The 278,619-nt window shown below is 48.9% G+C and overlaps 4 protein-coding genes and 1 long non-coding RNA gene across 10 annotated transcripts; 2 read left to right on the top strand and 3 right to left on the bottom strand.

Moving 5' to 3' along the window:
- Positions 1 to 36,305: 36,305 nt before the first annotated feature.
- Positions 36,306 to 49,009, bottom strand: RIMS3 (regulating synaptic membrane exocytosis 3). 2 transcript variants are annotated; one of them, XM_088023006.1, is made up of 7 exons: positions 48,793 to 49,009; positions 45,483 to 45,491; positions 43,215 to 43,356; positions 40,755 to 40,867; positions 38,543 to 38,644; positions 38,062 to 38,201; positions 36,306 to 36,518 (listed from the first exon to the last, which is right to left on the bottom strand). In XM_088023006.1, exons 1-7 carry the CDS (start codon positions 49,007 to 49,009, stop codon positions 36,306 to 36,308), a joined length of 936 nt encoding a protein of 311 aa, XP_087879132.1. The 2 variants fall into 2 exon arrangements, with proteins under 2 accessions (XP_087879132.1, XP_027979270.1); XM_028123469.2 differs by lacking the exon at positions 45,483 to 45,491.
- Positions 49,010 to 90,104: 41,095 nt separating this feature from the next.
- Positions 90,105 to 164,574, top strand: NFYC (nuclear transcription factor Y subunit gamma). Of its 5 annotated transcripts, none has more exons than XM_028123236.2 (10): positions 90,105 to 90,322; positions 134,460 to 134,572; positions 142,572 to 142,643; positions 144,050 to 144,163; positions 147,794 to 147,889; positions 152,878 to 153,051; positions 156,474 to 156,632; positions 159,802 to 159,909; positions 162,331 to 162,390; positions 163,361 to 164,574. In XM_028123236.2, the coding sequence occupies exons 2-10, from the start codon at positions 134,468 to 134,470 to the stop codon at positions 163,790 to 163,792; spliced, it is 1,320 nt and encodes a 439-aa protein (XP_027979037.1). In that variant the 5' UTR covers positions 90,105 to 90,322; positions 134,460 to 134,467; the 3' UTR covers positions 163,793 to 164,574. The 5 variants fall into 5 exon arrangements, with proteins under 5 accessions (XP_027979037.1, XP_027979040.1, XP_027979039.1 ...); XM_028123239.2 differs by having other exon boundaries at positions 90,108 to 90,322; positions 163,676 to 164,574; XM_028123238.2 differs by having other exon boundaries at positions 90,108 to 90,322; positions 163,673 to 164,574.
- A 1,954-nt stretch (positions 164,575 to 166,528) lies between these two features.
- On the bottom strand, positions 166,529 to 172,597 carry LOC114224314 (uncharacterized). The gene is made up of 3 exons (XR_003612341.2): positions 172,488 to 172,597; positions 171,902 to 171,982; positions 166,529 to 167,397 (listed from the first exon to the last, which is right to left on the bottom strand). It is a non-coding gene; the product is annotated as an uncharacterized LOC114224314 (long non-coding RNA).
- Positions 172,598 to 177,080: 4,483 nt separating this feature from the next.
- On the top strand, positions 177,081 to 230,276 carry KCNQ4 (potassium voltage-gated channel subfamily Q member 4). Its single transcript, XM_028123208.2, has 14 exons — positions 177,081 to 177,394; positions 206,706 to 206,796; positions 207,464 to 207,590; positions 207,811 to 207,986; positions 208,506 to 208,631; positions 209,002 to 209,112; positions 209,302 to 209,397; positions 212,488 to 212,576; positions 214,258 to 214,419; positions 221,344 to 221,564; positions 222,534 to 222,633; positions 225,123 to 225,254; positions 227,482 to 227,611; positions 228,147 to 230,276. Exons 1-14 carry the CDS (start codon positions 177,081 to 177,083, stop codon positions 228,357 to 228,359), a joined length of 2,088 nt encoding a protein of 695 aa, XP_027979009.2. The 3' UTR covers positions 228,360 to 230,276.
- A 17,461-nt stretch (positions 230,277 to 247,737) lies between these two features.
- CITED4 (Cbp/p300 interacting transactivator with ED-rich tail 4) lies at positions 247,738 to 249,106 on the bottom strand. Its single transcript, XM_028123385.1, has one exon. It carries the CDS (start codon positions 248,852 to 248,854, stop codon positions 248,288 to 248,290), a length of 567 nt encoding a protein of 188 aa, XP_027979186.1. The 5' UTR covers positions 248,855 to 249,106; the 3' UTR covers positions 247,738 to 248,287.
- Between the last annotated feature and the right edge of the window lie 29,513 nt (positions 249,107 to 278,619).

The raw sequence follows: 278,619 nt of genomic DNA, 5'->3' as shown, positions 1-278,619 counted from the left end.
AATAAATTAATATCTCAGATTTTTCTAATTTTTCAGCAAGAGTGTCTGTGAGTAGTAAGTTCTTTATTTCTCCCTTACTCTTGAATTATGGCTTAGCTAGGTATAGAATTCTAAATTGACATTTATTTTTACTCAGCAGTTCTGAGCCTCTGGTGCTACTTTTTAAAGTCTGTAATTAGCCAATTTATTGTTCCCTTTGAGACAGTGTGTCTTCTCTCTGGTTGATGTTCAGATTACCTCTTTATCTTTAAAAAGGTTTGGCAAAATCCTAAAAAGTAGGAAAGTGTTGTGCTATTTTATGAAATGTATCTAAGTGTGAGTTAACTTATATTTTTTTCTAATCAGGACATGTTATGCTTCTACATACTATTTTCTATTAATTCTTTATTCTTTGTGTACTTTGTTAGATTTGTCATTTTTCTAGCTTTTTGAGTTACATGTTTAGAACTTATATTTAGCCTTTTCTTATTTTCTAATAATATTTTCTGTATTTCGTGAATTAAATTTCCTGTGAATACTTTGGCAGCATCCTTTCCAGAACACAGTTTGGCAATCTATATCAAAGTCCTTTAAAATGTTCATACCGTGTGGCTCAAATGTCACATCTAGGAATCTATATTAAGGACATAATCAGTTGAATTATATATAAATGATATACATTACCATGCTATTTCTACTATTTTCAAAAAGGAAAGGATTACTTTACAGAGATTATTTTTCTAAATCATAATATATTTATACAATGCAGTATTCTTCAGCAAGAAAATATTCGGGGTCATTTTTAATGACTTAGGAAAATGTACACAATATAGTAAAGACAAATAGAGGGAAAAACTTAAAAAAAATACACTAATGTATTAACAGTGTAAATGGATGCTATTTATTTTCTACTCTGTGCTTCCTAGTCCCTACCAAAAGAAGTATTGCTTCTTCTAATTACAAAATGATATATGTCTGTTGTAAAATATCACAATATTATGAAGCAAAAGTAAGTGTAAATGGTTTATTGTGGAGTGTCAACTCAGTGGGGTATAGGTATATAAGATCATGAAATGGTGTGACTTTTTTTTTCTAGTCACTTCCTTCATCCATATTCTGTTGAATTCCCCTAATTGAGTGATCGAATGAATTAATGAATATTGAGTGGGAAAGAGAGCCCCTGAGGGAGGGAGAGCTTTAAGAAAGAGAAGACCTTCTCCCTCACCAGTTCCCTAAGAGTACAAACTGGGTAAAAGATTACAAACTGGTAAAAATATTTGCAACCCATATCATAGAGATTCACCTCCCTATTCATAAAGAGCTCTTAGAAATCAAGCAAAGCACACACACACAAAAATGTGAAGAGACTGTTCAGAGGTAATATAAATGGCCCTTAAATGTATGGAGAGGTATCAAATTTTCTCATATGAGAAATGCAAATCAAAACCATATCGAGATACCATTTCTCACTTAACAGATTAGCAAAAAACTGAAAAGTTAAAAAATTCATTCTTAATAAGGTATTGAGAAACAGGCATTCTCATAAATTGCTGTGGGGATTACAAAATAGAACTCCTATGGAGAAGAATTTGACAGTATCTACCAAAACTAGAGATACATTCGCTTTTTGACCCAAATATCCCATTTCTGAGAATCTGTCCTACAGACACATGTGCATGTGTGCCTTAAATATCTGGCATTGTTTCCAATAGTAAAAAAAATGGAAAACAACACAAATGTCCATCAATAGAGGACTGATTTAATAGACTGTACATCTATAGCAGAATGGTGTGCAGCTGTAATGAAAAAAATTCTTATTGAAACGGAAAGATCTCCAAGATGTATTATTAAATACAAGGTAGAGAGGGGCACCTGGGTGGCTCAGTCGTTAAGCATCTGCCTTTGGCTCAAGTCATGATGCCAGGCTCCCTGCTCTGCAGGAAGCCTGCTTCTCCCTCTCCCACTCCACCTGCTTGTGTTCCCTCTCTGGCTGTCTTTCTCTCTGTCAAATAAATAAAAATCTTAAAAAAAAAAAAAAAGGTAGAGAACAATGTGTATGTATGCCTGTATATATAAATATATAAAAATATATTGTATAAAATATATAATACATTTTATTAAAAAGAATGAAAATATATATCCATATTTGCTTATATTTGCATAATGTCACACTGGAAGGATAAACAAGGGACTAATGAAATGGTTGTCTGGGAGAACAGGGCTCAGAGTGAGGGTTTTCTGTTTTTTCTATTTTTTAAATATAGTTTTTATTTGAACATGCTATTTTTATTTTTTATTTTTTTATTTTTATTTTTTTTAAGATTTTATTTATTTATTCATGAGAGACGGAGAGAGAGAGAGAGAGAAGCAGAGGGAGAAGCAGGCTCCCAAGGAGCAGGGAGCCCGATGCGGGACTCGATCCCAGGATCCCGGGATCATGACCTGAGCCGAAGGCAGATGCTTAATCATCTGAGCCACCCAGGCGCCCGAACATGCTATTTTTAAAACAATGCTCAATGCAAGCCAAGGGCTTTTAGCATTTATTATTATATTGGCTTCCCTATTTTATGTTATTTTTAATAAATATTTTAATGCAGAATTTTTGCTTTTATGGGTTTGAGTTTTTGTTTTATTTTAATCAGGATTTGTTATTATGGTTTTGTAGTCTTAAAAGTGGGGTAATTCATTTAAGTAACTGAGAAAAACAAAAGCAAAATATACTCAAAAGCAAGCAGAAGGAAATAAAGGGCAGAGATCAATGAAATTAAAAACAGAAAAAGAAAATATATGCAATTGATGAATTAGTGAACTTTATATCTGAAACTAATGATGTACTATGTTAGCTAATAGAATTTAAATTTAAAAAGAAAATAAACCAAAAGTTGATTCTTTTTAAAAAAAAGTTGATAAGTGTCTAGCCTGACCAAGAAAAAAAAAAAAAAGACAAATTGACAAGAAAGACTATTCTCCCTACAAACATTAAAATAAGGAACTACTCTGAACAACTCTACACACACATGCAACAACTTAAATGAAATGGACCAGTTTCTTGAAAGACACAAATTACCAAAACTCATTCAAGAGAAATAAAGTGAACTATACCTATTAAAGAAACCTAATTCATGGATTCCAAAAAAGAAAACTCCAGGTGCAGATGATTTCACTAGTGAATTCTATCAAATGTAGAAGGAATAATTAACAATTCTTCAAAATCTCTTCCAGAAGATAAAGAGGCAATACTTCCTTACTCATTTTATAAAGCTAAGAGTACCTTCATATCAAAACTAGACAAAGAATACAAAAGAACTGCATACCAATATCCCCCATTAAAATAAATGCAAAAATTCCTCAATATTAGCAAATCAAATTTGATATGTAAAAAGATAACGCAAAACAAATGTTATTTATCCCAGGAATGCAAGACTGGTTCCACACTTGAAAATCAATGTAATTCTCCACATTAACAGACTGAACAACAACAACAAAAAACCCAACATGATTATATCAATAGGTGCAGAAAAAGCATTTGACAAAATTTAACATTCATAATAAAAATTCAGCAGATGCAGAATAGAAGGGAACTTCTTCAGTCTGGTAAAGATCATCTGCAAAATACTACAGCTAACATTATACTTAATAGTGAAAGATGGAATGCTTTCCTCCTAAGATTGGAAACTAAGGCAAAAATATCTACTATTGCTACTATTGAATATTGCTCTGGAAGCCTTAGCAAATGCAACAAGGCGATCAAAAAATAAAAGCCATTCTGGTTGAAAAGGAAGAAGTAAAACTGTTCACAGCTGATATGATGGTCTCTGTAGAAAAGCCCAAGGAACCTAAAAACTCCTGGAACTGATTTGTTTAACAAGGTTGCAGGATACAAGTAATATACAAAATCCATGGTCTTTCTATACATTACCAATGAACAAGTAGAAACTGAAAAGTTTTAAACTACCATTCGTAAAAGCTCCAAAAGAGAAAGAGAAATACTTATGCAACAAAATATGTGTAGGCTCTACATGCTAAAAAAAAAAATAGAGTACTAATGAAAGAGGTGAAAAAAAAAATGAGACCTATCATGTTCACAGATGGGAAGACTTGATATAATTAAGATGTCAGTTCTTCCCAAACTAATCTATAGATTTAATGCAATCCCAAACAAAAACCTGTATAGGAAGGTGAAGGGGACTAGATAGGCAAGATGATTTTTGAAGAAAAAAAAAAAAGCTGAAGGAGATTTTAAGACATATAAATCTATAGTAGTTGAGACAGTGTAATATGGGCAAAAGGATGATGTAGAATGGAACAGAACAGAAAATCCAGAAATAGACACACAAATATGATCAACTGATTTTTGACAAAGGTACAATAGTAATTCTATAGAGAAAGGACAGTCTTCAACACAAGGTACTAGAACTGGACATCTTTGTGCAAAAATATGAACCTTGATCTACACTTTATACACAAAAATTAAAATGGATCACAGTAAAACCACAGTGAGGTACCACTTTACATCCACTAGCCTGGGCAATAAAAAGACTAACAAGTGATAGTGGTTGGAACTCTCATAAATTAGTGGTGAAAAGTCAAATGGTGCAACCACTTTAGACCAGAGTAGCAGTTCTTCAAAAAGTTAAATGGAGTTACTAAAAGACCCAGCAATTCCACTCCAAGGTATGTCCAAGAGAAATGAAAATATTTGTGTGCAAGTTTTTGTGTGGACATATGTTCATAGGAGCAGCATAATAGCTAGATTGTTGAAACAAGCAAAATGTCCAACTGATGAATGGATAAAATATAGAGCATTTATACAATGGAATATTATTCAGCTATAAAAAGAATGAAGTACTGATACATGTTACAACATGGATGGACCTTTAAAATATGCTAAGTCAGTCACAAAAGGTCACATATTATATGATTCCAATTATATGAAATCCTTAGAACAGGCAAATTTATAGAGACAAAGTAGATTAGTGGTTGCTAGGGCTAAAGATGGGAAGTGGAGAAGGGGACTGATTGCTAATGGGCATGGAGCTTATTGTGGGGATGCAAATGTTCCAAAAATAGATTATGGAAATGATTACACAACTCTAAATATGCTAAATTAAAATTAAAAAACATTCATTTAATGTTAAATGGGTGAGTGGTATGGTATGTAAATTATGCCTTAATAAAGCTATTTTTAAATAGATCAGAGACCTGGGGCACCTTCGTGGCTTAACTGGTTAAGTGTCTGACTCTTGGTTTTGGCTCAGGCTGTGATCTCAGGGTTTTGGAATTGAGCCCACATTGGTCTCTATGCTCAGCACAGAGTCTGCTTGAGATTCTCTTCCTTACCCTCTACCCCTCTCTGCACGCAAATGCTTGTGCTCGCTCTCTCAAATAAATAAATAAATAAATAAATAAATAAATAAATAAAATCTTTTGAAAAATGGATCAGAGACCTAAGTGTAAAGCATAAGATTATAAAACCCTTAGGAGATGACATAGGAGAAAAATTTCATGACTTTTAGTTAAGCAGTGTTCTTAGATATGATACCAAATGCATAATCTATGCATTTAAAAACTTGATTTCATCAAAATTTAAAACTTTTGCACTGTGAAGGACACTGTTAAGAGAATAAAAAGACAAATCACAAACTGGGAGAAAACATCTGTATGACACATAACAAAGGAATATATACAGAAGATATCTTTTAAAAACTTCCTAAAACTCAACCAAAAAACTCAAAAAAAAAAAAATATGAATGGACAGTTCACCAGAGAATATACAAATGGTAAATAAGCACCTAAAAAGATGCTCATTATTAGTCCTTAGGGAAATGCCAACTAAAACCACGAGGTATTATTACACAGTGTATTAGTTATCTATTGCTCTAACAAATTATCCCCAAATCTAGCATCTTAAAACAATGTACATTATCTCAGTTTCTGTGGGTCATGCATTTAGGCACAGCATCAGTGGGTCCCCTGTTTTAGAGTCTCTCATAAGGTTTCAACCAAGGTGTTGGGTGGTGGGGGGCAGGGGTAACCTCAAATGCAAGCTCCACTGGGATAGGACCTGATGCTAAGCATGGTTATTGGCAGGATTCAGTTACTTGAGGGCTATTGGACTTTGGGCCTTAGTTCCTTGCTGGATGTTAGCTGAAGACTGCCTTAATCCTTTGCCAGGTGGTTCTGTCCATCAAGGTGAGCTCACAAGAAAAGCCGGAAGAGAAGGCCAGTAAGATAGAAGTCAATCTTTTGTAATCTAATCACAGAAGTAACACCCCATTACTGTTTACATAATTATTCAGTTTAAGAAAATGAAAGGGAAATTAATAGTTACTATTTCTTATTCTGTTAGAAGCAAGTTATTAGGTCCAACCCAAATTCAAGAGGTAGGGATTATCCAAGGATGTGATTACCTGGAGCAATGAATACCATGGGAGTCATGTCAGAAGCTTCCTTCCTACACACCCTTTTTAGATGAGCTAAAATTTTAAAATACTGACAATTCTAAGTGCTCACAAGGGTGCAAAGCACAGCATTTTCATACATTGTTGGTGGGAATGTAAAGTGTTAACAGCCACTCTGGAAAACTGGCAGTTTCTTAAAATGTTGAACATATACTATAGAACCCAGCAATTCCACTTCTTGATATTTATCCTAGAAAAATGAAAGCTTACATTCACAAAAAGACATGTACACAGATGTGTATAGCAGCATTCATAATCACCCAAAAGTAGAACCAATCCAAATGTCCCTCACTGGATAAATGGATAAACAAATTGTGGTATCCACAAAGGAGATACTATCCAATAAAAGGGAATGAATTATTGATGCATGCAACAACATGGAGAATTGCAAATAAATTATGCTAAGCCAAAGAACGCAGTCTCCAAAGGTTACATACTATATAATTTCATTTGTAGGACATTCTGGAAAAGGCAAAAATAAATAAAGAACAAATCAGTGGTTGCCAGGGTTAGGGGCTGGGGGAAGCAGTCTGAATACAAATTCGCTAGGAATAGTATATTTAACAATAAAAAGCATAGAGATGGTTTCTGAACCTGAAGATGGAGAAGTGGTACCCGGACACTATAAAGAATTTTGTGTGCATTGACTAGACAATAAACAAATACCTCTTCTCTACCTGGTCTAAATCATCAATAGATCACTATGCCTTACATGAACCCATGAAATTCTTAATGTATTTTAAAATCAAATTGTTTATACAGATGGGGGCTCCACAAAAAAATATTTGCCCAGACAGTTGCACATCCTAGATAGATGATTCTACTTGACTGAAACAGAGCACATTTGCTGGGTCCAGTGAGACACAAACTTTATTACATAAGAAGCCCTCCTTGAAGTACATAGAGATTTTGTACTAGGGGAAGATTTAATCTTCTAGACATTTGAAAAGTGAATATATGGAGTTGGTTTTTTTTTGTAATAGACGTAGAAGGGAAAAGGTTGAAGACTACAGCTATAGTCAAAAGTTGAGAATAATAGTTGCATTTATTGCATGCTAACTACATACTAGGTATGATTTGAAGTGCTTTGTCTATATTAGCTAATTTAATCCTCCCAACAATCCCAAAAGTCAGATACCATTATTATCCCCATTTCATGAATCAGGAAACTGAAGCACAGAGAGGTTATACAAAGTAACATAGCTAATAAGGATTTGAGATCAGGAAGACTTGGTTCCAGAGCCATGTTCTTAATTCTTCTGTACTCACTTTGCAGTATAAGAACATGAAAGAAAGATTGGTATTGTTAGTATTTCTTGTATACCAGCCATTGTGCAATGTTTTATAATGAAAACAATTTATCATCCTCATTATAGCCCTAGTCACGGAATCAGGTTACTATTCCTGTTTCACTGAAAAGGAAAACCAAGGTACAAAGATCTCATACCATGTTCCGTGTTATACTGTAAAAAGTGATGGTTTCAGAATTTGAACCCAGGCCTATCTAAAAGAGTCCAGTCTTCCTATTCTGAAATACTAAACTCTGGGGCATGAAGGGATGGAGGAGTGAGGAAGGGACCTTACATGCCCTTATTGATTCGCACAGAAAACTGGAATTAATACTGTCTAGGAAATCTTCAAGTAAAGTAAGTTTAAGAAATTTTACAGATAGAGATTTCTTGCCAGCAAATCTAGGGAAAAGCGATCATCAAAAAACTGAGTCACAACTACATTATGACTCTTCAAGGGCGAGGATTTTAGTAACATAAAACAAAATCTTGCCCCCATAATAGATGTTAAGGAGAACTTGCAGATGCAAGAACATGAAATGAAGTTAGTATTCAAGGGGCTGATCCTAAGAACCTAGAAAACCAAGAATACCCACCTTGAAAAACAGAAACCTGCCCACTCACAGCCTTTTGTAAAATCCTATGTGAGTGAAGACAGATTTATTCTCCAGGCAGCAAAGATTACTTTGGGACCCAGAAAAAATGTTGAAGAAGTAAAATGGGGGTAAAGAACATCTCCCATAGAACATTGCTTAGAGAAGCTCCAAGGTCAACTGTTGCCTGACCTTATAGAGCAAGACTCCCCATTGCCTAATGGCTAGGTAACTTCATTCAGCTCTATGTATAAAGGTATAAGAACATTTATAACTGAAAATCATTTGTCATAAATAGGCACCAAAGAACTCACTTGGAAGGAGAAGCCCTAAATTTGTAATAACCATGGGAAAATCCTTTATAATACCTCAAACTTAGAAAGATATAAAATTATTCAGAGAAATCATTATATATACATGAATTGTATGTAATTATATGAATTATAAATATGTGAATGGATGGCTTGGATATACCTCAGGCCCTTAGTACATATCTTCAAATTCAGACACTCCACAAATGAGAAAAACACTGCAAATATTTGAGCAGGGTAAGGGCTTCAGTTGGAGTATGGATCTTTGATTACATCAGACAAACCAGACAGGGGAGATACTATATATTTGCAAAGAGTGTGTTAAGTACTTTGGCAGAATTTATCTTGGAGTTCACACAGTAGAAGAGCCTTACAAATATGATGAGTGGGTTGTGGGCGTCAGAAGCATAAAAATATTTGCAATCGTGAAAGTGTCCATTGGATCCCTAGGGAAAATGGAGGACTAGGAGGATCCTGAGCTCCGCTTGTACCACAGATACACCTAGGCAACATCTACAGCTATGCAACTAACCTGAAGACTGACAAACAGATCTTCCATAGCTAGTTGTAGAGGGAAGGCCATGTGCAAAAGGGTAGAAAGGACAGAGATGTGGTAGGGAACCAAGCCCCCAGCCCAACTAGCTGTAAATGGAAATGACATCACAAACACAGGAATAAGGGGATCAGACTGTTCACTGCAAAGCCCTCGCCCTGGGGACCTACAATGGGATGAATCCCCATAACATCTGGCTTTGGAAATTAGCAGGGCTTAACTCCAGGAGTTTTAGAAATCAGTGGGGCTTAACTCTGGGAGAGCAGGAGGATAACAGGAAAAAAAGTCCCCACCTTTAAAGGCCCAGGAAGATAAATAACTCAGCCTGAGATACAGCACAGAAATAGTGGTTTAAAAAGTGCTTAGGATATAGGTGAAGATTTATCGACTCATCTTAGAATGTGTGCCAGAGAGTCAGGATCTGCAGATTTCTCCAGGAACAAAAGTGCTGACAGTTACAATTTTTTCTGCCCTCCCCCAGCCTAGATAGATGGATGCTTATGTAAATCAGGTCTAACATTCTCCATTCACTGCTACCTTGTTAGCACTGCATGCCCTGCCCTAGCATTCCCCTGCATACCCATCCCACCCAACCTGCCCAACCTGGCAAGCATTCTTGCACATCTAGCAGGCATCCCTGGCCAGCACCAGCACCACTGCCCTGGGGAAGGGGGGGAGAGAACCCCATACACCAGTGTGTCTGTAGTTCCTGCCTTTCCGTGCCCCTTCAGCTGTGGCAGAGAGGCTAATTGCAGACAACTAGGTGAGTGCTGACCCCACCCACCAAAGAGCCCATGGTAGCAACAGCTGGGCCTTTCAACAGCAAGGTGAGTGAACCCTGCTCAGTACACTCATAGCAAACAAAGTTGGTCATTGCAACCGGGTAGGCTGAAGACAATCATGGCTCAGCCACAACTGGAAGGTGCATGCACCCCATACAGGCCACACCCCTGGAGCTCCTGGTTCTGGTAACCAGGGGATTATGTTACAGGGCACCACAGGAACTCTTCTATACAAGGGCACTACTTTTGAAACCAAGAGATGTAGCTGACCTACCTAATATGTAGAAACAAACAGAGTGTCAGACAAAATGAGGAGACAGAGGAATAGGTCTCAAATGAAATAAGACAAAAAATCACAGAAATGGTGCTAAATGAAACAGAGATCAACAATATACTTGATAAAGAGTTCAAAGTAGTGGTCCACAATGGTACTCACTGGACTTGAGAAAAGAGTATATAGAAAATATAAAAAAGAACCAGACAGAGCTAAAGAATAACTGAAATGAAAAATACACTAGAGGGAATCAACAGCGGATTAAGGGATGCAGAAGAATGGATCAATGATCTGGAAGACAGGGTAATGGAAAGCAACAAAGCCAAACAGCAAAAATAAAAAAATTAAAAAATGAGAATAGGTGAAGGGAACTCTGACATCACCAAGCATAATAAAATTCACAATATAAGGATCCCAGGAGAAGGAGAGAGAGACAATGGTGCAGATTTGAAGAAATAATAGCTGAAAACTTCCCTTGCCTGGGGAAGGGAATAGACATCCAGGTCCAGAAAACACAGACAGACCCTAATAAGAAGCCAAGGAAGTCCACAGTAAGACCCATAATAATTAAGATGGCAAAAAGTAGTTATGAAGAGAGATTCTTAAAAGCTTCAAGAAAAAAAGAAAACAGTTACATATAAGGGAAACCCCATAAGGCTGTCAACTGATTTTTCAACCAGAAATTTCGCAGGCCAGAGGGGTTGTTACAATATATTCAAAGTGCTTAAAAGGAAAAAATCTGCAACCAAGAATACTCACCCAACAAGGTTATCATTCAGAATTGAAGGAGAGATAAAGAGTTTCCCCAAAAGTTAAAGGAATTAATCATTGCCAAAGTAGCCTTACAAGAAATTTTGAGGTCATGACTTTTACTGGAAAGAAAAAGTCATAACTGGAAAAATTATGAAAGGAAAAAATTTCATAAGGCAAACATATTGTAAAGGTAGAAGATTCATCACTTAAAAGCCAGTATGAAGGTTAAAACACAAAAGTACTAAATCAATTACATCTACAAAAATTAGTCAAGAGATACCCAAAATAAAAAGATGTAAAATATGACATACATAATATATGGATGGGAGGGTAAAAATTTGTGCTTTTAGGATGTTGTGCAAACTTAAGTGACCATCAATTTAATATAGACTGTTACATAGGGACGCCTGGGTGGCTCAGTCGTTAAGCGTCTGCCTTCGGCTCAGGTCATGATCCCAGGGTCCTGGGATTGAGTCCCATATAGGGCTCCTTGCTCAGTGAGGAGCCTGCTTCTCCCTCTCCCTCTACTGCTCCTGCTTGTGCTCTCTCTCTCTCTCTGACAAATAAATAAATAGACTGTTACATACATGGAATGCTATATATGAACCTAATGGTAACCACGAATCAAAAACCTAAAATATATATACAAAAGAAATAAAGAGAAAGGAATTCAAGTATAATACTAAAGAAAGCTATCAAATCACAAGGGAAGAGAGCAAGAGAAGAGGAAAGGAACAGAGAAGAACTACAAAAACAACCAGAAAAAAATTAAACAAAGGGGCAGTAAGTACATACTTATCAACAATTACTTTAAATGTAAATGGACTGAAAAAATGTAAATGGACTGTACACACATATAATGTTTTAAAAAATATCACATTAAAAACTTTTTAAAAATGTAAGTGGACTAAGTGTTCTAATCAAAAGACATAGGGTAACTGAAAGAATAAAAGCACAAGACCCATAAATATGCTGCCTACAAGAGACTCACTTCAGACCTAAAAACACATACAGACCGAAAGTGAAGGGAGGGTAAAAGATATCTTGTACAAAAGGGCGGGGGTTGGGAGAAGCCAGGGTAGCAATACTTACATCAGACAAAATACATTTTAAAGACTGTAGCAAGAGACAAATAAGGGCATTACATAATAATAAAGGGAACAATTGAACAAGAAAATGCAATTAAAAATATCTATGCACCCAACACGGGAATACCTAAATACATAACATAAATATTAACAGAAATAAAGGGAGACATTGACAGTAATACAATAATAGTAGGGGACTTTAACACACCCCACTTACATCAATGGATAAATCATCCAGAAGGAAAATCAATAAGGAAATAGTGGCTTTGAAAGGCACATTAGACAAAATAAGATCTAACAGATATATACACAGAATATTGCATCTAAAAACAGCAGCACATCCTTTTCAAGTGCACATGGAACATTCTCCAGGATAGATCACATGTTAGGCCACAAAATAAGTCTCAATAAAATTAAAGATTGAAATCGTATCAAGCATCTTCTCTGACTGCAACAATATGAAACTAAAAAACCAATTACAAGAAAAAAACTGGAAAAACACAAACACATGGAGGCCAGATAACATGCTACTAAACAACCAATGGATCAGTGAAGAAATCAAAGAGGAAATAAAAAAATACCTGGAGGCAAATGAAAAGGAAAACACAATGGTTCAAAATCTTTGGAACACAGCAAAAGCAGTTCTCAGAGGGAAGGTTATAGTAATGCAGGCCTACCTAAAGAAACAAGAAAAATCTCAAATAAACAATCTAATCTTACACTTAAGGGAACTAGAAAAGAACAAACAAAACCAAAGTTAGTAAAAAGAAAGGAAATAATAAAGATTAGAGTGGAAATAAATGAAATTGAGACTAAAAAAATAGAAAAGCTCAATGAAACCCAGAACTGGTTCTTTGGAAAGATAATCAAAATTGATAAACCTTTAGCCAGACTCATCAAGACTAAAAGAGAACTCCAATAATATCAGAAATGGAGAAATGACAACTGACACCACAAAAATATAAATAATTATGACACTATTATAAAATTATATACAAAAAAAAAATGGACATCCTAGAAGAATGGATAAATTCCTAGAAACATATAATCTTCCACAACTGAATCAGGAAGAAATAGAAAATCTGAACAGATTACTAATAACAAAATTGAACTGGTAATCAAAAAACTCCCAACCAACAAAAGTCAAAGACCAGGTGGCTTCACAGGTGAATTCTGCCAAACATTTAAAGAACAGTGAATACCTCTTCTCAAACTATTCCAAAATACAGAAGAGGAAGGAAAGCCTCCGAATTGATTCTATGAGGCCAGCATTACCCTGATACCAAAACCAGACAAAGACACTGCAAAAAAGAAAACTAGAAGCCAATATCCCTGATGAACATAGATGCAAAAATCCTCAACAAAATATTAGCAAATCAAATTCAACAATACATTAAAAGGATCATTCACCATGACCAGGTAGGATTTATTCCAGGAATGCAAGGGTGGTTCAATTTTCACAAAATCCAATGTGATACATCACATTAACAAGAGGAAGGATATAAACCACATGATTATCTCAAAAGATGCAGGGAAAACATGTGACAAAAATGCAAAATCCATTCGTGATAAAAGCTGTTAACAAAGTGGATTTAGAGGGACCATACCTCAACATAATAAAGGCCATATATGACAAACCCACAGCTAACATCATATTCACTGGTGAAAAACTGAAAACATTTCCCCTAAGATCAGGAACAAGACAAGGATGTCCACTCCCACCACTTTTATTTAACATGATACTGGAAGTTCTAGCTGCACCAATCAGACAAGAAAAAGAAATAAAAGGCATCCAAATTGATAAGGAAGAAGTAAAACTGTCACTATTTGCAGATGACGTGATACTCTGTTTAGAAAACCCTAAAAACTCCACTAAAAAAGCTATTAGAACGGATAAATGAATTCAGTAAAGTTGCAGTTTACAAATTATATAGAAATCTGTTGCATTTCTATACACCAATAACAAAGTACCAGAAAGAGAAATTAAGAAAATAATCTCATTTACAATTGCACTAAAAAGAATAAAATACCTAGGAATAAGCTTAACCAAGGAAGTGAAAGAAAGGCCTATACTCTGAAAACTATAAGACATTGATCAGAGAAATTGAAGACAACCCAAATAAATGGAAAGATACAGCATGCTCATCGGTTTGGAGAACAAGTATTGTTAAAATGTCCATACTATTCAAAGCAATCTACAGTTTCAGTGAATTCCTAGCAAAACACCAATAGCATTTTCCACAGAACTGGAACAAATAATCCTAAAATTCATATGGAACCACAAAATACTGAATAGCCAAGCAATATTGAGAAAGAAGAAAGCTGGGAGTGTATCACAATCCCAGATTTCATGATATACTACAAGGCTACAGTAACCAATATAATATGTTACTTCCATGAAATTAGACACATTGATCAATGGAACAGGATAGAGAGCTCATAAATAAACCCATGCCTATATGGTCAATTAATCTAAGACAAAGGAGGCAAGACTATACAAAGGGGAAAAGACTGTCTTTTCAATAATAAAATGGCATTGAGAAAACTGGACAGCTACATATGAAAGAATGAAACTCAACCACTTTCTTATACCATGCATAAAAGTACACTCAAAATGAACTCAGATCTATGTAGACCTATGTGAGACCTAAAACCATAAAACTCCTAAAAAAATATAGGCGATAATCTCTTAGACATCAGCCTTAGCAACATATTTATGAATATGTTTCTGTGGGCAAGGGAAACAAAAGAAAAAATGAACTATTGGGACAATGTCAAAATAAAAAGCCTTTGCTTGGGCGCCTGGGTGGCTCAGTTGGTTAAGCGACTGCCTTCGGCTCAGGTCATGATCCTGGAGTCCCGGGATCGAGTCCCACATCGGGCTCCCTGCTCAGCAGGGAGTCTGCTTCTCCCTCTGACCCTCCCCCTTCTCATGCTATCTCTCATTCTCTCTCTCTCGAATAAATAAATAAAATCTTTAAAAAAAAAAGCCTTTGCTTAGGAAAACATATATAAAACTTATACCACTCAACACCAATAAAACAAACAATCCAGTTAAAAAATGGACAGAGAACCTGAATAGACATTTTTCCAAAGAAGACCTACAGATGGCCAACTGACACATGAAAAGATGCTCAACATCACTCATCATCAAGGAAATGCAAATCAAAACTACAATAAGAGAGCCGCTCACACCAGTCAGAATGGCTAGCCTCAAACACACAAGAAATAACAAGTGTTTTCAAGGATGTGGAGAAAAGAGAATCTTCATATGCGGTTGGTGAGAATGTATTTTGGTGCAACCACTGTGGAAAACAGTATGGAGGTTCCTCAAAAAATTAAAAATAGAGGTACCATATGATCCAGCAATTCCACTACTGTGTACTTAGCCAAAGAAAACAAAAACAGTAATTCAAAAAGATAAATGCATCCCTATGTTTATTGCAGCATTATTTACAATGAGCCAAGGTAGGAAAGCAACCCAAGTGTCCACGGATAGATAAGCAGATAAAGATGTGGTATATATATACACACACAATGGAATATTATTCAGCCATAAAATAGAATGAAATCTTGCCATCTGCAACATGAATGGACTTAGATGGTATTATCCTAAATGAAATAAATCAGAGAAAGACAAATACCATATGATTTCACTTATATGTGGAATCTAAAGAATAAAACAAACAACAACAACAAAAAAAAACACCCCAAAGACTCCTAACTACAGAGAATAAACTGATGGTTGCCAGAGGGGAGGTGGGCAGGAAGATGGGTAAAATTGGCGAAGGGAATTAAAAGATTCAAACTGCCAGTTATAAAATAAATAAGCCATAAAGATGAAAAGTAAAGCATAGGGAATATGGTCAATAATATTATAATAACATTGTATGGTGACTACACTTGTGAGCACTGAGTAATGTATAGAGGTATTGAATCACTATGTTGTACACTTGAAATTAATATAACTTTGTATGCCAACTAAACTTCCAAAAAAAAAAAAAAAAAGAATGATCACTGTGAGATATCCTGGACCCAATGAGAAAAAAAAACCTCATTTTTCATTTTTTAAATGGTATCAGTAGAGGGAAATGGTACCCAGAAGGCAGCTTTGGGAGCACCAGGGAGCTGGCCCTCTCTCCCAGCCTCCCCATCTCCCTCTCCACCAGTTCTGAATAATTTTATCACATCTCTGCATTTGGGATCCTGAGCCAAGCTTTGCTTAATTTAGTCATATTATTCTAGTTAAATGAATTGCAACCTTCAAAATGAACTTGTGCAATCCTGATATTCATTTAATTCCAAATATTGTTAACCTTCCAGCCATAAAGTCCTTGGAGCCTTTACTCACTTGCTCTTAAAATTTCCAGAGCTTCAGTTACCCATTAAAATTGACTTAAATTCAACCATGAATTGTCCTTGACAGTCTAATTGGATGGATATATTTAGTAAATGCTCCTGCATTGAAAGCCATTCACTCATTTAAGAGGCATTCACTGAGTGCCCGCCCTGTGCCAGGCAATCCGATGTGTAAACTCCGGCCCTACTCATTCCTCCTCTATGAGCCCTTCTGTGTGGTCTGGAAATGCCTGTCCTCTCTGTGAGTTAGCTAAGGTTGGCCAGTATGATGTAGGTCACTTGGAACATTCTGGAATTTCAGTAAGAATTGTCATTTTTGCAGATATCAATGAGATCACTTAAAGCAGCATTCCCTTTATTCATCTTCTGTGACTGACTGCAATTCAGATTTCATGGAAGGCTCTCAGTATAGCAGGATAAAGTATGGATGGCCTAGAAAGTTAGGTAGAGGTCTGTGACTTAAAGCAGTGAATAAGGAATCACTTAAGGTTTTTTTTGTTTGTTTGTTTGTTTTTTACCAGGTACGGAATAAACAAAATTGGATGTTTCAGGTAGAAAATTGGGCAGAGACATTACAATTACGTAGAAAGTATGTGACACTAGCTCCATCCGTGTTGTTGCAAACGGCAAGATGTCATTCTTTTTGATGGCTAAATAACATCCCACACAAACACACCACATCTTCTCTATCCATTCATCCGTTGATGGATATTTGGGCTCTCTCCATAGTTTGTCTATTGTTGATGGATGGAGTTAGAGTGTATTTTGCTAAGTGAAATAAGTCGGTCAGAGAAAGACAAATAACCACAGGATCTCACTCATATGTGGAATTTAAGAAAACAGATGAACATATGGGAAGGGGGAAAAGAAAAAAAGGAAAGAGGGAAACAAACCATAAAAGACTGTTAATGATAGAGCACAAACTGAGGGTGATGGAGGGAGGTGGGCAGGGGGATGGGCCAGATGGGAGATGGGTATGAAAGAGGGCACCTGTGATGAGCACTGGGTCTTGTAAGTGATGAATCACCAAATTCTACTCCAGAAACCAATATTGCACTATAGGTCAACTAACAAAATTTAAATTAAAAAAGAAAGAAAGAAAAAGTGTGTGAGAGCAGTAAATGCTCACAAAGAATTTCGTATTTCAGTCATGGAGTGGTGGAGACCCACTCAGCGGTGTACAACAGGAGAGGACAGTATTTCCCTAGAAAAACTGTAGAAAACAAGGAGAACATTTGTGGTAGAAAATATAGTATTTATTAGGGCTGACACCATGGCTTCTAGGAGAGAATGCTATGAAGATGGAAAGGTCAGATTTATTCCAAGGTTTCTGAATAGCAGAGACAATGAAATGGAGTTTGGAAGGACCAAGGACCTCTGCTATCAGACTACCAACTCCCCCTCTTGGTGGCTCTATGACTTTACAGAAGGTACTTAACATCACTGACCACCACCTCCTGTCTTTCCAGTTCAGGTTCTCTGGTACCCACATTCTCATAATTCTTCAACTTCATTGAGACCTCCAGGACCGGATGCCCACGACTTTCCACTAATTATTCTTCTCCTCCTGTCTCTGCTTTCCTCCTTTTCCGGCATAGATTCCATGATCCATCATTTTGGATCTTTTTAAAACAAGTTCAACCCTCTCTCCCCTCTCTACCCAACACACTAATCTAGGAAACCCCCAACCCTCAATAAACCCAACTCTGACGTCTGGGCTGGTACTCAAGCAGCTGATCGTTGCAGGAGAAAGGCCACACAACACTGACTGCCTTCACCTTAACTCCCCGACTACAGACAAATATGGTGAGGAAATACCACTCATGACATAATCAAATGGACTGGTCTCTTACCATCCCTTTAATACTTATTTAGTGGGGGGTCATCTCCTTCCCTGGAAGAGAGTCTAGCAGACCTGTAACTGTTCTTCTCTTAGCAAACAGACAGTTCTACACTCACTTCTGGTCCCAAACCCAGTCTAGATGCAGTGACCAGAATGTCCCGAAGGGACTTGGCATTGAGGCTTCCCACCTGCAGAGTTTGGTAGGAAGCTTGCAATGGGAAAGGGGCTTCATCACTGTGCTCCCTCCGCTCTTTCTGCTCACCCCCTCCCTTATTCGTTAACCATTGTTGGGGATCCACCAGAGTGTAAGGACAGAGGAGGAGGAAGAATAATAGGTGCTCTTGAAATCTGCTCTCAAGCCCTTGGGTGCCCCCCTCTGGTCGGGTCTGGTAGATGAAGAAAGTCAATGTTCTTATGGTGCTTTGACGGTTATTCCGAGGTTTCACAGCCGGGACACATCTCTCCTTGGGTGAGCTTGACTCAGAGGAATGCCCCTCTGTTCGAGGTGGATGCTGAGGATTCCTTCCTCAGCCTCTGTCCGCCAAGGTCTCCTCAACCCTCCAGACAGCCCTGTGGGTTGGGACCCAAGACAGTGCCGACAGGTCCTCTCCAGCTTCCAGCCCACAGGAAACATTTGTACCCCCTTGCCATAGCACATTCAGGCACGAGATCGGTCCCAGTGCAGCAAGACGCCCTGACCAATGCCGTCAGACAGACTTCCTCCAGCCCTCCAGATTTCCACATCCACGCGTTCCCAAGCATCATCCCTCAGCCTCTTTGCTCCCGGCTCAGGAACACAATTCTCAGCTGTCCTGGTGGGGCCCTGGAAGTCCCCTGCACGAGGCTGAGGTTCCAGAGTAGCATCACCGCCAAAGTGGAGGGAGGACCCTAGGCCTGGCGTCGGCAACATTGCCCTATAGAAGGCCCTTCACTCCTCTCCTCTTGGCCTCCTTTGTCTGGTAGAAGGTTTGGGGAGTTCTGGGAGAGATCCTTCGGTCATTTTCCTTGCAGGTCCCCATAGGGTGATTTGGGCCCTCCACTCTGGGATCTCACATGCCTTGCATCTTGTCTCACATCGACTGGATCTTTTTGCCAAGTCAAAACTTCAATTTCAGTTCACTGAACTGAATTCAGTTCAATTCACTTCACCTCGGTTCACTTTGAAGAGTACTCAGTACCATGTAGGAATTCTGCAGCTCACCAGTAGGGTGCCTGCCGGCTTTAAGATAACTCGAGAGTTAGGGCAATGGTGTCTGAAGGTGCGGGGCTCTCTCTGCCCACTGAGTAGCTGGGTAACCTCGGGGAAGTTATTTAACTCCTCCGTGTCTTACTTCCTCCTCTGCAGAATGGGCTCAAAATGGTCCGTACTTCTCAGGGTTGTAACGAGGATTAAACGAGCGGATGCCAGCCAACTGCTGAGAAGAGCCCCTAAAGTCTAGTGAGTTCTAAGTACGGGTCAGCTGTTACTACTCTCCTCTTTCTGTCAGCCAGCTGCAGCTCAGCCCCGTCTCGGGTGGCTTCCTTCATTTGACTGAAAGAATAAAGCAACCAGAAAGGGAAGCCCTCCTCTTCCTGCCCCCAAACCTACCAGCGTGCCTGCATCTGTGCGGACGGATGTTCTTTCTGTCCTCTGCCCATTAAAAATAGCCTTGCCAAACGCCCCCCCGTCCCCAACCCGTGCTCGAGATCCCACCCCATCTTCCTTCAGGGACTTGCCTTCCCCTCCTTTCCAGTGTCACTGAGTTCCCTGGCTGACAGCAGGCAGAGAATTTTTAGAACAAGAGCAAAAAAAAAAAAACAAAAACAAAAACCCAAGCCCTTCCTCAAGCCTGTGTCCCCTGGCAGCCTCTGCAGAATGGGGCTGGAAAGCAGAAGACAGACCCCCCCACACACACCTCGTGGGGACCCTGAGAGAAGGACCTCATAAACCATGTCAAGGGCTAAACACGGTGCCTCGCTCTCAGCAAGCCCAGAAATGTTAGTTCTAGGGTTCTTGTGGCTACCCCCTTGGGGCAACAATTTTCATTTCAGGGCTCACTGCCAGGGTGGCAGCTCTTCAAAAGATATTTTAGGCAACAATTACATTTTAGGATCCAAAGTTGGGATACAGTTCATGTAACAATTCAATATCTCCTTATATTATAGTCAACTCCCACTTGACCAATCAGACACCACCGTCTTCTGCCCGCCAGCTGGCAAGTTTGAATTAGCTCACTCTCTTCATCTTAGTATTTTTTTTTTCATTAACGTGTCCGCCACTCTCTCTGCCCTGACCAGGAGAAAACACTTTGGCACAAAGTAAGAAGCGCAATGAGCCTTGGCTTGGGGACAAGTCTTCCCTCCGGGTTGGGGCTGCCCTCTCTGCCATCCCAGCCCTGAGCATGGGGAGAGTCTCTGGAACCTGGGGTGCTTTGCCCTCAACCCCAACTGCTGGCAGAGGCATCGAGGCTCCCAAGGTGAGCAGGTTCCAGACCTATATTTTGGGGTGCAGAGCAATCCTGCCTCCAGGCTCCTAAAGCCGGTGGAGGAACAACCCCTCCCCCACCAGCTCCAACACCTGTGACGCCATATCTTTTCAGGCCTAAGTGAAGAAACCTTCCCATTCAATTCAATTCACATCCAAATCCATTCAAACCAGAAGGAGCTGAGGAATTCTCTTTCTTAAGATAAGCTGTCTGGGGCGCCTGGGTGGCTCAGTTCCTTTAAGCGACTGCCTTCGGCTCAGGTCATGATCCTGGAGTCCCGGGATCGAGTCCCACATCGGGTTCCCTGCTCAGCAGGGAGTCTGCTTCTCCCTCTGACCCTCCTCCCTCTCGTGCTCTCTATCTCTCATTCTCTCTCTCAAATAAATAGATGAAATCTTTAAAAAAAAAAAAGATAAGCTGTCTGGGTGCCCTCTCATGCCTAAGTCAAAGAGCAAATATGTGCAGAGTGAGCATAATTCTACAAAAGGAAGCAGAGGAGGGAAGGCCCTTCCTCCAGGCCAACACTCACCAGCGCAGACCAAAAGCTCTGGGGCTTGCACGCAGGGTGGTCTCAGGTGAGCAAGGGCAACCCCTCCCCAGGCCGCCTCCCTTAAAATAAGAACGCGCTCCATTGGGCACAGCTGTATTTCTTGCCACCTTTAGGGAGTTCCTTGATTGGGTTGGGTTACCGCTAGCCTGATAACTCAATCACCTTGATTCAGTTATGGGTGAGGTCTATAAAATACCTGTGAGGGTGGTACCTCCATGGGCTTGTTTATCCCCTGAACTAATTTTCTTGAAATATCCAGTGCAGGGTGGGTTCAGGCGGAAGGCCCTTAGTAAGGCCACGAGATGCGGGTACTCAGAGGAGTTATTAGGCATATCACTCCTGGCCCCTGACCAGCCGCTTCCACCACACACTGAGGCTGCTCACTGTCCTCTGTGTAAATGCAAAAAGTCCTTATTTTGTCTGATTATTCCCTTCATCTTAAAACACTCTCTTGCCTGGGATTCCACGACACCCTACGCTCCTGGGTTTCCTCCTGCCCCTTGGGCTGCTCATGTCCAGTCCAGTTTGTAGGCTCCTCAGCCTGTCTGGGGCCATAAATGCTGTTCTTTGTTCTTGGGTGCTGTCACTTCTCCCTTTATGCACTTTTTGAAGAGTACATTTCTGCAGATGCTTCTCAAATAGGATGCCTCACTCAGATCTCTCTCCTGAGCTGCCCACAGACAAGGCAAAGGCCAGCTGATGTCCTCCAGGGCACTAGATTCTTAATAAGTCAAAACCAGGACCCATCACCTTCCCATGCTTTCTCCCGCCAGACAAACCCAGTCTTCTAGTACTCCCCATGCACCCTGTTTCCTAAGTCAGAACCGTGAGCGCTAAGCTGCCTTCTCCAGGTATCTCCCTCCCAACGAGTCAGTAAGTCCTGACCGTTCTGCCCCCTTAATCTATCTCAGATTGCCCCCTCCCTCCGCACACCCTGGCCCGGTGGAGGCCACTCTCCACCTTGTGTCTCCAGATTCACTACAATAGCTCCCTACCCGCGCTCCTGGCTTCCTCCTTCCGTAGAGCCCACGTGCGGGATCCGAGGAGTGTTATCTAAAACATGATTCCAACCGTGTCTTTCTCCGTCTCAAAAGCTTTCAGAGCCTCCTACCTTTTGTAGGGTGAAGTCCATCCCCCTGAAGGAGGCTTACAGAGCCCTTCCAGGAGAGAACGCAGCTCAGCTCTTCAGCATCGCTCCGGCAGAAACGCCCCGAGACTCCACGCACAATGAGCTCAGCGCCGCAGGGAGACTCCCCGGCGCTCTCTGGCCCTGGTCTTCTGCGGTGTTATTTCTTTTCCCTGGACGTTGCTGCCGTAGCAACCCCACCCCTTTAGCTCCGCTAATTCTCTCCCCTACCACCGCATGGGTGCAGCCTCCGGATGTGCTGCCCCGCGCTCCTCCCCAGCCGCGTGCCCCGAGCTCCCATTCTCCTTCCAGGGGTCCCCTGAGCAGTCTCTGCCTCTCTCCTGAGCCACAAGGCCTGGCTCAGCACCCTCCGGTGAGCTTCCATGCCCCCTGGGCCTCCCCTAGCCGCCCTTGTCACACGGTCTCTGATGACCTTTCGCTTGTGTCCCACTAGATGGCAGCCGTTTTGTGACAACAGAGGGTTGTTGTCCTGTTGGTTCTGATTCTCTGGAGAACCATGACTAATACAGTGTATTAAGAGTTCAGGGAAGGGGGGGCGCTAGGGTGGCTCCGAGGGTCAAGTGTCCGACTCTTGGTTTCAGCTCAGGTCGTGATCTCATGGGTTGTGGGATGGAGCCCTTCCCTGGGCTCCTCACTCAGCAGGAAGTCTGCTTGAAAATTCTCTCCCTCTGCCCCTCTCCCCCTCATGCTCAAGCTCTCTCTCTAAAAATAAATAAATAAATCTTTTTAAAATTTTTTTAAAGATTGTATTTATTTATTCATGAGAGACAGGCAGAGGGAGAAGCAGGCTCCCAAGGAGCAGGGAGCCCGATACAGGACTTGATCCCAGGACCCTGGGATCATGACCTGAGCCGAAGGCAGATGCTTAACCATCTGAGCCACCCAGGCGCCCAATACATCTTTTTTTTTTTAAAGAGGTCATGGAAGGGGCAGGTGCACACACACATACAGTAGCAGGACAGAATTCACGATAAAGCAGAGGTTCTGCCGTCCAAGGTGGGAGGCTTAGTAATCCTCCTTCTGTGCTGAATCAGAGAAATGAAAAAACATATATTTTAATAAATCCATCTTAATACTGGGAACCAAGAAGGGATTTCCTCAGTGGACGAAAAATGATTAGGAATCCCTGAAAGCCGGAACTAGATCGGCTCACAGGGACACGTCAGTGACCGATGAGTGCTCGAGAATCCCTAACATTTGAGGAATTCTAAAATCATAAAACAGGCACAACGGAGACAGAAGGGATAGTTGTGGCTGTTGTCATTACAAACATGTCCCCTTACATGCCTGGCCCCTTTCCCAATGTAGTCATTTAATGAAAAGAGCACAGAACCAGGTGCTCAGTTTCTGGTTCTGCTATTGCTCCAAGGCTGTGTGGCCCTGGGCAAACTGTCTACCTCTATCTGGGCATAGTTTCTTCTTCCTTAACATGGAGGTAACACTCCTGGCCTGTGAAATTCTAGTGGGACCGAGTGAGACAGGTGTGGGGACATCTAATGCAATGACCAAAGGGAAGCTCTAAACTCTCCTCGACTTGTGCTCCAGGGCCTTCCTCCCCTGGCCCCCATACCCAGGCCTGGAGGTGAGCTCAACTGTTGCTCAGTGAGTGGGTCAGTTTTGCTGCTCCCTTCATGTTCAGTCTCTTTCCTGGGTCTATGCAGCAGGCTTTCCCGTGGCAGGGAAATTATTGTAAATTCTGGCAATGGCTGGACAGGGGTAGCAGGTGCCTTTCCAGTATCCTTACAGGATGACAGAGAGTGGCCACCTCCCTCACCTCTTTCTAGGGCAGACCCGAATGGCCAGAGGGACCCCTTACACTCCCTGGAGAGCCCTACACTTTGACCCACTGCCAGTCAGCCTGGGATTGGTTTTGTTTGTTTGTTTCTAAGATTTATTTATTTATTTGAGAGGGGTGGGGGGCAGGGAGAGAGAATCCCAAGCAGACTGCATATGGAGTGTGGATTCCCCCCTGCCCCCGATACAGGACTCGATCTCAGAGATCACCACCTGAGTCGAAACCAAAAGCCAGATGCCTAACCGTCCGCACCACCCAGGCACCCTTGGGATTATTTTTATGAGCTCTGGGTTGGGTTCTGTCCACACCATGTCCCTAACTGACTGTTGGGTGATTTTGAACAACCTCTGGGCCTTTGTTTAATTTATAAGATGGAAAAGCTGTACTTGAGGCCCTCCAAGTCAAAATGTTGTAGAATCTTGGACTCTCTTTTAATGGAATCTGAGTCATAATGGAATTAAGCAAGGAAAGAATGCAGAACAGTGAACCCATCACACAGACCCTCATTATGCAGAAGAGGCTGCCTGGCCTCGCTCCTGCTCAACGTCCTCCCCCTCATACTTTTGCGGCCCCAGCTGGGCTTTCGGCCTCCTCCCTGCCTCCTGTCCTGCCTCTTGTCCCTATGATGTCCCTGTCTCTCTGCCCTGTGCCTGCTTCAGTCACCAGTGACTCCGACCAAACTGGTCTTCTTCTCACCTCCTGCCCAGACCACCTGCCTCCTCTTAATAGTTTCACCCCTTCCCACCTCCCTGCCTGGAGCCCCTCCACCCTTGCCTGCCCCCCTGCTCCTCCCACCACCTGCCTTCCCCCTCTCCCTCTCCCCTGCATCCGCCGCCGCTTCCGACTCACCCCCCTCTTCTCCCGCACCTCTCCCTTTACCCCGGCCTCTCCTCCTCCCCCTGCTTCTTCCCCCACCGGCATGGGCCTTGGGCCCAAATAGGCCTCCCCTGCTCCTGCTAGGACATCTGCCCCAAACAGCCCTCACCGGGCCTGATGATATCCACACGCCATCACGGGGGCCTCGCATCCCTCCCAGTGGGGGCCCTAGCCCAGCCCAGAACTCCTGGGAAGGCGGTACCCAGCACCCTGGTGACCCGGTGAACATGGGGGACGCTGGGTGATGACCAGCAGGCATACAACCAGGAGGGCCACCTCCCTCAGGTAAGGGTCTCTTTCCCAAGACGGGGGGCTCAGCTACCCCCATGTCCTGGTTATCTTGCTGCCTAAGAATAACACGTGCCTCTGTTTCCATTCCCTACATCATAGATAAATGGGGATCTTATTATTTGACATAAGAGACTCCACAGGAAGTAAAGCTTGGGGCAGATTGCTGAATCTTGATGATCCTTGTCCACCTCAACACATAAGTCAAGGACACCGATACACACACGCCGTGTGCACCAGCGGGCCCAAGTCACCACAACCCTGAGCAGAGCTCAGCACGGAGCGCAAGGCAGCTTTGGCCTGATGATGGTTTGAATGGAATATTCTGAGACGTTTTGTTTTGCGGCCCTTTTATGCCATCTGAAAAACTTGGTTCTGATCTCTTAGTTTCTATCTCATGTTGATCAGTTGAGGTCCATGTGGCCATAGAACACATTTCCCCTGGGATGAGGAATCTTTTTTTTTTTTTAATATCAGAATCAGAGGACTGAGTTAATCATGCTTTTATCATTGGCCTGAGTGAAGCCCCTCTTTTGTTCTATTTATTCACTTTCATGCCCATTTCTCACTTCTCCTCCCCTCATGAAAACACTACTCAAAATGTTTTGACGTGTATGTGTATGTATTCTCACAAAATCTGTGGTGTTATTTTGTGAGCTAGACTTCATTCTGTTTACTACCTTTCACCCAGCACTCTCTTTTCAAGATGTGCCTCCGTGTGTGTGTCACCTCTGCTTCTCACTTCCACACTGTGTCCTGCCAAGCATCTCCTCTAGATTACATTCATCCATTTCCCCAGGGACAGCCACACACCTAGACGCTCTGACTCTCCACCATGGTGGACACTTCCAAACCAACCACCCTGCTACATGCCCACTTGTGATACTATGGGAGAGTTTTTCAGGACAGGTGCCCAGCACTGGGAGCACTGAGTTAAAGAGTCTAATCTTCCATCATTCACGTGCAAGTGTTCTTGTTGGGATGAGAAATTGTTCATTAAATATGTCTCTAAGGTGAGTTCAGCAAGCTCCCTCTGGGCCATTCTATGCCCAAGACCTAGGAAGTAAAATAGTTTTATGAAACCTACAAGATAAACTTTGGCCTTTTATAACCAGCCTATATTTCACAAATTTTCCTGGATCTCAGTGGTTTTTCTTTATCAGTTTCTGGAGTTTTGGGGCAAGTACACACGCCTATGAATCAAGACTGTAGACTCTTCTTGACCACCAGCACCAGCCAACATTAGCGAATGGGTTAACATCTGTTGTCGGGCTTTATTTATAAAGAGGCTACATGTTGGACACCTTCTGCAACCTCTTTACAATTTGTTCTTATAATTATTAGTTAGTATTACCAATTACAGTAGTTACTGTTCTATGTCAGTCCATAAAACCTCACACTTTCAGAAGCTATTGAGATCTTTAGTAAGTTCCTTTTCCTTAGGCAGGTTGCTCTTCCTATGTCCCTTATCCCTGTCTCATTGATTGGCCAGGCTTGAAGGGCCCCCCCCCTTTGTAATTGTCCTCTTACGCTACCTGGGCCTATGGCTAAACCATGAAGATGCAGGACTAGTGATGGCTGAGCTGGAGAAGAATGCAGGGGCCTACCCTCAGAGAGACCCTGGCTGGAGTTTCCCGGGTAACTTCCTTCCAGGTGCACCATCTCATCTGTATCCCAGCAACACCCAGCATAATCCTTTATGACCACCAAGGCCTTCCCACTCTGAGAATGCACCTCTTGCAGGAAGAGGGAAGGTTTCCAATGTTCTTATCAAAGCTGTGATCTTCTCAGATGGCCCTTACCCTGGAATTTACAAAGTAGCCTTGCTAAACGTATATGCCTATGTAACCACGACCACATCCAGATGTAGAGTGTTTCATTATCACCCCAAATTTCTCTGTGATCCTTTGCAGTCAATACCACCCACCCCAAATCCTCAGGAAACACCAACTGGCGTTTTGTCCCTATAGATTATTCTTGTGTGGGCTAAAATTGCATATAACACAATTTACCCTTTCGTGTCTGATTTCTTTCATTCAGGATGCTGTTTCTGCCATCCATCCATGTTGTCTTGTATATCAGTAGTTCATTCTGTTTAGTGCTGAGTGGGATCCCAAAATAGTTTTTCCATTGCACTTGTTGCTAGGTATGACCGTTATCTACCTGTTGCCTCTTGACTCCAAATCAGCCCTTCATTACCTGCTCTGCAATAGTAGGATAGCCCCTTGAAGCAGTTCTCCTTTGCAGTGAGAACAATACCGAGCCATGTCAGTAGATGGTGCTAGAGGGACACTGCAGGAGGAAGACGCGTCCCTTCCCTGGCCCAGGGTGCTTCTATTGGCTTCTCCTCTTCTGACTGAGACTGCTGCCAGAGATGAATGCATGGGGACATCCACTGCACTGCCCCAGCTATGCATCCAGGGCACACAATGCCTGTGAGCTCACAGCCTCTGGCCGACCCCAGTGCCCACCTTGCTACATCCTCCCATCATGGACTCTGCAAACCTCCAGCCTCACACACCTTGCTGGTGAGCAGGACACTAAGTCCCCTATGTTGCCAACCTGCCGGCCTCAGCCCACCAGCTCCCTAGAGGAGTGTTTCCGGTGGCCCTCCAGACACAGACACGTGCATCCCAGGCCTTCACCACTCTGCCTGCAAGTAGGTTCCCAACTCGGGCTCTCCCGGGGCACTCCCTGCTAACCTCTACCGCCAGTGACCTGGAGACCATGGGCCAAGCGTGACACATTTTTCAATAAGGTTTGAATCCCAACTTGAAGGAGAGGGTCCCCTTCTAATTTGTTCCCTCCTTGGATACTCTCCTTCTGCCTTAGAATCCTCTGTAGAGTTCTCTTAGGGTCACTCCACTGCAGAGGTTAATAATTTTTAAAATTCTATTTTCCTTGTTCAAATTACCATGTGGTTTCCATATTCCGATGGGCCCCTGAGAGGTATGTTAGATGTCTGTATCGTTTCAAAGTTTTGGCTGTTATGAATAAAGCTGCCATGAACATTTTGTCTTTGGATGGCCATAGGTTGACATTTTTCCTGATAAACACCTAGAAGGGGAATTGCTGGGTCACGTGGTAAGCGCATAAGCAATTTAAAAGAAGTTGCCAAACCGTTTTCCAGACTGCTTGCACCATTTTATATTTCCAGCAAAAATGCTGCCCCCATCCCTGCCAGCACTTGACATTGCCAGTCTTTGATCTGAGCTATTCTAGTGGGTACGCAGCTCCCTGATGAATAATGGTGATGGAGTGTCTTTTCAGATGCCAGTTGGCAATCTGTGTATCTTCTTTCGTGATGCATCTGTTCCAACCTTTTGCCCATTATTCCTTTGGTTCTCTTATTAAGTTGTCATCTTATTAGGAGTCTTAATGGTGTCCTTCACAGAGATTTTAGTTTGGATGAAATCCAATTTATCTTTTTATTTCAGGGTTAGTGCTTTTTATGTTCTAAAAAAACCACTACCTACCACAAAGTTGTGAAGATTTTTTTCCCTACATTTTCTTCTAGGAACTTTATAATTTTAACTTTTATATTTAGGTCTATGATCCACTTTGAGTTAGTTGTGTATCATGTGTAGAATGCAAAGTAAGGGTCAAGGTTTGTATTTTTCCCTTCAAATATCCAGTTGTTGCAGCACCATTTGTTGAAAAGATTATTGAATTACTTTGGCACCTTTGTCAAAAGTCAGTTGGCTGAGCATAAGTCTGTTTCTGCATACTGGTCTGTGCCACTGGTCTATAGGTCCATCCTTACGCCAATACCACAGTTACTTTATAGAAGTCTTACAGTCAGGTAACAAACTCTTCCAACTTGGTTCTTCTTTTGCAAAATTGCTTCAGCTATTCAAGGTCTTTTGCATTTCCAAATAAATTTTAGCATCAGCATGTCAATTTCTCCAGAAAGCCTGTTGGGATTTTTACTGAAAGTGCAATGAATCTAGTGATAAATATGGGGAGAACTGACATCTTCACAATATTGTGTCTTTCAATCCATGAATATGGTATGACTTACTCTCCACATGTCGTCGTTAATTTCTCTCACATTGCATCTCTCTGACCATTTTTCTGCAATCATATCTCGCTTTGACGACAGCTGGGAAAAGTTTTCCGCTTTTAAAGACCCAAATGATTAGGCTGGGCCCACCCAGATAATCCAGAGAGCAGAAGTGGAAAATAAGTAAAAGACAGGAACCTGGGCAACATTAGGGCTCATAGAGTGAGCCTGGTTTCATGAACCTTCCCTCAAGGGAGGGTGTCCCCTGGAACTGCAAAGGCCAAGAGCCAGAGCCAAAGCCCTGGAGGTCACGCTGGAGGACTCTTGGGGAAGAGGGTGCTAGCCTTTCCCCTGGCAAGCATGTGACATTGGGACACTTCCTTTATCCATCTTCTGACCCCACAGACCCAGGCCTAGGAGGACAAGGACACTGCCCAGAAGTGACTAAATGTTAACTTACCTTTCTGTCCCTCCCTGAGGCAGGGAGGGGAAGGGGTGCCCCAGGGGTCGATGACTGCTGTAGTTCACAGTACTGGAGGTCAACCGCATGTTTACCGCTTGTATCAAGTGTGGCTGAAGCAAACAAGACTGCCCCAGCCATATGCCTGAGCAGAGCTCCTGGACCTGAGAGCTCAGAAAGAAACGCACGAGGGGTCAAAAGCAGTGGCCTTAGCTCCATCTCACCTTCTCTTCCATTTAACACTGGGCATCCCTTGTGGAGTCTGTGGAAACAGAAGGCTTTGAGGGCCTGTAAGCAGGCATCGTGGGACAGCTGGGAAGCCGCCTGGCCCCATCAGATCCCATGGCCCACGGACATCAGTGTGGCAACAAAATCCCCACACAGGAGTCAGAGGCCCCAGTCAGAACTTTTGAGGCCTTTTCCTGAGATGTCCTGCCCTCTCCTGCCTCTCAGCCTTGGTGTCCACCTCCTCTTTCTCGTTTTAGTCACCCGCAACCCTGTTTTCTCTCTCCTAGAATTAAGAACCGTCTTCAGAAAGCAACACAAGAAACCATTTTCAAACTGACTTTAATCTTTTTTTTTTTTCTGCCCAAATATTGTACATGCAGAAGCCATGTGAAGAATTTTCTCCTCAAGGGAATTGGCAAGAATGTTGTCGGAAAGAGCCGGAAGTCCTCCCCAGCCGTCCACCTGCCACCTAGGAGCCACAGCGAGTTTGGAAAGATGCTGCACATAGAAAATGTATAGGAGCACAAATATAAAAGGCTAATTGCTTCTTATCTAAACAGTGTGCTTGTCAGTCCCTATCAGTGATCTCTTTCTTTGCAGGATGCATTTGGAAATTCTAAAAAAGGGGTTCCTGCCTCCTGTGAATTTACATTCTGAAGGAGTGGATAGACTAATCAGGCCAACTTTTCCTAAGGAAGCAGCCGCTCACTCTGCCTGCTGAGGTGAGGTCTGCTGAGAGATTCTGGAGAGAGGGGTGGTTCAAGAAGCAAAATACTTGGATGGGGAGTAAGTGCCCCCTCTCTTCCCGTCAGAGGCATTGCCTTTCACATTCTCAGGTGTTCGACTCTCTCCCATGGATGTCATTCTAGAAGCAGAGAGGAGGACTGACCCAGTCTCATCTGCCGGTGGGGGTACTGAGCTATGCAGGACGCGGCTGAGGGGGTCCCATCACATCAGCACCTTGAAAATTGTCCATTGTAGACAACCCTTAAGTATTTCTGGTCATTACACAAGAAGAAAAGAGGGAGAACAAACCACAAAGAGGTGGAAGCAGAGTCTGTTAGGATTCCCAGAGTTCTTGTCAGAAGCAGCATCTGAGTGCAGATGGATGAGGACCCGCACCCAGTCGGGGCACCAGGAGCTGGACCAAACCAGCCCGTGGACCCAGGCGCACCAGGCTGGAAACCCTCTTCGCTCCAGATCAGACTTTTAAAACCTGGAGGGAACCATGGAGCAACTAGCAAATGCTCTGATTTTGCACATGAGGAAGCTGAGGCCCAGACAAGTGACGAGTCTTGCACAAAGTCACACTTTGGGACAAAACTGTATAGAACAGGCTTTGATTCTCTGTAGCCAGCTATCCAGGCCATCGAGCTGGGGGGTGGATGCTCTGTGGCCCCTGGATTCCTAGGGCCCCTTTCTTCAGCCAAACTCTCTGGTACCCAGTCCCCAGGGACCCATCCTGACGTCGGTGTGAACTCCCTGGGCGGGGGGGTGGGGGGGTGGAGGCGCAAGGCCCCCGGCCCTACTAAGTTTCCAACTAGAGCCCTGGAAGGTTTCCCCAAAGCAGTAACACACTTTTCTCAACAAGCACTCACCCCAAGCTAGCCTAGGCCCCTGAAAGAATTCAGTTTCTCTTACTGGTGTGGTTTTCCTCACAGGCACAGCCAGGTTGGGCCCACAAAAGCCCGAGCTCGGGGTTTGGGGGGAGAAGGAGTTGCTTTGCTACATGGAAAGATTAAGCCCTTTGTCAGAGAACAAGGTCCCACCATCAGGCATGCCAACAGCCGAAGCCGCCTTTGTGCGGCCGCACCGGCAGAGTTGGTGCCCAGGGAGACCAAGTTGCTCTCTTTGGCATCACCGACATTGCTCTGAGATGCTCAGGCACTCTCAAAATCAGCCTTTCCCAGCCAGACCGGGCCCCGCCAGCTGCCACCAGGCCTCCCCTGACTGGGCGGGGCTCCCCTGCCTTCAGTTGTGAGTGTTTGGTTTTGCCCCATCCTCTTCTGACCTGAGTGAAAAGCAGACTTGAGGAAGAAGACAGGAGAAGAATCTATACGCCCATCTCCTCCCTCTTCGTTCGATGAAAGAGAATCCAGTACAGGAAGCAGCATGTTCACGAGCCTCTTTCCGTGTCAGGATCGGGGAGGAGAAAACGTCCGGACTGGAGCATAAAGGGAGGAGGCAGCAGGGAGCAGGCCTCTTTTTCTCCATCTCCTTGCAGACGCCCGCCCGCCCGCAGAAATGCTGCGGGGCCCACCTGGGCCTGAGCGGTGCACCCTCTCCCTCCAGCCAGGTGGGGGGGCGCCTCGTCCCCACCATCAAGCAAAGGCAGCCGTTTCTTGCACAGAGTTTGCACAGTGCAGGAAGCAATCAGAGACCCAGAAGAGCGGCCTTCCTGAAGCTCTGCTGCTTTCTGGGCCGAGGAGGATAGGGAATCGGAGGCATCGGGGAGCCCCCGAGCCCCCACGGGGGAGGAGCTCAGCAGCCCCCCCCCCGGGCAGCAGGGTGTGGAGCGAGAACCCTGGTTGCACGTCAGGGTTCCTGGTCACGCAGTCGAAGATTGTGCTACATTTCGTTTCCAGAGACGTACCCTTGGAGGTCTCTATTGTCTCTGGGGGGGGGGGGAGGGGGCTGTTCTCCTCAAGGCTGGCAGTAAAGAAGAGCTTGGGCATGCTTGCCCTGGTAAGGGTCACTCCCCTGGGAGAACTGGCGATCCCACGAGTGAGGAGCTACCCAGGTGCCCTCTTTCTGGAGCCCCTGGGCTCTGCCTCACCCCGCCCCTGGGATGCCAGCATGCCAGGAGAGCCTCCTAAGCCCTCCGCTCCTTTCCTGGGAGAACTGGGAGGTGGAAGAGATGGGATGGGGAGGAGTTTTGGAGCTGGTTCTTCCCTGAAAGATCAAATCCCCCTTGTCAAACCCAGACGTGGCCCCATTTACTGGAGCCTGATTCATACCAAAGGCCCTCAGACGTCCCTGTAGGGATGGAGTCTATGAAGGAAGTGGGACACGTTGAACAGAGCAGAAACGTGAAGACAGATGCTCTGAATCATCCGTCACGGTTCCTGCCCACAGCCCAGCATTGCTGCAGGGCCACCCCCATCTCTGCCGCATCCTCCACGAAACTGTCAGAGCAGAGGAAGGGGGATGACAAAGAGCCCCGTCCTGTCCTCAGCTCTGGGTCTCACCTGGGGGAAGCAGGCCTGCAGAGCCAGGGTGTGGTACCTGGCAGTGCGTCGGTCCCAGGTTAGGGAGCACTCCGGGGGAGATCGTGTTGCCTCCTCCCCCCACCATCCCCTCTTCAAAGATGCTCCCCACCCCAGGGAAGACCAGGCGGCACACTGTGCCCCCTCCTCTCCTGGGACAGGCTAGCTCCCCAACAGCTTCTCAGACAAGCCCCTGTATCGAGGAGGATGAGAAACAGACCCTGAAACCCAGCCATTCACCATCACACACGCGTCAGCCTCAAGTGAACTCACCATCATGGGGGGAAATCCAGATGCGGATTGGTAACTGATTTGGTACAAAGTGTTAAAGAGGGTAATTCCCTAAGGTCAACCTGGGGAGAATTACTTCCCATTAAAGAGGTGGGATAAGAGCGGCCCAGCTCCTAGGCAGTTTTGGCGGCTAGGGCCCGGAGGCAAGTCAGCGCCAGTTACCCACAGGTCGGGCCCCAGCTCTGGCTAGGCCTTCCGCTGTGCTAACCTGCCCCCAGAGGCAAGGGGACCGTGGCCTATAGCCACCCAGAGGCAGGCTCTCTGCTGGCAGCCCTCCACCTTCCCTGTCTTCCCAGGCCCCTCAAGCAATGAGGGTGCTGTCCCTCCCTGATATCCCCCATCCCCCTGGGTCTCGGTAGCACCACTCGGGGCTACATCAGCAAATGTCTACGCCATCCTAGGAGTCATTACTAATCCCGCCGTTCCAAAAGTTAGAGTATGTTCACGCCATCCTGAGGGTGACTGTTCGGGAGAGGTGAATACAGCACAGACAGGACATAAAATACCCTTTTGTGAGCGAGTTTCGTCCCTCTCCCCACCCTAGGGTCAAAGAGTACACTGAGCCCTTTGCCTTATTTTTAGAAACATGAGAAATGCGCACATTACCCAATCCCAACAACGGGAGAGAATTTCTGCCTAAAGAGAAAACTCGACCCAGCTGCCTCCTCCCTCTCCCGACGCCCACAACCGTCCTCATCTGTGATAAGACAAGATTGGAGGCTTTGGCAAGAGCCAGGAGCCCATTTGGTTCATTTCTTACTGCCCTTACCCACTTTCCATCTGTGGGCAGGACCAGTAGGGTTTTCCTGGGAGGGAGGTTACCAGGCTCTGGCTTCAACCTGATGTGGGTCCCTACCAGGAACGGAGGCCCTTTGTCTCCTGACAGCTGCCTCCTCCACCTGCCCTCAGAATCCGCCTCTATGCCCATCTGTCTGGCTTTGGTTATGAATGGAGTCCAAGCGCTCCGGCCCCGAGACCGCTCCACTGCTCGGCTGGGTAGCTCCCCTCCACCTTGAGCATGTGGGTCAGAGTCATGCAGCACTTGGGGCTGACGTCTGGGGAAGAGGCAGAGGGACGGTCTTCTCCATACCTTGACCCCTCCTGCCACCTCTTTTCTCCCCACCAGACATGGACCCAAGGGCTGCTCTGTCCACCCCCTGGGCAACCGCTCACCTTTTGCCCTAGACCCGCGGAGGGAGAGGACAGATTTGGGCATTCCTAGCAGACATCTCATGGGTCCAGGCCCTGGTACCCTCCCCCACACAGGGCCCAGCTGTCATACGAAGTCAGGGTTTGAGTGGCTTTGGGAAGCTCCAACCAGACAAGGGTGGGAAGAAAGCAGAGGCAGGGGGAGGTGCCGAGAGCAGGCCAGGCCCCTCTCCAGAGGGCAGCCGCGGAGTGCAGGGAGGCGGGGAGGCAGAGAGGGCTAAGTATTGCTTGTACAGAGCTGGTGACTGTGGCAGTCTAGCTGAGTCCAGAGCCAGGCTGTCCGTGAGGCCAGGAAGCTGGAGCCCAGGTAAGTCTGAGCTCCCAGACAGGAACCCTGGTCTGGAAATGAGCAAACAAAGAGAGACCCAAATGATCGACCTCACGCAGCTAATCCCCAAAGGTCAGACAGGATTCTCAACAGTGGCACAGGGCAGGTCAGCCCCAGCCCTCCTCATTCCAGCAACAGCCCCACCCTCAGCGCTTCCTCCATAAGCCAGACCCCACCGGGATGCAACCTGAGGGGGACAGGGCCACCCCCAGGGCCTGGAGAGCACACAGGTGCCTCAGGGACCATCTGCTTTGGCAGAGAACATCCCCCCTGAGGCCAGCCTCCAGGGTGTCAAGACCCTCCAAGTCCACACCTCCTGGGGTCCACTGGGAGAGCTCCTTTGGCATGTTGGAAGCGAGGAGGCTCGGAGGAGGACAGGAGGTGAAGAACAACGCTAAGGGAGGTGCCCGCACTTCCCTCTAAGGGGCCTGGCCAGCCACCCTGGGAGCTAAGTCTTCCTAGTGTTTCGCTTGTAGGAAGGAGGCGGCTCCTGCCGAAGGGAGGAGACGATCTCCAAGCCCTCAGCTTCCCAGGCATGTTCCGCTCCCCCGGCCCCCGGCCAGGGCACTAGATGAGCATGCGACATGCTGCAGGTGCATTCGGTAGGAAGAGCTGCGAGAGCACTCGCTGGGGAGGAGGGTGTCGGGTCCCCGAGGGGCCTCAGTGTGGCCAGCTGCAGTGGGTGCTACATTCCTCAAAATAGAGCAGCGGTGCTGGGAGCACAGGAGGGACAAAGGACGAGACAGAAAACTAAGCAGGGACCAGCAAAAGGCGGCCCAGACAGGGACACGTGGGCTCTGCCCCGGGCACAGGACCAGGCAGGGTGGATGGGTGGCCACATTCCCCGCTTCTGCCCCTGCACTCAGGGATCCGCGCCCACACAACACTCCTTTGGGTTTCTTTTCAACAAGACACACAGAGATGTGGATTTTAGCTCATGTAGTCACCAAGACTGGCTATACCCAGACACGTGAACAGACAGAACATGGTCACACACACACACACAGACACACACGCACACGCTAGTCTCCGCTGCCAGTTGGGGTGGGCCCAGTAACCGACGGGCATGCAGCAGGGCAAGGGGTCCAGAGAGACACGAAGACTATGTACAGGGGGCGGGGAGGGGGCATCAGGCACCCCTTCCCACACTGTATCCCGGCCTCTTCTGAGGTCCTTAGGAGCACGAGGGGCTGGTGGCACTCTCCAGGGAGGACTGGGACAGGCGCCTGGTGAGGGGTCCAAGTGTAGAGTCTGCCACTGAGGACGTGGGGAAGAGTTTGTACCAGCCCGTGACCGCGGCACTCAGGTCCAGCTCGTCCAGCATGATCTGGGCCATGCCCATGAAGCATTTGTGGTCCATGCGGCCGTAGTCTCCCCAAACAATCACCTGTGGGGGAGGGGGTGGGAAACGGGGGCGCTGAGCCAACTCCCCGACTTCAGGGCTCAGTAGTGGACCCAGGAACCTACAAGTCTCACCAAAGCACAGATGAGGCAGAAAGAGCCGGAACCAAGACTGATTTGGGGGCAACAGCTTACTGAGCACTGAAGACATGCCAGCCTCCATCGTACAGACTTCTCTCCATTATCTCAACCATTACAACCATCCAGGTAAAGGTGCTACGTATCATCATTTCAACAAAGAGGCAACAACAGCTCAGAGAGGTTAATTAACCCAAAGATACACAGTAATTGGTGGCAGAGCTGGGATCAGAACCTGGGTCTGACTTCCAGAGCCTCCCAGCATCCCAGATGGCAGCCTTCCCCATTAAGAAGCAGACTGAAAGAGTCTGGGACCTGAGTCACAGCTCCTAGTCTGCTGCTGGCTAATGGCGGAGCTTGGGGAGACCCCTGGCCCTCACTGGACCTCAGTGTTCCCAACCAGAAAACTGGAAGAGGGGAAGAGATTAGCCCAGTGATTTTCAAACTTGTATTTTTATCAGTGGATCCTTTTCTCAAAATGGAATCCCAATATATATGTATATATACATGAAAACAGACACCCAGGATCCTCCCTACCCTCAAAGAACCCCAGGGTTCTGCAGTCTGGCCATTTGCGACCCCGGGGGCCCTTGCCACGCAACCACCTCAGCCAGAGGTGAGTAGTTACAGCCCTAGATAAGTAGTTACACAGCCCAGACAGCCCCTGGCTCAGGCCTCTCCTCTGCCACCCATGTGGCCTCAGGCAAGGCCACCAGCCACAACCACCACTAATACTCCGAGAGCAGCTGTCTATGGGCCAGGCATTCAGTGAGGCCCTCCACGTGCATCCCTCATTTACGCTTCACAGCATACCGCCCACGGACCATGATGGAGCTGGAACTTGAACCCAGGACTGAACCCAGAGACCAGCCCCCACTTAGCTTCTTGCTAAGCACCTCAGGTGCTTCATCTGTGAATGGGCGTGATGATCCCTCCCTCGCGGGACTGTTGTGAAGGGCACTGCACTCTCTCGGAGTTGGGGTGGCGTCATTTGGCCTGGGTCACCTGGGCTCTGCAAGTCGCTAGCTGAAACCTCAAGTGAGTCACTTCACCTTTCTGAGACTGCAAGATGGGGAGAACATACCTACTTCACAGCATCATCTGGAGGCTGAAAGGAGGTCAGGATTGGAAAGCCCTTCGCCCAGAGCCTGGCACGGAGCTGATGCGCAGTAAGCATTAGCACCAGGCGGAAAGAGAAGGCGGTGGTCAAACGCTGCTTCTACCTACAAGCTGAGCAACCTGGGGTTGAGGGGGCAGTGGACTTATCCCCCTGAACTCTGGTGTCCTTACAAATCAACCAGGGGCAAAAAGCCCTCACTGGGCTGTGAAAACAAACAGGTCATGTGCATTAATGCACCTGGTACAGTGCCTGGCACAGGATGCATCACACATGAAAGAGATTTTAAATTACAACTTGCAGTTTTGGGGAGTCGTCCTGCCCCAGCACTCACCTGCAGCACCTTGCCCTGGGGCCCCTCGTCGAAGAGCAGAGCCTGCTGGTACAGGGGGTCACAGGTCTTCTTGGCCACCTTTGTCTTCTTTTTGGTCAAGCAGGCCCCGTTCTCAAGCAGGTAAACCTTGATATAGGTGGCTGCGGAATGGGAGAAAGCATGCTGGGAAGGGGTCCAGGAGAGACTGCTATGGCCTGCTCCATCCCCTAATGTCCTGCTGCTCCTGGAGGTGAGCAAGGTGAGTGGGATGAGCTGACCAGTGGAGAGCAGTAGAAAAGACGGGCTCAAACACTGACTTGTCCATCCTCCCCTCCCCCCAACCCTGTCCACTGGCCTTCCGGGCCAGCCATGACTCCAGAGTCGAGAACACTGATCTAGGCCAATGGGCAGCTGAGGACACGCTAGACCCAGAGCTCAGTTGCGCACCCCTGCTTGTCAGGACCCCGTATCCAAAACCCCTCTCCCCGCTGCCTGGCCTCACCTGGGAGGGATTTGGAGCCTGGTTTGGGGGTCAGGCCCCGAGCCTCAATCACTTCCACCTCTAGCTGGCCACTGCGGTCCATGATGGCAATGTGCACGTCCCCTGCAAGGGAGAAAAGGAACCGTCCAGGCAGAGGCAGAGCCGGGGCAGGCCGGCCAGCTGCTGTGCAGAGCACAGTCTGCAGAGGGCGCTACAGTGCTGGAAAGGGCATAACATGCAAAAGACTGCTTGCGCCAGAACGGCTCTCCAGAGGCCACTTGAAAGCAGGGGAGAAATACTTTGATAGGTCCCCTGGGGCAAGGGCAGAGGCATGACCCTCAAGGGGCATGCTTGGGTAGCAACGAAAGGCTGCCAAACTCCCAGTAAGTCCCAGTGAACTGGGGGGCTCCCGTCTTACTGAGCAGAATAGCAGCCCTCGGCCACTCCCCAAATATTTACAGACTCTCCTTTTGAAAAGATGCCGAGATAGGAGCCTGCGCAGGACAGGAGGCATTGCCTGGGAATTGGGGCCTGTTCGCACCCCGGCCAAAGGATGCAGGGAAGGCCGGATCTCCTGGAAGCAGAGAATTGAGAACTTCTCACTGCGCTCCCACAAACGATTACCTCACTGAGGCAAGTTCTGTATGAAGTCATGTCAGTTATTTCTAGAACTCTTAGCTTTGTTCAACATCAGTTAGCGGAATTTGAGATTATGCATTAGTCACTTGGAGCATTCTTCAAAGGAATGCAGCATCATAAGCCTGATGCAGAGAAATTAAAATTGGCCAGACTTTGGGTTCAGCCACCCATTTTAGATACTCCGAGCTATCATGCAGTTGTTTGTATTTGCATACTTGGGAAGATGGGGATTTATTACTTTCAGGAAACATCCTGGAAGTCATCACCCTCCCTCTAGCTATTTCTGACCTCCCTGTGGGGAGGGAAGAGGGAAGGTCTCACTCTAACATCCCTAAGGAGTTGAGCAAAGGCAAGCCTGTCCTTCCCACTTCTAGACACGAGGAGGCACCACACACAAGTGTTCTAGGCTGGGAAGGCCCAATAGCCTTGTGGAGGTGGCTGGCTCCTCCTCTCACTGCCTCCCAGTCCCTGGCTGGGCCTAGGGCTGGGAAAAGCAAACTCCTCAGGCCCTTAAGAGCCTGTGAGCAAGGGCTGAGAATTAGCCAAATCCTACCCCAGGGCCAGAGGAGAGCTGGTGCTCACCCTCTGAGGGTCCCCACGGACAAAGGTTCCTGTGGAAGCACGTCTGAGAAAACCAAAGCAGTGCAGTGGGAAGAGTACTGGCCTGGGAGAGAAACCCAGCTCCAAGTGCAGGGCTCGCAGCAGGGCACAGTCTGAGCCCCGCTTCCTCATGTGCTGTGAGGTCGAAGGTTGAACACTGTTCCAATGAGGACTGAGTCCAGATGCCTGGGGACAGACTGCTCAGGTCGGACTGATGGGGAAGGGGGAGAGGCAAGGGGGCATCTCTGGGGAAGCAAGTTCCTGGGAGGAGCCCCCAGAGCCAACACAACTAGTATCTAAGACAGAGGGAGAGAGGGAGGGAGGTGGGAGGGAGCCAGAAGTGCAGCTGAGAGGACCAAGTAGAGACCCAGGAAATAGGTCCCAGTTGCAGGGAAGGGGGATGAGAAAATTATTTAAAAGGCTTTTAGGTGCCAGGCAGGTAGAAGTAACAAGTCCAATAAGACACAGTTCCTCAGGAGTAAAACACTTCATTCAAAGCATAGAATAGGAACTCGATGAATTGTTGTTAGATTGCAGAACTAAGGCAGGGATTCTCTTTCCCATTTTACAGATGAGGAAACAGAGGCTCAAAGAAAGGGAGTGACCTGCCCAAGGTCACACAGAGCACCAGGGGTAGCACAGACTCCCTGAACATCAAAGCTGTGACACCTCTGGTTCACTGTCTACACTGAGCAGGTGCTTGGCACCGCCAGGCGTGCAGCTGGTGGTGGGAGAGTGGGTGGGCATGTGGTGGGGGCGGTCCGTGCTGTAAAGCTGCTGCGGGGTAGCCCGCAGAGCAACGCTGGAACCCCTGTCCTCTCCGAAGAGGGAGGGACCTCGGAGGGCCCGGGCAACTCCTTCTGGCTGGCGCAAAAGCCAGAGTGAGGGCTCCTCTCTGCAGCTAGCCCTGTGTCGCAGGGGGCCCCCACGGAGCTCACCCCTTCCGTGGCGTGGCTGCCATCACCCCACTCGCTCGGCCCTCAGGAAGACTCACCCATCGGTGGCGTTGCCAATGTCTGTCGCCCCACAATCTGGGCTGGCCCCAGCCCATCCAGGAAATCACTGAACTGGCTTTCAGCCCCAAGCCGAGTGGTGGGGAAAATGAACCTGGAGGAAGATGCAGAGGGGCACATGAGGTGGCCTGGATGGTGAGATGCAGTGGCTCCGCCCCGTGGACACTGGGCCATGCCTCTCTGTGCCTCAGTTTCCCCTCTCTATAGCACGAGGGCCCTGCTTTAGCTGGGGGCAAACAGAACTCTTCATCTCTGCACGTTAAATAAAAATACTCTGATGTCCCTTGAGAAATAGAAACATAATAATGTTATCTAATCCTCAAGCACCAGGATTTTTGAAGGCGACCCTTAAAAGGCAGGGCTTGTGGGACACCTGTGTCCTCCCCTGGGGATACAAGTGCCAAGAACCAGAAACATAGGCCAGAAATTTCGATGCCTGGAGCAAGTTCTAAGAACTGAGGTTTAGTTGACCATATGTTTGGAATCCAAGTCGATAACGTGAGGTGGTGCCCAAAACAGCAACCGAGACCAAAATAACACAATTGCAGGGTTGAGATAAAAGGCGAGCGATGGTGGGTGGTCCCTAGTTGTGGGGCCTGGAAACAGTAGCAAGCAACACTGATAGTGATCGAGAGCTGGGCGGGCGCCAGCAGCGCACCAAATGCTCCTCACGCGTCTGAGTTCATTCCTGCCATTCTGTGCAGCGGGAGCTACACTGGTCTTACAGATGAGAAAACAGAGGCTTCGAGAGGTAAGAGACTTGCCTTGACTGTAAAACAGTGATACAATGCCCACCTTGCAGGGTTATGGTGGCAATTGGGGCAGCTGGTGCATGAAACGTTCCAGACAAGCAGGACACAATAAAACGGTAGTTATGATGTTGCTGCTGTGAACATCGAGGGCAGTGCCCCCCCTTATGCGCTCAAGGTACATGTTCTGGGGGTGGCCAGCAGAGAAAGGACCAATGGGGGAGGGCGGACCCAGCTCTGCTTGGGGGGGGGGGGCTACAATGGACCAAAGTTCTAAGACCTCCTAGAATAGCCCAGGTATCTGGCCTGAGAGATCAGACTGTCCCAGAACGACTCCCCACTTGGAAAGTTGGGCTTTGAGTCCCCTATGGCCAGCGACAGGCAGGGAGAAAGACGGGTTGCATACACTTGTCAAAGAGGGCCTGAATTTCCCCAACAAGGCTGGCCTCCACTCTGCGGGAAGGGGCTTCGAGGCCCACCCACTCTTACTGGCCATCAGCAATAACCCCAGCCTGCACTCTGAAGAAAACCTGAGAAGGTTAAATAAGGTCACAGACTCTCAAGGTCACAGAATTTTAGGAGCTTGGTCTAGAGAGTGTAGAGGTTGTGAACAAAGGCTATAGAGTCAAATGGCCTTAATTCAAACCCTGACTCCACCACCACTGAACAGGTGTGACCTTGGGTGGGTACGTCACTCTCCTCCCATGCCTCAGTCTCTCCACATGGAACATGGAGATCATGGTAGTACCGACATCCCTCAGTGTTAAATGAGACACTGTTTTTGGTCTGATGGTGACTGGTAGATCCCAGAGTAAGAAGCACCCATCTGAGGTGCCTAGTGAGGCCCTGCATATGCAGTAAATGCCCCTGGCCATTTGCATTCATGGAAGTGGGCACAGTAATGAGACACAAGATCACAGAATCCTAAATAATAGAGCCACAGGGCCCTGCTATCAATGGACCTTGATGAAGCCGAACCAGAAAATCTTAGTCGTATAACCAGCTTCATAGATTTGGGAGCGACCAAGGGAATATCTAACCTAGTGACTTTTTTTGAATTTTTGACTGCAACTCCCATGCAATGGAAAAAATATATTTAACATCATAGACCTCTGTGCATCCATATATTAAAAAAACAAAACAAAAGTTCACAAGGTAATTCATCCTCACACCACAGGATATGTTTGAAATTTCTATTTCTCTCCCTAATGCTGGTTTTGACCCACTAAACTGATTTTACTTCCTGCCTGAGTCACCAACCACAGTTTGAAAAACACCGATCCAGTCCAACCTCCTTCTCTCAGCTCCATGCAAGACCACTTGTGAGAACTCCATTCATCTGAGCTGTAACAATGGTTTCAGATCGAAAAGGATTCTGGGTCCACATTTTCCTCCGGAGCCCTCTCGTCTGAGGGCAGTGTGTAGGTGCTTGGGGCTGGGAGGCATGAAACATACAGATGGGATGCACTGCCCCTGGGGCCGCTGGGGGGTTTGGATGGGAAACAGCAGCCCGGAGCAAGAGGAAGACTGGGGCGCAGGCAGCAGATGTCCACGGAAGGCAGGGATGCAGAGGAACCCAGACATCTGGACCCGAAACCCAGCCGGAAAGATTTCCCCGCCCTGCCCCCCGACTCTGGGACTAGAGGACCATGCGGGAAGGTGGGGACCAGAGTGGACATGGGCTGCACGCACGTGCCCTCGGAGCTGTTGCTGTTGGTGCTCCCATCTGTGGACTCCCGGCTGCCCTGGCGTGTGACCCGACTCCGCATCTCCACCGCAATGCCCGTCTCTGTGCTCCGCCGGATGTTGCTGCGCAGCTTCTTGGTGGCCCCTTCTGGGACCCCCGAAAACATAGAAAGGGAACAAGGTCAGATCAGTGATGAGGCTTCTGTGGGAGTGCTGCCAAGGTCACCTCTTGGGATGGGGCAGGACAGGCAGGGCTCTGACTGGAGGCAGGGGCACTGCTGAGCCGGTCTGCACAGTGACAGGGACGAAGACTAGAAAGATGGCTGGAGGCAGAGCATCAGGATGGTGGGGCTGTGGGATGGGAAGTCACCAGGTGCAGCCCAGCCCTGCAGCGTTCACCTTCATCCCTGCCAGGCTCCCTGATGGCCACCTTCCCAACTCAATTCCAGCCTTTGCCCCGAATGGAGAAAGTGTTCCTTTCTCTTACAGAAAGGTTGCTTTCTCTGGCATTCCCAGATTTGCTTTCCCTCTTCCAGGTACCTTCATGAACCCTATCACACCCGGACCTCATGCTCCACCTCTGTGATACCTTCATAGGCCAAATAAAACCCCCATGGGAAGCTTGGCCACTCTCAAACTAACCTGTATTCTCAAGGTGGGTCTGAATGTGGAGGGGGGATGTGTGTGGAGGGGTGCAGAGGCCATTAGGGAAGCAAGATTGAGAAAGACCACTAGGTTGACCTGAACTGACCTTGGCTTTGAGAGAGAGGTCTGCAGAAGAACCCCAGAAACCATGTGGTGAGAACTCACTCCGTGTCTCTGTATCTCTTGTTTGGAGGGCCCTCTACCCTCACCCCAGCCCCCCTCTTGAGCCTTGCAAGGAACATGGGGCACTTTGCCTCTCCTAGCAGCACACCATCCTGCCTGGGTTTCCATGGCAACCTCCTCAGCATTGCAGCGAGGTCCCCCTAGACACCCTCTCCTCCTGGGGGTGGGGGGAGCAGAAGACGGGTTGAATTGAAGGTTTGTAGGCCTGCCCCTGCTGAAGCTTCACTGCCTGAAGAGCTTGATAGGAAGGAAAGGTGGCATCACCATAAGGACTGTGCCAAAGGAGCCACGGTTAGAGGCCTGGGCAAATTAAGAGTGGAATGGCCACCAGGGCTGAGGAGGCTGGGAGGGGGGCTGGCAGCACCGCCTCCAAAAGCAGTGGGGAGGGGGGAGCTGGTTATGCTGGCAACCCCCTCTCCGGGCCACACCCAAACGGTGGGTTGGGGAGACATTGTTCAAAATGCCAGCCTGAGAAAGGGGGGGGGCTTCAGTCTCCCTGCTTCATCCTACTTACATTTCAGGAAGTCCCACCGGGGGGAGGGAAGGCTGAGAGGGCCGGCCTCACCAATGGATGGGATGGGAGGGCTGGGGGTGGGGATGGGCCGGTGGTGAGGAGGAATGTCTTCTCTGAGGCCAGCCCAGCTTCTGGGATGTTGGAATAGCTACTGTCCACAAGTCAATGAGACCACTGATATGTCTATCAGTCTGTCTCTCTGTCTCTCTCTGTCTCTCTCTGTCTCTCTCTCAAACACACACAGAATCACTTTAGCTGATACGTATTTCTTTCACACAGGCATAAGCAGATACACATGAGTGCTAACAATCACATATATGAGTACAGCGATCTCCCACACCAGGTCATGTGTATTCATATAATGGGCACACAGTCACAAACAGTCCTACTAGGTCTTAGTCACACATACACGTGACACACTGCCACATACATGTGACCGTCACACCATAATACCTGATGGAACCCCTCCACTTGATCACACACAGAGATACAAACTCACAAACAGTGTGTAACCCACCACACAGAGGACTGGGCAATGATGGTGGGCATAGGGGGCTCACCCCATCCCTGGCTCCTAACTGCCACATCCCCTCTAACCCAGTTAGGAGACAGATGGGTCTGTGGGAGCTGCACTTTACCGTCCCCCATATCTCCCCTCCCCGACAACACACACTCTGAGCTGAAGCCAGAGCCTCACCACCCCATGGCCCCAACCCTCCTCTCCTAGACCCAGTTGGGAGTAAATTTACCTTCTTTGACCTACCCAGTGCACTGTGAGCCCCTGGGTAGGGGTGTCACAGAATCCTGAAGTATTAGAGACACCTCGCTAGCCCCCCACTGCCATTCCACAGATGGGGAGCCTGAGGTTCACGTGCTCACAGGGCTGGGGTCAGACCCCAAGCCCACACTCTCCTGGTCTACTGATGGCCTACTTTTCACTCCTCTCCATCAAGTCCACATTGGTTTGAGAAGTGATTCAGCAGATATTAAGTTCCATATCTTCTGGGTGGGGAGAAAGCTCTTGCAGCTTCAGAGAAAATTCATCTATTGGTTTCATTCTTGTCCAGTCTGAACTCTGTTGGTCTGGGAGTAACTTCATGTAAGCTCTCTCTCTCTCTCTCTCTAAAGAACGGGGCCAAGTTGCTTGCAATAATTCTGTGGTGCCTGGAGACTGAAAGACTCCAGGAACCATCTCATCTGTCCCACCACATACAAGGGAGAGGCAGAGCCTTCAGCGGCACTGCCCATGGCATCTCCTGGAATGGTCCTGAACCCTCTCCCCAGAGCCCAGAGCCCAGAGCCCAGAGCCCAGGTGGGAAGGGCTGCTGTCCCTGGTACTGAAATGAGGAGCTTCATTTGGGCAGAGACTGGAATGGCCCAGCCTAAGGCCAGGCCAGAACCTACCTATTTCCTGGGACCCTAAAGCTCTGACCCTACCCTCGTCATTGCTCCTACAACTTAGAGAATGTTAGATCTAGAAGGAAGCTGGGAGATGAAGACTGTCTTTATAGCTACATTTTACAGAAGAAGAAATTGAGACCCAGAGAGAATATGACTTTCCCAAGGTTCCCATGGGGAGTTAAAGAGCTAGAACTAAACTCTAAAGTTTCAGAGTGAGTTTCTAGAAGGCCACTTGAGTTAAATGTGAGGAATAAACTGGAAGGGGCAGGCATGAGGCAGGGGAACTAGAGAGGAGGCTGGGGCAATAGTCCAGGCTAGATATCACACAGCCTAAACTAAGACAGAGGCTTTGAAACAAAGAGGAGGAGATGGGTGGTGCTGGAGCCAATACAGAGTATGGACAGACCATGAGGAAGGAAGCCCCTAGAGGGGCAGACCTAGAGCTCAGAAGATTGGGTCCCAACTTAACACAGCCCAGCCCTGCAGGGATTCTAGCAGGGAACTGAGCCATCCCATCTGGGGACAGCAGGAACACCCTGCTAGGATCTTTTCCCAGAACAGAGTTTCCCGGGCCAGTGCCCATGGTGAGTCAGCCCATACATCCCTCTGGGGCCAGACTCTCCTACCCAGGATGGGGCTCCAAGCTAGGACACTGGCAACCTCAAGGCTGGGGAGAGGTGTATGCTATAAGCAAGGGGGCAGAGCTGTGGGGGCTAGAGAACTCACTTCTTATTTGGTCCTACTGTGTGACCATGGCCAATAATAACACTGACAATTTACTAAGTATCTACTACGGGCCAGGCATGAGGCTGGGTGCCTTTGCATATCCTATCTCATGTAATTCCCTGGACAACTCTGCAAGGCAAGTATCACTGTCCGTATTCCACAATCAAGGAAGCAGACTCAGAGAAGTAAAATAACTTGCCTGAGTCACCCAACTAGCAAATGACAGGGTGTGGCTCAGAAGGCCAACTTGAAGTTGTTCTCCAGGAAAGTGCCTTCTCCTCTCCAGGCTCAGACGACTCATCAGTAAAATGAGTATATCGGACTAGATGATCCCAAGGGGCCTTCCCTGCTCTCACATTCACAGAGACTTTCAGTTAAAAGGACATCTGGGCCGTTCACCTGGCTCAGGCCCCAGGCCTTCAGTTGTACCCTTGCATACTATGGAGACAAATGATCCTGAAGCCCTATTGTCATTCATCTCCCCTTGAGGCTTCAGGTCTTCTCGGTGTCTATTCCAATCCCTGCCTGCTGACTGTGGAGTCTGGGTAGGTGGACAGCCCCAGGCCGACCACCAGAATGTCTCCCACTGACTCAGGTCCCAGCCTGGGCCTTGGAAGACTGTCCAAATCGCTTGGGCATGAAGAAGCCTTTGGGTCTGAAGCTGAACCGGGTAGATTCAGCTGGAGATTAGCAGGGTTTAGACTCCTGAAGCCACACTCCTGGGGTCCAATACCTCCTCAACCTAATCTTAATCTCCAAAACTTAATCTCACCCCTTGGTCCTGTACCAGCCCAACTCCTGGATCCATTATCTCCCTGACTCCCTAGTACCGGGCCTAAATTGCACATTTACAGAGGCCATGCCCATCCTGGGGCACAGAAAACCTTCAGCCCCCTCCCCATCCAGCGTTTCCCTGAGCCAGAAACCACATCGCAGCTTGATAGCTGGAAAAGACCAACCCACGTGCTCCCGTGAAGGAAGGGCTTTGTAAAAAATCTATTTTAAGGCCTGGAAAAGTCTCCCACCCTCAGCCCCAACTGGGAGTCTTGATGAGCATTCTCTCTGGATCCTCTGGTGCCCCCACCCCCTCACCGCCCCCATCCAGCTGCCCTATTTGAAGGTTTCCTGGGGAAGTTGTTACTCTGAACAAAATAAGGAGGAAGAGATTTTAAAACAAAACCAGCTGGTGTCTGGGCTGATGCCACAAAGTGAGGAGGTCTTGGGGGGGGGGGCTGGCTCTTTTGTGATGTGGGGTCCTGTGTGACTGTGTGAGACAAAGTGGGTCACCCACCAGTCTGAGCATAACTGGCATTCCAAAACTAGGTGTCTGAGAAAATACACTTTTCCAGATGTAGCTGTTAAGGTGTGTGTGAATCTGGATTCACGGGGTATGTGCACATAGGAGCGCAGCATGCTTCTGTGACCATGGGCCATTGTGTGCGCATGTGTAACTACGCTCTGGGTCTGTGCATTAGTGTGCAGAGGGCTGTGATTTGCACGACTGGCTTTATTGTGACCACGAACAGTGTGAATGGCTGTACTATGCTTTCCTGGCAGTAGGGGTGGCTCACCTGAGCAACGGGGCACACTGTTTATGTGACTATGCAAGGTGTGTCTCTCTTGTGACTTGGAACGTATATGTGTAACTGTAACTACATTCGGGTGGCTGTTTGCACTTGGGAAACTCAGAGAACACAGGTGAGCCTGAATCCTGTGGAAGTGCGTCTGTGAAGTTGTGTCACTTGTCACAGAGCCAGGAATACGACGGCTGGTTCATAAAGCATCGATGATGAATGTGTAAGTCTGTGCATGGAGGCAGGAGTGTAAAGTTTAGGAGCATGAACCCAGAAGCCTGGCTGCTGGGCTTTGAATTCAGGCTCCACCAGCCCACTAGCTATGTAGTTTGGGGCATCTTACTCCCCATTCTCTGTGCTTTTGTATCGGCCTCATGGAGTTTGTGGGAATTCCATGAGTCAGGACATGGACCGGACCCAGAACAGCACGTGGTATTTGGTACGTGCTCTAGAAGTATCTGTGGGTGTGACGACCTTCCCTGGGTGCCCTGTCATGGCAGGGTGCCGCAACCCAGGCCCTCCGAGTCCTATGCCCTCTCACCAGACGGGGGCGGCTGCAGCGTGCTCTTGCTCCACTGGGTCAGGCCCACGATGGCCACCATCTTGGCCCCAAGGCTGCTGCGCCGCTTCTTGGCCGTGGTGGTCCCGGTCCCACCCCCAGCCTGCTGGGGGCCGCAGATTTCACCACTGATGCTGGAGCTCCGAACCACATTCCTGGAGGCCGTGGCCGAGGCCGGACCCGGCTCCCCGTTAAACATGGTCCGAGGGACGGCAAGGCCTCAGGCAACGCTGTAGGGGAGAGCAGGAGACAATGGGGTCCCACATCAGGCCCTGGAGCCACTCTACTGTAGCCCACTGCTTCCTAGCTGTGTAACCTTGGGTCAGTCACTTGGCCTCTCTGAGGCTGTGAGGATTAAATGAATAAATAAAGGTAAAGAATGTACCCAGCGTCTGGCTCAATAAATGGTACCATTCTTATGAGCATATGGCTGTCCTGGCAAGTGACCTGGTCTGGCAGTCAAGGCAGAGGCTGTGGAGTCGTTCGGCCCACTCTTGAATTCCAAAGGCCTCTACACACTGGCTGTGTGATCTTGTGACCAAGCACCTTGGGGCTTCAGTGAACACCTCAGCAAAATGAGAAATAAAAGCACTTACCTCACAGGATTGTTGTAAGGATTAAATTAGAGCATGTGAAGGCACCTAGAACGGTGTCAGGCATGGAGTAAATATTCAGTAGGTGTGATTACTTTCATAGCCAATAATAAGAACAGGGAGAGCAAAAGTGGCCCCAGCCTCGGGGGACGATGGAAGGGGACCCCCCGCTAAATGGGACAGCACAGAGAAGTATAAAGGAGCAGGCACGAGTCACCCTGAAGCATACCACAGAGTGGCAGCCTCTGGAGGTGTTTTAACCCTTTTCCCTCCCAGGGTCTTTCCTATCTATGCATTTTAAAAAATAATTGAACTCATATTGCAAATACAATTTTACATCCTGGTGTTTTTCTTTTTCTTTTTTTTTTTTTTAAGATTTTATTTATTCATTTGAGACACAGAGATACAGAGAGAGAGAGAGAAAGCATGAGCAGGGAGAGAGGCAGAGGGAGAAGCAGGCTCCTCGCTGAGCCAAGAGCCTGATGTGGGGCTCGATCCCAGGACCCTGGGATTATGACCCAAGCCGAAGGCAGATGCTTAACCATCTGAGCCACCCAGGCGCCCCGATCCTGGTGTTTTTCATTTAACATCAGATCACGAGCATTTCCCAATGTCATTAGTATGTTTTAATATATGGTATACATGTTTTAATACCACCATAATATTCCATTGTATGGTGGTAGCATAATGGACTTAACTATTTCAATGCAGTGACCTCTTAGATCAGGTCCAACTTCTTCCTCTCTCTCCTGCCTTTTATTTATTTTTTTTAAAGATTTGACTTATTTATTTGAGAAAGAGAGAATGAGAGATAGAGAGCACGAGAGGGAAGAGGGTCAGAGGGAGAAGCAGACTCCCTGCTGAGCAGGGAGCCCGATGTGGGACTCGATCCCGGGGCTCCAGGATCATGACCCGAGCTGAAGGCCGTCGCTTAACCAACTGAGCCACCCAGGTGCCCTCTCTCCTGCCTTTTAAACAACACTGCAAAAAACATGTTTCTACACTGCTTTGATCCGCTTCTTTCCTTAGGATTGATTCCCAGAAACAGAGTGACTGGGCTGGGTGTGGAGACTGCTGGGCGCCTCCCCAACGTCCACTCTCCCTTCCTGCTTCCTGGCAGAGTGCTGGTTTGGTCAGGTACCACCCATCCCATTTCGGAGGTAGATCCAGATTAGCTCAAGCCAATCAATGAGTGGCACTCACCTTGGTAACTAGTACTGGTCCGAGGGCAGGCCTATGATTCAGTTGGCCCCATGTGACTTAAGGGGAAGATTTGGATTCCATGCTTTTCGGAGAGGTGGGGTCTCCCTCCCCCACTTCTTCCCTCAAGACCCTTCCCCCTAGGGAGGGCCCAGTCCTAGGAGGAAGCCGTGCCACAGAACAATGAAAGGGCCTCAAGCCATGCCAGAGCCTGCCTTTTTCTGGCCTATCCAGTTATGCAGATAATGTGCTTACGCCAGTTTGAATCAGTGTTCTTCGTTACATCCCAAAGCATCCCACCTGATACCGAGGACATAAACATTTCTTTGATTCTTGGAAGATATTGCCAAATTCCTTCCAAAGCTGCATTCAACGAATATTTAAGCCCCTAAAATTCCAAGACCTAGGCTGAGTGCCAAGGATATGGTAGTGAGCCAGGCCAATATGGTCCTGCCCTCCCAGAGCCTCCAGTCCAGGAGGAGAGACAGACAGTAAGTCACTGATTATGTAATTAAATATTAAATCTGATGAGCACAAGGGAAGAAAGAGGGCATTGGGAGCCACTTCGGGGGAGCAAGGCAGCAGGGCAGCAAGCGTCTATGGCTTGGTTTTGTACAGAGGCGGGATCTCCAGCTGTCGGCCTCTACATCTTGGCTCAAAGTCCAATACAGCAGTGGGTGTCCTCCGCTCAGAGTATAGGAAAAGTGGTGCTCTGGCAGGCTCTGCCTATAGCCCTTCCCAGCTCTGTCCCCGGCTACAGAGCTCTTACCAGGGCAGCTCCGCATTCCAGGGCTCAGGTCACTCTGCTTGACCATCTGCCCTCAGGCCTGTCACCCTGAGAGTATCTGACTTGAAAAGGACAGAGTTGAAGTGTGTGTGTGGGTGGAGGAGAATGAGGGAGAAGGGAAGGGGCCACTCTAGAGGATTCAGTCCCCAGATAGCTGCGAATGGTAGCCACTTGGCCTCCTGGTCAGCGCGGCTCCTGCCAACCAGGCAAATTGGGGCTGACAGTGGGGATGAGTCAAAGCTGTGTTCTCCCTCCTTTGTGGTTGTCTGGGCTGTTTTTGCTCACCCCGTGATATGTGCAGAGTCCCAGATTCTATTTCCCCATCCATCCCCCATTAACCTTGCAGCTAATGGAAAGTCCCCCTGGACTTGGGCCTATGATGATCTCTTCTCTTTAGTTTCCAAATCTAGTGCCAGTTTGTGTGTTTTTTGAGGTATCTGCATGGTCTTTTGGTGGATGGTGGGGGAGGGCTTACAGTATAAGCCTAATTTACTCGTTAAAGTATTTCTGTTAGGTGTGTGGTCATCTCCATGTCACAGATGAGAAACTTGAGTCTCCGAAAAGTCAAGGCCTTGCCCATCCTACTCAGCTAAGAAATGGCAACACCTGGACTCGAACCCAGCTCTCCTTTTCCCACAAAGATGCAGACACAGGGGCTCCTCGGTGGCTCAGTGGGTTAAGTGTCCTATTCCGGATTTTGCCTTAGGTCATGATCTCAGGCTGTCCTTGGGCTCCACAGCAGGGAGTCTGCTTGAGATTCTCTCTTTTCTTCTGCCTCTGCCCCGCCCCCCCACTCATGCTCTCTCTCAAAATAAATAAATAAAATCTTAAAAAAAAAAAAAAAGATGCACACATGCTCAGCAGCTCCTGCTCCTTCAACCCAGAGCTCACCCAAAGGTATGAGCCCATCCCTCCCTGGAACCCTCCCCTGCCAGGTCACAGGGACCTCACTCTGGAGTTCTCTCAGCCGACTCCCATCTACTACTACCACAGCAGCATCTACTACTATGGCTTGGATTTCCTGTCCAGGAACAAGGACTACTGTCCCCACTGCTGCCAAAGCTCCATGCCAGCAGAGACCTTCCAAGCTCCTCAAGGAAGGAGGCTAGCATTTTCTTTCCAGCCATGGATATTTGGCCTCCACCCTGGAGTCTTAGTACACTAAGGGCTCTCCAAACCATCTCTTGAATTCTGACAACAGGGGTCTCGGGGCGCTGCCAGGCTACCCAGGCCCCTTGGTCCCTTTGATGATGTGTCTAACCAGATCATGAGCCTTTTTTTGAGCGTCAATGAGGCGATCAGAAAGCCCAAGATAAACCCAGCCACCCACCCTTTCAACAGGAGACAGCAAGGAATCTGTCACAGGGTGACGGTAGGTCCACCCACAACAGACATCACTAATCCATTTCTTTCCCATCAAGGCCAGATTTAACCTCAGAATCCCTCTCAACCAATTGGTGAGAACTGGCTCATAATTAAAAATAGATTTGCCGTCCCTACTCCAGCCTGAGTCTTTCATCTTGCAGAGTGGGACCTCAAGGCCCAGAATGGGAAAGAGACACACCCAGGGTCACATAGAACACGGGTGACAAAACCAGAGCTCTGATTCAAGTCTCCTAACTCTCAGGTCCCACATCACCTAGCAGGTGCTTCCTCCCCACTTTGAAGAAAACCCAGACTCACCAAACTGATGAGTCGGAGAGTGGTGTTCCACATCACAGGGGGCTGCGCCCCTCTCAACAGCACACCCCTAGGGCATTTACACGAGGCTTCAGTTAACTTCTGCCCAGACACCAGTTTTCAGGAAGGAGGTGAAGGCAATCAGGGTAGCTCCCACGAGGAGATGATGTGCTAAGAGTCTGGAAGGAAAGAGGGAAGTTTAGAGGAAGGGCTAGCGAAAACATTTGTCCTTAAGAGCTTCCAGTAGCTTATGGTGTAAAAATACTTTGGAGATAGCTGTGTGATGTTGAGCAAATTCATTTAAACTCTCTGATTCTGTTTCCTACTTTGTAAAACCGTCCCAACTCCTGGGTCCCCTAATCTGCCTTTTGGCACTTTAATGTCAAACTACTGTTGCTGAAGCCCCACACACAACTTTAAGACTTTTAACACATGAAGGACACATGGAGGTCCAACTGCTAAGGAGCTCAAGACCCTGTTCTTCCTTCCTCAGTCCTTCCCCTCACTGATGGGGTCTGTGTCCTTCCCCAGACTCTATGACATGCCCGGCGGCGGGGGGCGGGGTGGGGGGGAATCCTGGCTCCACCCCCAGCCATGTGACCCTGAGCAAATCATTCAGCTTCTCTGAACTTCTATCTCCTCTTCTACGTGAGGAGTCTACTTGCCAGCTGGACCCAGCCCCACTCTCCAGGTGGACTGGGTGTCAGATGGGTATAATGAGGAGCAGGAAAACACTGTGATTAAAAACACAGGTTTTAGGGGTGCCTGGGTGGCTGAGGTCATGATCTCAGTGTCCTGGGATCGAGCCCTGTGTCCGGCTTTCTGCTCAGCGGGCAGTCTGCTTCTCCCTCTCGCTCTGGCTCTCACTCTCTCTCAAGTGAATCAATAAAATCTTTAAGGGGCGCCTGGGTGGCTCAGTCGTTAAGCGTCTGCCTTCGGCTCAGGTCATGATCCCAGGGTCCTGGGATCGAGCCCCGCATCGGGCTCCCTGCTCAGCTGGAAGCCTGCTTCTCCCTCCCCCACTCCCCCTTCTTGTGCTCCCTCTCTCGCTGTGTCTCTCTCTGTCAAATAAATAAAATCTTTAAAAAAAAATAAAATAAAATCTTTAAGCGTGCACACACGCGCACACACACACAGGCTTTGGAGACAGACAGACTTGGTTCAAAACCTAGATCTGTCACTTACAAGCCGTAGGACACAGGGCAATTCCTTAACAAACCCCTGAGCCTACTGCTCCTCGTCTCTTGAGTGGGGAAAATAATGCCTGCCTTAGGATTATTAGATGAAATGTTCCAAAATAAAGATTGGTAACATGTTAACTGCTCAGCTGGGCAACTACACTGTTACTACTCATAACAGTGCCTCTGTAATGACTATACAGGGGTAAGTGCCTATTGGTCTGGATTGCACACCAGATGCAATCTCTTCATGGGAAGGTTCACAGACCAACAGGATCACCTCTCCCTCGGGCCTGGGCTGCTTCCACCCCGAGCCCAGGATAGCATGGGATCCGGGTCCCTGCACCTCTCAGGTGAGGTGGGAGCTGACACGGAGGCTGTGTTCTTCTCTGCCAGCATCTCAGCTCCTGGCCCCTCACTGGATGCTAGGTCTGGCATTTGAGACCCCTGACTCAACCTTAACCCAGCACCAGAGCTGCCCACCACATCTCCCATCCCAAGCTGTGCCCATGTCAGAGGCCAGTGTCTGCCTCCACAGAAGGGGAGAAAGGGTCTCTTTTTTCTAGCCTCTCCTTTCCCCCCTCAGGAAAAGATGGGCGGGTGACAGGGCTGGCAAATGGTGGGAGAGGTAGGCTGGGCTGAGGGAGCACACCCAGCTTGCATTGGGAGCACCATACCAGCTCCCCTCCTGATTATGTGACCTTTGTCTCCCCCCAGCCAGACTCCCACACACAACGCTATGCACACACACAGGGAGAGACATAAGGCACTCGATTTCAAATGTGTGATCACACACCCTACAGACCCAGACAGATGATATACACTTAAAGACATAATCACATGCGTACACAGATATGCACATGCACCCCCAAGACAAAGGCACACAGAAGCCGCTGCACTGACAGCCACAGGCATCTGCAGACTCACATATGTGTACACACCCACGCACACTCACACACACCCCCCTCCTTGGCCCCTGCCCAGCCCAGAGAGGCGGGAAGAGCCCATCCCCTCAGTGGGCAGGGAAGTGGGAAGTGTCTTACCTGGATCTTGGGTTCCCTTGGCTGAGGCATGCACGCCAGCTCCGGGCGGGCGCTTGTGTGAGCTTGAATACACACACACACACACACACACACACGCACACGCACACGCGCGCGCGCGCGCGCGCATGTCCCCACTCCAGCCCCCAGTACCACACTCCTGGCCCCCATCCCTGCAGGTCGGACAAAAGAGCTCCTCGGGGAGGTTTGTGGTGAGGAGACGAGAAGACTGGCAGGGAGCAGCTGCAGTCACCATGGCTACAGAGCTGACCCACTTCTCCTCCACCCAGCCTGGCCCACCCAGCCCAGGCAAGGGAGGACAAGCAGCCTGGGGCAGGGGGCCCTCCCCATCACACACAGTAAAGAGGTGGCTCTCTGAGGGTGTGGTAAGGGATGGGTTGAGCCCCAGGCTGGTTCCTACATAGAAAGGCAATAGCCCAGAGATTCTTTGAGGGGAGCAAGGTACTAAGAAGATGGCCCCTGCTAAACCTAGCCCCTGGTGCCTCCTTCAGCATCTGCACCTCTGGCCTCAGGGACATCCATGGGTCATGCGCTTGCCCTGGACACATTCTTGGACACAGGCCTCATGGCAGGGCAGAGGGTGAGGCGGCCAGGCCCAAATCTGCGTCCCCAGCTCCAAGGACTCAGGACACTGAAGGGCAAGAGAGACCCAGAGCTGGTTGAACCCTATGTCCTACTCAGATCAAGGTGGTAGAGGGCAGGGCTTATCCTCCCAACTTGGACTAGGGGCTCCCGGAGGCATGGCCATGCCTTCATTCCTCAGCCCGGGCTGCCATGTGTGTCTTCTCTCAGCCAGGGGGCTCCTGAGGACATGTGTCTTCCCTCAGAACCGGGGATAGAGAGGAACCACACAGCCTTTAGACAGCTCAGTGTTGTGAGGAGATTGCTCACAAAGCAGAATGAATCACTCCTGCATGACAGCTTCCCATAGCTCCGCATTCCCTTCAGGATAAAGTAAAAACCCCCTCACACCAAGGCCCATAAGCCCAGTGACCCAGGTCATCTCATGCTCTTGCCCCTCTTCTGTATTTCAGCTGCACTTGCCTTTTTCCCATTCCTCAAAAGTGCCCCGTGTCTCTCATCTGCCTGGAATGCTCTTCTCCAGCCTCCCCACCCTCATGTTCTGAGGCCCTGTATTTACCTGCTGAGCCACCTTCGCCTGGCTGATCCCTACTCATTGCTCAGTCCCAGTTGCAGTGACATTTTCTAGGGGAGTCTTCCCAGATAAAGTGAGTCCCCCTGTCATGCTCTCCCAGACTCTGGACTGTCCCTGCCTGTTATGTGAATTGTGTCCCCCACCCTCCCCCCAAAAAAGATATGTTGAGGTAGAAACCCCAGGACCTCAGAATATGACCTTGTTTGGAAGAGAGTCATTGCAGATGTGATTAGTTAAGTTGAGGTCATGCTGGAGTAGGGTGGTCCCTAATAAGGGTGTCCTTATAAGAATGTGAAGACAGACACACAGGGAGAATGCCATGGGATGACAGAGGCAGAGTTTGGAGTGATGAGCAATAGACTGAGGAATGCCAAGGATTACCAGCTGTCACCAGAAGCTAGGAGAGAGCCATGGACAGCATCTCTCTCAGAAGGAACCGATCCTGCCAACACCTTGATCTTGGACCTTTAGCCTCCAGAACTGTAAGAGAATAAGTTTCTGTTGTTTTAGGCAAGTCAGTTTGTGGTACTTTGCTACAGCTGCCCTAGTAAACTCATATACTGCAATTCCTAATGTGTTCAGTGCTTGTCTCCCACACCCCAGCCCCTGGCTGTGAGCTGCCTAAAAATAGACACCATGTCTTCTTCACCCTGACCCTCCAGGGCCTGGCACAGGTCTGGCCCATAGTAGGGCTCTCTAAAAATGTGTTGAATGAATGAATGATGATCTCAAACAAAGATTAAATTAACAGTATTTATAGTTGGATAGTAGAATTGTGAGTCATTTTTATTTTCTTCATGTGACATATTGTGTTTTTCTAAGTTCCCACTTGAGAAACTATATTGATGTTATCATAAAGAAAAACTAAAATACATATTTTTCTTTTCAAAACATACATTAAGATAACAGTCATTTCCACGAATATGTGTTTTGTGAAGAGGAGGAAGTTCTGTTCTCTGCTTGATAACTACTTCTTCATTGATTAATTGATTCCTCCTTGTGTTGCTAGAGTGCTTTCTGGAGTCAGATTTACAGAGCTTGAGCTCTGGGGCCTTGCGGGTAATAGATTCCAGGTGGGAGGGGTCCACGCAAAGTATGATGCTTCTCAGCCAATCTCAACCATCCACCCCTTCCCATAGCTCATGGGATCTGGCCCGATGTGGCACCTGTCACCAGATGGGGGCTGCTAGACTTTGCACTTGAGAACACGACCAGCCCTGGCTAAAGGCCATTCCCAAACAGAAGCAAAATCCTACCCTTCATGAATGCACCCTCAAACTTAAATGTTCACACAAATCACTTGGGGAACTTGTTGAAATGCAGATCTCAATCCCATGGGTCCCAGGTGGAACCTGAGATTCTGCATTTCTAACAAGATCTCAGATGATACCCCACACTGCTGGTCTATGAACCACCCAAAGTTAAACATAAGATATTCTGGTTGTTCTGCAAGAGTGAATGCTTTGGGACAGGGAGACCAGAAAAGGCACATTGGGAGGTGCATTGCAGAATACCTCAAAAGATAGGTGGGATTTGGAGAGGTAGAGCTGGCAGGAAAGAGGTGGGAACTACCTGGGAAGGTCCAGAGAGAAAGTGCTATGTTGGCAGGATGGTGACTTGAGCGATACAGTTGGAACAGGAGGTAAGTACTATTGTGGAAGGGAAGGCTAGAAAGGTAGGCTGGGAACAGCCAATGAAGGGCTCTGAATGCAGGGCTAAGAAGCTTGGCTTTAATCCCATAGGGAGTAAAATCTGACATGACTTAGAGGTAATGTTTTACAGAGATCAATCTGACACTGAGTGCAGACTCAGAAGAAAGTCTGACAGAAGGAAGAAGAGTCCAAAGGCAGGTAAGAAGGCTGCACTGCTTCAGATAATGCAGATGGGGAAAGGAAAGGGGTGGCCAGGAATCATGAGAAGGCTTGGGGGTTGCCTAGAGTTAGTGATGGGACACAGTTGGGGAGAAGAACAAACAGAATCCAAAGCGATTTACAGGAAGGGTGGAGACTGAGAAGCACCATCAGCAAAGCTTGAGGTCCCAGAGGAAAACACTGGCTTAAGGGGAAGATGAGTCCCATCTTAGATGTGATGAGTCTGACATGATACTGCAACTCCCACATAAAGGCGTTGGGCAGGTAAGCAGAATCAGTGGGGCCCAGGAGAACAATGTGTGTTGGCAGGATTTGGGTGTGTACCCTGAAGGGAAAAGTGGGATACAGAAAGGAAAGAGAATGCCCAGAGGGGAATACAGAGTGAGCAAAGGGTGAGAGGTAATACCCACAGCTAGGGGTAGGAGAAAAATGGAATCCACTGAAGGGAGAATCAGCAGAGAGGTCAGAGAAGATACCACGGTATACAGATGGCCAACCTGGAGGCCCTACCATACTGTGACATCAAAACCAAGGAAAGGCCTGCCCAGCCAAGGCTGTAGGATGGCAAGGGAAGCCCAGGCTCGAAAAAGAGCACTGCTTGAATGGAAAGCAGCATTTGAATTGGTGGAGAAGAGGACTGGATTCCCTGGAGTAGGTCTGGGCTTCAGCAGGATCCGAAGGGGCTTGGGGCTCCCAAGCACTTATTCCAGATCAGCCCTAGCACAGGAAGGATGATCCCTTAACCTGCAAACACACATACATGATATGTGCACACCCCAGAACCTACCAAACCCCCAGGGCAGAGCAGAGAAGTGGGGAGAACGGGTCTTTGGAGCAAAATCTTGTGGCCAGGAGGCACATAATTTATTACCCAACTAGGACTCTTTTGAGTGACCAGAGACGCTACCAACAATCACAGCACAGGTGTGCATTAAGACTTCCCAGGCAAGCCCAGCCCTATGGTTACCCTAGCCCTGGGGGATACTTATCCCCCCAAAATGTCCGTTTGCTCCCCGTTCCCCCTTTCTAGATGAGGTGGCGGAATTGAGTCACAGGCAGGAGGAACAGTCAAGCTCATACTCCGAGGCAGAGCCCCCCCCGCCCCCGCCCCCCCCACGGAGGATGTTGGTGGATGAGGAGGTCTGGCTCCCCCCACCTCCCAGCAGCACCATGGACAGCGACCGGCCCAGCCTGCTCCCAGTCCCCTGGCCCTTGTTTCGGCAGGGCCGCGCGAGGTTCCATCAATATTTCATGCGGGAAGGGGCTCGGGTTACCAGCCCCGCGCCTAGCCGGAAGGCGCCGCCCGCTCCCGCCACCCGCCCTGGGGACCCTCCTCTGGAACCCAGCACACCCGCGGCCCGGCCGAGACAGACACCGCCCTGAGGCGCACTCTGCATTTCTGCACACCGCTCCGCCCCCGGACCCTTCCCGGGGCACAAAGACCCGGGCGCACGCCACACAGCGTCCCGCGGCCACTCAGACGCACCGCACAGCCAGACGCGCGCTGTACAAAGACGGCGACTACACAGAACAGGCACACCCCACACCCAGCAGCAAGCCACCTAGACACACAGCACACACACAATATGCCTCGCAGACACACACTGCGCGGAGACTTCACCGCAGACCCCCTTGCACGTCACACAGACACCCTGCCACACACACAAACTCACATGCTGCACGAAAACTCCCTCACAGCGAAGCTCCCATACATTTACTACAGATACACATATCACACAGTGTGTGCACACACACACAGTATGCCTTCACAGAGTCCTTCAGGCATACCGCCCAGAGCTACTTCACCACACACACACAAACTTTCTCTCTCTCTCTCTCTCTCTCTCTCTCTCTCTCTCACACACACACACACACACACACACAGTATGCCTTCAAAGAGACCCTCAGGCATTTACCACGGATACAGAAGCACATGGGTCACACTACCGAGGCCCACCATCCACCCTCCTGGAGCTCAGGCCTGCCCTCCTGCTGTGGACATGGGACTGGGGAAAAGACAGGCAGGACTTCCATCCCTTCTGCCTGGCCCCGGTGTTGAGTCCTGTGGATAAATTCTGTGTGTACTCTGAGGCCTCCGGGGGTCGCTGCCCAATCCCCCAGGGCAGAGAGACAGAAGCACAAAGAGGTGGGAAGGGCAGAAGCAGGGGAAAGAGGATCTTTGAGACCGCAGAGCCTCCCCAGCCTTGCTGTCCCCAGGCCCCAAGCTCTGGGGCATGAGGCTCCAGGGATGGCCTTGCCCTCACCTGCAGCTCCCACAGCCTCAGTGCTCCCTGGGACTGCCACCTTCTGGGAGGCCCTGAGGTTTGTGTTGTGCGTGGGGACCAGGAGAACTGTGGAGTCTGCAGCTCCCGCTGCCCCCCCAGGAGTGCCCAAGTGCTGCCTCAGAGTTGAGGGGACATGCTACCCCCATCCAGACAGCCCAACTCCAAGAGCTTCCTTCTCCAGCAGGGGAGGGTAGAGTGGCACAAATTCTCCTCTCTGCAGAATAATCATGGCAGGATTTTCTGAAAGAAACCCAAGACAGGGCATGACGTGAGGAGAGAGAAACAGGCTGGCAGAGCAGGAAGAGGCCCCTGAATTTTCCAGGCAGGTGGAAGGGACCTTCAAGATTATCTAGGCCAAGAGGCCATGTCTCTGACATCCCCGATACCACTTCCCAATTTTGAATTTTCCACATAACACTGTGTGCCCCCTCGACAATTTCTGCCAAATCTCCATACTCTTGTTCTGTTCCTTATTTATGGTCTTGAAATTGACACTTTTAACTTACATGCATTTACTGTAAATAGAAACTTTATGTTACTACTATAAATGCAAAGGCTATTTTATTGCTTTTAATAAATAGAAAATTATGGCAAAATAAATACAGTAAAAGCAAACTATATTATTAAATTTTAGCTACATGGAGTTGCCAGTCAAGACCTCTTTGTTAAAAAGGGCAGGGCAGCAGTGTTGGAAAGTTGTTAAAGACACACTGGAACTTTCTCCCTGGGACAACCTTGGACTTGATGGAATTGAAAGGTAACTGACTTTCTCACGACATGAGCCAATGCTATGTAATGACAGGTCCACAAGCCACTGAAAGTCACCTCAGGTCTTGCTGAAGGTACTCCCCACAGTGGGAAGCTCTAGGCTTGCCTGCCTCCTATAGGAGCTTGGGCACAGTGGCTACCTGGATCCTTGGTGCTATGATCCATTCTGATAATAACAATCCTTAGAAATTGCTCAATTCTTTCCTATTTACAAATTGTCCCTACAGCCACCATCTAGTATGAGCTGCACAGCAGGAATTATCATCCCCATTTCTGAATGAGAAAACAGAGGCTCTGAAAGAGTAAGAGATTTGTTCAGAGTCACATAGCTACACAGGGTAGATCCTCAACTCCCACCCCCCTTTTCTACTCTACCTGCCTCCATCTGTCCCATCACTGGGAGCCCTTGTTCTAGGCTGACCCCTTCCTGGGCAGGGGGGAGTAGAGGGAGAATGGTAACCTTGCATCTGCCTATGAGGCCCTCACAATCCCGAAGGCAAACAAGCAAGTGAGTTAAGTAGAGCTTTTATTCTGGAGTCACACTGTTGTGTGTCCCTAGCCAAATAATGGCACCTCTCTGAACCTCAGTTTCCTTGTCTGTAAAATGGGGATAATAATAGTACCTGTCTTATAGGGTGTGAGGATTCAATGAAATAATGCATACGCATAGAGTCTGGCACAAAGTGAGGACTGAAAAATGTTTATCACCAGGGAAGTAAAAAGAATAGAATTCAGGTTAAAAAAAAAAAAGGCTGCTGGGGGCAGGTAGGCATGGCATGGTTCTTCACTGAAGAGAGGAAATGAGTTCCGTCTTAGAGAATGAATATGATTTTGGTAGAGAGAACGATCCTGTCTGCTCAGGCCCTCCTCTCCCTTCTCTGCCCACTCCAAAGAGAAGTGAGAAAATGCAGGGTCTAATCTTCCTATCTTTCTGCTCTGGCCTTTGAATGACAACTGACAGGCTCTTCAGAGCCTGCCCTGGGCATTGCTGCCCCAGTAAGACTCCCCTTTAAGTCACAATGCCTGGGCTGTTTTCTCCAGGTGCTATCCAGATGGAAGGCTGGGGGCCAAGCACACCCTGGCACTCTAAGGATTCTAGCAGATGTCTTTTAACGTACTCGTGCAGACAACAAAGACCCTCCCTACCACCACCTTTCTCCAATGGGGTCAAGAGTGATGTCTCCCTGTCTGACTTTGAGAGCTTTCCCAGCAGGCTGCAGGTTATTGGACCTGAGTGGGCACCTGACCCACTCAGAGCCAATCAGATCCTCTCACACAAATTTGGACTTGGATGGGCCAAACCCCGGGGTTCTCTGAATGCGGCCAGAAGGAAGGACAACATACGGCAACTATAGGTTGCCCAGGGCCTGGTAAAGCAGAGAAAACCCAGTCTGTGGAGAAAGAAAGGTAAAGGCGGCCCGAAAGGTGCAGAGAACGGCTGCTTCCATTTCTCCGGGCCTACAGGTCCTGCCTCCCAGAAGCTAACGATTTTCTATCCCTCCATTCTCAGGAATCCCTTGTGTCCTAGTAATAAACCCTTCTTTATTACTATAGCTGGCTTGAGTGGGTTTCTATATACAAGCAAAGACCTAATTAAGAAAGGGGAGAAGCTGGGAGCTAGAGGCACAAAGACGAACAATCCTGGGGGTGGGGGGGGTTGAATATCAGTGTGTCTGCACCGGATGAGCTCAGCTTAATGGGAGATATGGAAGTAGAGATGTAGACTCTGTACAGATGTGGCCAAAGGAGGGTGAGTTGCCACTGTCCAGGAAGGGCCGGAAGGGTCCGCAGAGGCTTCGCAGCAAAGGTGGTAGCTGAGCCCGTTTTGAAGAGTGAAGGACATTCTACAGGAAGACAAAGCAGAGGTGGGGGAGGCCTTACAGGCGCGGGAACAGCAAGTGCAGAGGCACAGAGGCACGAAACAGCCTGACGTGTTAGAGGAACTGCCAGAAGTTCAAAGTATTGGGGGGGGGGGGCGGATAGAGGGGGAGAGCAAGGAAGATGAAGCTGGAGAGGCAGTCCGGTGCGGATCACAAAGGGCTTTGAAATCCATGCTAAGAAGTTGAGGCCTTTCTTGTCAGCAATAGGGAGCTATTGAAGTATTTTAAGTAGCGGGGGGGGTGACAGGGTCAGTTCTGTGCTTTAGAAAGATGGCTCTGGAGCCATACAAAGAAAGGACTGGAGAAGGCAGGGAGGCCAGTTAGGATGCTGCAGCAATGATTCATCTGTTCCTTTCATCCACTGACCGGCTCACTGTATTCCTACTGTGTGCTGGGGCTAGGCAAAACAGGATTCCTGACCCCACGGAGTTCACAGGCTAGCAAGAAAGAGAAACAAGGAAGAGGTAATTCAAGTGTGATGAGCGTCGTGAAGAAGTATGAGGTCCTGGGGCGGGGGGAGTGTTTAGTTTCTGGTTTTTAGGCTTCACCAGGGAAATGATGTTGGAGCTGGTATCTCTCTGAAAGCTAAGTAGGAGTTAAAGCAGCAGGAGGAGGAGTGCATTCCGGGACGGAGGAACATGTGTGAAAGTCCTGTGGCTGAGGGAGAGGAAGAATGGTACCACATGACAGAAAAAGGTAGGCAAGGACCAGAGCACACAGGGCCTCAGAGACTGCGTCGGAGTCTGGCTTTGGTTCCAAGAAGTCTTGGAAGGGTCTTACACAGGGAGATGATACAATCAAACGTTTATCTTTCGAAGATCCCTCTGGCTGCGGTGGGGCAATAACAGAATAAAGTGGGGCAAGAACAGAAACAGAAGGAGCCGACTCTAGGAGGCTGTCCCTGTGGTCCAGGTGGGAGCCGACGGTGGCCTGGAATGGGGCGGCGGGCGGGGAGAGAGAGAGAGAGAGCTAACACGACTCGCTGAGGATGGCTGTGGGATGTGGGGGTGAGGGAGAGGGAGGTGTCCAGGAGAACTTCCAGCTTTCCAGCTTGAGCAAGTGGGTGGATGGTGGCAGCAGAGATGAGCTGGAGATGCTGGAGGCAGAGCAGGTGCCAGCAGGCAGAGCTGGGGACCTGGGGACCTGGGTTTGGACCCTAGGCAGATTGTGAGACATCTAAATGTGGCCCAGGAAGCAGTTAGACCTGCAGGGCCTGAGCCCAGGAGGGACCCCTCAGGTCCAGAGAGTAATGAGATGACCTCGCAGTGGAGGAGGAGTGGGCAGTGTGGAGAGGAGGTTGCGGGGAGGCAGGGGGCGGTGGCAATCCTGGTGGCAGCAGGGCCTGGGGGCAGAGGGACCAGAAACTCTGAGCTCGGCAAATCAGAACCATGAAATCCAAAGGTTAATTCCCTCAGCCCCAGGAGGTATCAGGCTTTGGCTCCACCTCTCCTGGTCAAGCCTCTGGCCTCAGCACAGATACCTTCCAACCTCCCTCCCCCACAGCACCTCTTCCTCCTACCAAGACACAGCCCGGGGCAAGGGGGGGGGGGCAAGGGGGGGCTGCTCCTTCTAGGGACGACTTCCCAGTCCCGGCATGCACTCTGCTGTCCAACAACCTGGGTTTGAATCCCAGTTCTGCCACTTGACAGTTGTGTGACTTGGGCCAAGAAATTTAACCTATCTATACAACGGAAATAATAGTACCTACCTCACGGGGCTGTTGGAGGGTGAGTATGCAAAGTAGTTAACAGAGAACCTAGTACACAGTAAGCACTCAATAAATATTACTATTATTAACATCCCACCCACCTTGGGACAGTCAGTCATGCCCTCCACCTTGTACCTCCTCCACTTGGGACCTATTTGCAGGTCTATGTCTCTCCCTGCTTCTTCCTACCCCGACCCAATTTGTGGGGCTACATAATATGCAGGGCCCAGTGCTAAATGAAAATGTGGGATCCTTGTTCAAAATTAGGAGTTCCAAGATGGTGATAGCAGAACACTAACCCGAGTGTGAGGTCCTGCTAACACGGGGCTCCGTGCAGCCATTGACTCATGCAACCAGCCCTGGGCCTGGCCTGGAGTAGGTGTCAGTCCCATGCAACAGAGTAAAAATGCCAACTGACATCGAGATAGGGTTTTGTCATTTCCATCTGGAATTTCATTTAATCCTTCCCATAGAAATAACATCAACTCCGTTTTACAGTTGACGACACTGAGGTTTAGAGATGGGGTGGGCCTTGCCAGAAGTCACCGCTCGTGAACCGCAGAGCTGGGATGTGAACATAGGACTGATGCCAAAGCCCTGCCTCTTGCCCTCTGGCTCCTTGGGGAGGTAGGGAGAACCTGGCCCCAAGGGGTGAACTTTGTCAACAAGGCCCAGAGAGAGGGAGCTGGAGGGACTGGGACCGGCCCCCTCCCTCCTGGGGACGGGCCACATAAACAACCAGCTCCCTGGGCACCAGGGCTACCCAGGGAAGGGGGTGTGAAAGGGCAAAAGGTCACTCCTAAGAAGGCTCTGTCTGAGGGCCATAGACTCTAGCCCCTGCTCTGGAAATGAAACCCTGCCTTCTGGGCTTAAAGCCCTTTAGGGACTGCCATTGGCCTCAGGAGAACTCCTAAGCCTTTAGTATCCTACTGACCAGGAAGGTCTGGCCTCTGCCACCAGCACACTCTCTACCCTCTTTCCTCCACTGCTGCCCTCCCCCGCCACACCAGGCCCTTCCCACCAACAGCCAGGCCTGAGCACACAATGCTCCCTCCCCTAATCCTGCTTCTTTGCCTCCTCAACTCCTTGTCACCCTAGGCTCCCTGAATCCTTCCTTTCAACACACTGACACAAGTGTAATTAGCTGCCCTGGACCATCCTGGGCTAGAATGCAGGCTCCACGGAGGCAGGGCTGCATGACTCACGGAGCTTGGTACATCAGCTGTCTGAAGGCATCCCCCTGCAACAGAGGCAGGAGGGTCCTGCACACCTTCTCCCCTTCTCTCCACTCCCCGCTCATCCTCTTTTTCTTGTTCAGGTATCTTGAGCTCAAGGCGGGAGAAGCCCAAACTTGCAAAGGGAAGAGAATCGTCATATAGTACGCACCCTCCACCTGCCAGCCCTGGGCTGGGGGCTGTACATCCAGTCACTGCATCTAATCCCCAAGCACCTTCCTGATGGGGGTGGGGCAGTATAAGTGTAAATTATTCCTATTTCCCAGAGGAGTCTGAGACCAGTTGCCAGAAGTGGCCAACAGAGCCTGGAAGTGGAGAATGCAGGATCTGAACCCAGGTCTATATGATGCTCAAATACCTGGTGTCCTCTCTGGCCCTGTGACTGCTACCAGCCAGCTCACTTCCAGCCAGAGAGCAACTGTTTCTCACCCATACCTTCAGTTCACACACACCCAAAGCAGCTCAGCTCCTTGTCAGGTCTGCAAAACCCTAGTGCCGAAGGCAGCTCCGGGGTTAGTGAGAGGCCCATGTAGAAATCACCCTTCCCCTGGGTCAACAAAATGCCAGTGTAGGAGAAATACACCCCTCCTCTTCCCGTCAGCCAAACACTAACAGGGGAGACACCCCCACTGTCAGCAAAATGCTGGTACAGGAGGTATACTCTGCACCTCAAGTCAGCAAAAGCCAGTGCGAGAGACACTTCCCCACCCCTCTCTGCCCAGGGTCCCAGACATGGGCTGGGGGTGCACAGAGTCCTCCAAAGTAGAGCTCTTGGGGTGGGGTAGGGGGAGCTTTGGGGCTGGGGCTGCCGTTGCCCGGGGGAGGAGGCTGCAGCTGGGGAGCAGGCTGACTCGGGTGAGAGTTCTCACATGGCACTAATGAAATCAACCACCAGCCTGCCCCCCCCCCCTTCCCCAGGGACCCTCCAGGCTCCAGCTGATGCAATGCCCAGTCCAGATAATTGTTTTCTTCCCTCCTTAAAGGGCCAGCTGCTGTTGCGGCTGCAGACATCCCGCAGACCCCTGAGAGACCCCACAGAGCTTAGCACCTGGTTAGGGATAGGGGGAGCCCAGAAAGTAGCAGCTTGGCCCCAGGCTCTGCAGAGGAAAATCCAATTAATGTCCGAGACCAGAAATGTCTGTGAACAAGGAGGGAGGGAGACATGAGAGTTAAGACGAGACAGCGCCTGGCCCACAACCACATGCCCCGAGGGAAGGAAACCTGGTCCTGGCTGCGTCCTCAACACCTGGCTTCTGCCTGCCTGTCCCGTCAGGTCCTTGGCACGGGGGTTGTTAGTGAGTTCAGCAGTGCCAGGCACTGTGCGAAGCAGCTCAGATCCACCATTTCAATCACTCCTCCCAGCAGAACTGGAAGGTGGGTCTATTTTACTGAAGGAGGCTCCTAGAGGGGAAGTGATTCCCTCAATAGCACACAGCCGGAAAGTGGCAGAACCCGGGTTTGAAGTCAAGTTTGCCTGACTCTGGGCTTCATTCCCTGCAGAGGGTTGAGTAGGTGTCGAACCCCAGGGCTAGAGGTCCCTAAGCCAGGCAGCCTGGGCACCTAGGGCAGGAAGGGGGTCTGTGGGCCCTAAACAGGTTCACAAGGGCACAGTGCTTGGTTTAAGCACAGATTTCATGGACCCCTTCCCTAATTCCACCCCCACACACACACAAACCCCCAACCAGAGAATGTCCCATTAGGCTACCCACATGCTCCCAGGGACAGCTGGCAGCTGCCTGATTACAGACTAATTGGTGGCTGGCAGCAACTCTGGGGGCTAGCTAGTTAACCCCTTGGTGACCAGGCCTAGCCCAGAAAGGCCCTCTCCCTCCACTTCAGGCCCCAAACCCAAGGACCGTAGACTTAAAAGGCATCATAGGCAGAGGACAGGACCAAAGGGGCATCAGCCTTCCTCTCCAAACCCAGACAACACCCTTGGGGCTAGGGGTGGACACTGACATTCACCTAGGCTCCCCAGCCCCAAAGGGGCAGTGCCAGCCAGCACCCCTTGTTCTCTGGCCTTGGACATGGCATTACTTACTCCATTCAAGACCACAGGAGCTATGGGCCCTCCCTGGGTTTCCAGGCCCAGGATACTGGGAAGAAACCCACTCCTCTGGGCTGGGTTGTCCAGAGAAGGTGATGTGGGCATGGGTCCAGGCAGTCTGGAGGCCAGCCAGTGAAGCTACCCTCCCCTTGAATGAAAGGGTGTCCAGGTTGCCCACCAACAGTCCTGCCAAGCCTCCCTGAACCCTGGACTCCCCACCGTGGATTGACCAATTGCCTTTCCCAGCTTCCCAAAAGTCCCCTCTTCCTACCCTACGGCTGGAGTACCACCTCTTTTCCTTCATGGGCTTGCGGGGGGGGGGGTCCTCTGGGCCCCACAGTGGTGTTTCCTTGGGAGGAAAGAGTGCCTGCTTCTCAACCAGGGCACAGGCAGGAGGGAGAAAGCAGGCTGCCTTCCAGCTTCCTTTCCAGGAGAGATTTGAGGCACTTTCTAAAAATGCCATGCGAGGCAATGCTGTTGAAGACCAGGGCCCCAGGTGCTGAGAATCAGCAAAGAACTCAAGACTCTGGGGTCCCCTACCCCATTTTTCAGGCTTCCTCAAACACCCCATGTTCCCCTCTCATACCTTAGCCCCCACCCCTGAGCCATCACATACACTCTGCTCATCCTCTGAGCCCCCGCCCTCCCCCCCCACCCTGCACACTCACATCCCTACGTGGCGCCTCACGGCCAGAACCCTCTCCCCCCCGCGGTGGTCCCCCAGATCTCCGCAGCCCCCTCCCCACGTCCACTCCCAGGCGAGCAAGGCCTACTGACTTACCCGGCGGTGGGGCCAGGGGCCAGACAGGGAGGGGTCTCCGCTGGGCGAGGCGGCTCCACAAGGCGGGGCAGGTGCTGCCCCTGGACCCCGCCCCGCGGACCCGGCGGTGGGCGCGGCCCGGTCCCAGGCGGGCGGCGGACTCCGAGGGGGTAGGGGCGCGGGGCGGGGAGGGGCGGCGAAAGAGGCTCACGGGGGCATCGCCCGCCACCGGGCCGGGCAGCTCCACTCCGCCCGCCTGCGCTGCCGGCTCCGCAGCAGCCGCGGTTCTCAGCCGCCGCCGGGTGCAAAGCCCAAGCCCCGGCCGGCGGGAGGCGAAGAGAGAGGCGGGGCCTCATGGGGGGCGGGGCCTCGGTCAGGCGGGTGGGGTCACTGGAGGGGCGGGGCCACTGGGGGCAGGGCCTTTGGTGGTGGGCGGACCTAGGGGAATGGGGGAGAGTCTGGGTTTGCTTGGTTGCAGGCAACCCAGGCTAACAGGACCTCGAAGGGTTGGGGTCTAGAGGACGCCTCAAGCCTCTCCACGTCCCTAGGACACTTCTGCCTCATGTGTGCTCCCCCCTCCACCACCATGTCTATCTGTACTTTTTCATCCTTCCTCCTCTTTGGGGCACCTCGAAGGACATCACTGACACCATGGTACCCCTACTCCATCCTGGAGCAGATCCAAGAAAATCAGATGGTGGGAGATAGGGAAAATGACTTACAAACTCATATTCAATATACAGGTGGAAAAATTGACTCCGAGAGAGGAGAAAAGACTTGCCCAAGTTCTTGTTGTGAAGAAAAGACTTTATGAGACCCTAAAATGTGGAGAGGCTGAAGCAAGGTCCCACAGCTGGCCAGAGGTGAAGCCAGGACTCAATTTTATTCAACTGTTAATTAAACTTTTGTTATCATCTAATCTGCATCAGGCCTAGAACTAGGCCTGTGTCATAGAATGATTGCTCTGGAACAACAAGGGGATTAGATTAGAGGGACAACATGGAGGGCAGGGAAATAGCTGGAACAATGGAGGTGAAGGATGGGGAGAGCAGAGCCTGTGAGGATGTGGGGGAGGAAGGAGGAATCAAGATTTCCTTGTGCTCTTCCCATGCACCCTATCATAGAGACATGGAAACCAGGGGCTCCCTTTGGAATCATGGTCCCTTTGCACATTTGGTGAAAACTTGGGTCCTCTCTCTGGACAAATGTGCAAATGTACACTTTGCATATAATTTCAGGGGCTCCAGGAACAAAGGATTGGGTGGACAGTTGATTCTTAAGTGCATGTAGAAGAAATAAACATGCAGGAATTAAAAAAAAAAAAAGCTAGAGAAAGAGGAAATGGAAAGAGATTCTGCCTTACCTGATATTAAAACAGAGACTCAATGTATTTAGAGCAGCATGGTATTGAAGCAGGACTGCACGAATCAGTGGAACAAATTGGAAAAGAGAAATGGATCCAACCACACAAAGGAATTCGGTTTATGATAAAGATGGCATTTCAGGTAAATGGGTGAAATAACTGGCAAGTCATTTGAGGAAATGAGAGAAAACTGTGTCCTTACACCAAAATAAATCCCAAGTGACTAGCATATTTATATATTTTATGTCCCAGAAGAGAGCATGAGTGAATGTTTTAATAATCCTGGAGATGGAAAAGACTTTCCTAGGCATGATGAAACCTAGAAGCCAAAGGAAAGACATTGATAAATTTGACTATAAAAACTTCTATAGAGAAGAAATATGATCATCCTCAAGTTTGAAAGACATGACAAACTGGAGAGGATGAATCCCAGCCGTCCTGCCCCCTCTAGCCCGCCGGCCCCTCCCCCAAACCGTGAAGGGAGCGAGCAGGAGGGACCGCAGTGGCTGTGAGAGGGCAGAGCACACCGTGGAGGCTCCTCCCACAGCCCCCCCCCACCCCGGCCAGCGCCCACCTGTTCAGGGGCCGGGAAGCCCCGGAAATCCCAGCCCAGCCATCTGGGTCCACAGCAGGTGCCTCAGCACAGCAGAGCCAGAGTCCGCCCTGAGGCTGCTCACCACTTCCCTCGTATGGCCATCCTGGGAACTGTAATCTTCCGTTCCAGTTCATGCAGCTCCCCGATTTTAAGGCGGGATTTTTTTTTTTTTAAGATTTTATTTTTAAGTAATCTCTACACCCAGTGTGGGGTTGGAAACTACAACCCCGAGATCAAGAGTCGCCGGCTCCACCGACTGAGCCAGCCAGGCACCCCGTGGGAATTTTTTTCTTAAAATAAGTAACAGCTAAATTTTTGAGGGAGCTAAACATACAGCATTTCATTTAATGCTCAAAGCCGCTCTTCTGGGTAGGTCTACTTTATTGTCAGCTCCATTTGACAGATGAGGACACAGGGTTAGAGAGAAGTGACTTGGACAAATTCTAAGTGGCAGCATCAGGATTCAAAGTCCGACTCCTGGCCCCGCTCTTGATATAAGAAAGCCAAGGTCTAGGAAGAATTCAATAAAACAAAGTTGTTTTTTTTAATTTATTTTTATTAAAAAAATTTTATTAACATATAATGCATTATTTGTTTCAGGGGTACAGGTATGTGATTCATCAGTCTTACACAATTCACAGTGCTCATCATAGTACATGCCCTCCCCAATGTCCATCACCCAGCCACCCCATCCCTCCCATCCCCCTCCACTCCAGCAACCCTCAGTTTGTTTCCTGAGATTGAGTCTCTTAGGTTTGTCTCCCTCTCTGGTTTCGTCTTGTTTCATTTTTCCCTCCCTTCCCCTATGATCCTCTGTCTTGTTTCTCAAATTCCTCATATCAGTGAGATCATATGATACTTGTCATTCTCTGATTGACTTATTTCACTTAGCATAATGCCCTCTAGTTCCATCCACATGGTTGCAAATGGTAAGATTTCATTTTTTGATGGCTGCATAATGTTCCATTGTTTATATATATACCACCTCTTCTTTATTCATTCATATGTTGATGGACGTCTAGGTTCTTTCCATAGTTTGGCTATTGTGGACATTGCTGCTATAAACATCAGGGTGCATGTACCCCTTCAGATCACGACATTTGTATCTTTGGGGTAAATACACAGTAGCACAATTGCTGGGTAGTAGGGTAGCTCTATTTTCAACTTTTTGAGGAACCTCCATACTGTTTTCCAGAGTGGCTGCACCAGCTTGCATTCCCACCAACGGTATAGGAGGGTTCCCCTTTCTCCACAACGCTGTCAACATCTGTAGTTTCCTGACTTGTTAACTTCAGCCATTCTGACTGGTGTGAGGTGGTATTTCATTGAGGTTTTGATTTGGATTTCCCTGATGCTGAGCAATGTTGAGCACTTTTTCATGTGTCTGTTGGCCATTTGGATGTCTTCTTTGGAAAAATGTCTGTTCATGTCTTCTGCCCATTTCTTGATTGGATCATTTGTTCTTTGGGTGTTCAGTTTGATAAGTTCTTTATAGATTTTGAATACAAGCCCTTTATCTGATATGTCATTTGCAAATATCTTCTCCCATTCTGTCAGTTGTCTTTTGGTTTTGTTGACTGTTTCCTTTGCTGTGCAAAAGCTTTTTATCTTGAAGTCCCAATAGTTCATTTTTGCCCTTGCTTCCCTTGCCTTTGGCGATGTTTCTAGGAAGAAGTTGCTGCGGCTGAGGTCTGAAGAGGTTGCTGCCTGTGTTCTCCTCAAGGATTTTGATGGATTCCTGTCTCACATTTAGGTCTTTCAACCATTTTGAGTCTATTTTTGTGTGTGTGGTGTAAGGAGATGGTCCAGTTTTATTCTGCATGTGGCTGTCAATTTTCCCAACACCATTTGTTGAAGAGACTGTCTTTTTTCCATTGGACATTCTTTCCTGCTTTGTCAAAGATTTAGTTGACCATAGAGTTGAAGGTCCATTTCTGGGCTCTCTATTCTGTTCCATTGATCTATGTGTCTGTTTTTGTGCCAGTACCATACTGTCTTGATGACTACAGCTTTGTAATAGAGCTGGAAGTCTGGAATTGTGATTCCACCAGCTTTGCTTTTCTTTTTCAACATTCCTCTGGCTGTTCGGGGTCTTTTCTGGTTCCATACAAATTTTAGGATTATTTGTTCCATTTCTTTGAAAAAAGTTGATAGTATTTTGATAGGGATTGCATTAAGTGTATAGATTGCTCTGGGTAGCATAGACATTTTCACAATATTTGTTCTTTCAATCCATGAGCATGGAACGTTTTTCTAAAACGAAGTTTTTTTGTGTTAACCTTGATCCAGGCTTTGTCTCGGGTGCTGGGGATTCAGAATTGAGAAAAAGTCATTAAGGGAGACCGGAGAGAAATATTTCTGACACAGAGAATCCTGGAAACAGCCCAGGACCCGTTAACCACAAGAAGGGGTATGGGGAGAGAGGAGGGGTGCAGGAGGAGATGTCCTTGAAATGAGTCTTGTGGAGTTTAAGGGAAGGGTGAAGGAGTGGGGCAATACTTATAAGTCTGGGCGAAGAAGAACAGAGCTTAGGGGAGAAGCAGTGGTCTACCTGCCCTGAGTCTTGGGGTTGGTTAGAGATGAAGCTGGACAAGTATACCAGGGCCAAGCTAGAGTTTGGGCACAGAGGAGTTTGGGAACAAAGATTTTGAGAACTTTTCCATGGTTTAGTTGACTTGGTCTGGGGGCCACCTGCTCTGCCAACCCAACCTGCCTCTTTATTCCTAGATGGTCCCCACCTGAGTTCAAGCTACCAGTTGCTTAAGCCAGAAACCTAGGAATCACCTTTGACTCCTCCCCTGTCCTCACTGCCATCCAGTTAATTATCAGGGCCTGCCTAATCCACCTCTTAAATATTCCCCAGGTTCATTTACTGCTATCCATCCCCATGGCCAATCCCCTCGTCCACACTCGTTCTTCTCACTCCTGAATCCAGCTGGGGGCAGAGACTTGGTTTGTAGGTCTAGACATATCCAAGCTTTCACCCAAGAGAAATCCTTCTAAAACGAATCTGCCCACATCTACTCTCCTACTGAAAACCCTTTTTATTGATCCATTCAACAAATATTGAGCATTTGTTACGTGGTAAACACTGAGGACACAACAATGAGCAAAACATAGAACTTAAAGTCTATTGGTGGGGGGATGTCTGGGTGGTTCTGTCAGTTAAGCATCCAACTCTTGATTTCAGCTCAGATCATGATCAGGTCAGGGTTGTGAGATTGAGCCCCATGTTGGGTTCAGTGCTGGGCGGGAGCCTGCTTAAGATTTTCTCTCTCTCTCTCTCTCTCTCTCTCTCCCTCTGCCCCACCCCCCACTCCCTCTTTAAAGAAAGTAATAAATAGAGTCTATTGGGATGGCAGACATCAATCAAATGACCACCACACCAAAATAATATGTAATTACAAACTGGAATATGTGCCATAGGAGGGCCTGCTAGAATGTTCCTCAAGGTACTTCATCTGAAGTTTGAATAGCTGTCAACCAGATCAAAGTCAAGGATAGGGTAAGAGTTTATGTGAAAAGGCCCCAAAGGTGCTTCTTAGTCTCAGTTTTCTCATCTGTATCATGGGGATATTTATAGTTGTGAGGATTAAATGAGTTAATATATATAAAGTCCTTAGAACGGGTCTTAGGACATAATAAATTTCCCATAAGTGTTAGCTATAGTAACAATAATTATTATTTATTTTTCTTTAGAGAGCCATTGAAGGTCTATCATCAATGTTGTTAAATCATAAAGAAGCATTTTTTTTTTTTTTTAGTAAGCTCCATGCCCAGTGTGGAGCCCAAGGCAGGGCCTGAACTCAGGGCTCTGAGATCAAGACCTGAGCTGAGGTCAAGAGTTGGATGCTCAACCAAGTGAGCCACCACGTGCCCCATAAAAAAAGAAGCATTTTTTAAAGGTCACTCTTGCTGCAGTGAGGAGTATGGTTTGGAACAAGGAAAGAGCAGATTTGGGGAATTAATGAGGGGACTTTGCAGGGGCCCATTGAGAACTGTGGGGCATTTAAACCAACGAGGCAGAGAGCATTTGGAGACATTTTGTGATTTTGGTGGGTGAAATGACTGGCCTTGGCGTTTGATTGGTGGTGGGAGGCTGTAGGAGGTGGCAGGGGGCTCTCAACATCTTGACCCCAGCAGCAGGGCAGGTGGTGATGTTCTTCACCAGGTTGGGGAAGCGTGGATGAGGACCGGGCCTAGGGGCAGTGCTCAGACCAGTTGTGGATGTGTTCAGGCACAGGCACTGTGGGGAGTCCTGGATGTGGGGATGCAGAAGCAGCTGCCTGGGTCTGGAGTTCAGGGGAGAAATTGCAGCTGAAGACATAAAATTGCGATTGTTAGCATATACCTGATAATTGGGCCTCAATCATCCCATCTGTAAAATGGTAGGAGGAAGGAGATAGGTAGATGATTTTTAAGGTTTCTCCAACATGTGTAAGATTCCAATTGTTAGGTTGGTAGGCCTGCAGAGACAGGGAGAAAAAAATCCATGTGACCAAGGCTCCTTGGAGGCTATTTGTTATTCTTTAATCTATTTTTTACTGAGCAGCTACTAGGAGCCAAAGGCTCTGCCAGGGATGGAAGGGTGAATAAGACCCAGCCCTTGCCCTCAGGGAATTCAGTCTGAGGTGCAGAGACAGACAAAGCAAAGGGCAATTACAAAAATGTAACCCAAGTGCCTAAAGGCAAGCTTGGGAGACAAGAATGCTTCTAGAGGAACTGACATCCAAGACAAGACCTGAAAGTCAGGCAGAAGAAGAAAACTGTGTGGGGAATCTGGGCTGGAGAAGATTGTTTTTTTGTTTTTGTTTTTGTTTTGTTTTGTTTTGTTTTCAGAGGAAGAGGGGAGGGGAAGAGGGATAGAGGGAGGGGGAGAGAGAATCCCAGGTAGGCTCCATGCCCAGCACAGAGCCTGCCACCAGGGCTCTATCTCACAACCCCGAGATCATGACCTGAGCAAAAATCAAGAGTCAGACGCTCAACTGACTGAGCCATCTAGGTGCCCCTGGAGAAGATTGTTTATGTGGTTATTTTAAAGATTTTCATCCCTCTTGAATTTTTTGCTTTGGAGTCTACCCATGTGCCCTGAGAGTCTATTTCAGGTACAAAGGCCCAGATACTGGTAGTTGCATTTTATAGGCTGTGTTGAATTTGTCTTCTTCTTCTCCTTCTCCTCAATATTCCATGTGGCCTCAACTCCACATGCTTTGCCAGGGCTTGGATGAAGGCAGGGCAAGAGAGGCACCTAGGGCACAAATTTAGGGAGGCATATCTCAGGGATACGCAAGGTGCTCCTGGCCCTGCTCCCTGCTCACACCCCCACTCCAGCCCTTCTGGTGCTCACATCTTGCTGTCTACACACATGGCCCACTCCCATTGGCCTGGTGAAATCTCACTCCTGCTCCATGGCTCAACTCCTGGAAGTCTACTGCTCTTGCCACCCATCCCTGCCTCCTCCCATGGCCAAGGTGATCCTCTGTGCTCTAACAGCATGGTAAAGGCTGCATAGCTCAGACCAGACTTTGGCATCAGAGCCCTGCTGTGCTATTTATCATCTGTGAACCACTCTCTGAGACGGCTTCCACTTGTGTAAAATGTGGTGCCGACTTCACAGGGAAATGAGAAAATGTATGTAAAGTGATCAGCAGTGATTGGTACAGGGTACTCAGTAAGTGGTAGATATTATCAGTTTGTTTATACTTCTTCTAAAGCACTCATGTATTCCCATTATTCTCCTGCCTTTATCTTCACTATACCATAAATTCCTTGAGTCAGGGAGGAGGAGGGGAGGTAGGAGGAGGGAGATCTTTATGAATGACATTGAACAGGCACTAAGACATGTCTGCTGCATAAATAAAGGAAAGAAATGACAAATACTATGGAAAAAATTCTGGAAAGGAAATCTGGAGCCTTGGGCTCTAGTCACATGGTCCCAGTGATGGCACAGTGCCTGCCCAACTTATATTCACCTGGAAGAAGAGCTGCCCAGACCACAAACCCTATTGGTTTAGACCACTTGGCCCCTTCAGTTTCTAGACTTGAACAAATGGGGCCAGCACCAGAGCCAAGGGTTACCATTTCATATATTAGCTGGTGACCTTTAACTAATGGCCTACCATAATAATCCGAGACAGGCCAATTAGAGGCTCTCTTGAACCAAGGAACAGAAAGAAACTGACAGGTAGCAGAGGGAGTTGGAGTAGGGAGGTCAAAGACAAGTGAGCCTTGGCCAGTAGAGCCATGTGCACGCCAAGATAAGAGGGAGCAGAGACCAAGAAGAAGCAGAAGCTGATTAGTAGGTAGAGGCAAAAGGAGCAGCCCTGTGCAGAGATGGGGGAGGGTGTCAGGAGAGGGAGAATGAATAGAACAGTGAGTCCTAGAGCTGCCTTGTTCCTGCTGGCATTTCAGTTCCAGTCCTTACAAGAAAATTCTTTATATTTGAGCTAGTTTGAGTTGATTTCTGTACCTTGCAGCCCAATGAGCCTGATTCTACTTGTTATCTTGGTCAATCTCTGCCCCTCTCAGCACCTCAGTTTGACTAGACCATCTCTATGGTCTTCTCCAGATCAATGTTTGCTTTGAACACCATGTAGAGAGAATGGATTTCAGGCTGTTGGTGACTGAGTTCAGTATTACAGAGTGCCATGACATCCTGGCTCCCAAAATAGCTTGGTAACTGGTTAACGAGCCTGTGGAAGGATCCAACACACATCTGACTTTCAACCTGAGTCCTGCTGATACAGTCAGCCTCCACACCGCCCTCCCCGCCCCGCCACGGTCTATTGCATCCTTTGTTGGATCATAAAGGAACTGAGAAACCAGGGCTGGTGTTTCTCCAGTATCTTTGGCTGCTAAATGCCCTACCTACCCCCTTAACACTTTCCTGGACCCACTTCAGCATTTCAGAGGAGTCCAGTGCCAGGTCTGCTCCAAAGAAAGTGCCACTCCAGGAAGATGTTGAACAAAGAAAGTTTCCTTCTTTGGTATTAAGATTTCCTGCCTTCCAGCTGTTTGGCTGTCAGCCTGGGCCCTGCCTCCATCTTTCTAAGCTAACAACTATGTTGATAATAATACTTCCTTGCTTTTGTAGGGTGCTTTGTACTTTTCAGAGCATTTTCATGCTTGTCGTTGATAATCCTAGAAACCTAGGGAGGATAGGCAAGAAGGGCAGTGTAATACCTATCTCCCATCCCATCCACCCCCTTAAAATTATTTATTTTAAAAGAACTTAAAATAGATGAAAATATTGAGACCGATCTTGATTAAGTGACTTGCCCAAGATCACAGAGCAGGTAGATGGCTGAGCTGGATCTAGAAAGTTCCCAATTGTGGATCACACTTAAGCAGGACTTGCCTAACACTGCCTTGCAAAACACTGCTGGCCATGGCAAAGCACCCCTGAGAAAAGTGGTGTTCTTGGCACTGCTGCCCTTTGGGGCCTCCAGGGATCATTCACAATCTTACCCCTCCAGTCTCTATGGAGACTTGGCTACCCCATGGTGGCTTGGGTAGTACCAGGAGCCCATAGAAGGTTAGCTGTAAGCATTTAGTAGCAGTGCTTTATATACTGGCAAAAATGAATGCTAGTGGAAGAGTCCGTTTTCTTGGTTTGGTTACAGAGCACTTTATGGAGGGTAAGACAGGAAAGGTTGAGAACCATAGGTCTACCCTTCTACCAGCACCTCTGAAAAAGAGGAAGCAGAGGTAATCATTCCTGCCCATCCTCCCTTCCTAAACTCTACTCTGCAGCAAGGATACCTTGTCTTGGCCCCTCTGTTTCGGGCCCCTTGCCAACTGCATTCATTGCTGCACTCCCACCTGGTCAAGATGAGCCTCTCTCTCCCAGTTGCAACATGGACTCGAGTTGTTCTAGGAGACAGCAGTAAGTTCTAATCATTAGGGGTAAGTAAGGAAGCAATGGGAGTAGGAAGCTTCATCTGGGCTTTCTCCAGGGTCTGCCCTTGCTCCTTCCTCAGTGTCCCCTGCAGAACATAGTGTGCTTTTCTTGTGGCAGTCACCCAGCCTGGCAACTCCAAACAACAGAACTGGGAAATTAGTCAAGGAAGTTGGCCTATCCCATGGCCTGGATGACAATATGTCAGCTGAGGTAAAGACAAGAAACCAGAAAATGTGCTTGGAAACCTGTTGGCCTGAAGGAGCAGAAGGGTAAGGTGAGGCAGACTAGAGATTTTTTTTTTAAGGATTTTATTTCTTTATTTGACAGAGAGAGAGAGAGCGAGAGCAGGAACACAAGCGGGGGGAATGGGAGAGGGAGAAGCTGGCTTCCCGCTGAGCAGCGAGCCCGATGCAGGGCTTGATCCCAGGACCCTGGGATCGTGACCTGAGCCAAAGGCAGACACTTAATGACTGAGCCACCCAGGTGCCCCCAGACTAGAGATTAATACCTTCAGGAAGCTTCTACCACCCCTAGGCTCGGATGATCAAATGGAAGGGTGTTACGGGGTCCAGAAGCACACTTGCTGCTGACACTATGGGAGCTTAGATTTTTTTCTTTTTTTCTTTAAAGATTTATTTATTTGAGAGAAGAGAGAGAATGAACCAAGCAGGGGGAGGAGCAGACAGAGAGGGAGAATCAGACACTCCACTGAGCAGGGAGCTCGATTCGGGACTCAATCCCAGGATCCTGAGATCATGACCTGAGCCAAAGGCAGACGCTTAACCCACTGAGTCACCCAGGTGCCCCAGGAGCTCAGTTTTTGAAATGATGCTGCTGGCAGAACTGCCAGAGGTCCCTGGAGCCTGCAGGTACCCACTGCGGCCCCTCCAGTGCCACCAATCCTGCTGGAGCCTGTGGGCAGTAACCCACCACTGCTGGAAACGCTGAATGTCCCTGAGCCCATCACCACCAGCTGTTGCCAGAGTCTCCAGTGGATGCAGAGAGAAAATGATTTTGCCTGTCCTGTTGCCGTGCCATCTCCAGCTTGCAATTTCTCACCTGTGCTTCCCATTCACCGAATCTGACAAGAAGCCAGCTGGCAAAGGAAGTCTGGGAAATGACCAGCATAAATGCTACTGAAACTTACCGCTCATTTTGGCCCATTAGAGGCCATATGTATTAGACATTAGTTGATTACCTCATTACTTTCCAGGATCTGTTGTTTCTAGGAAGCCAACTCCATGGGAGTAGAGCAGGGCTGAGATGGTCAATGGTGAGAATGATTGGTTCAGGATGGACATATGAATCAGCCAGTCCAATCAGAGGGAATCTCAGGATTTTTGCTGAGAAGGTTGGTACACGGACAGTCTCTTCCTTGCTAACCATGAATGAGGAAGCAGGTGGGCCTTGGGAGATGTTGGCAGTCATCTTGGGGTAATAGGGGAGCAGAAACCAGGCTGAAAGAGTAGCCCTGATGACTAGGAGATTAATTTGGGGGCACATATGTAACCCACATATTGTGTTCACTACTTAGGAAGCTCTGGCATAGTTGATTAGTCTCATGCCCTTTACAGTGCCTATTATCAACCACAAAGCAAGACCAATTTATGAGTATCATGGAAAAATCTGGAAGAGAAAGAAAGTTCTAGGAATCAGCCACTTTTCTCACGGTCACATCGTGGACCAGTGGCTTTTGAACATTTTTTATTGTACCCTCAATAAGAAATCCATTGTACAGTGTGACCAGTACACACGTAGCTGTATAAATAACTTAAGTTTCACAACAGTTTCTATGGTATTTACCCTGCAAAGTGCAATCAATTCAAATTTTCAATTCAATTCTATTCTATTTTTGTAAAAGATTTTATTTATTGGGCAACCCTGTTGGGACCCCCTCACTCTTGAGAGCCTTTTCTGTATCTTCACTTAATAAACGTCTATTGCTTTACTCTCTCTCTCTCTCTCTCTCTATATATATATATATATATATATTTTATTTGAGAGAGAGAGAGAGGGAGAGAGGGCACAAGCAGGCAGAGGGGCAGAGGGAGAGGGAGATACAGACTCACTGCTGAGCAAGGAGCCCGACACAGGCTGAATCCCAGGACCCTGAGATCATGACCTGACCTGAAGAGCAGATGCTTAACCGATTAAGCCACCCAGGCTCCCCTCTATTCCATTTTTAAATAAAGCTGGTCACAAACTTCTAAATGATTTCATGACCTATTAATGGGTTATGACCTGCAATCTGAAAAACATTGCCCTATACCATGCCATCATTAATTGCTGTAAAATTTAACTCTTGATTTTAAGCATCCTAACCTTTACTAACTTTCCTGCTTTTGTACGCATATTCCCTGTCTTCCTTTGCTATGAAGGAAAGTCACAGTGTCCCACGTCTCAGAGGCCAGCCTCTCCCCAGCCTGAGGTAAGGACACCAAGAACTTACCTCCGTAGATACTCTTTTGCATTGCCGATTTCTGCCTGTCTACTGGAATGTTCAGTTTGTAAAATTGCTCGAGTCTCTCTTCTTAAAATCAAAACCAAACCAATAAATAAAAAGCTCCCTTTGACCTCATTTCAACTGCCACTTCTTTCAGTCAACCCAGCATAGATATGGTTGGATGGGATAGGGTGGCCTAGAGGTAAACTCAGTAGAAGGGATGAGGACCCTGTCAAGAAGGCAAGTAGTGGGTGTGGAAGGGAGAAAAAAAGCATCGCAACTTACATGAACAGATGGAAATCAGAAGTGAATTTTGACCCAAGAAGTGCCTTCCTTACACTCCTCTTTTGAGAATCCTACTCCCTGGCTCCATTTTTGGTAGAGCCTAGAGTCTGGTCTTATAAGCTCAGGTTCAATGCCAGCTCTGCCATTTCTAAGCTGGCTAATTTCGGATAAATTACATCTCTAAGTTTTCTCGTCTGTAAAATTAGTCTAATAAAACCTACCTTATCAAGTTGGCTTAAGGACTAAATGAGATCAACATATTTTAGCTCTTATTGTTATTAAGGCCTTCTCCCATCCTTATATAAAACCTTACCTCCTCCACCCACTAATAATAATTACCACAGTGACACTTGTTGAGCAAATCCTCTGTGCCAGGCAATATGCTAAGGACCTTACCAATAATTTCCAAGCCAAGAAGGATTCCCTGGCACCTTCTTACTGCAGTTTTCTCTCTCTGATAATGCAATTAACAGAGTGTCCACTATGCATCAGGGAGGGGAGTGAACTGGCTTACTTGCCTTCATTCATCCTATAGATGTTAGTTAAGCACCAACTATGGTGCCAGGAACTTACTAGGTGTTGGCGATACCAAGATGAGCAAGGCCCTGAACCTTGAAGGACTCACAGTCTAGTCACACAGTAAGTGTTGTGTAACGAGGGGATGTATATGAGATGTTCATGCCTTGTGGCTTCCTTGGTCTAGGCAATCCCATCTTTGGCTGCAGACCTGATGACTGATAGTGTTTGGTTTGTTTTTCTGGCTTGACTTTGGAGCCTTGTTTTCAGGACGTGCCTTTCGGTTCTCAGCTCCCCACAAGCCACCAGGATTAAGTGAAAACGTTTGTGTTCCTTATCTTTTTTTTTAAAAGATTTTATTTGTTTATTTGATAGAGAGAGATAGCGAGAGCAGGAACACAAGCAGGGGGAGTGGGAGAGGGAGAAGCAGGCTCCCCACCGACCAAGGAGCCCGACGCGGGACTCGATCCCAGGACACTGGGATCATGACCTGAGCCGAAGGCAGACGCTTGATGACTGAGCCACCCAGGCGCCCTTGTGTTCCTTATCTCTCCCTGCCTGGGATCCCCCTCCAGAGGGAAGAAAAATAGCAGATGCACAAAAGGCAGGTACACTGCTGGTCTGGCTTTCACCCCATCACACTTTTAACACTTTTCTGTCTTAATCCACTCAGTCTCCTAATTGTCAAATTCAACTGACTCTTTGTGCCTTTGCAGATCTTTTGCCCCTTTCTCTTTTTCTGGCACCACATATAATTTACTGTTCTTTGTATCTTTCACCTCTACAGCTCAGAGGGGTTAAGTCACCTGTTCAATTTATACCACTAAGAAGTAGAGTTGGGACTTGAACCCAGAGTAGGCTGATTCCAAAGCATATGCTTTAGCTAACATTCCATACTGCCTTCCCAAGCAGACCAGTAGTCTAGATCTATGCTGTCCAATATGTAGTCATTAAATGCATATAGCTTATTTAAATTGAAATTAAAATAAAGTGAAATAAAAATTCAGTTTCTTAGTTGCACTACCTGTCTTCAAGTGCTAAACAGCTACCTGTGACTGGTGCCTACTATACTGAACAACATAAATATAAAACATTTCCAGGATGCCTGGGTGGCTCAGTCAGTTAAGTGTCCAACTCGTGATTTCAGCTCAGGTCATGATCTCAGGGTTGTGAGATCGAGCCCCACGTAGGGCTCTGAGCTCAGCAGGGAGTCTGCTTATGATTCTCTCTCTCCCTCTGCCCCTCCACCCACTCACACACTCTCTCTCTAAAATAAATAAATCTTTTTTTTAAATAAATAAATCTTTTAAAAAAATAAAACATTTCCATCATTGCAGAAAGGTCTATGGAATAGTGTTGGTTTAGAAAAAGTGTAGGGTAGCATTGTGTTAGATTGCATTCTGCCCCTGACTTCTCTTTCTCCTCTGTCCCCTTATTTATTCTCAGGGAGTGGGCAGCATTTCTTTCATCTGCCCAACTCTCTCCTCCCACTTTTCTGGGACATGTTATTCTGTCCCACACCTTGCTATCACACTGTTATCCACAGGGTCAGAGTGAATACAGCCATGTTTATACGTGACCCTGCATCCCTCTCCACAATGTTGATTGCTTCAGGGGTGGACATTTGGCCAAAGCTAGCCCAAGCAGTAGCTCTTCTCCCAGAAATTTGAAATGGAACCTAAAAGTCTAGTTGCCTGGCTGATCTCTTGAATGGAGGTGACTTGGGATCCACTGGTGACCATGTTTTGATCTGGATTGGGAAAACTGGTCTTCAGAGAGATCAAGAAATGACAAAACAGTTACACATATTGGGGAGAGTTGGATCTAGCAGCTCAAAGAAAGTTCACAGACCTCTGCCTTCCTTTGTGATGACTTCATGCTCAGGCAGGCTCTCTTCATGAAGCAGAAATGATGGCCACCCCCAGATCCATATGGCTCAAGACCTCCAGAAGAAAAGTCCTGTCTTTCCTGGATCTATATTTCACATCTTCCAGAGGGCTTTGCTTAGCTTAGGTTGGGTCATGTGCTCATCCGTGAAACTGTGACCTGTCTTAGCAAGGGTTCCTAGAAAACAAAGTCTGAAGGAGGGATTAAGTGCTAAAGGTTTTTGTGGGATGCAAATTTCTAGGGCAGTGAGAATGAAGGGATAGGGGAAGCAGGAAAAGATGGAAAGCAATGCAAGGAAATGTTTGCTACTTCTTCACGACGAGCTGTGAAGAGACACACCTAGTCTCTTGAGAGGTCCACCCACTTGGCCATGCGGAATGTCTCTAGATAGGTTGCAGAGAGAAATTATACCTTGAAACAGTCCATTAGAGTAAGGAAAAGAGACTGGATTGTTCTATCCTGCTGCTTCCTGTCTCCTGTCTCCCATTGATTACTTTGCCCTATGGGTAGTTAAATCTCCTGTACTTCTAGGTTGCTTCATTGGCCCCTTCAGCAGCTGCTCAGGAAGCCAGAGCTCAAGTTCTCTGAGGAGGTGTGTCATCAGGGTCTGAAAGCTGCAGAAGCCTTAGAATCCACATTTGCAATTAGTTGGCCTCAGGCAGAACTGTAAGGCATCACTCAGAGTTGGTCAGCCATGCCTGTGGGTGAGGTGGACCAAATAACTAATGGTCTGAGAGTGAAATGACACTGAGACACTGTGAGGAAGCATTGGGCCAAGATGTGGGGATCATTATGATCAGTCAGACTGGGTCATATGCCTACCCCTACAGCTGACGGGATATGGAAGATATGCTGTGGATGGAAATATCCCTTCCTCCTTTCCCTCATGCCAGTTCAGATTCTCAGAAAATCAGATACCAAGACAGGATTAAATGCAAGGAATTTATTATGAAAAACACCTGTGAGAGAAAATGGGGTAGGAGCTGAGAGACCAAGGACCATCAGACAATGATGCTGCTCTGACCCTAAGGGAAGGAGAGAGAAGGAAGGAGTTCTAGGTGGAAGGGTCTTAGACTGCAGTGTAGTTCTAAGGAAAGTTTGGCAAGGCAACACTGAAGGCCCTTGAGCCAAAGTGGCCCATCAGAAGAGCATCATTTATTCTGAAAAAAGCCTGTCCTAAAATTCCTGCAGGGCTGTCTATTGGCCAGGACCAGCCTGGGGGAGGGGAGGCCTGAGAGTAAGGGGTGATGGATTTCAGAGCTCAGCACTTGGGCTGCTGATGAATTACACTTCTCCCAATTGGAGATCTGAAAAGTGCATTCTCAAGGCCACATACCTTCTTAGCCCAGCACTACATGCAGATGAAGAAGGATGGTTTTACAATCTAAAGGAAGAAGAAAAAAAAGTAGAGTGCCACTACCAGTTGAAGGGGCAAAGGTGTTGAGCAGGCAAGACAACAATGTCCACCTCACAGCTTACAATGTCTCATTTGTAATCCAACTCTACACGTTCCAACCTGAACTCATGACTTCTCCATGCTCTAGAAAAGTCCTGAAGTCTTCATCTGGAGACTACCATCCTCCCAACTGTGAAATAGGAAAGTCATATTAAACACCTCTTGATCTCCTCTCCCCCTGCCCCTGAAATAGCCAACTAAAATAGTCAAGTCCTTCCAATCCTACTGTGGCAATATCACCTCTGCAGTTGTCCCTCTTCCCTCCATTCTCATTGCTGATGTGTTCAGGAGCTCATTGCATCTTGCCTGAACTACTATGGAAGCCTCCAGTGGTCCTTTTGCAATCCCATTCCATCTTATCATCTCTGCCAGATTGTCTTTAACTACAGTTTTCACCACGTCAATCCTTTTGTAAAAACTTCTGTCACTCGGAATGTCAAATGGTATAGCCATGGTAGGAAACAGTATGGCGGTTCCTCAAAAAATTAAACATAGAATTACCATATGATCCAGCAATTTCACTTCTCGGTATATACCCCAAAGAATTGAAAGCAGGGACTCAGATATTTGTACACCAATATTCATAGCCAGCATTATTCACAGTACCCAAAGGATGGAAAAAACCCAAATGTCCACTGATGGATAAATGGATAAACAAAATGTGCTATATACACATAATGAAATACTAGTATTCAGCCCTAAAAAGAAATGAAACTTTGGTACGACATGGATGAACCTTGAATATATTATGCTAAGTGAAATAAGCCAGACACAAAAGGACAAATATTGAATGATTCCACTTATATGAGATACCTAGAATAGTTAAATTTCAAAGAGACAGAAAACAGAACAGTTGTTACCAGGAGCTGGGGGAAGGGAGGATGGAGAATTATTGTTTAATGAGTATAGTTTCAGCAGAGGACCATGAAACAGTTCTGGAGATGGAGAGTGCTGATATTTACACAACAATGTGAATGTACTTAATGCCAATGAACTATATACTCAAAAATGGCTAAAGCGGTAAAACAAGCAAAACCAAAAAACTTCCATACTAACTCCCCTTAGCAGAAAATAAAACCCATGAGCCTTAATCTGACCATATATAACTATCCAGATGATTCTTCTTCCTTTTCCTGTTACTCTATATTTCAATTAATCTCTTGCTTTCTATATTTGCTCTATTGGCTACCTACACATGGCATGCTCTTTCCCTTGTTCTCATTTTCTCAAGACCCAAAGGTCACATCCATGCCAATCTTTCTCCTCCCACTATTCCATACTAAGTGGAAGTAATTGCTCTCCTTTCTGAACTCCCACAGCTTGTGAATTATGTCTGTCTTTAACATTTACTGCTTTTCTTTTAGATCAAAGAAAGTACAAAATGAGATAGAGAGGTGTAGCTGAGGGTAGTCTAGTCGGCCCTCTAGACGGGTCCCTCTACTAGAGTGCTATAACCTTAAGCAATTTACCAACATCCCAGAACTGGTCTTTAGCCTTGCAAATTGAGAAGCCTAATTTTATTTTATTTTATTTTTTTAAAGATTTTATTTATTTGAGAGAGAGAGAAAAACAGCATGAGAGGGGAGAGGGTCAGAGGGAGAAGCAGGCTCCCCGCCGAGCTGGGAGCCCGATGTGGGACTCGATCCCAGGACTCCGGGATCATGACCTGAGCCGAAGGCAGTCCGCTTAACCAACTGAGCCACCCAGGCACCTGAGAGGCCTAATTTTAATAGTAAACAGAGTGGAACCATCTCCCAGGGTGGCTCTTGTATCCATTAAGTTCACAGAAACTGATGGTTATATAAGCCAGAATCAACAGGCTGATGTACAGTGAAAAATGTAATTATCAAAAGAACTGGGATCCTCTAGGTGGCAGATCACTAAATTCTGTCCCCACCAGGGAAGCACGTTGATCTTTTTTTTTTTTTAAAGATTTTATTTATTTAATTGACGGAGAGAGACACAGCGAGAGAGGGAACACAAGCAGGGGGGAGTGGTAGAGGGAGAAGCAGGCTTCCCGCGGAGCAGGGAGCCCAATGCGGGGCTGGATCCCAGGACCCTGGGATCATGACCTGAGCCGAAGGCAGACGCTTAATGACTGAGCCACCCAGGTGCCCCGGAAGCACATTGATCTTAAGAAGCATTTCTCATATGAGGCAGCCTGAGATATTCTCACCCACTGTAGGGATGACATGGACAAGGAAATACTAATGCTCAGGTCATTTTGACTGGGGCAGGACTTAGAAGGGCAATACTAATCTAATGCTTGCCTCTGTGACTGCCCTGTTTTGGGTTGTCAGTGGCTGATTAAGCCCTTTGGTTCACAGAATCTCTCTCCAAATAAGATACAGAATGACTGGTTGGTAAGACTGATTAGGCATCCGTTTATTAAATTACAATCACATCTGCCTTCTTGAGATTTCTCTTGTATGCCTGGACCAGAGTTTGGTTTGTTTTTTGATCATGTTTGTAGATAAACTCTAGGCTTACCACCACGGATAGCTGATTTTAAGGTTGCATTAGTCAGCTTACACTAGCTAGGTTATGCGGCATTAAAAAACAACTAAACGAATTTCAGTGGCTTACAATAACAAAGGTTTATTTCTTACTCACCTCACGTTACATGTCATGTACATCAGCTGTGGCTTTGCACAACTTTATTCTGGGACCAAAGCTGGAGAAGCAGTTCTGTTTGGGACCTGCTGCTCTCATGGCAGATGAAAAATAATATGGTGGAATCATTAGATGGCCCATACATTTCTGCTCAGAAGTGGCTCATGCCATTTCTACTCACATTTCATTGACCAAAACAATGCCAAGCTTGATGACATTAGGGTGAGAAGTATAACCTCCTAGGGACAGACTAGATAGGCAGGGATTTAGAAAGGCAGGGGCAGAGAATATTGGTAATAGTCTATAACAAGGACTAATGTTCAGTCTGTGTGTACCAGTATGACTGGCACGTTATAATATTAACTATTGAAGTATTGAAATAGCTTCATACTGGCTGATAAATATCTGCTATCCCAAGCTTCCTGACAACTCCCCTCCCCTGGGAGCCCTTGGGACCTACTCTTCACGCCTTAGCAACTAAAGAGTTAATACCTAGCGCAGAAAGATATATCCACAACTTCATGGACTTCAAATCGGCTAGATAAATGCTTCAGCACTACTTGTTAAATATGTTTATGATCACCTTTGGCTGATTTTCTCTATGTAAATTCTTATTAGTTTAATTCTGAGGGCAATCTGATTTCCAGGCTCTTAGAGGGAAACTGACTGCAGCCCCTATGTGCTGTCGATACTTAATTATAACAGTAATATCTAATAATACTAATTCATGCTGATTCCTACACATTTTTACATCTTTTGTAAAAAAACATATGCAATAATTAACTCAGTATTTTAGAGAGACTCACTTAGCTTTTTCCCATTAGCTAAGCTCATCTTTCTACTATTTTAACATACTATTTGTGTCTCTGTTTTGAATTTTTTATGGCATTTCTCATGTCTGAAAATGTCATAATTATCACTAACTTCTTTGACACTTCTGCAATTTCCAAGGCACTCTCCTTTACACTATTTCATTCAATGTCCCCAACACTCCCAGGAGGTAGGAATTAGATCATTTTACAGATGAAGAAATCAAGACTCAGTGAAGTCAGGTGTCTTATAGCTAGTTAGGTTTTGTTCATTCATTCATCAAATATTTATTGAGTGCCTGAAGTGAGATTTATTCAGGCTGGATTTGGAAACAGTTATCCTGAATTCATGTTAAGGGCTATTCCAGTATTCTTAACACCTTTATCATCAGTCATACACTCAAAGGAAAGAAAGAATAATAGTGTTGATTATATTCTTGAAGATTCCTGCGACCCAAGTCTCCAAAAAGCTCCAAGGTCATTTATAAAATTCAAGGTAACCACCAGCAAGAGCAGTTTCATCTCTCTCAGTGCTTACATCTAACCCATTGGCTCAGTGTAGATAAATCATTCACAGATTTTGGAGCTACTCAAATTGAGTTTTGACACTTGCGAGCTGTGGGACTTTGATCAAGTTACTTAACCCTTTTGAGCATCAGTTTTATCTGTAAAACAAACACTTAATGCCTCGGGACCAACTAGTTGTAGAGATTAAAGAGATAAGGTATGAAAGAGATGTAATGCTCATGGGGTTTTCAATTGTCTTAATGGAAGTTTTTCAAATGAGAAAAGCAGTGTCTATGTCGACGTAAGGTTACACGCTAATAATTCTTGGGAGGTGCTGTTCTTTACTCCGGAGTATATAATTTTACAGTTTTGGTGTAAATCCCCTTTTACGGTACCGGTAACTATCTTCTTTAGGGGCGCACGTAATCTAGCAATCCCATGTCGTCCTTCGTACCCCAGCTTTCTTTCCTCCCAAATTAAAAAAAACCCCAAAACACAAAAAACCCTATTTCTTAACATTCAAGTGTGCGCACCACATCAAAGGCCCACAAGCGTAGAACGCCCTGTGGAGGTCACCAGGCAACGCCTCCGGATCCTCTAGAAAGGGGTGGGGTCAGAAGGCTCTCTGATCTCATTCCTCCTCCCCAGGTTGTCGCCCCTTCTTAATTCTCGCGAGACTTCAAACAACTCAGCTTCTGCGCATTACAAGACACAGGGAGTCAAGGCGCCAAGGGAGGGGGAGGGGAAGGGGGGAGACGGTGCAAACGGCGTAGCCGCCATCTTGTTTGTGCCCCCGTTTTGCGCGCGCTCCGTTCTCCGTGACGCACGCTTCCCCCTCCCCTCCGCCGTGCCCAGGCCTCTGCATTGCCCGACTCCGCAGGAGCGCGCAGGCGGCTCCTGCTTTTCCCTGGACTCCTGAGCGGAGGCGTGTGAGTGTGCGGGAGCGTCTGTGGGAGGGAGGGTGAGAGGCGAGCGGCGGCGGCGGCGGGGGGAGGGGCAGCGCTTCCCGCCTTCGGCGGAGACCTCACTTCCCTCTCGCGGCCGCTGCTGTAGTTCGGTCCGGCCTGCCCGCCGCCATGTTGTGTTCTCGCCGGGCCCGCCGCTGTCGCCGCTGTCGCGCTCCTGGGGTCCGTGCGCCTCGTCGGCCCGGCCCGCGGGCTTTCTCCCATTGGCGGAAGGCGACTGCGGGGGGGCTCGCTCGTGATTGGTCGGTGGCGGGGAGGCCGCGGACCTGGCACCTTATTGGTCGCGCTGGCTCCGGCCTGGGGGGTGATGAAGGAATCGGAGGCTGCAGGGATGCGCGCGTCTGCGGCCTGGGGCAGCAGGGTGGTGACCCCCTTCGGTGCAGGCGTCGGGTGGAGGCTGGGGGCGAGCCTAGAGACCTTAAGGGGGAAGACAGGGTTATGGCCTGGCAGGTACTTCGAGGATAGCCTGTGCACCGTCCGGAGTGGTGACACTCCTAACTCCAGAGGTACTCTCCGTGGAACATGCGTGGCCTAGTATAAGGGCGTACAAGCCCCAAGGGTGCCAGGCTTGGAAACCCTGAAACCTGAGTTAGGGGCTGAGAGGGTCTTCGAGAGCCAAGAGAGCTAGACTTGGAGGGTCTTTTTGTTTTGTTTTGTTTTTGCTTTTTATCCAGCATAGTTAACATACAGTGTTACTTTAGTTTCAGGTGTACATTGTAGTGACTCAACAATTCCATACATCACCTAGTGCTCATCCCGACAAGTGTATTCCTTAAGTCCCACACCTATTTCAGCCATCGTCTGACCTGCCTCCACTCTGATAACCATCAGTTTGTTTTCTATAGTTAAGATAGAGTTTAACACAGTTTGTGAGTGACCTCGATGTCCACGGATGCCTGGTCTGAGGGCATGGTATAGGAGGAAGGGCCACCAGGGCGTTAGGGACCTATCTAAGCGATAGGATCAGATCGGGATTTTGCTGGAGAGTGCCAGCATTGAAACCGAGGTTTCAGATACCAGATCTGGGATGTGATATCAGGGGAAAATAAACAGAACTAGCCTGAGAGAGGGATCCTATTGGACCAGCGTGCTGGGTCCTAGAAACTGAATGCCAAGCCTAAGAGGCATCGCATTAAGCAGTGACACATCTATAGGAATGAGGAAGTGTGAAGTATTTGGGGGAATATTTTCAGACTTGGGAATTATAGTAAGGGCAATTATAGATTATTGGGTCTCAGGACCATGCAGCTAATTTTGAGATGTATATGAAGTTTTCCTGCATTAGGAAGGAAACATGTCAGGGCTGAGTTTCTAAAGCTATGTTTGCTAGCAGATATTAGATACTTGGCATTTATTTGTTGAATAGATATTGTCACATTCCTCTTTAGTAGAAGAGAGCTTAACAGAGATCCTGGACCTGGCTTATTTGTTTTCTTTTATATATGCCTAAAAAGTACACCCACCTCATGTGCACTTAATTTTTTTTTTTTTAATAAGCAGCTTGGAAGGAGAATAAACTAGTGCATAGTTTCTTGCATCTTGTCATGAGTTACAGAACTTGTCAACACTTTCTGGTTTGTATTTCAGAAAACTTTTGTTCTAGTCAAGAGTTGTTAGAGTCAGCTTGAGGGTATTTTATCACTTTCCATTTTATTGTAATGAATTGTTCTACATTTGCTCTTCCCAAGGTTTGGGGATCGTGGAAACATATTTGTGTTAAACCTCTGTGTTTCCTAATTTGTTTTTCCTTGTCTATGTTATGTGGTCCTTTCTAGCTTTAGGTAGGTGTTGTACATCTGTTTTCATACCAATTTCAAGAAACTTCTCTGGTTTTCGAATTTGGTCAGTTTTATGTGAATGCAACAAAATTTTCAAAAGGGAAAGTAGTAGAGGAAGGGAATTGACATTTTGGGGCACATTTACTGTTAGGTAGGCATTATCATTCCCATATTGGAGATGAGAAAATTGAGGATCACAGAGGTTATGTAGCTTGTCCAGTGTCACTCAGTGGTTGAACTGGAATTCAAATCCAAGTTGTCTGATGCCAAAGCCTGTAGTTTTACTGCTATATCATGCTATCAGTATAAACCTGACTAGTCAAACTGCCAGATAGTGTTACACATTTCAAAGTGGGTCATTTTTCTTTGATTGCTGGGTGTTAGGAATGTATTGAGTGGGGAGAATATAATTAACAAGAATTTGTTGTACTGTTTCAAAGATTCAGACCACAGAATAGGAACCATATAGAATATAGGTTCTTCAACTAGGTTTTAAATCATAGCTCTTGTTTATTGTGTAGAGAAAGATTTACAAAGTAAACTGTTGGAGTTTTTCTGAAGTCAGGTAGATAATAGGGAAAAACATGTACAGAAAGTTTAAGAATCTCATTCTTTAAAATCAGACTTAAGAAAATTGATGACGTAGTCTCTCTATATGGAAGTGATTAATGCCAAGGAGTGAGGAACTACCAAGTGTATAAAGAACTCATTTGGGAGCTTTTTCAAATATCATTACTTCTTTAAGATGTTTGTCTCCAAACACTGTGACCTGTCCAGAAGCTTAGTGCCTTCTTCAAACCATGGGATAGTGAATCTAGTATATGCTTATCCTAAATGATGTGTAAAATTGAAACTGGAGGGGCGCCTGGGTGACTCAGTTGGTTCAGCGACTGCCTTCGGCTCAGGTCATGATCCTGGAGTCCTGGGATCGAGTCCCGCATCGGGCTCCCTGCTTGGCGGGAAGTCTGCTTCTCCCTCGGACTCTCCCCCCTCTCGTGTGCTCTCTCTCTCTCTCTCTCTCACTCTCCCTTTCTCAAATAAATAAATAAAAAATCTTAAAAAAAAGTAGAGAAAAGAAAGATTTAAAAAAAAAATTGAAACTGGATACAAAAAATTATTTGCAGTTCTAGTATTTGCATGGAAATCTTTAAATAACTCAGGTTTCGAGGGGAGACCAGTGAATTGGAAGTCTGAGTTGCTTTGACTTGATACAATTAGGTGAAGGTCTCCTTTTTATTTGCAATTAACATTGCAATGTGGAAGATAGAGTCAAAAGAACAAGGGGAAATAGGACTTGCCATGCATTTTGTACATTGGTCATCTAACCTTTGTTTGACTCAGTCATTAAGTTAGCAGAATATGAGGAGTGTTATGGCATCCATAATTTAGTTTCTTTTTTAGTAAATCTAGACAAGGTTGCAAAAACAAGCGTACACATACTTGCTTTTTATTCAGCAAACATTTCTTAACTATCTGTTCTTCAACACCAGTGATCACCTTCATTCCTATTAGCTTCTTACACCCATGGCCAGTTGCTGGGCCTTGTTATCATCTGGAATTGACCACCCTGGAAATCTTGAACTCCCAGGAGGTCTGAATAGTTCTGAGTTTATGTTAAAAATTTGAGAACATCAACTTTGCCTTCTAAGTAGACTCATACTAATGTTTAGTATTTAACAGACTGTCCATGCTTTGTTCTCTAAATCCTTATAACAATTCTCTTATCTCATTTATGCGTACGTATTTTCCGTTTGGTCAAAATTGATTTATTATACTAGAAAAGATACAGGGTTTCTTATGCCCACTTAAAGAGAAGTAGAGGCAAAGTGAAATGCGGGGTCGGTACTAGTTGTCTTTTTGAGACAACTTTGAAATTCACATCTCTTTTAGTTCAGAGATGCTGAACCACTAAAAATCTATGAATCAAACTCAGGAATGATATTATAGTTACTACTTTTTATTGAGTGATTACATTGTACCAGCTAGGGTATAAATGTATTATGCATGTTATCTGCCACTCTGTGTGGTAGAGCCGATCCTATTACCACCTGCATTTTTAGGTGTGAAAAAACTGAAGAGTTAAGTAATTTGCTCAAGGTCACATAAGGTGACAGAGCCCAGATTCAAGCATAGGTCCATAACTCTTTTTTTTTTTTTTTAGAGTTTATTTATATATTTGAGAGACAGAGCGTGAGAGAGAGAGAGAGAGCGCACAAGCAGGGAGAGCATCAGAGGGAGAGGGAGAAGCAGGCTCCCTGCAGCAGGGAGCCGGTTGCGGGTCTTGATCCCAGGACCCTGAGACCATGACCTGAACCGAAGGCAGATGCTTAACCAGTGCAGCCACCTGGGCACCCCTATAACTCTTAATTCTTACAAAATTTGTGGAACCCTTACTCTTAAATACTGGGTTCTTTTTTTCTTGAGAGAGTGAATGTGTGAGGGGGGATAGGGGAAGGGAGAGGGAGAGAGAATTTTTTTAAGATTTTATTCATTTAGAGAGAGAGCGTAGGGGGAGTAGAGGGAGAAGGAGAGAGAATCTCAAGCAGACTCCACACTGAGTGTAGAGCTGACATGAGGCTCAGTCCCATGACCCTGAGATCACGACCAGAACCAACATCAAGAGTCAGATGCTCAAAGAGACAGAAGGAATCTTAGGTAGACTCCATGCTCAGCATGGAGCCCAGTATGAGGCTCAGTCTCACCACCCTGAGATCATGTCTTGAATTGAAATCAAGAGTTGGACATTAGACTGAGCCACCCAGGTGCCCCAAACACTGTTTTCTTGACACCATAAAATATTAGGAGAAAAGAAAAATTCTTGCATCTTAGATCAGGAAGTGGCTTTTGATTTCTCTCAGGCAAGTGCTTTGTACTGAGGCCCTTAAGAGTGTGATGACCTTGACAAGGTCACTTGGCTATGCAAGGGGAAAGCCAGGTCTAACTTAGATTACTGGATTCCCAGTCCAGTGCTCATTCCACTGGGCAGCATTGCCTCTTCTGTGGAAACATTGACTTGATGATGGAGATGACCCTAAGGCACCTTTTATATTTTGACAAGTTTGCCTCATTCATAGGAGGGAGAATAGCAGAGGACATTATTAAGGTCACAAATGACCTTCTTGAGGTTCATTCCAACCTCAGGCATACAACCTAGGAGGAACATTCCTTAGCCAGCAAGTTGTTCTTTTCCATTCAGTTTCGTATGCTCAAAGCAGACTGATTGTGAGTTATCTGATGTCTTCCAGTCTCTCTTTTCATTTTGTTTATTCAGTTTTTCATGCATGTGCTGTGACTAGTTAGGAAGTCTACAAGGTCATTTTAGTATTTTCCCAGAGACTAAAAGCACCTAACATAATTTAAGTAGATTAATTGTTGGAGGAAATGGATTTAAAATACTTTGGCCAGAAAGTGCTGTTGGGAGGGGGTAGTGTGGTAGTATAGTTGCTGACGCTGGAGTTAGACCTGGGAAAGAATTCTTCTGCAATGCAGTTACCCTCTGTGTGAGCTGGGGGTCAGTTTCTCAACCTATCTGAGCCTTAGTTTCTTCTTATGTGAAGTATTGGTAATGACACGTATCTTATAGAGTAGTTAGGAAAAATGAATACAGTAGCATACAGTAGGTGCCTGTCACCAAGTGGACCTTAATAAATGAGAGGACACATCATTTTCTTTTTAGAACAGCATAAAATCTGTCCTTTCAGCCTGTTAGAGCTTCCCTGATGAGGAGGCCTTTTGTAATTATCTACTCTTTTATGTACGGTAAGATGTCTACATGGGGGAGCAACCACTTGGCATGAAAGAAATAACCTAATTTAGTTACGTTGTGGTTTAGGAGCTGGTTTACATTGGATCTATATTATTACTAGTCTGTATTTATGAATGTATGAAGTAGTAGGATTATTTCAGGGTTAGGTTGTCTCCTGATTGCTCTGTTAATCCTCAGGTCCTGAGTGGTAATGATTTTGATGAGATGAGAACTTTTCCGTATTTGCCAGATAGCAATAATTATTATTATTTTTTTAAAGATTTTATTTGTTTATTTGACAGAGAGAGACACAGCAAGAGAGGGAAGATAAGCAGGGGGAGTGGGAGAAGGAGAAGCAGGCTTCCCATTGAGCAGGGAGCCCGATGCGGGGCTCAATCCCAGGACCCTGGGACCATGACCTGAGCTGACGGCAGACGCTTAACGACTGAGCCACCCAGGCGTCCCCAGATAGCAATAATTATTGAAATCAGAACAACCAGTTTTATCCTTCAATCCAGAAAGAGATTTGCATTATAGTCATTTTAAAAAAGTTTTCTAATTGTAGAAATTGTCAGTTGAAGTAGAACTGTCAGTTTGGTTTCTAGTCACCTGGGTAACATTTTCTTTGAAGTAAGCAGGAAGACAACATTGTGGAATGGTTCAGGAAGAAATTCCTCTGCCTGCAGAAATTTTTGCCAGGTTGCAAAATTTGCTGCACCCTTCCCACACTTCTCCATGTTGTAGCAGTGATGTACCTGATAACAGTGAGGCAACATCTGTGCTCATTTTCAGCGTGGGAGTTGTATTTGCTATTTTGGTTTAAGTCTTTATTTGTTTGGGGGTGCCTGACTGGCTCAGTTGGTGGAGTGTGTGACTCTTGAACTTCGGGTTTGTGCGTTCGAGCCCCACGTTGAGTGTGGAGATTGCTTAAAAAGAAAACAAGTCCTTGTCTGCAGACAGATTACTTCTAAATTCAGTGTACTTTTATATAATGAGAGCTTTCTTATAGATAAACTTCAGATGCAGTTTAGAGAGAGGGACTAGGCTAACGTATACATTTGAATGTTTCCAGTAGAATAGGTTTAACTATAGGTTCAAATCTTCATGTCCAAGATATATAAAGTGTCTTATTTAGATGAATACTCTCCATTTAAAATCAACAATATATTGTTAGATCAGATTCAAGAATTAATCTTTTTTAAAAAATTTTTTATTTTTTAAAGATTTTATTTATTTGACAGAAATCACAAGCACGGGGAGTGGCAGGCAGAGACAGAGAGAGAAGCAGGCTCTCCACGGAGCAGGGGGAACCCAATGTGGGACTCGATCCCAGGACCCTGGGATCATGACCCAAGCCTAAGGCAGTTGCTTAACCAACTGAGCCACCCAGGCGCCCAAGAATTAATCTTAAATACATTCATGGGTATGAGCTATAAATAGTGATCTTGAGCAGTACTTCAATAAATACTTCAGTGACTCATAGGAAATGATTTTGGAGTATAGAATATTTTGTATGATGTCATGGACTTAAATCTATCAGAGTTACAAGCAGTCCCACCCATTCTCTGCAGTTTCGCTTTCTACGGTTTCAGTTACTGCGGTCAACCGTGGTCCAGAAGCAGATGATCCTTCTTCTGATTATTGTCAGAAGATAGTAGTAGCCTAACGCCGCATCACAGTGCCCCTCACTTCATGTCATTCCCCTCAGTTCATCTCATCACACAGGCCTTTTATCATCTCACATCATCACAAGAAGGGTGAGTGCAGAACAGTAAGAGATTTTGGGAGAGACACCACATTCACATAACAGTATATTATTGTAATTGTTTTATTTTATTTTTAAGATTTTATTTATTTATTTGACAGAGAGAGACACAGCGAGTGAGGGAACACAAGCAGGGGGAGTGGGAGAGGGAGAAGCAGGCTTCCCGCCGAGCAGGGAGCCTGATGCAGGGCTAGATCCCAGGACCCTGGGATCATGACCTGAGCCGAAGGCAGACGCTTAACGACTGAGCCACTCAGGCGCCCCTGTTGTTCTGTTTTATTATTAATTATTGTTGTTGATCTCTTTACTGTGCCTAATTTATAAATTAAACTTCCATCATAGATATGTACGTATTGGAAGAAACAGTGTATGTAGGGTTCGGTACTATCTGCAGTTTCAGGCATCCACTGGGGGTGGGGTGGGGGCTGGAATGTATCTCCTGTAGATGGGGGGGACTACTGTACTGAAGGTTTTCACAGTTTCTGTTATTGTTAACCCTGCCCTCAGAAGCTGCACATTGTCCAGTGATCTATATGAAGTGAGATTCTTTGCCCAGTGTTAAGAAAACATATCCCCTCACTAGTGGCATGATCGTTCATATAAAAGAGGAAAGTGAAAGTACATGAAGTCTGCACAGTTGAACATCTTTGTCATTTTAACTGTCTCAAAAATTATTACTGTACCCTGAAGGGTAAGTAGCTTAGAATTTGCTCATCAGCTGACAAAGTTGTGGCCTTTTAAAAAGGCAAAGTGCACTTGGTTGGCGATAATTTGGGAGGCAGAGGATTGCTATTTATGGTGATATTTAATGTCATTTTCAGTAGGACTAAATTAAAAGGGAAATGCCATAATGTGTTTAAAACTCCAACCATTTTGGAAAGTGGTCAGAATAGAGTTGCCTGTAATCTTCATTCCACTAAAATCTGTAAGGCAGCTTAGAGCAGCATTTCTTAAGCTGTTTCATTGAACATTAGTTCTTATACAATGTAATAAATGTCCTGTGGAGTTGGAAAAAGGATCCTTGACAGAATGATGTCTAAAGTGAAATGCATTTCTTTACTGCAGAATTAGTATTCAGAGTGTGTGTGTTCATGTGCCTTATGACCCTTCAAGAGAGAGGATATATAATGCAGTGTTTCTTGAACTTATTTGGCTCTGGAACCCTGTTTGTGAGAACATCTAAAAAGCATTTCATGTTATGACTAGTGTGTAGTGGGGCCCAGTTGAACAGTTCTGGTATAGAGAGTTTATGAGTAAAAAATGAATTTTTTTGTATAGGACAGCTTGGCCAATAGTGGGAAAGGATTTGTCTGGGAACATACAACATATGTCTCCAAAATCACATAGACTCTTAGGGATGAATGTGATTTCAAAAGGTCATCTAACCCAGTTGCCAATGTCAGCGATAATACTAGTAGTTACCATTTTTTAGAGCACTTGCCGTTTATCAGTTACAGTGTTGTTATTCTACAGGTATTATTAACCACTGGTCTTTTTTTTTTTTTTAAAGATTTTATTTATTTATTTGTCAGAGAGAGAGAGCGCACACAAGCAAGGGAAGCTGCAGGCAGAGGGAGAAGCAAGCTCCCCGCCGAGCAGAGAGCCTGATGTGGGACTTGATCCCAGGACCCTGGGATCATGACCTGAGCCGAAGGCAGCCGCTTAACCAACTGAGCCACTCTATTAACCACTGGTCTTAATGATTTTTTATCTTCTTAATATTCCCCATTCATCTGTTCAACATCTGCACTACCACATTTTCCAGTAACTAGATGACACAGGGTCTTGTTTTCCCTGCTATCTGTCTGGAGTTGTCATGCTCCCACCCTGTCTACTTCTCGATAATATACCCCAAATGATCTTTTAAAAGGGTAATTCTGATTGTGCCAGTCCCATGCATAAAGCTCTCAGTGGCTCACTGTTGTCTTCAAAATAAAGTTCTAGTATCTTAGTCTTGGCCAGCCCTTTTCACTTTTCTAGGTTAACTTCTAGCCTCTTGTCACTGGGCTCCTGCCATATCAAACTATAGCCATTCCAGGAATGTAATGCTTTCTGTCAGCTCCAGGACTTTGCACATGCAGTTTGCTTGTCTGTCTCAGTAGGTTCCTATTCTTCTTACAATTTTAAATCCCCCAAGAAGTTGTCTGACCAGCCTGAAACTTAGTTAGGCCCTGGGTTAAGGGATCTACTTATGTCTTGTACTATGCATTTGCTCCTGTTGGAACTCTTAACACACAGCACTATGATTGCCTATTTTAATTTTCCTTTTTGTTATTAAAGACTTTAGTCTCCTTGAGGACAGGACTGTTGTCTTGTTTAGGATCCCCAGGTCTTAGCATAATACCTAGCACAATACCTACACATAAGTATTTATTGAATGAATGACAGTATCCCTAATCCTTACAGCCTTGCAAGATGGTTTATAGTTTAGGAGATTGGCCTCAGTGGAGTTAAGTAACTAGTTTGAGGTTACTCAGCTAAAAAGAGGTGAGGAGGGATTAGAATCTAAATCTGTCTAGCTGCAAAGACTGGGCTTTTTTTCCCTCTGCTTCTCCACATGGCTGCTCTTTTTCATCTTGTCTTCACATATTCCTGTCAAGTGTTCAAACAGCCTGTGCTAACAACCCCATCCGTAGCTTCTGAGGCAGCTTGTGCCATCTTTGGACAGCGCTGAGAGAATAGAATAGTTTTCTAGGATAGTTTTCCACCAATTGGTTTTAATTTATGCTTTGGGGAATATAATTTATTTTTTAAAACCAAATAATTCAGAATTTATGATCCACTTAAGGTCTCATTTATTGGTTCACTTCATTAATTTACTGAGCAGCCATTTACTGGGCATCAGCAAGTGCTGTGTTCCTTATTCTAATGATACTGTCATTGCTCAAAATATTTCTGGGACTTCTTTGGAAATTATCTTCAGAACTTCTGTCAGATTCTTTTGAAAATGTGTTGATACTTTTTTTTAAACCTTGAAGGTGGATTTGGTTTGGGAAATAACTGATAGTTGTTCACGATCAAGTCAGGTGAAAGAGATGGGTCAAGAGGAACAATCTGGCAGCCCTTAATTTTCTTTGATCTGCTTATAATTAAAAAATTCCCAACCAAAATTGAAAATGGAAAGATTTAACATTAAAACAATCTGGCTTTCATAGTTTTTTTGTTTTGTTTTGTTTTTTGTTTTTTAACCAGACAAAATGATACTATTTATGAAGCCATTGCAGTGGTTCTGGAAGGGATAATGAGGGTACAAGGAATGGGCATAATGGATGTTCTCTGTGATGCTGTTTACAATATTTTAAAATTGAAGACATTGAAGGATTAATATCTAAAATATATGAAGACCTTATACATTTCAGTACCCAAAAAAATCCAGTTAAAAAATGGGCAGAGGACTTGAAAAGACATTTTTCCAAAGAAGACATACAGATGGCCAACAGGCACATGAAAATGTGATCAGCATCACTAATCATCAGGAAAATGCAAATCAAAACTACAATGATACATCACCTTACACCTGTCAGAAAATTAAAAAGACAAGAAATAAGTTTGGCAAGGATGTGGAGAAAAAGGAACCTTTGTGTGCTGTTGGTGGGAATGTAAATTGGTACAGCCACTGTGGAAAACAGTATGGATATTCCTCAAAAAATTAAAAATAGAAATACCATATGATCCAGTAATTCCACTACTGGGCATCTACCCAAAGAAAATGAAAACACTGATTCAAAAAGATGTATGTACCCCTGTTCATTGTAGCCTTGGCATTATTTACAATAGCCAAGATGTGGAAGCAACCTAAATGTCCATCAAGAGACGAGTGGGTAGGAAGTTGTGGTGTGTACACACACACACACACACACACACACACACACACACACACACAGTGGAATATTACATAGCCATATAAAAGAATGAGATTATGCCATTTGTGACAACATGGATGGACCTAGAGGCTATTATGCTAAATGAAGTAAGTCTGACTGAGAAAGACAGATACTATATGATTTTAGTCATATGTGGAATCTAAAAAACAAAACAAATGAACAACAAAAAAGCATAATCAGACCTATAAATACAGAGAACATACTGATGGTTGCCAAGGAGGGCATGGAATAGCTGAAATGGAGTGGGAGATACAGGCTTCCAGTTAGGGAATGAATAAACCACAGAAATGAAGGCACAGCATAGGGAATATAGTCAGTGATACTGTAATAGTGTTGTATGGGGACAGGTGGTAGCTACGCTTGTGGTGAGCTTAACACAGAGAAGTTGAATCACTGTTATACACCTGAAACTAGTGTAATATTGTGAAAACTATACTCAAAAAATTCAAAAGGTAAAAAAAAATTGGAAACACAAGTTATTAATATAAAACTGAAAATTATGGTACATCCATTCAATGGACTATAACCCAATTATAAATGATGTAGATATATATTTGATATAGAAAGTTAACATTTTTTTTTAAAGATTTTATTTCTTTATTAGAGAACGAGTGAAAGAGAAACAGCATGAGAGGGGAGAAGGTCAGAGGGAGAAGCAGGCTCCCCGCTGAGCCGGGAGCACGATGCAGGACTCGATCCCAGGACCCTGGGATCATGACCTGAGCTGAAGGCAGTCGCTTAACCAGCTGAGCCACCCAGGCGCCCAAAAGTTAACATTTTTTAAGTGAAAAAGATTACAAAACAGTTTGTATAGTGTTATCTAATATTGGGAGACTAACTCAGCCTTGTTTCTCATTTACATGGGCAAAATACAGTGTTTGATTTTGAGTGGTTGCATTAAAGGAATTCATAAAAAAAATACCCCATTCCCTTAACCTATCACAACATCAGTACAAAACTGCTATATATATTTCTCATCAGCTTAGTATGTAAGAAGTCATACAATGTATTTAATATTCAAATGAATATGGCTTTGTGTTCACCTCATAACATATGAAAAGTTCTTTTTTTTTTTTTTTTAGAGGATCTCTGATATTTCTTGGGGCTTCTGGGTTTACTTCACTAAGTCCAAAGAAATCAGTTAGGGGTACCATCAGTAAAATGTTTGTTCACGGCACTGAAGAGCCCAGTATCTTTGCTGCTAGTTATGCTTCTGATGTGATGCAGTATAACCTCCAGGATTAGGTTATCTGGGGGACTGAACAAGACCTTGTACTTGACAAGAATTGTCATGGTGGTTAGGGCCAACTTCTGCCATAACTCTGGTCCAGTCATTCCTCAGGATGGCAGATCAAGAGCTGTTCTAGCATCACCTTTTTGTGTTCAGGATCTGGCTTTTGCTTCTTTTATTGGTTTTGAAGCTCTTGCTGCAGTGGATTAGTATTCCTCCATGGCCTTTGTCAGTTGGAGCTGAACAATGGCTGCCCCTTTAGGTGGGACATGCACTCTCCAGTTTTCCTCAATCCCCACTACTCCTTGTTATTTCGTTGAGACTATGGCTAAGGTTGTGTTTGAGATATACCTCTGTACTGAACGCTGGGGATATATGTGGATATAAACAAAACACAGCTGCTGTCTTCAGGAAGCCCTCCTCTGGTAATAGAGACATGGTTGAAAGTAATTATAATGTGTGATAAGTGCTATAGTCAAGTGTATATTTAGATATTGAGTACCTACCACATGCTAGGTATTAATGCTGAGTGCTTTCTTTTTTTTTTTTTTAAAGATTTTATTTATTTATTCATGAGAGACAGAGACAGAGAGAGAGAGAAGCAGAGGGAGAAGCAGGCTCCCAAGGAGCAGGGAGCCTGATGTGGGACTCGATCCCAGGACCCCGGGATCATGACCTGAGCTGAAGGCAGACGCTTAACCATCTGAGCCACCCAGGCGCCCCTGAGTGCTTTCTTTACCTTGTCATTTAAGCCTCAACATTCCCATGGGTTGGTGTTATTTTTTTCCATTTTATACATGAAGAAGTGAGCTCAGAGATGGTTAAGTAACTTGACCAGGGTCATAGAATTTTCTGACCAAGAGCATCAAATCCCACTGTGCCTACTTTGAGAGTATTTAAGCTTGAACCACTTAATCAGAGGCCTTCGTTTTGCCTCACAGTGATCTGGGTGTTTTTTAGGGCAAGACGATGCAGTTGTCTGGTTTGGAGGGCTGCTGAGATCCAGGACCAGGGAAGAATGTGAGTTGGAATCCCAGAGATCCCATGAGGCTCTTAGTCCACAGTAACAACAGGCTAGAGAGGAGAAACAATAGTAAGTGAATGGGCCAGGCTGCCAGATGGAAATTGTAGGATAATTTCAGTTCTCTTCCCACTTGTAGCTTGAATTATAGTAAGGTGGCTGTTGATAAATAGGGGTTGAGGGGCGCCTGGGTGGCATAGTTGGTTAAGTGTCTGATTCTTGGTTTCAGCTCAGGTCGTGACCTCAGGGTTGTGAGATAGAGCCCCAAGTAGGGCTCCGTGCTCAATGCAGAGTCTGCTTAAGTTTCTCTGTCCCTCTCCTCCTCCCCCATGCTGTCTCTCTCTCTCTCTCAAATAAATAAATAAATCTTTAAAAAAGGAAAAGAAATAGGGGTTGAAATGTTTTTCTTGCAAACTTTCCAAGAACTAGTAAAAACTACGCCAAAGACCTTCACAGAGTATTAAGGGACATGTTTGGTTTAATCGGGTACATCAAACAGTCAAGGATGGGCATATGGGACAAGAACCAAATTTCAGCCTGGATTGGTGGTGAAAGGCATGGGGAAGATTTTTTGTAGCAGCTGGTAGTCCTCCCACACTGCCTTTTATGGCTCAGGAGTTGCTTTCTGCAGGGTTGCAGGGTATGCTGGAGATAGAAGAGAGACAGTCCCTTCTAGTAGCTTTAGGGCCTTAAGGAAAGGGTGCTATTTTGTCACTTACTTAGCTAGGTCTCTAACCAAGAGATCAAGCTCAACATCAGTCAGATTTCTGATTTTTAAATTAATGAAATTGGGTGTAATAGTTTATGCTACCTCTACATATATGTGACCCCAAAGAATTTCCTTGGCTGTGCCCTGAGGTGCCCCATGTTTTGGTATCAGCATTGTGGTACAATAGAAAGAATAGCACCCTAGGTGGGACCTGAGTTTGCATCCTCAGTGTATGGTTAGGAGCCAGTTGTCAGACTTCTCCTTTACTCTTTCTCACATATAAGAGAGGATAGTGAAGATTAGAGGGGGAGAGGCTGTAACATACCTAGCATAGAACTTGGCACTAATCATGATGAAATTAATTCATTTCAATGTGAGAAATGAGTAGAATGTGTATAGAGAAGTTAGTATGGCAAAGCGATTAGAAGGACCACCGTACTTCTGTTTCAGGGCGCTACCAAATCCCTGCAGATGCCCATGATGACTTTGCATGTAAGGTCAGCCGAGGTATTTCTAGAGAAGGTCTCCTTCCCCTGGCAAAACAGTTGTGTTGTTTAGTCCTGGAATACTTGGTTTCAAGGGAGGAAGCAGATCTAAGGAGACTGTTAAAGGCCTTTGGTAATAGTGCGATGTTTCTATTGGAGTATTTTGTAAAAAGAAAAGAAAGAAGACATGTTAATTCATTTTCACCATATTAGGCTCCTCTTTAAAACCTCAACAGTTGGGCCCAAAATCCATAAGCACATCTTTGACCACTGTGGTAAACTTCAGCACCCCAGAATGTCTGCAGTAACTGCAGTACTTACACTGTCTATCCTGAGATTATCGCTGTTACTCATTCTTGAAAATGTGGTTGAAAAGTTTATTCTCTATGATATCAATACTGTAATATTAAAAGCTAATCATTTTTTATGACCATCCTAAATAATAAATCCATCAAACTGTAATGAACTTTAAACAATAGTCATTGGTGTTCTATCTCTGCCAGTCCCCCTCCCCCCACACACACCCCTTTATCATTGTATTTCCCTCTCAGGTTCCTGGTAGACCTTTTGTAAATGCCACCATCTCTGTCACTACCTTCTTATATTACTCCAGAATTTTCCTATTTAGATTAGTTTGCGTTTCAAACTAGTACTAATATGTGCTTTCAGAATTACCAGGGACATAATGACAGATGCCTTTTTAGAAATCCTACAAGCTGTTGTATGGCCATTGTTATCACTCTTTGTTACTGTAAAGAGGTCACATTTTCTTTGGAGCTGTTGGACGAGCACACTCTGTTTTCTTTTTCTTCTGTTAATGCTCAAGAGAAAACTGGATAGTTAAGTCACAACTTTCCGATCTTAGGCACATTGCTTCTCTGGTTTACTGCCATAGTATACTGTAGCAATATCTTACAGACATCTTTGATGGCCAATCAGAAGCAGTTAAATTACCTTAAATTTTTTAAGTGGAACTCTGACAGCCAATAAGAAATCCTTTGGGTGGGAACTGTAACAACCCTATCGTGTGATTTTAAGAACATTGTAAATTTGCAGTTTCCTCTGTTTTGGAAACACAAGAGGCCCTAGTGCATCTGCTGTGTGCATTTGCCAGGCATTTCCAAGCCTTAAGTTCCCTGTAGTTTGAAGTCTGAATCTGACCCCTGTTCTGCTTCTCAAGGTAACTTTAAAACAGGAAGTGTACAAAGGAGGTAACTGATGACGTGAACAGCCAATCATGGCTTTGTGTTCTTAGCTGATAAAGCAGCTCAGCCAATGGGACCACTCTGGAGGCAAGGTTTGGTGTCAAATAGCATGCTAGATTGAATGCCTTTGACTGTTAAAGTGGAAGGAGGCTGCAGGGCTTCATTGGAGCCTCGGAGTTTTTCACTGAGGCAGGGGTCAGCTGAAAGACAAAGAAAAATGGCGAATAGTTTGCTGGGGGGTGGGGGGACAGCTGTTCGGGTTTTCACTGGAGTGGACATTCCAGACTCAGGTTTCTGCATCTCCTGCTGCCTTTTGTTTCCTCCGTCCTTTTTGGGGGGGAGGGCTAGGAGTGACTTAAATTCTCCCTGTCCGAGGAGATATAAATAACTACATGTAAAATTAATGCAGTTCCCGGTAAGTTTAATTCTTTGTTTTGTGTTAAAATGGTAGAAACTGTTTAGCTTCAGAGAGTGTAGACAAGTTGCACTGTTTCAGAAAATGGCCACTTTACATTCCATGCATACCTTTTGGTGCACCTAGAATACCTTGGCTCTGTTTAGATTTTGCATGCCCTTCACCTAGGATTTCTTTTCCTAGTTGAGTATTGACAAGATCAGGTACATGAAGAAAGGCTAATCATTTTTCAGGGACACACAGAAGCAAAGCACTTTCTCTTTGCATTGGGTAAACTTAACTGTTTTCCAAATAATTTTCCTTTGTTCAAGTGCACTGAAGCTTTCCTACAGAATAAGCTGAGTTGTTGTAAGACTTTTTCTGTTTCCATGCACTTTGTTGACATCTATGTTTTCAGAGGTGGAAGCAACACCATTGCTGTTCTAAATTTGTGTGAAAATACGGTTTGCACGGATGCAGGTTCTAATGGTGAAGGCCCACATGCCAATGTGAAATTCTCCCGTAACTTTCTTGATTTACCTGTCTGCTTCTATTCTAATACGTACCAATAATTAAGTAACAGTCTTTGTTTTAAAATACACATTCTAGTTTAGAATGTTGGTAAGAAACATACTTTTCCACTATATTGGCAGTGAAAAGAGCTTTTTCTACCAGTTTCACACATTTTGTCAGGCATTGGTTTAGTTCTTTAAAAATGTGAGCGAAGTGCTTTTCATTTTCTGTATGAAATATTTTGAATCCTAATTTTCCTGCATTTTGTGAATAGGAAAGTTAAGAGTACGGTCACCCTATCTTTTGCCCTTGATAATTTTTTCCCCCTTTTAGGGATACAAAGCTGATGCTGGTTGCTAATCAGTAACCAGCTAGGTTTTGTGAATAGTGAACTCTTCTGTCCCATGTACTAACATCTATAATACACTTGATTTAAAAAGCAATTCTTTGTTTTCTTCTTATTTGAAAATATGGAATGAAGGTCATTGGAACATTTCTGCAGCAGACTCAGCGTGGAGCAGTGAGCCAGCAGTACTCAGTCTCTGGGTAGGGAAAAGGCACAGGCCCTAGTAGAGGAGAAGTTTGGAGGGTGCTGATTGCCTTCCCCTGGCTTCCCCTCGTGTAAAGGATTTACCTGAGAGGATCCATAGGGGTTTAGATTTGGGGCTCTTCAAATGAGTGGTGTAGCAGTCAAAGTTGCTCGATGCAGGCCTCTGTCGTTGTTCGCAAAAGTGACCTTGAAAAACTGCCGAGGAGTTGAAAGATGGAAGGACAAAGTTTGTTTATACAGATTTAGACTGAAAAGCTCTATTTAAGATGAAAAGAGATTGTACTTCTGATGTTCAAGTCGAGTGGTTAGTCGGAATATGTTATAGATTCAGATTAGGAGTTTTCAAGCAGTAAGACAATAGGGCTGCATTCATTCTCTCTCCCACTCTTCTCTGTTCCTTCCCCCAGCAAAAAAATTCTAAATCCTTTTGGTATGATAGTTGAGTGAACTGCCTAACAGATTCAGAATTCCTTGCACGCTACCTTGTCTTCTGTGTAATCTAGAGAGTTCTTAGTGAAGAATGGCATTTCAAGAGTTCAAAGCAGTTATGTTTGTAAAACTTCTTTGAGGGAATTGGAATGCTTATGGTAAGAAAACTGTCATTCTGGGAAGTTAAATCATAAGAGAAAGGAGTATGTGTTAAGGATTACACTTTAACAGATAATTTAAATTTATTTTCTATAAGTCATTGATTTATATGTTATCAGTTGCTCCAGGTTTTACGTATGATTTAAAAAACAGATGTAGATACCGCATGACTCTTTTAGCCTGGGAGAAGGCCTGGAGCAGGGAAGGCAGAAGGTAAGTGGGGCACAGTATGAGGCCTTGATTAAAACTCTTTGAGAACTTTGTGGATTTCGCTTCTTGGAAAGATCTCTAGCCATTGCCTCTAGCGTGGGTTCTTACCCTTTTCAGTCTTGGACTCTGAGAATCTGACCCACTACCTGGAAAAATGCACATAGGCATGCCTATGCAGAACCTCCTGGTGACTAAGATAATCTTCCAGTATATGCCGAATGGTGTTTATATGATCTCCTTATTTAAGACATTAGCCAGATAAATGTTTTCCAGAAAAATGAAGAAAACTCTGCTTCCATAAGGAGCATAGGACCTTCCACAGCTAACTAGAACTTAGACTAGGGGTGGGTGTGTGTGGGTGGGGACGACTTAGATGGGGTCTTAGATTTGGGGGCATTTATTTATACTCTGATTACAGTATTTGAGGCAGCATGGTGCGGTAGCAAAATCCAGCCATTTAAAGTCAGGAGACCTGTGTTCAGGTTCCATTCAGCTATCACCAGCTTTGTGAGCTTGGGCAAGTCAGCCATTTAGTGTCAGCTTCCTCACATGTAAAAATGGGACCTAAAAATAGCACCTTCCTATTTAGTGGTGAGTCTCAAATGAGATCATGTAGTCAAAGTGCTTTGCAAATTGTGAATTGCTACATAAATATTAGTTGCTATTAATCCAGACTATTGGGGGGTAGGGGTTAAATACGAAGATAGGTGGGGCATCAAAGAAAAGAAATGCCAGTATTTTAATGTTTACCAAGGAGTTTCCTTAAACCTGACACATTTTTTAAACATGGTTCCACACGCCTTCACATGCGTATTCTCGTTTGTGCTGACATGACCCTATGTAATTCATTTGTTGAGACCATCAACCCTTCCCTTACCAGGATGCCTATGATGAAAGAATTTTAACCCCTTTGTCAAAAATTAAGTCTAAGAATAAGATGAAATGGGAATGCTGAGTTTTTAAAAACCCTTACTAGATTTAGGAGCCTCTCAATAAAAACTGGGAACCTGTTCTGATTGGGTACTGAGATTTGCGTTATAATGCAGGTAAGTTCTAATAGTTGCAGATGTTTACTAAGCAGAGGTTCATTTTTAGTTTGTGCAACAAATGTTTATAAAGTAAACTGGAGCCATTTTTTTGTTTGCTTTGTGGTCAGATTTTTTTGGTCAGTTTTCAAACTTGGGAGGTAGTTACAGCTTGCAGAGTAGTAATAAGCAAGTAAATGTTGGGATAAAGAAAAAAATTATTGGTCCCATCAAAATAGAAACACTAGCATGAATGCCACATAGCTGATACATATTGTGAGATACATTTCCAAGATAAATGGTGGAAACCCATGGGGATTTCTTACCCATTTTACATGCCTGGTGTCATCTATTTTTAGGACTTTTTTTTTCTTCCCCTGGGGTGGGGGTGGATATTTTGTGATCTATTTGATTTCCTGTCCTCTTAAGTCACTTCCTATCAGGCGTGGTCAGTCAGCGTTAATGTCTGTCTCCTTTCTATGCATTGAAGGAATCATTCACACAGAATAAGTTTGGCAAAATTGCAATTGGCCTCTCCACATAAAAGTCCGCTTCCTGGGATGTGAATGTTTGAAAACAGCAGTCATGGTCACTGTGGGCTTTCTGTTCCTAAAACAAGATGAGGTCTCCTTTTAGAGAAGGTATATACTTTCATGGAAGCTTCAGTAACCCCAAGAAGTATTCTTAAAGCTAATCATTTATATACGGTCTTCACGAATGGAGTTATTTTTGCCTATTCTGGCCCCAATAATATATGCATACAGAGCTATTATACTCTTAAGTTCGGCTGATGGAAATCATCTAGGGATCTAGTCTACTTCCCTTCTTGTAAAGTGGGGAAGTTGAGGCCCAGAAAGGTTAGGTGCCCCAATCTTTCAGCTTTTGAATGGCTGGCCTATGCACATTCAGAGATTCAACTCCTACTTAGTTCATTCCAGGTTTCTTTTATTCCTCTAGGTTGTTTTTACTTTTTTTCATATTTCTCTTCCTTTTGGTACATCCATGCAGGTTTGCTATTTGAACACAGAAGGAACAGAAAATGGGCCATGGAAGTGGTTCAGAAGTCTCCATGTGGAGTCTATTGGTTAGAAAGTCAGCTACAGCAGACTTACAGTCCCTTTTGGGATCTGAAGATTTCTTGCCTCAGCCAACTGGCTTATTCAGAAAGCAGAGAATCAGCTAGGAAGTTAATGGTGCCCACCTGGCTGAGGTGTCCCAGAGAGCTGGGTTACTTTTATATATTACAAGGAAGTAACCTAAGGTATACAAACACAACACCTGCATGCCAGTTGGGGTTTTGTTTTGTATTTTGGTGGTGGTCGTTGTTAATACACCTCAAGAGCAAGCTAACTCCCAAACAAGTTAGGGCCTGGTTCTTCAAGTGAGTCCTTAAGCCAACTGGTATTTCATAAACAAAGATCCCAGGATCATTTTAAGCATTTGACAAGACTGAAATAGAAATCATTGTCTATATACTCCCCAAATAATATTTTAACTATGTTGACTTTAATCTTTACCACCAACAAAGTAGTTGTGTATCTGCACGTGTGTGTTTGGTTTTGTTCTCATTTGCATATTCTCTGATAGACCATAAACTACTTGAACCTTTTAAAGTTTTTTTTTTTGTAGTTGGATTTCTTTTCACCACCTTCATATATTTGAACTAAAGTTACAATTACAATTTACTGAAAGAGTGAGAGCTTGAATGATATGCATCTTATGTGATGTGTAGGTGCTGAGGTGTACTGTGTCTGAAAAGTAGAGTAGACATAGCTGGATAGTAGCTTCCTTGCATCTGCATCTCCCAGAAGCTTCATTTTCTTTCTAACCTCTTCTCTCTGCTGTCTCATCAGTATTGGGCCCAGACCTTTAAAACTTGGTCAGATTCTGTCTGTACTGTCGCCCTTATCTTCCCGTCTCTCCCCTCAGCATCGCAAAGCCACACCCCACTGTTCAATCCATGACCAAAAGTTTTCCTCTGTTTAGAACGTTTACTATAAATTAAGTTACAGCGCTGCACTCTGTAGTGAAAAAGGGCAGTTGAAGGATAAGAAATGAAGGTAAATTCCAGTGTAAAGGCAGAACTAAAGAAAAAAAACCATGTAGTAAATGTTTAACTTTAAAGTGGCATAACATAGCTTGTGACCTTGTGTTCCTTAGTTCAAAGGAAGAGACAAACTACAGCAAACAGCAATGCTGATTCACTTGGTTACTTTTTTTCTTAGAAGTACTATCATTTGGTCTGTCTTCATCATTTCATTTACGTAGAAAACTAAAGCAAGACCTGCTTGATTGGAAATACCCAGATAAAATGAATTTTTCCTTTATCTTCCTAAGCTGTATAGTTCTTACCTAGGAGAAAATACTGAAGGTGGATGCTTTACATTTCCTTTCACTAATTCACCACACATACGCATGTCTTATGTGTGGAGACAAAATTTTACTCCAGGATCCAACAGGGGAGACAGAGGATGTATATCAAGTATGTGAAACTGATATGGAAAGTACAACCAAAGGACACAGAATTCAGAGGAAGGGAGATCTTTACTTCTGACTTAGGAATGAAGGAAGGCAGTGTAACTGGGCGTTGGATTCAGGGAGGTAGGGACAGGGGCACTTTAGGTGTAGGGAAAGGAGGAGCAAGGTCATGATTCAAAAAGTGCATGGGGCGCCTGGGTGGCTCAGTTGGTTAAGCGACTGCCTTCGGCTCAGGTCATGATCCTGGAGTCCCAGGATCGAGTCCCACATTGGGCTCCCTGCTCAGTGGGGAGTCTGCTTCCCCCTCTGACCCTCCCTCCTCTCATGCTCTCTCTCTCTCATTCTCTCTCAAATAAATAAATAAAATCTTTAAAAAAAAAAAGGTGCAGCATGTGCTGAAGAAAGCAGCAAATGGCCCAGTCTGCTTAGAGCATATAAGGAGATGAGTTAGGGACGGGAGGGAGTGGAAAAACAAAGAAGTCTGGAGAAATAAGTTGGGGTCAGCTGTGACTGTCAGGTTAAGAAATTTGAACTGTCTCTGTTGACATTGGTGAACTGTTAATGTTTAAGATTTTGGGTAATAGGTTGATGTAGCATTATCAGAGATGTGCTTTTATAAGATTTAGTAAGCATCATTCTGTAGAGATAAGCAGAATTTGAGTAGAAGATACCAGAAACAGTGAACAATGCAGTGAGTTCACATACTAGGTTCACAACCCTTACAGGACAGGATTGTTATGAGGGTGAAAAGGAAGAGCAATGCAAAGGGCTTAGAACTGTACCTGGCACCCAGCATTAAACGCGTGTTAGCTATTATCATCATCATCATAGTCATTTTTGTTAACTATATGGGGATGATGACCTGAACGGAGATAGTGACCGTATGAAGAAAGGTCAGGAGATGGACACTGTTACTACAGATTCTAGAAGTTGATGAGAATTGAACAGAGTCCAGGACGACTCTGAGGTTTTAAGCCTAGGTGACTGGAGGATAGAAACTGAAAAGTTAGAAGGAGCAGGTTTGGGGAAAGAAGATGATTTTGGACACATGGAGCTTGAGTTTGAGTTCCGGGCAGTTTTCCCGTTGGAGATGTCCAGCTTGCAGGACTGGAGAAATAGCAGAATTAGTAATGTATATTTGGAATTTAAGCTATAGAGATTATAGCTGAACCTGGGGAATAGATGGGAGGGAATCAAGGGAGAGAGAATGGACAGAAGGACCAGAAGAATGAAGCTTTCTGTCAAAATTGGAAACACAAAAAAACTTGGACCCTTAAGTTGAGACATGTAGAAATGAACATGGTGGAGTCCTCTAGGTCAGTGTTGTTTTTTTTTCTTTTTAAAGATTTTATTTATTTATTTGACAGAGAGAGCACAAGCAGGGGGAGCGGCAGGCAGAGGCAGAGGGAGAAGCGGGCTTCCCGGCAAGCGGGGAGCCTGACGCGGGGCTTGATCCCAGGACCCTGGGATCATGACCTGAGCCAAAGGCAGATGCTTAACCAACTGAGCCACCCAGGCGCCCCTAGGTCAGTGTTCTGTAAGCTTTTTTGATTGTGCACCCCTTTCATCCGAGTTGCAGCTCCCATATAGAGTATTCTTTACTCTAAAGCTACTTACTCATTTTTTTGAATGTTAGTTTAATTAAAACTGCAGAATATCTATAACTTCCCTAATTCAGGCCTACATAACAAAGTAAGGTATCACTGTTAGCCCACATTTTTCTCAGAATACTTAGAGCACCATGCGTGATACATGATCTTGTGACAAGTTAAATGGAATGAGGGCGTCGGTATCAGCCCATAGGTTAAGTATTCAGAAAACTAGTATTAACATTTTCAGTGTGTGCCTTGATATGTAGAAGATTAGAAATACTGCCCTAAAATCTGGTGGCCTTCACTTTTTCTGAAAATGTACAAATATTTCCTTGAAATGTTACCTCGTAGATCCTTGAAATTAGTTATATATATGTTTCTGTATATGTGTGTATGTAAAGCCTTAAACTTTCTTATTTAAGTTTTAAGTATATACACACACATCTCCATCCAGTGGAAAAGCTAGGGTTTTTTTTTGAGTTGCATTGGGCTTAATCTTCACTGGTGTTAGCTTTATAAAGCCTCAAACGGCAGCCTCTGCATGAAGCAAAAATACACATTTAGGAATTTGGCGGTATTTGCTTAGCAAGTAATATATAGCCACATGATCATGATAACATGGCTGAGCAGCATACAGTATAAATTACCAGGAATAGGATAGCCTCATCAGATTGTAGGATTTAGCAGAACTTCTAATATAAGGCATGTATATTTAGTTTCTAGACTAGGTATGTTGTAATTATCCTCAATCTAAAATAAAGGTAATAAACTTTTCACTAGAGAAGGAGTGGTAAATTTCCAGCCACTCTACCTGATGATTTATATCCTGAATTCCATGATTATTTCTCTCCTGATAATTAATTAACTGGCCAAATACTCATGAAGCTACCCTTGAAGGTAGTTAAGCAATGTAATAAATAGTATGGAATGTTTATACGAAAGAGTACTTTATAGTTAATGGAGTGATTTTATATTTATTCTCTCACTTAGTATTTACCTAAGGTAAGTAGGCAGAAGATGATTATCCCCATTTTGTGGGTGAGGAAATCAGAGGCAGAGCCTAGCGACATAAGCCCTGTGTTCTTTGCACTGCACCTTGTTGCTGGCTATGAAAAATGAGCTATAGCTCTCTAACAGGACTGATTCTTCCTTCCGCCTCCCCTTTGCCTGTGTGTGATGCTCTTTCCCAAAAAGGAGACACAACTTTTTTCCTCCCAGAGTTCACACATAATCTTACATGAAGTGACTAAACAGGTTGGTCATAAAAGGAGCAAATATATAGTCAAACTGAATTATATTTTAAGTTTTTTTGTCAAACACAGCCATCTTTGCCATCTTTCTTTTCAGAATAAAGCATAGTAGAGGGGCGCCTGGGTGGCTCAGTCTACAAGCGTCTGCCTTCAGCTCATGTCATGATCCCAGGGTCCCGGGATCGAGCCCGCATCAGGCTCCCTGCTCAGCAGGAAGCCTGCTTCTCCCTCTCCCACTGCCCCCTACTTGTGTTCCTTCTCTCGCTGTCTCTCTCTCTCTCTCTGTCAAAAAAATAAATAAAATCTTAAAAAAAAAAAAAAGCATAGTAGAAATGGTACTAAATGAGTACCACCAGTGAGTGTGGTGGGAAATGGTCTTTCCTGAATCCTAAATTCGCTCAGGTCAGGTAAGTAGTTCACGAACTTTCCCCCCCATAGATAGGAGGTTAGAGTTGGTGTTAGGTGTCCTGTGGTGTTCCTTAGTTGTGCAGATGCACACACATTTGGGTAGCTGCTAGATTTGTGTTCTTATCTGGAACTGCCGAGATTGGCATTTTTAGATGAGTCATGGTGTTCTTAAATAATCATTTGCTTTATATTTCCTAGCTGTGATTTATAATACTTGCCTTACCCCTAGTGAGGTAGTTAGAACAAAGGAATGCTGATTTCTTGGAGCGATGACTGCATAATTAAAATAACATTGTCACCATGTTCACAATGTGGCAATAGCTATAATTTTGAAACACTGCATAGTATTGAGCCAGATGATTCCTTTTGTGAGTGTGCACCTATGGAAACATCTCCAACAAGGGGGGTAGGCTAAGGCTATTCTGAACTAAAGGGAATAGATAGAGTGACTTCCCATCACCAGGCCCCCAAAGAGTGAACTTGATCTACCAAACCTTTTCAAACTCACTCTTGGTTGGTGACCAGATAACTCCGACTCCCAGTCCTGTGTGCAACTATAGCTTTAACAAGCTTGAAAACCTTAAGCTTTCCACTTTGAAATGTATAAGAATCTGGCACCTTGGCCTTCTGGAGTACTTTTTCCAGGAGAATGATCAGGAAAACTAAAGGTAAAAGTCTTGATGGACTTAATGTTGCAGGCTTCAAAGAGCCATACGTTCTTAAGTTTTGGGTCCTCTCTTGAGTGATTAATTCTATGGAGGGAGGAGAACATGTGGTTTAAGAGTGTAGAAGGGAGAATCCAGGCACGTGCTTGTCCTGTGACCTCCCAAGTCCCTCAGTCCGTCTGGATGGTGTACCTTTATCAGATGGGAGTATTAGTACCTGTGCTGTGTTTGTAGTGAAAAACAAATGAGGTGGTGGAAAGAGAGCTCCTGTATGAAGTGTAAAGCATGTACAGATGTAAAGGATTAGCATAACCATCTCAGTTGCTTCGCCCTCTTTGAAGTAGTCTTTACACTCAGCTCCTGACAGCTGTTATACATGGAGGTAGGAGGTGTAGTGCTTGTTTGGCTTGGAGGATTTGTTTCTTCTCGTGCTCTTCTCATTTCCTTCCTTCCTTTCAGCATCTAAGGCAACCATAAAAGACCCTACACAGAGGGCAGAATTCAGTGTGTCTGTGAATCAGCAGAATCCATACAGCCAAATCAATACAACCGAGCTCATATTGACATTATTACAACACCTGCAGGTTTTTGAGAATTCTTTGCGGCCCCCCCTCCCCGTTTTTAGATGGATTAACTCATCAGCACAATCTCCCATTTTCCAGTGGAGTCTGTGATTTAGATAATTATCTACATTCATGGTGCATTTTCTGAAGAACAGCTTTCTCTCCTTCCCTACTCTTTTTTGACTTTTCTATTGGATTACTGCACAAAGGTTATTGCACAGCCGGGTATAGGTACTTCAGAAGGGATTTCCCCATATGAACATTTCAGAGAAAAGCCTGAGTGAGGCCAAAGATACTTGAGGTCTTAAAATAGTTCTTGAGGAGCTTGTATTCTGTAGATTTGTGTTGAATTCCCACTATGAGCAAGGAATGTTTCCCTTGAGGATGTGCCAGAAACAAAGACAATTATGTAAGAACTGGGGAAAACATAGGAGCAGGGAAATTTTAGGCTTAAGAAATAACGTGCCAAATAATATGTCACACAAGTCTGAAGAAAGTGAATATGTTAATTGTAGAAATAGATTTTATTGGGTGCTGAGAATGGTTTTTTGGGGAGAAAAAAATTTAGGGCCACTAATTAGTGAACGTGTATATTTAGTTTGTTATAGTTGTACAGTAAAAAGCAAGCTTCTTAACAGTGCTATTCCCAAAAAACCTTAACAAGGTTGGTTTCATTCCATGAAATAGTTTCAACAGTTCCTGCTTTCGGAACATGTTCGCTGTACTCCAGAGCTCAAAACAGAATCTTTATCTTGGATGGTAGGGCCAGGTAGGGTGGATGCTGCCTAGACTCCTGGTCTCTTCTGCCTCCTAATGTAACAAACAAAATTTCTTTTGAAGGACAAAGCAGCCACACACACGCCTAGCTTACAGAAGTCTGACGTGTCCTAGGAGACATGTTCTAGGAATTTAAATGTTTTTGGATTATTCTGGAGGGAAAACCTGCATAGCTATTGTCATTGACATTCCTGGGGATTAAAATTTGGAGCATTCCTAGTTATTTCCATTTGAATTCTTTGCTTATTTGGAAGAGTACACTCATTCTAAATTTAACAGTTTAAAGGGCTTTACAATTTATTTCATGTTTATAAGAGCGATGGGAAAAGATTTCTGTGTATTTGTTTCCATGCGTCTGAAGCCTGGACTCTTAGAAATTACGTTAACAACAAAGTCTAAATTAGAGGAAGAAATAAGTTGGGTTACTTGCTACAGTACCTAAGGGAGATAGGTCTTTGGGCTTGGTGCTCTGCTTGAGACCATTCAGGCCAAGAGTAGGTGTCTTGCCTTGCTCTCAGCAGTGAAGATGATATACCATCTGGCACTTGTATGATGCTTGGTATTTTTCAAGGCTTTCCAGCATGTATTTTCCTATTTGTGTGCTGCAGCTGCCCTGTGAGGTGCTCCTACAGGTGAACAGAGGCCCTAAGAAGTTAAGTGATTTGCCTAAGATCATAAACATAGCAAGTTAGTAGCCAGAGAGCAAGAATCTCTAGGCCCAGTCCATTTTCTTTATGTATTTCCCTGTACTTTACTGCCCCCCACTGTTCACAACTGAGTATTTATAGCTGCTACTGACTGACCTGGAGACATGCTAAGGGGAAGGGTAAAATAGGAAAAAGAAAAAAGCGACAGAGCTTGGAAAGAGAAAACAGAAATAAGAGGATGTTTATATGATAGTAGATAGCAATGCCATTAGCATTTTCTATTACTGTCCCAGAGTTGATGGGACCAAGTAGATAAAAATTATCTTTTGGGTTAAGGATTTGAGTCATTGGTCCCAGCCAAGACTGCTCGTCTCTCTGAAGAGTTTGAATATATGCAAACCTTAAAATAGTGCAAAAAGGGAGAATGAACGAGTTATAATAAGGCCAGAACAGAATTGTAGAGCTTTTGTGTTTCCGACTCCACCATTTACTATATTGTGCCCTTGAGCAAGTAACTAATCCTTAGCTTTCTTATTTGTAAAATTGGAATAATATTGATATCTTTATCCCTGAGCTGAGTGAAGATCAGTTGGGGGTATTGTGTGTGACAAGTATTTATTGTAAACTCTACAGCTCTTAAGTTGGCATCGAAACATTCTTCAGAATCACACTTCTCACTTCTGGGCACACACAAATACAGGATCCTGCCAGAAGCAGGAAGAGGTTATTCTCAGGATTTCTAAATCTGAGAAGGGATCTAGTAGGCAAAATGCCTCTTTGTTTTAGGATACAGTTTAACTCACGCTACTGGCACTATTTCTGTCTCCAGCTCAAGTCAGAATTCTCTTTCAGGCTCAGAGCCTGAAAAACCAGTAACTCACCATTCTTCCTGCAAGAATTTATTCACTCTTATTAGGTTGGAGAGTCAAAGAGATTAACAAATACTCCTTTGGGGCAGAGGGGGCTGGCCCAGTTCACTCCTAATGGAGGCAGAACAGGTGAGGGAGCCGTGTAACAGCTGTGTGCTGTAGGGCAAGCTTCTCAACCTCCGTTGCTCAGTTGCCCCATTGTTAAATGAGGGGTAACACCTCTTCTGTCATGGAAGGATTTGATGAAAGAAAACACTTAACAGTTTAGAACTGGGTTCTAAATGTTACCTGATCCTTTTTTTTATAAAGGGCCAGATGATATTTTTGGCTTGCAAGTCATACAGTTGATGTTGTAACTCTTCAACTATACTGTTGTAGCGTGAGAGCAGCCTTCAGCAGCGTCACTGAATGAGGGTGCAGTCTTCCAATAAAACTTAACTTATGCAAACAGACAGCAGGCCCGATTTTGGCCTGTGGGCTCTCATTCCCAGACCTTTGCTTTAGGAGTACTCCACCGAAATATTTGATTTTTTTCCTCTGTCACACAAAATAGTGTTTTATTGCTGTCATATATGCAGGGATGGTTTAAGTTGAACATTAATGACCAAATGAGGAAGAAAGTATGTGAAGTAAGATGTTTACATACCATTTTCTCTTCCACAGAAACAGATCTTAAAGTGTTCTGTTCATGCTTTCCTATCATTTTAATTATGCTTATACCGGTTGCTATGCCTTCCAAGTTTTTCCAGTTATTACTGTACTATGATCTGGCCCTTGTTTAAAAGATTATGTTGTAGTAGATAGCAAACAGAAACATATTTTTGTTTTTGAAGGAAAAATGTTTCTGCTGCCAATTTAAAAATGTGTCCTTGTGAACAGATCTTTAGGGAGAATAATGTGCAGCTAGTTCCAACCCTTAGTCTTTTGGGAAGCATGGTTTTTCCAGTAGGCATTTTGAAAAACAGCTTCATACTTAGCTTTTCAGAGCTAGAAACAGACATACCCTCAAACATTGAACTGGGCATTAATCAGGGTTGGGGAAAACGGTCTCCAGTCAGGCTACGTTATTCATTCTTATAGTGGTGGGTATAAAACCACAAAACCAGTAAGTTTGACTAACTGGGATCCAGTTATGTAAGGGTTTAGAACTTAAGTAGGAAGGTTTCTGGCACTAAGCTTAGTGCTTTCTTGCATGATTAAGTAAATGAGCTTAAAGACTGCTGACCCCTCTTTTCTCTGTAATCACCCTGCCTTCTTTTATATTCATTCCTGTATTGCATCCTCAAGTGGTCCAGTGCAGGTCTTCCATACCAGACCACCCCTTTGGCATATATGTTCAGTATACATTGCTCTTGGAGTGGCTTAGTGGAATGACAGGCCAGTTCACAAACACAGGTCTTTTAGTTTCCAGAGTAGTGCTGTTTTTCTCCTGAAATTGTTGATTTGAGATTGGTTTTATTGTAGAGAACATATGCCTCCTTAAGTCTTGAAATGCTCTTTAGCCATGATTGATACTGGCATATGTCCTTAGGTCCATCTGTACAAACATTAGAACCAAATTGTCTGTTAGTGGAATTGTTTTGTTTCAGAAGTCTTAGTTTCTTTGTAGTGTGGAAGAATATCTAAAATGGCAAGCACATTTACCCATCTAGTTATTCATGTTAATATCCTTTGTCTGTATCTCTCACTCACCATTTGAAATATAACATCCCAACAGTTTTGGCTAATTCAAATAAACCTGGAACTAACTTCAATAAATACTTGAACAGTACTGGAACATAATAAAATGCATGTGAAAGTGCTGCCAGTTGGGCAAAATAAAAAGCATGTCATCTAATGACAGAGGAAGACATGATCAGAACACGAGTCACAAAGGGAGTGAAGAAGATAGTGCTTTGAACATGGGGAGATGCACAGGGATGGCTGGGGTGCCTGTGGTCTAAAGGCTGCAAGTTGGATTTTGCGGGGGGGATGGTCATTAAAGGGAAACATGGTACCATTGTTTAGATTTTTCAGTCGTAAAACTGGGCTGGGATATATTTGCTTGCATTTGACAATGAGAGTGTTGTTTTTAGGTGAAACCTGATTTCTTGGACTGGGTCAGCTCTAGTACTTTAATAGGAAGCAGTGTTGGTCAAGGATTGGGTTTCATTTCGGGGGAGCTTTCTTTGATCTTTTTTCCTTGAACAGATATGTTAGGGTTTTAGGTATTATCTCCCAACAACATCTATTTGGTTTTAGTTATTTCAAAGACTATATAGTGGGTTTAGTGAGGTATATGCCAAGAGAGCTAAAGTCTAATGGTACAGAGTTTTAGAAACCAGGGAATATTGCAGTAAAATCTTATATTTCTTTGTATTTTATGAGGTTGATCACTTTGATAAATCCTGTTTCGTGTCTGATTGTATCACTGAGGGAGGATTTGGTGAGCCATGGTACCTGCTCAAGAGCAAGAGCTTGAAAGATTTCCAGGATCTTTAGAAGAGGAGCACTCTGCTTCTGAGATGTTTTGAAAACTGTTTAGGTCTTTTTCTTTCTTCATCAATGATAAAGAGTAACTGGATATTAGAGTGACAGCTAGATTTTTCCATCCTTGAATGAGCTGATTGAATCATCTTCTCTCCTCCATGATTTTCTCCTTATTTTCCTGCTAATCAATGGCCAAACAGAGAGGTATTTGTCCTCCTTCTACTTACCTTTTGTCATTAGTTTTTCAAACTTTACTAATCTGTCCTGGTCACCTTTCTGAGAAAGTTCTGTCTTTCAAAGATTTATACTTAGGAGTGGTATGCACCCATGTTTCCAGGCTTCCAGTCGCCTTGCAACTTCAGGGCATGGGGGATGGGGGGCGTGGGGGATGGGGGGCGTGGGGGATGGGCAGCGTGTTGTGGCCTTCCTATCCTGCCCTTTTATCTTAAATTCACTTCAGTAAGTCAGTTTCAGGTGGATTTCTTTCTTTCTTTCTTTCTTTTTATTTATTTGACAGAGACACAGCGAGAGAAGGAATGCAGACAGGGGGAATGGGAGAGGGAGAAGCAGGCTTCCTGCTGAGCAGGGAGCCCGACGTGGGGCTCGGTCCCCAGACGCTTAACGACTGAGCCACCCAGGCGCCCCAAGTTTCAGGTGGATTTCTGATTGTTCTTATTTTGAAGGCCCAGAGAGAACCTCATTTATTCTGAGCTTCCCAGAATAGCTTCTATAACCAGCCACTTCCTTTGGTTGTCAGGCAATCCCATTAGTCTATTTCAGGGCCAGCCTTTCCAAGAGACCTCTTTTTCTCAGAAAGGCCATACCCAGCAACTCTCTTGCCCCTTCATTCAGGAGTAATCAGTCAGACTGTGCTAGACTCTGTGACAGATCCAGAGGTCAGTCATATTCAGGTCCTACCCACAAGGAGCTTGTAAACCAGAAGGGGAGATATGATAAGACACACACATAAATAATGATCATACAAGATAACATGGTGATGGCAGAAAGAGGTGCAGATCAAGGGCTCTGAAGATTCACAGGAGGGAGTGATCATGTCCAGATGGGGATGTTTAGAGAAGACTTGTGGACAGATGACAGTTGAGTTGAGCATTGGAGAAACAGCCTTTTTGTGATGGACTTTGAGTCTTCCCTTTCTAGCTTTGCAAAGCAAACTGTTTTTAAAAGCAGATAAATTAATAGATACTGGGAGTTGAGATTATTTCTGGCAACAACCATTCGATACTTCATCTGATCCTTTCATCTTTATTAAACAGTTAAACAGACATCTTATTCAAGTATTATAAAGTAATTAACATGAATGATAAATCTAATATTAATAATGAATTAAGTCTGGGAAATTCTATGCTGCATATTTCTTTTTTTAAGATTTACCTATTTATTTTAGAGAGCACAAGCGGGAGGGGCAGAAGGAGAGGGAGGGAGACTCTCAAGCAGACTCCCTGCTGAGTGCAGAGCCTGGTACAGGGCTCTATATCTCACGACCCTGAGATCAGGGCCTGAGCTGAAACTAAGTGTCAGATGCTTAACTGACTGCGCCACCCAGGCACCCCAAAAGTCACCTGTTTTTGTTGTCGTTGTTGTTGTGTTTGTTTGTTTAAAGTAGGCTCCATGCCCAGTGTGGAGCCTAGTGGGGCTTGAACTCATGACCCTGAGATCAAGACCTGAGCTGAATCAAGAGTTGGATGCTTAACTGACTGAGGCATCCAGGTGCCCCTATGCTGCATGTTTCATGAGTGATCTAAAGCAATGCACTTGGTCTTAAGGCAGTTTTGTTGTCAACTGTATATAAATAGCTTTGTCCTGCGATAGATATAGCAATTTAACATGGAATAAAAAGGATCGTGGGGGTGCCTGGCTGGTTCATTCAGTTGAGCATCTGACTTTGGCTCAGGTCATGATCTCAGGATCCTGGGATCAAGCCCCAGCTTTGGGCTCTGGGCTCATTCGGGAGTCTGCTTTTCCCTTTCCCTCTGCCCCTCCCCTTGCTCATGCTGTCTCGCTCGCTCTCTCTCAAAAAAAGAAAAAAAAAAGGATCCTGAAATATTAATCTTTCTTACTTTTAAATAATACTTTCTTGTTACCCTAGAAAATGGATCTGGCATATATTCCATGGGCTATAGATGTTATGAATAGGCTGTTTCTGTAGCAAAATCAACTTAGTTGCAATTAATGTATTTAATTACTAAAGTCAGACTGATAAGATTAACTAAGGTTGGTTTATATTTTTTAGCTTGTTGGGGTGTTTAGTGAGCAAAATTTGTTTGCTCATTAGGTTTCATTATTTTAATCCTGAGCCTCAGTCAGAAAACATTGAGAACACCAGTTTGTTTTCATAAAATCTTTTGCTTGATGGACGCCTGGGTGGCTCAGTTGGTTAAGCATCTGCCTTCAGCTCAGGTCATGGCCCCAGGGTCCTGGGATCGAGCCCCACATCGGGCTCCCTGCTAGGCGGGAAGCCTGCTTCTCCCTCTCCCACTTCCCCTGCTTGTGTTCCCTCTCTCGCTGTGTGTCTCTCTCTGTCAAATAAGTAAAATCTTAAAAAAAAAATCTTTTGCTTGAGATTTGGTCTAATTTTTTTTAAGATTTTATTTATTAATTTGACAGAGAGACACAGTCTAATTTTTATTTTTTTATGTTGTATACAAGAAACCCACTTTATTTTATTTTATTTTTTAAAATAATTTTTATTGTTATGTTAATCACCATACATTACATCATTAGTTTTTGATGTAGTGTTCCATGATTCATTGTTTGTGCCTAAGACCCAGTGCTCCACGCAGAATGTGCCCTCTTTAATACCCATCAGCAGGCTAACCCATCCCCCCAACCCCCCTCCCCTCTAGAACCCTCAGTTTGTTTTTCAGAGTCCATCGTCTCTCATGGTTCGTCTCCCCCTCCGACTTACTCCCCTTCATTCTTCCCCTTCTGCTATCTTCTTCTTCTTTTTTTTTCCCTTAACATATATTGCATTATTTGTTTCAGAAGTACAGATCCATGATTCATCAGTCTTGTACAATTCACAGTGCTCACCATAGCACATACCCTCCCCAATGTCTATCACCCAGCCACCCAATCCCTCCCATCCCCCACCACTCCAGCAACCCTCAGTTTGTTTCCTGAGATTCAGAATTCCTCATATCAGTGAGGTCATATGATACATGTCTTTCTCTGATTGACTTACTTCACTCAGCATAACACCCTCCAGTTCCATCCACGTCGTTGCAAATGGCAAGATCTCATTCCTTTTGATGGCTGCATAATATTCCATTGTGTATATATACCACATCTTCTTTATCCATTCGTCTGTCCATGGACATCTTGGCTCTTTCCACAGTTTGGCTATTATGGACATTGCTGCTGTAAACATTGGGGTGCACGTACCCCTTCGGGTCCCTACATTTGTATCTTTGTGGTAAATACCCAGTAGTGCAATTGCTGGATCGTATGGTAGCTCTAATTTCAAGTGTTTGAGGAACCTCCATACTATTTTCCAGAGTGGTTGCACCAGCTTGCATTCCCACCAACAGTGTAGGAGGGCTCCCCTTTCTCCACATCCCCGCCAACATCTGTCGTTTCCTGACTTGTTAATTTTAGCCATTCTGACGGGTGTGAGGTGGTATCTCATTGAGGTTTTGATTTGGATTTCCCTGATGCCGAGCAATGTTGAGCACTTTTTCATGTGTCTGTTGTCCATTTGGATGTCTTCTTTGGAAAAATGTCTGTTCATGTCTTCTGCTTATTTCTTGATTGGATTATTTGTTCTTTGGGTGTTGAGTTTGATAAGTTCTTTATAGATTTTGGATACTAGCCCTTTATCTGATATGTCATTTGCAAATATTTTCTCCCATTCTGTCGGTCATCTTTTGGTTTTGTGGACTGTTTCTTTTGCTGTGCAAAAGCTTTTGATCTTGATGAAATCCCAAGAGTTCATTTTTGCCCTTGCTTCCCTTGCCTTTGGCGATGTTTCTAGGAAGAAGTTGCTGTGGCTGAGGTGGAAGAGGTTGCTGCCTCTGTTCTCCTTTAGGATTTTGATGGACTCCTGTCTCACGTTTAGGTCTTTCAACCATTTGGAGTCTATTTTTGTGTGTGGTGTAAGGAAATGGTCCAGTTTGATTCTTCTGCATGTGGCTGTCCAATTTTCCCAACACCATTTGTTGAAGAGACCGTCTTTTTTCCATTGGACATTCTTTCCTGCTTTGTCAAAGATGAGTTGGCCATAGAGTTGAGGGTCCATTTCTGGGCTCTCTATTCTGTTCCATTGATCTATGTGTCTGTTTTTGTGCCAGTACCATACTGTCTTGATGATGACAGCTTTGTAATAGAGCTGGAAGTCCGGAATTGTGATGCCGCCAGCTTTGCTTTGCTTTTCTTTTTCAATATTCCTCTGGCTATTCGGGGTCTCTTCTGGTTCCATACAAATTTTAGGATTATTTGTTCCATTTCTTTGAAAAAGGTGGATGGTATTTTGATGGGGATTGCATTGAATGTGTAGATTGCACTAGGTAGCACTGACATCTTCCAATGTTTGTTCTTCCAATCCATGAGCATGGAACGTTTTTCCATTTCTTTGTGTCTTCTTCAATTTCTTTCATGAGTATTTTATAGTTTTCTGAGTACAGATCCTTTGCCTCTTTGGTTAAATTTATTCCTAGGTATCTTATGGTTTTGGGTGCAATTGTAAATGGGATCGACTCCTTGATTTGTCTCTCTTCTGTCTTGTTGTTGGTGTATAGGAATGCCACTGATTTCTGTGCATTGATTTTATATCCTGCTACTTTACTGAATTCCTGTATGAGTTGTAGCAGTTTTGGGGTGGAGTCTTTTGGGTTTTCCACATACAGTATCATATCATCTGCAAAGAGTGAGAGTTTGACTTCCTCTTTGCCGATTTGGATGCCTTTGATTTCTTTTTGTTGTCTGATTGCTGTGGCTAGGATTTCTAATACTATGTTGAATAGCAGTGGTGAGAGTGGACATCCCTGCCCCGTTCCTGACCTTAGGGGAAAAGCTGAGAGCTTTTCCCCATTGAGAATGATATTCGCTGTAGGTTTTTCATAGATGGCTTTTATGATATTGAGGTATGTACCCTCTATCCCTATAGTCTGAAGAGTTTTGATCAAGAAAGGATGCTATACTTTGTCAAATGCTTTTTCTGCATCTATTGAGAGGATCATATGATTCTTGTTCTTTCTTTTGTTAATATATTGTATCACGTTGATTGATTTGCGGATGTTGAACCAGCCTTGCAGCCCAGGGATAAATCCCACTTGGTTATGGTGAATAATCCTTTTAATGTACTGTTGGATCCTGTTTGTTAGTATTTTGGTGAGAATTTTTGCATCCATGTTCATCAAGGATATTGGTCTGTAATTCTCCTTTTTGGTGGAGTCTTTGTCTGGTTTTGAGATCAAGGTAATGGTGGCCTCATAAAATGAGTTTGGAAGTTTTCCTTCCATTTCTGTTTTTTGGAACAGTTTCAGGAGAATAGGTATTAATTCTTCTTTAAATGTCTGCTAGAATTCCCCTGGGAAGCCATCTGGCTCTGGGCTTTTGTTTCTTGGGAGATTTTTGATGACTGCTTCAATTTCCTTAGTGGTTATAGGTCTGTTCAGGTTTTCTATTTCTTCCTGGTTCAATTTTGGTAGTTGATACATCTCTAGGAATGCACCCATTTCTTCCAGGTTATCTAATTTGCTGGCACAGAGTTGCTCATAATATGTTCTTATAATTGTTTGTATTTCTTTGGTGTTCGTTGTGATCTCTCCTCTTTCATTTTTGATTTTGTTGATTTGGGTCATTTCTCTTTTCTTTTTGATAAGTCTGGCCAGGGGTTTATCAATCTTGTTAATTCTTTCAAAGAACCAGCTCCTAGGTTTGTTGATCTGTTCTACTGTTCTTTTGGTTTCTGTTTCATTGATTTCTGCTCTGATCTTTATTATTTCTCTTCTCCTGCTGGGTTTAGGCTTTATTTGCTGTTCTTTTTCCAGCTCCCTTAGGTGTAGGGTTAGGTTGTGTATTTGAGACCTTTCTTGTTTCTTGAGAAAGGATTGTATTGCTATATACTTTCCTCTCAGGACTGCCTTGGCTGTATCCCAAAGATTTTGAACAGTTGTGTTTTCATTTTCATTGGTTTCCATGAATTTTTTTAATTCTTCTTTAATTTCCTGGTTGACCCATTCATTCTTTAGTAGGATGCTCTTTAGCCTCCATGTATTTGAGTTCTTTCCGACTTTCCTCTTGTGATTGAGTTCTAGTTTCAAAGCATTGTGGTCTGAAAATATGCAGGGAATAATCCCAATCTTTTGGTACCGGTTGAGACCTGATTTGTGACCTAGGATGTGATCAATTCTGGAGAATGTTCCATGGGCACTAGAGAAGAATGTGTATTCCGTTGCTTTGGGATGGAATGTTCTGAATATGTCTGTAAAGTCCATTTGGTCCAGTGTTTCATTTAAAGTCTTTATTTCCTTGTTGATCTTTTGCTTAGATGATCTGTCCATTTCAGTTAGGGGGGTGTTAAAGTCCCCCACTATTACTGTTTTGTTGTCAATGTGTTTCTTTGCTTTTGTTATCAATTGCCTTATATAATTGGCTGCTCCCATGTTCGGGGCATAGATATTTACAATTGTTAGATCTTCTTGTTGGAAAGACCCTTTAAGTAGGATATAGTGTCCTTCTTCATCTCTTATTACAGTCTTTGTTTTAAAATTTAATTTGTCTGATATAAGGATTGCCACCCCAGCTTTCTTTTGGTGTCCATTAGCATGGTAAATGGTTTTCCACCCCCTCACTTTCAATCTGGGGGTGTCTTTGGGTCTAAAATGAGTCTCTTGCCGACAGCATATTGATGGGTCTTGTTTTTTAATCCAATCTGATAGCCTGTGTCTTTTGATTGGGGCATTGAGCCCATTTACATTCAGGGTAACTATTGAAAGGTATGAATTTAGTGCCATTGTATTGCTTGTAAGGTGACTGTTACGGTATACGGTATATTGTCTGTGTTCCTTTCTGATCTATGCTGCTTTTAGGCTCTCTTTTTGCTTAGAGGACCTCTTTCAATATTTCTTGTAGGGCTGGTTTTGTGTTTGCAAATTCCTTTAGTTTTTGTTTGTCCTGGAAGCTTTTTATCTCTCCTTCTATTTTCAATGAGAGCCTAGCTGGATATAGTATTCTTGGCTGCATATTTTTCTCGTTTAGTGCTCTGAAGATATCATGCCAGTCCTTTCTGGCCTGCCAGGTCTCTGTGGATAGGTCTGTTGCCAATCTAATGTTTCTACCATTGTAGGTTACATATCTTTTCTCCCGAGCTGCTTTCAGGATTTTCTCTTTGTCTCTGAGACTCGTAAGTTTTACTATTAGATGTCGGGGTGTTGACCTATTTTTATTGATTTTGAGAGGGGTTCTCTGTGCCCCCTGGATTTTGATGCCTGTTTCCTTCCCCACATTAGGGAAGTTCTCTGCTATTATTTGCTCCAATATACCTTCTGCCCCTCTCTCTCTTTCTTCTTCTTCTGGGATCCCAATTATTCTAATGTTGTTTCGTCTTATCGTATCGCTTATCTCTCGAATTCTGCCCTCGTGATCCTGTAGTTGTTTATCTCTCTTTTTCTCAGCCTCTTTATTTTCCATCATTTGGTCTTCTATATTGCTGATTCTTTCTTCTGCCTCATTGATCCTAGCAGTTAGTGCCCCCATTTTTGATTGCACCTCATCAATAGCCTTTTTGATTTCGACTTGGTTAGATTTTAGTTCTTTATTTCTCCAGAAAGGGTTTCTCTAATAACTTCCACACTTTTTTCAAGCCCAGCTAGTATCTTTAAAGTCATGATTCTGAACTCTAGGTCTGACATCGTACTAATGTCAGTATTGAGTACGTCCCTGGCAGACAGTTCTACCTCTTGTTCTTTTTGCTGAGGTGATTTTTTTCGTCTTGTCATTTTGTCCAGAGGAGAACAGATGAATGAGAGAACAGAATGCTAACAGGTTAACAACGTCTCCAGCAAATATACTCTATACAAATTAGAAAAGACCTGAAACCAGGGGACAAGAAAGGGAAAGAAAGAAGAGGAAAAAAAAGGAAAAAGAAAAAGATAAAAACAAACAAAAACAGAACAAAACAAAAAAAAAAACAATGTGATCAAATATGATCAGGCTAGTGCATAGATCAGTGCCACACACTAGCTTTTGGGCATATTTTGGTCTGTTAGAAGAAAGTGCCTGCTAAAATTTTAAAGGTAGAAAGACATATGTACAAAATAAGGGTTGATACAATGAAGGGATGGCAGATGACTGTAAAGATGAAAATTGTAAAAGATTTTATAAAAGGAATTGATAAGTTGTTTTTAAAAAGAAAAAGAAAAAAAAAAGGGAGAGAATGTGATCAGGCAGGAGACTAGAACAAAGCCATACACTAGTGATTTAGGGTATATTTGGATCTGTTAGAAGAAATTGTATCTTAAAATTTTAAAGAGAGAACAGCTTATATATATATATGCCAAAAATAAGGGTAACTACTATGAAGGGATAGAAATATGACTCTAAAAATGAAAAATAAAAAATGTTTTTTTAAAAAAGGGATTGATAAGGTGTTGTTTGAAAAAGGGAAAAAGAAAAATTAAAAAAAAAACAGTTAAAAAAATGAACTTTGAAAAACTAATGAATTATGGTAAAAAAAGCCATGAATTCTATGTGCAGTATTCCCCTAGCGCTGGAGTTCTCCCGTTCTCCTTGATCGGTAAACTTGGTCTTGGCTTGCTGGCTGTTCGTGCTGATCTTCTGGGGGAGGGGCCTGCTTGTCGTGGTTCCCAAATGTCTTTGCCGGAGGCGGAACTGTCTGCCCTTGTGAGTCCGGGCTAAGCATGCTGCTCCGGTTTGCTCTCAGGAGCTTTTGTTCCCTGCAAGCTCTCGGTACAGCTTTGGAGGACCAGGGTGAAAATGGTGGCCTCCCACTCTCTGCCCGGAGGAGCTGAGAACTCGGGGCCCCGCTCCTCAGTGTGCCCCCAGAGAAGAGCAGTCAGTCCCGTCTCCCTGGTCTCTGGCCACACTGCGTGCTCACCCGGCCTGTGACCGAGCGTTTCTATCTCTGGCACCCGACCCCGTGTGGAGTCTCCAAACCCAGCAGATCCCTGCGGTGTGCTCCCGCACCGCTCCTCCCCAGGAAGGAAGGGGAGTCTCCGCGGCTCTGCCGCTTGTTGGGTCCCTGCTGGAGGAGCAGTAGCCCGACTGGGCCACGGGTCACAGTTTATGGCAACCCCGAGCTGAGAGACTGCGCCTCGGCTCCGTCTCTGCAGCCGGCTTCCCCGCTCCGATACCTGGGAGCTCTGCTGCACTCAGGCACCCCCGGTCTTTCTGTGACCCCGAGGGTCCTGAGACCACACTGTCCCACGAGGGCTCCACCCCCCGCTTAGCCACTGGAGCAACGTCCCTCAGCGGAGCCGACTTCTAAAAGTTCTGATTTTGTGCTCTGCGGCTCTATCACTTGCTAGAAGCGGCCGATGGAGGCCCCCTCCCCCACCGTCTATCCTTCCGAATATCGCCTCGGATTCACTTCTCCGCATGTCCTACCTTCCAGAAAGTGGTCGCTTTTCTGTTCAGAGTGTTGTTACTTTTCTTATCTTTGATCTCCTGTTGAGTTCCTAGGTGTTCAGAATGGTTTGATCCCTATTCAGCTGAATTCCTGAGATCAGGCGAAATCCAGGTCTCCTACTCCTCTGCCATCTTGCTCCGCCCCCCCTAATTTTTATTTTTTTAAATTTTTTTTAAATGTTTTATTTATTCATGAGAGTCAGAGAGAGAGAGAGACAGAGGCAGAGGCAGAGGCAGAGGAAGAAGCAGGCTCCCGGCCTAGCAGGGAGCCTGATGCGGGACTCGATCCCAGGACCCTGGGATCATGACCTGAGCCGAAGGCAGACGCTTAACCATCTGAGCCACCCAGGCACCCCCACAGTCTAATTTTTAAAGCCTGACTCTGCTGCTGAGGAGAATGACTCTGCTTTGAGGAAAACCTTATTTATTTATTTGTTTGTTTGTTTTTTATTTATTTATTTGAGAGAGAGAGCTGGGCAAGGGGCAGAGGGAGAGGGTGAGAGAGAAGCCACAAGCAGACTCCCCACTGAGCACAGAGACCAAAGCGGGGCTCGATCCCACAACCATGAGATCATGACCTGAGCCACCCAGGCGCCCCAAGGAAAACCTTTTGAATAAAAGTAGTCACTGTTTCTAGGAATTTATAGTAACAATTCACGTTCTTTCAAGAGGTATTAAAAGAATTACCTACTAATCATCTCTGTGCAGAGATGCTAGAAATCATGTTCCTCATGAGAAGATCTTCTGTTTCTGATGAGAATACCTTTGTTTTTGAAGACAGGAATTTGTAAAAAGACGTTTCTGGATGGAAAAATAAGGCTGTAACTGTAAATCCAGAGCTTAATTGGAACTTTGCAAATATAACTTAATATAAAGAAGAACACTCAGAGCTGTCCAAAAATGGAAAAGGGTACCTTACCAGTAAGCCAGTTTCCCAGAACCGGGGAGGGAGATGCCCATATTGAAGCTGAATGACCACTTGGGATAGGATTGAGGGGGTTGGCTGAGGTTGGAATAGAGCTGTGAGTGTGTTTTTAGAGGGGTGAGCCTCGGTGGCTCCTGATGTCTTTTCTTTTAAGTCCTGAACTTTAATGATGCAATAAAATGCAAAGGACATTATTATTGACTTGTATATTTTGCCATTACCCATTTGTGATTTTCTAATGCAGATGGGCCTCTGAAATTAGAAATTTAACCTTCAATACATTTCTCAGTTCCAGAAAGACTTGTTAACTTTTGTTTTGTACCTAACCCTCGTTCCCAACCGTGTGTGGCTCTGAGCCAGCCAGATTCATTCATGATCTATTGACTGCACAGATGTTTGGGAACTGATGACACCAGCACATACTTAGTTGGGATAGCTCATAATTTAAAAGCAAGACTGTCCACAGACAAAATTTAAAGGTGCTTCTTGAAGTGTGAGCCTTTATAATGTTTATGGGAACAGATTAGAGGACAGCCGAAACTTGTTACCAACTTTCTAAAGCTCACTCAAATTGAACCCTACCCATGCAGGTATACAAAGATACCACACTGGCAGTGGTGTGGTGTGCATCTTCTTTCACTGTAGCAGTTCGTGTGGCAAATTTTGCTAAGATCAGGCCTTTCCATGGAGCCATACAATAAAAGGTTAGATTCTTTTTTAAGTTTTTGATATTTATTTTTATTTCTAGAAAGATTTTTTGTTTGCTCCATTTTGAAAGGTTAGAGTCTAGGGGCACCTGGGTGGCTCAGTTGGTTAAGCGTCTACCATCAGCTCAGGTCACGATCCCTGAATCTTGGGATTGAGCCCTGCATGGGCTCCCTGCTCAGTGGAGAGCCTGCTTCTCCTTCTGCCCTGCGCCGCCCCCCCAGCTTGTGCTCTCTCTCTCTCTCTCTCAAATAAATAAAATCTTTTAAAAAATAAAAATAAAAGGTTAGAGTCTCTCTTCACTGTAATCAGTACCTTGTAAGTATCTATTAAAAATAAACTTCTTTTGGTTGCTTAGATTTCTTTGATCTCAGCATATCTAAGAGAATCGTGTATAGACCCTGTGCATACGATGATGAATGAAAATGTCATGGGAGCTGAGCTGAGAGGACCATACTTGGTTATTGAGGACTGAAGATTTTATCTAGTCATTTCAACTGTGACTCAACACTCTTCACTTTAATTCTCTCCAAACCTCCAAGATCATATTGCTTCCTAGTACTTAAGAGTTCCTGTTGATGTATAGGGCTGCTTGTTGGCCTCCAGCACCAGAAATTAGCTCCAGATCTTTTCCCATTACATCATCACCCACTAATGTCATTACACCAGAGTGAAATCTGCTTTGAAGATTGTACTCTTGTTTTCCTTCCATCTCTTTCCTCTCATCATTTCCTTTAGAAGGAGAAAGAAAAAAAATTAGAGACCTCTTGGACAATCCCAGGCAAACATTTAAGGGGGAATCAAACATCCTCAGTCTAAACCTAGATTTATCAGTCTTCATTCCACTCTGCTGACAGAAAGTGATCTGCCCAGCATGTGTCCTTATGGAGTCTGGAAAGGAACACGTTTGGTCATGTGACACCTGACTTTCGTGCTTTTCTCTCAGCCCTTCAGAATTAGTTCTTAATGATTTACATAGCTCTCTGCCAGCATCTTGTCACTGGCCTGTTAAACTTTTTAAAATAATTTTCCAGAATAGAAATTCTTAGGACATCACTAAGTTTCTTATTCTTTGTGTTTAATTAAACTGTTTCTTGCATTTAAGTATTTGCCAGATAAGCATTTAAGCCATCTGGAGTTTTTTACTTTCCCCCTGTAAATCTTATAAAACTTACAATATTATCTACAGTTAAAATTGATACAGGGATCCTTACTTATCTTCCCTCCCCCAACACAAAAGCAGTTGATCGCATGCAGGTTCTGACCCTCTTTTCTCTATCCTAAATTTCATTCCCCATTGTTTTTCAACTACCTTTAAAGCTTCCAGTTGATGGTATGCTTTGACTTTTTCCTAACAGAGAGGTTCAAGTAAGAAAAGAATTGGGAAGTAGTTTCAGTTCAGAGACTTGGTGCTACCCACTCAATTATTGGCCCAGGCTTTAACACTTCTGTGCCCTCTGAGGCAGATTAGCTTGAGATTAGAAGAAATAATAATCAACAGTAGCCTCGAAGAAATGGGACCACAGTGTCTAAAACAAAAGAATAAAATGGGCTCTTAAGACTTGGGTTTACATTTCTGTACAGTATTAGTCTTTGGGACCTTAATCTATCTGCTGCAGGCTATCGCGTGGAGTGTGAGAAACCATGGTGAACTTGAAAAAAACATTGGATGGAATGGCATTGAAAATTATGGACCACACTAGGGCACCAACCAGTTACCCTTTTTGTCTCCTCCTAAGATAAGACATTGAAAGGCCTTGATTCATACTAAGATTTCAGTTTGAATTTCTAGTAATTTTAGGTTTTCTAGTTAGAGCTCCTTGATAGTCTCTGTGGGATAAGTTGGATAGAAGGGGAAACTTTTTCCATATGTTTTTGCTAACATTTAAGTCTGTGTTAAAAAACCTCTTCAGCACAATTATATACCTTCTCAGATTGAAAAATTGAATTAGTGAAAACAGCCATAAGGAAAGATATAAATAACTTGGACAGAAAGTCTGTCTTTATTACTTCTAATGTACCTCATGTGTGTGTTTGTTTTCAGTTGTCAGAATGTCCACAGAAGGAGGATTTGGTGGTACTAGCAGCAGTGATGCCCAGCAAAGCCTACAGTCCTTCTGGCCTCGTGTCATGGAAGAAATTCGGAATTTAACAGTGGTAAGAAAGAACGAGAAACTTGCCAGAGTATAAAGAGCTATGAGATGAATAACCCAGTACTTAGAGTAAAACGTTTTTAATCTCAAGTGCATAGGCATAGTTCATTCCTGACCTCTGGGTGGGAACATGAAAATATAATTTACCTTAGGTGAGGTGAGTACAAGGATTTTTTTTTATATCTTAGTGGCTTTCCTTAGGCATGTGGGTGGATAGTGGATGCTTTGGCTCAGAGGTAGTAGCTTAATGTGAAGCATATCTTTTAGAGATGCAGAAAAGCAGAACTCGTACCTTCCTTTAGTAGCTGTAGCTCATTTCTTAGTCCTGATTCAGTGGCCCTGCCAAATTTCTAGAATCTGGTAAACACTATTGGGCATTGTATTCGACAACAAATCTATTGTAAGCAGGCACTCTTTCTGGGTGTTATAAGATACACTTAGATCAGGGTTTCTCAACAGCAGCTTTATGGGCATTTTAGGCTGGATAATTCTCTGTTGTGAGGAGCTGTCCTGTGCATCATAGGATGTTTAGCAGTGTCTCTGGCCTCTACTCATTAGATGCTAGTAGCAATCCTCCTCCAGTTTTGATTAACTGGAGGTTAACATTTTTGGTTAAAAATGTCTCTGAACATTGGCAGATATCTCCTGGGGGCTAAAGTCATCTCATTGAGAACCACTGGCTTAGAAGAATGAAATATTACCCTGGCCCCTGCAGAGCTTACAATCTAGTAATTACAATCAGAGTTATTTATTCAGTGAATATTTATTAAATACTTACTGAATCAGACACAGTAATGAGTCTGAAGCAGTAAAAGTTCAGAGTGCTCTGGGATTACAGAGGACATAGTGCTTATTCCTCCCTGGTTGAGTTAGGGAGGCTTTAAGTAAAGGGGACATTTTTTTGGATCTTGAAATATGAGAAGCGTTCACTAGATGGAAAGGATAGGCAAGTATATCTTCAGCAGAGTATGGCATTCGTAAAGGCCTGGAGACCCAGAGGGGAGGGCCTTATGTTTTGAGGACCAGCAAGAAGTTCAGAGTGGCTGGGGTTTGCTATGTGGGTAGTGCGATGGGGGTAGGAGTAGAGTGGTATGGCAGTGGTAGCAGGAGGTGTGATCCATTAGAATTAGAACATTTTCAGAGTGTAGTGTTAGTTCCTTAAAGAAAAATGTTCCATTTGGTGTCATTTTAGCAAATACTGAAGGATCTCTCTGTTTCATATGTGTCATTCCTGCCCTGAAGGCATTAAGCACCCTGGCAGAGCAGACGCTGGACTCCTTCCTAGTGTAGAACTAATTTTGCACTTTCTTAGAGCTAGTGGCCTTTAAACCTCAGACATACAAGGTCAGTTTGTTTGTTTACTCAACAAATACTTACTATAAACCTGCTGTGGCTGTGCTGGGTACTGTGGATCCAGTAGTGAGCCCTACAGACAAGATCATTGCACTCACAGGACATGCATGCCTGTGGGGGAGGTAAACTGAAACAAGTAATGAGTAAATAAAATAAAATAACTTCTCATTATGGTAAATGCCCCCACTGACTTCAGGGATTAAAAATAAACAACAAAAACCAACCCAGATTCGTATTTTGATGTACTTGTGGGTCACATTTGTTTATATGGGGCATTTTCAGCAACTGAATTTGGCGTGGCCTTTCTTGGAGTGGCTTGTGTTCAGAGATGAATTTCCACTGAAAATTCATTGTTTCTTTTCTGTAGTGTAAAGGTGGTCGTTATCTATACTGTCTCAGATGTAAGAGAGAGGAGGAAAAGAAATGATTAAGTAAAAAGTAGGATATTTTGTTCATATTTTGAGTGGGTAATGTCACAGTAAAGCTTATGAGGTTTTAGTGCAAGAGTTGGGCTGGTGTAAAGCTGGTGCCCTCCTGGGCTGTGGGGTAGGATTAGGCCTGTGCCACAAGTCTGTACTCCAGCTTGAGCGTAGAAGCAAAAATCCAGGATCAGGCAAGTGGCCAGATAAACTCCGGAGATTCCAGCTCAGCACTTAACTTTCCTGTATCTTAAGTTTTGATTTTTTAAAAATTGTGGTTAAAAACATATAACAAAATGTACCATCTTAACAATTTTAATTAAAATGTACAGTTCTGTAGTGTCAAGTTTATTCACATTCTTTTTTTTTTTTAAGATTTTATTTATTTATTTGAGAGAGAGAATGAGAATGAGAGAGAGCATGAGAGGGGGGAGGATCAGAGGGAGAAGCAGACTCCCTGCTGAGCAGGGGGCCCGATGTGGGACTCGATCCTGGGACTCCAGGATCATGACCTGAGCTGAAGGCAGTCGCTTAACCAACTGAGCCACCCAGGTGCCCAAGTTTATTCACATTCTTATGAAACCGATCTCCAGGACTTTTTCATCTTGCAGAACTGAAACTCAAATGGGATCATACAATATATGTCTTTTTGTGACGGGCTTATTTCACCTAGCATAATGTCTTCAAGGTTCATTCGTGTTGTAGTGTGTGACAGGATTTCTTTCCCTTCTGAAGCTGACTAGTATTCCATATATACGTGTGTGTACCACATTTTGTTTAGCCATTCATCTGGCCGTGGGTGTTTGGGTTGCTTCCCCCTCTTGACTGTAGTGAATGATGCTGTTAGGAATATGGGTATTCAAATTCAAACACTCGGCTTTGATTTTTATTCGACTTGGCTTAATGTTCAAGTTTGATTGCCAAAAAAGCAGATTGTGGTGTTAACCAACTTTTGTTATTTAGACAGCTAGCTAGTCCACCAGAGGTTCAAAGTGGGTTACTCTGATGGATTCAGTTTTAGTTCATGTTTTATGAATGAATAGAAAGACCAGCAAGGAGGGCAGTTGTCTTTAATGATTCTTCTATTGATTACTAGTTTCCTCCCCTTGACAAAGACTCCTAGACCACTACCATGGGATCTCTTTACATCAGACGCTTAGAACAAAGTTTGGCATTTAATAGGTGCACAGTAAATATTTGAATGAATCAGACTCCTCCATCTCAGATTTAGTGTGAAGCAACATCTGTGCCAAATTTGAGAATACAGTCTAGGAAAGTTGGGGTGTCTTTCCCTTTGTAAGACTCTTATTTTGCCCTCTGCCTGTGGCACGTAAAGGCATCTGCTTCTCTGACTGCACCTCGGCCTGTGTAACGTGGCCAGACATTTTGCATTTAGACTTATGCCTTTCCAGAACTCAGCAGCTCTTACAACCAGACTTCCTCAGATATGTTAGAACCTTTTAGGTTGACATCTCAAAATGTCTAACACATTTTTTTAAAAAATTCATATGTTCTGACTGTCCAAACATAAAACTTTTGAGAATATTCATAAGGTGTTGTGGTCTAAGACTGGGACAAAGATTGTTCCAAAAACAAATTGAAGTTTGCTAGATGATTTATTTCATGATGTATTGGGAACTCTGGCCTCAATCATTTTGGTCTGAGCTTTGCAAAAGCAATTTATCTTTCATCTCCACTTGGCCATTATGTTCTTCTCATTCTTAAAAGGCACTGTAATTGTCCATAAATTCAGGTGACGTTCAGCTGGGATTGAAGTTGGTTAAAAATCATACCAAAATGATTGTACACTAGGATGATTGTGCAAAATACTGTATTCCTGCTCAGCAGGGCTCTGGGAACGTTAACAGACTTCTTGGCATTGAGTTTTACTCCTCTGAAGACCTTTTGAAGGTGGGGAAGAAAAAGCTAACTTTGTTTTTTTGAGGGCAGGTGGGGAGGCAACAATGCAAAATCTTGAAAAAAATCTCATCCACTCCTTATTCCTTCCATCCCTTTCAGCCTTCAGTTAGCTGTAATTTGATGCCTAGGCCACTTTCTTTTAATTGCCAGGTACATCTTTTCATTCTTTGGTGCCTTCAGATTGGACAATGACATTTCTAACATTACAGTCAAACCAGATAACCATTTAAATAAAACCTTGGAAATGAAAGTTTGTGGACTGTTAGGAAATAGGTCTTGTGCTGTTTGAGCCCTTCCTGTAAGAGCAGTGCCGCCTAAAGTTTAGTCTGTATGAACCACACAGGGATCTTGTTTAGAATATAGATTCTGATTTAGTATGTTTGGAGTGGAACCTGAGATTCTGCATTTCTTTTGAGTTTCCAGGTGATGTCATTGCTGGTCTAAGGACCTCACTTGAGTAGCAAGGCTTTAACCCTCATTGTGGGTCATAGTCATCAGGGGAGTTTTCAAAACACATGGTGCCTAGACTCCACCCCTTAGAATTCCTGGTTCAGTTACTCTGGGGTAGAGCCCAATCCTCTTGTTTTTCAGAAGCTCCCCAGGTGTTTCTAACAGGCATTCAAGGTTGAGAATCACCACTTTGGAGAGGATTAGAATCTTGACTTTGCTGGGGTCCTGACTGGGTAGGCCTGGAAAAGATTTCTCATCATTATTTGAAACTCCGGATATTCTTTATTTTTTTATTTTTTTATTTTTTTAAAGATTTTATTTATTTATTTGAGAGAGAGAGAGAGTGAGAGATAGAAAGCACGAGAGGGAAGAGGGTCAGAGGGAGAAGCAGACTCCCTGCTGAGCAGGAAGCCCGATGTGGGACTCGATCCCGGGACTCCAGGATCATGACCTGAGCCGAAGGCAGTCGCTTAACCAACTGAGCCACCCAGGCGCCCGAAACTCCGGATATTCTTTAGTGCAGACTGAGACCCATTGACTTTTCCTTGGCTCCAGATTCTCATTGAGTGAATTCAGACTTCTTGAAACTTGGCAGTTTCGGATGGCAGCATTTTTAATGTAGTTCTTTGGTTGTGGTCAGGAGCACGAGAATTTTCTGAGAGAGAATCTGTTCTTCCACCTTGCTGATATCACTTCCAAGGGTAGGGGAAAAAAGTATGTGTCAGTTGTTCTTCCACTTGGATCAGCATCAGGAGAAGCTAAATGGTATTCACATCAGTTGCATGGTTGCCAGTGACAAGGGGTCACTGAATTGAAAGGCAATTAAGTGGACCTCAGCCTATGGCTGGTGAGAGTGCTGCCCTCTCCAGTAAGCTTGTCGTAAATCCTTACACGTGACTGGAAAGCTAGGATGAGATTATAGAAGACTGGGTTGTTGTCAGCGATAATGAACCACACATGCATATCTGAAGATCCACTTTTCACACACTGCCCCTTGAGATCTCAGGGTTCGGGGATCATGAGAAAGTTTCCCAGAAGAAAAGGTTTTTGGGGGAGACTTAGAGCAGAGTTTTTTGGTAAATTTCTGCCTCATTTTAGATCTCTCCAAGGTTGGGACCTTTTGTTGTTGGTTTTGATTGAAGAATAGTCTCATAGAAATTCTAAAAGTAATATTCTTCTCTTTCAGGTTGGGGAAAGAGGTCGTCTTACCAGCTTTGGGCTTTGGTTAAGAAACTTCAGAGCAGGGGCGCCTGGGTGGCTTAGTCGTTAAGCGTCTGCCTTCGGCTCAGGTCATGATCCCAGGATCCTGGGATCAAGTCCCACATCAGGCTCCCTGCTCAGCAGGAAGCCTGCTTCTCCCTCTCCCACTCTCCCTGCTTGTGTTCCCTCTCTCACTGTCTCTGTCTCTGTTAAAAAATAAATAAAATCTTTAAAAAAAAAAAAGAAACTTTAGAGCAGGGGTGCCTGTGTGGCTCAGTCGGTTAAGTGTCTGCCTTTGGCTCAGGTCATGGTCCCAGAGTCCCGGGATTGAGCCCCACATTAGGCTCTCTGCTCATTGGGGAGTCTACTTCTCCCTCTGACCCGCCCCCCACTTGTGTTCTCTCTCAAATAAATAAAATCTTAAAAATCTTAAAATATATTGTTAAAAAAATTCGACATATGAGTGAAATCATATAGTATTTGTTTTTCTCTGACTTATTAAAAAAAAAGGGAAGAAATTTTAGAGCAGTCATGTGGAAATACATTAAATAACCAAGCCCAGTGAGAGTGCACGTGCAAGCAAGTTAGACCGTGTGGCCATAATCTTGTGCTGTGTGTATCATCCTGGGAGGCCTTCCAGAGGAATTATCCCCAGCATTCTCCTTGGCATTTCTGTTTCGCATCATCATTTTGTGTGATCTGCCACACAAGAAGGAAGACCAGTGATTGATTTCTGTGGTTAAATGTTTTTTTAAATCCCTTTAGGGTCTGGCCCCAGTCCAGCATTCTCTTACCCACTGCTTCTCTCTGTACTAAGATCATAACATTTAAAACTTAAATAGGCCATGTTTTTTGTGTTGCTGTACTTCTGCTTCTGTCTGAATGACATTCTCATACTTTTCCAACAAGCAAGTTTTGTAACATCCCTTAGACACAGTTCAGATGTCAGCCCTTCTGCGGAGCATTTGCCAGCTCCTCTCGTTCATTCCAACCCCTCTCCCTGCCCTGCCAGCAGGTTATTTCCTTTCTTGTCCCTGTGGGATTTTATACCCCCACCGTACTATAGCATAGGGGGTTATAATATTTTTCTATGGCAGTCTCTAACAATTAAACTATAATCTGTTCAAGGGTAAGAATAGATTTGCATCTTTTACACAGTAGCAGGTACCATACACACACTTTTAGTTGAGTTGCATGAATGAGTCAGTGAAAGAGGAGAAAAAAATAAGAACAGAAAGAATATATCCTGCCGTCTTTTTTGGTGAGATTTTAATAATTTGGACTTGTAAAGCCCTGCCACTCCAGTGTTAGTTTGAGTAGAGACTTCATGGGAAATGTTTTACCTAAGCTGGAAAGGGAAAAGATTAAAAAAAAAATGGTGTTGGAGGTTTGTAGAGGTGAGTGGTCCCATGCCGCTTGTTGGGTTTGTGAGGAGAAATCTAGTGTTTTAGTGTGCCTTTTATCATAATAAAACTCTTCCTTCTGTAGTCATAAAAATGGATTCTGGGGAGGCTGGTGACCTTTTTCCAAAAGACCCCACTGCCGTCTTTGACATATAGTTGAGGGTTTCTGTTGGTTTTGGAAAAGAAAGTTCGCTTATGCACATTCATTATACTAAATCTCAAATAATAGCTGCTCCTTCCATAACGTGATGGTGCAAATTCCCAGGTGAGCACCTTGGGCTTGGTGAGTCACATTTCAGACCACTTATAGAATCTGGCACTTGACACTTGGGCCCAGGCGGGGTTTCACTGATTTTAGCCAGTCTCTGCCTTTGCACCCTTCTCTTCACTGCAGCTTTGAAACCCAGAATTGATTTTTATCTCTAGAATTACATACATCACTGGGCATGTGTTTGAGTACCAGTAGTATCAAAATAAAAAAGGGCTTAAATCGCAAATAATTGAAGTAGTGCTGGTCAAAAAGCCCTTTCCTAAATCCTATCCACAGTAAAGTCATGTGGTTTCCTCCCAGCCCAGTCTTGTTGGTTAAAGAAAGAAGTGCCAGGGCTGTTCCAAAAAGGCAGTTGATAAATTCATCCTTTTTCCACCATACTCTTCGGCTCCCACCCCCACCTCCAGGCAAACTTCGGAGACAAGGCCTTTGCTGCTCTGAGGGGAAAGGCCTCCTCCCTGATTTCTGGGGTTAGTGCAAAGGCCAGAAGTAGCCAGTGTCAGGTGGTACTGGCTGAAGACAGCTGTGGGTCACTGTGGTCAGGTGCTGGCAGCACCTTGCCCTTAGAGTCCCAGAATAGAAGAAAGAACTGGCAACTTAAAGGAATTCCCCCGAGGCAAAAATCTCATTTTAACCTGCATAGTGCAGACTGGTAAGCTTTGGTGGGGGTGGGGGTGCGGAGGAGATGCTCATAATGCACCTCTATATTGTGCCAGCAAAAAGTCTGATACCGTTTGGGTCTCCTTTTCATGAGGGTGTTCTTAGATGGCATTGTAACTTTATCCTGAAACCTTTCAATTATTTGAAGCTCTGCATGGGTTAAGAAGAATTTTGCTCTGGGACTTGTATTCTCTTCATTTAATCTGTACCTCTTCTCCTGCTGTATTTTTGGAAAGGAGAGACTAGGCCAATCACAGTGTTTCATGGTGCCTGTCATGCCCTGCTGATTGTCCCCACCATTTATGTCCCTCTTGTTACTCATTTCAGAAAGATTTCCGAGTACAGGAACTCCCACTGGCTCGTATTAAGAAGATTATGAAACTGGATGAAGACGTGAAGGTGAATTCATACTCGTTTTTATTATTCATATTGAAGCTATAATGGTGGGTAGGTTGTCGCTCATTTCTGCGGCGCTCAAAGTTTAATTAAGCAGAATGAAAATATTGTTATTGTCTCGTTTTATTTGGTTCCTGTCTAAAATTGTTAAGTGAGCTGAAATTGAACAGTTTTAATTATTAGATGGTGCTTCTCTGGAAAATAGGGATATCCTGTTTTCCAGATGTTGATAATATGCTGAGGGTTTGCGTTTTGAATCACCCATCCTTTTCACTGTGCAGGGTAAATGGTAAACACGAATCATCAAATCAGCAGGACAGTGCCATCTTCTCAATTAGCATCTCATTGCAGTTGCTAGTTGTCAGTGTGAGCTCTAAGAAATGTTTGATAATGATATTGCTCCTGTTCTAACTTTTCTGTCTGTGAGTTGTTTTATGTGACTTAACGCCCCAGAGAAGGTTTCCTTGCAGGCAGCTATTTCTGTATTCCTAGGAGCCCACCTCCCATTTCAACTCTTGGAGAGAGAGCAATGCTCTCTCCTTATCACTCAAAACTAATAGTCCCTTGTGTTTGTATAGAAAGCTAACAGTTCACAGTAATTTCCCCTTTTATTAGCTCTCACTTTCTTCTCATGGTAACCCTGTGAGATTTGATAGGATAAGAATTATTAGTGCCGTCATAAAGATATGGAAGTGACTCACCCAGAGTAGAAGAACCAAGATCCCAGTTCTTCTACCTCCTGCTTCCTTAACTCCAGACCTCTTCCCATGGCTCTGTCCTGCACAGACCACCTCACCAAAGGTTCAGAGCCTTGTTTGATCAAGAGCTTGAACTTTGAAGTCAGACATGGCAAGGCAGCTTACATTTCTCGAGCACTTACTAAATGCCAGGCCCTGTGCTGGGTGCTTTTACATGTATCATTTGATTCCCACAGCAATGTGGGAAGGTTGTCTTTTTTTTCAGTATGTGAAAAATAAAGCCCAGAAGGATGGGAATGGGAAGCCTGAAATTTTATCTAAATCCATCAGTTCTCAAACTCATTATCTTTCGCCACATTGTCTCTCCTTGGATTAGAACCTAAACCCTGCCACTTACTGGCTCTGTGGCCATGGGCAAGTCACTTCTCCTCTCCTAAACCCTACTTTCTTTGAAAGTGTATTAGGAAAATAAGAAAGTGCATGGTAGTTCCTAGAAAAGTAAGTGTTCTTCTTCCCTCTTCCTTTCTTCTACCTGCTACCTGCTTTGTCCCTACTTGTGGATTTATTTTATCTTGGGATCTCTTGAAGCTATCACCTTCTCATTTTTCAAACCTTGCCCCATTGTCCACGGCAGGACATGAGGCAAGGGACAAGTGGACTGGTTTGAATGACATGCTGGTGATTGACAGGGAGGGCCTGCATCTGTTGCAGATGATCAGTGCAGAAGCCCCTGTGCTCTTTGCCAAGGCAGCCCAGATTTTTATCACAGAGTTGACTCTTCGAGCCTGGATCCACACAGAGGATAACAAGCGCCGGACTCTGCAGGTAATACAGATGCACGTGGGGAACTGGGCAAGCAGCTGCCTTTGCCTTTACCCGCTTCTCTTGTGTGGTTTTGGGCCAAAGAGTGTTCTTCCTTAGATTTCTGTTAAGTTGATGTGTGAAATTGGCATCTTCCTTCCCTGTTGTGAGGCAGACCTACCCTATAGCCTTGACAGTATTTCCCCACCAAGAATCTTCATTGCCAATTCTTGTGGTTTTCACAGCTCAGTGACTGAACTCTTCACTTGGTGAGCCCTCATTATAAACAGGCTAAAGTGATACCGATCTCTTTCCACATGTAAACAACTTCTGGTTGGAAGCTTGAGAGATGCCAGGAAAGGACAGTCCCAGGAAGAATCCATCTCACCTACCTCATTTGTCTTTTTGTTCCTTGTGTGCCTTCCTGGGAATCCCTTCCTTCTTCTTTTTCATTTTTTTTTTTAATTTTAATCCAGAAAAATCAATATTCATATGGTATGAAGACCTTGGTCATTGGCTCTAGAGGTCTTTCTCTTAACAGCCAGGCCCTAGTTCTTGGAGGAAAGGTTTCCTTGACATAAGAGGAAGGGCGTGACAGAAGACACTGGCAGTCTTTCAGTAACAAAGCCAGGAAAGTAAATTGTTTTCTCCTTTGTTTCCCTTACCTCCAAATCAAAGATGCATGCATATTTATTCTACAAATATTTATTGAACACCCACAATGTGCCAAGCACTCTTCTGGGCTCTGGGGATTAACACACAAAACAGACCTAAACCCCCACCCTTGGGAAACCTATATTCCAGTGCAGCTAAACATGGCAGACTTACTTTATGCTGCTTTGAAAGAAGCCTATGGCTCTAGAGAGATGCAGTTAAAGTTACCTTCAAAATCAATTCAGATTGAAAAATAAAATGAGCAAAACACTTGGACAGGCCCTTCAAAAAAGAAGATATCCTGGGTGGCTTAGTCGGTTAAGCATCTGACTTCAGCTCAGGTCATGATCTCAGGGTGCTGGGATAGAGCTCCACGTCGGGCTTCCTGCTCAGCGGGAGTCTGCTTGAGATTCTCTTTCCCTCTTCCTCTGCCCCTCCCCTTGCTCATGTGCACGCTCTCTCAAATAAATAAAAAATGTTTAAAAAAGATATCCAAATGACCAGTAAACATATGAGTAGGTGTGCAACATCATTGTTCCCTGTGAAATAGAAATAAAAACCACCAGACATTGGTTTATACCCACTGGAATGGGACTGACAGTACCAAGTGTTGATGAGGAAATGGAGTGACTGAAACTCCTACAGTACTGCTGGGCAGAATGTGAAGTGGTACAATCACTTGGAGAAACTATTTGGCACTTTCTAATAAGCTTAAACATATCCCTACTGTATGACACAGCCGTCCCACTCATAGGTATATACCCCAAAGGGTGGACCTTCTTGTATAAGAACGTTCATAACAGCCTTATTTATAATAGCCAAAGACTGGAAACAACTCAAGTATCCACCAAGATGGGAATGTATAAATAAAAGGGATATGTTCATAAAATTGATTACTACTCAACAGCAACAGCAACAAAAAACGATTGATCCATACAACATGGGTGAATCTGAAAAATTATGTTAAGCAAAAGAAGCCAGAGGAAAAAATTATATAGCACATGATACCATATACTGTCACCTTCTGTGATGATAGAAATCAGAGTAGTGGTTGTCTCAGATTCGGGGGAGGGCAATTGGTTGGAAAGAGAGAGAAGGACACTTTTTATCATCTTATCTGGGTGTGATAGCTACCTGGCTGCATATATTTATTAAAATTCATCAAGCTGTATCCTTAAGATTTCTGTTTTACTGAATATGAGTATTCAGTAAAATATCACTAGCATGAAGAAAAGCAAAATAAAATGTTAAAAAGACCAACTGAAGTATGTTTGTGTTTCCAAAAAACTGTAGAACACTTTGGTGTGTGTTTGGAAGTGCTTATTATTTGGTTCCCCACCCCTGCCGCCCCCCCCCCCCCAGTTCCATCCATAGATGAGCTGCTTAGGTAGCTTTGAGTAGGTGACATCATCAGGAATGTGATACTATATCGTACTGATCTTAAATGAGACCTGGCAGCCTTAAGATGTGCCCTGCTTCGGGTAGAGGGTTTATTATCAAGCTGGTGGTTGGCAAGAAGGATGCATTGGGGTTTTGCATTTCAGTGGCTTGGGGCCATCACAGAGAGAAGGGAAGGAAAAAACAGAAAATTTCCATCCCCTTTTATTTTGTCTGGTGAGTCACCTCTTTTAAGATATGATATATAGAGATTGCTAGGGATTTCTGTTACCATGTTGCCTTTCTCCCCCAACATTTTATTATGAAAACATTCAAACGTAAGCAAAGTTAATAGTGAGTGTTTATATACTCACCACCTAGATCCTACTGTTAACAGTTTACTCACTTCATCCTCGTATCTGTCTGTCCCTCTGTGCATCGAGTCACTTATTTTTTTTTAAGTGGTTCCACACTGGGCCCCCCAGTGGAGGGCCCAAACTCTACCCCGAGATCCAGACTGAGATCAAGGATGCTTACCTGATGGAGCCACCCAGGCGCCCCGATCTCTTTTTAAATGCATTTCAAAGTTTACTTTCCCCTAAAGACTTGAACATGCATATCATTCACGAGAGTTCACTACTTTTTCTTGTTCTTTTTTTCTTTTGCTTTAAAATTTTCATACAGTGAAATAACATGAATCTTAAGGATACATAGTGTGTTCGTTTTTAATAGTTTTTAATTTTTTTTAATTTTAATTTTATTATTTAAAGAAAGGGAGTATCACTCTTAGAATTCCATTGGAACAGGGCTTGGTTTCAGTATCATGTAGTCAATTCTAGTAACAACTTCAGACTTCTGGTATCAAATCACATTAAACAAGATTTAAACCGTGGATTTAACATTGTGACTATTTATTTTTTTAAGATTTTTTTTATTTATTTGACAGAGACACAGCAAGAGAGGGAACACAAGCAGGGGGAGTGGGAGAGGGAGAAGCAGGCTTCCTGCTGAGCAGGGAGCTCGATGAGGGGCTCGATCCCAGGACCCTGGGATTAGGACCCGAGCAGAAGGCAGACGCTTAACAACTGAGCCATCCAGGCGCCCCTAACATTGTGACTTTAAATTCCAAAATACAAATCATAGCCTTGTGGGAACTAATATTCTATAGATCCTGTGATTGGAAAATACTATAAAAAGTTATTTAATTAGGATTTCAATAGAGATCCCCAAAGGTTATAAGATTGAATAATAGCCTAACCTTGCTAACCACGCAATGAACAGAAACCTGCCAGTTGAGATTGCTGGCTGGAGGATGATAATTTAACAACTGTGGGGAGGACTTGGGGTAGGATCCACCAGAGGTGGTAGTCGTAATTAGAGACTCAAATACCCAGTTAGTAGAGCATGAACTACATCTGCATCTTCTTTGTCAGTGTCTGTCCATCAAGTCTGACGTGAAGTTGGTGAGTTTGGCTGTGCGTATTCCAGCTGTAGCCTTAGCCACGGTCATTGAGTTTGGCTTAGAGGTCCTCATCTTCTCTTACTTGTGACATGGAGGGTGTAAAGTCAGGTGAACTAGTTTCTCCCCCGGCTAATTTTTCACCCTGCTTTTCTTTGTTACAGAGGAATGATATCGCCATGGCAATTACAAAATTTGATCAGTTTGACTTTCTCATCGATATTGTTCCAAGAGATGAACTGAAACCTCCAAAGCGTCAGGTGAGCTGGGAAGGCCTTGCTCCTGCTTCTGACTGAAGAGCACCTTGCATACTGGTGTCAGATATGCTCCTTTTCCTCTCTCAGCCCAAGTCATTTGCTGTTCCTTTTGCTTTTCTTTCTCTAGACCAGATCCATCCTTAACATCTCCCTCTGTTACTCATTTATGGATACTTTTAACTCAGTGCCTCTGAGGTGGTATTTCAGTGAAAGTAGACAAAAATGATAAAGACAAGTTACAAACAGTAAAGTGAAGCTCTTTTCAAGGTACCCTAGGGAGTCTCTCAGAGTTCTTAACCTGGGATGGGAGAACATTTCCAGCCAGGTACAGATTTTAGATTTTCAAGATTTAAAGAAACAGCTTCTCTATGTGCACAGTGGTGTTTGGAGTGAATGGACTTGGGTTTTCTCTTACTCTGGATTGCGGTTCTCTGTGTAGTGCTCGGGCTATACATTAGATCACCTGTTAGGGCTTAAAAAATACTAGCGTCTGGGCTTTATCCCACACCAGCTGAATCAGAATCTGAGGGGGAGGCCCAGGCCATAGTACTTTTTTAAAGCTTTTCAGATGTGTTTAATGTGCAGCCCAATTTGAGAACCACCACTTAAGCTGTTTTCTAAGCAATCACGGGAAAGAATGTGAATATCTGTCTTTGCCTTTCTTTTGCCTGCCCCTCTCCAAAGGTCACACTGACTTTTTTTCAGCACCTTGGGTGCATCAGGCTCTTAATTGCAATTGTAATAGACCCCTCTCCTGTATAGCTCATTGTTTGAGGCACGCAGATTGCATGACTCAGTAGGTGTGGTTAGAGACACTTGGGGAATAGTGGCAGTGTCTGGCAGGAGCAAAGCTGTGCTTTGTTCTGCTTGCTTTATCTTGTTAATAAAATTTTAAGTGTTTTTAATGAATTATTTCATAATATATTATCCTTAGAACAGAATCATTCAGTGACAACCATTCTCCTATGCTGTCTCGCACTAATAATCAGTCAGGAAGTATAGAAGTGGGCATCTTAAAAGGACATCTGTAATCCTGACCCTGCCTGGGGGCCTTTGTATCAGCAGGCCCTCTGTCCCCTCCTTATTAGAGCAGGGCGCCTCACTGCGGCTCCGTTCTTTCTGGGCAGTCTTTGCTACTGTAAACATCCTTGACTGGAAGCTGTAAGGTGTTCAGAGGAGCTTTCAGTCGGATGTTTACAGCGGCAGGCTGCCACGGTCGTCCCCAGCTGCACATCGCCTTTGAAACCATTGCAGGTTTGTGCCCACGGGCTCAGTTCCTCCTCTTGGTGTGTTTCCCTCCTCTCTGAGAAGTCTGTACAACAAGAACTCAGACCACTTCTCTTCCTCCAAAACAAATGCTACCACACCCTTGCTCTCCTTTTTGGAATTTGTTTCAGAAGCTCCCTTTAAAAACAAGGTGGTGAGCCCTGTGACAAAATCAGGCCTTGTGCTAACTCCTGCTCGTTCTCTGTGGGCTGTTTGCTGAACCAACTGGCTAGAGGGGAGGGTCATGTCCTGTCCCTTCCTCACGTCCTCAGTGCCTGGCTCTCTCAGGGTGTCAGGCAGCTCCTAGTTCCATCCTAGCCTGACTCATAATGCTGTGATCCATCTCCTTTTAAAGTGTCTAGCTGAAACAGCTCCTTGCTGCCTGGATTCAGGTCTTTGTAGGTGTTCAAGCCATTGATGGGTGTCCTTTTGGGGACAGCTGCTGCCTGGCCTTTGAAAGGTTGAGATTGCTGAAAGCTGGCCTGAAATTCTAAGATAGCACTTTTAATCCTCTGTAGACATGAAGTTTTCCCCAGTTCCAAATTGGCTGGCACCTCCTTAAGTCCTTTAAAAGCGCCTACTCTTCAAAACTCACCCTTTCTGAAGGAGGCAGCAGTTCATTTCTGGCTCCTGAAGTGAAAGTACTTTTTTCAGTCTGGAGCTGGCTGCACAACTCTGTAGTGATGGCCCGAGGATGGGATGCTGCTCATTCTCTGACGTTTGTCAGTCTCCCCTTCTGAAAAGATTCCAAGAGCAAGCCCTCTGGTCAGGGAGGCCACTGTGAAAGCTGGGCAAGTGCCCCATTCTGGATTGATCCAGTCATTCGAGATTGTTCTAGCACAGGGGGTCATTTCCCACTCTTGGAGAAAGAAACTAGCCAGAAATACTGAGTTGTAGATCTAAGGTCCTTGACTTCTCAGAGATGCTTGGAAATTTCTCTTGTTCTTCGGGGAAGCAAGTAAAGACTATGCAGAAGCAGAAGATAGTTGAGGCTGACTTCTACCCCACTAAAGCTATGAGTTGAAAGTTCCTGCCCATTGAAATGTCATTGTCTCTTCACCCATTTCTTTAAACCAAGCATAATCATTCCCTTGCTAGCTTGCCCTCCATTGGCCGGATGAGTCTTCATAATGCAAACGAACCTTAGATGTGCTTCGTTCCATTCCAGTGATTCAAGAGCAGTCACGCCTGGTGCTCACAACACAAGCCTAAGTGCCTCTACTTGGTACTTCCAGAGTGTCCTAGACACTGCCTAGGTCATAAACAACTTAAGAGGGTTTGGTAGGCAATGTAGGAGAAGCTCTTTACCTGCTGCCACAGTTTTTGGCAAGGACTGTTTTGGTTTCTGAAAGGATTGCTTCAAGGATTTGCTTTTTGTCTGGCAGAAAGAGTGTATTCACTTGCAGGTCAGTTGCAGTGAGAGATAACTGGAGAAAGAACAATCATAGGTCAGGGCTGGGAAATGTCAGTTTCTCCCTCCTTCCTGATTTCCTTCAAGTTGGTTCTGGGGGTGTCTCAATCCTCTACCCTCTCATTTACCCAAGAGCTTTTGTAAGTTAGGTCTAGAGTATAGTGATGTTTTTTATAAAATGGGAAGGACGTTCTCAGTGGAAAATAAATACATTGAACCTATTTCAAGAGCTTTAAAAAGAGCAGTTGGCCTCTGTTTCTTGGGTAAGGGAGGGTATCGGTATTTATCCCTTTCAAAGCCAAGAGCTAGTTGACAGGCTGACCTTTATTTATAATGGTGAAAAGTTGAGTTGAAAAGAAGGTGCTGTTGTTATAGTTACATTGTGCTGGAAATAGACCTAGATGAGAAAAAGGGGACCTCCTTTTTTTTCCTGCCTCAGTGTGATTACGTTCAGGGTTCAGACTGTTTGGGTCTAAAGCACAGAACACATTAACCTAGAAAATTTGTTCATGTTTGAGGAGTAGCTTAGAAACCCAGAATGTTAAAAGTGTCTGCTGAGGCTGGGTGGGTGGCCATTAGGGAATCTTTTGATGCCGAGACCCCAGTTCCTGAAAGGCTAGTTGTCAGTCCTAATTCTAGTATCTGGGGCCCCCAGTCCCCAGGCAAGCCCTGTTCTGCACGGGTTACAAGCTTCTCCCCACACCATGGCCACAGAATCCTAGAGGTAACAAAAGAGAGTTTAGGTACTCTTTTCTATTGGTAAAAGCTGTTGGGTTCAAGAGAATATGTCATACTACCAACTTAAGTTTTAGAAAAGCACTTTGTGGGACACCTGGCTTGCTGTCGGAGGAGCATGGGACTCTTGATCTTGGGGCTGTGAGTTCAAACTCCACATTAGGTATAGAGCTTACTAAAAAAACAAAACAAAACAAAAAACCACTTTCCTACCTGCAGCTCTGTGCCTGAGTCTATAAATCTGTCCATTCAGCAACCTCTTATTGAGTGCCTACTTATAAGGGAATGAATGATTGGAACATCGAAGAGCAAGAGAGAGTTGAGCCCTCATAGCGCTTTCACTCGAGCAGGGAAGGCAGTGAATTTTGACAAGCAAGTACAACAAAGTATGGTGAGGAAGGGACTGTGCACCATAGATTGGGGCACTTAACCTAGTGAGGGTATGCAGTCAGTACCAACTGTGTCACTGTCACTGTGGGGAGCTTTGAGGCAGTCCACAGCATCTCTATACCTTGGAGAAGTGTCTTTTCCTCTTTACTTGAACCTGGCAAACTTAGCCCAGAACAAGGAAGTGAGTAAATTAAGCTAATTTTCTGCTCAGCCAGCCCAAGTGGTTGTATGTTTCTGTTGTTTTTGTTGTCCCAGGCAGGGGCACCGTGTGTCGCAGGGCCCTCCGGAGCAGACGCCGATCTCTGTGTCAGTGGTCAGGGGCCTATCAACCCCGGACCGTCAGGCTCTAACCATGCCGTAGTGTGTGTAAACATCCTACACTCTCAGCTGTGAGCTTAAGGTGGCTGGGAGAGGGTTGTTTACTCCTTCTGCCATGGAAAACGTCAGCTGAAGAAGGAACGGTCTCTTCACCCAGCAGAGCGGACAGAATGCGGCCTCCCTAGTCAGCCAAGGCAGCCCCCCAGCGGAGAGCTGTTCCTCAGGCCCCCTGGGTTGCGCTTCTGTGGCTAAGTACAACCAGAACCAGATATGACACTGGATAGACGTGGCCCTCAGTGACCAACTGTGAAAAGCTGGGCACTTGCCTACCGGTGCTCTCAATCCTGACATTGCCAATTCTAAAATTCCAGCCCAGGAAAAGCCCTGTTTCCCTTTCCCCTGCTCTGTCCCTCCAGAGCTGGTGGGCACCAAATAAGAAGAGTGCTGCCTATCTGGGAGATTGGGGGCCAGCCTGAGAGCTTGATGTTTGGGTAGCATCTTCCCAGTGCTCACAATTAGCACCGTCTGCAGATCACAGGCCTTGACAGCGTTTACTGATAAGCACTGCTGGTGCGTGGTTTTTAGTTACGGTAATTATTTGCCCATTTGCAACTCATCACGCGATGGGTGATTACTCTGTACTTCTGAAAATTGGCTGTATGTGTTGTGAAGCCTATGGAATCTGTTATTTTTAGTTTGATTTAGCACAACTGGTCTCTTCGAATTCCACTTTCCCTTGGCTTCAGATGTGGAGAGCTCAGCATTCAGCAGGCAACTGCACAGAGTCCGTTTGGGGGAAGAATGGAAATTCACTGTGGCGGCTGCTGAGTCAGTTCTTTTCCCCTTACCTGCCTCTCCTTCTACCCCACAGGAGGAGGTGCGCCAGTCCGTGACTCCTGCTGAGCCCGTCCAGTACTACTTCACGCTGGCTCAGCAGCCTGCCGCCGTCCAAGTCCAGGGGCAGCAGCAGGGCCAGCAGACCAGCAGCTCTGCGACCACCATCCAGCCTGGGCAGATCATCATTGCGCAGCCGCAGCAGGGCCAGGTCCGTGAGCGGCACGGAGTGTCCGCCAGCAAGCCCGCGCCACTTAGGTTTGGAACGGGGAAGGGCTGGCCTGGGCGGAGAGGCAGGCCAGTCATCAGAGGGCCCTGGAGTTGAAGCCTGGAAACTTGAGCTGCTCCCCACATCAGCCACCCAGGTGATGTGTGACCCTAAGCTCTCTGGGACCTGGTTTTCTCAGAGTCAAATGAGGAGAGTGCAGTGAATCAGACGCTCACCAGGATCCCCATGAGCTAAGGGAAAACATCTATATCGTTCCCCCATGAAGAGTAGTGACATCCCCGTCGGAGGTATTGTGAGTGGACCCCACGTCTGCTTTCTGTGCCTATGCTGGAATTGGACTGTGTTAGACCTTTAAGGAAGAGATTAGGCATCGTTACCAGCTTGCATCCCTCTCCTCCCCTTCTCCCTGTCATTTCTCTGTTGCACCACAGTTGTGTCAAGGGACTTTCTCTTTTTACAGTAGTGATCAGAATATTCTCTCTCCCCAGTTGTATTGTTGTGAAAGCAGTAACATCCATGTTTGTTGGGGATATTGAGAGGCTGTAGAGAACTCTGCTCTCTGAGCTCTGAATCCAATTCCTGGTCAAGCATTAATTTATTCATCAAACATTGACCCTATATCCTATGTGCTAGGGATAAAAGCATGAATAAAACTCCCTATTTTTAAGAATTTTCACAATCTAGTAGGGTACAAATACTTAAAGATTATAATTCCACCACGTGGGAAGTGTAAGAAACACTTAGGGTTGTGTAAAGGGTGTTATGGGATCACATCAAAAGGGATATCTAGGGGGCGCCTGGGGGGCTCAGTCGGTTAAGCATCTGCCTTTGGCTCAGGTCATGATCCCAGTGTCCTGGGATCGAGTCACACATCAGGCTCCTTCTCCCTCTGCCTGCCACTCCCCCTGCTTGCTCAGTGTCGCGCTCTCTCTCTCTCTCTCTCTTTCTCTCTGACCAAAAAAAACCAATTAACAAAACATGAGGGAAGTGGTAGAAGCGGATGTCAGAGAAGGTTCCCTGAAGGGAATAATACAAGTCTTAGAGGGAACAATGGCAACAAATCAGATAAAGAGGGGAAGGAGTGCTTTCCAGAAGAGAGCACAGCACAGGCAAAGGCTTGGAGGTGGGAAACCGCACAGGGAGCGGTGGGAGGGTATAGTCAGCATGGGCGGTATCTAGGCAAGTCTGAAAAGAGGCAGAGGACACGTCCCCGATAGCCTTGTATCTGCGGGTAAGGAGCTAGGTTTGCCTAGAAGAAAAAAATTGGGGCGGAGGTAGATTTAAATATTAATTAAGATTTTAGGATTTATTCCCTGTCTCACTTTTTAATCCATATAACAGAAGTTTTAGGGTTCTTTCTCTTTGCCAGACACTGCTAGGCAGGAGGGGTTCAAAGATAATCGATTGCAGCCCAGTCCCTGCTTCAGGGCGTTCACCGTACCGTGATGCCCAAGGGACCTTCTTTGGCTAATGCTTGTGCCTCTGGGGTGGTGAGAGCTTTCCCTGCCAAAGGCTTTATCCCTTTACGGAGCAAACTTCAAGGGAGTCCACCAGGCGCAGGCTCTGATTGGCTGAACATCCTAAGCAGCTCGTGGCTGTTGTACTCTGACAGCAGGGCACACCATACGTGATTTGACAGCTGCCATGCTAACACAAGCCTTCATTTTCCTGAAATGATTTGGAAATACCTTGGAAATCCTCTTGGGAAAATTGAGTTGATAAAGTTCAGTGATGAGTTGGCAGTATGCTTTTTTTTTTTTTTTAGTCAGCAAGAATTTCATCTCTCCTCTTTGCCACCTCAGACTGGCTCAGCTTGGAGCTGATGAGGCTTGCAGGGATGAAGTTGGTCTCACCCAGTGTCTCCCAGCTGTTCTCTGTCCTGCTGGTTCAGGGTGGCCTTGTGCTGTGTCACCCCTCCTTGGACCTGTAGTAATGTCTATTTCAAGTTGAGTTCAGATAACCTTTGTAGGACAGAATACTTATTAAAATTGGAAGGAAAGCATATTTTGGTAAAGTGAATCCTGTGTGTTGTCATAAAATTGGAAACTTCTATTCCTGGAGGTTGGGGGAATAGGCTGAGTCGAGAATGCTGGTGTGAGGATGGGAGGTGTTTCCTGTTGTCCTAGCCTACCGCATGTGTTTTTACATAGATTCCTCTGTCCTCTTTCCTCCTGACCTCCAGGTCATAGTATTTTCTCCTTACCTAGTAATCCCGTGAGTGTCATCTGTAGTTCCTAGAACATGTCCCCTTCCCCTGTAACCTCAGATGCACAGGGGACCTGTGCGGTCAGGAACGTAAGAGCATCAGAAGAGCAGCATCAGTAGAAGCCCAGGAGCCACTGAGACTCACGTTGTCTTCTTACTGAAGTGGTTCTGAATTCACAGTGGGGAGGCATCATACACAAATTGGGGCATTGGGGGTGTAGGTGTGGTTTAAAAGATTGCACCCTCCTTCCAGCACCATGACCACCACCCCCAACACCATGCCCCGCTACTCCCCACCCCCTCCCACAGCAGATGAACAGTATGTTCTGGGCTCCCTGCTCTAGGTAGTCTGTAAAGGTCACACCTGAGGCTAAAGTTCTGAAATTTGAACAAGTGACTGACCAACCCTTTTGACAGTTCAAGTCTACCATCGCTCAAAGGAGTAAGTTTCATGGAACTGCAGTCCATGAAGTGTGTATGAGAGACACAATCTGCCACGTCATGTACATTGGACAGAAATTTCTTAAATCTAGGGTTCCTGTTTTAGAGAGTTACAGTTCTTGCTTTGTTAAATTCTGGTGTTTAGGGGTAGCCTCAGTTAGCATCCAGGTCTTAGCGGTGTTTACCTCCCCTGTGGGAAGCTGTGCTTTGTCCAGAGCAGCCAGCTGGTCAGTGTGGGCTGGAGTCATTCTGCTGCTTCCGTGAAGCCAGCTGGCACTTCATTTCCTTCCAGTGTCTGGCATGCCTAGAAAGGGGTCCAAGGTCCTGAGCTTAGTAAATTTGTCCTGACCCCACTCTCCATTTAGTTCACTCTCCAAATTCACCTGCTCCAGACTTGACTTTGGCCATGTCTTAAGGGAACTATCACGGTTGCTTTGGATTCTTTGTACCATATGTGCCTGTCACTGAAGGGGCTTTGGGAAGCTACAGCATTTGAACCATAGAGATGTTTGGGGCCTGGCAAGATATTCTGTACTATGTGCCTAAAAATGTGTGTGGCTTTCTCCCATCTTTTATTTTGGAGAGTAACTTTAGCAGTGCTCTAAGGCCCAAAGGACTCTGAGTATTGTTAATTAGTGTTAAGATGAGCTTAGGCGTCCATGGAAGGGGTTTGCTCCTCAACTGCTCGTCGTTAACCCCTTGGTAAGCCTAAAGGCTCTGAGCTGGGGTTGAATCAGCTTTCTCATCACTCTTTCTAGACCACGCCCGTGACCATGCAGGTGGGAGAAGGTCAGCAGGTGCAGATTGTTCAGGCTCAGCCCCAGGGTCAAGCCCAGCAGGCCCAGAGCAGCACTGGACAGACCATGCAAGTGATGCAACAGATCATCACGAACACAGGAGAGATCCAGCAGATTCCGGTAAGCCCTGCTCTGCCTCACATCTGCAAGGCACTGTGCTTCTGTTGTAATGGGAGTGCTTACAGGTCTTAAATGCACACACAGAATATTGTGTCTACCCGTGCGCGTGCATGTGTGTGTGTACACATACATTTCTCTGAACAAATATCCCTGTTAACCCAGACCACGACTTGCTTCAACGTATACTCACTGCTTTCCTTTAATCCAGCTCAAGTTCGCCACTGTGGGGCAGCTCCTCTCGATTTCCCTGCACTCCACCTAAGCAGAGAACGCTCGTAACCACGATTCCATGCCAAGACCCAAAGGCCCTGTGAGGCAGTCCTGTCTTTTGATTAGCAGAGAATAAGAGGGAGGTGTACAGGGAAGGCCATAAATACACTTGTTGCATATTCATGAGTCAGTTCCCAGTGGAGCCTGCAGCAAAGTGTATTTTTGGCTTTCATTTAACTTATCCGTCCCTTCACTGTGGACTGCTGCTTCCTGTGTGCCTTGAGGGATTTCATTTCTTGGATTTGTTGGCTTTTTTACTTGTACTTGCTCTTTTGTTAAAAAAAAAAGTGTCCTGTCTTAACACTTGCCATCTACACATTGGTCATTTTGCCACCCAAAGATATAGAAAGTGAGTGACATTGAGCAGTCTCTATTTCCTGCCCCTTGCCCTTCCTATCGTAAATGATATGTAGGCAGATAGAGAAACTCACTTGGACTTGGTTAACCACTTCCTCTTTGAAAAAAGCTGTTTTTGGAACTGTTCTTATTAAGTTGACAGAGTAATAGACCAAGAGAAAACTGAAGGAAAGTGTAGTGTGTGTGTATTTGTGTATCTTTCTGTCTCCCCTCCCACCTTCCCTTCCTTTCTCGGGCTTTTGGTGTACTCTCTCTCTGCTAGGGCGCGCGCTCTCTCTCTCTCTCTCTCTCTCTCTCTCTCTCTCTCACACACACACACACACACACACACACACACCCCCATCAGTTACAGGTGCCTTGCCTCACTGTCTCGGCCACTAACCCCAAGACCTCTTTTGAATGGTTCTCAGTTTTACATGGGAAGGCGCCAGAACAAGTTCACTTAAGCCAGAGAAGAGTTCCCACTTTGTAGTAACTTTAATTCAGATCTTTTTAACTGTTCTGGGCACAGAACTATAGCACAGATTTGTTGCAGAATTTGCTGTACTCAGATACCTTCTGCAGGAGTCTGCATTTCTAAATTCCTTCAGAGTGCTCACCCCAACAGAGAGGACTTCATGAAGGAAACTTCGCTTCTCTTTTGAAAGCCCAAAGGGCAGGCTTTTTGGTCCTGGAGTTAACATCAAAAAGCTACCAGGCTCCCCAGACCTGTCCTTGTGGTAGAGGACTGAAGGCAGAGCATCACCAGATGTCTCAACCTAAGTCTAAAAGAGGAGCGTCTTGCTTCTAAGAACTGCTTGGAACTATCTGGTGTACAACTTTTCAGTCACATCTGAATTTCTACAAAGAGCTCTTCCCAGCTTGGAAATGTAAAAATCCCTGTGGCTGTCAGTACACCTTCCTCATTCTTGGGACATGCTTTTCGTCTTTCATCCTCTGTTTCTTGACTGGAGTTCTGGTGACTCCTGGGACCAGCCACCATCAGTCCCAGCAGATGAGGCTTCCCAAGCCTCTAACCCGGCTGCCTTCATCCCCAAAAGCAACTTAACGTTGTTGTCTGGAAGCCACATTATGGGACTTAGTGCGGGGGGCAGGGTGGCAGTCTGGGCCTGTATCACAACTTCCCAGCAGCTCTTGGCATATTCTCAGGAAGAAATGACTGCCCGTCACAATATCTTGCCCCATCTCCTGTGAACCAGATTCTTAACGAGTTTAGATTTTATGTCCCTCCATTTTGCCATAAGTGGACAGTTCTGGAATCTGGTCTACCAAGGACTTCCAAGAGCTATACTAACTACCAACTGTTAGTCTTTTCTTGGTAGCTCAAATCCTCTTTGAGGCCGAAGTTGCGGAGAAGCAGTGAGATTTAACACTGCTTGCCGGAGTGCAGCTTCATTTCTTAGCCTTTTCCTAATGGAAGTAAAATTCCCTGCAAGGGAATTAGCTCTTAAAGGCGAGGGGAAAACTTGCTCCAGGACAAAGAGGCATGACTTGTCTGTTCGCCTCAAGAAGCTTACCCTGGCAACAGCGGCAGGCTGGGCAGCCAGGAAGGGTGGTGCCTGAGCACCCAGATGGAGAGAGACCAGCCTGTCCTCCTGGCACCACTTTCATCCCCCAAATCCCAAGTGGAAATGTCTGCAATGCTCTGCTGACTCTCCTCTGCTGAGCCACGGTTCCTCTCATGCAACCAACCGCCTTGGTCTCCATTCCTGCTCAAGGCCCTGAGACTTTCATGGTACACTGGAGCGTTAAGGGCCTGAGTTAAGGCTTTTAGTGCACAATTAAATGAAGCATGTGGTATTATTGTATTATCTGAGATTTAATCTTAAGCATGAGGGACTCTAAGGGCATTTTTGTAGCTTTGGTTTCCCATGATGGGGTTTTCTGTGAAAGGTTTATTGATTCAGCTTCCCCTTGGGAGGAGTTTGGCCAGAAGCTAGTGCTGAACACCAAGGATCCTAAAAGTCCCACAGACACCCATTGGTCCTGGCTCTTGGGGACTGAAATAGTGAAGCGGGCCAGCTTTTTTTTCCAAGATGTGCAGCATGGGGTTGGGCAGGACTAGGGCTAAGGTACGGAGTGACAGCCATCTGTTTTGGGTTCCTGGCAGATGCTGGAGCTCTTCTCAGTATTACATCAGCCAGCCTAGAACCAGGGTGGCAGAGTTTGGAGATAGAGGGGAGAGTGGCCCACACTTAAGGTACAAAGCATTCCAATCATGTCTGATAGTTTTTGGGAGAAAATCCTAAGATAAACTGAGCAGACGGCTAAGAGCCAGTGGATGTTGAGGGTGTGGCCATGCTGTTCCTCATGTATGTGACCAGATCCTCTGGGAATTTTCTCCGAAGTCCATTTAGGGAACATACCCTCTTTTGTGTTTTGTGACTTGCCAGGTGGGGATGTTACGGCTTTCAGAATAGGTTTCTTTGGAAGGCTGGGGGGGGGCGGGGGTTGGGGGAACAATCACCACCTCTGGTCATGGGAAGTTTGCCTGTTGAGGTTGCACTCAGTCTCCTGTGTCTGCTTGTCGGCCCTGCTCTAGGTGCAGCTGAATGCCGGCCAGCTGCAGTACATTCGCTTAGCCCAGCCTGTATCAGGCACCCAGGTCGTGCAGGGACAGATCCAGACACTTGCCACCAACGCTCAACAGGTATGTGCCCCAGAGATGCAGGGCTTGGGGAGGGGACCGTTCGGAGCTGGCTTCTGGCTGCAAAGGAGGGCTCAGCAATAGCTCCCTTGCCACTTCACCCTTCGGCAGGAGCCGCCTCCACACCCTGCACATCTGTTCACCCCAAAGGACACACGGGGTTTATTGGAGGATTGGATTCAAAGTGTGTCTCTTACTGTCTTGTTCTTGAGGGACAAAGAAATGCAAAGGAGGGGAAATCTCAGGGACATTTGAAGAAAGCCTGATGGATGTGTATGTGTGTGCATGTCTGACCAGAGCAGGCGTTCTGACAGCATGCCTCATCGTCAGGCTGAGTTTCCATCTTTAAAACCAAATAGCTGTTGTGTTCTGGAACTCCCGTGTCCTTTGGAAAGCTTGCGTGGATTTTACTTCCTCATGCACACCTAGCCAGAGACTGCCCCCTTCATCTCCTCTCATGCCCTGAGATATGGAAGACTGTTAGTCAGAGGTGCTGAGGGGGCAGCCCCCCTGGGCTTGGGGGTTGGGGGCCATGGGCATCATTTGCAGGGGATGGGGGATGCTGGTCAAGGGGAGGCATTGTTAATGGATTCTTCTACCTCAGACCCAAAAAAAGCAGCGATCGTTTAAGAGCTGGACCCGTCTGGCCCAGTTGCATTTCTGGTGATGTATCTATTGACAGTGGTGACAGAGCTGAGTTTGTAGAGCAGGTCTCCAAAGATTTCTCCAAAGGAAAACAGGAGGAATGAGCCAAAAGCAAGGCTTCGAAGTTCCATATAGTCTCTGGGATCATTTAAAGGGCCCATTCCAGACCCATTCCTTGGCTCACATAAGGTCCTGGGCTTTTCTCTAACTTCCTTAGGGTTGACTGGCGTGGAGTCACATCTCCAGACTGGTCACATCCTTAGGTACCCTTCTTTTTAAAAAAAACAAAAACAAAAACACAACAACAAAAAAAACCCTTAAGATTCTAACCTGGGATCCAAAAACTTTATGGCATGTGGGTGGGAGGAAATGAGAAGGAAGAGTTTTGGGTTCCTCCGAGGTCCGTTTGGGGACCAGAAACTAAAGCCAGAAAGTGGGGAGAGTCAGGTTTTCAGACAGGAGCAGGGGAGAAGCAAGGAGAGGGCACCTGAGAGCAGTTGGAGTCTGCATTACAACAGATCTTATTTGTGACAGCCTGGCACATAGTAGGTACTTGATATGTGTTTGTTGAATGAATAGTATGTAAATGGAATTTAAAGGTAAATGAAACTTTCTTCTCAGCTCATGTGAAGGGCAGTCCTGCCGGCCACAGGGCACAGTTGACCTTCTCATCTGTGAAGAATACTTTCCATTTGTCTCAGGGTCATTCATTTATTCTGCAGACATTTCTTGAATACTTACTTTGCATTGGGGGCTGTAAAGACAAAACATAGAGTTTCTGCCCTCCAGCCACTCATAGACTGGTAGGAGGGGAAGGACCCAAAACAAGGCACAACAGTAAGAAACCCTCCTGAAGCCCTTTCACGCCGGTCCCCTCCTCGCTCCCGACAGCCTCATGGGTAAGCCTGTGGGTGGTGTTTGGCTGTCGTGAGGACACTCGAGAGGACAGCCCTTACCTGGCAGGTTGGCTGTGATGGTTCCAGGAGGTGGTACACAGAGGACATCACTAGTCCAGTGTTGCGTAGATACACACACGCACCAAGCATGTTTCTGTCTTCTTCCTGGTCTGCCAGGCTGTGTCGAACAGCTGGTGCACTGTGACGCAGTTCCACGTGGCGACGCAGTTCTTTTCACATGTACTTAAAATCCCACGTGAGATTGTAAGTACGTGTGGTAAATGGTTTCCTTGCTCTGCCCCCTGCTTGGCCCACAGGGCTGCATGTGGCCTGTCTCGGAAAAAGTACTTCCTAGGTATGCCACAAGGGCTTCTGGGGCCAAGGCCACCTCCTTGCCAGGGTGTTTGGCTATTCCAGTCAGGTAATCTAGGTGATACGGGTTTGGTTTGGAGCCCACCTTCCAAGAACGAAAGGGACCACTCACCGCTTTGCCCCACATTTTGCAGTCTGCATTCACTGGCTAAAAGACTCTGGGGTTTTCTGCCTCAGCCGGAAATGTGGGGCCTTGCCATGTTAGCACCTAGGAGCTTGCAGTGAGGGTCGGACATTAAGAGAGGCGGTGGCGGAGGCCGTATGTAGTTCACTCTCTGGGGTCCTGTCCTCTGTGCGGTGCCAGCTCTGAGTAGCCTTCGGTAGTAGGGGAGCGGGGACCACCCTTGCTTTCCTGCTACTCCTTCAGCCCTGTTCTGTGCCAGGCCTCATTCTGGACACTCTGTGCATTGTCTCATGTGGTCTTCACCACCCTCTCCTGGTTGTGGGCTGCCAGAGGGGTGTACCAGGCCCCGCAGCTGACCTGCCTCCTCTGCCTTCTCGATTCCTGCAGATCACACAGACAGAGGTGCAGCAAGGGCAGCAGCAGTTCAGCCAGTTCACGGACGGACAGGTAGGACACCCAGGCTGGGCAGGGGCCGGGGGTGAGGGGTTGTCGGGGTAGCTGCTGAGATCTCTGGGTTTGGATGCTTAGGGCAACTGTCCCATTTTCTGTTGACGAGTGGGCAGGAATTGTTAAAGCAAGTACGGTCTTTAATTCGGAGTGCCAGTCCTTTAGATTTAGGCTTGTGGGAGCTGAAAACAATCTTACAGTCCCAATTCCCATTTTACAGATGAGTAAAAACTGAGTCCTAGAGATGAGAAGTGTCTTGCTCACTCAGCTCTTCTTTGCAGAACCAGGATTAGAATACAGGTCTTCTGTTTCCCTTTCTAGGACTTGTTCTTTTTCTAAGCGAGGCTGCTTTTTAATAGCATGGATTAGTTGAAATGCAGAGAACATGTGACCTCTCGAGCTCTCTTGGTGCCTGGAATTCAGTAATTCTAAACTCCTGTGAGGAAGGAATCTTTCCCTTTCCCTCCGCCTTTTCCCTCATAACTAACTGTCCCAGAGACCCCTGAAATCCATGACAGGATGACACGCCCAAGCCCGTGTTCTCTGCTGCCCAGAAGGGAGAGGAGCTGGCATCAGGACCCACCTCTGGCCCCTGCCCCCTACCACGTGCTAGGCTCACATGCCAGGGCTCCTGTTAAGGGGGGGGTCTTTGCCTGTGGGCTTTTTGGGGGGACACCTGAGAAATCAAGTGTCCTTTTGGCTCTGTCCTTCCATAGTGGCTATGTGAGCTGCTTCTCAGTGCCTCACAGGTCTTGGCTCAGTAAGTGTTTAAACCCAGGCCCCCTCCTCAGCAGCGCCCATGTAGGAAATGCAGGTTCAGTGTAGCCTCAGCCTGAGCCAGATACTCTGAGGAAAGGAGGAGGAGGGGGGTCATCCTACTGCCCCTGCTAGTGAGGAGTACCAAGAGTTGGGGAAATGCGGACTTCCAACCTGCTGGTACAGTGGTTCGAATTGCTTGTGTTTGTCACAGAGGAACAGCGTGCAGCAAGCTCGAGGCTCTGAGCTAACGGGAGAGGCAGAGCCCAGAGAAGTGAAAGCCACAGGAAATGCAACTCCCTGCACCTCTTCCCCGCCCACCACACACCCCCCCTCACACCGGGCCGGAGCCTCCTGTGTCTGCTGCTCCCAGCCCCAGCAGAGCTCCACATCCCCTCCTCCCTCCGATGCCTTACAGTGGGTGGTGGTTGAGGTATCTGGGGCCCCCAGCCAACTCGAGGCCCCTAGGGAGCTGCATGCCCCTCTCCCAGGGGTGACCTCACTCTCTCCTCTCCACCCCTCGCAGCAGCTCTACCAGATCCAGCAAGTCACCATGCCTGCCGGCCAGGACCTCGCCCAGCCCATGTTCATCCAGTCAGCCAACCAGCCCTCCGACGGGCAGGCCCCCCAGGTGACCGGCGACTGAGGGCCTGAGCTGGCGAGGCCAAGGACACCCAACACAATTTTTGCCATACAGCCCCGGGCGATGGGCACAGCCTCCCTCCCCAGAGGACCCGGCCGACCTCCGCGCCTCCTGCAGGGCTAGGACACTGGTGCACTACACCCCACGCCTGGGGGCCGAGAGTCTCCAACAGAAAGATGCAATATTTTTTATTTCCCTTTTTCCATTTTTTCTCCAAGGAATCAATATTTCAGTATGTTGAGCTGTGTGTCCAATGCTATGAAATGAAAATATTAAATAACATATTTATGGCATTTTCTTGAAGAGTGTGGTTGAAGAAATATTTCTTTTGTTTTCCTTTTTTTTTTTTTTATTCTTACCGCCACTTCTTTTCAGGAGCAAATCTCCTCAGGAGGGTACGTTACCTCCTGACTCTTGGAACAGCTGCTGCCCCCAGGATTTGCCACCTCGTTCTGCCCTCAGATTGAGTTAGGTGACCGCGTAGCTTCCTGTTCACTAGTGGTCCTCTCCCGCGACCCTGTGCTTCACCCAGAGCTCTGTGTGTTTGCACCCAGAGGCCATGGAAACATTCCTTGCATTTAAGAGATGAACTCATTCGCCATGGAGAGTGGATGGTTTCATTTCCAAACCCTTCTCTCCCAGGGACCCAAGGAGACTAGAACTTTGTGCATTTGCCTGCCCCCACCCCCATTTTTTATTTTTAAAATGCATTAAAAATTGTGCTAGTCTCCTTTGCTGCATGGACTTCAAACTGCATGAAATGCAATAAATCTCATTTTAGATAATTTAGAGTCTGGGTTTCTGTGTCTGGGGGCATTCACGGGACCACTTTGGGAAACTTGGGAAGGTTTGTTTGCCCTCAGGTTGGGTGTCTATGAAGGAGGGGGACTCTTGTGAGGAGGGGACTTCAAAGCGAAGTGAAGTTATGCTACATCTGATTCAAATGGAGGTCTTCAGCTGACTTTGAAGATGAACTACATCAGAATCTATTTGCTGCTCAGAGGTGGCTGCCTGCCTTACTTAGACTACCGCAGGTGGGCCAGATTCAGCTGTGTCCTGCTGGCTTGTTGAGGGTCAAGAGAGCATCTCTCACGGAAGAAACTGTCGCTGTCCTTCAGACAAGTCCCTCCGCTTCTGTGACACGGACTGGTATCCCGAGCTGCCTCCTGTGGTCATGCCCACTCCAGAGGCATGGTCTCTGGCACGGTGGGCAGCCCAAGCTCCTTGTCAGCCAGCAGCAGGCCAGAAGGCTTCTAGAGCCGGGGCCCACTTCCTAGTCATTGAAGCAGGAAGAACAGAGCATTCCATTTCTTGATTGGCTTTCATTGGCCATGGAGGCCAGCAGTGAGCCACCTTCCTAACCTTCGCCATGCCATCCTTCAACCGGGATGAGGCCTGTTGTCATGGGAAGATCAGAGAACTGAGTGCCAGGAAAAAGTAGGTTATTAATTTCTTCTCTGATGGTAATGTGCCATAAAACCTTGGCACTCCCATCAGGGAAATCCAAATCAAAACCTCAATGAGATACCACCTCACACCAGTCAGAATGGCTAAAATTAACAAGTCAGGGAACGACAGATGTTGGTGGGGATGCGGAGAAAGGGGAACCCTCCTACACTGTTGGTGGGAATGCAAGCTGGTGCAACCACTCTGGAAAACAGTATGGAGGTTCCTCAAACAGTTGAAATTAATTCGATCCAGCAATTGCACTACTGGGTATTTACCCCAAAGATACAAATGTAGGGACCTGAAGGGGTACGTGCACCCCAATGGTTATAGCAGCAATGTCCACAATAGCCAAACTGGAAAGAGCCAAGATGTCCATGGACAGATGAATGGATAAAGAAGATGTGGTATATATACACAATGGAATATTATGCAGCCATCAAAAGGAATGATATCTTGCCATTTGCAACGACGTGGATGGAACTGGAGGGTGTTATGCTTAGTGAAATAAGTCAATCAGAGAAAGACATGTATCATATTACCTCACCGATATGAGGAATTCTTAATCTCAGGAACAAACTGAGTGTTACTGGAGTGGTTGGGGGTGGGAGGGATGGGGTGGCTGGGTGATAGACATTGGGGAGGGTATGTGCTACGGTGAGCGCTGTGAATTGTGCAAGACTGTTGAATCACAGATCTGTACTTCTGAAACAAATAATGCAACATATTTTAAGAAAAAAGAAAAGACAGGAGGGGAAGAATGAAGGGGAGTAAGTCGGAGGGGGAGACGAACCATGAGAGACGATGGACTCTGAAAAACAAACTGAGGGTTCTAGAGGGGAGGAGGGTGGGGGGATGGGTTAGCCTGGTGATGGGTATTAAAGAGGGCACGTTCTGCATGGAGCACTGGGTGTTATGAACAAACAATGAATCATGGAACACTACATCAAAAACTAATGATGTAATATATGGTGATTAACATAATAAAAAACACACCTTGGCACTCCCTTCTCTTTGGACTATCTTAAGGGGTGCGGGGATAGGGAAGGGGCTTTGGTACTAGGTGATTGCAAGTCTCACCCTGATACCCTGGTGATTCTCCCACCAAATGCCCCCCGCTGTCAGCCATGGTAAGTACTTGGACATCCATCATCTACTAATTTTCAGTCATTTACCTAAGTGTACCTTTCTTCATTCCACAAGAAAAGATGGCTTGCATTGAAAATATACACAATGAAACAATAAAATATGACAAATTAGAATTAGGAAAAATATAATTGAGTAGGAAATCGGGATCATAAAAAGCAAGAACACAAACATTTTGACCATAATACAAACCTACATAGTTGTTAGGTTGTTAGAATTCTATTTCACGTTTGACCCTGGGCTTCCTGGCCACCAAAGCAAAGAGAAAGATGAGACCAGGTAGAGATTCATACTATACATTCTCTTGCAAAAAGCAAAGATTTTCTTAGTTTTGAGGTTTGGGATACATGGTGTCCCTCCGGTGATACCTTGGGAGGAGAAGCAGGTGGTACTCTGATAAGAAGTCAGCGGGTGGGTCTGCCCCACAGGCTTCTTCCTGACTCCCAAGTTTAGTGCCCACCCCCCTCCTGTATCCAGTTCTCTTCGTTCTCGCTCCAGACTTTTCTCTGAAGGGGATCATCTGGCCTTTCCCACTGTCCTGTGGGAAGTCTCAGACATGCAGATAACTCCTGAAAGCCCAGCCCCACGGGGAGAGAGGCAAGCTCAGGGGACCCTGGCCTCAGAGGAAAGGCAGCAGCTCGGCTCTTTCATTTCCTGGCTGAGCCCCCACGTTGAGCCCACAGCACTGCCCCACTTTGCTGCTCTTCAACTCGTTCCTGAAAACCCAAGTAGTTGGATTTTCACAGCAGTCAGTGGGGCCCCGTTTCCCACGGACGTCCATTCTTATTTTGGAGATGTTTCGATCAGTTGTGATTGGCAAGCAGCTTTCTGACTGAGCACGTTCCCTTTAAATTTCCCCGCCAGCAGGGCCCATCTGGGTGTAAACAAACACTTTAGTGCAGCCCAAGAGAGCCCCTATCTAATCCCCAGCACGATCCCCTTACATCCGGAGCATGCTTTCAACATTTTTCCTAGCACTTTTCGGCATCCATCCTCCCAATGATCTTCAGGTGACCCTGCAGGGGAGACAGGAAGAGGGATCATGATCCTGTGTTACAGATGGAGACATGGGAGGCCCAGCAAAGTGCAGGGACTTGCCCAAGGTCACACCATGAATTGGGGTGGAGCTGAAGCCAAAATACAGGTCTCCTGACCCCTTGTGCTTACAGAGTGGCTTTCCAGCCGAAGGTGGTGGCCGTGGTGGTGGTGGTGGTGGTGGGTGTAAGAACAAGGCTTTACTAAATGTGAGCTGTCTCCTTTTATTCTACCTCCCCCAAACCATTGGCCCAGGCTTGAGTATATGCGGAATAAATAAAGCAATTTGATCTGGTGTGTGGACAGCTGGTGGTTGGGATAATTGATGCCTGAGACTGGAGGCCCCTGGGATTAGGAACAGACCACCTGGCCAGCCTCCTTGCTACTCCGTTCTGCTGAGGCCACAAGGGGGCAGCATGCAGCATTTCCCCAAGCCTCAGGGAGGTGCCCTGTCCAACACTTATCCCAACTTGAGACAATTCTAGGAACTACCAGGGTCCTAGGTCCTGAACCCCCTCTTCCGTAAGCCCCTTAACTTTTGAAGCCAGGGGAATCCCTGGGGCCACTGAGGGCTGGAAGCACTATCCAAGTATTACATTAGGGTAGGTTCTCAAATTTTATTTATTTTTTAAGTAATCTTTATACTCAACATGGGGCTCGAACTCATGACCCCGAGATTAAGAGTCACATGCTCCACCGACTGAGCCAGCCAGGCACCCCAGTTCTCAGATTTTATAAGGACTTTCTGACAGCCCAAATTCATTCAAGGCCCTTCTTAACCCCTCAGCTTTATGTCTTTCCACTCTCCTCTCTCCTGCACTCTTTGCACACTCGGTTACTCACTGGTCCCTGAGCTCACCTCCTTGTTTTCAGAATGTACTGGCCCCATTGCCTGGAATGTCCTTTTATTTCTGTTCCACTTACTGATCTATACATCCATCAAGGCCCCATTTAAATGGCCCTTGCCGAGAAACTTCTAACTCCTGGGGCAGGGTCTACAAAGACCTCTTCCATGCTTCTACAGCAATGTCTACAGCCTCGATTATTTGTGCTCGTATCCATAGTCACTCAGCAAATATTTCTTTGGCACTTCCTGTGTGTCAGAAATTGTTTGGAACGTTGTAAAAACAGCTAAAAATTAGCCGGATGAAGTTTGGGCTATCGTGGAGCTTATATTGGGTTGGGGGCTGGGGGAGAGGGTGAATGGGAATGGGAGAGAGAGAGACAATAAACACAAGACAGTTAGGCTCTGAGGAAACCCCCTATCACTCTGTTAGAATTTTCTGGGTTTGGCTCTCTTCCTCACAGATGGTCCTCCTCTAGTCCAGAGTCTTCTCTGCACCTCCACAGCCCAGCACAGGGCCCGGCACCAGGAGGATGGCAGTGACTGATGAAGAGTGAATGAACAGACGAACCATGAGAGACTATGGACTCTGAGAAATAAACTGGGGGTTCTAGAGGGGAGGGGGGTGGGAGGATGGGTTAGCCTGGTGATGGGTATTAAAGAGGGCACGTTCTGTATGGGGGAAAGAAAAAAGAAAGAGTGAATGAACATAAACCCTTCCCCGAAGACAGGGTTTCCAAACCTGTGCCCATTCCCACTGCTACTCGTTTGCTCTTGCTATTGTTTTTTTTTCTTAATTTTTTTTTTTTTTTATTGAGCAGTGATAATATGCTAGGCAGGCGTATCAGATGAAGATTATTCTTTTAAGAAATTTCTGTGTAGGAGGGGTGCCTGGGTGGCACAGTCGGTTAAGCAGCCGGCTCTTGGTTTTGGCTCAGGTCGTGATCTCAGGGTCGTGAGATGGAGCCCCGCGTTGGGCTCCACGCTCAGCACGGAGTCTGCTAGAGATTCTCTCTCCTTCTCCCTCTGCCCCTACTGCTCATGCTCGCTCACTCTCTCTAAAATAAATAAATCTTTACAAAAAATTTCTGTGTAGGAAAATATATTTAAGGTTGATACCTGATGGATGATCTCATTTCATCTTCACATCCTCATAAGGTAGGTATTCTCATTTTCTAAGTGAGAAACTGAGTCTCAAAGAGGTTAAGAAATTACCCAAGGGCACCAGCTGGTTGAGTGGAGCCAGGAGCTTCATGAAACCTCCTGTCCCAGCCAGCTCAGCCCCCCTGGTCACTTCCCCTGTGTCCAGTGATTCTTTTCCTAGGGAGAATGAGAGCCCCCTCCCCAGGTAGGGACTTAGCTTTTGTCTCACTGCTCCAACCATTCATACAGGCCTTGGTAAGGTGGCATCTGACCTCCTGGGAGGAGGGGGCCCTAGAGTGGAGGTCAAGTGCCCAGTCGCATGAGCAAGTTGGGTGTGGCCTCCCCAAGGCCTCTGAGCTGGGCTGGCAGTGTTACTCCCTGGCTTCGGTGCTGGGCCACTCTCATGGCCTAGGAAGAGGGGATGGGAGGACAGTAAGGCTGGAGCCCAGGAGGGGAGAACCTAAGCTGGGTCCCAGCCGGGCCAGGCTGGACTGGGTTCCTCTGGCTGGCTGGCTGTTGCTGAGGAGCAGTCCCAAATAGCCTGGCCTCCTGCTGCAGCCTGGAGCCCCATCGCCTTTCCAGCTCCCCAAACCTCCCCCAAGCCCCTGTGCCTCTTTCTTTCAAGTGAAGTTCTGAGACAGAAGTTTCTAAGATCTTGTATGTGTCAAAATGTCTTGATTTTGCCATTTATTTGAATGATGGTTTGGCAATGTATGGAATTCCAGGTTCAGAATTATTTGCCCTCAGCGCTCTGAAGATTCTATTCCATTGTCTTTTTTGGCATCTGTTGTTGCTGATGAGATGCTTACTGTCAATTCAATTATTGGACCTTTGTAGATAAGCTATCTTTCTCTCTCTGGTGGCTTTTAGAATTTCCTTTTTATTCTTGATATTCTACACTTTGGCTAAAAGGTGTCTAGGTGTAATTTTGTTTTGTTTTTAAAGATATCTTACTCGGCAGTCTGAGCCTTTTCAATCTAGAAATTCACGTCCTATTTCTGGAAAGATCTTACTCACTCTTTCCAGTAACTTTTTCTGGAACTAACATATGCTGGGGTTTCTCATTCAATCTTTGATGTCTCTTTTCTTTCATATGTTCAGTCTCTTTATTGTTCTGTACTTTGTTCTGGAGGATTTCCTTAGTTCTAGTTTCTAATTCACTAATTCTCTCTTCAGCTGCATTTATTCTACTAACCCATCTATTGATTTCTTTTTTTTTTAAGATTTTATTTATTTATTTGACAGAGAGATAGAAAGAGCCAGAGAGCACAAGTGGGGGGAATGTCAGAAGAAGAAGGAGAAGCAGATTCCCCGCTGAGCAGGGGAGCCTGATGAGGGGCTTGATCCCAGGACCTTGGGATCATGACCTGAGCCAAAGGCAGACACTTAACTGACTGAGCCACACAGGCATCCCTATTGATCTCTTCTTTAATGTCAGTGACTTTAGTTTTAATTTCTAGAATTTCTAGATAGTTCTGTTCATATCTGCTATGTGGTTTGATATCTTTTTGCTCCTGTTTTATAGATGCTATTCCTTCCTTTATCTTTTTGAAGATTTTAACCATATTAAACTTCCTTTCAGATTGCTCCATTATCTCTAGGTCTTTAAGTATGAATTCTCCCATGAGAGAGGTGCCTCTTAATATATTGTACTTACTTTTTCTTATATGTTGTGAAGTTTATCCCTGAGATAGTTATTTTCAGCACATTTTCCTGACTACCTTGAGTGTAGAGGCCACCCTAAGGGATGATTTCTCAGTTGAATCTGCCCAAGCCATGTGGATGTGCACCAGTCCCAAACTAGTTCTTCTTTGGGATTTTTTCTACCCAAAGCCAAGACCAGGAGGCTAGCAGGTAGAGATATTTTAGTCCTGCTTATGGCAGGCAGCACTTCCCAGACCCAGCATTAGCCAGGGAGCCTGCTGTAGCCCCTACCACTGGTGGGGTTTGCAACTATACCTTCCATCCTGCTGAATGCCTCCTCAAAGGTACAGCTTCCACTCCTACTCACCACCAGAATTCCCTCTCATTTCTGGCCCTTAGAGATTTCTCATTCTTACTTTTGAGTTTGGATATGTATTTTTAAAAGTTACCCAATCTTTCAGTGAAGTTATCTAATATTTCAGGGAAGAGGGACTTTAATATGTGTTCAATCAAGTTCGACCTGGAAGTTACACTCTCTGGGCCTCCCACCCCGGTCATTGAGTCCCCGGTCTCCCTGCTGAGCCCCCATTCTCCTCTCTGGACCCCTAGCTCCCTTACTAGGTCTTATCCCTTTTCTGAACCACCTTCTCTGCCCCTCGATCTGCAGTCCCTCCCACTAACATCATCATCTCCTCTGAGCCCTCGTCCAAGCTTCCCCCAACAATGGAGCAGGGATCAGGGAGGCTTTCTTCCACTGCACTCTCAGCAACTCAGAAATGTCCTTCCTCCTAATTTTCCAACCAAGTCTGCTGTCCCAGCTGCTCTCACTGAGAACATGGAGCCGACCAGCACACCTGCAATAGTAGGAGCACCTTCTGCATGGTCTTCCAGGGGTTGGGGGTCAAAGAAGAAGAATCCTGAAGGCAGAGGAGTAGCTGCAAGAGAAGGGTTGGTTTTGACTTTCAATTCCACACCCCCTTCTCCCTTAGTGTCTCCTCTTTGTGGGCCCCCCTCCAGCCCTGAGGATCAATGGGGGTTCACTTTCACTGAGCTCAGCGACACCACTCCCTCCCCACTTCCTGTGCCTCTGAGCTCCCTGGCCCAGAAGACCTGCTTGTCTGGGCTGGGGACAGCTCAGTGGCACCCAGAGATCTCGGGGGATAGAAACTCCTCTGGCCCCTCCAGGACCTCCCACCTGCCAGGTGGGCCTACTGGCCTCACTAGGGAACAGAAGCAGGCCTGATCCTTCTCTCATACTTCCTCCTCCTGCTTACAGTGGAGGGGAGCCCCAGAGGGAAATCATGCACGTGATGCCACCACCCCAGGAGCACCGTGTACTCCAAACACCTCTTCCTAGGAAGCCCTTCCAGATTGGGAAGAGCTGCTAGGACTAGGGACTTCCCACAGCATCTCCCCTGTCCAACCGCACCACCCACATACCTGAAGAGCAGTAAGATGAATGGTTCACGTGTGTAGAGCTCCCTGCACGATCATGACTTTTTTATGCATTCAGTCTTCCCGATAGCTGGGGAAGGTGGGGCAGAGGTGGAGTGACTTGCCCAAGGTCGCCAGCTAGTCCAGAGGAAGAGCCAGGAAGTCCATCCATGACTCGTGTTTCATTGTTCTTTCTGCCCCTGGCACTGCCACCTTCCCCGGGTGCTGATGCCTCTAATTCCACCCTTCCTGAGCCCTCTCCTGCAGAGCCCCAGCCTCTGCAGCATGCCCAGGCTAAGGCCTTGGCCAGACTGTTTCCTATCAGGCCAAACTGGACCCTCTGGCTTAGCATTCAAGGCCCCAGGTGTCCCCCTTGCCAAGCTTACCCTTCCTTCCCCTTGCTCTATAACTTCCTCCCCACCCCCACACCCACCTACACACACACACACACACACACACACACACACACACACACACTACAGCACAGGGGTAGAGAGCTAGATTAGGCAAGTCTCTTTACTCACCCTCAGTCTTCTTGTCTGTGAAATGGGGATGTAAGTAGCACTACATCACAAGGTGGTTGGGGGTGCTGATATAAGACAATGCAGGTAAAGCATTGTCCCCCCAAAGTCCCCTCAGCCCCCGGCCCTGATCCCAGGATCCCAGTGCCCAAGCCTTAGCATTTAGTCCGAACCTCAGCCCGGGGGCTGCAGGCATTACTGATTGCACTTCTCTGCACCTCCCCAAGTCCTCCATACCCCTGTCCCCTTCTTCGGACATTGCCAGTGGAGACTCTTCCCTCATCTGACCTCTACCAGCCCTGGGAGCTGTAAGAAAACCCAGGGGGTTTCTGGGATGTAGAGAGGGAAGCGTAGGAGGTCTGGTGGGTGGAAACTTGACCCCCCTCCTCAACCCCAATTCAAGCAGAGCACTGCTGTTTTAATGCTTTTTACATGTTGGGGTGCTACTTCACGATTCCATTGCTAATAAAGTCTGAAAACCATTGCCTTAAAACCCCCATCCCACTCCAAGAAAGGAATCTGCACCTTTGGTTGACTTGAGGTCACACTGGTGGCTGTTAACAATCAATGACAGGCTTGAGCCTGGCCCTGGGACCCAGGTCCCAGCCACTTCTAGACCTGAACCCTTACAGACCTGGGAGTCTCCACCCTTGGCAGGAGAGAGTCCTAGAGAACGGGACTGGGCCATCTACAGTTCCCCTCAGCCCCCGGCCCTGATCCCAGGATCCCAGTGCACAGTAGGTACGTGCCAGCCAGCAGGGAGGACAGGTCACAGTTCTGGGGTTACCCACAGGCTGTGTATCCTTCAGTGATTCCCTGTACCTCTCTGAGTCTCAGCTTCCACACATGCGAATGGCTGCTCTCTGTCCCAGACGGGGCAGGGCCTGGCACCCAGTTGGTGCCCCGCAAATGGGAGCTCTCCCTCCCCACCCTTCCTCTCAATCAATACTTGCTCCATTGATGGATGATGGTGACAGTGATGAACTACAGGAGATCCTGGAGTCCTGCCCCCTTCTTCTTGTACAGATGGAGAAACTGAAGCCCAGAGTGGGGAAGGGGCCTGCCCGGGTGGCACAGTGAGTCTGGGCAGAGTGGAGCCATTCTGGCAATGTCACCAGGGAGAGATTCAGGGGCTGGGGGTGGGGGTGGGAAAGAAGCTGCTGAGGGTGGGGTGCAGGGAACAGGTGGGAGAGAGGGAGCAAGGAGGGGAGGGGGTAAACCACAGCCACCCCCCCCCCACCCCTGCAGCAAGGAGGCAGACTGAGAGAGCCTGAGACAGCTGTTTGCTCAGAAAAGTGTCTTAGTCACTAAAGGCTGCAGTGGGGAAAGTCCATCCTCCCAGTCATGTCCTGGGAATCCGGGTGGGGGTGGGAAGGCTGCCGGGTGACCCTCAGAGGGGCCACCTGTCCTCTTTGAACCAGACTTTCTCCTCTGCTTCCTCCAGTCCCCATGTGTGTGTATGCATGTACACCCCCCCCAAATAAACTGCTTATGGCCTCCGAGGACCGTCTTCTCCTTTCCCCTCACCCCTTAAGAAGAGTTCCATGTCTTTCCACTTTAAAAAGGAGTGGGGCTGTCCCTCCACTCCTTAGACACACACCTGCAGAAGAAACAGGCCTCTGTGTCCTATGAAAGTCCTTCCTGAGATCTAACTTCCATCCCTCTAGCTGCAACCATGGTCTCCTTCCTTTTCCTGCTACCTGTGAGGGGGGTAATCTGGAGCTGGAGTTGGGAAAGATGAGGTGGGGCCCTCTCCCGGCAGTGAGGGCTCCTCACAAAGAAAGGAAGAGACTTTTTCAGTCCCCCAAATGGGAAGAGAATTGTGGGGTCCAGAGGTGATGCTAAGCGTAAGGATCAGATTTCCAGGAACAGACCCAATTTCAGATATTCTGGGTGTTGGTAGGGGCAGTCTGCGCTCAAGTGGAGTTTCTGCCACAGAAGGGCCTCAAAAAGACCCCAAGGAAGACTCCCAAATCCCTTACAACTGCTTTTCTTTCCACCTACCGTTCAAGTTCCCAGACCTTAGTCCCACCCTCCAGGACCCCTGATTGATGAAGCCTAGACAGACAGTCCCATAGAGTCGGGTAGGGCGGTGCCACGGCTAGGGGCTGCTGGTTTTAGCCCACAGGGAGAGGATGGGTTAACCCAGTCCAGGCATTGCATCTGTAGCTGGACCCTGGGGTCCAGAAACCTGCCCCAGCTACAGTGAGGTCGGGGCATAACCTGCCCAGAGGCATCAGTGCCCTCCCTGGGGACACGTGGAGCCTAGAGCTGCAGGAAAGATTCAGGTCAGACCCCAGAAGGCACCCCTTGTTATGCAGAGGGAAAAGGGTCACTGTCGGGGTCGGGGTGTGGGCCGGCTGCCAAGCTCAGCTTGGGGACCCCTCAGGTCCCTGCAACCCCCTCCCCGCCGCCTGCAGATCTGCCTCCCTCCCTCCCCCACAGGGCGCTCAGCAGATCAATGCTGCCTTTGCTGACAGCTGAGAATCGAGCTCGCCTTCCCGCCCCCTGCCCCGCCCCTCCCGCTCGGCTCCGGCCCCCGAGAGACTCCCGGAGGAACGAGAAGAGTTTGCTGCGAAAGCCTTCACCCTGGGGCAGGGCCTGCGGGGGGAGCGGCTGGTGTGGCCGAAGCTTCTGTCAGTGGAATAGGGAAGGAGGATCGGGAAACCCAAATGACCGCTCTGTGCAGAGCCGAGAGGGCTAAGGGGAACGAAAGGGCTGCCCCCTACTGCTAGGGAGAGGAGGTCAGGCACCAAGAACTTTCCAGCTGGAGAGGCAGTGCGTGGGAAAGAGTCTCCGGTTTTGGGGTGGGATTCTGCGGGCCTCTGGGGAGAAGTCGTCCAGCCCGCCGCGCGGGTTCAGAGCTCACCTCCCAACACGCACGTGCCCTGACCCTGACCCTGGAGGCAAGGGAGCGGTTCAGACTGGGTTGGCGGGGCGCAGGCCCCTCACTCGGAGGAGACTCTTCTTTGGGGCGGCGTGGTCAGCCTGGGGGGCTCGTCCCCCAACCGGAAGAAGGCAAGTTCCGACGTAGGGGGTGGGGGGGAGGAAGAGCGGACACACCCGGGGTCCACTGTGCAACACACTGTGACACAGCTCGGCAGCGCTTGGACAGCAGGCCTTTCAGGTAGGAGCTGCTCACCGAGCCACACGCGAACGAACGCACACTTTTACACATGCCGCCCGGCGCACTAAGGGCACGACCCGACGACGGGGCACGCCTCCTCGCTAACACCACCACCACCACCCAGCGGGGCCTGGACCGTGCACACTCATCTTCACACCTATCCACACAGTGCCCACGCCACGCACCTGCACGGACCCTATCCCGTCCCCGCGCGCACCCACAGCCACCCGCGCTGCACGCACGGGGCACGCACTTCTGCAGCCACTCACACCTAAACTCCATGGGACGCCGAGTCCGGTCCACGGCCGCGGCCCCCACTCCCCACCCCACGCCCCACTTTCCGCAACCCCACGCGAGGCGTCCCACCCCAGCCCGGCCTTCGGGTCCCGGCTGCCCCTCGCAGCACTGCACGCCACTTGCACGCGGCCAGCCCCGGGGGGCCGCCGCCACGCGGTCGGGTCCCGGCACCGAGTCGGCGGCCCGCGCGGCCCGTGCGCCCAGCCCCGCCGCCGGCTCCGCGCGCCCCCCTCCGCCTCGCCGCGCCCGCCCGCTCGCTCCCTCCCGATTTGGGAAGGCGGCCGCCGGGCGGGCGGGGGCGGCGGGGGAGGGGCGGGGCGGGGGAGGATGACATGTGAGCGGCGCGCCTGAGGCAGGTGGAAAGGCGAGCGGCATGGAGCGCGTAATAAGAGAGTTGGAGTCGGAAAGAGCCGCCCCAGTCGCCGGGGAAGCGGGCGGTCAGTGCGGGCTCCGGCGGCCCCCAGGCTCCGCGCGCCCGCCCCCGGCCCCCGCGCCGCCCCGGCCCGGCCCCTAGCCCCCCGCCGCCCGCGCCCGCCCCGGGCCACCCCCGCCGGGCCCGGGTCCGAGCCATGCGCCGCTGAGCGCCCCGCGCGCGCCCGCCCCGGACCGTAGCCGGGCCCCGGCGCCCCCCCCCCCCCACGCCCGGCGCCGCCCATGGCCGAGGCCCCCCCGCGCCGCCTCGGCCTGGCCCCCCCGCCTGGGGACGCCCCCCGCGCCGAGCTGGTGGCGCTCACCGCCGTGCAGAGCGAGCGGGGCGAGGCGGGCGGGGGCGGCTCCCCGCGCCGCCTCGGCCTCCTGGGCAGCCCCCTACCGCCGGGCGCGCCCCTCCCTGGGCCGGGCTCGGGCTCGGGCTCCGCCTGCGGCCAGCGCTCCTCTGCCGCGCACAAGCGCTACCGCCGCCTGCAGAACTGGGTCTACAACGTGCTGGAGCGACCCCGCGGCTGGGCCTTCGTCTACCACGTCTTCATGTGAGTTTGCGACCCCGCGCCCCCCGTCGCGCCCCCGCGCTCCCGCCCGGCGCCGCCCCTGCCCTAGCCTGGGCTCCCCCGGGGCCCGCGGGCCGCCCTGGCTCCGCCCCCTGCCCCCCATTCCCACGGCCGACCCTCTCGGTCACCCTCAGGCCTGAGCCCCATTTCTTGTCCCCCAGCCTGACCTTAACCCTGATCCCCAGGTCCTGACCCCTGCTTGACCTCGCTTCTGACCTCCCCACCTCAACTGTTTTCATCCTGATCTCCAACCCCTGCTCCTCTGTCCCAGGTACTCCCCACATCCAGTTTCTTGGCCCCCATCCTCCTGCAGTCCGGAGCCACTACAGTGGGGTCCCCTTTCCTCTTCCCTGCCCCCGTCTCCTTGTGCCCCAGACACAAAGGGGACCCACTGGCCCCCACACAGTTTCTGTTACCAGCTCCCCAACTTTGTTGCCACAGTGGGCTCCCACCTGGGCTCCCCTTGGAGATGGCCCTCTACAGGGATGGCCTCCACCGCAGTCCGGGTTGGCCCCCCATTGTAGGGGCTCGGGGGTCCCGGTGAGCCACCTGAGCCCTGACACTCGTGTGTGCGCCCTGTGTCTGCCTTCACCCAGCCTCCCCTCCATCCTGCACCCGCCAGTGGCAGCAGCAGCGGGTGGCCCCGCCTGCCCCGGTGGCTGGGCCCGCTAGCCTGCCCAGCCCTCTGACTGTGGCACCAGGCCTGGCTCCGGGCACCCTGGGGAAAAAGAGACGAGAGCAGTCGGTTTGGAAATACTGACGCTGCGGGCCCCGTCCTCCCCCTTGCCAGGCTCCTGCAACTTTCAAAAACACTGACCCCTCTTGGATGTAAAGAGTGAATTTTGGCAGCCTAGAGCTCAGTCTTGGGGGACGGCCTGGCCCCGCCGGGAACATGAGAGGCCCCGCGGATATCAGTTGAAGGGCTGGGCCTGGCACTGGGACGCCCGGAGGTGCCCGAGAAATACCTCCGGTCCCTGGAAAATGTACCGGTATTAATGCCTTCTTGCTGCCTTCAGAGAGGGCCCTCTGGTCTTGGGGTCTCCTGGGTGGCCCCCTTGCCGGTCCACCTGACTGTCAGACAGTTTTTCTGCCTGTCTGGCTGTCCCTCTGCCGGCGTTCCCACCTGTGTGCGAGCTGGCTCGTCCGTTCATCTCCCCCAGCTCCTTCACTGTCCAGTGGTCCTTCTGCTTGTCTGTTTCCATCCCGCTTGTGGGACAGGCATCCCTCTGTGTGCCTGTCTGTCCACCTGTCCATCTGCCTGTCCGTCTGTCTCAGTCTTCTACTTGTCTGTTTCTACCTGTCTTTTGGTCCATCTTCCTGCCTGCCTCTGCCCCATCCTACCTGGGCCTGCAGAGTTGCAGAGGTGAAGGGGAGGAAAATGCCGGCCAAAGAGCCCCCTGGCCACGGGGGGGGGGCGGAGGAAGAGAACTCTGTCAGCCAGTTGGCTCCCTGGGGGTGGCAGCCTTGACCCCGGGCAGAGACTCCAGCTGGGCTAGGCCGGGGGCAGAGGTGAGTTTGTCAGGACACGAGGTCCGACTTAGGGTCGGGGTCAACTGTTAGGAGTAGCCCAAGCCCCAGTGCCCACTGCGGGGTCTGGGATGAATATTTTTCGCTGCAGAGAGGAGTGGTGAAGGGTGGTTGAGTTGCCCACATGCGGCCTGGGGTGCCCAAGGAGGCTGAGACACTCCGCAGAGAGCGACTCTGCCTTCCATGGGCTCCTCTTGGGAGATGACTCTTCCAAGGCAAGGCTGGGCCCGGGCAACCCAGTAGGCCTCTGAGGCGGGGGTCTTTTGTCCTGTGGCTTGTCCTCTCAGCCCCCACGGGGGTCACCGGAGGTGAAGGACCTGCCTCATGTCGCCCAGCCGGCTGCTGTCTTCACCTCCTCTGGAAGGGCCTCTCCTACCTCTCCAGGAGCTAAATGTGCTGGCACCTTTGCCCCACATCCCGCCCTTTCCGGATGCCAGGAATGCCCTGGCCAGGGGCAGGCTTGTTCCGACCACTTGTTCCCGGAAGGCCAGGGATGAAGCATCTCAGGAGCTCTGGGGGAGAGGAAATGCGGCCTGAAAACGTCCAGAGGGTTAGGGATCTCAGGGAACTGGTCGTCTGTCTTAGAGATCAAATGGAACGAGGGGTCGGGAGCTCCACCTCTTGGGTGCTGTGTGATCTTGGATTGATCTCTGGACCTCTCTGAGCTTTTAGAAGTCTCTGCCGTCAAAGTGGGGTAGAAACCCCAACCGTGTGGGCCTCCGTCTCGGAGGAGGTAATAGGTGGGCAAGAGCTTGGTTTGCTGCAAGGGTCTGTCTGAGTGTGAAAGATGGGTGTTATTCCTGGGGCTGGCGGAGGGGGCCGGACAGGAGGCTTCTGCTGTTCTTGAGGTGCTCCAGATGTGGGGTTTCTGAGTCACTCACTGTAGGGTCTTGGCTGTTCTTGCCAGGAAGTGCTTCTTGCTGTTGCACTCCTAGCCGTCCTGCTGCACTTTCGGTCAAATCTTTCCCACCTCTGCTACTGCGCTCAGAGGCGGCTCAAATGCAGGGGTCCCAGTGCGCACAGTTAGCTAGCACCCCCTTCCCAGAGACTCGGGCCCTAGCAGGGGGAGCCCGGCAGAAAAGCCTGGAAGAGGAGGGCTCAGGAAGGGGAGGATTGGGGTGAGCTGAGTCCATTCACCCCGGGGGACGCCAGCCTCACACCTGCCAGCGAGGTCCCCACCCAACCTGCACATTTTCTGGCTCTGAAGTGTGGGAGATTGCCCAGAGGACAAGCCTGGATCCCGCCTCTCCTGCCCATGCAGCTGTGGTCTCTGGGAAGTGGGAACTGCTGACTCCCGTCCTCTTACTGAGGTCCAGAATGAGGGATTGCGGGCCCCTCTCCGAGCTCTCTCACCTCTCTGTAGGCCCCTGGTCCTGTCACCAAACCCCGGTCCCTCCTTGGCATCCCAGTCTTTGATTAAGCCCTCAACCCGTCACACGCCCTGCTCTCTGAATTTTGAGAGATACCACATCATGGCCCCTCCTGCTTTTTGAGCCTTCGCCGGGGATGGGGGTGGGGTGGGGTTGGAGAATGCTTGCCTCCTCGCTGCACCCTCTCAAAGCTCCCCCTGCCCCCAGCCTCCCTTTTAAAGTTAGAGGGCTGGAAGGGGCTGATACAGGGCAAGGTCATTACCCCCCATTTTCCCCCGCGCCACTGTGAGACTCTGGCTGCTCCCAGCCCCCAGCTGCCCAGCACTTTCTCTATGTGAAGGTTTACATTCTGTAAACATCCTCCTCAGCCTTGTCCCTGGGGTCAGAAGCTGTGGGAATGGGGAGGGGAGGAGGGTGGCGGCAGCTCCTGGGGCCCTCAGACTCCTAACCCTGGAGTCTTCCAGGCTCCCACCCTGACCATCTGAGAAAGATCACTGCCTGGGATGGAAATCAGCCCAGCAAAGGGGGGCCCGGAGCCCTCAGGCGTCCCCACTCGGCGGGTCCTCACACTTGGACAGCCCATTTTGCTTCTAAGAAAACTAAGGCTTTGGGGACCCAAGTCACACAGTGGATCAGAAGCAGATGCCGAACCAGACCCCAAGACCCCTGACTCCCCATCCAGGACGTCCCTTCTGCTTCCTGCAGCTGCCTGGGCGGGGGTGGGGGGCGTGGGGGGGTGGGGGCTCCTGCAGTTGTAACAGAAATTTCTGATCGTGCATGGAACAGCAGTTGTGCGCCAGGCACCATGCTAAGTGCGCTCCGTAAACCACCTCCTCCAGGCGGGGGCTGCTATCTTCATTTGACAGGTGGGGAGACTGAGGCCCAGGAGAGGTCTCTGAGGAGCCTCCTGAGAGCTAGGGCTGACTAAGAGCTGCCTTTCCCCTGCATCTAGGCTTCAGCCAGCACCCCAGTCCCAGGCCCCACAGGAGCGGTGCTCCTGTGTCATCTTCTCTGTCCCCATCACCTGGCACCCAGCACCCAGGCAGCAGGGGGTGGGCGGGGAGCAAGAGTTTGTGAGGATGGACGGCAACTGCCAGCCTCATCCAAAGCGGTCATACTTGTGTTGTACTTGGCTTTGCACACACACACACACACACACACACGTCTCCGCCGCACACTCGACTATCTGTCTCGTGCACACACTCACTACAACTTTGACACACGCGGCCATGGGTGTCACAAATGCACCTGCAGCATACATCCAATGAAAGAAATCTAATACAGAGCTGCCGCCACCTTTTTACTGACTTTACAGACACACACCTGGGCCTGCAGCCCCAGCCCAGACCCCTAGGACAGAAGAGAGTTGACCCCCTTCCCTAAGTTTCTTGCCTCCACCCGTGTGGAGGCCCCCCGCACCAGCAGGGCTGCCCTTACAGGCCTCTGTTCACCTGTGTGTCCACCTGGGAGGGCAGCTTCAGGGCCACGTGGGAGCAGGGTACCTGGCCTCCTAGAATTCGGCTGGCCTTTGCTTTCCCTGAAGGGGCCCCCTGGGACCCTTCTGCCCAGGCCTGCAGCGTGCTGCTGGGTTTACTGAGGCATGGAAAGGGGCAGATACCCATCCCAGGTCACATCTGGCAGATCAATGGTCAACTGTGCCAGGAACCCAGGCCTTCTGCCTCCCAGATCAGGACTTTAGATCTGTTCCTTGCCCCAGCGGGTGGTGAAGGCTAATGCCCCAAGAACTTGGCCTTATGATGGGGAAAGTCTTGGAGTGTGACCCAGATTTTTGGTGCTGCTGTTTTTCAGTTCTCCTTCTTTTGTTTGGCCTGTACTGTGAGGAGGGGGCGAATGGAGAGACCATCCTGCCAGCTTTCTATCCCTTCTTCTCTTCCTCTCCCTGCCCCTTAGGCCCCTTTGTGCCCTCCTGCCCGAGTTCTCCTTTGGGGTCACTGGAGCAGGTTAGACTTCTCACTGCTTCCCCACCCCAACTCCATAGTACGTTCATTCCTTCCGTTGAGGAAGCCCTGCTGAATGTCTGACTTTAGTCCCTATTGCCGCGGAAACCTATATTCTCCAAATATTGGAGCCAGGAGTGTTTCCAGAGGTGATTATTCTTGGCTGATGGCAGCACTTTGAATGGGTGATTAATTTAAGGTTCTCTGAGCCAGTCAAGGGAGCTGAAACCTCCTGGGGAGCAGGAGAAAGGAAGGCTCTGCAGAGCGGCCAGGGCCCTGCCCCTGCCCCCCAAGGAGGCCACGCAGGGAGCTTCCCTGGACTCGGAGCAGCTCATCGCCCTTCCTCCCCAACACTGCACCCACGGGGGTCTTTGCGCAGGGCTGACCCTCCTGTGGGCTAGGGTCCCAGCAGGGAATTCAGGGGGCAGCCCCTCCCTAACACCCCAAGTGTGGGAGTTGTGGGGCTGGGGTGGAGAAAGAGAGGGGCACTTGTCATCTCTCCAGAGGCTGCCCCACGGCGGGTTAAGAGCATGACCTCGGAGTTGACAGATTTGGGTTCGCTTCTGGTTCCACCCTGAGCAGTTACGTGTCCTTGGGCAAGTTACTTAACCTCTCTGAGCTTCAATTTTGTCATCTGAAAGCCGGGATAGTCGGGGCCGAGTGGGTTGAAGTGTGGGCGCTGTGCCGGGCACGGGCGGTAGCCACCAGCGCCGGCACCGGGTTATGCTATCACTGTCACTTTCACTGTTCTCCTGCCTGGGGAGGGTCCCATCGTGGGCTGGCCGAGTGCAGAGCCCAGGGTGACTGCACGGGGGCGTGGGGCGGGAGCTCTCTGCGGGGTCTTGCCTTGCAGTCCCTCATCTAGCCCCCACAGCCATTAGGGAAGGCAGGCCCTGCGTGACCCTCAGTTCACATTTGAGGACGGTGAGGCTGGTGAGGGGACACCACCCACTTGTGCAAGGCCACACAGCTAGTGAATGGTGGCTCCAGAACTCCAACCTGTACCAGGCCTGGGGGGCACAGAGAGGCAGACCAGGCCTGCGCCCCGCCCCAGAGAGGCAGACCAGGCCTGCGCCCCGCCTAGGACTCCAGGGCCCGGTGAGGGGCTGCGGAGCCTGCCCGGCCACTGGCCTCTCCTGCGTCTTCTCCCAGGCCCTGGCAGAGAGGTCTGGGGGTGGGTGTGAGCGTGTCTGTGTTGCGGGGCGGCGGGGGGGGGGGGGCGGAGGATGTACGTGGCCATGTCACTGTACGGCCGAGGTGTGGGCCTCATGGTCAAACCTGCACCTAGGCTGGCCCCAGGGAGCTGGAAGTAGAGCCACGGTGCTCAGGGACCCTTGGGAGACGAGGCGATGCCCCACTCTCTCCTGAGCATATCATCCTGGGGAACGGGGACAGGGGATCCCAAAGGAGATTCAGAGATCTCAGCACTTGCTGGGAAGGTACCCACCGACACTCCTCCCCAGTCCCAGACACCCCCACTCCCCCCGTAAGATGGGGCTAAACAGGAACGTGGACCATCTGTGGTCCACTCTGCTGGGCACAGAGTGACTCTGGAGGAACAGAAGGAGCCACTGTACAGACCTTGAATTTTGCAGGAAGGGTGGGGGGCAGGGGACTCTCCAGCACCTTCTCCCTGGGCCCTTCAGAGGACTGGGAGCACTTAGAAGGGCACTCGGGAGGCTGCCTGCCCCTCAGCTGGGGCTCTGATGGGGGCTAGTGAGAAGGCGCTGGTCAGACCTCTGGGGCCCCCATAAAGTGCCCCCAGGACTCCAGGCTTTCTGGGCAACTCTGTCCCTAGGGCAGGATCTGTGTGCCCTGGGGGTTGGCACCTGGGGTGGGGGGTGGTGAGGAAGGAACAGGGAGGGGCAGCCCCAGGCAGCAGACTAATTGGGCTGGGAATCCGTGGGCAGTGCCTGAGGGAGGGAAGTAAAGAGAGCAGGGAGCTCAGCAATTCCTTACCTCTTCCTTCCTTCTTGGAGATTGGGGAACAGTGGGTGGAGTGGGGTCTCTGGCCTAGGGGCCCTCCTCAATCTCTGCAGGGAAATCTGGGCGGGGGTGGGGGGAAGCACTTTTTCCTGAGACTGCTCGGACATCTAGGCCAGGCAGGTGGGAAAGGGGGAAAGCTTGCTGGAGGTAAATGGAACATGATTCCCACTGAAGCATAAGGGATGGAGGTCAGACAGTAGGAAGGACTGCCCAATAACCAGGAGGTAGAGTGAAATTCCCTGGGGTACCCTTCCCAAAACTTGCGGACCCATGTCTAGCTGGGCTGGACAAGGTTTACTCTGCTAATTATCCCTGTCAGGCAAGTAGCACCCCTCCTTCACAGGGTGAGGATGGAGAGCAGATAGAACCTGCTCTCTCTGAGCCGAGCTCTGGGGGATGGGGGAGAGGGGTCAGAGCGGGTAGCCTTCGGCTTTGGGAGGTGGTCACAGGCTGCCTCTCTGCCACCCTTCCTCCCCTGCCATGCCTCCCTGGGAGCCTCAGGCCTCCCCAGGTCACCGTTTTGGGTTTATTTTTTGCTGGGCTCGGCTGTCCCCTGGGAAGGGAGGGGGCAGGGAGCAAAGGAGGGGGGAAGGAAGAGCTTGGTTAGCACAATTCCGGGCGCCTCTGCTCCTTGCCCTCCTTGGCCCGGCTGCCACCCTCTTCCAGAGGGACCAGTCCCTGGACATAATGGGGACCCAGACCCTGTGGGATCTCCTCTCCTGGGGCAGAAATAGGCCTTTCTCCCCTCACCCTTTCTCATCTCGTCCTGCTGCAGAGCATCAGAGCCAGAAAGGGCTCAGAGCTTAAGCAGAGCCACGGCTTCTTAGCACGCATGGGGAAACTGAGGCCAGGAGAAAGGACCTGATTGCCTGAGGACACAGCACACACAGGCCCCCTCAGGAGATGGGGTTGTGCTGGAGTGGCCCAGGACCGAGGGATGCCTCCCTCGGCATTCCACCTGAGTTCACTCACTTGTCTAATTTTCCGACTTCTGGGGCCTGCTGACAGTCTGGTGGGGGGACAGAGGAGGGGAGGAAAGGGGGGCCCCGGGGCCCAGCAGCGGGAGGGAGGTGCAGCCTGGGGGTGCGCTGAAGGCTGCCTCAGGCTGTCGGCCCTCTCCCCGCTGCCCTTTATTCTCCTTGCTGTAAGAAATAAATCAGCCCTGTTTTACAGAGAGGGGATTGAAGGCCCCAAGTCAACATGGCTGATATGGGGTAGAGGTAGGATTCAAACCCAGGCCAGGGTTCCCGGGGATGCTGCCATGCTGCCCCTGAGGGTCTAAGCCCATTGGGCCTTCCCTTGACTCTCCTCAATCGGCCTCTCTGGCTCTTCTCTCTCTGCCCATTGAATGTTGGGGTTCCTCGGGGCTCTGTTCTGTGTCCTCCTCACTGTACAGAGTTTTTGTGGGGGGGGGAGCGGCCTCATGTACTCTTGTGACACTGGGGGTCCCCTCTGGGATGAAAGCCTGCCCCTCTGCAGTTTCATCCCTGAGCTTCCTGTGGACACATGGTCCCCTCATCCTGTGGGCACCTCAAACTCAGCCTCTCCCTCTGACCTACACTTCCCCAGTCCCCCTGACAGTGCTCCCTTACCCCTCACTGCCCAAGTCAGGAATCCCCTCCCTCAAGCATTTTTAAGATTTTATTTATTTATTTGAGAGACAGAGATAGCGAGAGAGAGCACAAGCAGGGAGGACAGGAAGAAGCAGGCTCCCTGCTGAGGAGCCCGATGCGGGGTTCGATCCCAGGACCCTGGGATCATGACCTGAGCGGAAGGCAGACGCTTAACTGACTGAGCCACCCCGGCGTCCCTCAAGCATCCTTTGTTACTCACCTAAGAAGCAACTTGTAGTGTCCCCAAAATATGCTGTTTAATGCTCTTTGTGCTTTTCCTTTGGCCTGAAACTCCCTCCCCCGGCCTATCCATCATCTAGTGAACTCTTCATCCTTCACTTCTCAGCTGGGAGCACCACCTCTTCTTGGAATCACTCCCCGCTCCACCCCAGGCTCCACGGGGGACCCTTCCCCAGAGCCCGGCTCACCCAGCCCTGTGCGTTCTTCTGCATCAGATTGTGAGGTCTGGGAGGTGGGGGTTGAGCACCGTGCTTGGCATGTGGTTGGTAATTTGTAAATGTTTGCTGAGCTGGGGAATGAGGGTGGCGCTGAGGCCAGTTATAAGGATGAGAAGAGTTGTGCCAACCAGAGGGAAATTGGAGAAAGGACCCCAGGTTCTCTGTGTGCAGACACTGAGCCGGAAGCTGGTATGATTTTTATCCCAAGTGCACTCCAGTTGGAGGCCACAATGGGAGCAAAGGCCTTGAGGTGGAACTCCCTTCCTCTATCTACCCTGTCCGGGATCATCAAGTGATGGAGGTGGGCTTTGCCCTGTGGGCAATGGGGAGCCATAGGCAGTGACGAGACAGGGAGGCACCCCTGGCTGGGAGCCACGGCTTGCCTGATTTCTTCCCAGGAGCTGGCGTTTTGCAAATACTATTATGTTCCCATTTTGCAGATAGGAAAGTGAGGCTCAGAGAGGGGAAAATAACATGCACCCGGTTATACCGCTTGTCCATGGTGGAGTCAGGATTCGAACCCATGCCTGGGTGACTCCCAAGCCCAAGCTCCAAGTGCCTCTCAGATATGTCAGCAGACCCATGCGGTTCTCAGTGGCCTAAGGCAAAATCCAGGGAAATAAGGACAATGTGGTGACTTTCGTAAAGCTAAATTTATGCCATTTAATGGACTTTTAGTCTGAGATTATGTCCTTTCTTTTATGAAATGATGGGGCTGGGAATTTTTTTTTTCAAATGTCCTTACTTGGCAAAATAAAAAGTTGACAACCAGTCCCCAAGTGTTTTTTGGAAATTTCACTGGTGCATGAAATCCTTGAGTCTGGGCGACTTCCTGCCTCGTCCCTCCTGGGCCAGAGGGCCACAAGCGTCTGGCTGGGGATGGAAGGGTTGGGGGGCTGGAGGAGCGCTCACCCTCATTACCTACGCCTCCTGGGTCTCAGGCCCTGTCAGCCCCGGAGAGCGCGGAGAGGGGTGAGGACCAGCCCAGGGCTCTAGCCAAGACTGGCCCCGGGGTGGGTGCGCACGGGATCAGCCGGAATCAGGGCTCACCCCTCAGTTAAAGGAGCACTGGAGCAGGAGTCAGCCGCTGGGGTTCAACTGCCGCCTCTGCTTCCGGGCAGGGGCTCAATGTCTCCTAGGCACCAGCTTCCTTCCACGTGGAATGACACTTCCTGCTTAAGTGCCTCGTAAACCACAAACGCCCGTGAAGCACAGAGGGCTTGTTGTGCCTCTCATGGGCTTCTCTCCCTCTCTTCTGGGGTCCGGGGCCGCAGGACCGCGGTGCCCTTAGCAGGAGCCAGGAGCTGAGTTTGAACCCAGTTTGTCATACGCTAAGAACGTCCCTAGTCTAGTCTATACCCGGGATTGTGCCAAATGTTTTCCATATCCTACTTCATTTAATTTATCCAAGAGCCCCAGGATGTGGGCACTGTTATTACCCCGTCACACAGAAGAGGACGCTGACGCGGGAGGGTTAAGCATGTGCCTTTGTCACATACCCAGTAGGTGCTGACTGCCCAGGTGGCAGTTTAAGGCTGAGTGTGCAAGGACTCCGGTGTGAGCCGGTCTTCGGGGTTGCAGTCAGTGTGTGTGTGTGGGGACACTCATGTGGTGTGTGGGGTTGTGGGTTGGGGCGGGAAGGCCACCTTTCTGCTGGTGGCCTCCAGCGGTCACTCTCCCCCGGTGCCTCAGTCTCCCTCTCCTGATGGGGCTCTCGGTAATAAGAGGGATGCTAAGAGCAAATGTTTTTTAATGAGCGCTGACATGGCGCCAGCCACTGCTCTAAGGACTCACTGTGGCTCCTGGCCCCTTTTCCTCTCAACACCCTGATGAGGTGGGGGCTATGGTTATGCCCATTTCCCAGCTAAGGCTGCTGAGGCACAGAGAGGTTGAGAAACTTGCCTGGGTGTAGGTAGAAGGGCCAGGATTCAAACCCCCGAAGTCCAGTGCTAGGGGCTATGTCCTTGCCCACCGTGTTATGCCTAACTGGCCCCCATGGGCCTGTGGCCGATATGAGGACCGGTTGAGCCTTAAAATTCATGGTTCTGTTCTCCACCCCAGTTCTGCACTGGGAACTTGCTCTCTCATTGGGAAGCCTTCACTGGCAGTCCCTTGGGGCTAGCCACTATTCCAGATGTTGGGGACAGAGCAGTGAATCAGACCCTCCCTCGGTCCCTAGGGAGATGGGCCAGGGGCTGGCAGCTCTCTGGGCAGGTGCGGAGTCCCGTAGGAGCCCAGCACAGAGGGGCCAAATCCAGCCCCAAAGTGGGCATGGCTAGAAGGCTTCCCGGAGGAAGAGGTTTAAGTTGAGACCTGCAACATGAATAGGAGTAGGAGTCAACCAGGCAAAAAGGAGCATGGAACAGCATTCAAGACAGAGGGACTAGCATGGGCAAAGCCCAGAGGTGAGGCTAAACATGGCATGTTGCAAAGATGTCCAAGAGGTCAGGAGAATGGGAGCCTGGAGGGGGCAGGAGGTATGCAGAGAAGAGGCTGGGACATGAGCTGAGGATGCCAGGCTGAGGAGCAGTGACTTCGTGGAGGAGACTGAGTCTAGGAAGGAACTGAAGACAGGAATGCCCTGGGCAGATTGGTATTTTAGAAACATCTTTCTGGATCTCACAAGGAGGATGGTAAGGGGGAAAACTCTGGCAGGGAGCTACGGGGATGCCCTCCACTTGGCCTCCTTTTCCCTCTGCCTTCCCCTTCATGGCTCAGCCCCCTGAGCGGCTCCTCTGGAGCTGCCCACTAACCCTGCCAAGGCCTGGCTGGACCTGGCCTGAAGCCCTAGGACTTTGTCTGTAGGGAAAGTTGAGCTGCTTATGCAAAGGTTGGCCTGGGGGAAGGTGTGTGTGGCTGAGCTGAGGGCGCCCTTGGAAGCAGAGGGTATGGGTGCAGGCCCTGAGGCTGTGGGCAAGGAGGTTGGGGATACGGGCTTAGGCTCTATGGGGGTCCCCAGAACAGCAGACTTAGGACAGGCTCATGAGAGCCCCCAAGGATTTGGCCCAGCTGGTGGTGCGGTGCCCTAGAGAAAGGGGCTGAACCTAGGTGGCTCGGCCTGCCCCACCTCTTTGTTCCCTCCCTGTCTTGCAGCTCAATAGAAAGTAGAAATCACTGGTCTTACCCTCTCTCCTTATTCTACTGTTGGGGAAACTGAGGCCTAGAACAGGGCATGGACTAAACTTAGGTTAGTGGCCGAGCCCAGACTGGAGCCCAGCTTAGCTCAAGAGTTTCAGTTGTCCCCAAGACAGACAAATAACTGAAAAATTTCCTCAGAGCTGACCTGGGCTCAGTTTCCCTCTGGGTGGTCTTGGGCAGGCCCCATCACATCCCTGAGCCTGAGCCTCTGGATCCAAAATGCTACCTTGTCTTGAGAAGGATGCCCCCTCTTCCACTGGATGGTCCACAAAGCACTTGGAGCCACGCCTGGCCCACTGTGGGGCTTAATTAATGTTTGCTCATTGCATCCCACTCAGTTCTCCTTAACAACCCTGGAGGAAGATATTGTTACGCTATATTACACTGAAGCTCAGAAAGGAGAAGTGACTCGCCCAAGGTCATTCAGCTACGAGGTGGTTCATATGGGCCTAGAGCTCAGGTGTCTAGGCACCTAAGGCCCCTGATAGACACAGCCCCGATTTTGAGGCTCTGCTCTCAGTGAATATCAGCTTAGTGTCTCAAGCAAGACCCATCAGTCAGTTGGGCAGTGTGTGTGTGTGTGTGTGTGTGTGTGTGTGTGTGTGTGTGTGTGATAGTGTCTCAAGCAAGACCCATCAGTCAGTTGGGCAGTGTGTGTGTGTGTGTGTGTGTGTGTGTGTGTATGTGTGTGTGTGTGTGTGTGTGTGTGTGTGTGTGAGTGATAGGCTGGGCTGGCCCGCAGGCTGGAACTCAGCTCCTATCAACCCCTGTGCCTCCATGCTTGAGCAGACCGCAGCTGCTGCCCCCTATGGGGAAAGGGGCCCCCTTGCCCTCCTGCACTGAGGGTTTTTCTAGGGAAAGGAGCTGGCCGCAGCGTGACCAACAGGGCACCTGCCTGCCCCGCCCACGCTGCGGTCTGGCCATCTAATGCCCTGCACATGACAGGCATGGGATGCGCACTGGGCTGGGAAGAGGGATTTGCACTCTCCTAATCTGGGGTCTGCTGCCCTACTCTGTCTTGGCCAGGGCCGTGGGAGAGGTTTGTCTCTGCCTCCCCTGCCCAGCAGCCCCAACTCCGATCCCTGGCAGATACCCAGCTCCTCTGCTTGGGGCCTTCCTCTGCCATACTCATGCTCCTCACCCTCCCATGATTTGAGCAGAGTTGAGACTTATGGGGGCAAATGCTGGGGCATTTAGGGCTAATGGAGACACCGTGTTGTGCAGCATTCGGGGCTGAAGGGTGGGGGCAATGTCAGGGGCGTTTAGGGCCCATGATGGGCAAAGTTAGGGGGAGGACCTCAGGGGGGTGCAGAGCTGGGGTGTTTGGGGCTAATCCCGGGCCACCCCTTCTTGGAGAAATTTGGCTACAAGTCAGGGAGGCAAATGTGTGGGCTATGCCCCGCCTCGCTGGGCAGTAAACACAGCCGTAGCCCAGGAGACAGGCCCAAACATCCCGGCCCCCCATGGTTATTTATACCAGGACTCCCTCTCCTTCTCAGGCCTGGTCTGGCCTCTCAAACCACGCCTGAGCTGGGCGACCTGAGTGGAGGGTCCAGACTGCGGTCAAGGCAGGGGCCTCAGCAGCCGGCCTGCTCAAACCCCACCAGGGACTGGGCACTCTTTGCCTCCCAACAGCCTTTCCATTGCAGGTACTGGATCTTGCAGATCAGAAAAGTGCTCATGGAGGCCAAGGCCTGGGCAGGAGGCAGGAGCCTTGGATTTGCTCTAACCTCCTACGTGACTGTGGTCACTGGCACCCCATAGCCTTAGCTACCTCTGTGTTCAGTAGGCGGGGAGGGGCTAGATTAGTGCTTTGCAAACTGTTTTACGCAGTAGGTCTGGTTCCTTAGATGAAATGTGACGCAGGAACACAATATATAAAACATATCAAAGCGACATCACTCTGGGTGGTTTCAAGGGTAGGGGCCCAGAATCCTGCCCACTCAGCCTGTAAGGCTCTGCATACCACCAGCTCAGAGCCTTACACAGCCCTGCTTATTCTAGAACACATTCCAGGTAACCCTGCAGTTCCCGGCCCCCAGATCCCTGTGCCTGCCTCCAGGGTTTGTATAGGCCTCTTTCCTGGCTCATCATCCCAAGCGCCAAGGTATATGAGCACTTCTGGAACCAAGGGCAGCCGTCTGCAGCCAGTGGAGGTGGAGTGTGGAAGAGCAGGCGAGGGTACCCACGGAGTGTACCTCATGCCCCTCCTGGTGAGGGATGAGCCCAGTGCGGGAAGAGAAGCGGGCACACCGTGGGCTGGGGGCTGGAGGGTCACAACCCCTCCTGCCAGATGCCAGCATGGAACTCCAAAGAGTCCAAGATCTTAAATTCAAACCTGGCCTTCCAGATTGTTATGAAGGTGTATGTGTCAGGAAGGGTGGAACATATTTTAGCTAACAGCTTGTTAGCTTGATGTAAATTTTTCAATATTTAGACTAATAGTCTGTGGGTCCCCATCTGGACCCTTTCCCCAGGACTGCCAGTGTTTGGGGTGGGCTTGCAATGGTCCTCACTCCACCTACCCACCTCTGCAGCCACCCTAAGATGCCCTTACCCAGAGCCCTGAGGCTTCATAGAACAGTGGGAAAGTCCTGACTCGGTGACGCTCAAGGCCCTGGGGACCTGGGTCTTCCTGTTCCCTCCCAGATACTGTCTGAGCATCTAATCAGCCAGCCTGGGGGATGTGGGGAAGTCACAAGTGGCCTTGCTCTTGGTGGATGGATCCTAATGAGGTGGTGGTGGGTGGGGGATGGACAGAGGCAGGAACAGCCTCAGCACAAGGGAGTCCAGGGGTACCCAGGAGGGCCAGGAATCCCAAGGGGCTGGGGGACCACTGCTTCCTGAAGCAGAGCAGGGATTCTTGGGGAGGAAGGGGGTCCATCCCAAGGAGGGGAGAGAGCACAAAAGTCACCAGCGTAGAAATGTACAGGGTATGGAGGGGTGGAGTGTGGCTGATGCTTGTGTGTTTACAGCCTCAAGCTCTGGGTTGAGGAGCTTGGATTTTAGATGGTACATAGTAAGGAGCCATTGTAGGATTGTAAATGGGGTGGGAGCACTCAGGCAGCAGGAGGTAAGTGGACTAGGGTTGGGGTGGGGATGGAGCTAGAATCATGGCAGTCAGTGAAGAAGTGGCTGGAGGGAGGGGGAAAGGGATTAGTCCCCGGATGGACAGGAGTGGGAAGTGGGAGGCTAGGAAGAAAGAGCTGATCTCCACCCTGCTTTCTGGAATCTCTTCCTCTATCTTCTCCTCCTGCTTTCTGTCTCCTCCCCCCATTCTATGGCCCTGTGTCTCCACGCTGGGGAGAAGGGCACCTCACCCCAAACCCACCTCCCTAAGGAAGACCACCTCACACCGGTGGCGAGTGGGAGGCTACAGCTGTATAAGAGGGGACCTGCTTGTTCATTCATTCACTTATTCACTCAACAAATATTTATTGATGACCTAGAATGCACCAAGCCCTGTTCTAGGTGTGGGAGAGATAGTGGTGAACAGGATGGAAGGTCGCGCATTCATGGAGCTGACATTACGGGGGCCTGGGGGGACCAGAAACGGTACCTTTCCCTGGTGTCCACCCTCTGGCTCACTGGTCCATGCTCTTGCCTTCCTGAGAGAGGGGACTTTCTCCATTACCCACTCATTTGTTCCAGCTGCCCTAGGATCAGCACCCAGGTCTCAGAACACTGATGAGGGGGGTCCGGTGCCCAGGGCCCTGACCCCAGGGACCATTCATCTCTGTAGGATGAGTCCAGGCCTGAGGGTCAGGTCTGGGCTCAGGCCCTGGTTCTTTTCACTCACAAATGATGTGGAGCCCCTTATGAGGGAACTTCCTGGCCTCAGTTTCTTTATCTGTTAAGTGGGTCTTTGGGGGAGGCCCTGAGGAAATGAGGGGAGGAAAAGACCAGTCAATTCCAGTATTCTCCACTGGTGGACAGGAAGGTGAAAGGGTGCCAAGGACTCGATATCATCATCATTATCAACGGAGATAATAATGGCTGCTATCTACTGTGTTCGCTGTGGGCCAAAGGCCCGCATCTTCTCATTTCATGTATTCCTCACAACCAGCTCTGGATCTTCCCTCCCCGTTTCCCAGATGAGGAAACTGAGTCTCTCTAAGGTGAAATGACTTGCTTGAGACCACACACAAACCTAGCTGACTCTGGGAGCCCTTAAGGACAGTGCGATGAGGGTGCTGCCTGGCACCCTCCTGGGCACTCAGCCTTGAGAGTAGTAACCCAGTCCTGGTGCCCCCCCCTTCCTCCGCCAGCGCCCTCGGGGGCTGGCACCACCCGGAGCCTGGGCACTGGGTCCTGAGACACTGGGCCAGGACAGCACGAGGGGTTGGATCAGGCCAAGACCCGACTTAGGGGCCTTGGCACCTCTGTGCCCTGGGGCGCTCACGGCCCACACGTCGCTTTGGTGGGTGGGCGAGCCCCAGCCAGTCAGGGTGTCGCGCCCCCCTCTCCGCCCCCGTCCTCGGGGACGCGGCGGCACCTTCACACTTTCCGCTTGGCCCGCTGCTCGCCTTTCAGGCCGCCGCGTTTTCAATTGTTAATTTGGAAACGGAAAAAGAAGCCGGCGGGGCGGGGGAGGCCGCAAGGAGGTAACCGGAGCCGCAGCGCCGCCCCCGCCCCTCCCGCACGCGGTGCCGGGTGTCGGCGAAGCTCCGCCCCTCCCGGGGAGGACCCAGAGCCCCGCCCACCTTGGTGTCCCGCCCCTTCCAGTAAGCCCCTCCCCACGTCAGGGAGGCGGGGCCGACCTTGCGGACCCCGGAGCGCCGAGCGGCTTTGCGTTGGCAGCGGAGGAAGGGGCCCCTGCAGGGGAAGGGCGTGGCGGGCCGTGCGGAGGGAGGAGTCCCCCCCGGAGCCCTCCTCCCAAGGGCCCTCCTCCTAGGAGCCCCTCCCTCTCCCGAGGAGTCCCGCCAGGAGTCAGCCTCCTCTGTGTCCCTAAGTGAACCCAAGCCTTTCTGCAACCCCTCAGCGCGGGGTTCATCTGGGCCAGACCCCTGCCTCCAGACTGCTGCACCAGGGGTCCCTGGCTCCATTAGACAGACGAAGAAACTGAGTCCCAGCGTGGGCCAGCTCACTTTCTCAAGGTCCCACAAGACAAGGCCAAATTCTTGAGGCTGGCAGAGATCAGGGTCAGAGCTGAATTCAAGCCCTGTTCCTTTGGATCTGACACTTGTAGGGTTCTGTCTTCCTCCGCTAGAAGAGGAGGGGGCATCAGGACCAGAGAGGTGCAATATGTCCCCTTCCCTGACCTCCAGCGCCCTTTCTGTGGTTAATGAGCTATTGGAAGTTTCGCTTTGGTCTACCCTGACTCCTCCTTGCTATTATTATTCAATTGTAGAGGAGTTTTGGAGATAGACTTTCCATGCAAATGAGCACCATGCAAATGAAATGTAAAAGATCCTCTCCTCACATTCTAGAAGCTCCTCAGGACTGGCAGCTTCAGGAGCTGCTAGGACCTCGCTTCCCTTTGGGGAAGCTGAAATCACCAGTCCCGGATGGATGAGCGAAAAATAGGGCCCTCAGAGACTCTTCCTCAGTCGTAAAGCCAGACTCAGAGACAGCTTCCCACACCTCCTCAGCTGAGTGGTGCAGAGTCAGGATAGAGAGCCCATCGACCTAGGTTCCTAGCCCTGTCTACACCCCTGTGCTTGGCCTTCTGCAGCCCCCAACCCTGACAAAGAGCGGAGAGCCCCCAAGCAGTCTCCTGGCTCTTAGAGGACTCTGAATCAGCCGGAACTAGGGGCGGGGCGGCCTCTCCCATTAAAGGCAGAACTGAAAGGATGTCTGCATCCTACTTCTGGCTTCCAGCCTAAGTAAGACCCTCCTAACCACCCTTCCACCCTGGCTGTGGAACAGGCCCAGAGAAGTTGTTCTCCTGGCCCAAGGTCATACAGCAAAGCTTTTCCAGCTCTCAGGGCCCACCGGAGTCAGTCTTGCTGGATTCAGTCTGGCTGGACCTGGATTTAGGGTCCCTATGGGGAGCGAGGCTCTCAGGGCAGCTGTAACCAACTGCCCCAGGTGTGGCCCATGAGTTTGCATACTGCTTTGCTTACTGGTAGCAAAGGCATTGAAACACCTCTCCCCACTATGCCCCCTAAACCTCCCACTGGGAGGGATTCTCAGTTGGCTGAGTCTGCAGCACTCCCAGGCTGGGCTCAACCTTGGGTCCTGGACTCCCCAGGGGGCCCAGCCTTCCCTGAATCTCCTGTTCCACCCTGTCAGCTCTTGGTGCCCTCTCTGCTCCGGGAGTGCTGACAACCAAGTGTTGGGGACTGAGCTCTTTCCCCTGGCTTGGATTCTTCCCTCCCTCCCCCCCTCCCCCCTTTGGGAAGGTTCTGCTGATTCAGAGGACAGAAGGCTCCTTAGGGGTGACCCTGACCCCTGCCAGGCTCAAGTAGCTGGGGGCCTGGGCAATCCTTGAACCCAGTGCCACCCTGTCACATACGGCAGGAAGAAATGCTGCTCATGCTCAGATGAGGGAATTTTTGAGGTGGGGGTGAGGGGCAGGTGCCTGGGTCCTCCTTCAGGAAGAGGAGAAATCAAAAGAACATTACCTTAGGAATCAGGAAATCTGGGGGCCAGACCCAGCTCTGCCTCTGCTCTAGGGTATGATCACAGGTAGATCATGCCCTCTCTGGGACTCAGTTTCCCCTGCATAAATGAGAGGATGGATTCACTCTAAGGGATCTCTCTGTGCTAAAATAGAGTCAGTATCTGCTCCCCTCCTGCCATGTCCGTCCCCCTAGTACAAGTCACCAGCATCTTTTGCTTGGATCATACAGCTGTGGGGGCAAATGCCATTACCCCCTCCCCGTCCCCACTCCGCACCAGACTGCTCTCTACCCAACAGCCCTTGCTGTTGCAAGTGAAAGTCAGATTGCCTTACTCCCTGCTCAAAACTCTGCATCTCACTTGGAGTAAAAGCCAAAATCCTCACAGGAGCTAGTAGATGATCTGCTTCCCACCTCCACTGCCTCTCTGCCCTCGCGGCCCACCACTCTCCCCCTTCCTCACTCTGCTCTGGGGGCACTCCTTTCTTGATGGTCTGGAGCATACAAGGCACCCTCTGGCTCAGGTTTTTGCACTTGCTTTTTCTCTCTGCTCAGAACCCTATTTTCCCAGATACCTGCATGGCTCACTCGCTCATTTCCTTAAGATTTCTGCTGAAAAGTCACTTTCTCAATGCTGCTTTCCCCAACCACCCTCTATAAAATAGTCCCTAACTCCCATACCCGTGTTCCCTCTCTCCTTTCCCCACTTAATTTTTTCTACCGTCATCACATTTTTTTTTTAATTTAAATAAGCTCTACACCCAACGTGGGGCTCGAACTCATGACCCCAAGATCAAGAGGCGCACGCTCCACCGACAGAGCCAGCCAGGCGCCCCAAGTAAACTTTGTGCCCAACATGGGGTGCAAATCACATCTTGAACCTTTACTTGCTTATTCTCCGTCTCCCCCGCAAGAGTGCACACCCCACGCGTCAGCGAGTGGCTGAGTGAAATGCTGTGGCCACCTGCCCTGATTCACTCTCACCCTACCTGCTGCAGGGAGGGTGGAGATGCCCAGCCAGGAGCGGTCAGCAGGGTGGTGGCGGCATGCTGGGGGGGGGGGGTGATGCCTGGGGTCCCGGGCCTGGGTCGTGCCCTCTCTCAGGGAGCTTTCACCCAGCACCCATTCTCAGGTGGGCACAGGGCTTTCAAGGTGGAAAGGACAAGACCTCAACCAGCTCTTGGTCTGTGGGAGGCGGCAGTTCCTCCCAGAGCTTTTCTCCAGTTGAAGTAAATGCCATGATGATGGAGGTGGGCATAGAGAGGGGGGTGGGGAGTGAAGGGAGTCTGAGGTAGGCTCTCCCCCCACCCCACCCAGCCACGCCTGGAGGAGGGGCAGACACGACATGAGCAAAGATTGGGAGGGAGAAGCTGCTGGCTGTTGGGGGGGAATAGAGCTGTGTGACAATGGAGTACCCAGTGCGGGGTTGGGCTCTGCGCGGTGGGGCAGGAAGGGCCTTCCTTGCAACCGTGCTTGGTGCTTGGGAGCTTGGGCCTGAGCCTGTAAGTCGGTGGATTTCACACTTTTTTAAAAAAGCAGCAAAGCTCTTCGTTCAAAGGATATCTTATGCCAAGCCCAGAATGTAGAACTGAGTCACCCGAATCCACATAGAGCTGCTCAGGTGGAGCCAGGGGAAGGTTCCCATTGGCTCTCTTGTTTAAGCTTCCAGAATCCAGGCTGCCTGTGTTCCACTCCTTACTTCACTTTCATTTCGTGGCCTCCTGCTGGGGAGCCCACGCTCCCTGTTTATTTGAGGAGTCAGCGCTGCCTGGCCAGCCCCAAACAGATGGGTGGCTCCCTCCTCGTTCCCACCCTTGACATGTTGCTCAGCCCACTTACCTGGTGCACCAGGTAGTCTGGCTGGCATGGCAGGGGGAAGCAGTGAGAAGGAGGGGGAGGGTTTGGAGCTGGTCCAGATGGGAGAGGACCAGGCTATGATTCATGAAACACCTGGTCCAGAAGACACTGCCTGCCACATCCTAGTGGGACTGATACCATTCACGCTAGCTCAAGACAAATGGGCATGTGGAGGCATAGGACCCCCTTCTGCCAGGAGAGGGAAGAACTTCGTGGCATCGCGGAGGGAGGCACGTCGGGGCTTCACGGAACGGAGGAGGGGAGATGAGATTCTGGAATAGCGGCCTCATGTCTGTTTCTCTTTGCACCCTTGCCAACTTTCCTCTGTGGTTCTTTGTTCCATTCTTGAGAAAGACAACCTGACTGGCTGGGCCCGACCTAGAGGGGGCCTTTCTTGGGTCAGTGTCTGGCCACACCGTACCCCACTTGCCAGCTCTGGATGAGTCAGTGGTGGCCAGGAGAGCGGCACGGATCCGTGTGGTACCACATAGGGTTGGCCCTTCCGGGCTTCGGTGGCTGTCAGAGCTGTCCCGGGGGCTGCCCACGCCCTGGTACACCCTGTGCGCTGCCAAGGGGCCTGGCCAAGGAGACGCCGGTGGCACTGAAATCCAGCCCGTGCTTAAGGGCTCGGTCAGCCCAGAACAAGGGGTGCCTGTTTCTAGTGGGTCTGTCCACAGGGGTCAACTTCTTACAATTCTTCAGGCTAAAGGGAACGCCTTTTTCTAATTGCTTCTCCAAGAGGGGGCATTTTTTTCATATTTTGTACTATGTGCTGGCGACTGCCGTCCCTCCAGGGACATCCTCAAAGAATCTGGAACTGAGCTGAGGGCTCAGCCCTCTCCCCTCCACCCTACTCTGGAGAGTAGTAAGGCTGAAGGGACTTTAGCCTTCACTGAGTGTGCACCAACTTCATGTTGTGGACAGGGAAACTGAGGCTCCACTGAGACCTCATCCCTAACCCTGAGCCCCCAGCATAGGCCTCTGGCCCAGAGAAGCAGCGGCCGCAGCAGCAGCCCTGGTGTGGGGCCCTGGGTCACGTGCTTTTGCTCCCTTTGCCATATTTAGAATCGCTGGATCAGGGGAAACTTCTCGTCCCAGCCCCTGAGGATTCTTGGAAAGAGCCTCACTCTGAGGCCTGCCCGACTGCCCCTCCCCTCTATCCCCCTGCAAGTGAAAGTAAGAGCCTGCTCTCCCCAGACGAGCCTGGGGCGCTCCAGGCCACACCGTACCCCACTGGCAGGGGGAGCCCCTCAGGTCTAGCTGAGGTCCCTTCTTCAGTATCAACTCCGGTTTGGGGCTTAAGAAGCTCTTTTCTGCTGGAAGATGGTGGGGTTATGGCCTCTGTCCTCTGGGAACCTTGGCTGAATGGGGACAGACTGGCCCTTGCTGTCCCCGGGGGGCGGGGGGAGACAGAAACTTGCCTTTGGGGTCCCGGTCTGGGTGGGGTCACCTACTCCCAAGGCCAGCTGTAGAAATGAGGGAGCCAGCTGGTGGCCAAGCAGGTGGCAGACACTGGCAGGGCTGTCTGGGAGGAGGGACACTGGAGAGAAGGAAGGAGGCCCAGGAGGAAGGAAGGGGCATGGCCTGGTTCTGCGTTTACGTCGGCCTGGTTCTGCGTTTACGTCGGCCTGGTTGGGGGTGGGGGGTATCCCCTCATCCCGCATGGCTCCTTTCCTCCCTCAGGATCATCAAGCCTTAACAACAAAACCAAAAACGTCCCAAACCAAACCAAATCAAAAATGCACATGTGGAGCACCTGTGTTGTTCTGGATCTTTCCTCCCATCCTTACGATAGGGGATAAAGGTCCTGTGTTCCCCAGGGACCCCTCCCCAGGGCCTGGTCCCTCCCCTCCACACTGGCTGTTCAAACCTCCCCCACCTCTGCAGAGGAAGTCGCAGTCCGCAGGGAGCACGCTGGTCTCCCGGTCCCCCAATCTCCTGCCCCACCGAGCCCCTCCCCCTGGCCGCCCGTCCCAAGCTGGCAGGGTCCTTCCTGCTCAGCACCAGCCCTGTCATGCTCAGGATCCCAGCCTCCCCGCTGCCCTGGGGACTTCATTCCATTGATCACTCCCTCTCTCTCCCCCATCTTCAACTTCTCCCTCTCTCTTGGCTTCTTCCACTCTGGCTCTCACATCTTAAAATAAAAAACCAAAGCCCAGTCCCTGTGCCCCGCATCCTTCTCCAGCCACTGCCTCTACTCGGTGCCGGCAGACTTCAGCTATCTGTATGTCCCTGTTCCCCCTTTCTCATGCCCCTCCGCCTCTCCATCCCCCCCGGGCCCGCGCCGCTCCCCCCCGCCCCCCTGCCCCCGCCGCTGCCCTTGCCAGTGTGCCCAGTGACCAGCTTGTCACCAAATCCAGTGGACATTTTTTCAGGCCTTATCTTGTTTGACCTCTTGGCAGCACTTGACACTGTCATTTCGCTCCCTCCTTGAAACCCTCTTGCTTGGCATCTCTGCCACTTCTTTGTCCTGGTTTCGCTCCCGCCTCGCTGGCAGCTCGTTCTGCGTCTGGGGTGGAGCATGTCTCCTCGCTCTGCGCCTCTGGGGTCCCACTGGGTCTGCCTCAAAATGTGCCGCATGCTCTCCGAGCCATCTCGGCCACTACCGTGGCCTCTTCCCCGCCTGTGCCCCAAATCTGCATTTCCGGCTCCGGTGTCTCTCTTCACGCCCTTGAGTGTTTGCCCGTGTGCCCCCACCTGCCCCTCCAGCAGCGTCTCCCATCTCTGCTCCCTCATGGCACCTTCATTCACCTGGTGCCCACACCAGAACTAGGGGGGGTCATTCTCCTTCCTTGTCCCCATTTCCAGATCATCACCAAATCCTACTCCCTGAAACCTCCATCTGTCCATTTCTTTTTGGTGCTGTCACCCTCGTCTCTCATCTGAATGATTGTGGAACTTTCTATCTGCTTTTCCCCCGTCAGTCTTACCCCCTCCAATCCATGCTCCACACTACCCCTGAGTGGTAATCCTGAAACACCTATTGCACATGTCTTTACTCTCTCGACAATCTCCAATGGCACCCTGTAGCCTCGAGGGAACAGTTCATAATGCCTGGATCCTGCCCCCTGGTTTCTCCACTGTGCCTTCACTTTGGGCCCGCATCATCCAGAACTGCTATAGACAGGCCCTCACAACCCTGATGCCCACAGCTCTCCTGCTGGGGGCACTGGCTATCACCTCCCCCAAGTCCTCACGGATCCCTCCACTTTGGCTCTGTGAAAACTGTCTTAGGGCTTCCCCCAAGACCCTTGGCACCTGTTATCTCCTCGTCCATCACATCATCCCTTTGCAATACTTGTTCATTTCTTGGGAGATCTGGGTTATTCATTTCTGGCTTTATAATCAACCTGGCCGACTGTAGATGGCAAACAATGTTTCTTAAGTGAACGTACCTCAGAGGTTGGGAGATAACCCCTTTTCTGCTGTGCGACCCCCGACTCACATCCCCACCTCTTCAGTCTCCAAGCGTCTGTCTCTCTGGGGACATCCCCAGAGAATCTGGACCTGAGCTCCTGGCAGACCCTCTCCCTTCTACCCCTCTGCTGGAGAGTCATAAGGCTGATGTCTCCCACCTCATGTTGCAGGCAGGGAAACTGAGGCCCAGAGGGGTAGTATGGCTTGGTGGTCCAGGTGGACTTGAGTTTAGGTCCCCACCTTATGACTTTGGACAATCTAGTATACTTTTCTTTTCTTTTTTTTTTTCCTTTTAAATAACAGCTTTACTGAGCTCTAATTCACATACCATAAAATCCCCCCTTACCGTTCAGTGTTTTTTTAGTATATTCACAGTTTTGCAGCCGTCGTAGTCTGCCTTTCTGAGCCTGTGTTTTCTCATTGATAAGCCTTGTGTGATTATGGTTCTGCTCTCACAGCGTGGTTGTGAGAAGTAATTAAAAATAAGCGTGTAGAGGGCTTGGCACGGTGTCTGACCAATAGGAAGCCGTCAGCTAGCAGGAGCAGTTTGGGGGTCACACAGTGACTCGGGGGTGGGGGCTGATGTTGGCATGAGACCCACATCCCCAGCAGGGCCATCCTGGCTCCCCCTGCCCTGTGGCTGTTTCTACAGTGATTTCAGGAAGGTGGCAGGGGCGGGGTGAGGCGGGGAAAGTAATAATTGCGGTTGTTCGAAAAGCCGTGAGCTGGCTAATCACTGAATCAGCCGCAACCAAGCCTAGCAGCTAAGCCAGTAATTCTCAAAGTGTGGTTCTGGGGGGAGCAGCGCCAGTATCACCAGGGAACTTTACAGACATCCAAATTCTCAGGTCCCACCTCATACTTACATTCTAGTGAGGCCCAGAAGTCAGTATCTGAACAAGTCCTCTGGGTGATTCTGACACCAGCTGTAGGTGGAGAACCACGGATCTAAGCAAACTGTCTACCTGATCAGTCCCTAATCTCCTTACTGCCTTCCCGAATGAGCGGGGTAGTCACAGTGTGGGGGTGCAGCCCAGCCGGGGAGAGTCAGCCAGGCAGCACCCACGTGTCCCAGCTCGGCTTCCTGGGTCGGGCAAGGGAGAGCACGGGCCCCAAAATTGCAGCCAGACATGATGGGCAAAGATGTCCAGAAAGCGCATGTCAGTCTGACATCTCTGTTGGGGCAATTATAGAGAGGCCAAGCCAGCCAGCTCCTGTGTACTATCTATAATTGTAGCGACAGAGAAATTGAGGCCCCAGAGGGGGCTAGAGACAATCCTTCCTCCTTGTTTGTCGCATGAATGAAGCCATACGCTGGTTCTGACAGACACAGCAACACTTTGGCTTCTGGCTCTTTCTGTCTCCTCTCTGCCTAAGCTCCAGCCATTGAGCTCCCTTCCACTGTCCCAAGAGTGGGGTCTGTGTGAGGACCCCTCAGGAAGACCAAGGTAAGCTGAGAGATCATACTGATTCACTGTGTGATGTGGAGCAAGTCTGTCCCTCCCTGGGCCCCATTTCTTCATCTGGAAGATGGGGATAATTATTCAAGTGTCTGGGACACAAGATGTTCTCTGTCAGATTCAGTGTATCTGCTCCACTGTACTGAGCACCTAGGGTGGTGAAACTCCCCTCCAGCGTGTGAACGCAGGGGAGGTGAAGCTCAGGGGCTTTTGAAACAGCGTCCACCACATGGAGCTGGTCAAGGTCAGAGACCTGCCTTCTCTTCCCTTCTCGGAAGGATGCTGGGGTGTCCAACAGGTCAGGGAGGGATGTGCTTTAGAGCTTTGGGGGCCTTCTCAGTGCATACAAACTGGGGGCTTTGGTGACATGGTGTTTTAATGTTTGTTTCATGTGAATTTCTGTTCTTCATTTACTCAGTCTATGAAAAAATAAGTAAAGCAGAGCAAAGAAAGAGAGAGTGGGGATGGGGCCATTGTTTTGGAGAGGGGGTGGTTGGGGAAGGCCTCTCCAAGGAAGCGATGTTGGAAGAGAGACCTGGATGAGTAAGGGAGCAATAAATAGGCAGAGGAAGCAGCAAAGCCAGTGCAAAGCCTGGAGGTGGAAATCAGTTTGGTGTTCCAGGAATGGCATGGAGGTCAGGATGGCTGGAGCGCAGTGATGGAGGTGGGGTGGGGGAGAGGATCAAGTTTGCGAGGTGGGGTGGGGGCCAGAGCTCACAGGGCCTTCTTGCACACACGAAGTTTAGCTTCCGCTCTCCAAATGGGACGGGAAGTCAGGGGAGAGTTCTTAGGAGAGTGATGATTTCCAGTTTTGCGTTGTAGGAAGGTCACCCCGGCTGCTATGAAGAGAGTGGGTCACAGTTGGGCCAGAGTGGAGGCGGGGAGGCCAGTCAGAGGTGAGATGGTTGCGGCTTAGTCAGGGTGGGGAGCTGTGGTCTGTCCAGGGATTTACTCTGAAGGTAGAGCCAACAGGAATTGCTAAAGGACAGGAGGTGGAGAGTGAGCGAAAGGAAAAATCAAAGGCCCTCTTAGATACTTGGCCTGAGCCCCTGGGTGGCGGGTGGTGCCATTAATGGAGATGGGGAGACAGGAGGGGAACAAGATTTGAGGGCAAGTCGAGTTTGGTTTTGAACATGTTCGGTGTGAGAGGCCACCAGACATCTGAGAAAGAGATGCTGAGTAGACAGTTGGACATGTGAGCTGGACTCCGGTGGGGAGAGGCCACCACACCCTGACACCTGCGAAATGGCAAAGGCTATTGCGGTAAAGGGGTGGGGACAGGAGTAAAGGTGGCTCTATCTCTGTATATTTAAGGAAGTGCATTTTCAAAGTCCTCTTAGTTTGTTATTACCCGTTTATTTATTTTTAAAGATTTTATTTCTCTGAGAGAGAGTGCGTGTGGGGGGGAGGGGCAGAGGGAGAGGGAGAGAATCTCAAGCAGACTCCATGCCCAGCTCGGAGCCCCTTTGGGGTCCATCACAGGACCCTAAGGTTATGACCTGAGCCAAAAGCAAGAGTGGGGCGCTCAACCGACTGAGCCACCCAGGTGCCCCTACCCCAGTTTATCCTAAAAAATGAAAGGGAGTGCAGATAAGCAAAAAAGCAAAACAAAAGCCAAATCACTCTTAATTTTGCCACCCAGATAAGCCCTGCTGACCCTTAGTACGAATATAAAAAAGTATATTTGAGGGGCGCCTGGGTGGCTCAGCCGGTTAAGCGTCTGCCTTCAGCTCAGGTCATGATCCAAGGGTCCTGGGATCGAGTCCCGCTTCGGGCTCCCTGCTCAGCGGGGAACCTGCTTCTCCCTCTGCCTGCCGCTCTCTCTCTCTGATAAATAAAATCTTTAAAAAATAAAAATATCTATGTTTTAAAAATTAGGATCACATTGCCCTTCAGATTTGATAATCTGCTTTTTTCATTTAACCCATTGTGATGTGTCCATTTTATAGATGTGTAACTATTGACATAGAAAGAACAGTGTTGAGAAAAATAAATTTCTGGAAGCCCCAGCAGGAAGCCCTTAGTGTGGCCCACTTACCTGAGGATCTGAGGTCAGCTGAGCAGTGGGATGGAAGGATTTCTGTTCAGGGCTGGGGTGAAGGCCCATCAAGATTTGGCTGCAGCCCTTCCCAGGGGAGGGGGCTGGAAGAGACGACCTCAGCGGGGGTCCTCGGTCCCTGAGTCCTGGGGATCAGTGGCAGTCCCCCTCCCTGGGGGATGTGGCTGTTGCGGTTTTCTGTGGTTAATTATTGAGCACGAGGAGCTGGTGCCCTCCCGCCTCCTCTCCCTGGGCCTTCTGTCTTTGCTGACCCAGCTCTTGCCTAGAACTGGCCAAGGAGGCCTCCTCGCTCATTCATTCAAAACCCTTTACCGGCACCTGCCACCTACTTCCTCTACCCAGGGGCATGTGCTGGCTTGCAGTGCTAAGGCTGCCCTCCAAGCAGGCTGGGAGCCCCTGTCCAAGGAGGGGTGTAAGTCCTTTCCCTGTCTGTCCTCCCATCAACTCCCACCGGACAGATGTGAGACTGGCTCAGACAGGGTAGGTCACTGTACAAGCTGGACCAGGATTTGAACCCAAGTCTCTCTGACCCTGAGCCCATGCCCCTGCCACTGTGAAACAGGGACACAAATAAAGCCATGTGGGAAGTGCCACATACACACAGGCAAGCGCTGGGAAGGGGCATTCTGCAGAGGGAACAGGGGGGCGGAGGGCATGGCCACGGCCCCCCAGAGCAGAGGGTGAGCAGAGTCCCAGCAGGCCCCGAAGGTGGGGTGCTTCAGGCAGAATGCAGTCCCAGGTGGGGAGACTCTGGGAACATCTGGGGAAGGCTGTGGGTCAGTTCACAAGAGATGTGTTTCCAGAGAAGCCCATTCCCTCCGGAGTCTCTTCCAAAGGGCACATGCGTGTCCAGCACACCCTCCTCCCAAAGAGGAGCGATTCCAGGAGTCCGACTCGGTTGCTTTCCCCCATCTGCAGCCTGCACCCCTCAGCCTGGCCTGCTCGCCTAGTCACACGCTGTCCAAGGCCCCAAGGCCGCCAGCCTCTCTTCTCATGCCCTTCACCCCACTTCCCATCCCCTGGGAAGTGGGGAACCCGCGCTCTATTCTCACCTCTGTGCTGGACATATTGAGTGACCTTGGGTGAGTCCCTTTCCCTGTCTGGGCCTCAGTTTCCTCACGTGTGCCACGGGGGTTGAGGGAACTGTTGGATGAGCTGGGTTATAAAGTTCTTTCCATTTCAAAACATCCCTTTCTGGGTTTCCCACTGCCCTCAGGGGAGTCGCAGGCCTTGAGGCCCGCTCCCCCTCCTCATACCCCATCCCCTCTGCATCCTTCCCTTCTTCCTGTCCTCCCTAGTCTCCTTTCCTTTCATAGTTGCCTCATTCTAATTCCTTAAGAGCCCATGAAGGCAGAGGCAATTGTCCCCATTCTGCAAATGAAGCGATACTCCTGCCACCTTGGCGTTCATAGAGAGCAGGGACCCCTCTGTCGGCTGCTGACCTTCCCTGGCCCCTCAGCTGACCTCTGGGCTACTTTTCTTAAGACGGTCTTAAAACTGAGCCAGGGCCTGAGGGCACCGCCGGTGAGTGGCTGAGCCCGCAGGTGCTTCCTGACAGTGGGACCTTGAGCCCGTCTGTTTCCACCGCCAGCCCAGACAGACCTGTCACCCACAGCCAAGTGGCACCTTCTCTGAGCAGCAGTCTGCAGCGAGGGCAGCTGAGAGGGTGGTCGGTGTCTGTGAGCTCCGTAGCCCAGAGCGTGGGGGTTTCTCCCTCTGGTGTCCCGCTCAGAACCACAACTCCAGGGGACTCTGATTCTGATTCTGCTTTCCAGATAGTTCTTCCCAAATCATGCTTCCCTCCTCCTGCAACTCCGCAGCCCGCCCCCCCCCCCCCCCCCGTCCTGTCGGTGCAGCAGTCTAACCCTCTCCCTGCTGCTGTTGCAGATTTTTGCTGGTCTTCAGCTGCCTGGTGCTGTCCGTGCTGTCCACTATTCAGGAGCACCAGGAACTTGCCAACGAATGTCTCCTCATCTTGGTGAGTGCCAGAGGCCAGGTCTGAGCCAGGCTGTGTAAGGCAGCCCCTTGGGGCTCAGGGTAGGGGGTGGTGAGAGAGAGTTTTCTCATTCTGTGGCTCAGAGAGCGGCTTGCCCTGCTGTGCTGTGTTCCCTGAGTTGATGGCTGCCCCTCTCTGGATTTCCTGTCCTGCCTTCTAGCCGATGTTGGGGGGCTAGGGACCTCCTGCCTAAGCGAGGGCTCATGTTGGGCCCAGAGAAGAGGTGAATAAGCCCCACTCCTTCTCAGGACCCAAGCTGCTAACTCAACCCCTGGTGTGATTTTTTTTTCCCTCTAAACAGAAGCACCTTGAAGTGGACAGCTGACAGAGAGCCACCCCTTCTGTCACCCAGTCAGGGTTACTGAGTCTGGGAGAGCTGGGAAGGGGAGGGCAGGGTGGAGAGCTGACGACCCCACACAGCCGGTGGACAGGACGTGCAAGACAGACTTGGGCTTTCAGTCTGAGGAAGGGGCCACGTGCCTTCTGGAATCCCCCTCAGGTCCAGCCAGGTGTAGGAACGTCCAGGAGAGGTGGTCTGAGGAAATCCTGGTACCCCTAACCCAAGGGCGCTGCGCTGGGCCAGTACTGTGTGACCTGGGCCCTTGCTCCTGGAGACAGGGGACCAGAACTCAGGGCCCTGGTCCCACAGGAATTCGTGATGATCGTGGTGTTTGGCCTGGAGTACATCATCCGCGTCTGGTCCGCTGGATGCTGCTGCCGCTACCGAGGATGGCAGGGCCGCTTCCGCTTTGCCAGAAAACCCTTCTGTGTCATCGGTGATAAGACCAGCCCACCCGCGCCTGACCCCTGACCCCGAGCCCCAGGGTGGACACCCTGACCCAGACCCTGGCTGCTGACAGAGATTCCACGGACCCTCCCTGTTCCGCCCTACCCCCGCCCCGACGGCCCCAGCACCCCCCCGCCCCCACTTCGGAGCCTGGCGGGGTGGCTTGGCTCCCCGGCGCTGCTGTGACCTCGTCTCCTCCGGCCCTGCAGACTTCATCGTGTTCGTGGCCTCGGTGGCTGTCATCGCTGCGGGCACGCAGGGCAACATCTTCGCCACGTCTGCGCTGCGCAGCATGCGCTTCCTGCAGATCCTGCGCATGGTGCGCATGGACCGCCGCGGCGGCACCTGGAAGCTGCTCGGCTCGGTGGTCTACGCGCACAGCAAGGTGCGCCGGCGGGGGCGGGGTCTGGGGGCAGGTGTAGGCCAGGAGGCGGGGCCTGAGGGGCCCACTTGGAAGCTTCTGGGTTTGGGGGTCTATGCGCACAGCGAAGTGGGGAGCTGGGGCAGGGTGTGGGGGGGCGGGACTAGATGTTGGGTTGTGTGGGGCGGCTCGGGACTGAGGTCTGAATGTGGAACCTGGAAGGTCAAGGGAGGGGCCGGGGGCGTACCCTGAGTTCTTGTGAGGGCCTCACCCCTTCGGGAAGGCGGGAAGGCGGGAAGGCGGGAAGGCCGGGGAGGGGCTCCTTGAAGGGAGGAGCTGGGGAAGGAAAGCTGGCAGAGCCGCTGTCAGGCAACTCCGAGAGGAGAGGAGGGGAACTTTTCCCCCCCTCCAGAATACCTCTCTCAAATCATTGTGGGCACCTCCCACCTGCCCACCTCTGGCAGGTGGGCACAGCGTGACCCACTTGCCCATGGCCCCCCCCCCCCCCCCCCCGCCGTGTTCTCACTGTTGCTGCCCTCGCAGGAGCTGATCACCGCCTGGTACATCGGGTTCCTGGTGCTCATCTTCGCCTCCTTCCTGGTCTATCTGGCCGAGAAGGACGCCAACTCCGACTTCTCCTCCTACGCCGACTCGCTCTGGTGGGGGACGGTGCGTCAGGGTCTGTGCAGGGCTGCTCTTCTTCCTGAGACCCTCCCTTGCGTGACCACTGGGACTCTGACTCAGGGTTGAGCGAGCCTGTCCTCTCAGCTAGGGCCGGGGCCCCCTGTGACCAGCCCCTGCGTTAGCCCCCAACCTGCCCCAGGAGATCTGCTTGTGCTCCATCTGGTTCCCCACACCAAGCCCCTGCCACCTCACCCCTGGCCAGCACAGGGCAGGGAAGGGGAGCCATCCATCTATGCCCCTAACCAGCCCCTGTGGACGACCATAGGGCACCCCCCTCGTGATCAGGCTCCCACCTGCCTGTGCCCTAACAAGCTCTTGTGGGTGGCTCCTGAGGGTAAACTCTTTGTGTCCCCAGATCACTCTGACGACCATTGGCTATGGTGACAAGACACCCCACACATGGCTGGGCAGGGTCCTGGCTGCTGGCTTCGCCTTACTAGGCATCTCCTTCTTTGCCTTGCCTGCCGTGAGTCCCCCTGCACTTAGGATCTCCCGGCTGCCCAGGGGAGAGGGCCCTGGGGGCAGAGCCTGCTTAGCCCCTCTCCTGAATTTGCATGGATGGGGGAGTGGAGAGCTCAGAGGGGTGGGTGGAGACCTTCTCTTCCTCCTGCTGTCCCCCTCCGCCCCTTTCTCCCAACCACACCTCTTCCCCTAGGGCATCCTTGGCTCTGGCTTTGCCCTGAAGGTGCAGGAGCAGCACCGTCAGAAGCACTTCGAGAAGAGGAGGATGCCTGCAGCAAACCTCATCCAGGTACAAGACGCCCAGGAAGCCCCTGAAAGGAACTGGTGTGTCAACTCCTCTGTGCTGACCCAGGTGTCCCAATTTTGCAACTGTGACTCCACTTTGAAGCTCTGGGAGCAGATGTGACTTCTCCGGGGTCACATGCCAAGTCAGGGCTAGAGAGGGGGACTGTCAGAAACTTCCCTTGCGCCACATGCCCAGTTCAGGCCTTATCAGAGCTGCCCCACAGTCCCACTCCAGCCCCAGCTCTATATGACTGGCAGTGGAGTGGGGCCTAGGGCTTCTTGTCCTGCCACCAAAAGGCTGTGCAGTCATCAGTAAGCCCGCACTGCTCCCAACACCAGTCCATTCCCCAAGCACTCACACAAGTGAATGTTGTAACTATAAACTGAGACAAACACCTTGAAAGAAAGAATAGTTCTCTGAAGAGTATTTAACAGGGTCCTGGCCTGATCTGACCTTGAAGGGGAACTCTGGGATGATGACCCTGGGAAATTGATGCTTGAATTGAGAGCTGGAGGACTGGTAGGAGTCAAATAGGTGAAGAGGTGAAGGGGGGGGGCAAGCATTCAAAGTAAGGGAACAGCATGTGCAAAGGCCCTGTGGTGGAAGGGAGCATGGTGTGTTTGGTGAACTGGAAGGCAGCTAGCGAGGCTGGGACAGAAAGCTCAAGGAGGAGTATATAGTGGAAGGGGTTGGGTAAGTGGGCAAGGCCCCGACCTGAGGGCCACAGAGAGGAGTTTAACACTTTGCTGAGAGCAATGAAGAATCCCTGACAGGTATGAAATAGGAGGAATGGGTGTTATGATCAGATTTGTGTTTTGAAAATAGGTGAATGGATTGGAGAGTGCCCCAGGTGTGTGTGGGAGATGACACGAGGCTCTGACAACTGTCTGGGCAAGGTAGGGTGCTGGAATGGTATCACAACAGTTGAGGTGGGAAGAAGCAGATTCTGTATATTTAGGAGGTGAGATTCGTGGCATTAGGAGTGAGGGAGAGGGCGAGGGAGCTGCGTGGTAGGTGACTTCCAGGTTTCTGGCTTGCCCAACTGGATGATTGATGGCCCTCCCCACTGGAGGGGGACCAGACTGGGGCAGGAGGAATGTGAGATTGGCGGGAACACGTAGAGCATGAGGGGCCTCAGCCCCCGAGCGAGGTAGCTGCACATCCGGGTCTGCAGCTAGGGGGAGAGGACTGTGCTAGAGCCATTGCACCTAGACAGTAATGAAGCCCGGGGCACGGATGAGCTCGCCTGGGGCACGGATGAGCTTGCCCAGTGTGGACAGCAAAGTTGGAGGAGAGAAAATGGTCCAGAACGCAGCTTTTAGGAACCTCAGCATTCAGTGACTGGGCCAGCAGAGTTGAGCCAGTCAAGGAGACAGAGAAGGAGCAACCAGAGGGGTGGGAAAAAATCAGAAAACCAGGAGTGTGTGATCTCAGTTTCCGCCACTGCGCTGAGACATTCTGATAGGGCATGGGGTGGGGGGAGGCAAGGGCTCTGATTTTGGGGGGACTTTGTGACTCAGCCCTGGCTTCTCTCTAGTCAGTGTATGCGAGAGCAGCCCCTGCGGGAAGTAGTTCAGGGAATACTGGCGCATCCCACCTTGGCCTGCTCCCAGCATGCCATCCTCGCACTCCCCGATGCAAGTCTGACTCAGCGCCCCCCCTTACCTCTCCTCCCCAGGGTGGAACCCCCTCCCCATCCCTGCTATTTCCAGCCGCCAGCCCAGCCTTTCCTTCTCAGCGTCCCGTGGGGCACAATGGCTGTCGTCCCCTGGGAGCTGGCCTTCCAAGGGGCACCGCAGGGGCAGGTGGCTGGCACTGTCCATGCCAAGAGACAGCTGGTATTGTGGTGCCCATAATTAATGAGACAGCTCATTGAGCTGCTCCCCAGCTCAAGCCAGGGGCCTAGGCAAGCAGGAAGTAAAAATATTCCTGTCCTAGGACGGTGCCTGGCCAGTGAGGTCAGCTGTGGGCAGTGCCTTAAGGACAAGAGGCACCCAAAGAAGGGGGCTCCAGGGCTCAGTTAGGCTTTGTCCATGCCTCCCTGCCCTCCCTAATCACCGCACTCACAGTCCCTCCTTGGCTCTTCTTACCTGGAGGGAGAGGGACAGTCCTTCCTCCTGTCCACCCCTCATCCCCTCTGCTGCAGAGGAAATCCTGCAAGTCCCAGGATGCTGAGGGGTTGGTAGGGGGATGCTCTTCCCTTCCCTCCTCAACCCCATGGGCAGTGACAGGCAGCTGAGAAAGATGAGGTGGATTTATTCGTAGTACTAAGAATTCACTCAGTTTTTTTTTAAGATTTTATTTATTTATTTGAGAGAGAGAGAATGAGAGATAGCACGAGAGGGAAGAGGGTCAGAGGGAGAAGCAGACTCCCCGCTGAGCAGGGAGCCCGATGTGGGACTCGATCCTGGGACTCGAGGATCATGACCTGAGCCGAAGGCAGTCGCTTAACCGACTGAGCCACCCAGGCGCCCGAATTCACTCAGTTTTTATTCTCCAGACCTTTGCAGAGCACCTACCAGGTGCCAAAGGATACAGTGATGACCAAGACACCGCTTAGAGTCTAGGGGGAGAGAAAGACAGCATCCCTCAAATACACGACGAACAGATACTTACTAGCTGGGGTAACGGGATGACAGGAGGGTTGAAGAGGGGAGCCTGGTATTAAGTGCCTTCTCTGTGCCAGGCACTGTGCTTGGCATTTAACAGACATTTGCCCTTTTAATCCTCACATCAGGCTCTTAGGTAAGCAGTATTGTATCCAGTTCACAGATGAGGCAGGCGGGGCTCTGCAGCTTTACTTCATTTGCCCGGGCTACTAAAGGGCAAAGCTGGGACTGGAAGCCACGTCTGCCTGATGACAGAGCCCAGCTCTTACCTTGGACCCCTGCTCCCCGCCTTGGGGAAGTCCTTTCTCTCTGGGCCTCCGTTTCTGTCTGGCCCTGCCAGTGGCTCTGGAACTGGAACTGGCCTCTGGCTCTGGGTCTCCTTCCGCTGACCCAAGGACTGATTCCTCCAAGGGCGGAGGGGTGGTGAGGGGCGGAGAGGCTTCGCTGATGCCTTGTCCCCTCTTCCCCTTCCCTCACACGACAGGCTGCGTGGCGCCTGTACTCCACCGACACGAGCCGGGCCTACCTGACGGCCACCTGGTACTACTATGACAGTATCCTCCCATCCTTCAGGTAGGCCCTGCTGCAGGGGGACATGGGTTGTGGTGGGGGGGCGGTGGCTGGTGGTCATGCCCCCTTAAGGACAGGTGGCTGGGACTCGGCCCTGGGGGGTGGGAAAGGGGTGACGCCTCCCAAAGGAGTATCTGGGGCTGGCTCTGCAAATTCCATGTAATTCAGAGCCCAGAGTGTCTTCTCTCCCAGTTCGCTCTTCCCTGGGAAGGTGGTGGACGCTGGGCACAGGGGGAGCTGGCACTCCACATGCTAGCCCATAGTGCCGCCATTCAGGGCCATGGTGCCCCCAGCTCGTCTCCCCTCTGTCTGAGTTGAGGGTCGGGTTAGCTTTTGCCAGCCTGGCATACTGCAGCTGGGGAGAGAAAGCGTGGTACGGGCAAGAACGCGTGCGCCAGAGTCCAGCATCCCAGTGTGTGAATAGGCCCCGACTTTTCCGGGCCCTAGTGCCCAGAAGCGGGTTCATCCCACTGGCCCAGGCCAGGGTAAGGCTGCACCTGGGGTTGGCTGCATGCAGAGGATTATTAATAGCCATCACCAAGGTCTGAGTGGCCAGGTGCCTGGCCAGGCCCTTGGGCAGGAATGAAGAGCACAGAGTGTGGCTCAGTCCCACCGGCAGGCAGGGAATCAAGCGCGAGGCTGGGCTCGGCGGCTGTGCTCAGCGCTTTTGCGGGTGCCTTTTCCCTCATTAGTTCTCCAAGAGCAGCTGTTGCGTGATCCCACTCACCCCTACACCTGGCTCCCCCTCCCTGCTCCCTCCTGGCCCCAGAGGCTTCCTAGGGGAGGAGCAGAAGAGAAGGGGCTGGAAGGGGGGCTCCCAGAATCACACTGGGTCCCCCCCATCTCCACTTGGCAGAGGCAAGCTCCCACCTCAGAGATAGGCATGGTGGTTGGTTTGGAAGGAGCCTCCCTTTCCCAGGGGTAGCTCTAAGGACTCAAGGCCAGGTCCTGGGGAGTGGAGCAGGGGCTGGTTTGTTAGAAATAGGGTGTGAGGGGGAGGGAAGATTTGGGAGTAGTATTGGGTCCTCCGGTAAGAGGGACAGAGCTTGGTTTAGAGATTCTAGGTCCACGGGCCTTCTGCTCCTTGGAGCTCGGTTTCCTTGTCCATGTAATGGGAAGGCAGAGGGGAGATATTGTCCTTCGGTTATGGAAACAGGAAGGGGCCTGGGGAGTTAGGAAGAAGCTGAGCCCCAAATCTAATCTCTAAGAACCCAGTGGCAGGAGTGGATGCTGGAGTGGGAAGCTGGTCTAGCTACCCTATCAAGTCTCTCTCCTGTGCCTCAGTTTCCCCCTAAAATCCAGTCAGATCCGGAGGGTGAGGATTTCGGGGTGGCCGCTGGCCTCCAGGGAGGCACAGCTCCACGTCTAGGTGCTCCGCGTCATGAGCAGAGAGTAGGTTAGATCCAAGCTCCCACTTGCCGCCTTCTGAGAGTGCCCTCAAGTTGTGCCCAACCTGCACAACCGTACTCAGCAGCCCTGAGGATTTCCCAGGAACTGAGTGCAGAAAGGGAGGGAGGAAGGTTAGTCTCTCCCACCCCCCACCCTGCCGGTCCTGGCTTGGGGTGTCTGCTGAACACCTCTAGAGGCAGAGACTGGCAGGATCTGCACTCCCAGGCTTGGTGCCCACCAGGTGAGCGGGCGGTGCCAGGGCCCTGCCTGCTGCTGATGGCGCCCTCTCCTGCAGAGAGCTGGCCCTCTTGTTTGAGCACGTGCAACGGGCCCGAAATGGGGGCCTACGGCCCCTGGAGGTGCGGCGGGCGCCGGTCCCTGATGGAGCGCCCTCCCGTTACCCGCCCGTTGCCACCTGCCACCGGCCGGGCAGCGCCTCCTTCTGCCCTGGGGAAAGGTAGGGGCCCCCCGGGGCCGCCACCTGCTCTCGCTTCTCCTCCTCCTCTTCCATTCTTTGTCTCACCCTCTCTCAGACCTGCCTGCAGCCACCATGTGGGTGTCTGAGCCTGTTCTGGGGACTCCCAGGCCTCGTCCCGAGGCCTGGGCAGTTGTCGTCGGATGGCCTGACAGGTACAGACTGAGAGCCTCCCTGGAGCGGCCAGGCTGGACTCACCTGCTTGTCCCCTGGGGCTCTAAGGGTCTGAGTGGGGGACACGTCCGCACCGCCCTTTCCCGGCACCTCCTCCATTCATTCCATTTGTCCTCTTTCTTTCTCTGTTTCCACGTCCCCTCACTCCTCCGCCCCTGCACCCCCATCCCTCCCGGGCAGCTGGAGACAGGAGGAGGCCTCTGGCCACAGGTGCTTACGGCTCAGGTAATCGTGGGCACCATTCTGGGGCGTGAGGGCAGGGATCCCCCTCCCCCAGCATGTTCCTCTAGAAGGGGCTCGCCACTGGACTTGCCTGTCGGGAGTGAGGTGCTACCTGGAGAGAGCGCTCTGTGACTGAGAACCGCTGTAGGACCTCCGGAAACTCAGCCAGTGACTAATGCTCTTGTCTTGTGCAACCCTTGTCCGCAGCTTGGCTAATCCCAGAGGGTCCTCTTGGGATTCTCCCACAATGTCTTTCTTTCTTACTGAGGGACATTTTGCTGCTCCTAACAGTCTCTTTTTCCCTTCACCTGTCTCTCCTGGAGCTTTTGCGTCTTGAAAGAAGAACAAAGAAAGGACAATGCTTTACCCCCACATACATGTTCAAAGTAGTGGAATTTCAGGCATTTTTGGAGAAGGGACGCTCACTGACTCACAGTATGGGAAAGGGGCTGCTCCTGCAGAGGTATAGCTTTGAGGTCAAGGATTCAACACCCCCCCCGCCCCCGCATTCCTCCCCTGCCCCCTCCCTATCTCTTTGTTTTGTCTCATCTTCACACATCATCCCTGATCGGCCAGGTAGACATCTGGGCCTTGAGCCTCAGGTGTGATTCTGAGCCCTGGGCCCAGAACAAGGGAGGGGAGAAGACACCAGCCACTCAGTGATCAGAAGGAGGCAGTGTGGTGAAAGCTGGCCTCTGACACCTGAGGCTGTGTGTCCTTGAGAAAGTCATCGAGTCACACTGGGCCTCTGGGTCCTAGGCAGAACCTCAGCAGTGTTTAGGCCGATCAGGGGCTCTGGGTTCTCCCGGCTGAAAAGGCCTGGGGAACAGGGGGTGGGGGGCGCGTGGTGCAGAGGATGGTGGGAGCAGCATTTCTTTCTTCCCTGTGCTCAGTGAGGGCATCTCTGGCCAGGGGCTGAACAGGAAGCAGGGAGACGGAGGGTCCCTCCAAGTCAGGGGCTGGAGAGAGGGGCAGCATGACTGGCCAGGCCAGGCTGGGAACTCCCTGGAAGAGAGTCCACAGTGTGGCCCTGGGTCGGATTCTCTGTCCCTGCCTGAAGGCCCTTCAGTGTTACCCCCACCCCCATCCAGCCACAGCTTAAATTTGAGCAACCCTGCCCAGGGCCTGGGCCTGTGCTCTCTGGAGCTTCCAGTTTGCTCTGGTCTCACCTGGCCTGGATAGGAAGGTGCTGAAAACGAAGACGAACCTGGAGCCCAGCACCTCTCCCACCCACAACTGCTCTGGGGCTCTGAGTCCCCCAAAGCCTAGGACCAGATGACTGCCGAGGGCTTGGCATTCACTAACTCCCAGCCTTGTGTCTGTCTGCCCTGCAGTGTCTGTGTGGCCGGGGCTCATGGTGATGGTGGTGGAGTGTCCCTTCTTCCCAGGCCCCCCAGGAGGCTGAGCTGTGACTTCTAGGACATCAGTCACCAGGCTCAGGCCAAATGGCCATATCCTTACTCTTGGTTGTCTGGGCCCCATGGGGTGGGTGCTCCGGACAGGAACACCGCCCCCCCCCACACCCCCACATACACATACACACTTCTCCTGGTTGGCCACACCCCTAGTGGCGCTTGTGGATGGACCCAGGCTGAGCACATTTCCAGGACTTCCAAAAGCAGGACTCCCTGGGGGATGGTCTTGCCAAGGTCAGCACCTCCTCTCTTTGAGGTTTTTCGATGGGGCGCTAAGACGATGTTTCTCAAGGCATGGTCCACTGACTTCCTGCATCAGCATCGGTGGGGTGTTCGTTAAAATTGCAGATACTGGACCTCTCCCCAAGCCCACAGAATGAGAATCTCTAGGGGAGAGGCACGGAACTCTGCATATTTAACATGCTGCCCAGGAGATCCTGATGCAAATCTTGAGAATCTCTGCATTCTGGGGATGCGGGCTGGAGGATGCTTTGGGTGGGGGTTCTTTTCTCCCACCAGCCGCAGGAAGCCAGCCCCATCCTGGCAGCTCCCCATGCTCTGCCCACCTGCCCCCTTCCCACTAACCTCTGTTTGTGTCTTGTTCTCAACTTCCAGCCAGATGTTTAGTAATAAACGGAGTTTCTTTCGGATCCACGCCAGCTGGAGACCGAGGTACCCCCTCGCCTGCTCCTCCTGTCCTCACTCCTCCTTGCCCCACCCGGTTCGGGGGCTGGAGAGGGGGACAGAATAGGCCAAGGCCAAGGTGCATGTGCCTGCCGCCTGCCGTCTGCCTTGGGGCCCTGCCTGGAGCCTCTTACCTTCCTGGGGAGGCCTCTGCCAGGTCGGGGGCCATGGGGCTGGGGCCCACTCTGCCACGAGGGACATCTGTAGGAGACTTGGGATGAGTTCTGGCTCTGCCGCTGACCCCCTGTGTGATCTGGGTCACATTGCTTCCCTTCTCTGGAACTCAGTTTCCTATCTGTGGAATGGGCAGATTGAACTAGAGGCTCTCTGAGGGTCCTTCCCACTCTGACTTTTGCCAGGCTTTGGGTTTAGCTCCTTGGCTTCCCACTGTCCCTCTAGGGACTTAGCCTGTGCCTGGAGGAGCTGGGATTGGCACCTCTTTCGCTAACTCTAGAGCCCAGCTCGGATAGCCGCATCACCACCATGTGCCGGGCCCTGCACTAGACACAGGGATGAATGAAAGATGGCACCTGGAGGCTTGCAAAGAGCAAGGGCTGTTCAGTGTGATGAATGCAATGAAAGGAGGAAGCAGAGGGGCTACGGAGCCAGGGTCAGGCCCTTCACCTAGAGGACGCCCCAAAAAGGAGTGGATGTGGGGGAGGGCATCCCAGGCCAAGGAAGCAGCATGCATCACGTGGTGCATCATGGTGAGGAGGTGAGAGAGAGAGAGAGGAGAGAGAGAGAGAGAGAGAGAGAGAGAGAGAACAGCTGTGGGGAAGGAGCAGGCAGCCCAGCATGGCCAGATCGGAGAGTGCGGGGTCAGGGAGTGAGGTCGGGGGCAGAGCTGGATCATGAAGAACCCCAAAATCCTGTATGAGCGCCATCCTGTAGGCCCTGCCTGGCAGCCTGGGCTCCTTGAGTCTTGCGTTGCCCAAAAGTGCTTCTGGAGTCTTGTGGGTTGAAGGGCCCATAAGTACATGGGTGACAGAGCTCCTGGCTGCTCATCCAAGAGACAGTGCCTTTTAGGAACTAGTGTTCTGGATCCAAACCTGGCCACAACTCGCTAGCAAGGGGAACGTCACCTTAAGGCCTGGGTGCCTCAGTTTCTTCAGATGTAACATGCGGATGGTAATTGCATCTGCTTCCACTCAAAACGTGCTTGGCTCATAGGAAGTGCTATATAAATGGTTGGCCTTGTTCAGTGTGGTATGTTGAGCAGTTAAGGTCTTATTTTTAAACAATAGCTTGGAAACCATGGCTGATGGAAATGGGGACACACCTGAAGGGTTAAGCCAGGGAGTCTGGGTTAGACCTGCCCCTTTGCAAGATGACTTTGGCTGTGTGGGCACGATGGGCAGGAAGGGCAAGGCCGGGGCAGAGGGGCCAGCGATGAAGCTGCATCCACAGTCTTGAAGAGAGGGGCTGTATGCAGCATCAGAAGGGGTAGGCTGCCTCTTGCCCCCATGCGCTTGGCCTTTGGTAGCAGATGGAATCCTTAAAGTCATTCCTGGTGGAAGCGAGCACAGGGGTTGACCCAGCAGGGCAGTCAGAGGGCAGCCTGTGTCCAGAGCTTGCCCTCCGCCAAAGGATAGCCTCAGTCAAGCCTAGCCCATCTGTATCCCAGGCATCAACAGACCCCTTAGACCCGTTTCTCAACCTCGGCACCATGGAAGTCTGGTTCGGAGAATTCTTCATTGGTTGGTGGGGGAGGGGGCTGTCACAAGCATTATTTAGCACTGTTTAGCAGCCTCCCTGGCCTCGATCAGATGCCAGGAACACCCTCCAATGTGACAACCAAAAATGTCCTAAACCAAAAATGTCTCCAGACATTGCTCATGGATTGGGGCCTAGTGAGCAAAATTGCCTCCAGTGGTTACCGCCCTAGATGCTCTCCTGATCGCTAGTTCCAGAGAAATAACAGTGTCTCAAGTCAGAAAAAACCGGGTTCTGATCCTTACTGCATCCACAGGGGCTCTGGGACTTTGGGCAGGTCACTTTCCCTCTTTCCCAGTCTGTAAACTAGGGATGGTAAATGTGGAGCCCACCCCACAAAGCGGCCGAGAGAGAGCTGGAAGGGCCAAGGCATTCAGACAGGACCGTGCGTGTGCCGAGGAGCCCGGGACGGGAAGGAGTTCTTCCGATGTCCAATGCTTGCCAGGTTTCTTTCCATTTTGTTTGAGCTTTTAGGCTCCAGAGAGGCTGACGTGAGCCATTTCCTGGGCCTTGCCCAAGGAGCTGGAATCCAGGGCCACCCCTGGGAAAACAGTGCCTTCTTACGTTGAAGAGGAGCCCAGGGCCTCTGGCTGGCTGGAAAGTTACAGAACTCCACAAACCAGGCTGGAAGCTCCTTCAACCATCGCAGAATCAGAGCTGGAAAGGGACCTTTCAAGGCCTCTAGTGCAAGCCTCCAGACCCCTTCCTCCCCAAGTCCTGCTGAGAGCAAACTCCGTCTTGCTTGTATACTTCTCATGACAGGGAGGTCACCCCCTTCCCCCAGAATGTCATTGGAGTGATGTGCTGGGCGCAGAGATCCGGAGTTCCAGGCCCTTGGCTATGTGTCAGGGCCTTCTCCAACCCCCCCTCTTGCTCTCCCTCTTGGAGGAGTGGAGGACAGAGGGAGGGGTTGCACGGGCCGGGTGGGTGGGGGGTGCTTGCCAGCATGAGGAGAGCCTGAAGGAATGGCTCTGCTGAGGAAAGTTTGGGAGACCCAACCTCAAACTTTGGTTGGAATCTCTGGGATGTGTTGAGGGGATCCTGGGCCAGCAAACAGCATGCTGGATTGTGGGGCTGCCTCATCCTTCCCTTCTGATATCCTCGGGGCCCCAATCCATGACCTATAACTTCTCCCTTCTAGAAGGGCAGAGGTCCCTATTCCTAAGGATGGCCCTACATCCTGGCTGCCTTCCCGAAGGTGCCCCTGGTTTCGAGATCTTCCTCACTTCAGCACCTTGGCTCTGTACTCTGTACCCCATGCCCAGGGCATGGGGGACCCTAGCTCTCACCCAGCCCTGAAACCAGAATCTGTCCTCTGGTCAACTCTTGACCTGAAAGTCCCTGATAGTAGGTGACACAGTCTCCTCCCCCAATCCGTGCCCCACCTTAGGCCTCCTCCAAGACTGGCTGGTGCTTTCCTGAGCCAGGGCCCCGAACATTTGGGGTGGAAGGACCCCCAACCTGTCTGTGAGCCACAGCAGGGAGGCAGTGGTGACACCCCAGGGCATGGGATGGGGGACTTTTGCATACGTCCTACTCAGACAGTGAGAACGCGGTCCTTAAAACTCTTGGACACAGAGTTACTCTACCAGGTATTGGCTAACCAGGGCCTGCCCCGGGCAACCTGGGGCCTCCGCAAGGTTTGGGGTTGTAGTAGGGAGTTGGGGTGTGGGGAGGGAGGTCTGAGAACACGCACAGACACGCACATGTGTGTTCCCATGCACACAGACGTGTGTAGGTGTTGTTGAAATGGGGGTTCGTTAGGCAGTGGGGGTTGTGGAGCTGGGAGGGTGAACATCTGTCCAGGTAGGCAGAACTCAGGCAGGGGAGACCACAAAAACACAGGTTAAGACCTTCCCCGGGAGGGTGTGCACCAGACATGTCCGGGGCTTATATGTGGGCCCAGCAGCTAGACCCACAAGGCCAAGGCCCTCTGCAGCCGGCTCATTGCACCCCTGGGAGGCCCTGTTTATGCTGAAGCCTGTGTGATGCAGACCTCTGGAGTTCTGCAATGTTCTGCCTGCAAAGCTGGACTGGGTCCTAAAGCCCTGACCTGACTGACCAGTGTGGGATCAAAGAGCTCCAGCAGAAAAGGAGGAAAATATACACTGACACGTGTAGATACACTGGTACCTGGGTACCTACACTGTCACATGGCGTGCACACATGTGCGCACCCGCACACACGCGCACACACACACACACCAACTCCACACAGCCTGCCTCTGTGTACAGTGAGGACCTGGAGGCCTTTCTCAGTGTGCATGGCCAGGTGAGCCCCTCCATCCCTCAGCGGCCTGTCTGTGCCCAAAGGGGTGGCCACCTCCACCTCCACCCACCCAGCTGAGCCAGGCCCAGCTCTCCCATCCTCCTGTCTGTCTCTGACTCCCTTCTTGGGTCTGTCTCACTCCTTCCGCTCTGACATCTGTCTCCTGTGCACCCCTTATATCTGTCTGCGAAAACGAGGGGTGGGAGATGGGGGTAGGGAGGGGACCTGCTCAGACTGACCCTGCATCAGCTTCCTGTAGGAGTCAGGGTCCCCCTTGCCACACCCTTGTTCCATCCCAGGAAGTCTCCACTTGGTGGAGAGTCAAAACCCAGTAGCCACCCCCAAGTCCCAAGTCAGCTGCGTCCCCACACACACCCATCCCCAGCTCTGGCTAACGTGGCTCTCTCCCCCATCCGACCTGCCCTGCCAGCAGCCGGATGGGCATCAAGGACCGCATCCGCATGGGCAGCTCTCAGCGACGGACAGGCCCCTCCAAGCAGCACCTGGCCCCTCCACCGATGCCCACCTCCCCAAGCAGCGAGCAGGTGGGCGAGGCTGCCAGCCCCACCAAGGTGCAGAAGAGCTGGAGCTTCAACGATCGCACCCGCTTCCGGGCCTCCCTGAGACTCAAACCCCGCACCTCTGCTGAGGGTGAGCCCCTGGGGGCCTGGGGCCCAGGACCTACCTGCTGTGGGGGGCGGGGCAGGGACAGAGTCTGGGCTAGGGGTGGAAAGATGGTTCTAGTTCCAGCTCTATAACGGACTGACCATCTTTGGGCACTGGTCTCCTGGTCTGTGACTTGGGCGTCATAACACCTGCTTTGCTGGGCTCAAGACTGTTGAAGAATCGGATGAGAATGCAGAAGGTGGCGCTCGGTAGGGGGTAAGAGTGCAGGCTTTAGAGCCAGGCTGCTGGGGTTTGAATCCTGGCTTTGCCACTTCTTGGAAGTTACAGAATCCCACAAACCAGTCTTTGGGAGGTGCTGACCTATGAGAGTCTGGGCACGGCTGGTGCCCAGGGCCCCCGCTTCCCTGCCCAAGAAGCTGCCTGGCCTTCCACCCTCTCCTGCCCCCATGGAGCAAGGATAGCATCTGCTCTCTGTGCAGTGCACCAGCCTGGGAGAAGCGTTTCTCTTCCCTGGAGACAGAAGGACTTGCTTTCAGGGCCTTCCCTAGCAGCAGAGCTGGGCATGGGAGCCAGCCCCTCGAGCTTCTTTCCCTCTTGGCTGAAGGATAAGGCTGTGTGTGTGATTATGTGCAGAGGCCTCAGGTCCCTTGTCTCTGAGGCTCACTGTCCTGGTGGGACCAGTGGGGCTTCCTAATTTGCATCAGGCCAAACCAGATGTGCCCTAAAACAACTCCCACTTACCTGGCCACTGGGCAGATTCTTACCCTGACTGGTCAGAGGGCAGATGTGTGTGCAGGAAGCCAGAATTTTCCAACCTGGGTAAGGCAGCCAGGGAGGCAGGAGCCTGGTCTGCCTTGTGCCCCCAGGAAGGTTCTGGACACTTTCTGGGCCTCTGTCTCCTGATCGGTATCTCTAAGGGTGGTTCGGCAGGTGGTGGTAGGGGTTGGGCAGGCACCCCTTCTGCTGCCACCACCTGGGCCCCTAACTTTCCAGAGGGCCCCTCGGAGGAAGTGGCAGAAGAGAAGAGCTACCAGTGTGAGCTCACTGTGGATGACGTCATGCCTGCTGTGAAGACGGTCATTCGCTCCGTCAGGTGAGTCTGAGGCCTGAGGTGCTCCCCCCGCCCCGAATCCGTCTGCCACCCATCGCTGCTCCCCATCTGGGGCCTGCCCTCATGGCCAGGCCTGGCCTAGCTCCCGGGCACAGCAGCTGTTGCCTGCCTGGCACCCTTGGCTGAGCAGGCTGGCGGGGACCCTGGAGTGTGGGTGGGGTGGGAGGTGGCATATGGCTCCCAGCAGGGTTTGCTCATCCTCTTCACGGCTGGAGGGCTGGCTGGCTAGGGCGGTAGGCTCGGCTGCCCACCACAGTCCCTCTGCTCCACCCGCAGCGTCCTCTCTGCGTCTCTCCCCTCCTCCCCGCCAGCTGTGCACCAGCCACTGCCTCTCCCTGTGTCTGGCCTGTGTGCTCTTTCTCTCCAACTCTGTGTCTCAGTTTCATCCTCCTTTTGCTTCTGTGCCTCAAAGTTTCCCTCCTTCCTTGGGTGGCTTGACCTCAGCTTGTCTGTCTCCCTCAGGGCTTCCTCTAGAGTGGTGCTTTTCAAACCACAGGTCACAACAGTTTGAAATCAACTTAGTGAAATCAGTTTAGTGGGCCATGGTCAGCATTTAACAGCAATAACAAAAAGGAATAGAATAGAAAATAGCATTCCCCCATAGGAAGGGCAAATAATGTTGATGAAACCTACGTTTCAGTTTGTGTGTGTGTGTGTGTGTGTGTGTGTGTGTGTGTGTGTACTGGCTTCTGATATAAAACATATTTCTGTTTTTTTTTTTAAGATTTATTTATTTGAGAGAGAGAGAGAGAGAGAGAGCACAAGCAGGGGGAGGGGCAGAGGGAGAGGAAGAGAGAGAGAATCCCAAGCAGACTCCCCACTGAGTGTGGAGTCCAAAGACTGCGGGCCTGGATCTCACCACCCTGAGATCATGACCTGAGCCAAAATCAAGTCAGGCTCTTAACTGCCTGAGCCACCCAGGCGCCCCGTAAAATGTATTTCTTATGGTGGGTCTTGGTCAAACAAGTTTGCAAGTCCCTGTCAGGCTGCCTGTACTGGCTGTCTCCCTGCCTTGACAAGAGTGGGCCAGAGTCTCCTGAGCCCCTTAGCCATGGCTCTGGCCCCCATGCTTCTTGGCGTGGAGTCCTGGCCTAGACTCCGTCTCCAGCCTGCAGCTCTATAGCTCCAGAGACTCCCTTTACCCCCAGGCCTTACAGGCTCAACTCCTCTCCTCTCTGCCTGATGCATCTACCCACAAGCCTCTTTGTTTTGTGTTCCTTGTAAAATCAGAGTCAGCTGGGCCCCTTGCCACTCCCCAGAGAGTCTGAGGCCTCTCCCCACCCCCTTTTTACACACGCTGTCTCTCTCCTCCAAGTGACCAGCTTCTGGAACACATCGCCCGAGCCGCCACCTGGCCCAGGTCAGGTCTCCTTGGCCACGCCACAGATCCCTCACACCCAGCATGCCCCAGACCTGCTCTTCCTCCCTGTTCCCATTTCAGGCAGTGGCACCACCATCCACCCCGTTGCCTAAGCCATGGGAATTATTCTGGACTCAGACTCAGAACCCTTGAAGTCCCTTTTAGTCCTGAATTGCTCCCAGCTCAGGCCCAGCCCCTGGGTCTGGTCGTCCTGCCCAAAACTCTGCCTCTCCGGAGCATTCTCTCCACACAGGCGGGCAGAACGATCGTGCTAACGCAGAGGAAACCCTTCCCCACCACCCCAGCCGCCCATTGCCCAATCTCTGCCTGGGATTCGGGACTCTTCAGAGTACCTCCTTCCCCTGCCCGCCAGCCTGCTTTTCAAGGCCAATCTCTTTCTCTGTCTTCTTATATGCCACCCCACCTCCCCAGGTGGATCAACCCCTTAGCTTTACATTCTGTCCCGGCTACTTTGAACACAATCTCACTCACATGCCTCCATGTCTGTCTGTGTCCAGAAAGCCTCTTTTCATCCCCCTTTTGCCCTTGGAAAGTATCACTCTCAAGACTTGTCCTCTGCCCTCCCCAGCTGAGACCCTCCTTCTCATCATCCCAGACCACTGTCTCCATTCCTTGACATGGCCCTCATCACCCCATAATTGTGTGTCCTGTTTCCCACTCCAGAACAGGGCTCCTGAGACCAGGGTTTGGGTCTGATGCCTCTTTGGGTGCCCAGGGTCTAGCACAGTGATGCTAACAAGCATTTGTGGAGTGAATGCCAAAATGTCTTCCCCCAAGCCGTCTTGATCACCAGTGTTCACAGATGTCTGCCCTGTGTCCCAGCTAGCAGGAAGAAACCAGACCCGGTCCCTGCGCTCCCAGGCTAATGCTACTGTAGATTTAGGCACATTAAAAAAAAAAAAATACCAAAGAGACATCCGGGGGCTGGGGGTGGACCGTGGTGGGGAGGGAGGGAGGCTGGGAGACCCAGCAGAGGCTGTTTGCAGTCACCCAAGCAGAAGGTGCCCTCGTGCTAGGCAAAAGGTTAGCAAAGGGATGGAGAAGGGGCTGGAAAAGAATCCCTTCCCGCCGAGACCCCCTTTCCCGGCAGGATCCTGAAATTCCTGGTGGCCAAAAGGAAATTTAAGGAGACACTGCGACCATACGACGTGAAGGACGTCATCGAGCAGTACTCGGCGGGGCACCTGGACATGCTGGGCCGGATCAAGAGCCTGCAGGCTCGGTGGGTGCGCCGGCAGTGAGGCCGAGGCCCCAGCCCCAAAGCGAGGACTGAGGGCCCCGAACTCCCCTACCTCCCTCCCGCCCGCGCCCGAACGGGGCCGCGAGCGCCCCCTAGGGGCCGCGGCGGGAGCTGGAGTTTCCGGTCTGGGCAAGGCTTCTGGCTTGCAGCGCGCCACTGAGGCCTGACCGGGCAGGCCTGAAGAAGGACCCAGCCGCACGTCCTCTGTGCGAACCCTACTAACCTTCACTCCTCGAGCGACGTCTTTAGATGACTGTTTCCTGGTCCTAAAATAATAGGATTAAAATAATTAATGATCTCCCATCTCCCAAGGGGTTGGGCAAATTGTCCTCAATGCTGCCCACCTCTTGCCTCTGGAACCCTCCCGCACCTCTTCTCTCCACCCAGCATATAGGAAGAATTCTTGCACCAAGACCCTAATCACCTACACCTCACCCTTCTCCTCTTGTGGCCTGCATTCTCACTGCCCATTCATTCTCTTGTTCTCTTAAGAAATAGTCATTGGGCTTTTATTACTTGCCAGACAGCTGGGCTCTGGACTCTGGAAGGCAAGAGTCCCTGCCCTCATGGAGCTTTTATTCTAGTGGAAGAGAACAGATGATAAATAAGATGGAAGCTAGACGATGTCAGGTGATGATCAAGGCTAAAGAGAAACGTAAGGGCTAGGGTGTTGGGGTTTGTGATTTTAAATAGTTAAGAAGGTGACATTTGAGAAAAACAAGAAGAAAGGTGGGGCAACCAGCCCTGTGGCTATTTAAGTAAAGAGTTTTCAGAGGGAACGGCAAGAGCAAAGGCTTGGGCAGGAGTCTGGGGTGTTGTTTTAGAAACAGCAAGGAGCCCAGCGTGTCTGTTCTGGCCTGATGAATGGCACTTGGACTGTATAAAGCCCCGTGGGCCACTGCACACACGCTGGCATTCATCCAGGGGGAGATCCAAGCCTTGAAGAGCTTAGAGCAAAGGATGGACAAGATCTGAGGTGTATTTTTAAAGGAGCACCCTAGGTGCTGTGCTGAGGATGACCTATAAGGGAGCGAGGGTGGAAGTCAGGAGGCTGCCTCAGATGTGCAGGCAAGAAATGATGCGGACTTGGACCAAGGTGGCAGCAGTGGGGGTGGGGAGAAGTACGCAGACTCCAGATAGATTTTAAAGGTAGAGCTGACAGGGTTTTCTGATGGGGTATAAGAGAAAAAAAGAGAGTCAAGGCTGAAGCCAAGGGTTGTGGCTTGAGCAACAGGAAAAAGTTGCCATTTGTTGACACCGAGAAGGCAAGTGCGGCAGGTTTGGCTTAGGTGAGTTGGGAGGTGTTGGTTTATGGAACCCATTGGACATCTATAGGGAGTGTTGCTCTGGCAGTTAAGACTGAGCAGTGTGGACTTCGGAGGAGATCTGTGGGCTGGAGATACAGATTTGTGTCAACAGTGTGCAGAGGAATTGCAAATCTGGAGCTGAAGACCGCACCTAGTGAGAGTGCATAGAGAAAAGAGGTCCCAGGAGTGAGCCTTGGGTCCTGCAGTGTTTCATGGAGGTAGAGGAGGAACCAGCAAAGGAGAGTGAGAAGGAGAGGTCAGTGAGGTAGGAGGAGAACCGGGGGAAGGTAGTGTTTGCGACCCCCGCATGAAGGAAGCGCCCGAAGAAGGGTGATCAGATGTGCCGAGTGCTGGAGTGCTGCTAAAAGGTCAAGTATAACGAGGCCTGAGGGTTGATCATCGAATTTAGCAACATGGAGGTCATTTGGGATCTTGACAACAGTTCTGGTGAGATGGTGGGAATGAAAGCCTGCTTGGAGTAGGTTTAAGAGAGAAACGGAGGCGAGAAATTGGAGACAGTGGGCAGAGATAAACGCTTTCAAGAATCACGCTGTAAGGGAGATCAGAAAAATAAGGTGGGACCAGCTCCACCCTTGTCCACCTTATAACTCACGTTCCCACTTGGGTCTCTTTTCCCAGTCCACCATTTCCCACCTGTCCTCCCACCAGACAGTTGCTTTACTTGTCATGCTTGTGTGCGGGCGCTCTGCTCGGCTAGTTGGAAAACCCGCAAAGCAGAGGCCCGGCCCCTCCATCCATCTCGGTCTCCATTTGTCAGGGCAAAATGGCCCCCTCCCACCAGGGCAGGCTGTGTCTCCCCTTTCAGCAGGCAAACCTGGTGTTCTTGAGGGAGGGACGGGTGGCGTGTGTCTGTGCCCTTTGATAGTTACTTTCTTCCACAGGGTGGACCAGATTGTGGGCCGGGGGCCGGGGGACCGCAAGGCCCGAGAGAAGGGAGACAAGGGACCCTCTGACACGGAGGCAGTGGATGAGATCAGTATGATGGGACGCGTAGTCAAGGTGGAGAAGCAGGTGAGTATCGGATGGAGTTTCGCTCGTATGGCGGAAGCTGGTCGTCGACCGAGAAGCTCCGGAAGGCCGCGGGGCACAGGGAGGGTGCACTTCTCAGAACCACAGCCCAGAACACCGGCCAGGGAGGCCTGACCAGGGCCCACGCGTCCGGGGCCCCACTGGTCCCCGCCCACTCCTGCTCGACGACCCCGATAAACCCACCCGCTCCTGCCAAGCCCCACCTCCAGGTGGCTGTGGTCTCAGATAAACCCGTTCTAAATTTCATCTCCTTCCGTGTAAGCCCGCCTCAGGAGTCTGTCTCTAGCTCCCGGACTATTCTAACCAATCACAACTAAATTTCCCTCCGAGAATGAACCCCAGCTTCCCACCTTCGTCCCGCCCTCCGGCCAAGCTCCGCCCTTCCGGTCGCACCTCCTGCGGGAGGAGCCGCGTCTCCCAGAAGCGCCCCTTCCCGGCCAAACCCCACCTCCTGGCCGCGCTCCTCAAGCCCCGCCCAAGCTCCCAAGCCCCGCCTCCAGCTGCGCCCCGCCCCCAGGTGCAGTCCATCGAGCACAAGCTGGACCTGCTGTTGGGCTTCTACTCGCGCTGCCTGCGCTCTGGCACCTCGGCCAGCCTGGGCACCGTGCAAGTGCCGCTCTTCGACCCCGACATCACCTCCGACTACCACAGTCCTGTGGACCACGAGGACATCTCCGTCTCCGCACAGACGCTCAGCATCTCCCGCTCTGTCAGCACCAACATGGACTGAGGGGCTTCTCAGGGGCGGGGCAGCACACGGCCAGCCCCTGGGCCTGGCGCTCGGACCCGCCCTCTGAGGCCTCCGGACTCCTCTCTTACTTGAACTTGCTCCCTTGCGGGGAGAGAGGCCACATGCAGTATTGAGCTGTCTGGATGGGCGAGATACCCGCCGTGGGGGTGCCAGCGACCCGCCCCATCTCAGGAGCGTGAGATGCCAGGCCGCACGGGAGGCAGCAGCAGGGGCTGCCCCGCGGCCTCTGAGACCCCCAGTGCCCTGCCCGTTCCATCAAGGCCCTGCATGGCCCGCCTGGCAGGGGCACTGTCCCAGGAGTGGGGCGCTGGGGTCCTGGGCCCTGACCCAGCTTCCAGCTATGCAAGGTGAGGTCTCTGGCCCGCCCTTCGGACAGAGCAGGGAAACCCTCCCGCCAAGTCCCCGCCCCACTTGGGGGTGGGCCCAAGGTGCCCATAGGTACCCACAAGCATAGGACCCTGCCACAAGGCAGTTGGGCACCATATATGCAAACTATGTTAAATATGCAACTCTGGGGACCCCCATGGGGTCCCTCTGCCCCTCCCTCCTTGGAGATGGGCCCCCAGCAATAGCTGGTCTCAGGCTGCTTGGCCATGACCCCTATCCCTGTTCTTTGGCTTATCACCTGCTCCTCACCCAGCATGGGGCCTGTTTCTCCCTTGCCTCCCCAAGGGCAGTGCTTGGGCTTTTCTTCCCATTCGCAGGTGTCCCCTCCCAGGGGCTCCTTCTTCCTGCTGGATGTCCACTCCCCTCCTTGGCCCTCCAGACACCTTATAGCACAAGTTTCTGTTTTTGCCTCCAAATCTCCCATGGACAGTGCTCCCATGGTCACCCAAAGTTTCCCCGAACATGCAGAAAGTCTCTCACACTCCCTGACACACACGATCACACACACCTGGAGATGTGTGCACACAGCCGTTCAGCCTTCCTGGGGCCTCTGCAGCTGATGCCGGTAGCCTGGCCTTGCAGGATAACGTCCACTAAGAGGAAGCCTGCCACTCCATCCAAGTAGGAGAGGGAGCTCTGAAGTGACCCCAGGCCTCTCTAGGCCTCACCTCTGAGTTTTACCAGCTCCCTTTTCTCAAGAACATCTACTTCTCACTGGTCCAAGAGCCCTAACTGCTGCTTCTGCTGCCCCCAAGGACCCTCCTTGGTGTCCCTACAGCACAGCTCAGGCCTAGACCACTGGGGGCTGGACAGCACTGGAAAGACCCCAGGCCCTTCTCCAGGGTGGTTATCAGGCCTGCTTCCACTAGACTTGCCCCCTTCCTAGTCACTCTCCCTCCCTGAGAGAATATTAATGCATCTAGCCACTCCTACTTGGCAGGCACCAGCTGTGCATCTGACACTCACAAGCTCTGTTTCCCCGCCTTCTGCACCTCACTCTTCACTTCAGTTGGCAGCCCCCCATACTGGCAGACGTCCCCCCCTCCACTCCAGGCCCCCAGCACCTCTTTGGTATCCTGACCCTTCTGACCCTCTTTTGCGAAGCCAATGCAGGGAGCAGGAGCGTGATGGGTAGTGGACCGATGGTGACCCTCTGTGAGGTGCCAGGGAACCAGGGGCTCAGGCCCAGCTGCCTGCATCTCATGACTGGGGACCTGCATGCACCAGCGCCAGGGCTGGGGCTGGATCCTGCTCAGCCCCATGGTGCCCAGCCTCTGCCCCAACATACCCTCTGCATGTGACCATCATGCCCTGGATGGAGCCTGTCCTGGCTCACCTCACCTGCACTGCACTGTCCCCCAGAGAGCCACCCTCTAACCCCTCTGAGAGAGAGCTGTGGAGAGGGGCAGGAGAATGGGATTACCCTATGACCAAAGGAGATTTGGGATGAAGCCCTCCCTCCTTCTATGATCAAGGTCCCCCCACCAACCCAGTTCTTGGATATGCAAGTACCTCACTTTGTTAACTTATTAACTTATTGGTTTCATTAAAGTTTTCAGTAGGAGGTGGTTGCTTTTGGCTGTTCAGTGGCGGTGGGGTGGGGTACCTGATCTGGGGGTTGGGATGAAGAAATTTGGATTAGTCAGCATTCTTTTGGTTGTAAACAACAAAAACCTAACGCATTACAGCTTAAGGAAAAAAAAGAAAAGAAAGAAAGAAAAGAAAAGAAAAGAAAGAAAGAAAGAAAGAAAGAAAGAAAGAAAGAAAGAAAGAAAGAAAGAAAGAAAGAAAGAAAGAAAGAAAGAAAGAAAGAAAGAAAGAAAGAAAGAAAGAAAGAAAGAAAGAAAGAAAGAAAGAAAGAAAGAAAGAAAGAAAGAAAGAAAGAAAGAAAGAAAGAAAGAAAGAAAGAAAGAAAAAGAAAGAAAGAAAGAAAGAAAAGAAAGAAAGAAAATGGAACCTATTAGCCCGGATAACTAAACTGTCAGGTGGATAGAATGGTTTTCGGCACAGCTAGAGCTAGGTGCATAACACGTCAGGGATCTGCCTTCTGTCTCCGCCTCCCCTTCAGGCGGGCTGACCTCTCACGATGACCCCTGGCACTTACACATTTACTTGCTCTTGGCTTAGGGCCCCAGTGAAAAGTGAGTACCAGTTTCCTAATAGTTTGTGTCAGTCAGGGTCCACTTAGGAAAACAGAAACTAGTCTAGGTTTTCAACAAAGAGAATTTACGAAAGGGGCTGGATTACACTGCTGTAGGGGGGCTCAAAGAGCAAAAAGAACTCTGAGATAGCTGAGAGGGGGTCCTTGCAGGCAACAGCTGTCTCTCTTAAGGCTGCAGGAATATAGGGGAGAGGTTGGGGTTAGCAGAACCCACAGGCTTGATTGCGGGAGTGCTGTAGTGCTAGGGCTCAAGAATCTGAAAAGGGGGTCTGGCTGGCTGGCGCTGGTACCTCTTAGGGGATACGGTGAAGCTCGTCTGGGAGTGCAGGAAAACAGCTGAAGCCTGGTGTCAACTGTTGGCATTAGGCTGCGCCGATAAACTTACAAGCAAAGGAAGAACGAAGTCTCCACTCCTCCTGCCTTCCAACCTTTCCCCAATGCCCCTATCGTCAAGGCCAGCCAACAAAGGTAATGTGGTTTGCAGAATCCCAGCCTCAGGATCCTAGAGCAGAGTACAGAAGGCTGGGTTTGGGACTAAAAGACAGTAGCTTCATAACTGGTACAGTCCACCCCTTTGGGCACTCAGTATCCATATACATCATTCCACACACAGTTGAACCTCCGTATAATAACAGTAGCCTCCACCTAATCCGATGACGCTACCCTGCATATAAATGAAGACACGAACCCTCTCCCCCCAAATAGAGTCCCACTGTCCAATAGATGTATCTGTCTCCAGGAGTTCATCATTGAATCCATGTTTGGATGATGTTAATTACTCCTCTAAATCAGTCAGAAGCCCACCTACAACTAAACAGTAAACTGTAAAGTTAGCAATCACTTACAATCTTTTTATAAAATAATAGGGGAGAAGGAGGAGGGAGGAGGAAACTAAATGCTTAGTACACAATACACACACACACACACACACACACACACACACACACACACACCAAGCAAGGAAGAAAATATGCATAAGTGCAGGACACCTCCTTCTGGTAACTGGTCCCAGTACCATAATTGATAGATACTTATTAGTGGAGTAAGTGTATATATACAAAATATATATCTTTTGCTAATTGGGTAAATGTGTGTGTGTATGTATTTGTCATTCTTTCATCTATAATTGCCCTTAGCCGGGACATCAGCTAGTTGGGGTTCTTTATGTGGTGGAACGACCCATAATTAATCCTGGAGGGTCTGAATCTTCCGTGGTCCTGCACAGTTTGGGGTGCCAAAGCTTTTTGCTAACTTTTACTATGGTCTAGGAAGTACTAAGAGGGGCCCGAAGGATCCCTGGGTTCTAGACACAGTCCTCCCCATCCTTACTGTGCACAGCATCCCAATTTCCCTTTGGTGAAGTGGACCAGTCAGACAGCCGGTACGGTAACTCTTTCTTTGCTGGTTTAGTGGTGTGAGAAGTCCAAAATGGCCAGTTAGAAGTTTCAACTTCCAATTCAATGAAAACTATTTCTTCCCTTCCTTTGAGAACAAAGACCTCCAAACTAGTGGAGCCCAACACTGTGGGGACAAGAAGCAAAAGTTCTGTGAGTGGGCATAGCGGGCTGGATAATCGACACCCAAGGATATCAGATCCTAATCTCTGGAACCTGTAAGTGTTCCCTTATAAGGAAAAAGGATCTTTGTAGATGTGATTAAGTTAATGATCTTGACATGGGGAGATAATCCTGGATTATCCAGTGGGCCCTAAATCCAACTGTAAATGTCCTCTTAAGAGAGGGAGGCAGAGGGAAATTTCACACACAGAGAAGAGGAGGAGGCAATATGAAGACAGAAGCAGAGACTGAAGGAGCGTGGCCACAGCAAAGGTATGCTGACAGCCACCAGAAGCTGGAAAAGCCAAGGAATGATTCTCTCCTAGCATTCTGGAGGGGGGACAGCCCTGCTGACACCTTGATTTAGGCCCAGTGAAGCTGATGGCGAATTTCTGGCCTCCAGAACTGTGAAACAATAAATTCTGTTATTTTAAGTCACCCAGTTCATAGTAATTTGTTATGGCATCTACAAGAAACTAATCCTGTGGGTTATTCGGTGTAACAGTGAGAGACACTATTGATTCCTGGAACTGTACATTTTGGCCGTGTTAATGAGGATAAATCACTGTGCCCTCTATGATGGGAAGGACCCAAGGAATCAAATGGCACCAGGGGGCTAGATGAATCCCTACGGAATGATGATTTATTGGGTATTCAACGTTTGTCCCTGCCAATGGTGGACTGGACATATGGCAGTGGCATTAACCAGGGCAGCTTTGGTGGGGTAAGTCCATTTTGTTGAACCTGTAAGTAGTCACCATTCTAGCCACCATGACCACACTGTGCAAGAGCATGTTGGGCCAGCACTGGAGGAGTTGCAGAAAGAGGCCAACTGGTGTCTATGGGATGCACCATCTTAGCCATCTGATTATCAAGAGCCTCCCCTGCCATGGATACTCTTTGGTGAGATTTCACATGGGACAGAAATACTTTAACACTCTGTGGCCATTTCTGAAAGTCCATCTGAATACCTCATCCCAAGTCCTCTGATTCTGTGCTAAGTTGCTGACCATGCAGCCAAACCATCAGCCACTGCCCAGAAACCAGTGTTGATCCAGTACCAAATGTACTGAGGGGTGAGTAGGATTTAGCCAGGCTTGGGAACTTGGTGGTGGTGAATATTCCAGCTAGAGAGTGTGGCATGTGTAAGGGTCCAGAGGCACCAGAGAGTGTGGTACAAAGGAAGAGAAAGAAGTTCCTGCGGTGGGTCCAGAGAGCAAAGGAGAAAGTGGTGCAAGATGGGAATTAGACAGAAGGTCAAGGTCTGCAGGTTTATGATTCCATAAATCATTCCAAAGAGATAGGACTTAACTGTGAGGGCATTTGGGGGCCAACTAAAGATGTTAACCAGGGGTTAAACCAGGAGAGATTTCCATTTTAGAAAGTTTTCTTCCTTGGCTGGAAGATGGATTTGAGGGAGCAAGCCTGGGTGCTCCCAGTTGGAGACTGCTGCAGAAATCCGAGCAGGAGATGTTGTTAAGCTAGACAAGTCCCACAGCATTTCCGTAATTGAGTAAATGTCTATGGAGCACCTGCTGTATGTCAGGTCTTGGCTCAGCACAATACACAGGATGAACAGACGCAGGAGGCCCAGTTCTGGCCCTGAGGTCATCCAGCCCCTGGGGGAAACAGATGCACAATTACCCAATGCACACGCCGCTCTTTATCTTCTGAGTTTGTCTGGCTCAGCAAGGAGGGTTTGCAGGTGGCTATGGGAGTCCCCAAACAGTCATCAAATATGGCCTTGCGAGCAGATATGATTTTAGCTTGGTGTGTCATTTATCAACTGCTATGTAACAACTCACCTTACACCTTAATAGCTTAAAACACCAACCATTTTATTTGCTCTTGATTCTGTGGGTCAGCAATTTGAGCTGGACTCAGCTGAGTGGTTCTGCTGGTCTCACCTGGGATCACTAATGTGGTTGCATCTTGGCTGGGGCTGGATGGTCTAAGATGACCTCACTCACGGGCACCCTGTCAGCGCCCTGGTTGGTCCATGGACAGGATGGCTTGTGTTTGCTCCATGTGGCTTATCATCCTCCAGTAGATCCGGCTGGGCTTCTTCACATGCTGAGAGGGCAGAAACAGAAGCGGAGGGCCTCTTAAAGGCTCTGACTCAGAAGCCGTACCCAGCAGCCTGGGACTGCTTAGCTCATGTGGGGTGCTCTGAATCTGTTGCAGTTTTTACACTCTTGCAGATCCAAAACCCCCATGCTACCTATTTCCCAATTTAGATAGCTTATTTGATGTACTTTGGACAGTTCCAGTTGCTGAAGTAACTTTGTTTTCCCTCTGAGAAGTTGGGGGGCACACTTTCCCCCTTCCACCCACCTCGTGTGTGCAACAGGATTGTGAAAGCTACTAGCCTGGCGTATGAGTTTTCTGGGGCTACAATAAAAAATGCTACAGACTGGGTGCCCTTCTTTTTAAGCCCCAGAACATTTGCTACAACATAACTTACTTGGAACCCCAGTATAAAAGAGAAAATCAGTACATACACACTGAGCATGTGCCCAGCATTCAGTTGCAACCAAAATAAATCAGATCTGTCTCCATGATGCATTCTTTAACCATTGTAGTAGATTATATTATTTGTCTGAAAGTCTTTCTTCCTTCATCGTTGCCATGGCTACCTTTGGGTGGCGTATACTTCCCTACCTGCCTTACAGTGGGTTTCGTACAAACAGAGCCTGAGACTGAGTGGTGGGCAGCAGCTTCACTGGGGAGTGCTCTCAGGAGATGCCTCTGTGGGGATGTCAGGAAGGCAGGACGGGGCAGAGGGAGAAATTAATCTGTAATGCAATTTCCACTGAGGCATCTGCTGACCTTCAGGAGCTCTGGAACTCAGGTCGCCCTTCAGGGTTGTGCCTAATAAATTAAGGGAAGGAGGCAGGCCTTTGTTTCCATGCTTCGGCGATCACTGGCCATGAGCTGCCCCTGGGAGGGCATGACTTTGGGTGAGGCAGTTCCCTATGGCCAGGGGCCATCCCCAGTGGGTGATAGTTGTGAGCCAGCAGCTGGAGAATGGGTGCACAGGCCCTGAAGGGATCTGAGCACCACGACATCCACTCCACCACCGCAGTGACTTTACACTTGGCCATGGGATTTACTTTGGCCAGCGGAATGTGGGGGGAAAGGATAGTGTGCTTGTTCCAAGGTAAGGCCGTAAGAGGCATGGCAAGTTCTGTCGAGCCTCTTGGCGCTTCCTTCCTCCGCCATGAGAAGACTCAGATGGCTATTGTTCCTTCATCCTGAGTCCAGAATGCAGACAGGCGGGGCAGACCTGAACCAGTCTCAAAGTCAGGAGTCTAGCTTGACCCAGACAATATCAGCTGAACTGCAGTTGACCTGTAGGTTCAGGGGTGTGAAATGATACCTGATTTTTAGGCCACTGACTGAGATTTTAGATTTGCTTGCTTCACAGCATCATCTCAGCAAGACCTGATTAAAACAGCTAGTAAGGTGGATTTTACCAGAAGCAGCGAGGTCAAAGGTTTACAGTGCATATCACAAAGCAGAACATTCTGTAAACTCTCCTTACATATCTTTGTTTTTGCCCCAGTGCCTTCTGTGGGCATCAGACTCTCCTCCTCCTCCCTCTTCTTCTTGCCCACACAGCCTCTGAAGTGGGTGGGAGACATGGAGGACTTCCTGGAAGAAAGGAGGAAGATTGCTGGGAAACAGTTACCCTGGGGAGGATCCTGAGGATCAAGACCCAGGCTGCCCTGCCTGCTCAGAACCTGGGTGGCTTGGATCCTTACCTCTCGTCCTCCCTCCCGCTAGACTCTCCCCTAGCTCCTCTCTTGGCCCTTATGACCCGTCCCCTACCTCCCCTGCCCCAGGTGTTACTTCAGCTCCTGGAGGGCAAGAAGCGCATCTGCTTCTTGTATGCAGCCATCACCAGCCCCCTGCCCCAGCCTGGGAACCCAGGTGATGGGTCAGTGCTGGTTTGCAGGCAGGGAGGGAAGCGGGGCCCCCGAGATTGACCATCTCCCACCTGGGAATCCTCCCAGTCCCTGTTATATGTCTCCATGGCCACAAGGCGTCAGTAAAGACCTTGGCTTGGTGTTGCAGCTCCAGCCTGGAGCCAGGAAGGAGGCTGGACTTGGGGGCAGGACACCCTACCACGAGGGCCCATTAGTTAGGACCGGCATGCCTGGAAGAGGGAGAGGTGTGGCAGGGCTGAGCAGTCCACGGCTTGAGAAATGGAGACTCCGGGACTGGGAGAGTAAGGGGCTGTGTTCTCTGCCCTTCATTCATTTATTCCACAATTGTTTGTTCATCTCAGCTACGTGCCAAGCACTCTTTTAGGCACCAAGGTCACTGTGGCTCTCCCAAACTCACAAAGTCTCTGCTCACATAAAGTAGACAGCAGATTACTGTCTAGACAGAAAATAAACTAAACAAAAGCCAAACAAGATAATTTCAGAGAGCGTAAGTGCTCTGAAGTCAAGAAAATGGAAACAGGAATGGTGGCAGCATTAAGGGGAGGCAATTTTAGGAGGAGTGGTCAGGGAAGCTCAAGGAGAAGCAAAAGCCTTCATAAAAACTCAGAACTGCCAAACCTCCCAGGGCTGGCTGGTCCAACCGTCGTATTTTTCAGATGGGGAAACTGAGGCCCAGTAATCCAGGGAGAAGCCTAGAGCTGAGCCCAAGTTTTTTGACCCCCAGGTTTGTCCTTGGGTGGTCTTCCTTCTTTCAGGTCCTGAACGTGCCCTGTGTCATCCCTGGGAGGAAAGAGTAGACGCAGGGCCTTTCCCAGAATGTGCGGGTTAAACAAGAACCAGAGGAGAGGACACCTTCAGAAGTCGTAAGTGTAGAAGTAGAAAACACAAACCCTGCAGTGGCAAAAAAGTCCCACAGAGTTGATTTTCCCATGGTACAATTTCAATGCTTTAAAAATATTTTTAAAAATAAAATTCTTTCCAAGTGTTGGTTTTGATGCCTTTGCCTATTTGAGGGCTGTGAGCGTGAAAAAGTCATTCTTCCTCTCTGTGAGCCTCAGTTTCCTCATCTGCAGAGTCTGAGCCCAGCTTTTCTGACTCCCAAAGCACTGCTCCATCCAGTCCTTGTATGATCACAGGCATGCCCCTGGCCGCGTCCGGTCGGGGTCCCCTCCCCCTGCTTCCAAGCCCCCACTGCCCACCCTTGCCCTGAATCTGTCTACAAGGCCATCAGACACAACCACACTCATCTGGGGATGCCCAGTGACCCGAGATGCCGGTTTGGGCTTGTTATCATCCCCAGTTTGTCAACCAGGAAGAAGGATTTACTCAAGATCACACAGCCAGTTACTCAAGGTCACACAGCCGGTAAGTGACAGTCAGGATTTGAACCCAAAGTCCCATTCAGTTTTCTCTGCTCAAGGCTCTCATCCAAGATGGTGAAAATCCCCAAAGCTTTGGTGCTCCAGGAGGAACTAAGCTTCATTTCCCTGAAAATACACTTCTGTGCAGTGTGTTGATCCTGGTGGTGTCACCTGGTGTGGTGCTGCCACCTCCTGAGCAAAGTGGGGTATTGCAGCTCATCTCCCGTTGGCACCATCTGGGTCAAGCCCTGGGGAAAACCCAACCGAAAAGCCCCAAGCGTGGGTCACTGGTCACTTGACCCATGAAAACACTGAGGTCCAAAAGATGACCTAACCAAGCCCCACCTACCTTTACTGACCCTTCTTTTCTCACCTCCCGCCGACCTGCTGACTAACGCCCCTCTACTCCCCTGAAACTGCTTTGGCAAAGTCAGTTTTCTCTTCCTGGTTGCCAAACTCAGCGGCCTCTTTTCAGCCTTCATTTTGTCTGGTGTTTCAACAGCACTAGACTCTGTTGACCACACCTCCTTCGGTGGCTTTCATGACATCTTCTCTGCTGGTTCTCCTCCTACCTCCCTGGCTGCTTCTCAGTCTTTCCCTCCCTTCTCTTGTGTTCCCCACGCTTCTGTCCTTGGCCACTTTCTGTTATTACTCTGCGTGGCCATTCCTATGGTGATTGCTGATATGCGAATAACTCCAAAACACGCTTATTCTCAGTCCGGACCTCACCATTGAGCACTTGGCCCATTTGTCCAGCCCGCCTCGGGCTGGCCATCAACCCCGGATGTCCCGATGCGTCCATGCTGATCTCATTGTAGTCTCCCAACCTGCCCGTCCTCCTGCTGCCGCCACGGGCAAGAGCCACCTTGTCCTGCAAGCCACACTCCTAGGAATCATTTTGGCTCCTCTCTTCCCTGTGGCCTCCACTTCCATAGCCCATTTTTGAGACAGCATTTTGCCCCTAATCTCCGTTCCCACTTTCTTCATAGTAGTAGTAGAACCCCCAAATTCTACTTAGACACATGGCCACTCAGAATAAAGACAACAGTTCTGAGCCTCTTTTGTGGTTAGGTGCGGGCAACTTCCAGAATGGGCCCTCCTCCTTCTCTTTCCCCCTCTCTGGCTGGAATATTGATATAGTGGCTGGAGCAGCCCTTTTGGGGCCATGAGGTCTAAGCCATGAGTGATGAAGCAATAAAGTAGAGATGTTGACAATAAGCAATAAGATAGGTATTGACACTGTGGTAACCCCACCAGTCCCGGACCACCTACCTGGTCTATTTTATTCAAGCGGTTGTTATTTTGTCACTTAAAGCCACTCACCTAATCCTAAATAATCCTAAACCTATAGTTCATTCAGCAAGAGTGTCTATTTATGCCAGCAAGAGTGTCTATTTTTCAAACCAAATCTCTCTTAAGGCTCATTCCTTCTGTCTTCACCATCTCTCCCATGTACCCCACCTTGTCACCACTTGTCCTGGGGCCCTCCTGTCTCCCCGAATTGGTGTGACAGCCTTCTCAGCAGCCTCCATTTCTCCACGGTGCCCCTCTTGAATTCGTTCTACTCACAGCAGTCAGAGTGATTGTTCCAAAACACAAACCTAACTCTTGTTCCATGCTGCACAAAGACTCCACGCCCCTCCCCCATTACCCACAGGATCAAGTTCAAGCTCCTCAGCCTGCCACTCAAGGGCATCCCTCTTTGGCCCTTGCCTCCTTCAAGTATGTCATTCGCTCATCTGACCACCACCATACCTGCTAACACACCGGCGTGTTGCCTTTCCCAATCAAGCCTTATTCCTTCATGCCACTTGGCCATTGGACACACTGTCACCTCCCCTGCGATTTTCTTCTTTCATGTGCTCATGTCCAGTTCTACTCCATCCATTCCACCGTGTGAGCACCTAGTGTGTGTCACAAACTGGGTAAGTGCATTCATAGCAGCAACCCATGGTAAGTACCATCATCATCCCCATTTCACAGATAAAGAAACCAAGACTCAAAGAAAGGAAGTGAATCAGCCGAAGTGCACATTCACATTGGTGACTGACTGACACTGACTCTTCCCAGTTCCAACGGTTCTCTTCATACATGTCCCCTGACGTCTTCTCCATCCCCACCAAGCATCCTGGGGCGTGAGAGACCTGAGTTCTAATCTCAATTGAGCCACTTATTACTACCACTTGCTGTGGTAGAGACGGCTGGTTGTCCGTCAAAATCCATTCTTCCCATCTTCTGTATAACAGAAAGCATATTCCTCAGTCTTCCTCGCAGCTAGGCATGGTCCTGTGAATAAATTCTTGTCAAGAGAGGCTGGGTAGAAGTAATGTGTATCTGGACCTTAAAACATTGGTTGTGCTTATTTCCTCGATATCTTCTTCCTGAGAGCTGGACATGGAGATGTCTGTGACCCAGCTTCCACTCCACAAAGACAACCCCCCATTTAAAAAACCAAAACCAAAAACCACCCAACCCCCAAAAACTGAACTCCAAAAAACTTGAGCAGCCATCCTGGCTCATGGGGTTGGGGTCGTGAATCACAGAGCAGCAAGAAGGAAACAATCTAGCTCTGAATGAGTAAAACTAGAAAGAAATATCTTCTACCCTTTAGCCACTTAAAAATGTTTCTGGTTTCCTTTGTACAGCAGCTGGGTTGACTGATTATATGTACTATCCTAAGTACATTAAATTCAATAAATTACAAGCTGTGTGGTGGTAGGCAAGTCCCTTCACCTCCATGAGCCTCAGTTTCCCTGTCTCTATGTAGCCTGGAATAAAAATGTATTAAGTCAGATCACTGGAAGAATTAGGTGAGATCTTATGAATCAGTACTCGATGACCTCATAAGCAGACAGCTCATGTAGTTAGGGCATGTGTTTAGCTGGAAATTTGAAAGACTTTGATGTGAAGAAGAGGAGGAGATAAAACATAGCTATTTCAAAATAGTCACGGAAAACTGAAGAACTTTTTGGGATGTCTACACTCATTTTACAGTAAAAATGTTATTTTGAATCAAATATAGAGAAACAGGCAACTTACCCAAATTAAATGAAGGGGAGTTGGTTCCCCAAAGAGAATTTGGAGAAACCTTTTAGCAGGGGGTGGGGGAGGACCGGATTCTGGAAGGCATAAACAGCAAATGTCCGCTTCTGCCTCTGGGTCTCCTTCTGCAGGTGGAAGAGCCCCATCCTTCCAGCATTTACATGGGACATGGGGACACTGTCCCCACACTGCCCTCCTGTCTGGACACTGTTACCAGCTCCTGCTTTCTCAGCACCTATTATACTCACATTGGCCACAGCGATCACATTCTGGGAACTTACCGCGGGCCAGGCACTGTGCTGCTATGCACACGTCAGCCTCTAGCTCACCTACTCTGACCAGTCGGGTGTGTATGTATTTATACATATTTCAGATTAGAAAGGAAAACAAACACAGAGGCTCAGAGTGGTAAAGTGGCTTTTCCAGATGTCATATATGTAGTTTGAGGCCAGAATTTTAATCCAGGTCTGGATGACCCTGAGACCTGGGCTCGTCTCTCAGCCCCTGTGGCCAGAGTGTTGACTTTGCTCTCTGGGTGCAGAGTGCCGGCAGAAACACAACTCTGCCTGTGTTCTTCAACTATCTCTGAGGAGCACCAGAGCATTCTTGTCCTTAATTTAAATCCAGAAGCTCTTGAGGTGGGAGAAAGAGGGGGAGAGATTTAATGATATAAAAATTAACAACTCCAAAAGGCAAAAGATACCTTAAACAAAGTCAAATGGCCAGCAACAGATCAGGAGAGAATATCTGCAACATTTACAAAAGACAAGGCTTGCTATTCATAATATATAATGAACTCTTCTAATTCAGTAACAAAAAAGACAAACAGCCCAGCAGGAACACAGGCAAGAGCGTGAACAAGTAATTCTTGGGAGAAGAAATACAAATAAACAATATTATTATTGGTAATCAAAGAAATAGAAATTAAATAACCTTTTTTTCCTTTCAACTCAGGGAGGTAACTATTAAAGACATGGCTAATGTCCAGTTGTGGTGGTCAAGGGTGAGAGCCAGCGGGCACTCGGTCACGGTGCTAGCAGGAAGGTGATTGGGAGCAGCCGCTTCAAGAACATTTCACAGTGGCTCTCACAGTTTTATTTGCTCCTATCTTCTGATCCAGTAATGCCCCTTCTAGGAATCCATTCTACAGAGATATTCCCACAAGGGTTCAAGGATAAACCCACAAGGATGCTCCTTGTAGCATTATTTAGTAACAGCAAAATTCAGCAAAGAAGCTCAATTTCCATCAACAGGAGACCGGTTTAAGTAGATAATGCACACTGCAGTCACTAAAAAGAGTAAGATGGAGCCATATTTACTGACAAGGGAAAGATTTCTAAAAATACATTAAGTGAAAAAAATCCAATTCTATAAGATTGTATAATCCTATCATTATGAAAAAGGGATGTACGTGTATATAACACACGAGAATGTACACATCGTATGTATGCGTGTGGGAAAACCTGCAGGGCCTTTGAATTTTCACTTTATACCTTCTAAATTGTTTGAAGTTATGTTGCTTCTCGTGCATATCACTTTTGACTAAAAATGGAGTTTTTGTTTTAAAAACAAACACTACTTGACTCATATTCTCTGCCAGACCAGGGTAGGCTGGGTGCCAAGGGGATCCTGCTGCCTGGATGTGCCAGTTTTATGGCACGGCCCATAGCTGGAGCTGTTCACTAGGAAGGGGTAAAGGAGCAAGTCCATCTGGAGACCACCCTCGGACAAGCTGTGTAGGACTCCCTGCCCCATCCCTGACTCACCCCTCCTCTGTGGGGCATAGCTGGACTTCATGCTTATTGATGTCCAACAGCCCTCGTCCTACAAATGAGAACAACCTCTTCCCAAGAGTCCTGTGTATTGGTGAGTAGATGGCTTGACCCCTTGGAGCCTCAGCTGCCGAGAAGGAGGCCCACAGAATAGGATGAGGCCAGTAACTCCAGCCACCTCCCGGAGTGCTGGTCCACCACATGCCAGGGAAGCATTGCATTTTCCTGCCCTCCTCCCTTGGTCCAGCCTCACTGCCTCCCCACGCCTGCAAGGTGGGAGGGTAGGGAATGTGGTTCTCCACCTACCATGTTTAGAGCACTCAAATAACGTGCCTCGGGTCACAGGTTCATGGTTGAGCTTGCACTAGTGTTCCCAACTCCATCTTGGACTCTGGCCCGGACCCTCTCTCCCAAGCCCGGGGCCAGGAAGCAGTCACTCTAGTGCTTCCTAATACCGGCTCGGAGAACCATGTGGGGCGGAGGCGGTCAGCGATGAATCAGGTTCTTTCTTCAGAACCTCACAGTCTGGGAGGAAGAGTCCTCATTAACTCTGATACCTGGTGAAATAGGCCCTTCGCAGGTGGAAAAGGCCCTGGAGGGAGGTCTTTCAGGCCAAGGAAACAGCACAGGCCAAGTATTGAGGCTTAAGGATCCTGCAGTGGCTGGAATGGAGGGTGGGAAGGTGCCTGGAAGCGGGCTGGGTCAAGGCTCTCTCCTTCTTGTCCCTGTGGTCATGCTTCCCAACATCTGAGCAGTTCCCAGGGCAGGCACTGGGCTCCCTTCATTCATCCTCGAGAAAAGCCTGTGGTGTCTCCATTTGACCAATGGGAACACTGAGTTCAGAGTAGCTTTATTTCCTCTATGTGGCCCAGCACACTCTGGGCCTTGGGCTTTTACCTGGATGTCCCACCCCACCCCGGGCGGATCCACCCCTACCCTTTCATCACCACCAGCTCTCAGGACTTGCCAGGCCCTGGGCTGCTTAGCAGCCCCTGCCTAGAACCCGTGGCACGTGACTCTATGTTGTGCCCCCTCTGGGCTGGCCCACAGCTCAAGTTCCGGTGTGTGCGGGCGGGTCTCTCGCCAGAGCAGGTGCCTGGGTGAGAATGTGTGCCTCTTCACCCCCAGCTCACCCCAACCAAGTAGCACTGCTCTATTTGCCACGTGCTTGCGGAAGCCCAATCCCATTCGAATCCCTGGACACACACCAAGGGGATCGTCCTTCTCACTGTACAGAAACTGAAGCTCAAAGAGGCTCAGTGACTTCTGCGTCCCACGGCCACCAAGTGGCAGAACCAGGTCTGGGATTCTGCTCTTGCTCCACACAGGCTCAGGCCCTTGGCCAGCCCCAGCCTGGGGGAGGGGGGGGGGCCCTGGGAATGCCGCAGTGGGCTTGCTCACCCCAGCACTTACTGGGGTGTGACCTGGAGGAGCAATTCCCTGTCTGAGCCCCAATTCTCTGACCTCGGAAATGGGGGTGAAAGTACCTAGGAGTGCTACTTACGGGGTTGGGTGGTGGTTAAAGGAGAGACTGGAAAAGAAAGAGCACCTACTGGCTGCCGTTGGGTCCCATCCTGCCTGCACACAGTAGGCACTCAACAAGTTGGGACTCAGTAATCCTGACCCAGCATGGCCGACAGAGGGGTGGCATATAGAGTTAGGCGAGGATGGATTAAGGAATTCGAGAGGATTATTTTGTAATCAGCTGAACACCTAAGCTGCCTGGGAAATACTAAGATCAGACTGTTCATTTAATTTATTCAACAAATGACTGTTGAACACTGAGATGAGCCGGCATGGTGACGACGATGGTGAGAGGGATCTCATTTATTTCTGCCACGTACCAGGTACTGACACAGAGTCTCATCACATCAACCCCGTAAGGTTGATATTCCCTACAAAGATCTTTTTTTCCCCCCGCTAATAGGGAAGGTACTAATCAGGCCTGGGATGAAGGAGAGGCAAATGAGACACCTGGAGCACAAATTTAAGGAGGCCCTTGCTGTTAGGACTCTTAGGATGCTGGCCTCACCTTGTCCCCACATGTGCTTGTGGTGGCCACTGTGCCGCCCAGACCCCCCTCCATGAGTTGTCCTGGCTGGTGCGGGTGCTGCCAGCAGACAGCCGTCCCCTGGCAGCTCCCTGAGGGATTGCTCAGTGGTGGAGAGCTGCCTTGCCCATCGGCAGCCACGGCCCGAGCCCCCCACGGGGCTGGCCAAGGCTCTTGTTGGGTCTGCTTTGTAGCTTTCACTACTCCCATCTGCTCCAGCCCTTTCCGTCCACAGCTGCTGGTCCTTAGGGCACTCCCTAATAAACTCCTTGCAAGCTGAACAGCATCAGACTCTGCTTCCGGGGGGACCCCCTCCTGCAACAGGGTTACCCCTCACTAGCTGGTTACAACACAGTCTTTCTAAAGACTTGAATATAAAGGTATCCCTGAAAAGCCCCGGGCTCAGGGAGGATAAGCTAGAAACTACACTCTTCTTAGCACCTCATGTGAATTGACTTACTTCATCTCCACGGCAGCTCTGTGAGGAGGTACTATTAGCATTTCTGTTTTGTACATGATTCAAGAGAAGTCTTGGGAAAAAAACAACCACCAAAAACTACTTTGTGATGAAATCCAGTCATTGTTGAAAAGATGATTCAAAATGATGGACCTTGGCCTTGGGGAAACTTTCATCTGGAAAGAAAGGAAAAAAAAAGATGGAAAAATGTCTTCTCTGTGCCACAACTCAGTTCCCAAACTTGAGGGAGCCTGACTCTTAACCCCGAAGACCCAGGCCCAGTATGGGAGTGAAATCCACAGGCATGAGGGCAAAAGGTTGCTTTAGGAAATAGCCCCGGGAAGAGGTGAAAGATACACTCGGGATCCACAGGAAGTGGTGTGATCCCCGTAGGAGAACCAAGACTCAGAAAGTAAGGTGACTTGCTTGAGGTCAGGCAGCTAGTAAGAGTAGCTTCTGGAACTGGATCCTGAGGCTGTCAGAATACAAGCCTCTATGTGCTGCCAAGGACTCTCCATCCTCCAAAGAATCCTCCAAAGGATATCAGGGATTTGGGGATCTGGGTGATGGACTGCCTCAGCCTTACCTTCTATTTGGTCCACCTGTCTTCTGTCCAACTTGTTAGGAGCCCCGCTGGGAAGGTTTGGGGGCTGGAAATAGCTCAGCAGCTGGACTCCTTCTACACCCCCTTCCACCCTGCCTTAACTCTATAAAGAAGCAGGTGTTGGGTTTTCATTGTAATCCCTTCCATATGGAGAGCACTTTGGTGTTTACCAGCTGCTTGTTAACCCATCCCTGAATTTGCTCCTCACTGTGTGAGGCTTACTGCCTTAGCAGGGCAGGGATATTAGCCCCATTTTACTAGTGGGAAAACTGAGGCTCACAAAGAAGGGAATCAGGACAGTGTCCAGACGAGGGTCAGACCCTCCCATCCCAACCCAGCCCCCTAGTTTTTATCTCTGGGTTTTAGGCAAAGCTGGGGCAAACGTTGCCCATTCTGAGCCCAGAGCAGTCGCTTTCCTGAAGCCTATCTGTCCTTCTTCCCCATCCTGTCTCAGAAAGCCCCATTATCTCAGGGGAGACCTTTATTCATTTGCCAAACACCTCCTGTCACCCACTCCATGCCTGTCCTGGTGGCTCCAGAGCCCATGAGGACACAGTGTACCCTGAGTGATCTCACAGGCTGGAAGGAAGAGTCCTGTTAACTAACAAGCTTGGCATTAGAGTGAAGCCCAGCCAGTGTTCCTCTCCAGAGTCTCTGAAATTCATTCTCTCCTCTCCAGCCCCACTTCTCTGTCCTAGCTGGTCCTCAGCATCTCTGACCTGGCTGCCTCCCTGCCTTCAGAACTTCTCTCCTGGCTCCCCCCACTCTCCACCCCAAACCACCTAAGGATCTTTCTGGAGAGTCAACAGCAGAGGGTGGGCCAGGAGCTCACACTGGTGATCAGGACTGAGGACAAATCCTGCCAGGCCTCTCCTCTGCAGAATGGGGACTGTGTCTACTTCACAAAGTTGCTGCAAAGCCATTAGACCTTTGTTCCTTCTAGAGACCCCATGCACTTGTGCGTGCCCTGTAGTTGTATGCTTCCTGCCTTTGAATGGGCTCTTCACTTAAATGCCACCTTCTCCAAGTCCTAAGGATGGACTCATCCTTCAAGGCTCCGTTCAAATGTCGCTGCCTCCCGGAAGCCTGAACGGACACACCTCCAAGCAGCTGAAACCACTCCTTCCTCTGGGTTTGTATACTTGGCCGTCCTGTTTTCTAGCCCTTGTCACTCTTACTCATACCAAGGTAAGCTGACTTCCAGTCACCCCCTTACTTCCACCTGGAGTGTGACTCCAGGAGGGCACTGACCAGGTTGGCACAAGCCCTGGGATAAAGCCAGCACCAGTCTGTGGATAAGCATCGTACCATTTGCTGAGGTTGCCTAGGTGTCTGGCCCCGTGTGCGAAAGGCCTCACATTGCATGTGGTCCTCGTAACACCTGACACAGGGACCATATCTCTTGAGGAAATAGCCTCAGAAAACTGGATGGTGTCTTGGCCAAGGAGGAGAGCCATGATTCAAAGCCCCAAGGGTCTGAATCCTCAGGTACCTCCCACTCCCCTCTGGCCTCCATGCGGCCCCAAGCAAACAGGTGAGGGCAGCACCACCAAGCTCTCCCACCCCTCCCAGGAGCTGAGAAGTCCAATATAGGTGCCTTTGGGTTACACTCCACCGCCAAGCAGCCTCGGCCTTCTAGATTACGATGTAACAGTTGCACAACTCAGGATAGTTTTTGAAAGAAACTGTCAGTTTCCTTTCCTGGGCACTGTCAGGGGCTGTGGCTTCTATCCCACCCAGAGTCCCCAACGGCCTGGGGACGCTAAAAGCCAAATATAGTGCAGGGTTGTTGGAGTGGTAAAGAAATGAAAACGGGGGCACCTGGGTGGCTCAGTCGTTAATCGGCTCTGGTCATGATCCCAGGGTCCTGGAATCGAGCCCCGTATTGGGCTCCCTGCTCCGCGGGAGGCCTGTTTCTCCCTCTCCCACTCCCCCTGCTTGTGTTCCGGCTCTCGTTGTGTCTCTGTCAAATAAATAAAATCTTAAAAAAAAAAAAAAGAAAGAAATGAAAACGTAAGACTGTAAAGTGACCCAGTTTTATTTTGGTTTTGGAGGCCAGATGGGGCATTGCTCCACTGTACAGGGATTAGGGCTGTACAATCTTCCCCTCCCCGAGGCGGGGGCCCAGCGACCTCAGGGCCCAGGCAGCAGGGTGGAGGCCTGGTGGATGGGCGGCTCCAGGGACTCAGTGACCACAGCGAGTTGCACAAGGAGAGAAGGGGTATCAGGCAGTAGCCTGCAATGGCTCAGATTCGGGGGCGGGGTAGGGGAGAATGCGAGAGGACAGAGAATCCAAGAACCGGGAGTCCGAAAGGGGGTCCAGTCCCCTTCACTTTACCGCTGAGGCTCCGGGTCAGAGAGGTGGAGCTACACTGTCATCCTGCAGGAGGCAGGGCCTGGAGTGAGGCCAGGCGTCCCAGCCCGGGCGTCGGGCTCGGAGCACTAACCCGCTGCCTCCACCCTCACGGAGGGTGCGCGCGGGGCCCGGGCGCTTGGGACGGACTCCGGCGGGCAGTCAGATCCCCCCCTTCTCCTCTCGGGCACGCCAGGCAGGCGCCCGGCCGCACTCAGCAGCTCACCGAGCCGGCGGGCGGCGCCGACCCCAAGTCCGAGAAGCAGTCGAACTCGCTCTGGCCCAGGAAGAGCTCCGGCAGCTCGCGCACGCGGTGCAGCCCGAGCTCGAGCTCCAGCGACGTCAGCGCCTCCTCGTCGATGAGTTCGGCGTCCATGCAGCCCAGGGCGTGCGCGGGCGGTGGCGGGGCCGGGGCGCCAGGCGCCGGCTGCAGGCACGGGGGCCCTCCCGGGACGCCGGGGGGCGCGGTCGCACGGCCCGGGTACAGCGTCGCCACTGGCTGCAAGTGCGCGCCGCCGGCGGCCGGCGGTGGCACGGCCGGAAAGGGCTGGAAGGCGGGCGGCGGCCCGAAGGCCCCATAAGCCAGGGCCCCGGGTGGGGGCGGCGGCGGCGGTGGTGGCGGCGGGCCCAGCGGCGTCCCCCGAGGCCGCAAGCCGCTGTCTAGGCCCGGGCCCGCGTACGGCTGCAGCGTCCGGAGCGCGTGGGGGCCGTGGGAGGGCGCGGCGAGCGGCGGCCTCTGCACCAGGCGGTAGCCCTCGGTGAGCATCAGGTGGTCGGCCATGACGGCGGGCCGGATGCCTGCGGGGGCGGCGGGCGGATGGTCAGCGCGGGCGTCCCGGGGTCCCGGCCAGCTCTTCCTCCGCGGCGAGGGATCCGCGTCCCGTGCCTTTCCCGCAGCCCAGTCAGGCAAAGGAAAACGGAACCCGACTCGTGCTACTGCCCAACCCAGGGCGCACCTAACTCAGAGCTCCCGCGCGCCCGGTTGTCGCAGCTCCCCGGCACCTAGGACACCACACACCACGGCTTCGGGCTCTGAGACCTCCGCGCCGCGCCCCCGGCTTCAGCACCTTCTTATAGCAGAGGTGGGGCTTCCCCGCCTCCAGGCGCTCATTGGCTGGATGGACCGCTCCTGGGCGGGCCGTGCCGCTCCTCCAAGTTTCAGCCCCGCCTCTCCCGGAGCTCCGCCCTTTGGACCCCAGGCTCTGCCGGGGGCTAACACAGCTGCCCTGGGATGTTTGGCGCTTTTCAAGGGGTTTGGGCTGAGTGTCCCAGCCAGACTCAGTCTGGCACTGGCTGGGGCCAAGCTCGAACTGACCGGAAGGTGGGTTGGGAGGGGCCAGAGGTTTAGGTCCCCAGAACTGCAGGATCACAAGCCAACCTCTTAATTTTCCAGATGGAAACCAAAGCTCAGTGGTGAAAGGGGTTTCCTGGAAATACACACCAAAGCTTTAACAGAAGCGAGACTGGAACATAGGCTTTGTGATTGCCACCTCTACCCAGGGTACAGGCACGCCTGGCGCAAGGTCGCACGGAAAGCCAGCTGCTTGTCCCCATAACCCCAGGGGAACCAGTTGCTCCTCCACCAGCTCCCACTTACTTGTCGGTGGAAGCATGTACTGAGTTGTTATTAAAGTAATTTATGGGCATGTCTCCTGAAGGACTTGTTCATCTTCATGTCCGCAGCACTTGGCTCGGAGCCTGGCCCAGAACTGGCTTTTAGTAAAGGTTTGGTGAATGAAGAAATGATCAAATGAACTGGAACTCATTCACCTGAGCTTCGGTTTCTTCATCTGTAAAATGGGGGCAAAAGCAGTACTGACCCTACTGGATTTTTGTGAGGGTTAAATGCAGCAAGACAGGTCCAGTTGATGTGGGAAACAAAGGCAGAAGGAAATGTAGATAAAATGAAATCTCCTTAAAACCTGCAGCCCATTGACAAATACTTGAGATAGGCAGATTATAATATTCCTCCAGGATCCTGTGAGTCTCCTTTAGCATATGAAAATTCTTTGGAACTTCCCTTATTTTTACTTCTCCCAACCCAAGGTATAAAATCACTGCCCCTCATAATCCGGGAGTGGCAGGCAGGAGGACCTGCAGTAGCCGAGCCCACGGGTCCTGTCCCCGGGCTTTAATAAAACCACCATTTTGCACCAAAGACATCTCAAATATTCTTTCTTGGCGGTCGGCTCCGGACCTCACCAACCTCACCAACACGCCAACATTCAAAGAACAACATCACCGTGCCTGGCACATAGTAGGTGCTCAAAAATGTGCCTCAAATGAACGAAAGGCTGGATTTAGTTCTGTCTTTGGAGATCTTCTGAGTTGGGATTGTTGCATAACAGTATGCAACTTGCATGTTTAGAGTGCTTCACGCTCCACAAACGCGGTAACGGGGGCAGGGCATGGATTAAGCAGCCCCATTCTGCAGATAAGGAGACTGAGGCACACAAAGGAAAAGTGGCCTTCCCGGGTCCTGCTCAGCCAGAGCTAGTGCGTGAATGCATGTGTCCTTAAAGCAGCTGGAGTCTCTCCAGGTGGCCAGGAGACAGCCACCCGAACCTTGCCCTCTGCTTGTTTGCCACTCTGCCCCTCCCTTCTCTGGCTTCTCTCCCCTGGCAGTGTCCTTGGGACTTCCTGGAACTTGGGTTTATCCAGTTGGTGCAGAGGGGAGAACCTCAGAAGCCCAAGTTCTAATCGTATCCCCACCACTGGCAGGCACTGTGACCACTGGGTGTTGGGAGGGAGTGTTGTCACTTGATTCTCCAGGGCCTCAGTTTCCTGCTCAGTGAAAGGGAGATTGTAATCCCTGCCTGGTCACCCTGAGAGCTTGTGGCAAGGTCACAAGTGACCATGGAGGTGATCATATTTTATGCAAAGTGTAAACGCTGCACAGTGGAATTGATTCTCCTGAAACTCTCTCCAATTATGGCTTTACATGGAAATTCCTAAGCCGGGCTGCACCTCAGACTCATCTGGAGGCGTGTGTCGAGGCGGGGAAGGTGGGAGGGCCTTTGAAAAATACTAAATCCCTGGCCCCATGCAAATCTCCTGACTCAGATTCTGTGAGGGTATTTTTGAATTATAAGAATTTGTGTTTTTAAAAAACAATCCTGTCATTCTGACAGAGTTGGGCTAAGGACACCAACATTTGGGAGCCATTGTGCCGCAAACAGTTTTCTTAAAAATGAAAAAGTGCGTGAGTGTGAATGATGTTTAAAAAGTTCTTTCATTTAGTCAATAAATATTTATTGGGCCACCTACTCTGTGCCAGACATTGATCTACTAGTGGTCTTGAAGCTTTGGGGATCAAGTAATTCCTCGAGAATCTAATGAAAGCTGCAGACATCCTGGTCACAAACTGTAGTATATAAATGCAGCAGGCTTGCAGATCTCTGGGGGATGCATCAGGTCCTCAGGGGTTCACGGAGTTTGGGTTAAGAACCCATGTTAGTCCTCAGGGACATATAGTAAAGATAAGCTAAGTAAAATAATGATCTGCATGTTAGAAAGTGGTAGGTACTATGAAAATAAAAAGAAAAATAGAATCAGGAAGAGATTGGAGGTACGGGTGGGGGGCAGCTTAAGTATTGCACAGGACAGTCAGGGTAGACCTCACCGAGACTGGGATTTGGGCAAAGACTTGAAGGAAGAGAGGGCAGTAGCCATGTGAGATCTGGGGCAAGCGCCATACCAACAGAGGGGACAAATGGAGCGTGCTTCTAAAACTGTTGTGCTGGGGACCGGGGCAGTACCACCACCAAGGACCTGCCCCAGACTGGGAATCAGTTTCTGAATCAGAAACTGCAGGTGGTTCTGCACCCCTAAGTTAGGGTAAAGCCTTGAGCTAGGAGGGTATGTGGCTGTGGCAGAGGGAGCTCAGGGTTGGAGGAGGTCAGAGAGGGAGGAGGGAGGAGGGAGGAGGGAGGAAGGTCATGTGGGGCTTGTAAGGACCTTGTTAGGCCTCCTAAGGACTTTGGCAGATGAGTGGCATGATGTAACTTAGGCCAGGGAAGCATGGCTCTGGGCGGGCTGCGTTTGCTCCCAGCATGCCCAGGAACAGCTTCCTTGCTCTACCTTGGAGTGCCCTGGCACATTCATTTCTTGGGGCTCTTGCTGTTCCAGGAAAAGCCTGGAAAGCTCTTCCCTGAGTCCCTCCTTCACTGTGTTAGATCTTCATCTCAAAGTCAGCCCCTCACAGAGACCTTTCCTGGTCACCCCTTGTCCCTCTCTAACCCCTCACTCTGTTCTGCTTTGCTTCTTAGCGTTTACCACCACTTGGCTTTATTGGAAAGAAGGTCTCCCCACTAGCAGGTAGGCTCCCTGAGAGCAGAGCCCTTGATTCTCTTGGTCTACACAGTATTTCTGAAGCATCAGAACAGAACTTGGCCCATAGAAAGGACTGCAGTAGTTGTTGAGGGAATAAATTAGGCAGAGTAGAAGTTATTGTCCTTTTTGACCAAGAAGGAAACTGGCGCCCAGGAAATAACCCAGGAGGTTGGCTGAGGTCACAAGGTGTATGTGGTGGAGCCAGAGTTGGAAGCGAGAAACCTAGTTCATTGTTGTGGTTTCCCCAAATGTCCCCAATTTTTTGATACACCTCCTTAAATTTCCCTCTCCTTGAATGTGGGCTGGACACAGTGACTTACTTCTGACAAAGAGAATATAGCAGAATTGACGGTGTCATTTCCAAGATTAGATCCTAAAAGATACTGCAGGTTTCTCCCTGCTCTCTCGCTTGAATCACCTGCTCTGGGGAAGTTAGTTGACATGTCCTGAGGACATCAAGCAGCCCTATGGAGAAGCCCACATGGCTGGAAACTGAGGCTTCCTGCCAACACCCTATGAGGAACTAAGGCCTTATGCCAACAGCCATATGTGTGAGCTTTCTCTGAAGCAGACCCTCCAGCGCAAGTCAAAGTTTTGGACGTCCACAGCCCCAGCTGACTTCTTGTTTGCAACCTCACCAGAGACCTTGAGCCAGAATGACCTACCCACGCCATTCTTGGCTTCTCGAACCAGAGAAACTGAGATAATAAATGTTTGTTGTTTAAAGCTGCTCAGTTTGGAGGGCAATTTTGTTACACAGCAGTAGATAATACATGAATATAGCAACCCGTCCCTGGTCCATCCCCCAAGTGGGCCTTACTTTGCTCTACTTTTTATTTTTTCTAAGCATTCATCTTCTTTTTTTTTTTTTTTAAGATTTTATTTATTTATTTATCAGCAAGACAGTGGCAGGCAGAGGGAGAAGCAGGCTCCACGCTGAGCAGGGAGTCTGATGCGGGACAGTTCCCAGGACCCTGAGATCACCACCTGAGCTGAAGGCAGACAGACGCTTAACGGACTGAGCCACCCAGGCATCCCGCATTCATCATCTTTTAACACATTAAATAATTCATTTACTTATCATGTTTAATTGTTTATCTCCCTACCACTAGAATGTCAGCGCTACACGGCAGAAAACATTGTCTATTTTATTTATTGATTTATCCCTAGCACCTAGAGCAGTGCCTGATACCTAGTATACTTCATTAAAAATGAGATATTATCAATATAAGACAGTTCTTATTTTGGAAAACATTAAAATGGAAAAAGAATTCATGGGTGTGAGATTCAATAAAATATGGATGTAGGTGCTCAATAAATATCAGAAAGTAGAATGACAGCAAGCTGGCTTTGCCGAAGGCAGTAATATGCCCCGCCCCAATTCAGACACATTCCTAGCCAATGAGATGTGAGCAGAAGAGGTTGGGTGGGGCTTCCTGGAAAGCTCTTTCAGATGGAATTGGTCAGAAGAGGTGAATCCATGGAGACAAGATGAAGATTGGGGGTTGCCAGGGGCTGGGAGGAAGGGAGAATGGGAGCAACAGCTTAATGATTCCTTTTGGGGTAATAAAAATGCTTCAGAATTAGATAGTTGATTGCACAACATGGTGGCTATATTAAATGCCACTGAATTGTTCACTTTAAAATAGTTAATTTTAGGGCGCCTGGGTGGCTCAGTTGGTTAAGAGTCTGCCTTCGGCTCAGGTCATGATCTCAGGGTCCTGGGATCGAGCCCCGCATCGGGGAGGGGGGGGTCCCTGCTCAGCAGGGAGCCTGCTTCTCCCTCTGCCCCTCCTCCCGCTCATTCTCTCAATCTCTCTCTCAAATAAATAAAATCTTTTTAAAAATTAAAAAATAATAAAAAAATAAAATAGTTAATTTTAGGGGCACCTGGGTGGCTCAGCAGGTTAAGCGTCAGACTCTTGATTTCAGCTCAGACCATGAGCTCAGGGTCATGAGATTGAGCCCAGCCTTGGGCTCTGTGTTCAGCATAGAGTCTGCTTGTCCCTCTCCCCCTCCTCCTCCCCCTGCACTCTCTCTCTCTCTCATAAAAATTAAAAGAAAAATTAAAATAAATAAAATGGTTAATTTTATGTTATATGAATTTCACCTCAATTAAAAAAAAGATGGGTACAACCATCACTCACTTTATGTGCTTTGCCTTCCTTCCCTCCCTTCCTTCCAGGGATGAGGATGTGATGCCTAGAGGGGCAGTAGACATTTTTTTTTTTCAGCATGAGGATGGAGGAAGAGGAGGAGGGAGGGGAGGAGGAGGAGCAACAGCTAACACTTACAGAGTGCTTAGTATGTGCCAGATACTGTTCTAAGCTCTTTATATATATTCATTCACTGAATAGTTACAACAACCCTATAAGGAAGGTACTATTCCCATTTTATAGATGAAAAAACTGGTACAGAGAAGACATCTTCTCCAAAGATGCAGCGAGTCCTGGGGATGTGGGGGTGGAGGCTGGGTGGCAGAGACGTCCTGGAGGAGTGAGCCTTCCCAGGTGGGCAGGATCTGGACAGATGAAGATGGCAGGGAAATGAGCCTCTGGAGAAAGAGCATAGCTTTTGAATGAAAGCACCAGGGCATGCATGTACAGGATGAAGTTCAGGAAGTATCAGGTAGCTGGGCGGGGTCAGAATCATGGTCATTTGTATCTGGAGAGGCCGATCAGGCGTGGACAGTGAAAGTCCTTGAAAGTCAGTTCTCCTAACACTGGAAATCATCTGTGAAGGGTTTTCTACATCTTCTCACAACAACCCAAGAAGGAGAAAAGGCAGGAGATATTTCACCCATTTTGCAGAAAGGAATTGAGAAAGAGAGAGGTGAATCAGTTTAGTTAATATTGGATAGCTAGCAAGTGCAAGGGAAGAACTTGAACTTGGGTCTTTTAATTTCACATCCTACACTTGCCTGCTCAAGGAAGGGATGGTGAGCCACTCTTTGGATAGCGAGGGGCCATGGAAGGGTTCTGAGCAAGAAGGTGCTGATCCTCCTACTGGAACTTTCTCTCCTGCCAATGGGAAGGACAGGATGAATTTGAGGCAAACTGCTGCGGTATAGCAACAGACTCATTCATTCATTTATTCATTCATTCAACAAATACTTACTGAGCCTCTAATGTGTGCCAGGTACTTCCTGACATCATGGAGCTTACAATTTCGTGACAAGAGAGACAAGAACCAAGTGAAAAAAACCAAATAATTACAAACTGTCAAGGGCTAGGAAGGAAAGAAGCAGACAGAGTGATTTGAACTTACTTTAGAAAGAGGGCTCAGGGCTGGCCTCTTGGACAGGAGACATTAAATTGAACTTGATAGAGGGGAAGAGCCAACCCTGCAAAGAACAGAGGGAAGAAGTTCTGGGCAAAGAAGCAATATGGGCAAAGTCTCAAGTGGAAAAAAGCTGGTGGTTTTGAGGAATGGAACGAAGACCCTGAGGCTGGAAGGTGGTGAGCTGAAGGTCAACGATCAGATGGGTAGGCAAGGGTCAGGTTGTGCGGGCGCAGTGGAGCTGAGTCAAGGGGTTGGATGTGTTTCAAGTGGGAAAGGAAGCCACTGGAGCCAGGAGGCTCCCCTTGCTGCCCCCATCAGGACCAGAACCCCGTGATCCCGTGGGGGAAGGAGATTAGGGAGGGATGGGGGTAGGTGTTCAACCACTTCTAGTGGAGTCATATTTAATAAGGGTGGGGCTTTAAGTTTTAAAATCAGCATGTAAGGCAAAAGTCATATGTAGTCCTTAAAAATCCCCCACAGAACTTATTACATTTGCATTTTTGCATCTTCAATCTGTATAGTAATAGGTATGTTTGTATGCACCAGATATAGTAATATGTAGTATAGGAAAAACCACACATTATATAAAAAGCACAAAACAAAGATATTATTTAATATTACTCTTTAACACGTAAAAGAGAAGTGCCCTCTCCTCATTTACCTGTGGGAATCCCCACTAATGCTCTGTGACCCACATTTCCTGGACGTTGCCCCCTGCACAACAGACCACAGCGGGCCTTAGCCCAAGCTGGGCTGGATTCTTCCTCCCAGGAGTTTGGAATTGGGACTGAAAGATAGAAGCCCGACTGAGCGATGCTGGGACTGTCGCACACGAACCTGCGCGTGAGCTCTGGGAGCAGCCAGCTTTTGCCACAGGCACCAGGTCAGTGGAGAGAGCCCGCCTGCAGAAGTTGAAGGATGAAGCCAGCATGGAGAGAAAAGAGGCAAGAGGGGAGATGGAGGAGTCCTGCCTGAATTCCAGATGGCTTTGCAGGCATAGTGCCAGGCTTCTGTGGCCCTCTGCTCTGGAGTTCCAGGACTGCCCTGGTCTCTTCCTGGCACAGACCTGATATTGCTTCAGGTAGCTAGAGAGACAAAAATGTTGGCTAAGATGAGGACTTTTATCCCCATTTTACAGGTGATGAGAAGAGTGTCAGGAAGTTTGCATCACCAGCTGATGGGACCAGAGCCAGAAACTGATGCGGCTAGGATTCATGGCAGGGTCTGGTTCAGTCCCAGGTCAGGCTCATTCCACGGCTCGTCCTGCCTCCCCATTGCTCATGTCTGTCCACCGGGGTCAGGGCTCTCTCTGGGTCCGTGAACACTGCGTCTCTGAGCAGCCCAGCTCTGCACTGGCAGACATCGCTTCCTTGGGCTCAGGAATTCCTGAGCTGCCCGACAACATGACCAGGGTGTCACGTCACCTCGGAAGCTGCTACTTCTGACTTGGCAGCTACAGGTATCCCATGAACAAGTAGCTTGTGCCTAGCTTTAGAGCCAGGCGCAAAGGATGAGAGCCCTTGACCCTCCCCTTGCCCCCTGAGGATGACCTTGATTTCTGATTGCTGTGTAACTGGGACTCCGAGACCCTGCTCATCTGTGGGGGAGGGAGGGTTTGCCCGAACTGCATTTTCTCACCAGCATCACCCATCCCTTAAAAATCAGGCTGATAAACGAGTCAACGCTGAGCCCAAACCAGGCATGAGTAATCGTTTCCTTCTCCACGCTGCTGCTCCTGCATCCTGTGGGTGAGTCATTTCCGCATCCCTACACCTCAACCGGTGCCCAGCACGAGATGGGGATGAGGGCACACTTGCTGAAGGAATGGCGTTGAATCTTGCGCTGTGGGATGCTGTGTCCACTCAGTACCCTCGGCAACACTTAAAGCAGCATGAGGGTAGGGCCAAGTTTTATTCTTTGGTGCGGGGAGGGCCAGGAGAGCGCAACGTGGAAGTGTGGGCTCTGCAGACACTCAGGAGTCCCTGGCTTGAATTCCTTCCGTCTCTGCCTCTCTGGATCTTGAAATCCTTTGCAACTTATTCCTTCTCTCTCTGAACCTCAGTTTCCCCATCTGTAAAATGAGAGTGATGATGACTTTCTGACCACGTGATCAGGAGGATTAAGTGAGGTAATATACATCACCAGCCTGACACAAAGTAGGAGTTCAGTAAGATTAATTTTTTCCACTCCGGTATTTCCCACAGTGCCGGGCATGTGGCAGGTATTTGGTAAGGCTAGGTCACCTTCAGGCCACCCTGGACCGTCCTGCTGATGTGCTGCAAGCACATGAATGGGCCCAGGAGACACCAGTCACAGAAGCAGATACCAGCTGGGCCCAGCCAAAGTGTAGAAATAGAACCAGGAGTTGATAAACGATTGTTGCGTTAAGCCCTGTGTTTTGAGGTAGTTGTTACACAACAAGAGCAGACTGAGACAAACAGTGAAGTTATAGGAAGGGTCAGAATGGAGCAGGTCTTTAGGAGCCACTGGAACCAGAACCTCCTCTCCATGTCTCTTGTCTTTGCTTTTTTCTGAACATCACCTTTTTTTCTCTTTCACAGCACACTGATTTTCTTCATAGTGTAGAAAACATGGCTGAGTTTTATACCTTGCACTTTCAGCTAATGGAGAAAAACTGACTCCTTTCTCTGTATCCCAGGTCTAAAAATTCCTGGGAAAAGACTCATTGGACCAGCTGGGGTCAAGCGCCCCCTGGGACCAGTCACCGGGTGATGGGGGATGGGGGAGAGGGCAGGATCACAAAGCACACCCTTGCTGACCCATGCTGAGCACAAGATGTGCCAAGCACTGTTCTGAGGCTTACTGTGTCTTTACTGACTTTATCCTCATCACACAGCAATCCCACTGGAGCTGTGATGATCTCTGCTTTGAAGTGAGGAGACTGAAAACTGAGGCACAGAGAGCTGAAGTAACTTGTCCAAGGTCACACAGCCAGAAACAAGTGTGGCCAGGAATCTTTCCAAGACTGTCTGACTCTAGAGCAGCCAACCAACACCACCCTGCTTCTCGTACTGAGCTCCGGGGAGACCCCATGTATAGCGGGGTGGGCAGGGTGGAGGCCCTCCAAAGAAGGAACTGGAGCGCTTAGCTCAGAGAGGGGAAGCAGCTAGGGTCCCTTCTTTGGATCAGTAAACCATCCCCTTCCAAATTCTAGGAACTGATATAAGGTGACCATTTTTTTCCCCCACCAAATTAGGACATGCAAAATAGCTTAATGAGCTGGCCAAACAAACCAAAAGCAACTCCCCGCTGTTTCACTCCTGCATGAGAGGAAGGCCAATTCAACACCAAAATATCTGAATGGCAATTATCTCAGACTAAGCCATGGTTTCCCCTTAAGGAAGAGCAGCTGACAAAGGTACATAAACATAGCAAAAAAAAAAAAAAAAAAAAGGATATATTAAAAACCAATTTGAAGGCAGAAAAATTAAGGCACAACCCTTTGTCTTAAGGATTACATGCTAATGTGACCATTCTCTCGATACGAGTTTGTCCATTTGAAGATCTGGAATTTCTGGGACTTTAAAAAAATGCTACTTATTGTTAAAAATCCAGTTTTCAGTGGGAATATTCAAGGAAATGGAAGCAATTCTTCTAGTCCTTTTATTTTACAGGCCAACTGTGGGGGATTAAGAAAAAAAACCCAGCTTCTGGGTTCTCCAGCCACTTTTTCTTGAACTTCATGATGCCCCTTCTGGCCCTGCTGTCTGGTGTGTGTGGGAGGGGAGACAAGAAGGGGCCGCCTGAAGGGCGGGTCCTCCTCGCCCCCTGCTGCCTTCCACCTGCCCTCCCCCCCCATCTATGCTGTTCAAGGACCTGACCAGCCAACCCTCACCAGAGGGGACCAGCGCAGACTGTCACAGAGAGGTGTGGCTGCCCTTTATGAACCGCTAGACCAGTAAAACCCCTTGCCAGTCCAATTACATTTCAGTGACTGGTTCTCAGAGTCCCAGAGAAGCCCCCGTGACAGCCTTGGCTTGGCTGATTTTAGTCACGAAAAGAAGTATATAGGGGCGCTTGGGTGGCTCAGTTGGTTAAGCGTCTGCCTTCAGCTCAGGTCATGATCCCAGGGTCCTGGGATGGAGCCCTGCATCAGGCTCCCTGCTCAGCAGGGAGTCTGCTTCTCCCTCTCCCTCTGCTGTTCCCCCTGCTTGTGCTCTCTCTCTCTCTCTCCCTCTCTCTCTCTCAAATAAATAAAAAACCTTAAAAAAAAGAAGTGTGTGAATGAAGACGGATTCTGTTATTATTAATAATAATTAATAATATTAATAATAATAGTAGTGACCTTTGGTGAGCCCTTCCTCCGCCAGGCAATGTGCATGCATCACCTCACTGAATTCTTACAATAACCCTGCAAAGGAGGGGACCGAGGACCCAGGGAGGTTAATGCTCGAGGTGACACAGTAAGCAGCCGGCCAAACTGGGGTTTAAGCTTATGTCTGAAGGTGTGCTAAGTTTTCACTATTGACTACTGTCAATAGTATCCCATTCTTTATTTCCTTCTCAAAATGTGGAGAGGAAGAGTGGTGGGGTTGGGGTGTGGAGAAACCGGGCCCATATCTGTCTGTATCTCCCTTAAGATCTGCTGTTTCCTAGCAGATGGGGACTGCGGCGTGATCATCTCTAGTTACTGCGGCTGTAACCTGTCTCCTTGACTTTGGTGCATAAATTCCCCGGTGGGGGGGCGGGGGCAGCCATGTGCCCCTTCCATGCCCAGCCTGGTGCTGTCCTGGCTGGGGATTCTAGGATGGGGGTGCCCCGAGCCTGGCTCAGACTTAGGGGACAGGGTTGGGTCAGCCAGGAAGGGTTAGCCAGGGGTTTGCTCTGGATGGGCCGGCCTGGCTCCTGCTGGGCTGGAAGCCAGCCTGGAAAGGAATGTCCCAGACATGTCTTAATTCTGTCTATTGTGGAGGGAGCACAGCATTGGAGGATGGGCTCTGCTCTCCAATTCCACAGAAACCAGCTGCTCAAGGGGAAAGAGGCGATTTGGGGAGGGGTGCCTTTATTCTGGGGGAGGAAGTAACACTTTCCTATAAGGTTATCATTCAGGGTCTGGTTTTTCCCTCCTGGGAAGAGACCTCACCACCCCCAGAGCTGATTGGTGCCCAGGGAAGAAGTCTCAGCTTAGCTGGGTGACCACCAGCTCTTTAGCTGGGGCTGTGTAATAGAAACGGAATGCGAGTCACATGGAATTTTATATGTTCTCATAGTCACTTAAAAAAAAAGTAAAAAGAACCAAGTGAAATTAATTTTAATAACAAATTTTATTTAACCCAATAGATCCGAAATTATATCATTGCATCATATAATCAATATAAAAATTAATGAGCTATTTCCTGTTTTCATATTAAATCTTTGAAATCTGGTGTGTATTTTATATTTACAGCATAAATTGGAGTAGCCACAGATCAAGTGCTCAGTAGCCACATGTGGCTAGTAGCTACCATATTGGACAGCAGCTTCACACCATGGATTCTGGAAGCTTTACACCATGGATTCTAGGAAGATCAGAAAGTCTCAGAATTTCTGCATCCTAAGACTGCCTTTGGAAGGACTTCAAGGTCGTCTGGTCCAGTCCATCACACAGCCGGAAAAGACTTTCCTCAAGACTTTCCCCACTGCCCCACTAAGCTTAGCAAAGCTGAGGGTGCGTCTGTGTCTCAGATAACTGCTCTATCGCAGCAGCCCCCTGCCAGTGGAGCTGGGTTGCCGGCAGCCTCCCTTAAGGTGTAATATGGGACCGAAGGTCAGGCGGGAAGACACTGGAAGGAGAGAGGCTATGCCCTCCCCCAGCAGGCCTCCTCTTCTCTGCCACCTTCTCCCTTTCTGGAGGGAACATTGCAGTCTGGGCACAGAGTGGGTAGGAGTTCCTTTGATGAATCCCTAAACCTCAGGCCCAACCCCCTCCCTTCTGATCCTCCTCTCTTCCTTCCTTATTTATTGCTGTCTACAAGGAGCTAGACCCTGTGCTTGGTTGCAGATAAAAGACAGGCCAGACTTCCTGGGGGAAGAAGCAATTAGCTCCGCCTGGGGCAACCAGGGCCGGCTTCCCTGCTGGACTGAAAGGAGCAGTGAAACCCGGGGTGTGTGTGTGTGTGTGTGTGTGTGTGTGTGTGTGTGTGCGCGCGCGCGTGTGTGTGTGTGTGTGTGTGTGTGTGTGTGTGTGTTGGGGGTTGTGGGGGATGGTAGGGGGTAGAAAATGAAGGAAGAGGACCTCCAGGCAGAAGGTGAAACAGAGATAGGGGAGGTATGAAGGAGTAGGGCTCCTATTTTCCCAGCGGTGATGGTTTTCTCCTCCTCCAACCCCGGGGTCTCGGTAGCCACCCTGGCTTCCCATAAAAGAAGAAAGATTCCATTTTCCTTCTAGGTCTGCCCCACCTGAGGTCCCGAGAAGACCAGCACATGATAGGTAATCAGTGAATGGAGGGGAAGGGGGGAAGCAGATGAAAAGGACATTAGGGTGAGGTCAAGCCAGCTGGGCAAGGGGGACATGGGGACCAGGAGAGGGGCAAGAAGGTGTGTCCTGAGCACACAACTTGTCCCCTCATCTCCAGAATCTCACTCCCTACCCCAGTAGTTGGAGGTGGTATTGCCCCCATTCTCTAGGTGAGGAAAATGAGGCTCAGAGAGGTCCAATAAGGGGTTAAGGCCCATTCGGTCTGATTTCAAGGGCCAATCTTTCTAGGTCCTTCCTGGCATGGCCTCACCTGGCTACTGCCAAGAACCCAGCAGTGACCAAGTTCTTGGCAGGCCCCCCCCCCCCCCACTTTGGAGAGGACTGCTTCACTGGAAATTCCTGGTGAAATGGAGGGTTCCTGGAAAGGCCTCCCGGAACAGGCAGTCACTACCCCACTCGACTTGGGGATCACCCACTCTCCCCTCCACTTCCACCTCCCCCAGGTAAGGATGGAAGGTAAGGTGGCTTGCTCCAGGTCATATAGTGAGGGCGTGGGACAGGTGGGATTGACCACCCCTGCCCCTGGGCACTGACTCATGGCAGCGGCTGTGGGAAAACCACTGCAAGTCTTTCAGCCTTGGCTTTCCCACTCAGGCAATGGGTAGGATCGCTCTGGCATATCTGCCTGGGCCTGGAGCCAGGCGACCAGGAAAAAGCTGAGCACAGCGCATCACCGAGGCGCCTCGCCCTGTTCCAGTGCCAACAGTTCACATGGGGCATCCCTGCCCGTGGCCAGCAGCCTCCCCAGTTCTCAGAGGGACGAGGCCAGGCTCCAAGGTGGCTCAGATCCCCCAGCGTCTGCACAGGCAGGGTGACCAACTGCTCCGTTTGCCCAGGACTATCTCCATTCTAGCAGTCCACACCTGCATCCTGGGAACCCCTTGGTCCTGGGCAAACTGGGACAGTGGGTCACCCTAGCCCTGACACCAAGTTCAAGTTCACAGCACTCAAAAATGTTCTGAGGGAATAGGATCAATGACTAAAGAGCAAATGAGCAACAGTGCTGGGAAGCAAGTGCTGGAGGCAGAATGGTGACTGCTCTCCTCACTTTATAGATGAGAAACTGAGGCTCAGAGAGTTTGAGCTTTCAGGTGGCTCATCTTCCGTATCTGTTCATCGGCACCAAATTTCCTCTAAACTGTCCCCTTAGTGTTTTGAGCCGGTCACGGGGGTGGGAGACAGCTGGGCAAAGAAAAGGCTCGGTGAATTTTGCCCCACCTCAGCTTGAGGCTGGAAAGGACGCCGGGAGAGGGGGGGGCCAGGGGAGAAGGGAAGGCTGCTCTGTGGCAGCCGCGCAGCAGGACGGAGCCTCAGTGCCCCTGCCGGGCCCGGCGGTGTCAAACCCCACTGCCGCCACCTCAGCTCCGAGGTCTTGCTCTTCAGTTTCCTCATCTGCAAAGTGGGACTGCAGCACAAACGCTCCGCTCCGGAGGTGCTTGTTGCAAGGATTAAATGAGATAATGCAGAGAAAGCACTTCGCACAGTGCCTGGCGGAGAGTAAGCGCTCCAGGAACGTCAGCTGTTTCTATTTTTCTTATTCAGTGTCACAGGCACGAGCGGCGTATTCCCTGCGTGGTGGCGCGGCGGCAGCGGTCGTGGAGGACAAAAGTCCGACCGAGGCTCCTGACACTGTGACCTCCGCAAACCCCATCGCTTCTCTGTGCCCCCGTCTCCGCGTCTGTCAAATGGGGTTTTAGTGAGCCAGTATTTGGGATGGGGCTAGCACAGAATGCGCTGTCCCTCGCCTCCCCCACGCGGACCTTCACCCTGAGAAGGGTCCTGCGGAGCACACACTGCTATTACTGCCATTTTACGGAAGGAGACAGTGGTAGCAGGTGCTCAGCAGGGCTGGTGCACAAACGCACGGATGCGTGCGGGGACGGGTGCGTGGACGACCAAACCAAGGGTGGGCGCGTGGGCCGCTCCCCGGGAGCTCGCCTCCCCGCTCCTGGCTTCCCGCGGCCGAGGCGGCTGCGGGCCCCGCGCTCTCCCCGCCAGCGGGTGGGGTGTGGGGACGAGGGGCGCGGGCAGGTGGCAGATGAAAGGGGCCCCGAGCGCCGCCCGGAAATTCGCCGCGGGGCGAGCGGCGGGGCGGGCTTATCGGCCACCGCGGCCTGCCGGGCGGGCGGGCTCCCGACGCTGCCGCCGCCGCCGCCCCCGCCCCCGCCCGGGGCGGAGGGCCCGGCCGTTCCCACGCTCGGCCTGGGCCGGGGGCGTTCTCGGGCCGGCGTGGCCGCGCGGGCCTCCGCCGCGGAGGCCGGGCTGTAATTAGGGTAATTGCGCGGCTCCCCGCGGGCGGCGGCTCGGGATCCCGCTGTGCCGCGCTGGCCCAGGGGCGGGCAGGGGCCGGGGGCTCCCCCCTTAACCCGCGGCGCTGCAGGCTCCTGCGCCCCCAGCCGAGAAGAGGCTCCGGCGGGGGCTCGGCGGGGAGGCTGCTAGCCTCGATGGAGCATTGTGCGTGCCGGCTGGTCCGCCAGGCTGTTGCGTTCCTGCTCCACCGAGCGGATGGGAACTTCTGGTGCCCGCCCAGAGAAGGGGCTCAGAACACGGCCCGGTATCCTGATCTGCCCAGCAGTTTAACAGGTGGGCATTCGGAGGCCCAGAGGGGTGAAGCGACTGTGCGCAAGATGACACAGCCAGTGCGTCCACGCTTCAGAGAGAAGGAAAATGAAGACTCCATGCATCGCAAAGGCTGGTTTGCTTCCTCGAATATTTCTATTTTACTGCACCTTGCCTTCCAACCCTAAAGCCCATCCCTGATCCTTCGGTTCTTGGCAGCCCTACTCATAACCCCAGATCCTTACCACTGATAGAAACCACACGGAATCCTTCTGGAAAAGGCAGGTTAAAAATAAATAATCGGATTTCAAGCTCTAATCTCTAATCCTAAACCCAACTCAAACCTTAACCTAGCTCCACACCTAACTCCCAAATTAATCTTGACTTTGGCCCCCTGCCCAAGTCACCAACCTTCTCTCCCAACGATCCCCTGCCACTGTTCCCACCCATCTCCAGGTACCTTCCTTCCTGACCATCTGCTAAGGTCTCCTGAGGCTTGTTTCAAAGCCTCTGGACCTTTGTACATGCTGTGGCCTCCCGTTGAGACATCCTTTTCCTGGGGCCCCTTGGTAATCTCTCACCTTTCAAAATCAATGATAAGCTCTTTGGGTTCCACTCCCCACCTGTGCCACCTTGTCCCCTGGCCAGGCTCTCCATAGACTCTGAGCTCTTAGAAGATAGGGTTCAAGTCTGCTGGAAGTGGAAATTGGGAGTAGAAACAATTAATTGTGATGGAATAAGTGAATGCACGAGAATGAGGAAGTAAATAAATGAGGAACGAATGAGTGAATGAATGAATTATTGGATCAGCAAGTGAAGAGGGATTCTGAGCCTAAATACTTAACTCGCTCCCTGGTCCTGGATCCCTTTCTGAGTAGGGAATGACTGAAAGACTAAGGGAGTCCCCCTCATCCCCCAAGTGCCTTGAGATTGTTAATTCTGTGTGCGCATGTGTGCATATGCATTTGAGCCCGGGACTTTGAATCAGATAAGCCAGGGGTCCACTCCTGGCCATAACGTTTACCAGCTGAGTGACCTGGCAAGTGACTTCACCTCTCTGAGCCTCCATTTGCTGATCTAAAATATAGTAACAATAATACATCCCTTCATGGATAATCAATTGCCCCTGCTGCCCCGCCCCCCCCCCCCAAGTCCTTTGCCTGTGGTAGGGTCAGCGTTTGGTGCTACAAGAACACAGTCTTTCTTGAGGGCAAGGAACACCGGTGAGGGTAGAAGACAGGGCTGCAAGGAAGGGAGACAGCCCCCTGGGTGGGGAGGGAGGCTTCACAGATGTGAGAATCAGTCAGTTTGCTGCTGGGCAAGTCCTGGCAGAGGCAGTAGCTTGTTCAAAGACACCAAGCTGGGAACAAAGGTTGCTCTATTATTGCTGGAGGTCAAAGTGGGAGGTGGGGGGTGGTGGCAGAAATTGGGGCTAGTGAGGGTGGTGGTGTCTGGATCAGGAAAAGCCGAGAGGGGCCTTTGGCTGTTGAACTATATCTTGGAGGCAACAGGAAGCCTTTGCAGATGTGAGCAGGGAGGGATGGTCAGATCTGGGCTTTAGCAAGATCACCCTGACCAGCAGTGTGGAGGACAGCATGGAGGTGACCATGGTGGGAAGCAGGGAGGCATTGAGTGCCTACTACGTGCCAGGCACTGCTCTAAATGCTTGTCTATTTTAACTCATTTAATCCCTCCAGCACCCATACACAGTAGGTGCTCTCGGAATCTTCTGGAAATACCACCTGGAGACTAAAGTCTCCCACATTTACATCTCCACCCTGCACCTCCCCACTGTTGGACTTATAAGCCTAACAGCCCACAGGCTTCTCTGCTGGACCTCTAACTGGAATCCTCACCGTCCCATATCTGAAAACGGTCTTCCCAAAGCTGCCAAGAACCTTCCCCTTCTCAGTAAATGGCAATTTCGTCCTTGAAGTTGCTCAGGCTAAAAACTTGGGAGTCATCCTTGTCTATCCTCTCCCCACATTTTCTCCCAGTCCTTATAGCCACTCCGTCTGCGGGTTTGTCCATTTTGACTTTAGCACATGTCCTCATTCTGACCACCTCCCTAGTGTGGCCAGCCGGGCCGAGCCCTGTTTCTTGCCTGGATTACTGTTGTGGCCCCATTTCTGACTGGTCTCCCTGCCTTCACCCTTGCCCTGGCCCTTCTAGTGGATTCTTCACAAAGCAGACAGTGTGACCTTCAAATATAAAGTCTGATCAGGTTCCTGCTCTGCTCAGATCTGCCCCCATCTCCCTGGTGTCAAAGTCGAGGTCGTGACAATAGCAGGTAGGTCCCTCCATGATCTAGTCCCTCTCTCCCAGCTTCTTACCAGACTTCTTCCGTACTCTCCCCCTGTCACTCTGTTCCAGCCACACTGACTTCTTGGCCAGTCCTCCAACGCTCCAAGTTCCTGTTAGCCTCAGAATTCTGCGCTTTACTCTTCCCTCCAGATGGAATGCCATTTCTCCCGTTATCCGTGTAGTTTGCTCCTTCGGATTTCTGCTCAAACGTGACCTTCTTAGTGGGACGTATTATTGGGACATTAGCCACCCTATTTAAAGTAACAGCCCTCTTCCCTCCCAACCCAGGCGCTCTCTATCCCCTTCCCTATGTGTTCATGGCACATATCACTGTCTGAAATATTTTACTTTTTAATTTTTTTGTTTATTGTGTTCCTCTCCCTCTGCTCCTCACCACACTAGAATATAAGCTCCCCGAGTACAGGGAATTTTGTTTATTTGCTTCACTGCCATATCCCCAGTGCCTAGAATATTATAGGTGCCCAAATGAATTGTTTTGAACAGCAAATGCAGAATCTCCACTTTAAGGACGAGGAAACCGAGGCACAACAGGGTTAAGTAGTTTGCCTGAGATCGCACACTAGAAAGTGGTTGGGCTGGGATGATGAGCCCAGAATCTGGGCAGTGACAGCAGCGAGAGGGGACAGGGGGGTGGATGACAATAGGGGCTCTCCAGAAGGGCTCAGGTGACTGGGTCCCGAGCCTGTGAACTGACTGCTGCACCAGCAGGGAAACCTGATATTGTGGGACCTCTCAGGGTGGATGTGAAGGTTAAGTTGGTCTGGAATTGAAAGCACATTGTATATGTAGCGAAAAAAGATTTTTTTGCAAAGCTGTCCCATGAATTTTTAATTCCCGGCAATTTTCCTGTCCTTCTTCACCCTTGACACTGAGACATCTACTAGTTCTTGCGGAGGCAGATTCAGCAGCCAAGAACCTCATCCTCTGCCTTGACTTTCTAAGTGGATATTTTGAAAGAGTACAACAGACATAGAGTTTCAGAATCCAGAATTTCAGAATTTAAAGACCTACACCCTTGGGAGGGATGAAGCATTTTTCTGAATGCTCCCTTACCCCCACTTCCTTTTATATGTTAAGACCTGGAGTCTGGCCACATGGAGCGGGGACTTTTCACTCCGAGCCCTGGAAGAAGGGACGGTATGAGGTATGGCTGTGATTCTCAAATTTGAGTGTGCATCAGAATCACCTGTGGGCTTAGTCCAACGTGGACGGATGGTCCCAACCCCAGAGTTTCTGATTCAGTAACTCCCACATTGGTCAGGCCTGAGAATCTGCATTTCTTTTTTTTAAAGATTTTTTTTTTTTTAATTCATGAGAGAGAGAGAGAGAGAGAGAGAGAGAGAGGCAGAGGGAAAAGCAGGCTCCCCACAGAGCAGGGAGCCCAATGCGGGACTCGATCCCGGGATCCTGGGATCATGACCTGAGCCAAAGTCAGACACTTAACGAACTGAGCCCCCAGGCGCCCTGAGAATCTGCATTTCTAACAAGTTCCCAGGTGACATTGACCACACTTTTCAAAAAAAAGATTTTATTGGGGCGCCTGGGTGGCTCAGTGGGTTAAGCGGCTGCCTTCGGCTCAGGTCATGATCCTGGAGTCCCGGGATCGAGTCCCACATCGGGCTCCCTGCCCGGCAGGGAGTCTGCTTCTCCCTCTGACCCTCTTCCCTCTCGTGCTCTCTATCTCTCATTCTCTCTCTCAAATAAATAAATAAAATCTTAAAAAAAAATAAAAAATAAAAATAAAAAAAGATTTTATTTATTTGAGAAAGAGAGAGAGAACGAACAGTGGGGAGGGATGGGGAGAGGGAGAAGCAGACTCCCCGCTGAGCAGGGAACCCAATGCAGGACTCGATCCCAGGACCCTGGGATCACGACCTGAGCCGAAGGCAGACGCTTAACCGACTGAGCCACCCAGGCGCCCCAACCGCACTTTGAATAGCCCTGATGTCAGGGCTACTCTCAGTCACCTCACACAGCAGCCTTGTGGAGCCCACCCCCTCCAGGATGGAGGTATGGAGAGGGGAGGACGACATAGGGTCTCTAGGACCCCAGGAGATAGGGGTGTGGAAATGCTCAGGAGAACTGTGGGCCAGAGAGAGCTGGGGTCCAAGGGGAGGGGGTGGGAGCTGTGGCCAGGAGCAGTTATGGGGCAATGGATGCCTGGGGACCTGCCCAGAAGACAGGTGGGTTGTATGCCTCAGCATGGCTATAGAGGGGGGGCACCCAAGGCAAGAGATGAGATTGGAGGCAACACTGGGACCACAGACCCACAGACCCTTCCCCACCCTGAGGTTCCCCAGGCCCTCCCCTCCATATCCCTTCTCTGATGTTACCCAAGGGAAGGAAGAAAGGGGATGAAAAATCCTGAAAGATGGAACATTTTACCCCAAAGAACCCAAGCGAACCCAGAATAGCACAGTTAGAATTTCTTGCCAAAACTCTATTGATTAGTCTTTCTGCTCCTATGAGAGCATGGGGACGTGGCCCCACAGTGGCAATGTGGAGATTAAGAACACAGATTGTGGAGTTATTTATTGGCGACGCAACCCTGGGCGGTAGACCCTCTCCAAATGCAAATCGAAGATGAATCTTTCCCCGACTTCATAGGATTGAGAGGTTTCAGAGAAATCGTGCATGCGGTTAGAATGTGCAGAGCCAGTGCCTGGCACCGAGGAAACATGCAATAAATGGTACTTATTTTTATTATGGGTTTAAGCAATTCTTTCTCTCCAATTTTTCCTTCTTTCTTCCTCCTTCCTCAAACGCTTACTGGCAGCTACTCTGCTCTGAGGTGGCTAGATTTTGCCCTACAGGGAGGAATTGGACAGCTCAGGCAGTCGCTAACCATGGGCTGGTGCTGTGTGGGAGTACTCCCAGGGGATGGGGGGGTGGGAATCCAAGAGGGCTTCCTGGAGGGGAGGATGGATTGCTTATTTAGCTGGCTTTGTAGAAGCTGGTGACAAATCAAAAGAAGATATTTTAAAGAATAATAATACTTGGGAAGGAAGAGTAAAAATGGTAAAATTCCTCCCTTGGTCAGGGTTCAGAACCATCGTTCTAACGTACAGCAGTTTATAATGGGGGGCAGGAAAGCACGGTCACCTTCGGAATCAGACAGAAATGACTCGGAATCCAGATTCTGAGGTTTAACAAAGTGTGTGACCTTGGGCTAGTTACTTAACCTCTCTGATCCTCAGCTTTCCTTATCTGTAAAATGAGACTAATGATACCTACTGGATGTATGGGTCTGTCGTAAGAGTTACGGGAAGCGGCCTAAGCAAGGCACCTGAGATGTATTTATTTGCTCATTAACTCCAAGTTTCCAGGCAGGAAGGTGGATCGGGACTGTTTCCTCTTCGCCGTGCACCCCAAGCAAGGCTGTTACCTGGCACTCTGGATCTCGAAGGACTGATGATCATCTGTCTTCCCCACCAGCCTGGGTGCTGCTGGGGGACAAGGTCTGATTCCAGCTGTTGGGTGCATACGCTTTGGAAAACAGTTTGGCATCCTAAGTAGAGCTGAAGACCACCTGCCTTTTAACACAGGTTGAAAGGTGCTCCCTTTAACACAGGTGCTCCCTTCCTTGATGTTTAGAGAAGCCCTCACAGTGGGAGGTATGTACGGAAATGTTCATAGCAGCGTGTTCATCATAGCAAAAAACTGGAGCATCCCAAATATCCACCAAGAGCAGAATGTATAAGCGATTGTGGTATGTTCTCCAATGGAACGGTACACAGCAATGAAAACAAAAGCCTGGCAGTTCCTGATGTCCAGGAACCTCAGGGTGATAATGTTGAACACATAAAGCAAGTCACAGCAGCACACATTCGCTATGATTTCTATACATGGTTCACAAATATGCAAAACTAAGTGGTATTTTTTTTTTAGCGATAGAAACACATATGGGAAAATAATTTTTAGAATAAGGGAATGGTGGGCACCCAATCCTCTGCCCTGAAGGAGGGAAGGCCCCAGGGCAGGAAGGACACCTGGGTGGCACAAAGGGGTCACCTCCGCTCCCTCACCTTTATAAGCTACGTGTGTATTCTAAAAAATTTTTCTGTACTGACCCAGTACTTAATATAACAGAGCAAAATCTCAACTAAGAAGCTTTCTAGGGAGGGGCCCGTGGAGGCAGGGAGTATACAGATGGCTCAGAAGAGAAGGAGCCCCTGGGGCTGCGAGGTTGTGGGCCTATAGCACCTGCCTCGCGAGGGCTAGTGGGGCGTATCTCCCTCGCGATGACCCTTCCCATCGCTGGGATCCGATGATCCGTTATCCTCACAGGACTCTCAGATTTCCCTTCCCCAGTCCCTCCATCCAGGAAACAAAGGGCCCCGGGTTAGGGAGAGAAGAAAACAGGTGTTCACCCTGATGAGGTGGCTTCTGAGTTTTACAGAAGGGTCCTGTGGATTTTCCTGCTTTCTGGGCATCACAGGACCGTTGGGAAGAGTTAACGAGAGGAGGCCTGGAGACCCCAGGTGGAGCTCTGGAGCACAATGAGCGCTCGGTACCTTTCAGTTCGGAAAAAGGAAATGTGCCTTAGCACAGTTCCGTGCTCCCCACAGCAGGACCTCAGAGGTGGGGTCAGAAGAAGCCTTGCGGCTTCTGCCTCCTCCTCTCTTGGAGTGCTGGCTCCTCTGGATGTGAAACCCAAGTTTCCCACAAGTTCAAGTCCCCAGATTTCATTTACAAAGCTTTTCAAAACCTTGGTAGCTTGGCAAACTTAACATAGGGGCATATTCTATAGGGGAGTGCCCTTGTGGTTGAGGAACTTCTCTGGTGGGAGGTTTCCAGTGGCGCCCAGCCTTGGCATTCCCTGGACAGCCCCCCTCTGGGAGCTGTAGCCTTTCTGAAGCCAGGATCCTGGTTCTGGATTCCGGACGCGGGGTGGTGGGAGGGCGGAATTAGGGAGCAACTGGAAGCACTGGGGGCTGTCACAGAGGAGACCCCGACTCGCCCCAGCCGTAGGACCCAGGCAGGTCTCCTTCCTTCCGCGAGCCTCAGATTCCTCAGTGGTAAAATGGGAGAGCCATCCCTGCTCCTCAGGGACAGCTGTGAGGGATGAGAATGTCCACAAAGTGCCGAGGACAGTGGCCCCCAATCCCTGGGCTGGAGGGGAGGGAGCCCAGAGGTTTCTTGATCAGAGCCAATAAGGGGGCTCAAACACTGGCCCTTGAACCTCCCTCTCTCCCCGTCCTCCATTATCTGTCCTACCCCCATGCCCCACCCCCACCCCCCGCCCCCAGCCCTCGTCTTCTGTCGCTCCTTCCCTCATTCTACTGTCTGTCTCTCTCTGCCCTCCATTTTCTCCAGTTTGGTGGCCTTCGGGGACATACCTTTGTCCTCCTAGGGGCCCCACCCTGCCACCAGGAGGTTTTGGGACCGAATGTTCCTGGGGCTGGGTGCAGTGAGATGAGCTTCGCTACCACTGGCTTGATGCCCATGCCCTGCCCATGCCACTCCTTGTCAAGGTTACCTTCACTCCACTTAATAGTGGCCTGGCCGAGGCCTGTACCTGGGCTGACTCTGAAGCTTATGGACTTGAGCTATTTCTAGTGGGTGCCAGCCAATTCTACTCTGCAAATTGCTTCTGCTGCGGTCCAGCTCATGCCTCTCTGTGCCAGTCCATTCCGTTTCCTCGTCCCTAGGAAAACATCAGGATATAAGCACTCCTACATCAAGGCGTGTGAGGCCCAAATGAACTAATGCACGTGAAGGGCTTAGAACCCAGCAGGTGCCGTGTACGTGAAGACTATGAAGGAGATTCCGCCATGTTCTGTTTATCAAGCTGTATGTAATTCTGGAGTCACCTGAATAAGAATCAAAGCTCCTCACTCCATTTTGGGAATTAAATCAATCACAGATGGAGAATTCCTTGGATTCAAGGGAGGCCAGATGCCAAGACTGGACCCTCCAGGCACATCACAAACACCTACTACATGTCTTTTCCTCCCAAGGAAACTGTGACAATTTACCAGGGTGAACGTACTTGGGGGAGAGGGAAAAATCCAGATCTTTGGGATATCTGAACCCTGAGTTTAATATAGTCTCTGGAGACACAGTGCCACTGAGGTCCACGAGTCTATGCGAGGGAGCCTGGTCTTCTCACCACCCCACCACCTTGCTGGTCCACTACCTTGATGACGTCATGCTGATGAGACTTGGTGAGCAGGAAGTAGCAGGCAACCTAAGTCCCCAGGTAAGGTACATGCATGCCTACGTAGGAGATCCAAACCATAGGAATTCAGGGACTGGTACCTTGTGATGCCTCTGGAGGTCTAGAGGTCTGGGCATGTCATGTTTGCTCCTCTAAAGTGAAAGGCAAGTTTGCTGCATTGTGACCACCCCACCTCCCCTGCCAAAAAAGGAGCATTGCATTTGGTGGGCCTATAGAATGTGGGGGCATGGTGTTCCATATTTGGGTAAGTTATTCCTACCCATTTGCCAAGTTATCCACAAGGCTTCCCCTTGGAAGAGATCCCAGAGGAAGAGAAGTTTCCAGGCTGTGGTGCAGGCAGCTGAGGCAGATGGGCCAATTGACTCAGCACACACAATGGTGCTCAACGAGGATGAGTGTATTAGGATGTTGTATGGACCTTATGGCAAGCCCTGGATAGAAGAATCACAGGGAAGGCCCTTGTTTGTTGTGTTGTTGTTTTGAACAGTGTTATTGGGGTATTATATCCACACTGACTAAACTGTGTGTATTTAATGTGTGGAATTAGGTAAGTTTTGATTCATGTATATACTGTGAAACCATCACCATAATCAAGGTAATGAACAAATTCATTACCCCCCAAAGATCCTTTATGCCCTTCTGTAATCCCTCCCTCCAGCCTTTTCCCCTGTCCCCAAGCAACCACCAATCTGTTTTCCAATTTTGAGACTTTTATAAAAATGGGATCACACAGTAAAGAAAGAGTCCTCTTTCTTTATGTCTGGCTTTTTTCACTCAGCATAATTATGTGTAGATTTCTCCATCTTGTGGCACCTATCACTAGTTCATTCTTTTTCTCTCTTTCTTTTTTTTTTTTTGCTGCATAGTATCCTTTGTATGGATATACCACAGTTTGTTTATTCACTCATCTATTGATGGACAGTTGGGTTTCCAGCTTTTGGCTATTGCATATAAGGCTGCTTGTGAACATTCATGTATGAGTCTCATATGGACATATTCCTTAGCACTGGAATGACCAGGTCATAGGGTAGGTATATATTTACGTTTTTGAGAAACTGCCAAACTGTTTTCCAAAGTGGTTATACCATTTTATATCCCCACCAGCAGTGTAGGAGAGTTCCAGTTCCTCCTCATCCTTACCAACACTTGCTATACGTCAGTCTCTTTAGCTTTACCCTCTCTGATTAACATGTCCTGGCATCTCATTGTGGCTTTAATTTGCATTTCCCTAATGACTAATAATGTTGGGTACCTTTTATGTGCTTGTTTGTCATCCACATATCTTATTTGGTGAAATGTCTGCCCAAATAGTTTGCCCATTTTTTTTTTTTTTAAGTAGGCTTTATGCCCATTGTGAAGCCCAACACAGGGCTTGAACTAACGACCCTGAGATCAAGACCTGAACTGAGATCAGGAGTCAGATGCTTAACTGAATGAGCCACTCAGGTGTCCCCAGCTTGCCCATTTTTAAATTGAGTTATGTGTTTTCTAATTATTAAGTTTTGAATCCTTTATATATTTTGAATATGAGTTCCTTCTTGACTGTTATCATTAGCAAATGTTTTTCTCCCAGGCTGTAGACTGTCTTTTTCATTCTCCTAACAGTGTATTTCAAAGAGTGATTTTATTGTGTATGAAGTCCAATTTATTGATTTTTTTCTTTCATGGATTATGCTTTTGCTGTTGTAGCTACGAAATCTTTGCCTAAGCCAGGACCACAAAAATTTTCTCCTATGTTTCTTCTATATGTTTTATATACATTTGTATACTTATATACATTTATATAATTTAGGTGTATGAATCTACTCTGAGTTACTTTTTACTTATGATGCAAATAGTAGATTGGAGGATGTGTGTGTGTTTTAGCATATAGAAGAGCACTTGTTCTAGCACCGTTTGTGGAAATGACTTACCTTTTTTCCATGGGTGTGCTTGCAAACCTTTCTCAAAAATCAGTTGTATTTATATGTGTATTTTTGGACTCTAAGTTCTGCTCTAATAGTGTATTTGTCTGGCTTTACACCAATACCACACTACCTTGATTACTGTGGCTTACTCCAAAACAAAGACATAATAAGGGGAAATTTTTGTGTGTGCATGTGTGTGTGTGTGTGTGTGCATGTGTGTGAGTGTGTGTGTGTGTGTGTGTTTAACTCATTTTTTCAAATAGGCATACTTGCCAAGAAAGAACTTTTATTTTCCTTGGAAAGTGAGAGCTTCTAAGACGCTTTCCCAGGGCGCACCCCCTTTCCATCTCTAGGTGCTGTCTGATCAGGGCAAGAGAGATAGAACTACACCTCCCATCTTCTAGAGACATATATACTTTTTTAAATACGACTCAAGATCACATTTATCTTTGTAGTGAGATTACTGTTGATTACTGTTGATTCACTTAGAGCTTGCTATCAACTAAGACTTCTTTTTCTGTTAAAAGTGATCCTGCTAAGCCAGGTCAAGTCAAACCCTCTGTACTGAGCAATGTGCACTTTATAATACATGATTTTTGATTAATAATTATATGTCAAGCCTCATGCTAGGTATTTTACATAATAAATTATTATTATGGCTACCACATACTGAACATTTTTAGCATGTGCCAGATATTGTGCCAGACATTTGTTTTTAATGCTATGGGAATTTATTGGCTAATATAACTCAAGGGTCTAGGGATTGTAAGGTTTCAGGCACAATGTGATCAGGCTTAGCCAGTAAATGAGCTAAGCATTTGCATACTTCATTCAAGCCTTATAACACCACTTTATTACTTTTTTGTTGAAGACACTGAGGCTTTGAGAAATGACATCACTGGGGCGCCTGGGTGGCTCAGCTGGTTGAGCATCTGACTCTTGATTTCAGCTCAGGTCATGATCCCAGGGTTGTGAGATCAAGCCACACGTCAGGCTCTGTGCTCAGTGTGGAGTCTGCTTATCTCTCTCCCTCTGCTCCTCTCTGCTGCTCTCTCTCAAATACATAAATAAAATCTAAAAAAAAAAAAAAAGAAATGACATCACTTTCTCAAGGTCATCAGCCAATAGACTGCAGAGCCAGGAGGTGACTCCGGGGTCCACACTGTCCTGCTTTCCAGTTTGTAGAAATGAGGAAGTGAGGCTCAGAGAGGTTCAATAGGTCATATAGGTAGTAAGTGGACAGATAAGTGAGGACTGGGACCTAGGTCTGCCTGGCTCCAAAGCTGGGCTATTCTGAACCCTGTGCTCTTGGGAGAAAAGTCTTGTGCATGAGTAGTCTGGGGCCAGTCCTCCCAGGCAGGAAGGGATGAACCCTATGTTAGGGACTTTTAAAGTTATAATGTACCAATCAAATGTAAGGGCGGGCATCACCAAGATCATGATTGCTAGTGCCTGGCTTGCCGAGGCTCATTTGGGAGGCTGAAAGACTGGCTTCACTGTATCCATGATTGATTTGGTTACATGAAACAGAAGCCCACTCCAGCTGCTTAAGCACACAGTGTAATTCAATATGAGGAGTCAGGGCTATATCACAGATCTCAAGGGCAGGCGAGTCACACAAGGACCTCGCTCCCGGACTGGCAAGCCATCAGGACGGAAGGCTCTCTGGGAGTGCCCAGCTTCCCCCTCCCACCCCGTGCTTCTCTCAGAACACTGGTTTCCTTCCTTTCTCTCAGTGAATGTTCTAAGCAGGTCTCCTCTGCACCTAACTGTCTGGGCTCTCCTCGTCCTAACTCTAAAGTCTGGGAAACTGATTGGCTCAGCCTGGCCTCTGCAGTGGTTCCCTCCAAGGCAGGTGCCCACCTCTGGCCAGTCAGCTGGACGAGGAGGGGCTGGATGCATGCAACAAAGATGGGCCTCATTCTCCTTCCCTGCCCACATTGGGGTTAAATCGACACTTATGGACTAAGCAGGTACCCAGAAAGACACGTACTTCCCTTTGGCCTGTCCTGGGGACCGGGAAGAGGCCAGCTGGGTCGTTCTTCTGCCTAGTCATTTCTCAGCGCCAAGCGTCTTCAGGGGTAAGGTTTCTCTATCAGGGATCCCAGTGCCTCCAGAAACTCCAGCAGACTCTCGGACAGTCTAGTGAAGTGTGTGTAGCTTGTGCTTTTGGGGCTGTTTAAGGTTCCTGGAGACCTGCCTACTTGTTTTTCTTAGTCCCTGAAGGGTGGTTTGCAGACCAATCCGAGGGATTTCCTGTCTGGCCTCCTGAGTCATGTTCAGAAACATGACAGATAAATCTGTGGCTTTTGACCAGTTACTTCTCTCACTGATTCCATCTGGTGTCCGTGTTTTTCTTTACTGGGTGTGACTCTTTGAACCATAGACTTCTAGAAGTTCAGGACTGGAAGATCACTGCATCCAAATGCCATCCACCTCTCAAATGGGGAAACTGAGACACAGAGAGGAGAGAGGGATAAATGCAGAGACACCCAAGGGTGGTCTGGGAGGGAATTTCGGGGCTTATGTGGACAAACAGGATGTTGTTCTCACAGTTGTGCTTAAATAAACTACATTATTGCCCAGACTGTGGCTAAATTCAGTGAAGCAAAATAATCAAAGACAAACATCAAGTAAAAATAAGTGTATAATTTATATTGGAGAAGGCAAAGTGATGACAGGAATATGGCATGGGTGAAGTTTAGGAAACACGACACTGATGAATAAGTGAGTGAATGAACAGATGAATGAATGAATGCATAGATAATGGGCAACAGTGGAATCTTTGGGTTTCATTTCCTTATAGACTCAGAATTACTTCCCAGTTCTTGCCTTTCAAGTCAGAGGATTACCATGGCCCACAAGACACCAGCCTAGCCTCACAGGCACTCTGCCTCTTACTCTGTGCAACAGAAACTGTTTGCCATGCTGTTCTCCTTTTTCAGGTCAGCAAATCTGAACTTCAGGGGCAACTGGTCTCCCTTTCAAGGTGGGTGTCTTAGGTTCTGGTTGCCCAGCTCCCTCTGGGGACTTGTCCCTAATCTTATAGCAGGGAGGGTCTTGAGGAACCAGATGGAGTCTTTGGCTTCCCCTGGGGATCCCTAAATGCCAGCTCTCTTTCTTGGCAAAACCCTGAGCCTGAGCCAGGACTGAGTAATAGAGGGGGGACCACCCTGGATAGAAGTGGGACAGGCCTCAGTGACCGTGGGCAAGTCCCTGCCCTCCTGCACTGGTCTCAGATGCTTCCTCTGATAAACAGAGAGTTTAAACTCCACCTCTGTGCACCCAATAAACATCTACTGAACTCCTACTTCATTCCTGGCATTTGCTTGGCACATGGGCAGGTAAATAGAGGAATTAGACTCAGTGCCTGGAATAACCCAGTCAGGTGGGGTGGGGGGAAGGCACATACGACATATAATTACAGATACTTTCGGCCAGTGCTAGGTGATGTGGACAGTCCCCACCAGATCTGGGATTCC

This window comes from Eumetopias jubatus, unplaced genomic scaffold (genome assembly GCF_037043125.1).
Source record: "Eumetopias jubatus isolate StellerSeaLion01/CBP00866 unplaced genomic scaffold, mEumJub1_p1.0 scaffold_4, whole genome shotgun sequence".
Classification (NCBI taxonomy): Eukaryota; Metazoa; Chordata; class Mammalia; order Carnivora; family Otariidae; genus Eumetopias; species Eumetopias jubatus.
The sequence above is the reverse complement of the archived record's forward strand: the minus strand, read 5'-3'. Positions and strand labels throughout refer to the sequence as shown.

Excerpts from the sequence above, each read along its gene's own strand:
- RIMS3 (XM_088023006.1), bottom strand. The coding sequence starts at position 49,009 with ATGTTTAACGGGGAGCCGGGTCCGGCCTCGGCCACGGCCTCCAGGAAT. Across the intron at positions 40,868-43,214 it reads AGCAACAGCTCCGAGGGCAC|GTTCATTTTCCCCACCACTC; the intron begins GTGCGTGCAGCC and ends ATCTTCCTCCAG. Across the intron at positions 38,645-40,754 it reads ATTGGCAACGCCACCGATGG|GGGACGTGCACATTGCCATC; the intron begins GTGAGTCTTCCT and ends TCTCCCTTGCAG.
- NFYC (XM_028123236.2), top strand. The coding sequence starts at position 134,468 with ATGTCCACAGAAGGAGGATTTGGTGGTACTAGCAGCAGTGATGCCCAG. Across the intron at positions 159,910-162,330 it reads TTGCCACCAACGCTCAACAG|ATCACACAGACAGAGGTGCA; the intron begins GTATGTGCCCCA and ends CGATTCCTGCAG. Across the intron at positions 162,391-163,360 it reads GCCAGTTCACGGACGGACAG|AGGAACAGCGTGCAGCAAGC; the intron begins GTAGGACACCCA and ends TGTTTGTCACAG.
- KCNQ4 (XM_028123208.2), top strand. The coding sequence starts at position 177,081 with ATGGCCGAGGCCCCCCCGCGCCGCCTCGGCCTGGCCCCCCCGCCTGGG. Across the intron at positions 207,987-208,505 it reads TGGTCTACGCGCACAGCAAG|GAGCTGATCACCGCCTGGTA; the intron begins GTGCGCCGGCGG and ends CTGCCCTCGCAG. Across the intron at positions 222,634-225,122 it reads ACGGTCATTCGCTCCGTCAG|GATCCTGAAATTCCTGGTGG; the intron begins GTGAGTCTGAGG and ends CTTTCCCGGCAG.
- CITED4 (XM_028123385.1), bottom strand. The coding sequence starts at position 248,854 with ATGGCCGACCACCTGATGCTCACCGAGGGCTACCGCCTGGTGCAGAGG.